Genomic DNA, 288,358 nt, shown 5'->3' with positions numbered 1-288,358 from the left:
GTAACAAATTCATATTCCCATTATTTTTTATTTAAATATATATATATATAATTGTAAAAATACTCTACAGAGGGGTTACAGTTGCATGAGCAAAGTAATGAGTCCATTTCCTATCGAGCATTGCTACCCCCTCCTTTGTTTTTCCCCTACAATCCCTTTCCTCCCCAACTCTTCCCTCTTCCCCACTTCTCCCTCCCCACAACGTTGTAAAGTTAGTTTTCAACATAGTTTCTTGTACATCTCATTGTTTAAATCGGTCATCCTGTATCCTTATTTCAGCATGTTGTTCTGGGGTTTCCTTTTGATTTTAGAGCATGGGTTATAACTTGTTAAAGTCCATTGTATCTAGGGTGAAGTGGAATCTCAACATACTTTTAGTTTGCATTCTTTTATGACCAGAAATATTGAACTTTTGTTCATGTGTATATTGGCATTTTTACTTTTTCTGAGAAGGCTTTCTCTTAATCTCATTGGGCCATTTATTAATAGTGTCATTGGATTTTGAGGATTTAATATTGTAAGTTTTCTTATATCCTGGATATTAGACTATTGTGTGATATGAGATTTGAAAAAACAAAAACAAAAACAAAAAACAAAACAAAGTAAACAACAACAAAAACTTGTGTCCACTCTGTAGGCTGTCTTTTTAGCTTGTTGAATATATCCTTTTCAAGCCAGGATATGGAATAGCCACCAGCAAAATCATGTTGATTGAACAACTATTCACCATAGCTAAGATATGGAATCAACCCAGATGTCCCTCAAGGAACAAAAGGATCAAAAAATGCGGTGTGTATACAATATTTTACTCATCCATAAGAAAAATGATATTGCATCATTTGCAAAGAAATGGAAGACCTGAAAAAATATTTTAAATGAAGTAAGTCAAAGGGTCCATGTTTTCCTTTATATGTAGAAGCTAGATTTAGCTTACGAACTCATAAGTAAATATTTTGGATGGTATTCAAGTATATACAAATGTATGGAATTAATTTCAGTAGATTCAAGGGATAGCTCATATAATATAACATATTTTTTTAGTTTTTAAAAAGGATCCATTTTATTTTTAATCAGCATATGTTAATTATACAAGGTAGTTTTGTTGTGATATTTCCCTATGTTCCCACAATGTACCACCCTGATCAAATTCACGTATCAATTTTTCTGATATCCCCCCATTTTAATACACTTTTAAACAGATTTTGCTATTCTATTTTCATACATGTGTATGAAGTACTTCAACCATGATCATTCCACCCTTCCTTTTAATCCATAAGTACTATAATTTCTTAGAAAGACAAAGCTAAAGTTCTGCAACACCAGGAAGTGGGCAGAAGGAGAGACAAATGAAGAGAAGAAGAGGGAGGAGAATGCAGTCAAGATGCCAGTGTATATATCAAAACATTAAGAAGACGGAAGGAAGGGGTGGGTGGGGGAAGCTACGTGATAATATTGAATGGAGTGACAATAATTAAGATATATTGTATCCATAATGGCAACACTTTTGTAACTATTTAAAGATTAATAAAATAAATAAAATATGCATTATTTCAAAATGATGATTTTTTATACTTTAGCAAAGTTATTGATAGATTCTATTACCAAAATCTCTAAAGTATAAAGTATTGCAAATCTCTACATTGATTACAGGACCCAGTTCCTCTCCTCTCCTCTCCACTCAAATGAAATGTCTAAAGAAGTGAGCCTGAAACTTTTAAACTGAAGGAAAAATGTTCTTTCTGATATGGGGAAAATAGATATAAAATACAGAGGGATATAATAAAGTATACAGGATTCTAGATATATACAGTGAGTCCAAAAGTTGATACATTTAGGTCAGAAACACAAAAATAGAATGACGGAGCGCTTCTTCATATTTATATAAAATAATATCCATGCAGAAACAAACTACTAGAGTTGAAACAGGAGACCTTTATAATTTTTCTTTCTTGTGTTTATTATTTTATTTTTGATGATTCTGTCTTCTTTACCTTATGTATAGTATATTATGTATTGTGTATTATGCATTATGCATTGTTTATATATTCCCAAGTGTTAGAGGGAGGGTACAGAACTCAAGGGAAAAAGAGTAAAAAAGTGGAGCAGAAGAGCTTACTGGACACTGATGAAAGTGAACAATACAACTTGTAGATAGAGATGGGAGGGAGAGACTGGGCGAGACTGAAGAAAGAGAGATACTATATGAAAGAAAATGTGACTCAAGTAACTGCAAGCCCTCTGTACATCACCTCTATAGCAATAAATTATTAATAAAGTAAATACATAAAAATAAAGGAAATGTGTATATTTATTTAATTTTATGTTATTACTCCTATAAATTTAAAAACTATTTTCTTCCAGAAACAGAGATGTTAACTAAAATTCCATGTATTCACTTTCACTGTGGGAATTTGTAATTGAGTGGCTGTTATAATAGCAACATTGAACATTTTCTTGAATATTACAGTTACATTAGTTTTTCCTGAAATAGCAGTATGATTAAATCTCATGAGTTCTGTGTTTTTGTTCATTCTATTCCCACAGGCTGTGTCCAGCCATTATTAATAATGGAGTTATAAGTCTCCATGTTAAACAAAAAAAACTATTTTATATCATTCTGGATAATACTTAAGCTTGAGTTTTATTTCATCATGTTCATTTGTATTTTATTCCAATGTCTATAAACACATTTATTATTTAAATTAAATATATTTGACATTGTAAAGAAATGAGTGTTTGATGAAAACCCTCCTGTTTACATTTATATATCCTTTTCTGACTAAGAATGTATTGTCAGGGTCATAACTATGTAATCATTCGTAACCTGGAATATAACTACATAACTCATTCATATTACAAGTCCACTGAGTTTCAATAACTGTTCTTGAAAATGCTGAGAGATTAATAGAGAGTGACAGGATTTATACTATGTAAGTTTATCAGTCCCTATATTATCCTCTCATAGTTAAGTTTTAGAAATGCAATTAAAAACTCAAAATTACTTATGTATTCCAATATTCTATCCCAATACTTTTACCCTTTGAAGACACCAAAAATATCTATTTTTTTAGTAGTGGTCCTCACATATTTTCTCAGGAAATTAAAAAAAAAACTAACTGGCATACACAAGGCTGCCTTTGATGAGTTAACCTTAAAAGACTTATCATGAATCAGTTCTGGCTGTGCACTGTGATGATTAATTCTCACATGTGGGAAAGCAGCTTACCCTATCAGATGGACACAGTAAGTGAGCCTGCTTGGCCTTTCCTGAAAATCAAGGCAGACAATGCAAAACAGTGCTTCTGTTTCCCTTCACTGTATGCAGGTTTGCTGAACCTTCTCACTTTACTAATGTATGGTAATTGAAAATTTAAATTAAATTTACCAAACTGTAAGGTGAATTTTCTCTTCTGTGAAAAAAAATTATCTTCTGTTTTGCCAAGCAGTGAATTCAAATCACATTTCATTTTGTTAATTTTAATTTTATTGTCCAAGTGATGAACAGAGGGGTTATAGTTACATAAGTAAGGTAATGAGTACATTTCTTGTTGAACTTGTTACCCCCTCTTTCTTCCTCTTTCTCTCCCTCCCCACCCCCAATCATTTCCAACATGATGTCTTTTGAGTATTACTGTTGCATTGGTTCACCCTTTGTCCTTTCTCTGATCATGTTTTTGTTCCCCTTCTTTCCCTACTTCAGATAAGCATATATAAAATACCTACGGTATTGTATTCAGTGACAATGGGAGATAAACCATTGAGGAAATAAAACATAAAAGGAAAAAAGAAATCATGTAGTACATTAAAAAAAGCAACAAAGAAAAACCTCTAGTGTCCATGTCTTGGAGTTCATTTCACTTAGCATCATCCTACATGGTCATATGTACATAGCTATTGAGCTATTCTGATCATTTGCTAAGATTGTCCTAAACATAAGTATACTAGTTATTACAAATCAGGGAAACCATCCAACCTATGTTTATGTTTATGAGAAAAAATGGCACTGCCCCATTTGTAAACAAATGGAAGGACTTGGAAAAATTACATTTCATTTGAAAAATAGCAATAATTTTCTTAAAAATGAAGAAAAGTGCTTTATTTTTTTTAATTTTTATTGTAAAAATGATGTACAAAGAGGTTACAATTACATAGTTCAGGTAATGAGTATTCTTTTTGAACGGTGTTACCCCTTCTCTTGCTTTCTCCCAGTTTCCCCACTCCTCCTGACCTCGTCACCCTCAGAAGTAATATAATTCATTTTCAACATAGTGTCTAATGAGTATCACTGCTGAATTGGTTCACCCTTTGTCCCACCACTTCTGTGTTTTCCCTTACCCTCCCAAATCAGATAAACTTACACATGAAACCAAAGGTAGAGAAATTAAAAACAGCGACAAAGGGGGGAAAATAGAGACAAAAGAATGCAAAAAAATAAAAATTAAAAACCTCTTGTATCCATTTCTTGGAGTTCATTTCTGTCACATCGCTGGAAGAAGTAGACATCCGGGAAAACGTCAGACTGTGAGGGGAAAACAAGCTGCTGCTGAGAAAGACCATGTCCTATCAAAACACCATCTGAGTGAACCATTTTTGGAGTGCACTGGCCTAAGACCACTTAAACTGGCAAAACAAGCTACATGCCACAAGTCCCCTGCTAACCACAACTGCTGTTTTTACCCCGTCTATAAAAGCTCTGCCACAACTACACTCAGGGTGAACTCTCTGATCCTGACCAGGGAGTTCGCCCAATAAACTTTTCTTTCTTCACCTTTACCTCCTCCTGCGTGTTCTCCCCTCACCTAAAACCTTACAATTTTGATAAGCATCATTTTATATGATCACATAGCTATTGAGCCCTTGTGATCCTCTCCTAAGAATATCCTTCTTTGGTCACAGTGTCAGGTCTCTTTAGTGTCAGGTTTAATTTATCATGTCCCAGTGTAATTCTATTGTTTGTATTTTACTATCAGTGTGTTTACATGTAGATTTATAGGAACATTCTAATTATTACAAATGAGGGACACCATGAATACATGGCTGATTTACTTCACTTAATACAGTTTTGTTTTTCTTTTCCAAGTCTTTCCATTTCCTTATGAATAGGGCAATAGCATTCTTTCTGATGGAAGCATAGAATTCCATTGCATATATACACTATATTTTCCTGATCCATTCAACATTCTTATCCACTCCTCCCAATTCACCATTCACCCCTTCCCTCACTTTTCTGAAAGTTCAAAAAATGTGCACATCTTTCTTTTCCTTTTTTCCCTAACTCCTCTGAATGGTTCACTTTATGGCAGTATATTGTTATGCATATTACCACAACCAGAAAATGTAAACACAATGGCCAGATGGGCTTCTGGCATCTTCCCTTCCTCTTCTCAGGCCCTGGTGTGGGAAATGAACTTTTCTTTAACCTCTGTTTTCACTATATTTGATGTCAGTATAATTTGGGGAGAGGAAAGGAAAAAACAAAATGTTTAAATAGGGATACAGGTTGACCCACTGTAACAATGAGATGTACCAACAAACTTTACAATTTAGGTGGTGGGGGGGAGTGTAGTTGTGGAGGTGGGAGGGAAGGGATGGTAAGGGAAAAACAAATGAGGAGGCAAGAATGCTTGATAAGAAATGTACTCATTACCTTGCTCATGTAACTGTAACCCCTCTGTACAGTATTTTCACAATTAGAAAAACATTAAAAATATGTAAAATTATTTTTATACTCTCATGCTTGTGAAAATTCAAGGAAGTCCTTTGTTGTTGTTTGTAAAAATAAATAATGTTTATAAATGCAACATATTTTAAAAGGCAGTTGAATAAAATATATGATTATATTAAGTGGTGCAAATTATATCCACTACTTATCTCTGTGAATGTGCTAGTGTTTCTAATGACCTGATTTTTTTTCCTTGTCTTCATTATACTACATCTGTGTTAAGTTCCTTGTGTGCTATGTAGGATGGTTTTATTATAATAAGCCCATTTATGAAATAGGCCTTTCTAATTTATTTCCATAAAGAACACATTCAGAAAAATTCATAAGGTGTTGAATATTATTAATTATCATAAGCTTTTAGTTTTATACATGGATTTCATTTTAATTCAATATTTTTCTACAGTACTAGTGTTGTATTCATATGTACTTATTGACTACTAAAAGCTTTGAATGTAACCATTTTAAATAAAATGTCATAAAATGTGCCATTCTATATTAATAGATTTGCATGAAAAACTGTAAAAAATCTCAATAATGCCTACATATAAATTGCGAAGGTTTATGTTTTAGATATGCACAGAAAATAAAATATTATTAAAGTTATTATCAACCATCTCTTTTTAGCTTTTTAAAAAATGTGGAGGGCATAAGCTGGGAAGATGAGGAAGATGATGATATCAATCAAAATGCAATCTTGTTATAAACTGATTTACTGAATGGTAATCTCTTTGTACAATTATTTAGATATAATTAAAATATAACTACTGTAAGCATTATGCCCACCAATGGTCCTCAGCTCCACCCAGACCTGCTGGCCCCTTCCTCTCTCCCCCAGACCCACCTCAACTCACATCTACCTCACTTCCTATCCCCCAGACTCTGCTGTTACCCTCCCCCCCTCTGACCCGATGAGGGGCGCCATTATATCATGTTACGTGTCTGTTCTTGTCTCCTGTTTACTAAAAGTTTGTTGTTGGCAAAGTTTTGTGTTTTAAACTGACCACCTGGTCCATCATAATTAGGCAATGTAAAATTCAAAAAACTTTAAACAGCAGATTTTAAGATCTAAGAGAGCTCTATAATCTGTGCACAAACATGTCTGTCTGTCTACTTGTCTATATGTAAATGGCTATGGTTTCAAGGTTACCACGAACTCTGCTTACTAAAAATCTTTGTCAATGGAAGTGGTGATTTAATCTAAATTGCTTTAAAAATTTGTGACCTATGTATAAGCCAAAGAAATGAAGGACAAGGTTTTAATTCTTCATTTTCTCCCTTGTGCACCGATTAACTCCCTTTAAGATCAAGGGACCAGAGTGAATATGCCCAGGCACAGCTGGCTAAAGCAGTGGCACCAGTGTGCAAAAGTCAGTGTGAACCAGGTTTTAACCAATATACGTAGAAATTTTGCAGGTTACCAGCGACAGCTGCTCTTGTGCCCAGATAAGGATCCCCAAAGACCACCAAAGAGCCGATTCGGATGTAAGCACATGAGAGTTATTTATTACAAGCTCCAGCCTGGACTCACAACCATCACCAACACAGTGAGTCAGAGTTGAGAGCCCCAACCCTTCCTCTAGCAGGGTTTTTATAGAGTTTTTAGGGACTTCTATGTGTTATTGCAACACTTAAGAAATCATTTCCTAACAAATGTGGCAATGTCATTCTTTCTGATGGAGGCATAGAATTCCATTGTGTATATATACCACATTTTCTTGATCCATTCATCTAAAAAGGGGCATCTGGGATGGTTCCATATCTTAGCTATGGTAAATAATGCTGCAGTAAACATAGTCGTGCTGGTAGCTTTAGTGTGGTCTTGTTTGTGATCATTTGGGTAAATGACCAAAAGTGGGATTGCTGGGTCATAGGGGAGCTCTATGTGGAGTCTTTTGAGGAGCCTCCATACTGCTTTCCAAAGTGATTGAACAAGTTTACACTCCCACCAACAATGCAGAAAGGTGCTCTTCTGTCCACATCCCCTCCAGCATCTGTTGTTATTAGAGTTCTTGATTATAGCCATTCTAACTGGGGTGTAGAAGTTGTTATTTCGAAAAATGTACTTAACAACTTTGGTGGGGGATGGGAGGAGGATGGGGTGGGGGGAAGGGAGGAGTATGGGAAGGGATGGGAAGGGGAAACAACGAGGAGGCAACAATGCTTGATAAGAAATGTACTCGGTATCTTGCGCATGTAATTGTAACTCCTCTGTATGGTATTCTCACAATAAAAAAATATCACACCATGGAAAAATCATAAAATAATTCTAAAAGATGATTAGCTTAACTAGTGCCGGGATCCGACCAGGTACTAGGGATTGGCTGGTTCATGGGGTTGATGCTCTTCAAAATGATTGGCTAAAGCAGATGGTCTGAACCACCGCCAAGTGATTTTTAACTTGCAGGAACATCTGGAATTTGGGTTTTTCCTGTTATCTGCTGATTAGCTGTAGTTAGTGGAATTTACCATAAAGAGGGTTGCTCCTAGAATTTGGGCTCAAAGGGATCAAAGGGAATTGCTTACAAATTTCCTGGACAAAATGGAATCCAAACCTAAAATTGCTATTTTTGTTCAGGCTTCACAATGCCACAAACAGATGCTACAGACTCGCCCAGACTCCAGACTTGCTCCATCACAGATGACCAAAAGCCTGCTAATTTGAGGTAAAACACAAACCATCTTAGATATTTCTTTTTCTACTGTTAGTCCCCACAAGTTAGACCATAACGGGTTTATGACCAAATGATGAATCTCCAGCCTAGAGGTAAAGGCCCAGTGTTTCAATGAAGCATTTTAAAAATAGATTAAAATAACTTTAGAAAAAGGGATTAAAAATGGTGTCCACTTTGTGAAAATTTGGGAAGTTGTGGGGAGTGGCTGGCCTCCAAGATGAAGTTTAAAATTGTTTTAAGATAAATTAGGATTACCAAAGACCTGAGATTATGTCCCTTTTGAGATATGCCTAAATCAGGTTCCTCAGCCAGCCAGAAAAATGCTTTTATAAACCAGAGTGCTAAACAGACTACCTTGATGATGCCCAAGTTATAAACCACTTTAAACAGGCTGCCCAGAGGCAATGGTTGGTGCTTAGAGTGCCAATCAGTCCCAGTTTACAACCATCTCCTGGGTTTTATTAAAAAACTCAGACAAGTAATTGTTAGTCAAGTGTTAACAAGTTATAGGTAACCTCTATCTCATTGATCTCCTTGTTGCTTTAATTGGAAATTAAAAGGGCTTTTGTAACAAAGATGCCTTTTGCCACAGTTCAAAGCCATCCTGGGCATAAAGAATCACTCTAAAACTCCATCTCCCAGCTAATCAGCACAGAGCCAGGCTGGAGGCATGGCTCCAGACTCACCTCGAAGTATCCAGCCGAAGGCTGAAAGTGGCATTGTGAATCTTAAGTGGTAGAGCACTAGCCTTGAGTAGAAGTGCTCAGGGACAGTGTCCAGGTCTTGAGTCCAAACCTGGTAAATGCCAACTGGGACAAGATATCCCAGCAATGGACACTGAGAACACCCACCAGGACAAAGTCAGTCCTGACAATGAAAAACCATGGAGAAGAGTAAGAGGAGATGACATCCTAAATAAAGTCACACTTTCAAAATTAATCGGAGCCAGGAGATCAAGAGAAATAGTTGCTTGCCCACCTAATGTCCATACCTGTCTACCTTCTAACTGGACAGAAAGTTAACAGTCTTGCCTTTGTCACCTGCTATTTGTATCTTAGTAGCTTCTGACTGGTACTCCCAACCAGTCCATTATTCTCTCCCCTGCCCACCCTTCCTGCCTTCCTTGCCCCTAGTCCAGTTATTCCTCCTTCCCTGTAATGGGCGGCAATTGGGCTTATACTCTAAATGGAAATTTTCTGTCCCATGGCCAATGTGTATTCTCTTATGTCATTCATGTTAACTGACCTTGTCACCTGGTTAGCTTTTTCCTGATCTTTCCAAAAGTCTCTTTCAACAGGATAACATCTCCTGCCCAGGATACCACTTGGAAACAAGTCAAGGCCATCCTGTTCCTTCAGGCAACCAGAGACATCACTTACACTGCCCAGCCTTGCCCAGCACAGACCTGGACCCTAAAGACCCCAGTTCCAGGGATTCCTTGATGCCCCAAGCCAGCGGGAAGTACCCAAAAGGGCCCATGACACCAGTTGGCTCTGGTATCTCTGCTATCTCCTCCTCAGGTTACTGTGAACCTAAAGCAGGAAAAGTCTCACTCCCCCTCCTCCAGGATGCCAGGAGTCAGGTACCATGGTATATCTCCAATCCAAGACAAAAAAGGTGATTTCAGTTTTTGATAGCCCCTTCTGGGAATCAATCCTCCCATGACATTTCCTCTCTTGGGTTGCTAACAGCAATTGTTGTCTTCACAACAATTTTGCCTTTTATTAATTCTGTCTTACACTTTAGATAACTATTGTCATGGAAAAAGGAGGACCCTTAAGCCAATGCTTCTTGGTGTCTGGCCAAGCAATGAAACAGGGACCCCTGACTACTTTGCCCCTTTACAGCAGGAGCTAGCTCCAGAAGAAACGACCTCTACCCATACGCCCCAGACTGGTACCCCCAGATTGGTACCCCCCTATTTTTATTAAACAACAGAGCAGGGAATGCCCACTTTTGGTCCCCAGCTCCACCCAGACCTGAGCTCCTCCCTGCCCTGGAGTTCCTGTCATACAGCTGGCCCCTCCCTCTCTCCACCCAGATCCACCTGAACTCCCATCTACCTCACTTCCTATCCCCCAGACCCTGCTGCTACCTAGATAGTGGAGGTCGCCATGTGATCCCTCTCCAGAAGAAATATGGCTCCTCTAATAAACCTTCTAATAATCTTTCTCCTGTGCCTGCCTGACTTTGCGTGGTCCCCCGGGATGGATGTGACAGATCCTTTCCTTAATCCTTTCAACTACAGAGTTGGGTCCTAGTAAACTTAAATTCCGTATATTGGTATCTTAAATTATATTTCAACATACAATTGAAACCAAAAAGGATTTTGCCTGAAAAGATTTTGTTTTATCAGAGATAGAATGCTATTATTGTATTTGACTTAAATATCCAAAGTTCTTAGATACATGTTTGACTGAGAGATTAATCAGAGTGGTTTTATTGTGAAAGATTAGACTAAAATCTTCATTTGCTTTGTTGTTTTTAACTTCTTTAAACAAAAGCTTTTTTTTTTTTAATCAATGAGCTTAGTACAATTATTTCCTAACCTAAAAGTAACCAGAGAAAACTATACAGCCATCGATAATGTGGTGTAATATTCTTGTAGGAGACTTTCTGATTCCTTTGTTTTGTGAAAGGCTATCAATCAGAGAATCAATGTCTCAATGTCTCAAAGATCACTTTTGAATAAATAGTCGTTCAAAATGGGGAAATTGTAAATACGATACTTGTATTTCACATCTCAAAAAATTTTTAAGTATTTGCTATGATAAAGATCCCTCTGAAAATAAAATACCAATGACCATATCACATGAAAAATTAAACAAATAAAATGAAATTTGATATATAAAATCTCTCATAAATGAAAGAATCAAAAAACAAAAATACACAAGCTTACTGTTTTAAAATTTTATTCTTCTTTATATTCCTCCATTATGAAAATTTATCTTAGCCATTTAAACTTTCTTAATCTGTCAAAATGATTTTGATTTTCCATATAAAGACTTGTTGCTATCATCATGTAACAAGTTACTTGGAACTTAGTGTCTTGAAGTGGCAAGTTTGTTATTTTAAGAAATCTGAAATAAATTTCTCTGCTAAAATATAAGTGCTGACAAGGCTGTGCTTTTTCAGAAAATCAATTTTTAATTGTTATTTTTCAATTGACAATTTTAATTGCTATTTTATAGTTGATATACAGAGATTACAGTTACATGAATCAGGTATAATCGGTACAATTCAATTTGAACCAAGTTTCCCCTCCCTTACTCTGTCACTCTCTCCCTCCATCCCCACCCATAAGATATTGAGTTCAGTTTCCACTTAGTGTCTAGTGAGTATCACTTCTTGTATTGTAAATCTTTGTTCCAACTTTTATGTTCTCTCCCTTACCCTCTCAAATACAAACAAACAAACAAAAAAAAAAAAGAACACAAAGACAGAAAGTGTATTTTATGTGATCTTGAAAAGTTTTAACATTGAACTGATCTCAAAATATATATGAAATTATATACAACTACAAGAGAGGAAATTATATCCTATATTATTGTTTTTACAAATTTCATAGGAAGAACAGCAGAATACTTAGAAGCAAGAGTAACAAAGAATGTAGAGTTATAATTGCTTTTATTTTGAAGTTTTGTTTCTTCTTGAACATGATACCAATGTGTTGGAAACTTCTCAAGAGACTCTTTTATAATAAGCAACTTTTGTATTTACCTTAAAAAATCCAGTGTCAGGTGTGTAATCTCTTGTATGGAATATCAGAGGAACTAGCTATGCTGTCAGACAGTGTTTCTGATGGTGAGGATGAATGGATAAAAGTCTCCTGGGCCTTTATATTTTGTCAGTTATTTTGAAGTTTCTCTTAGCAATATCTGACATTGCTGCAAGTCCATTCATCTTGTTAAAGCTGTTTGGAAACCAACTGTAAAAAATACTGCTCACGGATGATAAGCAAGAGTACTTTTAATAATAATGCTTTGTAATAGACTTTTATATCAAATTATAATGAACTGTGTCAATTTTTAAATTGTAATGACTAGTGGGCTTAGATTTATGACTAATTCATCATATTTATAGCAGGCTATTGTTTTGGAGGTACAGAGATGCTCATAATTTGTCAAGCTATCCTAATCAATCAAGCCCTCATAAAGGAAAAGGAAACACCCTTTGGATCAAATACAGCTTTAAAGCACTTCCCTTTCTATAGAAACCCTCTCTCTCTCTCTCTCTCTCTCTCTCTCTCTCTCTCTCTCTCTCTCTCTCTCTCTCCTTTTTTGGTTTTAAGATATTTATTTTTATTTCCCAAAGTCACATATGCAAATTACTTTTGTATGTCTTTCAAAATCTATTTTAATTATTTTAAGTAGTTGTTCAAAGGAGCCACAGTGCCACTTCCGGTTTTCTAGTGGTTTATTGGAGATAAAAGTCTGACGGACTTTCCTGCCCCGGCTGGCTTTGAACTGCACTCCTCAGATCTCAGCCAACTGAATAGCTAGGTTTACAGTGTGAGCCACCGGTGCCCTGCTGAAGTGGTTATTTTTTAGATAAATTCTTATTTTATGCCCAGGCCTGCCTGGAGAGAGGTGTTGCTATGGGTGCTTCTAACACATAGCTTAAAAAACAGCCATATGGCAGTGTAATTCTCCATTAGCTGAGATGAAGTTTCATGGATTTTAATGGCATGGCTGGCCCTCAGTCTCTTCCTCTTAAATTGGTAGGATAACTGGCTTAAGAACCACATTTGGGTACATTGAACATTGGATTATTTCATTAGACTATAACTTCTTATGCAATTTCTTCTCTAAATTTAAAGAGCTTATTTATTAAATGAGGTAGCGTTTGATAATTATTTAACTAATGACTTGAATAAATGTGCTTATTCCCAGAATCTTTGTAAGTCTATACACTTACTGAAATTCAAATCAAAGTGAAATAATGCTGTCATACTATTGTTTTGTTTAAGTTTTCATTTTATAGCAGGTAAGCAAAGCAAATCGCTAAGGAGCTCTCAGCATTAAATATTGACTTCTATTCATAGGACTGCACAGTCATCACCAGAATGTGCTGATCTTACTTCAGTACACCTCTGAAAAACATGCACTTACAGTTTAATTACAGTACCTGATCTCAGAAAAATGCAAAGAATATATGACATTTATTTATTTTTATTTTTATATTATTATTTTGTTATTAGGAAGGTGATGTACAGAGGGGTTTCAGTTAGTAAGGTAATGACTATATTTCTTGTCAACCTTGTTACCCCTTCCCTCAATTTGACATTTATTTTTGAGAACTATTTCAGTTGCTAAAATCTTAGTTCATATCCACTGGCTTCTAAAAGGTCTGTCATTTCTACATGGATTTCACTTTCATATATATATTGGAATCCCATTTGTGCTAAGTATGAGTATATGTATATGTATATGTATGCTAAATATATGCTAAATATGAGTATATCTGTCTATATATACATATATTTATATGTATATAGATATACTCATATTTAGCACAAATGGGATTCCAAAAGAGCTTTTCTTATATTTATCTACTTATGTCTTACAAAGATAAAATTTTTCAGAAGCATTGGTATACTTACATATGCTTGTGTGAAAACACACAATGTAATATAGACATAAATTTCAATAAAACTATGTTTTTGAGTGGATGATCATATTCTTGATCTTTTGTATGAACCATAAAATATTCTGATTAGTTCTTCATTTACAAACTAAGCAAAACAATACATGATAAATGAGTCAAAGAGGAAGAAATAAAAATCATAGGCTGAAATTTGACACATTCAGTTATTTTGCTATTCTATGTGTTGACCAAATATGTTTTTGTGAATTTATAAGAAATAAAGCAATGCTATGATATGTGGTATGTGGAAAGATTAATTCAGTTCTGTTAACATGAGTCATTCTATTTATTCATTCTTTCTGTTTAAGTGAATAATTAAGATAAATTATTTTCTACATTCCCTAAACTCAGATAAACAACTTTCTCCTCTCTACTTCCATTTGTTCAAGTGCCTTAGATTCTTCATATAAGGGAGAACATGACATAGTTTTCTTCTCCATTTGCTTATTTCACTTACAAAATTTCCTCCATATTTATTTATGTTGTAACATGTAATATAATTTTTCCTTTTAAGTGCCTGAATAATATTTCATATTTCTTTCATGTTTTTCTCTGTTTCTCTGAGTCCTCAAATTGATTCCCTAATATGAATATTGTGATCAAGTTTATACAAAAGTCCGTTATTATTTATAATGGTTTTCATTTGGATTTCTATAGCAAATTTGATACTATTTGATTAGACAGAAAGATTAATGTAAATTTATACAGTCAAATAAGTTACCAATCCAAGTTCTAAAGGCCATTTCATAGCATTTGAAGACAATATGTAGTTTAACTTTTCTATATTTATATTAATGTTTAGAGAATCAAGCTTTTTCAGACATTATTGAAATAAGTATAGAGATTCTTCAGGAAACTAAAAAACTACAATTACATGTGATCTTGCTATACCATAGTTGAAAATTTATTGAAAGGAATAAGAGGAATACAGATTCTTGTATACAAATCAAAATAGGCAAATAAAAGAATCAGCCTGGGTGTCCATCAACTGATTGATAGAAAGATATAATTTTCTATATCTATATCTGTATCTATCTATATAAAATGCAGTATTAGTCATTCAATTTTAAGTTGTCTCCTAGTATGTATCAAACTTAAATTACTGGGGGGATATTGTATCAATCACATTTTCCTACATTAAATGTTTCTTAATGTGTTTGTTCCCAAAAGTTATAATTATTCTTTTTTATTAATTTAATTAATACATCAAAGTGATGTACAGAGGGGTTACAGTTACATATGTAAGGTACTGAGTACATTTCTTTTTTAAAATAATTTTATTTGTAAAGATACTGTTACAGTTACATGAGTAAGGCAATGAGTACATTTCCTATGGAGCATTGTTACCCCCACCTTTTGTTTTTTCCCTACTATCTCTTCCCTTCCCACCTTCCCAACTCCTCCTTCCCCCACCTCCTGAAGTTGTAAAGTTCATTTTCAACATAGTGTCTTGTACATTTCATTGTTACAATGGGTCAACCTGTATCCATGTTTTAGAATTTTGTTATTGCCCTTCAGCTCCAAAAATTAGAAAAAAGTATATATATATATACCAGAACCAAATACAGTGACAACAGTGGTTATATCATAGGGGGCAGAAGACACAAAAGAAACAAAAAAAGTTACATACTACAGTAAAAACAACGGCAAGGTGTTAATGTTATAATAATTCTTACAATAACATTCTTTATGATCATTATATATTCATATAGTTATTCTTTTTGGTGGTCTTGGTGCTTGAACTCTGGGCTTGGGCATTGTCCCTCAGCTCTTCAACTCAAGGCTAGTGCTCTACCACTTGAGCCACAGCACCACTTCCAGTTTTCTGAGTGGTTTATTGGAGATAATAGTCTCATGGTCTTTCCTGCCCAGGCTGGCTTTGAACAGTGATCCTCAGATCTCAGCCTCCTGAGTAGCTAGGATTACAGGCATGAGCCACCGGTACCTGGCCATATTCTTAAAGGTGAAATTTATCTTTTTTTCAGTTAGAAGATCAATCTTATACCTATGCTACATATAACATACATATAATGTATGTTTATCATCAAAAGTTCCAGAAAGTAATGTAATATAGATATGAATTGTCTCATACTAAGTGAAAGCTAAACTCACATATTGTTTTTATGTGTCATTTATTGTATTTGTTTATAGGATAGAAAAAATAAGCTCAACTACCTTTTACCTCAAGCAAGTGGAAGACAATGAAGCACTCTCAATTCCAGTTTAAATAGCAGTCAAAAATTAATCCATATCCTACAAAATGAAGAAAAATTAGGGGGACTTGGAAAGGCTTAGTGAAAATGTTGAAAGGAAAGACATTTATCAACACGCATATATTCACACACTGCCTTGTTGAATTACAACTCTTGTACAACTAGGCAAAAATAACAAAAAATTTTTTAAATTTTATTTTATTATAAAGATGCTGGACAAAGGGATTATCTAACTCATGTAAGCTAATAGCAGACACCATACAAACATTACAAGAAGGAATAGGAGAAACTCTAGGGCTCCTTGGAACAGGCCAATATTTTCTTTTTCTTTTTAAATTTTATTTAATTTTAAAGATGCTGTGCAGAGGGGTTACAATTACATGAGTAAGGTAATGAGTTGAACATTGTTACCTCTTCTTTGTTTTTCTCCTACTGCCCCTCACCTCCCTTATTCCTCCTCCCCTCCAATCTGCCCCAAAGTTGTAAATTTCATTTCCAGCATAGTATTTTGAGTATCATTGTTGCAATGGGTTATCCTGTGTCTTTGTTGTTGCATTTTGTTATTCTCCTTCCCCTACCCTAATTAGGTAAACTTATGTACAAGATGTAGGGTACCAAAATCAAATACGGTGATAACAGGAGATATACCATAAGGGGAAGTACATACAAAAGAAACAAAAATAAATACAGTAATTTAAATACAACAACAAAGAAAAACCTCTTGTGTCCATACCTTGAGGCTAATTTTCTTAGCAACGTCTTATGTCTTCAAATATAAATAGCTTTTGACCTTTTCTGTTCATCTGATAAGAAAATCCTAGATATATACTAATAATTTCAAATAAGGAAGATCATGCAACCTATGTTTCTTGTAGTCTAGCATACTTCACTTACTATGATTTTTTCCCAAGACTTTCCATTTCCTAACAAATGTGCAGTGTCATTTTTTCTGATAGAAGCATAGAATTTGCACACACACACACACACACACACACACACACACACACACACACATACATACCACATTTTCTTTTTTATGTGAAAACAAAAATGGTTTCTTTATTAATCATTTATTAATTGTATCATGTTCTATTGTTCACTTTGAAGAATTATTAAAATATAGAAAGAATTTAGTGTACTTTAACTATGAAGCTAGATGAATATGCCTATACATTTGTGTGTGTTTAAGTAGTTTGTATAACTCATAATATACAAGGGATTAAGGCAAAAAGCAGGTAGTGAAAATGGGACTCACAGTGTTTTTATTTTTTTATCATCCCCCTTACCCCCACCAAAGTTGTGAAGTTCGTTTTTCAACATAATGATTTATACATCTCATTGTTGCAATGGGTCCACCTGTATCTCTATTTAAACAATTTGGTTTTTCACTTCCCCTCCACAAATTATACCAACATCAAATACAGTGAAAGCAGGGGTTATACCGTGGGGAAGGGACATACAAAGTAACAAAGAAATCATTTTATAAATATGTTAGAAACAATTGCATGAAAGCAAAAACATTTGAATACTTATCTTGGGGTTCATTTCACCTAGCATCAACTTATCTGACCTTTTCTGCTTGTCTCAGACATATACTAGTTATTGCAAATAAAGGAAACCATGAGACCTATGTTTCTTTGGGCTTGGCTTACCTCACTTAATATAATTTTTTCCAAGTCTCTCCATTTCCTAACAAATGGAGCAATGTCATTCTTTCTGATGGAGGCATAGAATTCCATTGTGTATATACCACATTTTCTTGACCCATTCATCTATTGAGGAGCGTCTGGGTTGGTTCCATTTCTTAGTTATGGTGAAAACTGTTGTTATAAACATAGTTGTGCTGGTAGATGTATCATGACCTTGTTTGTGGTCATTTGAGTAAAAAAACAGACACTCTGAAAACATTACAGGAAGGAATAGGAGAAACTCTAGGGAATCTTGGTACATGCCAAAATTTTCTTAATAAAGACCCAGAAATGCAACAAGTCAAAGAAAGATTTGACAAATGGGATTTCATGAAACTGCAGAGCTTCTGCACTGCAAAGGACCTAGCTAGCAAGACCAATTGAAAGCCCAGTGACTGGGAGAAGATCTTCACTAGCCATACAATAGACAAGGGCCTAATATTACAATATACCTGGATCTCAAAAAATTAAATCCTCCCAAACACAAGTTCTCAAAGAAACAACAACTCAATTAATAAGTGGGCTAAGACTTAAAGAGAGTCTTCTCTGAAGAGGAAGTAAGAATGTCCAATAGACACATGAAGAAATGCTCAAATTCTCTGGTCATAAAAGCAGTGTAAATCAAAACAACATTGAGATTCCATCTCACCCCAGTTAGAATGGCTATAATCAAGAACTCTAATAACAACAGATGCTGGAGGGGATGTGGCTAAAAGGGAACCCTACTGCATTGTTGGTGGGAGTGTAAATTTGTTTGACCACTTTGGAAAGCAGCATGGAGGTTCTTCAAAGACTCCATGTAGAGCTCCCCTATAACCAAGCCATCCCACTTTTGGGCATTTACCCAAATGATCACAAACAAGACCATACTAAAGCTACCAGAACAGCTATGTTTATTGCAACATTTTTTTTACCATAGTTAAAATATGAAACAAACCCATATGCCCCTCAGTAGATTAATGGATCAAGACAATGTGAAATGTCACCACCCCATTTGTTAGGAAATGGAAAATCTTGGAAAAAAATCATAAGTAATCCAGACACAAAGAAATATAGGTCTCATGGTTTCCCTCATTTTCAATAAACAAATGAGCAGAAAAGCTCAAAAGCTATGTACATATGACCATATAAGAAGATGACACTAAGGGAAATGATGCCCAAGATATGGACACAAGATGTTTTGCTTTGTTCTGTTTCTTTTTATGTAGTATGTGCTTATTTTTGTTTCTTTTGTATTTTTCCCCTTTTGGTATATCCCCTGTTGTCACTGTATTTGATTTGATACCCTGCAACTTTTATATACATTTATCTAATTTGGGGAGAAGAAGGATAATAACAAAATTCTGAAATGAGGACACAGGATGATCCATTGTAACAATGATACCCACAAGACATTATGCTGGAAATGAACTTCACAACTTCAGGCAGGGGGAGTAAGGGAGGTGGGGTAGGGAAGAGATAGTAGGAGACAAATATTTTTTTTAAAATAAGGAATCCAGTTAATTAAAGGCAAAATTGTTCAGATATTATTGAAAAATTTGTAGTGTGATTGTCCCATAGACTTTTCTTTGGCCAGAAACATTTATAATTAAATTCTTATGGAGGAACAAAAGCAAAAGTAGGCATATGAGACTGATCAAGATGATTCATGAGAATCTCTATGTATATTTGGGGAGGGGAAGGTAAGAAAACAAATTTTTTAAATAGGGATACAGGTGGAACCATTGCAACAATGAGAAGTACAAGACATTATGTCGAAAAACAAACTTTATAACTTTGGTGCTGGGGGGGGGTGGCTTGGGCTGAAGGGGGGAGATGAGAGGGAAGGTATGGTAAGGGGAAAATAAAGGAGGAGGCAACAATACTAAGAAATGTACTCTTTACCTTGCTCATGTAATTGTAACCCTTCTGTATGGTATTTTTACAATAAAAAATGACAAAATAAAAAACAAGTATGAGGCTGTAAGACTAAGAGCATGATGACATCTGGGGATAAACAGGCAGACTCTGTCAAAATATCTGCAACAATGACATCAATCTTTTCTTGTTCTAAATGCAAAGTCTCTAATTTAATTAGAAAAAAAATCAATTATTGCTCTAAGAAAGTTTCTTTACATATGGTTATAGAATTATTGCTGCAATTTTGGTTTAGTATCTCTTGGTGCTGACATACAACCAGGATTTGATTTCAGATACCTTTTTTGAAATTCATCATATTTCTATTATACAAAAACAAACAAAAAATACCTTACTGAGGGAACAGAAATTTCTTGTTCCAACTTTTTTTTAATATACATTTTCTCATTCTTTCCCTCCTGTAAATATTCATAAGCATTCAAAGAAAAAGTAATTGTTAAAGCACTCAGTTTCTAACAATTTATGTGTGATTTACTATTTTGCATGTCTTTCATCAGATTGTGGTATTCTGTTCATCCTTGGCTAGTTGTTAGAAATAATTTCCAGTCATTGTACTGTGCTCCTATTACAGAAATCCTTATAACCTAGAAGTATGCCTCATTCTGTCTTACATTTCATTCTCATATCTTACATAATCTGTACATTGCCACTAGAACCTTCTTTTTTTTAAAAAAATCATGTTTTATATTCTTAAGTCTTCAAAATGGGTAAAAAATACATTCCACTTGAATTTTTGATTATTTGACATCTTCAAATCATCTCTGCATATGTGTGTGTGTGAGAATGTGTATGTGTGTGTGTGAGAATGTGTATGTGTGTGTGTGTGTGTGTGTGTGTGTGTGTGTGTGTGTGTGTGTGTGTGTGCGCACATGTGTATGCCAGTTCCACTTTGAATTCAGGGCTTGGGCACTTCCCCTGAGATTTTTGTGTTCAGAGCTATCACTTTACCATTTGAACTATGGCTCCACTTCCAGCTTTTGGGTAGTTAATTGGACATAGGAGATTCATGGACTTTTGTGCCTGGGTGGGCTTTGAACTGTGATCTTCAGATCTCATCCTCTTTAAGTAGCTAGGATTACAGTCATAAGACACAGGCACCCAGCTTTTTCAATCACCTTTTATATGCCTCCCTTTAGGTTCCATTCTGTTAAAACAGAACATTGCACTTCTATTTTCCTAGCAAGTACTGGGATAATCTCTCTTTATCATCCTAAATTCTGTCTCAGCCAACTGCTATTCCTATTCTAATTTCCGTTGTCTAGCTCAAGCTGTTATTATGCCTCACTTGAATTATTGCTGAATTTCAAATACAATTCTCCTTGCCTCTAGCCTTTTTTGTTCCTGATATAACATTTCTTAGAAGCTTCTCTTGTAAATGTGAGTGTACTTTAGCTTAGAGCCATTGTGGTGTTAAAATCACCAATTCTCCTCTTTTATAAATGAATCTTTACAATAAACTCTTCATAGGTGAGACTGTGTCCTTTATATCATATCACTACCTCATTGCAGAATGTGTTAAACATACTACGTCCAAAGTCATGATTTCAATGAGAAGCTTATGTGACCAGCTGGTCACCTGTCATTAATTCCTCTGTTTTCATCATCATATTCTCCCAAACACTATAATTAACAATCAATTCCTTGGTTTTACAAACCATTCACTTTTTACACTTTGCAGCATGAATTTCTCAGGGGTCATTTACTTAATCCTTTCTCCCAGAAATTATACTATATTATTACTAATGTGCAGAGGGCAGAGTACATAACTATAACCTGCAATAAACTCAACAAAAACAGAAGTATTTATTGGGTTATGTTGTCTCCTAGATTCTTCAGTATAAAGACAGTAAAAGTCTGTATAATTACATATGTAATTATTGAATTCCTACTGTGGCATAAAGACTTCCACGTAAGCTATGGATATAGAAATGGCTAGAATGGACATTGCATCCCCATTAACATGAGGCTGATATTAGAATAAAGAGTTCTAAATCAAAGAAATGAAGAACAATTCAACTTATGAGTAGATGTGAAAAAACAAAACCAACAAAAAACAGAGGATGCTGTGGAGATATAACACAAGATACCTAAACTACTCTATGAGTGGAGAAGAGAGTAGTAAACTATGAAACTGAAATATACCACATTCCATTTTACCAATTTGAGTTGTATGAGTTCTTTCTATATCTTGGACATTTGTTTACTTTTGAACATCTGGATAGTGGTGACTTTTTTATTTTTTTATCAGTTAGTTGATTTCAGCAACTTTACATGGCTGTCACCTTCAGGTAACTTACATGAGTACACTGTGCATGTTTGACAAGCATCTAAGGATAGTTCTCATCCCCCAGATCTGATGAAATCATTCAAATAGGCCAGGCCAAATCCTGCCTTGACTGCTTACCCGATCTGTCTCCATGAAGACAACAATGTGGACTCTAGCCCCAAATTCCTCTGTCTCCACTGCCTTGTGAGTAGTATATCCTTCCTCTGGGTGTCTCTTCTTGGTGTGCTAGGTTCTCCCTCAGGAATTGTGGCAACATTTTTTTTCTACTTTCTTCCTCTTGATCTAGTTCATCTTTTTTCATCATACCTCTACCACAATAATGTAGCTAAAAAATGTAATATATAGATATAGATATATTCATATTTATAAAACATGAAGATACATACAATATATTAACATATATATATACAATATTGAATTTTTGATTATTTAAATACAATTTAATATAATAAATAACTCTAAATTTAGGAATATACTAATACTTAATTTTATTGAAAATATGTTACAGAGAATTGATAATAAGAAGTGACAAAGAATTATACTTTTTATTTTCTTTTATATGGATTAAGGGGAAAAATAAAATGTCACTATATTAAATTTATAATTTCTATTAAATTTTCAATTTATTTTTATTTATTTATTTATTTTTTTGTCGGCCATGGGGCTTGAACTCTGGGCCTGGGCTCTGTCCCTCAGCTCTTCAGCTCAAGGCGAGCGCTCTACCACTTGAGCTACAGCGCCACTTCCGGTTTTCTGGTGGTTTATTGGAGATAGGAGTCTCACGGTCTCTCCTGCCCGGGCTGGCTTTGAACCGCGATCCTCAGATCTCAGCCTCCTGAGTAGCTAGGATTACAGGCGTGAGCCACCAGCGCCCGGCTCAATTTATTTTTAAAAGCTGTGAATCATGCTTAACCTGTTCTGAAGACTTCAGCTTTGACTGTTTGACTTTCTTTAGTAGAGCATAAGGCCTTAGCATTATTTCTTTAAAATATGTTATTAAAAAAGTTACCTGTGAGTATTGCTTTTTCTTTATGCAATATCTAATGCTTATTTCCTTACCAGTTCAATTCTTCTTTCGGATTTTATTAGTGAACTGTGACTTGTTTTCAGATAATCCCCAAATAGTATGCTTTAAAATGATAACCTCAAATATATTGTTTATCTAAGTATGCATCTTAAAAATAATGTAATCAATATTATTGACATTGTATTTTTTTCTGTTTAAAAAATATTGATTGTTCTTAATACAAGTGTGGAATTTTGCTTGAATACAGTGTTGTGTGCTTCAATTCTAGGATTCTTTTTTCTACCACATCAACCATCCTTCCATACTTGTAGAAAATTCTATTTTATACTCAAGTTGGAGCTCTTCAGCTTTCATATAAAAACAAGCATGCAGTATCAGTCTTTCAGTGTCTGGCTAAATTCATTTAAATACAATGTTCTCCATATCAGTCCACTTAGATACAAATGGCAGGATTTTTAGTTTCTTTATGATTAAGTAATATCCCATTACGTATATAGATTATGTGAATTTTATTCATGTATCCTTTGATGAGCATTAGTTTGATTACATAGCTTAGTTATTATGAATTGGATAGTGTCACAATAAACTAAAGCATGCTTGTACCACTTTGATAGATTGTTTTCTCTTGGCTACAAATCTTATTGTAAGGGAGCTGGATCAATCATATGGTAGCTCTATTTTCACTTTTATAAGAAGCCTGTAATGGCTGTACAAGGTCCTACCAACCATGTATACAAGTTTGTTTCTCTGTATTTTAATCAGAGTTTGTTATTTTTTTGACAAATGAATATGATTCTAGCTCTAAGTTTTAATTCCCTCATCACTGGTGATACTTAGAATTTTCAAAATATATTTATTGAGCATTGGTATTCCAACTTTTGAGAAGTATCTATTCGGATAATTTTCAGATTAAATTATTTGGTTTCTCTTTTCATATATTCTAGTTCTTCATACAGTCTGTATATTATTCTTCAGGATGTGAACAGCTAGAAAATTGTTTCTCTCCATGTGTAGGCAGAATTTTCACCTGTTGAATTTTTCCTTTGTTGTTTAAAAGGTTTCAAATTATTTGAAGTAGTATAATTTTGCTTTAATATCATACTTGCTTTTAATGTCATATTTGCTTTGCTTTGGTGCTTTTCTTAAATCAATAATTAAAATGATTTTGACATATAAGCCGTAGCCTGAAAGCTAAATAATTGATAATATCAATTATCCTTTATTTTATTTTTATTTGTTTGCCATTCCAGGGGCTTGAACTCAGGGCCTGTGGACTGTCCCTGAGCTTCTTTTGCTCAAGACTAGAGTGCTACCACTTGAGCCACAGTGCCACTTCCAGCTTTTTCTGTTTATGTGATGCTAAGGAATCAAACCCAGGGCCTCATGAATGCAAGGCAAGCACTCTACCACTTAGGTACCTTCCCAGCCCCAATCTTCATTTTTGCAATCACCTAGCTACTAAATGAAGAAGAACATATAGCATAAGTAACAGCAGACAAGCTAATGGATATACCCAATGGTCACTAACTGCTCACTTCACACAGAACATTAGTGATAATAATAGTGTCAGCAAGACACCCAATCAGATGGTTGTAGAACATCTAACTACTTGCATTTTGGACAAATAAGGAAAAGAAAAAAAATCTGAACAACCACATATAGTACAATCAGTAAAATTAAGAACATAGGTTAGACTCAGAATTCCTTAGGTCATTAATATTCTTTGTGAAATACAACCATATTCAGGCATAAATCATGTCACTCTGGAAAGGGCATGTTTTGGGCAAATGGGCAGAACAGTCTTGCTTTCATAGTTACAAAATAATTACAAAATGAATAAGGCATTTTTCATAGAGGTTTTTCCAACTCTCTTCACAGCATTGTTTTGACTAGAATATATTTAAATGTATTTAATAAAAATAGAAGTCAAATTTACATATCTCCAAAATATGAGATGTAGTGTGGCTATTCAACCAAAAAATGTTGTATTGTAAACAATTCCAACATTTATTTAAATGAGTTATCATAGGGCTCACCATGGGAGCTGAGAGTTTTAAAGACAAAAATATTCAGAAGATGTTATGTACATAGGGTAAGAATTCTAACAGTTTTCAAAAAGAGAAAATATTTACTTGTGATATACATGAGCAAACATCTCCTTCTGGGTTTTGGATCCATTGAATATATTAATGACTAAAATTGCTGAGAAATTTACAAGATAGAATGAATGATCTTCATCTGATGTGACATAAAGCAAAATTGAGACTGTTTATGTTTTTAATAATAATATATAATTTGATGTTTGCTTTTTACTCAGTTTGACTCGTTATATATATAGTGGTTTAATAAAATAAAGAAATAATAGAGCATTGAGAAAAAAGTTTAAGAAATCACTAATTCTAAAATTGTTAATCTTATATAAACTACCTTATGAAGAAATAGTTCCAAAATAAAAATTTCAATATATACAACAATATAGACAAAGTATGAAGAAAACTATTGCTATTTTTGAGAAGCACCACCAGATTTCTCTCAGTAATTATTACTCCACAGTGACAGGTGGACTTGAACAGCAGTTTTAGGAAGATAATTCCTCTAAGCCATGGGTTACAGGAAGACACATTTTTCTATTTCTATATCCATCTGAAATTTTCTAATTCATTCACTGTGTAAATTTTATAAGTTCTTATCCACAAATTTACTTCATTTCCTGCTAAAAAATTAAAAAGGTATTCATAAAATGATTTTGTAATAATAAATGCAAAATCATTGTTATAAAATGTGTTCACTTTCACAGAGATAACTATAATCTTTAGAAATGAAGTTTTACCATCAATGTCTGTAGTATCTATTCATTACCTAATATTTTATTTAAAAATTTACTTTGTTGAAATTCCTGGAGACAAAGTTTGGAATCCCTTTCCTTATTTTGTTATGAAATCGAATGTTCAGTTAATTTGAGACAGATAAGGGAATCTCTTCATATTTGTCCAACACATTTTTAAATACAGGAAACACATCCACTTAATTTTCATTTTATTAGAAATCTTGCACATTTCTTTGTTAGCTTTTTATTATTTTAAAAATATTATTGTAAAGGGGTTATAGTTACATAAAATAGGAAATGAGTGCATTTGCTTTTGAATACTGTCCCCACCTTCATTCTCTCCCATTTTTTTTCCCTCCCATCTCCTCTCCTGGGCAAGTAGTACAGTTCACTTTCAACATAGTGTCTAGTGAGTATCACTGCTAAATTGGTTCACCCTTTGACCCACTATTCCTAGGCTTCCTCTTACCCTCCCCAAACCAGATAAACTCAAATAAAAGACAAAACATAAAGAAATCAAAATCAGTGAGAAAAGGTGAAAACAAACAACAAACAACAGAAAAAGGAGCTGCAAATTATACAATAAAAAAATCTTCAGTCCAGGAGCCTGTGGCTCATGCCTGTAATCCTAGCTACTCAGGAGGCTCAGATCTGAGGCTTTCGATTCAAAGCCAGCCCGGTCAGGAAAGTCCATGACACTTTTATTTCCAATAAACCACTCAGGAAATCAGAAGTGGTGCTGTGGCTCAAATTGTAGAGCGCTAGCTTTGAGCTGAAGAGCTGAGGGACAATGCTCAGGCACAGAGTTCAAGCTCCAGGACTGACAAACAACAACAACAAAATCTTGTTTCCCTTTTTTGGAGTTCCTTTTGATAAGCATCAGTTTATATGGTCATATGCACATAGAGTTTGAGCCTTTGTGATACTCTCCTAAGAATTCCTTCCTTTGTTCTCACTGTGCATGTTAAGAGTGCTGTTAAATTAATTATGTCTAAGTGTAATTATTTATCTTTTACTATACATTGCATTTACTTGTAGATTTATAGCAACATTTTAATTACTACAAGTTAGGGAAACCATGTAGCCTATGCCGCTTTGGGTCTAACATATTTGTTTTTAGTATAGTTTTTTTTTTTTTAATTGTAAAGATGCTGTACGGAGGGGTTATAGTTACATGTGTAAGGCAGTGAATACATTACTTGTCGATCATTGTTATCCTTCCCTGTTGTTGGACCACTATAGTTTTTTTTTTTTAAGCACTTTGGAAAGCAGTATAGGGGTCCTTCAAAAAACTGAAACATAGGGTTTTCCCAAGACCCAGCAATCCCACTCCTTAGAATTTATCCAAATATTCACAAACCAGGCCACACTAAAGACACCAGCACAACCATGTTTATTGGAGTATTGTTTATAATAGCCAATATATGGAATCAACCCAGATACTCCTCAGTGGATGAATGGATGAAGAAAATGTGATAAATAGATAGATAGATAGATAGATAGATAGATAGATAGATAGATAGATAGATAGATTTATATATATATATATATATATATGAATTTTATACTTCCATCAGAGGAATGACATTCTCATTTTAATGAAATGGAAAGACTTGTGCTTTTCTAGAAATAGTTTCTCAAGGACATCTTGGAGCTACTGAAAACCATTTACAAAAACGTTTAAATTTCTTTTGGAGCCATTGAAGAATCATGAATCAAGCATAAAGGAAATTATATCACATTTCTCACAAATATTAATATTTTAAAATAAATTAAAATAAAATGCATACATATATACATTCATCTCTGAGATACTTTATTAGAGATATTGTTTCAGAGACAGCAAAGTATAAAGTTGGCCTCAAATTCTAATAGTTATAACTCAGCAAAGTGCTGGGATTAAAGATATAATCCACCATGCCAAGTTTAAGATTTATATTAGAAATGTATAACACTTATTCTTGAAAATATCAATGTAAACTGGAGAGTTTTTATTAATATATTTCAATCAGTTTAACTCAGCATTATGTTATATATTCCCAGAACTAACTCCATTTTCATTTTAAATAAGTAGGTTTTTAAAACGTTAAAAATAAGTGTTGGACTTCCTATTTTAAAAAAATGATACCTGTCACAATAAATTTGGAAATAAAAATAAAGTTTCCATGTTGATTTTTGATGTAGTTTAATTAGTACTATTATTGTACAGATACAGAATCATAAAAGAAAATTATAGTCCTAGTTATTATTTTAAAATATGGAATAGCACTGTTAATCCACATTTGTTCCAGACAGCACTTCATTACTATATTATGAAAATAAGTATTATTTTATATTGATATTCTTTAACAGTATAACCTAAAATTCTGATTCTGGGTTTTTTGTTTGTTTGTTTTTTTTTTTGGTGGGTCATAGGGCTTGTACTCTGGGCCTGGGCCCTATCCCTGAGCTCTTCAGCTCAAGGTTAGAGCTCTACGACTTAAGCCACAGTACCATTTCCTGTTTCCTAAGTGGTTTATTGGAAGTAAGAGTCTCAGGGACTTTCCTACCAGGGCTGTCTTTGAACTGCGATCCTCATATCTCAGCCCTCTGAGTAGCTACAATTCCAGGTGTGAGCCACACCACCAGCTTCTGATTCCATTTTATTAGACAATGATGAGAAGAACTTTGTACATTTTTCCTATGTATGTATCTCATGCTCTTGAATCATTAATTATGTAAAGTAGTATCTTTTTGTTTAGATAAAATTCTGAACATATTTACATAAATTAGTATCTTGAACTGGAGGTTTTAAGGCAGAAAGTACTTGCTTATCATAGAAGAGGTCATAGGTTCTTCCTTAGCCTAATAATATTATGAGGAGGAGGAGAAGGAAGAAGTGAAAGAGAAGACATTAAATAAATTTAAATTCTTGCCTATTTTTAATTAGAAGACTCTCATGAAACGTATTTGGCTGTCTGGCTATGTCACTAAATCTAAAAGGACTTAACTTGCTATGACAGACTAACTGAGAATAAAGCTACTATTTCATTTAACTATATTTTTATTAAGACAGTAAATTGTTAAGGAAAAAATGTAGATAAAAATATTATTTCTACTTCAGGAAGTATTTATGTCATTGCTATTAGACTTGGAAAGGAATGTATTTTACAATGAAGGATAAAATTGGAAACATAAACTAGTCATATGGTAAAAGCTGATTACACATGTTGCCTTTCCAGATAAATCAGAGGTCTCTGGCAACAAACCCCAAGAGCAGTATCATGCTATTTCTTTCGTTAAAGCTCTACTCTTGGCTTGTTAATAACAGAGAAAATGGTACCTTGCAAGCTGACCGGCCAAGCATTGAAGAAAAATGACTCAATATATTTTAAAAATCTGTGCAGTTTCTCTCCAATTATTTTTTAATGTGCCTTTTGACAAATTGGCAGGAGTGAAAGTTAGAAGACTTTTCTTTTATGACCATTACATTTTGCATCCTGTCAACTGATGAGCTGCATGGCTCTGAATAGGATGAATGCGAGGGGGGGAAGGTTGCAGGACAAAATATATGATGACAGGACATGCATTTTTTTTTTTCTAACAGGAAGAAAACGTGAAAGGTGGTATGAATCTGAATTAAAATGTCTCTACAGTGTTTGGACAATCTGAGCTGCTACTGGAAATAGGATTTAAATACATGGAAAATACAGTATTTGTTATAGTACAAAGAAGGTGATATTGAACAAGAAATATTATACGTATAACCTGATTTATGGAATTTTCCTTTGTACAATTATATAATATTATTATTATTAGTAATAATAATACTTAAAAGAGAAGCCTTAGTTGAAAAAGCCTGTTGAATATGAAAAAAATAGTTTACTCTGTGAGTTTATGGTATACTTGAGATAATGAACTTTATGTTGGCAAAGTGTTACTTTGACTCATTTTATGGGGTTCCAGTTCAAGACTAAAGGGATCCTTTGGTCTTTAGGCTCCTGGTGGTTCAGGATAGCACTGTGGGATAGCACTGTGTGACAGAGAAACCACACAGCCAGGAAACAGAAGACGATGAGAGAGCAGCTGGATCCCCATGGTCTCAATTAATGCCTTATTGAGACAATCTGGAGCTCTCCGAGTAGAACCATTGAGTAAAGACTTCACCCCATTCAAATGCCACCCAAGGGGACAAGTCTTTATTTAAACAATGGGCATTTATTCGTAGACTATTTCTGTAAGTAATTGTGTATATCATGTCCTTGTATACATAAACACATCCAGTTTGAAAGTATAATGCATTATATTAACAGTTCCAGTGTTAATGAAATGTGAGATATTTTCCAAAATATAATTCTAAAAGATAATATGATTTTTGTTCATATATATTGAGAAGATTAATAAATAACTATTTTAACATGGTAGGAGTGTAGTTATAAACATAAGGGAAGGAAAAGGTATTCCTGTTTCTCACATCTAATCTGGTATTAATGAGAGAACACTTTATGTTAGTTTTTTTATTGCCTTAAAATTTGTTTGTTTTTCTCTTTATTCATCACTGACTGAGCTTAAATAAAGCAACGATTTCCTATTTATTTTTACACCACCAATCTAGGTATGTAAAAATAAGTCTTTTCTTATCAGTATTTGTTTATTGAATATATCATACTGGCTATTTCTTGTCTATAACCTTATCTGAAGCCTTGCAGAATTTCTGATTGTATGCAAAATAGTTTAGATTTGTATAGACATAACATACTTACATATAGATGTATGCATTTACTGCATAAATTATAAAGAATAAATTTATCATTTTATACTTTCTAAGCATCCAAAAAACTGAAAAGGATAAAATTTAAATATTTTAATATGAAACTACAAATCAAATATTTTAAATACTACTTCTTATGCATTATGTAGGAATATGAGTAATGATAAAAAAAACTACTGAAAAAAAAAGCAACAATATATCTACTAAGAATTTTGAAACCCAGCTACTTGAGTAATGTAGATAGAATTATCAGAATCAAGCACAATATATGGCAAAAACATATGATCCAGTAGAACAAAATAACTAAATCAAAATCTTTGGATGATATGACTCAAGTACTTGATTTTAAAGTGTGATGCTGAGTTCAATCGTCAATATTATATAATAGAAAAGTATTTTGATTTTTTTATGGAATAATAAACATGTATATCTCTGTGTGAGGATATTTGTACTTACATGTTCAGGTGTGTGTGTTTGTTTATAAATCAAAAGTACCATGAAATACAAGATAAGAAGTTTTCAGTGGCTAATGAAATTGCTTTTGCATTCCTTTCAGAAGAAAGTCAACTTCTAATAAAACAGTTTCTTTTTACCTATAGTGGAAAATTGACTATTTTGTTTTTCACAAACTCAATAATGCAAGAGAAAGATAGGAAATAGGTTACCACTTAGGTCACATTTCTTTAAAGATTATAATAATTACAATGAATTAATGTAAACAAATTAATATTCTTGAGAAATCAAAAAGTTTTGAATAGGAAGATATTAGAAAATAAAGTTTATATAACAACATTAACCTCAGTTATAAGTTAAGCATAGTAACTGGAGTAGCCTACTAAGTAGAATGGCTAAGACACTGTGCTTTTAAAACAAAGATTTCTAGTGAGCCAATGAAAGGACCCAGATATCCAACCAGAACAATAACTCTATTTCTAATAAGTCTCAGTATGAAAAAAATAATTATTATTGCTTTCTATTTGGAGAAATTCTTTCAAATGGAAAAGTTAAATTTGATGGACTACCATAAGATGGCTATTCAGGGATACATGATTTAATAATAAATACATATTAAGCATCATAACAAACTAAAATGTTTTAAAATTGAAGCCATTAGCCAGGTGCTGATGAATCACTCCTGTAATCATAGCTACTAAAGATGCTGAGATCTGAGGATCACGGTTCAAAGCCAACCCTGGACAGGAAAGCCCATGAGACTCATCCCCAATAAACCTCTCAGAAAACTGTAAGTGGAGCTGGGGCTCCAGTGGTAAAGTACTTACCTTCAGCTGAAGAGCTGAAGGACAGCGCCCAGATCCAGTGTCCAAGCTCCATAACTGACAAAAAAAAAAGCCATCAATTTTCTTAGTTGGTATATGCAGGATTCAATGTCATTCATGTTCAACTGAAGTTCAGGCTGAATCCAAAGAACTAAGCTAGTTTCAAGTCTGTACAAAGGAGAAAAACTTCTTTTCAAGGCCTTTCAATGAACTTTATTATAGAAATGCAAGCTCTTGACATCCTGTCCAGAAAAGCAATTTAAAATTTCTTTGACCAATCTTTATTAAGATACTGTACAGTGTCCTCTATTATCCATTGAGAGAAAAATCAATTAAAAATCAACTATAACTTCTTAGCGATATCTAGTATAATTTAAGTAAAAGTGTGTTATATTGGAAACACTATATGGAAAAGGAAATATACAACTTGGGGTGGGAACAAGATGGAAAAACTGGAAGATAGAGAGGGAGGGGATGCATAGTTCAAAAAGAAGTTCTCGTTTCCTGTCTTATGTAACCATTGCCTAGCTGTAAATCTACTCAGCAACCACAATTATATATATATATATATATATATATATATAATATATATGTAATATATAATGTATAGTATAATATATATAATTAAAGCAGTATGGGTTAACAATCTGACTAGTTTAGTATGTTAAACCATAGTCCTACAAATTGCCATTGTTTCAATGCCTTATTCATATAACTAAATTCATTTACTAGATTCTAAATATTTGGACCTTTCTTAACAACTCAACCTACTGCCTAAAGACAAAGACATTGACACAAACCAATGTTTTAGTTTTAAATAATTAATTTAAAATAAATATTTATTATATCTCATCACGCAAAGCAAGCATTTTTTTTCTTGTTAAGAGAAATAGCTTTTAATCAAACCCACTTGAGGGAAAGAGCTACACAGGATCACAGAAGTGGCCCATAGACAGTTGAGATCTCCTATGAAAAACAACGAAAACAAAAACAGTTGGGAGCATGCCTCAATTGTTAGAATAGTTGCCTCATCAGAGTATAGTGTCCCAGCACCTTCAAAAACAAACAAAAAATAGTAATAACAAAAAGAATTTTTTGCAATCTAGGACACATCAGAGAAGTCATGTCTACTGCATTAGGCACAAGATTTGAACTTGCATAGACACAAGTCTGTGTCCTAACAATATCTAAATAAATGCTGTAGCTTGGAAAAGTTGATAAAGATTTTATTTTCATTTATAATATTAAAATAATAAATGAGCATACCTTCATGCTTTAGTAAAGAGAGAATGCCATTGCAATTACAAAACACCCAAAAATGAAGAAAACATTATTTATTAATTTCATCACCATCATTACTTTTATATAAATTTAACAGATAAATGTTATTCGAGTGAATTTGGGATATTTTTACAAATTTATCCAAATGTAATTTTTTAATTAAAACAAAGATTACAAGTCCATATCCTTTAATATTCATTAAAGCCTTTTTCAAAATAGCCAGATTTTTTAAAAAACCTGAAAACCAATGGAAGGATATATGTCTATAACCAGTGGTGTGTGTGTGTGTGTGTGTGTGTGTGTGTGTGTGTGTGTGTGTGTATACTCATGTATATGCATAGCTATATATGCATATTATCCATCCAGAAGGATGATATTATTTCATTTTCAGAGAAGTTATGGACATGATAAAACTTACATTGAACATAGTAAGCCAAACTCAAAGACGAAAAGAACATATGCTTTCTCAAATATGTGAAAGTTACAGTAAAATATAAACACATTTAGAAATTCATACAGGAACACAAAAATATAAACATGAAAAGCAGAATAAACTATGGTATATGCAGAGTAAGATTTTATGATGGAACCCTTTTGAACAACCAATAGTTTCTTCAACAAAATGAATAACCTAAAGCTGAAATATCTTCACTGGCAAAAGGGGGGGTAAACTAGAGTGAAGCAAATGAATATAAAGAGAAATATTGAGCAAATAAACGCATAACACTCAATGACTGCACATCAAAGTGGAACTAGAATAATTTAGGAGATGGGTCCAGGTGGGAAATATGGGAAAGGAAAGAATGAAGGAAAGAGGGGAGATGATCAAAGGACATTTTACATATGAATGGATTGGTAAATTGAAATTTCCTTGTATAAGTATTTTAAAAGAATGAAAAATATGAATCTATATTCATGAGTAACTATGCATGAAATCTGAGATTACTTTCAAATTTTTGATTAAAGCTATTGGTATTATTTATTTATAATTTCTTAAAAGTAATCTTTTTACCAAAATGAGAAAGCTATACATTGAAAAGTCTGAGCATTTTCATTGTATGTCACAAAGAAGAAAAAAGGGCAATTTTTGAGGGTATTTTTGCTTTCTAGATCATATGTTTTATATATTTGTCTTATGCTGAGATTTGAAACAATGTATCTAAGTTCTCAGAGCCTCAAAAATATATTTCAGTATTTCCTATATGCTACATATGCATAATACATATACATATATATAAGCTTCATGAAGCTTAAAAGTGAAAGTGGAATTTACTATTCATTTATTCATGACACTAATTTAGTCATATTTAATTTAAAAGAACATAGTTACAGAAAGCTGGATACTTTCAAGTGATTAAATGTCCATTAACTGCATTAATAGCATACACATATTTAAGAATTCATGCATACTAGATACAGGGGAACACCAAAGAAATAACTGACAATCCAAAGGGGAACATAATCACAAAAAAGCCTTGTATTTATTTAATAATTGAAATTAATTCAGGAGACCAAGATAGAAAGACAGAATAATTGCAAATATAATTTCTCTTTGTTGAAGAAAATTCAAACTTTTGGCCATGTCATCACAATTGTATACTTTAATCAGCAATTAGCAGTGTAGGCTTATCTGTGATACCAACTGCCATTGTGGATGGAGTGTGACCTTCCCATTAAGAGAAGGGTTTCCTGTTTTTGTTTTTCCCAAACTGGCTTTGTCTTCTGGCTGAGGCCAGGCTCACAGTTGTACAGGATCCTATTCTCCAAAGCGCTACAAGTTCATTTCATTGCTAGATTGTCACAAACTTGACGTTCTCACTTTTTGAACAAATGTTCTCCAAATGTATTTAGCAGGTCCTGCTTCAAATTCTTGAAAGTGCTGATGTTAAATTGTTTCAAAATACCATATTTCATTTCATTTTTTAACAGAGCCCAGAAAACCAAATCAAATCCAAAACAAATTATTAAATATTTCCTTTGGAAAGCAGGCATTTTTAAATTCATATATGCATTTTATATGCATATTTTCTAATGTTTGCATATCTTATTAACTACATAGCCAAAAATCCATATAATTTGAAAGTTCATAGAACCTCCTTGAAAAAGAGAAGCAAGCTAAACCCCAATCCAGTAGATGGAAAGAAATAATTAAAATTAAATCAGAATCAAACAAATTAGAATCCAAAGAAAATCATAGAAAGAATCAACAAAACAAAGAGCTGGTTCTTTAAAAACAATTAACAAAATTGACAGACCCTTAGCAAATCTTATCAGAAAAAGAAGTGAATACACCCAAATAAACAAACTCAGAGATGCGAATGGAAACATTACCACAGAAAAAAATCAAGATGCAGAACATTATAAGGGATTACTTCTCAAAACTTTATGCTAATAAGTTTGAAAACCTGAAAGAAATGGACTTTTTCCTAGCAAATATCAACATGCCAAAACTAAACCAAGATGAATTAAACCAACTTAAAAGGCCCATATCAAGCATTGAAATAGGAACAGCAATGAGACGTCCCATCTAAGAAAAGCCCAGGACTGGATGGATTTACAGCAGAATTCTACAAGTTCTTCAAAGCAGAGCTCACACAAATTCTCCTCCAACTCTTCAATGAAATTGAAAGAGACAGTTCACTACCAAACTCTTTCTATGAAGCTATCATAACCCTCATCCCAAAACCAGTCAGGGACTCATAAAAAAAAAAAGAGCACTATAGACCAGTTTCTTGGATGAACTTATTCCCACTATTCTCTCCCACTTTGCTCACTCCTAACACACATTCTAACTCCTGAGCCACCTATCTAGAATTTTGCTATTGAGTTGGAGCTTTGTGGACTTTTCTATCCAGGCCGGTAACAAACCACCCTCCTCTAGGTCTCATAGATCTGAGCCACCAGTACCTGGTAAAAAGCATATTTTAAACTGAGTTAACTATTATTAATATATATGTCATAAATATTATGTGAATATATTTTTCTAATACAGATAAATAATAAAGCCGGACATGGTAGCTCACAACTAAAAATTCATGAACTCAGGATGTGGGAGTGAAGAATCCCAAGTTCCAAGCCAACCCATACTCCATGGTGGCACCCTATCGCAAAAGACCTAGAAAGAAGACAGAAACAGACATAGAGAGAGAAATAAGCAGGAGAAAACAAAGGAAGGTGTAACTATGTATGACAAGAATTGTACTCATTTCCTTACTTATGTAAATGTAACTCCTCTGCACATCACCTATACAATAAAAATAAAATAAATGACAGGATTGTTAAAAAAGATAAAAAAGTATATGTTCCATTTATGATCATTGATAATATATTTAAATATATTCAACAAGTTTATGCATATGTAATTGATATATTTTAGTTTTAATTATGGATTAGTTAAGATTTCACTGGAAATTACTCATTTCAAAGAATATACTTGTGATATTTGTGATGAAATATTGACCAATATTGACCAATACCACAGTTACTTTTCTAATAACTGGAATTTAAAAATTATTTATAGATTTAGTACTGAAGGTGTTTCTTTTGTTTTGTGGCTTACTCATGTCTAGGAGAAAGGCAGAGTCTATATATTATTCCTACTCTCAAAGTTACTGTAGACCTCATGAAAGTGGAAGCTAACATATTTTGGTGACTCAGAATAAAGACAGAGGTGGGATATAGTATCCTCAGCATGATTTAAATCCTGCCTTTGGTGAGGATGATCTTTGAAAAAATTACTTGGTTTTAGAAAGGCTCACATTTATCTGGGACTAATTATAGTATCTTCAGTATCAGTTAATTGAACATTCTGAGTTTGCATTAAGACACAAAATATCATTATTTACTACGTGTATATCATAGGAGGACCTTTGTGTTGGGTGTCTTCACATTCAATAGAAGAATAGGAGTCAAATTAAAGTTTGTGATTCAGATATACTTTAATAAATATTAAATTTGCAAGATATTCTTGAAAAGTTTTTTAAGTACAGTATATTTTCTATTTAGCTAAATTGTAAAGGTAAGTTATATTTTCATTTATACATAAATACATATATTAAAAGAAAGTGAGAACAGATTTTCATTAAGAGTTATTTTCTTAGCAGGCTGGATACAGGCAAGCATGTTTCTGGTTCACAACTGTTACAATCAAATAAAAAATGGAGCTGGAGCCTGTTATGCTATCATAACTATAACAGAGCTAGTGAATAATTTCCTGGGCCATTATGCAGCCTCAGTTTCACAGGGCACAGCAGTCATCAATTCAAAACAGGAAATAACAGAAGATTGCAAAGACGGTTGGAAACTGTAAGAAGTCAGATATGCAGGCTGAATTTAATTATCCAAATTAGAAATTAACCAGGATACCATGACAAGACTCCACAGGTTGAGGAAAGCATTACTGAGGGAATGACCACCTGTGAAGTTTTCAAGAACTCCTTTAAGTCTCATTTATTTCAAAATGTGGTTATGACTAAAACTCACATAAAAGAAAGAAACCAAAATTGTTTTCCAACCCATGTTGAGAATCTTGCATCAGAGTTTTTCTTGGACAATGAGCCTCATGTTCTTTTATGAATGAATACTTTTGGTCAAGCATGATGAAATAACAATCAATACTGATTGTGAATGTTTGAAATTAAAAAATACTTTAGATTCTTAATTTACCTTTAATAATATTCAAAAGGTTTGCATATATTACTTCAAAGACAAGGGGGGAAAAGTTGGCATTATCATCACATTGTTTTCATGGAGATGGAATGTGAAATCCACATTGTGTGAGTAGAAAGAAAGAGATGCAAAAGTAAGCCAAGCCCAAAGAAACATAGTCCCATGGTTTCCCTTATTTGCAATATCTAGTATATGTAAGAGTCAAGAGTCAAGATAATGTGATGTTAGGAAAATGAACCCTTTGATATGTATTTAAATGTTTTTTTCTTTCATGCATTTGTTTCTAACGCATTTATAAGATTATTTCTTTGTTGTTTGTATGTCCCCCCCCCCACAGTATAACTCCTGCTTTCAATATATTTGATGTCGGTATAATTTGTGGAGGAGATGGGGAAAAACAAGTCGTTTAAGGATACAGGTGGACCCATTGCAACAATGAGAAGTACAAGTTGTCATGTCGAAAATGAACTTTACAACTTTGGTGGGGGGGGAGGGGGGAGGGGGAGGGGGAGGGGGGAGAATTGGTTAGGTGGGTGGGGGGATGCTGGGAAGGGATGTGAAAGGTAAACAAAGGAGAAAGCTGCAATGCTTGATAAGAAATGTACTCATTATCTTGCCCATGTAATTGTAACCCTTCTGTACAGTATTTTCACAAAAGATTAAAAAAAAGAAAAAAGAAAAAAAGAAAGAGATGCAAAAGCCCAAAGGCACTATACAGATTTCTGTCCCCATTAGCAACAAGAATATAAATTATGTCATTTTAACATGAGCTTCATTAAATGGAAATCCATGTTACTACTGATATAACAAAAATAATATATGAATGGGTTGCAGAAATTATAAAACTGAGCTTAAGTAAAGATATAAAAGTCAAATAAATGTATACAAGACATATGTGCAGAAGAAATTATAACAGGTTCTACCTACCTGATAATCTAATTACTCAATGAAATATGTGACATTCATCATTACTGGCCATTGCCCATATTTGCTTTCATGCCATTACCTGTGAATAGCATTACATATGGGGTAAAAACAAAATTACACAAATATACACAAAAAGATTACCCCAACTATCCATAATTCTTAGAGGAATAAAGGTGAACAAGTAACATTTTCTCCGTGGGTATTGGATTTCAGGGTCACTTCATTTCATAGTGATCTGTTTGAACACCACACATTTGCACTCCTGTCCCCAAAACACTCACAAATCAGTGACAGATCCATGAAGAAGCATTACACAAAAATGAATCATTTTTGTAGAGTTATGTGATATATTTGAGTTGCCTCATATGACTTAACAGCTAATCATTCTAAAATTACAAGGACAAAATAAATCTGTTGATGAATATAACCATCAATATACCTTGGGTGATATGAAAAATTAAAATAAAAGAAATTATTTTTACATCATCAACTGAGAGCAGAACTAGTGGCTACAAACAGAAGACAAGATACCCTCCCTGGAAAATTGAAGTCACATATACCATGGTATACATTAAGCATAAGAGTGTTAAAATAGTCTAAATAGTAACGGTAATTTTTTTTCAGTAGCTAAACTTGAATTCTGGTAGAGTCTAGTTAGAGGATTATGCAATAATCTTAGAAAATTAATAAAAATGATTTAGAAACCATTTGTTGTTTTTGTTGTTGTTAGTTGTGGGGCTTGTACTCAGGGCCTGAGTGCTGTCCCTGAGCCTCTTTATGCTCAAGACTAGCACTCTACCACTTGAGCGACAGTGTACCTTCCAGTTTTTGAGTGGTTAATTGGAGGTAAGAGTCCAATGGAGACTTTTGTGTTCATGTTGGTCTTGAACCTCAATCCTCAAATCTCAGCCTCTTTAGTAGCTAGGATTACAGCCCTGAGACACCAGAAATCTTTATTAAACTACTAGAACTTAAAGAGAATAGAATTTCTTTAGTTCTATGTAATTGTAAATTTGGGAAGTACGATACATCTACAATGTGGTTCTCAATGAAATTAAATATAAATATAATTGTAAAATCATATAACAAAACAACATAGTTATGTCCTATGAAATTTCTCCTTAACATTTGAACATGTGATACACTTGAGAGTGCATATGTACATTTGAGAAGAACATACGTGTTTGAAAATGAAAGTAACTACAGAAAAACAGATATCCAAAAAAATGAATGGATAATTTAGACTCACATGTGAAGATGTTTGAAACAGATCAGAAGTTAGAAACAGTTAGTCACAGCTAAAATATGTTATGTATTGATTTTTACAAGTGAAAAATTATGTGTATATAAAAAACCAAAAATCTAAAACCAAACCCAAAACAACAACAACAACAACAACAAAAAACATAACATCAAAGAAATGCTATGCATTTTGCAGTAAAGGGAAGATTATATATTTTGACTGGTAGAATTGTCTACTATCAAGGTAAAATCCTTCTTCCTAATAAAAAAATAATTTTAGGAAATGGTGCTGTAGCTCACGTGGTAGAGTGCTAGCCTTGAGCTGAAGAGCTGAGGGATAGTGCTCAGGCCCAGAGTTCAAGCCCCACGACCAACAAAAAATAAAATAAAATAAATAAATAAAAAATAAAATAAATTTTAAAGAGAGATCACCTAAATAATAAAGACATACTACAACATGAGAAGAGCAGACAAGGTGATTAGCAAGGCAAATCAAGGGTGACAATCTTCTGACTTCATGACTTCAAGGAGGAAGAAATAATTGGAGCTACCCTCTTGACCAGTCCCAGGATAGCCATGCCTAGCATCAGAACTAATTAGACAGCAGCTTCCTTCATTTATTTTTATCAGAAAATTTGGTTCGTATGATTATTATGCACCATCATTGTGAGTAAAACATTGAGAAAATAAAGATCAAGTAGGATGGGGAAAATGCATTAGTGCATTCCGTTTAGCAGGGTTTATTCCAGTGTGTTGGGGAAAGGAAAGCATCTTGTCAGGATCTGTGCAATCCTGTCACATAGTAATGACTAGAAGCCTAGTGGACATGATGCCTAACACAAGTGGAACTGGAACCAGCTGACCAATAGAGCAGCACCAGAGAGATGTGAGATAGTATACAAAATATGAATGGCTGCTGGGCCCTGGTGGGTCATGCTGTAATCCCAGCTACTAAGGAGGTTGAGATCTGAGGATCACAGCTCAAAGCCAGCCCAGGAAGAGAAGACCATGAGACTCTTATCTTCAATCAACCACTCAATAAAAGCCAGAAGTAGATTTGAGCAAAACAGCTCAGGCACTGAGCTCAGACACAACATGCATGCACTGAGTTTAAGCCCTAGGACCAACACACACACACACACACACACACACACACACACACACACACACACACACACACACACACACACACACACACACACACACACACACACACACACACACACACAGAGAGAGAGCAATTTGTTAAGTTTTTGAGAAAACAGATTATTATTGAATAGAAGACAAAGCTAACTAAGCCTCCCTTACGGTAACAGAGTTTTTATCTACTACAGGTATACCCCATACAGCAAGGTAGCTATGAACAGGAACCTCAGAATCTCCCTTTTTCTAAGCACTGTAGTATTTCGATCGGCCTTGTTTAAAATATATTTAGAGACACAAAATAGGTTTTGACAGGCTTAACTTGAATTATCCCCAAGAGGTGAACAAAGGTAGAGCTTTGTGAAAATTCCTTTATGGTCTCTATTATTAGTAATAGATGTTTTTATCATTCCAATGGAAAGAAATGTCATTCCCTAACTGCATTCAGGTAAGTAAGGTATCATCAATCCTAGATGCTGTGTGGGGTCTCTGGTTAATGTGTGTGCTAAAAAGAGAACAAAAATCAACTCAGATGTGTTTGAGAGATACTATAAAAGAGGAGAGAAGTATAAATATTCCAACTTGTTCAAGCTAAACAAACATACTTTCTTCAGTAAATAATATTATATCTACTTAATTGATCATATCATAAACTAGAAAACTCAAGGATGCTAAGAGTATGAATAGGGTTATCATTCTTGGTGGTTAATGTTTATTTATCTTAACCTGTTCACAACACTAAGACTACTTTGAAAATAATGTCATAGTGATAAGAAATATGACTTAATAATAAACAAAGCAGGAGAGTTCTTTGATGCCTCTTTAGTGAAAATCACTACTGAAATAGCTACAACTAATTTCAGGCATGTGTTAGCTAAGAAGTTAACAGTATCATTACTTCAAGGATTGTGTAAACTGTACAATTATGAGATCTTTAGTATAAAAGAAATCAAAATTATTAGAAAATGGTGAGCACATCTATTTAGTTTTGGTACCTGATTACTTTAATAGCCCCTCCCTTTTGCAATATTCCTCCATAGTTTCCACATTAAGAAATCCAGGGATATCTTTAAAATAATCTTGGGATTATAAACTTGAGTCAGAATGATAATTATTCAAAACACAGCACCTGAATGAGTTTTTATTCTGACAAAACTGTCATACTTTAGGTATCAACAACAATGTCAAATAAGGTTTAAAAGTGAATTTTATATTTTATATTTCAAGTTCATTTGGAGAATTTTCTGAAATGAGGATAAAAACAAGGAAGGCATAAACATATATATATTAAATATATATTAATGATTTATAAGAAGATTTTAAGTTACTGCTTTCTTTTAACAATCCTGTTCTGGAAGCTGATAGGATCTCAGATATATATTCAAATTGGGAAATGCACTCATTCCCTTTGAAAGTTTCTCCTATCTCAGATTGTTAATGTGTTCAACTCTATTTTGTCTTGTTATCCCACATATTCAAATCACTGTTTATTTTATTTAATATAATTTTTCTCCATGTTGGAAGCTTTATCAACTGAGATATAGTACATAGATAGATTCTCTAATGGAATTTCATTTGAAATTATCTTTTATGTCTTATATCCAATTAGCATTTAAATGCACTCTTCTGTAGTACAGATTGAAGTCAGGTATTGTGACAGTTACAACATTATTATTTTAGCTCATGATTGCTTTGGATATTTGGACTCTGTGTTTCCTTATGAATCTTAGGATATTTTCTATTTTTGTCAACAATGGCATTCATTATAATTTTATGGAGTTTAAATTAAACTTGTATATTGCTTTGGCAATACATTAACAATAATTTTTCTGCCAATCTATGAGTTTATGGAGTCTACAAATTCAAAACACATCTGTACTATTTTTACACTATTATACTTTTTTTAGTACAAAGGTATTCATTATCCTTGGCTAAGCTTATGTCTAAGTTTTGGGTGGAATTATTTGTGGCTATTTTGAATAGTATTACCTTTTAAGCTACTTTTTCTGTAGATTCAATATAAAGTACATTTTTCTCAATAATTTTCTTTCAGTATTTTCTTTATATCTCTAACAACCTTTGTAAAAGTATTGGAAGTGTGTTTTCTGTTTGCTTTTGAAAATAAATTTATTTTATTGCTATTTTAGAGGTGATGTACAGAGGGATTACAATTACATGAGTCAGGTAATGAGTAGAGTATCTTCTGTTCCATCATTCTCTCCTAGTCCCTCCTTCCTGTCCCCATCCACAAGTTGTGTAGTTGAACTTTCATCAGTGTTTAGTGAACTTGTTCAACCTTTCTCACTCCAGTCTTGTTTCCTTTCTGTCTTCGTATTAACTTTTCATTTGAGACAAGTCTTTTACTATGGCCCTACTACCTCAGTAAAGTTGGGTTTTAGTACTGGTGTTTATGTTTTACACTTTCAATTTTCTTTCTCCTTTACAAAGTCTAGATTTAAGGTGACACTTAGCCAAGTGCTCCCTCTTCAATTTAATAAGGTAAACTTCACTGTTAGTTCCTAAAATTGTTGTGATTTACTGTATTTAATTTTATGGCAGTGGAAGCATTCTATAGTAATATAAAATATTATGAGGAAATCTTGTAATCACATTTCCATCATTATGCACACTGAGAGAGACACTATTGTAAATTGTACATGATGAACTTTCAGTGGTGATTAAGGACAGGTTCACTGATTGTAATAATACCATGTGGTGCAGCATATTGATAATAAAGATACTCCTTTGGGCACCTGGGTATGTGGAAGTTCTGTGAACATTCTTCTCAATCTGCCAATAAACCTAATACAAACGGAAAAACTTGCTTATTTTAAAAATACAATCACAGATAGCATGCAAAACAAAGGTTGTAAAAATTAAGGTTTAAAAAGAGCTCTAATGTTCACCATACAAGTAAATTTATTACATTCTACAGTAAAATGCATATTGCAACAATAATAGATTATGCCAAGATCTTCAGAGAAAACTTATTTCACACATGGATAGTAGAATTAAAATGTGGACAGGAAAATCTACAAAATTGAATAATGATTCCAACTACATAATCCATGTTTACATTATGAATTCTAATTTTAAGTATATATCTAAGAGTTTTAGGGCTAACCAAACTTTTAATTTAAAGTATTTTTCATGTAAGCAAAATAATACTATGTAAAAAACAATCCTTCCAAGTCATAGCTGAAACAAGTAATCCTAGATAATCAAGAATCTGAGTATCTAGATAAATATTACATTAAATAAATATTAAATAAATATCTGGATAAATATTACAAAGTTGTCCTGACAAAGAAAAAAAGAATCTAAGAAATTTTATCTTTAACAAGGAAAAGAGCTGATATGGACATGTGACTGAAGCAGTAGAATACCAGCTTAATGAAAAAAAAAAAAAAAAGACGATAAAACAAGCTTGAGACATTGAGTTTGAATCCTGGTACCAGAAAGTAAGTAAATAAATTTTAAAAATCTAGAATATATCAGGTTTTGAAAATGATCTCATTAATCACTTTATTCAAAATTTGAAGTGAAAATACACAGACACCTAATAAATTGTGTTAATCTGTCCTTAAATAAAAATGCAGACATTTTAAAATAATCTCTTGGTTATTTTTTTTTACAGCTAAGGTCATGAAGGATCATTATATGGATAACAGAGTAGAGAATAAATACTGTGACGATTTAGCTGTACATTGCTCTTGACTATATCTTTCAAAAGAAAGAATGTGAAACTGTTTTCCAAGCAATTTGAGCTTTATTTTCTCAAATGACTTTTTAGAGAAGAATGTAATTAGACTCAAATTAGATGTTCGTTATTTTTCTGTAACAGGATCAAATTGCTATTTATATGTAATAAACAGCAAAAATAACCAATTATATTGACAGAAGTTGAAGCAGCCTGTTGAGGCAAACGTTAAATAAATAAAGGAAGGAAGGAAGAAAGAAAGAAAGAAAAAGAAAGGAAGAAAGAGAGAGAGAGAGAGAGAGAGAGAGAGAGAGAGAGAGAGAGAGAGAGAGAGAGAGAGAGAGAGCACATGTTAATAATGTAAAAGAAAAGTACCAGAAGTTATATTTCTCTACTAATGGAGAGCTGTCACTCTTGCATGATTAGTCCACCCAGACAATTCAAAAATAGGAAAATAAGTGTCTGTTGTTCATGCCATTAATTTCACTAATGATATAATCATTTTGTAATCTTAGAGACTTTTTTTTTTTTTTTTTTTTTTTTTTTTTTTGGTGGTTGTGGGGCTTGAACTCTGGGCCTGGGCGCTTGTCCCTCAGCTCTTCAGCTCAAGGCGAGTGCTCTACCACTTGAGCTACAGCGCCACTTCCGGTTTTCTGGTGGTTTATTGGAGATAGGAGTCTCACGGTCTCTCCTGCCCGGGCTGGCTTTGAACCGTGATCCTCAGATCTCAGCCTCCTGAGTAGCTAGGATTACAGGCGTGAGCCACTGGCGCCCGGCTATCTTAGAGACTTTTTAAGGAGCAATGACTTACTATAGTTAAATTTGTAATCATGTTGTCCACATATTTTAGCAAAGCCCAACCATGTAGTTTTTTTTACTAACTTTAAAGAGTGTTCTGAAAAATATGGAAGATTTACATAGTTCACGACAATGTAAATATAGGTCACGACAATGTAAATATAGTTTACTATAATATGCTATAACAAAAATAGTATATGTTATAACTCACTTATTATATGATGTACTTTTATTTTGTTTTGTTAAATAAACTGTGATGAAAGCTTTTATTTTGTATTATAGTTAAGCTATGATCAAAGCTTAGAAGCTAACTTTCCAGTAGGAAAGAAATATTGGAAAAACCATACTTAACAATTTTTATGCATTTAGTTGTTTTTTTTTTATTAATTTCTACTTTGAATATGCTACATAGAGATTCTTCAGGGCATGGACGTGTGAAATAATAAACATAATAATAATGCATCATGTTACAATTTGTGACACACACACACACAATGTATGTCTGAGGTTTAAATAGAAAAGAATGTTGAAATGAGAATGTAGGGACAAGTTTCCATGGTATAGAAAACTTACAGGGGGACTTCAGGAAGAACACAATTCTAAGGACAACTTGGAGAACAACAATAGAGTCTTTTAAGCATAAAGAAGAACATGTTTAAAATGTAAAATTAAAAAAATAAGATAAAAAATAAGATGTAAAATCATTTTTTAAAAAAAGCCAAAGTCAACCAAAATAACAAGCATATTTCAAACTAATCATATAACTAAAGAGACAATCAGAGGAGGATTATTTGAATTAGAATTTAAATGACTACTTCTTCAAACTTATTTAAACAAGCCATTTTAAGTGGGGTGTAGAGACACAGTTCAGATGGGGAAAAAGTGAATCATAAAAATTATAATGATTTAAAAATTATGTTAATTAAGTTAATTAAGTAGTCCTATGTTGCTAGAGATTTGTAACTCTTTTCTTCAAGTTAAGTGTGTTTTTAACCCCACAAAATATTGCAAGATGCAACTGAAAGAGAAAGCTATGAAGTGATTGGAAGAAGCAGTTCAGGAATGCCAGGAAAGGAGGATAAATACAGAGGAAGGCAACTGTATCCTCTCCCTGAAGAGATAATAATATTATACACAAACCATCACCCCAAAAATGGACAATGCAGAACTAAGTTACATTCTAACTCTCATTCCAATAGGTATGACTCCAAAATTTTGGTCCTGACTACCAAAAAGTTATCCACTGTGCTAGTCACATTCTGCCAGAAGTATTTTCTTTTCCCCTAGGCTTCATGAATCTTTTTCTGCACCCAAACTTCAGAGACAGGAAGGGCTTACCAAACATGTTTCCCAAGGAAAGGTTCATCTGGTGAATCCCAAAGAAAACCATTACTAGGCAGCTCTGTCTCTTGCTCTGACTTAGCAAAAAATGCTTGGGAATTACAGGTAGAAAAACAGTTTTAGAAGATACTGGTTTTATCCCTTATTTTGACAATAGTAGTAAGAAGAGCAGGTATCCCAGTGGCCTCAAATAATCTCAATATTTAACTGATTTTGAAATCAAAATCCGCAAAAGGTTTGCCAGTTCTTAGCCAAATTTCACCAATAAAACACCATGCTGAAATAAATTATTTGGAAAAAAATTAATTGCTCAATGTCATAGGTAAAATGTGAAAAGTAAATACTGAAATTACTTGAAATAAAATGAAACAAAACTTGAATGAGAAATTACACTCAATATGTGTGGATTCAGATGCAAGTCAGCTATTGTAATTATCTCACAAGAACTTCTGTACCCATTTTTAAATGTTCAAAATTAATTATAAATTCTATCGGAATGATAGTAAAATAGAAAGTATCATCAAGAATTAGTAAAAGTGAATCAATAATATACTGACAATTTTTTTCTTCTAATTCTATGACAGATTGATGTAGTATAAAATTATCCTAGCACAGTATCAGCAAATTTAAACAGGTTGTATTGAAATAATCGTGTGTCATAGATTTTTTGAAGGATAAAACATGAAATAAATACTAGGAAATGGATTGATGTAACCTACAATATTAATAAACTAAGGAAAATGATATAAATAGATACATAGAATTTTCAACTATTCAGTAAAAAAATAAAAGAAAGAGATACTTTATGATTTTTGGATCAGCAGATCAGTGGCAATTCAGCAGACATCCCATAATGTTTATCAGTGTATGTCAAAAGATATTTGTAATATTTGTTAGTAGTTATATAACATTTAGATGGTCCTAATTATGGCATCGATTATTTTTTATTTATTATAAAGATCAACATACACATTTTATGATCAAATATAACTTTATGACCCCAAACACGCTCAACTTAAAAAGACTGCAAAAACATTGTATTGATATTTACAACATATTTTACATATTTTTATAGTGAAGCTCTATTCCCTCTCACATTGGATATATAAGTATATGGTTAGCAATAGATTTTTAATTAGTTTTCATTACCCTACATCTTTTGCATTGTTTTATCCCTTTGCTTTCAAATTAGACCTAGTATGGAATTGTCTCTTTACAGCACATTGCCATATCATTTTGCATTTGTAGGTCATGAATTTGATTATTTTATCATTATCTCAAGGCAAAATAGTATCTTATTGTTCAAATTATGTTAATTCTTGTGCTAAAAACTCACTTGAGGCTATTGTTGAATTTACAAAGTAAATTACTGATAAATTGAAAGAGTCCAAGGCAAACTCTAATTATGATAGTAATCATTTTAGGATCTGACACTCTGCTGTCAGTCCAACAAAAAAAGAAAGTGATCTTGGATTATAGTTCTTACAAGTTAAAGTAAAGATAAAGAAGAAGACGTGCTATACAGTAAACAAATCTAATGGAGTCGGGAGCCAGTGGCTCATGCCTGTAATCCTAGCTACTCAGGAGGCTGTGATATGAGGATCACGGTTCAAAGCCAGCCCTGGCAAAAAGTCCATGAGACTCTTATCTCCAACAAACCACTAGAAAACTGGAAGTGGTGCTGTGGTTTAAGTGGTAGAGTGCTCTCCTTGAGCTGAAGAGCTGAGGGACAGTGCCCAAGCCCAGAGTTCAAGCTCCGCAACTGACAAAAATAAACAAATAAATAAAATAAAATGAAAAATAAATAAATTAATTAAATAAATAAAAATAAAAAATACAAAAATCTAATTGTGTTGTTTTATTAAAAAATTATGGGAAAAAAACACTCTAAATTAGTTAAATGACCAAAGACAGAAGGTTGGTTTAATAATTAAGAGCTCTCTGTTTCCAGTAATCAAGGGCCATAAAAAAAGTAAAAAAATCTTATGGCAATAAGCGATTGAACCCCAATATAAATGAGCAAATTCAATTTTCTCTCTTGGAGACTTCAATAAATAGCTTTCCCTTTTAAGTAATTTATAGGAGTGGACAACAACAAATCAGTAATACTATAGCTAAACCTTAGAGCACTACTCACAAATTGGCTGTAATTAAAATTTGTCTGATACTCTGTTTGCAACCAGGCAGTACACAGACTCAAAAATAGCAAAACATTTAAAATGATAGGTAATTGTAAACCCTCTGTACAGTTTCACAATAAAAAATAAAAATAAATAAAAATAAAAAGCAAAATGATCTCAAAAAATAAAATAAAATAAAATGATAGGCGACATTCTGAACAATAAATACACCCTAACATTTTTTAAATACAAATGTTATAGAGTATATTTCAGAATGCAATTCCATTAAATTATAACATAAACCTATGTAGAATATTCTTATACATATCAGTTGAGTTTTTATAAAAAAAAGCAAGAAATAGGAAGAACAAATATTCTATTGCCTTCTTACTATGAGTCACGGCATATTGGTTTCCTGGTATTGATACATGACAGAACACATCAGATCAGGGAAATTCAACCAAGACTGCATGTCCAATTCTTTATTATGGATATTTTTTGGGCTACTGAATACTATGTGGGTTAATGAGGTCCCCAGTATTTACAAAAGATGGGCTCCAGATAAGCCAAAGCCTCAGCACAATCTTTGCATTGCTAAATATATTCTCAAAATCACATTGCTACCATCTCCTTCTAGAGCCCTACCTTAAATCATATGGCTCAAAGACCCAGGAAAATAAAGACATGCCATTCTAATTGGTTACAGTTCCTTTTGTCCCCCAAACAAGACAAAGCAGGACCTCTATATTACAAGATTACATTTGCTACACAGTGTATCTTAACCTTTTATTCCTAACAACTAGGTTGAACGATTATGCATTTTCCCTTTAATGCTTGGCATAATTCTCCAGTCCAGCTATTTAGCACAGATTTTGTTTGGGGGAGTTTTCACATTGCTCAAGTAAATATACCTATACTGACTGACTTTCTAAATTTCTACTTTCAAAATTTACTTAGATCGTAATTGCTGCATTTTAATTAGTTGTTCCAACTCACCTTCACTGAACAATTTATTCATTTTTCCTTTCAAATTTTAATTCTTGCATTTAAAAAAATTTGTAGTTGTAATACATGCTACGCTTTGTACTTTATGGTTTAATTTTTAACATTGTGACACTAACATTTTATAATTCTTTGTTTTATAATTACTTTAAGGATATAAGGATAGTATTAATACCTGGATATAAATTATGCACATCTAAAAGTTTTTAGAGAATTTCCATTATTTTAGGAATTAAATAGTTGAACTTTTTTTCCTTTTCTTTTTTTCCCCCTGGTGTCGGTCATGGGGTTCCAACTCTGGGACTGGATACTATCTCTGAGCCCTTCGGCTCAAGGTGAGTGCTCTACCATTTGAACTTGAACAGCAGCACCACTTCCAGTTTTCTGGTGGTTTACTGGAGATAAGAGTCTCATGGACTTTCCTGCCTGGGTTGAATTTGAACAGTGATCCTCAGATCTCAGCCCCCTGAGTAGCTAGGGTAGTGGTAAGATCTGTAAACTCACTATATTTCAAAGCAATACAGGCTATTTTAGTTAAATCACACAAGAAGATCTCATGCTATTACTTTCCCATAATTAAAGTTTGTAAATGAATATATATACATATATGTATATACAATTTGCTTACCAAGAACAAATATAACAATCAGATCAAAATATTAAAGAAATATTAGACTAAGGGATTTTTAATATACATAGAATTTTGCTGTTAATGTTTCTTCCTCTGGTAATCACAGGTGAATTACTCATCGGAGAAAGCATGCTCTAAATCATAATTATCAAATGGTTATTTCTAACTGTCCCAGAACCCATATGGAATTACAAGACTGGAAGTGCACATGCAGAATGGCCCATGCCCATACTTGAGGCCTTCTCCAAAACCCAGTTCCATGTGTGGGGAAAACAGAGTGAGCAACTTGATGGAACACCAGCTGCACTTGGAATTAAACAGATTGCCTGTATAGTGGATCATTTTCGAAAATGATTGTGTTTCTTCATTTTTAGCCTGGAACCAACACAATCAATGAACTGAGCTCCCTGGAATGACACAAGCTCTGGAGCAGTTCCTGGAATATTATATCTCTAGACATCATAAATAGTTTGAATTAATAAATATCTGATTTTAGAGTATGAATTAATACATTCTGATTAATAGATCAGATGAGTGTTTCCCATCTGTGGTAGAAATGTTAGGCCACTCTGTATGCTTAAATGTGCTCTGCCAAACTTAAAACTCCATGGGTCCCCTAGAACCAATTATACTAGAGCCAACAGGGCCAGGCTTCTGCTGGCAACCCCAATGCATTTCAACTCTCATCCTTGCTCTGAGATGACTCAGGTATCTAGGATGGGAAGCAGGGCTGAAGTGACTGATTCCAACTTAAAATGTCCTTCCCTGAGAGCTTAAACTTGTCCCCCATACTCTTTCTGTTCTTCAGGAATAAGAGGGTAAAGGAAAAATACTGAAAATCAGACTAGCATTCAGGCACGAGTGGCTCACTCCTGTAATTCTAACTATTCAGGAGGATGAGACTTGGGATCTCTATTCAAAGCCATCCCATGAGACACTGATTTCAAATTAACCAATAAAAAGCCAGAACTAATAGTATTATAGGCATGAATTGCTGGTACCCAGCTAGTATTATGGGATTTCTAGCCTTGAGTCTATCTACTGTAGGTGGTTGAATGTTGTTTGGGAAAGAGTCAGACCTACTTGATCAATGATAAAATACTCTGTGATCTAATAATAAAATAGTTCCTCCCCACCCTGTTTTTTCTGATGGTTTATTGGATATTAGAGTCTCACAACTTTCCTGCCCTGGCTGGCTTTGAACCGTGATCCTCAGATCTCATCCTCCTGAGTAACTAGAATTACAGGCTGTGCCACTGGCCCCAGGCTAGTTTTTATAAAATAAGTTTCAATTTTTACTTGGAAGATAATGAAACAAGGGCTAATTCTCTGTTAGAATGCTTCTCAACGTAATGATTAAATGTACAAATCATATGTAATATGTAGTAGAGTGATATGTATATAATTTTTGTTTTTGTTGGTTGTGGGGCTTGAGTTCTGAGCCTGGGTGCTGTCCCTCAACTCTTCAGCTCAAGGCTAGCAGTCTACGATGTAAGCCTCACCTCCACATCTGGTTTTCTGAGTGGTTTATTGGAGATGAATCTCACAGACTTTCCTGCCAGGGCTGGCTTTGAACCATGATCCTCAGATCTCAGCCTCCTGAGTAGCTAGTATTATAGGTATGAGCCACCAGCTCTCAGCAGTAAAATGATATTTTAAACAGGATATGTAGTTTGTACAGTAACACTAGATATTCTTTTTTTGCCAAAGTTCTGCTTATAGTTTTGCCATTTGAAATCACATTTCATTGTTCTTTTTGTGAGTACCTAACAGTAAAAAAAACGATAAAGATATTAAGAATCTGCCATAAAATTTTGTAGCAAAAATTAGATCCTGTAACCTAAGCACCCCTACTAATCATAAGTGGCAGAGAATTTTAGGTACTCTAGTAGGAGTTAAAGCCACTGGTATTTACATACTAAAACTTTTTAATAAACTTGCTTCGGAGACATGATTTATTACCTGATTGTCTAGGTAATGGTAGACTGTTCATGATTTCCAAGTAGAAAATTATATTTAAGGATGAAATACTTTTTCTCTTCTTTTATGTGAATAACTAGTTATAGTAGTTACTAAACAACTTAAAGTCACAAAATAATTGTAACTTACGTTGCTTATAATGGCTCTCCTAAGGCCGCAGTGCTTAAGCAAAAATATTCTGCCACGGTCAGAAGACTTTTCTTCCCTCATGTGTATCATAAAAGGGACTTCTAATCCATATAATAGTTCTTAATATGCTAGGTATAAAAGGCACCCATGGGGTAAAGTATAAGAAGGGCCTCTGTTCTAATCCACAGAATATTACTTGAGAGAGAATAAAGCTCAAAAAATGAAAAAAGAAGAATAGAATATTAGTACAGTAATTAGAGGATTAGTGAAATTTTCATTCATCATTTTAATAATCTTTAAAGACTGTTTTACTCATACTAAAATTATTTTCAATAGAATTTTAAATGAGCTAAATCTTCATAAATGGCTATTTTGAATTTAGTCCTTAAGATTTTGGCTTATGTGGGCCCATTAATATGCACTCAACTATTATAAGCACTAGTTTTAAAACATAAGTGCATGTAAAGGCACCTAAGAAATCTAATATTTTCTAACTAGAAATTTGCAAACATTTCACATAGTACTTTTATAAATAGCAGGCAGGCAACATAGAGGAAAAATGGACATGAGATTAAATATGCAATAAACAACAGATATCCAGCTGATTAATAAATATAGGAAAATATTCATCATCATTTAACATTATGGAAATGTAAGGTGAAATGAAGATGAAATTATTGTGTCTTCCTTGCAAAACATTCAGAAGAAAAAGCAAGACAAAAATAAATTTTGATGATGATTGAATACAAATGGAATTTTCATGCACTTCAGATAGAAATGTAACTGCTCCAGCCACTTTAGGCAGACATTTTTCTGTCAAAACCTAGACATGCTGACTCAGCAATGTCTCTCTTTGAAAAGAACCAAAGAGACACTTGTAGCTCCCTGTTGCTCATGAGAAGTGTGCCCTAGAGTGCTCAGAGCAATATTCCCCATACACATCAAATCCAGACAGCAACTGAAATGCCAGAAACCATTAAATTAAATAGATGAATACGTCGGAGGCTGTCAGTATAATGAAATTGCATCCAACAATGAGAAAACACACTGTAGAGATACAAGTATCACCAATGGACATCAGAAATATGATGATAGCACAGGAAAGTAGCTGCTGAAAAGTACATATTGTTTAGTGCCAATTTCATAAAATGGATAAATCTCTCAGTGGCTGTAGTTGAAATGGATGTGTTCCCATCAGGTGGTAGAAATTGCAAGGCACACAAACAGACTTGACATGATAACATTTCATTTCTTAATCTGAGTATTCATAATATAAACACATTTACATTAGAAAGTTCTATGATCACTATATCAATTTGGGTATTTTATTTTACTATTTGAGTCTTTTATATATTTTTCTAATGCAATATCTTTTCTTATATATTTAAGTAAATTATTTACACAATTACTTGGTATGAGACCATATATAGTCTAATGTAAATGTTGCACATATCTTTCTCAATTTCTTGCTTGTTTTCTCATCTTCTGACAAACTTTTAAGGTAAATAACAGTAATTGTTTGCATTTTCATAAATGTTTACACATAAAAAATACAGACATTTTCATAAGCTAAAGCTATAGATACTTCAAAGTATTCTAAAACTTATAAATATTTATGTAGGCCTGCTACTTTTAAATAATATAAATAAAAAACAAGTTGAAAACAAGATGATCACAAATTACTATCAGAACAAACAACATTGCTGGAACAGTATTATTGGAAGAGATTAGTAGTGTTACAAAATGATCTAGTTTTAGAAAAAAATAATTTGATATTAATTAGTAAACTACTTAACTGATATGTGAAAAATCACTATTGATAGAATAGATTATGATAATATTGCTGATAGTATACAACTTAGATGCAACGAAAGTATTAATTAGTGGAAGTTATAAATTATGGTAAGTAAATTTCAAGTGGTAAAAAGCCTAGTTACAGAACATTCAGTTTTATGTGTTGATTGTGATGGACTTCAGCATTACTCAAATCTGCTGCTGTCTCTTTTATGCCCTCTTTTCCTTTCCTTTCTATTTTCATTGTTATTTCTTTGCAATATAGGAATGAGGACATGGATATCAACTGACTCTAAAATCCATATGTAATTATTTTTCTAGTAGCAAGCATATGTATATATAAAACAGTTGACTAGTATGACATATCCAAGGAGGGATTCCAAGGTTTAACTCCTTTGAACAACTAACTTACTATTTAAACAAATGACCACCAGAAAAACAAAACCTGTCTTGCTGGATATTGTTGAGTGGAGAGGATCAAGTAAACTGGTGGCAGACAAACAGAGTCAGGAACATATGCAATATTAAATGGCGTATTATAATATGCAACATTCATATGTGAAAATGGAAGCAGGTAATTTGCGAGGATGAATGGGACTACTGATTTGTGTTCTAGTATTTCATACAAACAGATTAACTGGTAGAAAAATAATAAAATTACTGGCTTAACATCATAGTGGCTTGTGATGTTTGAACTCCCACTAAATGGACAATTTAGAAAGGAGAGAGAGAAAAAAGTTTCCAAAAGAGTGTGTACACTTTCACAGAAATAAATGATCATGTTTTTGAAGAATATTAGTTGCATTCAACATTTTTATTTAAATGCATATCTATACATACACAAACAAATATATTTTTATTTATTTTTGTCTTTTGTATTTGTTTTTTTGGGCCCCTACTGAGCACTGTCCTTGGGCTTTTTTTGCTCAAGGCTGGCACTCTACCAATTGAGACATGGCACTTTTTTGTGATTATTGAGGATAAGAGTCCCACCAATTTTTTTTCCAGACTGGCTTCAAACTGTGATTCTTAGATATTATTAGTCTCTTGAGTAATTAAAATTATAAGCTGATACCTGTGCATTTTTGCACTTTACTAAAAACATTTTATTTTTCTTTCCCATAATACTGATTTTGTGTCATATAATTACTTTCCTTTTGAGAATCTCTAATTAAATACATAAGTCTAGTGTGAAACATATAATTACATTTAAACCTTATCAAATTCATATTACAGGTTGATTATCACAATAGTATATACTCCAGGCTGTGTGTAATGTCAAACCTTTTGTCATACTGGCTAGAGCAATTATACATAGAATGTTTGTGTCATTCTGCTTTGAAAACACATGAGTAAGATCAATATACTCTACTAAAACAAAGTCAGGTGTTATGAAATACTATAAAAATATAACTACTAATCTGAATGATTTATCATGTCCATATATATACATATAAATGTGTGTATATAAAAAATAAATATAATCCAGTAGTTTACTTGTAGATTTCTAGACACATTTTAGTTACCATAAATGAGAAAAATTTATGTTTCTTTCCATCTGGCTACTTCACTTAATATAATTTTCTAAGTTTCTCCATTTCCTTACAAATGGGATAATGTAATTGTATTTGATGGAAGCATAGAATTCATTTGTGTATATACACCAAATTTTTCTTGATCCATTCCTCTATTGAAGGATATCTCCGTTTATCCTTGGCTAAGGTAAACAACACTCTAATGTTCATGGTTGTGCTGGGAGATTTAGTGTGACTCTGTTTGTGTTCTATTGGATAAATGCTAAGGGGTGGAGACGCTGGGACATCTATTCTTAGTTTTAAAGAAATCTCCATACTGTTTTCCTGAGTAGTTCAGCAAGTACAAAAGTGGTACTCACTAGACATTATGTGGAAAATGAATATTCAATGTGGGAACAGGAGGTAAAAGGTGGTGACAGGGAGGGAATGATTGATATGCCTAAACAAAAATGTACTAATTACCTGACTTAGGTAACTATAGTCCTTCTGTACATTATCTCTACAATAACAATAAAATATATTTATTTATATTATGTTCATACATATAACTATTGGAATAAATAGCAGGATGAGATCTTGTTCACTTACAACTCACTATAATGTATTATACATATTATATGTGGGTATTTTGTAGCACCAATTAATTTTTGGATTCAAGTAAATTCACGATAGTCATTGTTGAGAATCCTGTACAACATGAAATAATATTTTTAATGGTAATATTATAAGTAATGAACTAATTAACTAATTAACTTTGTCAAATAGAATCGGGGTATATGGGCTATCTTGCTACAATTTAATGTATTTAATGTCATTTAAATCTTGTTTTTCAGATAGATTTTTTCAGAATTTGCCTATTAAAATATGCAAATATGTAGGGATCCAAAATGTTGACAAATTGACAGTATTCTTAATACTGTAAACATAGTAAAGAACAGTTTTACTAGATCCAAAATTAAATGGAATATAAACTATATTGCTCTTGCAAAGGAGAGACATACTTAGAAATATAGAAATATGTATTTGTTTATGTATATATTTATATGTATGTAATCAAATGCATAAATATGCATATATACATTGTTGCTTTTAATTTTATGTAAATTTAATGCAGGTTTTAAAAATTCACTATTTATTATTCAATTGTAGGAGCCTTGGCAGAGGTGGACCCTTCAGAGCCCAAATCAACAGATTTCCTATTAGAGTTAATGACTCTGGACTGCACAGCTTTCTATAACCAGAGAATTCTGCTCTATTTTTATAATATTTTTTGCCTAGAATGTGATATAAATAGAATTTCATTATGCAACATTTGAATCAGCATATATGTATTATTTCTTGTTTGGGATACTATATATACATATACATATATTATATATAAGATTTTATTGTATAGAATGCTATGTAAACAGAATTTGAGTATGCCAAATTTTGTATCAGAAGTATAATAATAATGTATATATGTGTATATATGTATATATATATATATCCCAGTATTGGACATTGGGTCTTGACCTTTGTATATTTTTTTCTTGGCTATTTTGCTCACAACTGATGCTCTGCCACTTGAGGCAAACTTCCAGCCTGATATTTTGCTGGTTAATTGGTGTTAAAGTTCTAGATTTCCTGGGTTGAATGTCAACTGTCATCCTTAGATCTCAGCTTCCTAATAGGTAGTGTTCTTGGAAGAAGCCACTAGCAACTGGCTAGTTTTACCCTACCACAGGTATTTTTTATGTTATTCCATAACTCAGCAGTTGTTCCTTTTCATTATATTATAACCCTTGGTTTTGTTTATCTTTTCATCACCTGAATTGCATTTAATTTTTGGCCATTGTAAAAATATTTAAGATATCGGCATTAATTCATTATGTGAACATAAATATTTCCTGATCCTATTTAATTTGTGTCAGTGAATTTCTTGAAGTATTTTTAGCAATGGGTTTTAAGTCAATAAACATTCTGTACATTTTGAGAATTTCATTTCTATGTAATATTTCTGCTTATTTCAATTTTGAATTAGTAATCATAAAATTATTTTACATTTAAAAAATTTATTGGAATGTTTTTGGGCTTGAAACTCAGGGCATGAAATAGTTGATTAGCTTTTTTTCTCATAACTGGTCCTTTACAGCTTAAGTCACATATTCAGTGCAGCTCTTTGCTGGTACATTGGTATGTGGAATTTTCTGTACTTAGTAGCCTCTAATGATAATTCTGTGATCTCAGTGTTTTGAGCACTGAGATTATAAGCATGAGCCTATGAATCCTTTTCCTTTTTACACTTTTCTTTGTGTAGGTTAAAAACAAATTAATTAAAATATTGGCCAATATTTAGTTTATGAGTTTTTTTCACATTATACACTATTTTACTACAAATACTGAATCCAACTTTGTTGAAAACATCACAATCTAAAGTAGATTTCACTCAAATGGACACCAGTATAATATGTACAATAAAACTCAAATATAGATTTGTACCAAACTAAATATTCACAATATTTCCTCCTTGCTTCCTAAACATTCAGTTTCAGTTTGCTTCATTGGTTTAAATCCTGATAAACCTATTCAATCATGGGCAGATCACTAAATTATTACACAAAGTCAAAAAGTTTGCTAGAACCTGGCCGCTGGTAATTTACACCTATAATCCTAGCGACTCAGGAGGCTGAGATCTGAGAATCTCAGTTTTAAGCCAGCTGGAGCAGAAAAGTCTTTGAGACTCTTATTTCCAATAAATTACCCTAGAGAATCCATAATTGGTATTGTGGCTCAAGTTGTAAAGTGCTAGCAATTCGAGTCCCAGGACTGGCAAAAAATAACAACAAACAAACAGCAAACAAACAAATGAACAAAAACACTTTGGTAGAGATAATAGTATCATAGTCATAGTGTCATAGTCTCAACCACTGGCTTCTGAATTCAAAACCATTCATCATAGTACATCATAGATGCACTAGGTGGTGTCAGATTTTATTTAAAATATTATTGCAACTCAACACTTAGATAACAATGTACAGTAGTAATTTAGACAAAAGGTAGTTATCCGTATATAAATTAATCATTTAGGGTATTTCATTAGATATCTGTGCTTACAATTTTTTAATCAGTCATTTCATAATGACTTGCCTTCCTAGTAATAGTTACCAGATTGCATATCACTATGTTTTTTCACTGTCTTCCCAAAAGAAAGACTAGAAAAAGTTTATAACTGCTTTGCTTCTTTAACCTTTGTTACTAATCATAATATTACACATTAAATCAATTTGGGTAAAGACAGTCACTACTAGAAAGAAAAAGATAAGATGTGTTTAATTTCAAAAGCAACACATTAAATCACTACCTCTGAGAGCTATAAAAATCAACTATTACTTGAGGGATTATAAAATGTCATTAAAAGTAGTCACATAAAGAACAACCTTGCAAAGACAAGAAATCAAAGCCAAAATTGATCCCTTGCAATCTAGAAACAGAAATCAATTTTTATATATGTCTTCGAGAAAATATTACATTATTTATATGCATTTTTAAAATTCAGAAACAGTTTTATTTTTTTCATTTAACCTTCAGGTTATCTCATTTTTCTTTTAACTATCTAGATACTATTTTTTTCCAGGGATTCAAAATGGCTTAAGACTGAAAATAATAAAGAAAATAGCTTTTACGTATTTATAAATTAATGTTTTGGACGAATGCTGTAAATTTCATAATGGACTTACTCTGAAGATTTAAAATATTATAAATGAGGGCTGGGAAATTGGTTCAGTGTTATAGTGCTTGCCTTGCATGCATGAGGCCCTGGGTTCCATTCCTCAGCATCACATAAGCAGATAAAGCCGGAAGTGGCGCTGTGGCTTAAGTGGTAGAGTGCTAGCCTTGAGCTGTAGGGCTCAAGGACAGTACATAGGCCTAGAATTCAGGCCCCCCGACTGGGGCGGGGGAGGGAGTTTATAAATGACCAAAAGAAGCTTAACACACAATCAGATGACAATTGTTTATGACACATGACTATAGTTTCTTGTATATGAAAAGAGCAAATTTGCTGATATAAAATGTTATTAGAATAAATTGGTGAAGTGCAGTTGTCATAAAACCCAAGGGAGGAATTCACTGCATTCAATTCCTATTCTAATAGGTTAAATCTGTTTTGAAAAGATTTGACACCTGGTTCATTGTCATCATTTATAATCTTGCACAGTATTCAGAAGCTGAAATCTATTGTGACATGAAATGTATGTCTTTGGATATGTGCATATACTTCACTTTTATTATTATATTACCAAACTGTTTAATTCACAAAGATATTGTAAAATTATTTTTTATTGTTGGAAATTAGTATTTGTCATTGTACAAACTATTTCAAATAGAAATTTCAATCGATTCCCTATATTCAGACTCTCATACTTTACCTCACATAACTTAGTACATGATTCTTCCCATTGTCTGCAAAACTTCAGATCTGCTAGCAGATGGAATTTTTTCCAACTATTTTGTTGCATCCCAAATTTTTCAGCTTTTCGTACACATTAAACAATTTTTTGAATAAATACATTTTCCAGTGATTTTTGTTACATATTTTACTAGTTACACAGAAATTTAATTACATTCCATTGTTTTTTGCCCCAAACTATGTTTTGGTAGTCAGTTGAGATTCACATGCTTGGCCTCAGTGGCCCATACCCACTATGCCTCTCCAAGCTTTTCTTTGAATAGATAAAATAAACACTATAACTCTCCGACATTATAGCAGTTTTCTTTTCTTTTTTTTTTTTTTTTTTGGGTCCAGTCGTGGGGCCTGAACTCTGGGCCTGGGCGCTGTCCCTCAGCTCTTCAGCTCAAGGCTAGCGCTCTACCACTTGAGCCACAGCACCACTTCTGGCTTTTTTCTTTTTGCTTACATGGTGCTGAGGAATCGAACCCAGGGCCTCAGGCTTGCAAGGCAAGCGCTCTACCACTGAGCCACCTTCCCAGCCCGGCAGTTTTCTAATTGTAATCAATGCCATCATTTTAGCTTAAAGTTCTTTGCTAACTTCTTATTGTGCTTTAACACACCTTTCAAATGTATGTTTTTCTAAATGCTGCTTCCATTCTCTCTCCATCCTCCCTTTCTTAAAGAGTTATGCTAAACTTTGCTAATACAATTGAATGCTCTTTCCACCCTTCTTCTCTTTGCATTGTACTACTCAATGTCTAGGTATTCTTCAGTTATTGGTATAAATGTAATTTCCTAGGCAAAGTTTTCCAACCTCTCCTACACCAACTATTCTCACATTATCATTTATGCTGATGATATCATTTGTTCAAACAATTTTGTTATTTTCCTATTCAGACTATATTTAGTTTCAGGAGATTTAAAACTTCCTGTAGTGAAGAGCCTTGTTGGCTCATGCTTATAAGCTCAGCTACAGGGAGGCTAAGATTTGAGGTTTATAGCCAGCCCACGCAGACAAATCTCCAATTAACTAGTAAAAAGCTGGAAGTGGTTGTGTTCTTACAGTAGTACAGCATTATTATATGAATGTAATAGCCATGTATATTATATGAGCATGGAAGTATATATGTAATATTCTGGACTAAAGGAAGTTTATGTTTTCAGAAGTAACACAATGCCTTCAGAGACTGCAATTTTATATCTTTTTATCCTCAATGCAGGTTGTTCCAATGAGAATGATCCTCTCCTTATGGAGGTTCAGTTCTTTGAAAAGAGAATGTCATTGCCAGCTAGATTCTTTAACAATTGGGACTTTTATTGATTTCATAACTTGAAAGAGGTTACACTATTCTAAGCGGAAAGACAGGAGAAAACTACACAGTCATATTAGTAATATGTTCATAGAATTTAAACTTATGACAGACCACGGTTGTACCCAAGATTCACAAAGAAAATATCCTCAATTATTCTATTCATTGAATTAGCTGACAGGGGACATGGATAAAGATGACAGTAATAATGAGAATACAACTTAAATGCAAAAAGAAGAAAGTCTAAAACCAAAATAACAAAAGTACAAAAAGATAGCTGATATGAATGACAAAAAGTGAGTATATATGTATATATGTAATGTACATAGATGTGTACATATATCATATATCACATGTGTATATCATTTATATATACATACATATGTATATATATGATAACAATTGTCAGAAGTGTAAGTAATTAAAACTGGGGAGAAAATTAGAATAGATCTTTGTCAAGAATATTTGAGTGAGGTATGAAAGAGTGCAAGCTAGCTGAAGATATTTGATTTAGAGTCATAAATATGCTGTTTAAAGTTATGACTTTGTAGAAAACACATAGTTACTCAAAAATTCCAACTGAGATAGTAGCTTACTCTGGTTTATAAATTCCTTTTTCATGCAGGAAAAGAAATTTAATATTGCATGAAATCTCTGTGAACTTTTCACTTGTTCAATTTGAATCAGTATTACAAATTAAAAACAATACTTTGAAAAGAACTAAAACTACTAAGAAAGTGAAATTGTACATTCCTTGTGAGCCCCTAACAATTTTACAAAATACTGGTTAATACTTAATAATGAAAATGTCTCTGTAATATAATAAAAGAGCCCATGGATAAGATCATACCGTAATTCTACCCACTCAGGAAGCTGCATTCCTGAGGACTGTTGTTCAAAATGAACCCTGGTAGAAAAGTCCAAGTCTTTCTCTCGAATTAGCCAGCAAAATTACAGATTGGAAACCTAATACCAAGGGGAGAGCAAAAGTTGAGCAAACAAACTGGGCAAGTGCAAAGTCTTCTGTTCAAACTCCAGGATAAATAGAAAAAAAAAATAACAAACAAACGAACAAGGCATAATGATCTTGAAAAGTGTAATAATGGAGAGGAATAAAGGACACTTTTATTTGTTCATGAAAACTAGAAACGTGGTTACTAATGTACTGTCATTAGTACAGGAAATATATCAATCCTAAAGCCTAATTGGTTTGATATAATTTTAAAATATTGTAAACTACACATGTTAAAGTGTTAATGATATTACTTGTTGAAGTAATTTGAATATTTAATTATCAGGTAATAAAATTAAATAAGTTAGAGTGTATTTATTATAAAATGAAATGCAAAAACCTTAAAATGGCTGTACCTTTCACTGCTGTGTCTCCTCCTAATGTCCTTGTTGAAGATAAAAAAATAATTTAACATAACATTAGGTTTTATGGTATTATAAAAATTATATGAGAGGCTTGTTCCAGTTTTCAAAAAATTAGCTCATGTTGCGAATTTGTACAAAGGGCACAGATCATGAACACCTCAGCCTCCAGAAGACAAAATGTGGGTCCCTTCAGACTGCTTGCTGATTTCAGCATTTAAACTTGGCTGGGTTTTTAATTAGAAAAATAAATAAAACATGAAGCATAAATAAGAAGGGTTAATGAAACCACATACTGAGACTAATCTAACAGACTATTTCCAAGAATAGTTTGCACAGGTTAGGAAGCAATATATGAAAGACAAGGTGGGTTATTACTTCGAGAATATGCCACATGTCAATTGTCTAAAAGAATAACAAAATTATAATGCAGAAAAAACATAGAAAAATAAATTTTATTTGTATTTGTATAAATGAATAAGATCTTAGAAAAGAAAAAAAAGAAACAAATGCTTAGTTTTCCCTGTAATAATTAAATTCTGTTCAAGGATATTTAATGCTTCAAAATAAATTTTGAACTCTCCCATGAATGATAATATACTAAATAAATATACTACAATTAGGTTAAGATCTATGCTTGAGTACTAACTTTCAAAAATATGTGACTAGGTGGGAAGGGATGGTAAGGGGAAACAAAGGAGAAGGCAACAATGCCTGATAAGAAATGTACTCATTACCTTGCTCATGTAATTGTAACCCCTCTGTATGGTATATTCAGAATAAAAAAAATATATGTGACTAGGAAAAACAATGATATTCCAACTGTGAGCCTTATAAATTACAATCTTCCTTAGTAATGTTGCCTATTGATTAGCAGATATAGACTTTTCATGTCCATATTTCTATGCTTTCAACCTCAACATATATCTTCACAGACAAATGTATGTCTCATTGACTTTCTTTACTCAAACTTTCCTTCCAGTTAAATCATTTTCCACTTAACATTAAAACAAATATGTATTGATAGCACAGATTATGTCTTCAAAAAATGTTACTTTGATTTTTCTGGCTCCTACTTCTTCACACACTCACCTGAATTAAGAGGTAACAATTCATTCTAGATGATTGCTAAATTTTTGTTAAAGGCTTCATAGGCAGCTCTGCTCTAGATTATATCTTCCTTTTGCATCTTTCTCAGGAGTCCTTCAATCAATCCAGAGTTAAATTTATTGGCTTTCTCCTTGGGACTTTTTTTTAATATTTCTTTTTTATATAACTTGTATAATAATCATATATAACCTCTAGTAGATCTCTTACAGAATTTTTCTAGATAAAATTATCTCTAGAATCCATTTTTCTTATACATTGTAATTGAGGTTCAATTATTCTTCTTTTGAAGAAATATTTGCCTCAGTGCTATTTTCTAGAATCTGTGGTTTCTTCACTGATCTTCATTACCTAATCTGTTGGGCCTTTTCCCAGACATGTGGGTCTTTATGTCTTGTTTTTCATGTTGTATATATCGTAAATACCTACTATATACCCCAGATCAAATTTGAACTATTCCAATAGCAAAGCAAGAAATGTTCACTAGCATTTCTCATGTTTGCTTATTTTGCTACTTATTTAGCAAGTACTTTGCAAATCCACAATTTAAGTTTCAAAAGATTAAATGTTAGTTATGTATTAATTAAGATCTACTCTATACACAAACTACTTTGGTGAATGGCAAGTCCTTTTTACAACTATTTGAAGATAATACCATTATTTTTTAAAAAGGAAATTTTGACTTAATATAACTGTGATAACAAAAAACAATCGAGTGTCATTTTTAAAAAAGTAAATCATACACACATACCTATATATGTAATTTTAATATCAAGTAATTTTATGTGGAAAAATGTAATATTAAATCTTAATATAATATATACATATACAAGATATAAATAAACATAGTAGGCATTTTACATATAATGTTATATTAAATCTCTTTCCTTAGGAGAATGAGGAATACTATTAAACTTATAATTGATCTGCAAAAGGAAAAAAATGAAGAGAATATTTTAAACTACCTAATTAAACTTTTGAATAGATAATTATATAGCTGAGTTATACCACACTCTTTTCCCTGGTTCCATAGTGAGGTTACATAATTATTTTTATGTTGGATTTTATTCTAATAATGAGAAGAATTCAAGGAAGGAACACTTAGACATTCTAATTCTATTCTTCAAACTTCCTGTGGATATTTTCCAGAGCTTTTTATAGACATGGTACTTTTCAAGGTAGGTTAATAATCACCTTTGAACATCTAAATTAATTTCCATATGCAATTAAAATGAAGACTGTGCACTGGGCATAGCAAACCAATATCTTCTGTACACCAGCTCTGCTGCGCTCAAGGTAAAAGAAGTATTTGAACAGAAAATCTAAAAGAAAAGAAAAAACAATTTACATAGAAATACATATTTAAATTATCTTTTATTGTAATACATATTTAGTTATGCATGTTTTCATAGTAAATTTTCTCCAAAAATAATAATAATTATAATTGTGACCATTACTGTAGTTTTACCATTATACTAAGTATTTATCATACCAGTAATATGCAGTGTTATTTAACGGAAAACATTGTTAGATTTGACTATATATAAATACAGTACATTATTAATTGTAGCAATTTACATGTATATAATTATAACAGATAATTGTCACATGCAATTTTTTAAAATATAACACTATTTGGAAAAATTGACACTGATATGCATGGGAACATATAAGAAAATATCATTGAAGAAGAAATAGCATTGAAATTCCTCCAAAAACCATGTGTCCTTTCAATAATAATATCAACTATATACATGACAGCTAGAGATTGAGAAGATCATAAATGGATGCCAGATTGGAAAAAACTTGAACAAGACTCCATCTCATCCATCACACCTGGTGGTATACATCAGTAATGCCAGCTACACTAAGGGTGTAGTCAGTTGGATTATATTCCGTGCACCTCTACAGTAGCAGTTACTTGGGAAATAAAACAGGCCAATCACAAGATGGAGGCAGGCTCTGGACAAGGTAGGGAGATGCTATCTCTAATAAGGTTGGGGCATAGCTCAAGAGGTAGAGCAAGTATGTGAAAACCTGTTTGTAATTCTCAGTACTGAGGAGCGGGAAACAATATCTGACGATATCTCATAAATGAGTATGAGCAGGTGGCAATTAGGATAAGAAAATTTGTTTCCACATAAAATGACATCAGGGAAATAAAGCTGCAAACAATCCTGAACTTTCATCACACACCTTGTGCAATGGCCAAAGCCAAGCATGCTGACATCTGTGTGACCCTGGCAGGGAAAGAGAGGGGAAGGATCTCCCATCCACAACTGCATGATGCTGCCAATGAGAAGACAGGCTGCCTCTCTCTAACAAAGCTTGTCATATAATTACCAAGCTGCTCAACAATTACATGCTGTGTTTTTTACCCAGAAAACATTGAAAATTAATGTCTGCAAAATTATCAGTGCATGGACATTTATAGCCATATTTCTCATCATTTGCAAAACACAGGTGAAATGAATTGTGTCATTCAGTAAGTGAATATATAAGCCAATGATGGTGCAGGCACATACTACCATTCATCACTAGAAAGCATTCCACTATCATAGTAGCAAAATATGTGGAAGAAACTTAAATACCTATACTAGAGATAGGAGACATTTTGAAAAGGCTGTATCATTCTTGATAGGTGACACTCAGCAAAACTATAGACACCATGCAATGTTCCATGGTTTCCAAAGGCTAAAGAGAGGAACAGATTAATAGACAGAGTATACAGTGTTTTTAGAGAGTAAAACTACTCAAATTTGCTACTATAATTGTAAATACATATCACTATACACTTGTACTTGTCCATAGTACACACAATGCAAAATGAAAATACAGTCAACTCTTTAAACTAAACAATGTTGATGTGTTAATATAGGCTCATCAATTTAAACAATAACAGTATACAGTAGGGGATGCTGCTAGCAGGGAAATATGGATAACAAATAGTACCACCTATTTTTTATGAACAAAAAAACACAAGTCTATAAAGAGGTGAGAGAATGGGCAAGAGTGCCTTTAGATGTCAAGATTTAAACAGCTATACGTGGTTTTGATTATTTTTTAATGTGGTTGCTATCCTGTCTTTCCTATGTTGGGAAATTCAGTTTCTCCAAGACAGGAATAGAGAGATTATACTCAAAAAATTAATTGAGATGTCTATGCTGCTCCATTAGTAGTTTCTGGCAAAGTTGCTAAAAAAAATCACTGGAGAATTGGAGAATATTCACCTTTTTCAATAAATCCTACAAGGGAAGTTGGATACCCACAAATATGAACCTTAATGGATTAAAGGCTTAAATGTAATCCCTTAATAGATGAAACCTGTAAAGAAAATCATAGGAATGAGTTTTACGATGATGAATTTGGCAAGGATCTGGGGACAGGAGCACAAAAGTATAGATAATAAAACCAAACTGACACATTTTACATCCAACTAAAATGTTCCTACATAGTAGAGAAAGCAATCATCAATGAAGAATCATGGGAGAAAATACTTTAGACAATATATGTGACAAAGTTAAGATCTAGAATATAAAACAAACTGAAAACTCAACTAAGAAAATCCAAGTAAATAATCTGATTGGTTCCTGTCTTTATTTCTGAGTGTTGCAACTCAGAAAACTTTGAACAGAGAGAGGATCATGAGCAAAGCCAGCATAGAAGAGAAATGCTATGGGCTGGGAAGGTTGTTCAGTGGTAGAGCACTTGCCTTGTATGCATGAGGCCCTGTGTTTGATTCCTCAGCACCACATAAGCAAAAAGAAAAAAAGCTGGAAGTGGCACTGTGGCTCAAGTGGTAGAGCGCTAGCCTTGAGTTGAAGAGCTGAGGGACAGTGCCCAGACCCAGAGTTCAGGCCCCATGACCTTACCCTCCCCCCCAAAAAAAGAACAGAAATGCTGGAAACACTCTTAGCAGGTGATTTTGCTCTAATGGCAAAGATCAATTGTGAGCAATCAAGCCTAGTAAGAATATGAGTACTTCATTTTAACCCTGGTACCAGGAAGAAAAAGTAGTAGGTTATTTTGTTTTGTTTTGCTTTGTTTTTCCAAAGATATACAGGTGACAGCAGACATGTAAAAATGTTCCAATTTACTAATCATTAAGGAAATAAAATCAGACCCATAGTAAGGATTTATTATACCCCAGAAACTAACTCTCTCACAACTGTGTGCATGTGTAAAATAAATGGCATCATAATATTAGACTTTTTTTCATGATCCTGTTCATTATAGCACAATTCCCCTAGGCCAAGAAATGGGAAGAACTAAGATATGTATCATCTAATAAATGGATAAATGTGGTGCATAGGCACCATGGAATATTATTCTGCCTTAAAAAGCAATGAAATCTTGTCATTTTCTCTAATGTGATCAAAACTGGGAATATCTGCAATGCCATAGCCCACCACAGAAATACAGAAATACCTCATTATCTCACTCACCTATGGAACCAAAAAGTTGGCCCATAGAAAGTGAGTGAGAAAATGGTGGTTTCTGGGGCGTATACCGAGTGGAGATGGAGAAAATGGGGGAAGCAGTTCAATAGGGCATACTTTATAGTTAGAAATAAGAAGTCTTGAGGGGCTATAAATCTAGGTGACTAGAGATGAAAGAAAGTAATTTCTAGCATATTTCACCCAGCTGGAAGAAAACTTTTTTTTAACATTTTTCACTATAAAAATGATAAATATTTCCTATACATATGTTTACCTTGATTTAACTATTTCAGGATGCAGATAGATAATGAAACACTTCATCTTACTACATTAGTATGCACAACTATAAATGCTTTGTGTATCAAGTAAAGTAAATGTAATCTAAATTTAAGAAATAACCTATTTGGGCAAGTTGTTTTCATTTTTGTTAAAGGATGTAAATTGTTTAGCATATTTGTAACATTTTAAAGCACTAAAACCTCCACAGGATCCAAATGTGTTGGACCATACCTGTAATCCAAGAATTCAAAAGTATAAGCCAAGAGGGCTCATGAGTTCATGATGTAGAGTGAGAATCTACCAAAAAAAAAAATCATTGTAATCAAAAATTTAAACAAATAAGAATAAAAGCCTAAAAATTTCTAGCAAACTGAATTACTTATATGAGTTTGTTATCATCTCTACTTCGAATTGAAAATACAAGCTGACACAGGAGCTATCACTTTGGTGTAGGGTGGGGGAAGGTTAATGTGGTTGTATGCTCCCACACTGCTATCTCCATTTCCTCTCCCGGAATATGGTGATATAATTACAAGAAGATTTATAAGGAATTGGCGATTAAAATAAGGACCTACATTTACCACAAATGATGTGTTCTAGATTTGGTTTTAGTTTAGTTTTCTTTTTTTTTTTCTTCCTCTCTAACCTTGGCATTGGATCCTCATGCCTGTAAATCCTAGTTATACAGCAGTCTGAGATCAGAGGATTATGGTTTGAAGTCAGCTGAATCAGACAAATTATAAGACTATTATTTCCAATTAAAAAGAAAAAAACCCAAATTGCAAAGCCAGCTAAACTACTAGAATACCAGCTTTAAGGAAAGTAAAATATGAGCAAAAGCTTAAATCACTAAATTCAAACTCCAGTAGTCATCCTCTCCCACAAATCTATGTCTTTATCTTACCTATATTAATATCATCCTTCTTATTATAAAAGTGATTTACTAGGGGTTATAATTACCTAAGTCAGGTAATGAGTACTTTTTTGTGTGAAAATACCGTACAGAGGAGTTACAATTACATGGGCAGGATAATGAGTACATTTCTTATCAAGCATTGTTGCCTCCTCCTTTGTTTCCCCTTCCTATCCTTTCCCCTCTCCCCCACCGCGTACCCCTTGTCCCCTCCCCCCTAGTCCCCTCCCCCCCGTACCCCCTTCCCCCCCACTACCCCACCCCCACCAAAGTTGTAAAGTTTGTTTTGCGACATAACGACTTGTACATCTCATTGTTGCAATGGGTCCACCTGTATCCTTATTTAAAAGATTAGTTTTTTCCCTTCCCCAACACAAATTATACCATGGTTTCCCTTATTTGCAATAACTAGTGTATGTCTGAGACAAAAAGAAAAGGTCAGATAAGTTGATGTTAGGTGAAATGAACCCCAAGATAAGGATTCAAATGTTTTTTTTTTTCCTTCATGCAATTGTTTCTAACATATTTATGAGTTCTTTGTTGCTTTGTATGTCCCTCCCCCACAGTATAACTTCTGCTTTCATTGTATTTGATGTTGGTATAGTACTTTTCTTTTTGAACAATGTCACCTCCTCCCTCATTTTCTCCCAGCTTTCCCTCCCCGCTCCTCCAGGGCTGAGAACGGAAGTTTTTTGTTTTTTTTTTTTTATCATCTTTATCTGTGGTATCTCTTTCTAGATATTTATTTATTTATTTATTTATTTATTATAGTCTCTCTCTTCAGTCCTTCCTGTCACCCATTCAGGAACTTTACTATGTACATGAATTACTTGTTTGCAATTTGTATTAATCATCATACCATAATGACCAATACGTGTCTGTGTATGGCTTGAGTGTATAGCTACTTTCCAAAACATAGTTTCCCCATTCATTAAATGTGCTTGTAGAAAAATTTCTTCCTAGTTTTGTTGGGATTAGAAAATACTAGTGTTTCAATTCAGCACTTTGTGCTTTCTAAGAAAGTACTCTACAACATGATAAATATCCACAACTTTTTTGCTGGACTTATTTTTCAGATAGGATCACATATTTTGCCTTGGATCAGTCTCTAATATTGATCCTCCTGTCTACAACTCCTGCATAGACAGGAAGACAGGTGTGTAGCACTACCCCAGTATATTGTTGTAAAGAGAGTTTATGTTACTCTTTTGAGCAAGTTTACCTCAAACTCAGTTCTCTAAACCTACACATCCCTTGTAGCAGTGATGACATTAATGAGCTCTTCTCTAACACTTATTTGTACACTATGTATACATATACATCTATACAATATCTACAAAAGTGTATCACCTCTGGATCAGATTTCTGAATTGATAGTTCAGTGTGTAATTAATGTGCCTTGTCAGCCACTGAATTTTAAAATAACCATTTTTCTTGCTAGAAAAACTTTGAGAGAATAAAAAATATCCTACATGAATCTAAGAACAGAAACTTTGATTAATTGGTTTTGGATACACAATTCTTTTCTGTATTGCTGAATCTTAAAATGGTGTTATATTTGTAAATACTGAATTGGCTTATGAATGAATAAAATCATGTTCACTGTGCTGTAAGACAATGAAGAATTCAAACTAATATGGCTCTTCAGTGTAAATTTCCACTTTAGTCAGTTGAATTAATCCAAAATTCTGATAATCTTTGTAATGCACAAAAACAAAACAAGTAATTATAGTAACATCTGAGACTATTATTTTTTCTTCTGATTTCAAGCAGCTTCTAAAGATATAGAAATTTTTAATTTTAGGGCCAATGTGCTATTTTTCCTGTTTCCCATATTGTTTTATGTTATTGCTCTATATCAAAATACAATAATTTTAATATCTCAAAATACCAATCTAGTGTGTCAGTAAAAATTGTTTAATCCTAGCTACTTGGCAAAGAGATCAGTAGGATCATTGTTCAAGTCTGATTTAAAAAAAAATAGTAAGACCTCTTCTCAAGATATAAATTGGGCATGGTGGTGCAAGCATTCTGAGCTTTGAGGAGGGAGAGGTCAGAGGATCGTAGTTTGCAAAAGGGAAAACCTTATCTGAAAAAATAAAATAAAAGCATTGAATTTGTATATCAATTTTGGCATATGGCTATTTTCACTATATTAAATCTGCCTATCCAAGAACATGGGAGGTATTTCCATTTCCTGGTGTCTTCTATAATTTCTTTCTTTAATTTTTTAGTTTTCATTAAATAGTTCTTTTACATATTTGGTTAGGTTAATTCCCATTTTTTGAGCTTATTTAGAATGGGGTTGTTTCCTTGATTTCCATGTCTGCTTTTACTTTGTTGGTGTACAGAAAGGCAACTGATTTTTGTGGGTTAATTTTGTATCCTGCTACTTTGTCAAAGTGATTTGTAAGTTCTAAGTTTCAACGGTGGATTTTTTAGGATCATGAAGGTGTAGTATCATATCATCTGCAAAAAGGGATAGTTTAACTTCTTCCTTCCCCATGCAGATCCCTTTAATATCTTTTTCTTGCTTTATTGCTCTGACTAAGAACTATATTGAAGAGGAGTGGTGAGAGTGGGCATCCTTGCCTTGTTTCAGATTTTATGAGAAATGGTTGCAGTTTTTCCTCATTAAGTTTAATATTGGCTATTGATTTTTCGTATATGACTTTTATTGTTTTATTCCTTCTATTCCTATTTTCTTCAGCACTTTTAACAGGAATGAATGTTGTATCTTATCAAAAGCCTTTTCTGCATCAATGGAAACAATCATGTGGTTCTTGACCTTGGATCTGTTGATGCGATGGATATATGAATTCAACGCAATTCCTTTTAAAATCCCAATGATGTTCATTACTAAAATACAGAAAATAGTCCAAAAGTTCATATGGAACAACAAAAGATGTAGAATAGCCAAAACAATTCTAGGCAAAAAAAAAAAAAAAAAAAAACACAGAAGGGATCTCAATGCCAGACTTCAAACTGTACTATAGAGCCATACTAACAAAGGCAGCTTGTTACTGGCACAAAAACAGAAATGAAGACCAATGGAATAGAACAGAAGATCCAGAAATAAAACCACACACTTACAGTCAGGTGATATTGACAAAGGAGCCAAAGACATACAGTGGAAGAAGCACAGCCTCTTCAACTACTGGTGCTGAGAAAACTGGGCAGCCACATGCAGAAAATTAAAAGTGGACCCCAGCCTATCACCATGCACCAACATCAACTCAAAATGGATTAAAGACCTTAACATTAAACCTGAATCCCTGAAACTACTGCAGGACAGAGTAGGAGAGACACTTGAACTTATAGGCACAGGCAAGAACTTCCTGAACAGAGTTCCAGGGTCATAACAAATTGGAGAGAGACTCGACCAATGGGACTGCCTTAAATTAAAAAGTTTCTGCACAGCTAAAGACATAGCAACCAAACTAGAAAGACAGCCAACTAACTGAGAAAAAATACCAGCAATATATCAGGCAAGGGCCAATACCCAGCATATACAGGAAACTCAAGAAACTATCCCTTCCAAACCTAACGAACCAATTACTAAATGGGCAAGGGAACTAAAGAAAAACTTCTCAGAAGAAGAGATAAAAATGGCATAGAAACACTTGAGGAAATGTTCTCCATCCCTGGCTGTAAATGAAATACAAATAAAGACAACCCTGAGATACCACCTCACCCAAGACAGAATGGATCACATCCTAAATTCAGCCAAGGACAAATGCTGGAGGAGATGCAGAGAAAGAAGAACCTATTACACTGCTGGTGGGAATGTACACTTAAACAACAGGTTTGGAAAGCAGTCTGGGGGGTCCTCAGAAAGCTAAATATAGACCTTCCCAATGACCCAGCCATACCACTCCTAGGCATCTACCCCGAACAACAAGAACCAGCATACAAGGACATATGCAACTCCATGTTTACTGAAGCATTGTTTACAATAGCCAGGATATGGAAACAACCCAAATGCTCCTCTACATATGAATGGCTCCAAATATCATAGTACCTATATACAATGGAATATTATGCAGCCTTTAGAAAGGACAAAATAATGACATTCACAGGGAAATGGATGGACCTAGAAGAAATCGTGTTGAGTGAAGTAAGCCAAGAACAAAGTTTAAATAGGGACACAGGTTGACCCATTGTAACAATGAAATGTACAAAACACTATGTTGAAAATGAACTTTACAACTTCGGGGGGTTGTGTATTTGTGGAGGTGGGAGGAAAGGGATGGTAGGGGGAAAACAAAGGAGGAGGCAACAATGCTCAATAGGAAATGTACTCCTTACCTTGCTCATGTAACTGTAGCCCCTCTACACAGCAATTTTACAATAAAAATGTACAGCGAGAGAGAGAGAGAGAGAGAGAGAGAGAGAGAGAGAGAGAGAGAGAGAGAGAGAGAGAGAGAGAGAGAGAGAGAGAGAGAGAGAGAGAGAGAGCATGAAATGGCACATGGTCTCCCTAATAAGTGGATGTTAAATCCAAAATGCAAAGAGAAAAACAAAGTAAATAAGACTCGAGAAACAAAGCACCTCCACTCATCTGGTGAAATCATTACTAAATGACATGATGCTGTTGACCAGATATATGGTATACATGTGCACATTGGAGGGAAACTAGGAGGAAGACACAGAAACAGTGGGAAACAGGGGAAAACATAGAATAACGGGACCTATCAGCTGCACTGGTCACTGATGAAAATGAACTAAGCAAATCAATGGCAGCGATGGGAGGGAGGAAATGAGAGGGAAAGAGGGAACAGCTGACACTAAGCAAAAGCAAAGAAATATACATATCACCCGATGTGGAACAAATAGCTGTATTGCCAATCTCATAGAACTCATAAACTTTATAGACCAGGATAAAGACAATTCCCCCCATGAAGGGTAGAACGTATTTGTGACTTTAATTAAGTATAACTATCTCACAATACCGTGAAATTTGTGGAATTTATGTAATCACTTAATCACAATATAAAATTGCCAAAAAAGTAAATAAACAAAAGCCAGAAGACCTGGTGGTGCCTGAGTTGCAGTTCAAGTGGTAGAACACCCGACTTACAAGCACATTACCCTGAATTTAAACACTAGTGTCTTAGAAACCTTCGTATCTCATGAAACCTTAAATACAGTCAGGTGCTTGTGGCTTGTCCTTCTAATAATCCTAACTATGTACTAGGCTGAGGATGCAGTTCAAAGCCAGGAAAATATATGAGACTTATTTCAATTAAACATAAAAAGTCAAAAAAGTTACACTTGGAGATAATAAATTAAACAGGACTCTATACACATTCACACAGTGAGAGCAAAGGAGGATATTCTTAGGAGAGGATCACAAGGGCTCAATAGCTATGTGATCATATAAATTGATGCTTATCAAAATGAACTCCAAGAAATGAAAACAAGAGGTGTTTATTTTATCTTTTGTGGTATCCCCCCTTTTATCCACTGTTTTTTTACTTCTTTTTTTTTAAATTTTTATTTTTTATTGTGAACATACTGTACAGAGGGGTTACAATTACATGGGCAAGATAATGAGTACATTTCTTATCAAGCATTGCAGCCTCCTCCTTTGTTTACCCTTCACATCCCTTCCTAGCCTCCCCGCCCCCCCCGTCTCCCCATCCAATCCCCCCCCCCCCACCAAAGTTGTAAAGTTCGTTTTCGACATGACAACTTGTACTTCTCATTGTTGTAACTGCTTTTTTTTTACTTATGTACCATTTTTGTTGCATGTACGTTTATCTGGTTTGAGCTGGAGAAGGGGAAGCACAGAAATGGTGGGACAAAGGGTAAAATAATTCAGCAGTGATAACTCACTATAACCTATCCTGAAAATGAGAGGTTGGCAGTCAGGAGGGAAAACTGGAAGAAAATGAGAGAAGAGGTGACACTGTTGAAAAAGGAATGTGATCGATACCTGACTTATGTGACTGTAACCACTTTGTATATTACCTTTACAATGAAAATAAATTTTTAAAAAAGTAATATGTAAAAAAAGCCAGAAGTGGAGCTGTGAAGCAAGAGCTAGAGTTCTAGACAGGACTAACACACAGTCCATACATACATACATACATACATACATACATACATACATACATGTCACAGGTAAATTTACTAACATTTTTAGTTGTAATATTGAAAATTCTAAAAATGTTCATTAAAAAATGAAACAAAGCGAAACCAAAAACATGCCATAGAAATAGCATGCTCTATGGAGTCTTTATGAAAATATTTTTGTTCCAGTCATAAACTAAATTTGAGGTCAAACTGAAGCATGATTTCATAATTTAAGAGGATGAATAATTAAGTGAAATACATAAAATTAGTTTAAAACTAGACAAATGTGTACTTTGAAAATGGATTTAATTTTGAGACCTAACATGAGGCATGATTAATCTTAAGTATTTTGAAGACTATCTGCTATGGAGATGTGCTATTTTAGATATATGGCAATATGGAAAGTTCATTTTTCTATAGGTGTAAAAATTTACACTGCTCCATCAATTCACTTGTCAACTGGCAATAAATCATTTCCTAGTTTTGTAATTTTCAGCATGTTTATTTTATGGAGCTGTTCTTTGCTATGAGACATTTGGATTTATTGACTACAAACACAGAAAATCCGTATGTGTGGAATATCATTTAAATTTGTTAACATAAATTACAAACTTAATTACATTCATTGCCTCATTCCCAATTACAGAATCCTCAAAAGAAAATTCTTTAATATCTCATGGTCAAGGATTTTTTTGTCTTTCTTTCTAGTGGTATCTGATGTTCCCTTTCCCTAGTACTAAATGCTTAAAATGAACTCCTGAATTTTTTTTAATTCTGAAGTTCTTAAATTTACTATTTGAAATTTTTGGAGAATAATTCCACATAGCCTCACTGTTCCTTTACTGTCTTTGCAAAAATATTTATGGAAATCAGACATTGATAACTCAATGGAACCATAAGTACTTGGAAAGGAATAGCAGGAGAATATTGGTTCCAAGCCAGATAGGCAAAAAACAAAAACAAAAATGTTCCAAGACTCCATCTCCAATAAAATTGGGCATGGTGACATGCACCTGTCATCACAGCTAACATCAGAAATATAATACAGTCAAATACTGATGTACAAAGAGCTCAGTAAAACATGAGGAACTATCTCAGATTTAACTTGGCAAAAAGGATGGAGCCATGATTCAATTGGTAAAGTGTTTCCCTAGCAAGCACAAGGAAAAAAGCTCAAACCCTGGTACCACCAACAAGGAAAATTGGTACAAGATATGGAATATCTCCCTCAAGAGAAGAGGACATTTTTAAGTCTTGATAAGGATAATATTTTTTCTTTGAAATAAAAGTTAAATGGCCTGCATAATCTATGTGAAAGTGGACATTTCTAAACTCAAGGTTCCTTTCCTATTACACGGACCCAACACTAGGAAGATTTTTCCCTTGGCCTCTAGTCTTGCTCTCCATAAAACCTTGACTACAACAAGAAATGATAAATACACAATGTTCTCACTGTAGAAGAAACAAGAAAACATCTAGTGGCTCCTGTAGAAACAAGTGTGGCAGGTTCACTAGGTAGCTTGTAGGCAAACACTTCTCACATTTTTTACACAGTACATTCTACACTGGCTCTTGCACACATAAGTAAGTAAATAAATAAATAAAACAAAACAAAACATAACAAAAAAATACCTACGTTGCTTTTGGAAGTCACTTGTAATTAAATGCAATCTCAGTTCCAGCTGTATGGAAATCCTTCTCAGTGTTTTCTAAGTCCTAGGATTTGTGGTCTCATATACTTCAAATTCCTGCTCCCCAGGGTAAGCAGGGGTGGCAGGTGGCAAGACCTGCTCCCCTACTCTAAGGATAGGATCTTTTATTTTAATCTAAATATGTGGTATCATAGAATTTTTGAAATGGAAACTTTAAAACCTGGAAAATCCAGGTTCCATTTCAAGCTTTGAAATCTGTTATATTAGAATATTAACTCACATACACCACACATCAATTTTTTATCTCTGATTAAGTACAATAAATCCTTTTATGCTTTTTAACAATGTCAATTTCATAGTTTCTTCTAAAATACAGCCTTGATACATGGAAGTGTAAAGCATATAGGGCAACTAATGTCAATTAAGTGAAGATGACTTAAGATATCAATTATCAATACCCATAATTTATCATAACTAGAGTATGTGGAAAATGTAAATATAGGAAAATATACATGTAAAACTATTTTTTACAAGTAATTTTAATGGAACTTTCTGTACTGATTGGAATTTTATATTTTTGTGGGATCCTATGACCTCAGAAACTGAATAGACACTTATATGAATGTCATTTTAATGTACAAATTAAAAATATATTCAATTGAAACAGTAATTTTTGCCTAATGATCACTGAAATGCAAAACATAGTGAATAGCATAGTTTTAGAATTTATACAATTTTAATATTTGGATTTGTTTTCATGTGGAAAGAAATCATAATAAATAATATATATTTATATATTATATATATTATAAATAAATTATTATAAATAAGGCACTTTTTCAGTAAAATATGGTAGGATATTAACAACTAATACACTAGGTAACAAGTTAGAAATTTACCCAATTGTTTTCCATATAATCTTCTATCACTATGCAGTTTTAATTATTATTTGATTTTATTTAATTTATTTATTATTAAGCCAGTTGTGGGCCTTGAACTCAGGGCCTGGATGCTGTCCCTGAACTCTTTTAGTCAAGGCTAGTTATCTACCACTTTGAGACATAGTTTCACTTATGATATTTTTTATGTTTTTCTTATTGTAAAAATACTGTACAGAAGGGTTACAGTTACATGAGTAAGGTAATGAGTACATTTCCTATCGAGCATTTTTACCTCCTCCTTTATTTTTCCCTTACCATCCTTTCGCTCCCCACCTCCCCAACTCCTCCTGTGTCCCCCCACCACCACTGCGCAATTGTAAAGTTTGTCTTCAACATAGTGTCTTGTACATTTCATTGTTAAAATGGGTCAATCTGTATTCTTATTTAAGCATTTTATTATTTCTCTTCCCCTCGCCAAATTAGAAAAATGGATATACAAGATTCAGGGCACAGGAATCAAATGCAGTGAAAACAGGGGTTATACCGTGGGGGAAGAACATACTAAAGGAAAACAAAAAGCACATAGTACATTGCATGCATGAGGCCATGGGTTCTATTCCTTCCTCAACACCACATAAGCAGAAAAAACCAGATGTGGCACTATGGCTCAAGTGGTAGAACACTAGCCCTAAGATGAAGACCTGAAGGACAGATCCTGGGCCCAGAGTTAAGGCCCCACGACCAGCAAAAAAATAAAAAACATAAATATAAATAAAAAAATATATGTGTGTGTATGTGTCTGTGGGCACGTGCACGTGTTAAAAAATAGCAAGCAAGAAAAACTCCACTTGTATCCCTACCTTGGGGTTCATTTCACTCAACATCATCTTAGATGGTCATATGTACATAGCATTTGACCTTTTCTGCTTTTCCTAGACATACACTTGCAAATAAGGGAAAGCATAGGATCTATGTTTGTGCCTGGCTTATTTTCATTTAATATAATTTTTTCCAGGTCTTTCTGATGGAGGCATAGTGTTTCTCTCTCTCTCTCTCTCTCTCTCTCTCTCTCTCTCTCTCTCTCTCTCTCTCTCTCTCTCTCTCTCTCTCTCTCTCTCTCTCTCTCTCTCTCTCTCTCTCTGTTGTGTTGGTAGCTTTAGTATAGCCTTGTTTGTGATCACTTGGGTAAATTCCCAAAAGTGGGATTGATGGGTCATAGGGGAGCTCTATATGTAGTCTTTTGAGGAACCTCCATACCCTTTTGTGAAGTGGTTAAACACGTTTACACTCTCACCAACAATGCAGTAGGGTTCCCTTTTGGCCACATCCTCTCCAGCATCTGTTGTTATTAGATTTATTGATTATACCCATTTTATCTGGGGTGAGGTGATATCTCAATGCTTAACTCATCTTAGTTTAGTTTGGGCATATCAGTATTTGCTAGAAATTCATCCATTTCTTCCAGATTCTCAAACTTATTAGCATAAAAGTTTGAGAAGTATTCACTTATAATATTCTGAATATTGGTTGTCTCTGTGGTGATGTTTCTATTTTCATCTCTCAGTTTGTTTATTTGGGTGTGTTCTCTTCTTTTCCTGATAAGATTTGCTAAGGGTCTGTCAATTTTGTTAATTTTTTCAAAGAACCAGCTCTTTATTTTGTTGATGCTTTCTAAGTTGTTTTTATTCTATTCATTTATTTCTGATTTAATTTTAATTATCTGTTTCCATCTACTGGATTGAGGTTCTTCTTGCTGCTCTTTTTCAAGGAGCTTCAGATGTCTCATTAAATTGCTAGTTTCAGATCTCTCCAATTTGTTGATGTAGGAACTCAGAGCTATAAAATTGCCTCTGAGTACTGCCTTTGCTGTGTCCCAGAGGAGCTGGTTATTTGTGTGTTCATTTTTGTTGAATATCACAAACATTTGAATTTCCTTCATAATTTCTTCGATAACCACTGGTGGTTCAACAGTTTGTTGCCCAGCCTTGATGTTACAGGACCTTCTTTGGTGACTTTTGGTGTTGAGTTCTAATTTTATTCCCTGTAGTCTGAGAGAATACAGGGCACAGTTTCAATACTCCTGAATTTGGAAAAATTTGCTCTTTGACCTAAAATGTGGTTTATTCTAGAGAATGTTCCATGTGCTGTTGAGAAGAACATGTATTCTGATGCTGCTGGGTGAAATATTTGGTAGATGTCTGTTAAGTCTAACTGATTTATGCAGTTGTTGATCTATGTTAGATTTGAAGGAAAGTAGAGTTTCTTGGACAAATTTCAGTGCTCCGTTGTTTGGTGAATAGATATTTAGAATTTTAATATCCTCCTGAAGGAGAGATCCCTTAATTAATATGTAGTGATCTTCTTCATCTAGTCTCACTAATTTTATTTTGAAGACTATTTTATCTGATATTAGGATTGCAACTCCCGCCAGTTTACGAGGGCTGTTTGTTTGGTAAATTTTATTCCAGCTTCTTCACAATCTTCCTTAGGACCACACTTACTTTTTTTTTTTTTACAGGTTAATTGGAGATAAGAGTCTCATGAGGTGACTCAGTGCCCAGGCTGGCAATGAACCACTTTCTTCAGATCTCAACTTCCTGAGTAGCTAACATTACATGCATGAGCCACAAGTCATGGCATTGTTTAGCTTTTAAAAAGTTATACTTGCATATAATATTTTTTTCAGGTCTCTTCACATTAACACAATGACACTAAAGGAAGAAATTCTTAGGGGTAGATCACAAAGGCTCATTAGTTATGTACACATGATATTCATCAAAATGATCTGTAAGAAATGTATCCGTATCTTAGCTATAGTAAATAATGCTGCAATAAACATAGTTGTGTTGGTAGCTTTAGTCTGGTCTTGTTTGTGATCACTTGGGTAAATGTGCAAAAGTGGGATTGCTGGGTCATAGGGGAGCTCTATGTGGAATCTTTTGAGGAACTTCCACACTGTTTTCCAAAGTGGTTGAACAAGTTTACATTCCCACCAAAAATGCAGTAAGGTTCTCTTCTGGCCACATCCTTTCCAGCATCTGCTGTTATTAGAGTTCTTGATTATAGCCATTCTAACTGGGGTGAGGTGGTATCTCAATGTTGTTTTGATTTGCATTTCTTTTATGGCTAGGGAGGTTGAGCATTTTTTCATGTGTCTATTGGCCATGCTTCTTTCCTCTTCAGAGAAGTTTCTCTTTAAGTCTTTAGCCCACTTATTTATTGGGAAGTTGTTTCTTTGAGGATTTGTTGTTGGGGGATTTAATTTTTGAGTTCCAAGTATATTTTAGATATGAGACCCTTGTCCATTGTATGGCTAGTGAAGATCTTATCCCAATCTGTAGGCTTTCTATTGATCTTGCTAGCTATGTCTTTTGCCATGCAGAAGCTCTGCAATTTCATGCAATCCCATTTGTCCAACCTTTCTTTGATTTGTTGTGTTTCTGAGTCTCTATTAAAAAAAAATTAAGGCCTGTGCCAAGGAGACCTAGGGTTTCTTCTATTTCATCCTGTAATGTTTTCACAGTGTCTGCCTTGACTCCAAGGTCTTTGACCAATTTGGAGTTGATTTGAATGGATCAAGAAAATGTGGTATATATAAACAATGGAATTCTATGCCTCCATCAGAAAGAATGACATTACCCTATTTGTTAGGAAATGGAAAGACTTGGAAAAAATTATATTAAGTGAAGTAAGCCAGGCACAAAGAAACATAGGTCCAATGGTTTCCCTTATTTGCAATAGCTAGTATATGTCTGAGACAAGCTGAAACGGTCAGATAAGTTGTTGTGCAGGGAAATGAACCCCAACGTAAGGATTCAAATGTTTTTTTTCTTTCTTGTGATTGTTTCTAACATATTTATAAGATGATTTATTGTTGCTTTGTATGTCCCTCCCCAAAGGTATAACCCCTGTTTTCACTGTATTTGAAGTTGGTATAATTTGTGGAGGGGAAGGGAAAAAACAAATTGTTTAAATAGGGGTAAAGTTGGACCCATTGCAACAATGAGATGTACATGAAGTTATGTCAGAAAACGAACTTTACAACTTTGGGGGGATGCTGCAGGGTGGGGGGTGATGGGAAGGGATGGGAAGGGGAAACAAAGGAGGGGGCAAAAAATCTTGATAAGAAATGTACTCATTACCTTGCCCACCTAATTGTAAAACCTCTGTATGGTATTTTCACAAAAAATAGAGAAAAAAATAAATGGAAACAAGCAAGGTGCAGATGGCTCACTCTTGTAATTCTAGCTACTCAGGAGGCTGAGATCTGAGAATCGCAGTTCAAAGACAGCATAGGAAGGAAAGTCCGTGAAATTCTTATCTCCAATAAAACCACCAGAAAGCCAGAAGTGGTGCTGTGGCTCAAGTAGTAGAGGGCTCACCTTGAGATGAAGAGCTGAGGGACAGTGCCCAGGGCTGGAATTCAAGCCCCAGGATCAAAAAACAAAAACAAAAAATGGAAACAAGTGGGGTTTTGTGTGTGTGTGTGTGTTTTTTTTGTTTTTGTTTTTTTTTTGCGGTGGTGGGGCTTGAACTCTAGGCCTGGATGCTGACCCTGTGCTCTTCAGCTCCTCTACCGCTTAAGCCACAGCGGCACTTCTGGGTTTCTAGTGGTTTATTGGAGATAACAGTCTCATAGACTTTCCTCTTTGTTTCGTTTTGTTTTTTCCCATTAGTCGCTGCTTTTGATTTCTGTACATTTTGTCTTGTGACTAAATTTATCTGATTTGAGGTGAGTTAGGGGCTACACAGAAATGATGAGACCATTGGTGAACTGATTTGCTCAAGGTGAGCACTCAACCATTTGAGCCACAGCACAACCTCCGGTTTTCTGGTTTATTGGAAATAAAAGTCTCATGGAGTTTTCTTATTTTATTTTATTTTATTTTTAATTTTTTATATTGAAAATACCGTACAGAGGGGTTACAATCACATGGGCAAGATAATGAGTACATTTCTTATCAAGCATTGTAGCCTCCTCTCTTGTTTTCCCTTCCCATCCCATCATCCCCCCAATCCTCCACCGCATCTCCCCAACCAAAGTTGTAAAGTTCATTTTCAACATAACGACTTGTACATCTCATTGTTGCAATGGGTCTACCTGTGTCCCTATTTAAACGATTTGTTTTTTCTCTTCCCCTCCACAAATTATACGGACATCAAATACAATGAAAGCAGGGTTTATACTGTGGGGGAGGGACAATCAAAGCAACAAAGAAATCATCTTATGAATGTGCTAGAAACAAGTACATTTCTTATCAAGTATTGTTGCCTTGTCCTTTGTTTCCCTTTCCCATCCTCCCCCCCCCCCCCCCCCCCCCCCCCCCCCCCGCCAAAGTTGTTAAGTTCGTTTTCCTTCCCCTCCATAAATTATACCAACATCAAATACAATGAAAGCAGGGCTATACCGTGGGGAGGGACATACAAAGCAACAAAAACTCATTAAGTGAAGTAAGCCAAGCCCAAAGAAACATAGGTCCCATGGTTTCCCTTATTTGTAATATCTAGTATATGTATGAGTCAAGCGGAAAAGGTCAGATAATGTGATGTCAGGAAAATGAACCCTTAGATATGTATTTTAATGTTTTTTTTTCTTTCATGCATGTGTTTCTAACGCATTTATAAGATTATCTCTTTGTTGCTTTGTATGTCCCTCCCCCACAGTATAACTCCTGCTTTCACTATATTTGATGTCAGTATAACTTGTGGAGGAGATGGGGAAAAAACAGTTGTTTAAGGATACAGGTGGACCTGTTGCAACAATGAGAAGTACAAGTTGTCATGTCCAAAACGAGCTTTACAACCTTGGTGGGGGGGGGGGGGAAGGAGAAGGATTGGGATTGGTGGGGAGTGGGGGAGGCTGGGAAGGGATGTGAAGGGTAAACAAAAGAGGAGGCTGCAATGCTTGGTAAGAAATGTACGTATTATCCTGCCCATGTAATTGTAACTCCTCTGTACAGTATGTTCATAAATAAAATAAAATAAAATATGTTAGAAAAAATCGCAAGAAAGAAAAATTTTGAATACTTATCTTGGGGTTCATTTTACCTAATATCATCTTATCTGACCTTTTCTGCTTGTCTCAGCAGAAAGCCCACGGATTTGAAGATCTTCACTAGCCAAACAATGGACAAGGGTCTCATATCTAAAATATACTTGGAACTCAAAAAATTAAATCCCCCAACAACAAATCCTCAAAGAAACTACTGCCCAATAAATAAGTGGGCTAAAGACTTACAGAGAAACTTCTCTGAAGAGGAAAGAAGGATGGCCAATAGACACATGAAGAAATGCTCAACCTCTCTAGCCATAAAAGGAATGCAAATCAAAACAACATTGAGATTCCACCTCTCCCCAGTTAGAATGGCTATAATCAAGAACTCTAATCACAACAGATGCTGGAGAGGATGTGGCTAGAAGGGAACCTTACTGCATTTTTGGTGGGAGTGTAAACTTGTTCAACCACTTTGGAAAGTAGTATGGAGGTTCCTCAAAAGACTTCACATAGAGCTCCCCTATGACCCAGCAATCTCACTTTTGGGCATTTACCCAAATGATCACAAACAAGGCCCTACTATCTCATGGAGTTTAATGCATGGGCTAGCTTTGAACCGTGATCCTCAGATCTCATCCTCCTGAGTAGCTAGGATTACAGGTGCGAGCTACTGTCGCCCAGCTCACACACATATATCGTTGATATTAATATTTTTATTATACTCATAATTGTGACATTTTGGTTATACAAATTTACATTCTCATATATTCTCACCACCAGGATATATGCATATATATATATATATATATATATATATATATATATATATGTTTTGCCAAACTTGTAATCCATTTGGTAATGGTCATTGTCAAAGGTGTACAATACAGACATTTCATTTCAGTGTCATTTCCCATTTAGTTATAGATTAAATGTTTTGATTATGTTTTCATACCTATGCTGACCATTTTCATGTCCTCTTTGGAAAAAAATGTCATTTGTGTCTTTTGATTATTTTTGATTAAGTGATTCACAATAGAAAATATGTAAGAATCTTCTTACATATTACATATTTAGATATTAGACATTACCAGATTTTCAGGCAGATGACTTACAAAAGTTTTTTCCCACATTTCACAAATTGTCACTTCACTGTACTGTTTGTTTTTGTTTGTTTGTTTAATATTGTAGAAGCATGCCTGTTTTTCTTGCTGTGGCCTGTAATTTAGAACTCTAAAATATTTTTGTTGTATTTTTAAAATTGTTTTACATTTCAGGTCTTACACTTAAATCATTAGTTCATATAGGGCCAGTTTTTGTACATGGTGATAGCTAAGGTTCTAGTTTTATTTAACTGTATATAAATTTACTCTTCAGCATTATTTATTAAGAAGAACATCTCTTCCACATTTTGTGTTCTTAAGATATTGTTGAAGATTCATGATATATTTTTTTTCAAATTTTTTATTGTGATTAAGTGGTAACACAATTTCCCAAATTTCACAGTATTGTGGGATAGTGATACTCAGTTAAAGTCACAAACACATTCTAACTTTCCTGGAGCAAATTGTCTATCATGGGCTATAACATTTATGACTTCTATGAGCTTTGCGATACAGTTATTTCTTCCACAATCCGTGATATGTACATTTCTTTTGTTTTGCATAGCATCAGCTGTTCCCTCTTTCAAACTTGTTCCCTCCCTCCCATCGCTGCCATTGAATTGCTTAGCTCATTTTGGTCAATGTCCAGTGCAGCTGATGGGTCCCGCTGTTATATGTTTTTCCCTAATTCCCTCTAGATCTGTGTCGTATTCCTGGTTCCCCTCTGGTGTACACATATATACCATACATGTGATCAGCAGCATGGGGTTATTTAGTAGTGATTCGACCAGATGGGTGGAAGTCCTTTGTTTCTTCACTCCTGTTAATTTTGTTGTATCACCTAACATTTTGTATTTAACATCCATATATCAGGAAGTTCATGTACCATTTGTCTCTTTATTCTTGGCTTACCTCACTCAACATGATTTCTTCTACCTCTACCCATTTCCCTGAAAATGCCATTATTTTGTCATTTCTAATGGCTGCATAATATTCCATTGTGCATAGATACCACAATTTTGGATCTATTCATCTGTGGTGGGACATATGGGTTGTTTCCATATAATATTGACTATTGGTCTGTCGTAAATGGCTTTTACTGTTTTAAGAAATGTTCCTTCTATTCCTATTTTCTCCGGAGCTTTTAGCATGAATGAATGTTGAATTTTATCAAAGGCCTTTTCTGCATCTATGGAGATAATCATGTGATTCTTGACCTTGGCTCTGTTGATGTGTTGGATTACATTTATTGACTTACGTATGTTAAACCATCCCTGCATCTCTGGGATGAAGCTTACCTGGTCAGAGTGTATAATTTTTGTATGTGTTTCTGGATTCTGTTAGCTAGAATTTTGTTAAGGATCTTTGCATCTATGTTCATCAAGGAAATTGGCCTGTAATTCTCTTTTGTTCATCAAGGAAATTGGCCTGTAATTCTCTTTTTTGGTTGGGCCTTTGCCTGGATTGGGGATGACTGTGATATTGGCATCATAGAATGAGTTTGGGATAGCTCCCTCCTCTGTTTCTCTGAAGAGCTTGAGAAGAATGGGTATTAGTTCTTTTTTAAAGGTCTTATAGAATTCTGTTGTGAATCCATCTGGTCCTGGGATTTGCTTTGTTGGAAGACTTCTGATTGCTTCCTATATTGTTGTAGAATATTGGGTTATTTAATTAATTTATTTCTTCTTTGCTCAGTTTGGGCAACTTGTATTTCTCTAAAAATGCATCCATTTCTGCCAGGTTTTCCTTCTTTAGATAGTATAACTTTTGAAAGTAGTCCATTAAAATTGTTTGGATATCTTGGGTACGTGTTGTGATTTTTCCCGTAGTATCCCTAATCTTGTTAATATGGGTTTCCCCTCTTCTTTTTTAATTAATCTTGACAATAGTCCATCAATTTTATTTATTTTTTCAATGAAGTAGCTTTTAGTTTTGTTAATTTTGGCTATGATTGTCCTATTCCCTATTTCATTAATCTCCTCTCTTAGTTTTGTTATCTGGCTCTGTCTAATAACTTTTGGTTGCATTTTTTCATGGTTTTCTAGCTGTTTTAATTGCAACATGAGATTATGTACTTGTCTGTCTCTATTTTCTTGATGTGGGCACTGAGGGCAATAAATTTGCCCCTCAGGACTGCTTTTGCTGTGTCCCACAAGTTACTTTGTGATGTGTTTGCATTATCATTGAGTTGTAGGAATTTTTCAATTTCTTCTTTAATCTCTTCCATTACCCAGGTCTTGCTTAGAAGAGTGCTGTTCAATTTCCATGTAATTGAGTAATTTCTGTGGTTTGCTTTGTTATTGAGAACTAGCTTGATTCCACTGTGGTCAGATAGGATACAGGGGATTATGTCGTTCCCTTGTACTTGCTTAAGTTCCTTGCATGAACTATGATATGGTCTATTTTGGAAAAAGTTCCATGAGCTGCTGAGAAGAATGTGTACTGTGTTGTTTTAGGTGAAATACTCGGTAGATATCAGTTAGTTCTGCTTGAAGTATGGCCTCACTTAATTTGGTAGCTTCTTTGCCAATCCTCTGGTTGGTAGACTTGTCTTTTGGTGAGGGTGTTAAAGTCTCCTAGTATTATTGTATTGTGATCTATTTTATTCTGTAAGTTTGAGAGTATTTGCTTAACATATCTGGGTGCACCAATGTTTGGGGAATATAAGTTGATGAGGGTAATATCCTCCTCTTGGATTGTTCCCTGTATTAATACGTAGTGTCGGTCCTTGTCTTTTTGTATTTATTTTAATGAAAAGTTTATTTTGTCAGATATCAGGATTGCTACACCTGCTTTCTTTCTGGGGGATTTGATTTGTAGATCCTTTTCCAGCTCTTCACTCTGAGTTTGTTTGTATGTTTGGCTGAGAGGTGGGTCTCCTGAAAGCAACAGTATATGGGTCATGTTTTCTGATCCAATCTGCAGTTCTTCTTCTTTTGATTGGCGAATTAAGCCCTTTAATATTAAGAGATAGTATAGAGAGATGCATTGTGGTCCCTGTCATTTCCTGTTTTCCTCAGTTTATCTTTTTCCTTTCCTCCTGTGCTTGCTCAGTTAGATTTCTATTAATGCCTGTGTGGGTGCAGGTCCCTGTTCCTGGTTTCTTTTTTCAGGTTGTGTTCCCCCTTTTAGTATTCTTTGTAATGCTGGCTTAATGTTTATGTATTCATTTAGTTTTTCTTTGCTATTAAATATTTTCAGTTCTCCATCAAATGTGAATGCTACCTTTGCCAGGTATATCAGTCTGGGTTGGCAGTTATTGGCTCTCAGGGCTCATATGGTACTTTCCCAGGCCTTTCTTGCATTCAGTGTTTGTGGTGATTCTAATTTTTTTACCCGTTGTAGTATAGCTCCTTCTTCATTTTTGCTGCATGCAAGATAGTTTCCTTATTATTCAGATCTATCATTTTTACTATAATGTGTCTAGAAATGTTTCTGCTGGGATCTTGCTTGTTATATGCTTCTGTTATGTAGGTAAGATGTTCTTTTTTGAGATGGGGAAATTTTTCACTGATTATCTTGTTGAATAGGTGTTGCATTCCCTTACTCTGATATTGCTCACCTTTGTCCACTCCAATTATATGAAGCTTAAATTTCCTGGCACTATCTGCTTACTCTTGAATTTCCCTTTGGCATAATTTAAATGATTTGTCCATATCTGTTATTTTTTGGTCCAGTTGGTGTATTCTGTCTTCTGTATCTGACAGTCTACATTCCATTCATTCACTCTGTTAACTATGGCTTCCATTGTGATTTGCATGGAGGAAATGGACTCATTTATGGATTCAATGTTGGTTCTCAAAGTACTAATCTCACCTCTTAATGAGGTTTATACTGCATCTATTTTTGCACTAATCTCACCTCTTAATGAGGTGTGTGCTGCCTCTATTTTTCCATGCATCTCCTGTTTGATATCCTGCATCTCTTTCGATATTTTGACCCTGTGTTCTTTCAATTTTTGGTTTATTTCTCACTTTATTTCTTGAGTCATTGCCTCCAGCATCCCTTGGATGTAGCTTTTATCTTCCATTCCTACTTTGCTCCCACTGGGGTTCTCCCCTAGGTGGCTGCTGGCTTTTGTGGATAGCTTGCTATCCTGTGTGTTGATAAACCTTGTAATTTTTCTCTATGATTTTTGCATGGGGATTCAGGGATTATTGGAGAATAATCTGAAATTTTGTTTTGGTTAATAGATGTCTGTCTTTGCTTGGTTGCTGTTTCTGTACCTGATCTCGGTTTTTTGTGGGCTGACCTCCAGCTGCTCTGACCCACATAGGGTTCTCGGCTCTCAGCTGCAGATCACTGGTATTTCCTGCCTTTAGAAGGGTTGAAGAGTCTAGACTGCTCCTGTTTGCTCCTACAGGTGCTCTTGGCAAGACTGGATGTGTTGGATGCACTCTCCCAGATGCTGGAGTCTGTTATGGGCTCCTGATGTTTTTTTTTTTTTTGGGGGGGGAAGGCAGTTGTGGGCTTGAACTCTGGGTTTGGTTGCTGTCCCTTAGCTCTTCAGCTCAAGGCCAGCACCCTACCACTTGAGCCACAGCACCACTTCTTGTCCTTTCTGTTTATATGGTGCTGAGAAATCAGTTCCAGGGCCTCATGCATCCAAGACAAGCACTCTACTGCTGAGCCACCTTACCAGCCTGAGCTCTTAACTATTTTCAGATGTTGGTGGTCTGTGTTGTCCAATTCCCAGCCTAGAATATATGGGTTGGGTTCTGTTGGGATTTGGGCTTCTCTTGCGCTGAACCCCCGGGTCTTTGCTGTCAAAGGCGTGATTCCCAGGGGGTGCAGTTCCCTGTTTTTCCCCCCTTTGTTGAGGCATATGCTCAGCTTCTGACTTCAGTTGGGAAGAGTTGGCTGTGTTGCTCAGGCACTAGGTCCCCAGGTCTGGTCCCAGCCCCCAGCCAGGGGCACGCCAGTTGGACCTGTGCTGCTGTGTATCCTGCCTAGGTTATGAAGACTGGAGTACACATTTCAAATTTCTTCCACTGTTGGGTGTTCCGACCCAGGGGTTCTGTTCCTGGCTTGGTCATTTAAGCACCCTTCCAGGGGCGCTCTTGCTCTAGCTTGGCTTGTTGGGTGTGTCCACAGGCTGGTGGAGCTCTTGAACAGTTCCCAGTTTTAATGGGTCCTGTGGTCCAGGTGTTGGGGTAGGGGGTCTGGATCAGGGTCTGGGTCTCCTTTGAAGGATACACTGTCCCCTGCGGGGTACTCACCCTGGAGCTAGTTGTTGTTTCTGTGTGATGTAGGTTGTTGGTTGTCATTATTATCAGAGTTCAGTTGAGGTGGTTGTGGGCTGGGCTGGGCGGTGGTGGCTCTGCGTGTTTCTCCTCTGTGTCTGCCTCAGTTGATGCTGTTAGTGTGGGGCTGAGGGGTGGGCCTCGGGCCTCTGCCCTAGGAGTGGGGGAGGGGCCTCCATGCAGGTTTTGAGCACTGGGGTTTGTCTCGGTTTGCACTCTCTGGATCAGCACCAGTTCCTTGCAGGTCTTCTGCTTTGGTGTTCTGTGGCATCCTGTGTATCACTGGGGTTCCCGCTGTGGGGTCCAGTGGCTTTGGCGGAATAGAGCCTTTCTGCTCAGATGGAGAGTGATGGGTGGGGGTGGGATCTTTGTGCAAGCTCCCTGCTCAGAGGTTTCTCTGTTTCTCACAATCAGTGGGTCTGCGCTGGTGATCTGCAGGCAGCCCCCAGTGTCTTTGGGACTCCAGCAGCCCCGCCGGGCTGGGCTGGCCTTGGCTTGATGTGCTGCTGTGTGGCCAGTAAAGGATGGAGGAGGGGTCTTCCCTCTTCTCTGTTCTGGAATTCTTCTTTTTCTCTCTTTCTTTTTTGTTTTTTTTCCCCACCTCTTGTTTTTCTCTGGGTGTTCATCTTTTTGTTGTTGTCAGTCTCTTTGGGAGATTAAGCGTTGGAACTCAAACTCACTTTTTGGTTGGGGAGAGCTGTGTGGCATTTCCCTACTGCCCCATTGCCATCTTGGTCCCCCCTCTGATGATATATTTAAAAAAATGGAAACTCTGGGAAATTTTATCATACATATTATGAAAAATATTATTTACTAGATGAAAAATGTTATTCAATTACTCTGTGCTACAGGATCAACTCCAAATTCATTAATCAAGATGATTATGAGATTTAAATGTGTTATAAATAGAGGAAAATTGGATGACAGTAAATATATTCCTTCCCTTATATGACAGATGCAAAGGAGATCCTAGACAGCATAATTCTTTAGAATGGCAAAATCAAAGTTCAGCAAAATGAAACAGCAAGCACATACTTAAAATGTATGTGATAGGGTTATAGGGAAAGGGACAACCCAATGAAGAAGGGAAGAAAAGGAGAATAAAGTTCTACAAAATTAAGAAGAGACACAGTAGTGGGGGTAGGGGTGTTAGGGGTGAGAATGTTGAATGTGGTGACATTGATCAAGATACATACTATTCATGAACTGTTTTGTTAAGTGAAAACTTCTTTGTACAACTATTTAAATCAATAATAAGAATAAAATAAAATAAAGGAGTTAAAAAGGCAAACTGTCCTAACTGCCTTATTAGATCAAAGAAGAGAACGATAAATACAAAACATAAAAATAAATGCATCATAATTTACATAAATACATAGTAATATAATACATGAATTAAACAATTTTAGCTTGTAATTAGCTTTATATATGACTATATAATTTAAAATGAAAAATGTTCAGAAAATTTAGACCTATACAAATTTTAAAATTACAAAACACAATTTAAATCATGACTAAAAGTAATGATAAAATTAATATAAAGTGCATGTATAAAATATAAGTTGTTGATGATTATAATTGATTATCATCATAGCAATCCAATAACTGATAATTAATCTAATAGTAATAGAAATAGAACATCTGGAAATATCTTTCAGATAAAATAGATTTTATTCTTAGGAAACAAATTCAATCCATAGATAAACAACACTCCTACGTAAAAAAGGTGAAAGTCAATGTAAAATTAGATGCACCTATAAGTGAATTATATATTATATTGTAGGATGTTTATATATATGAATATATATATACATATATACGTATTTACGTATATATATACATGTATATATACGTATATGTGTATATACGTATATATACATGTATATATATACGTATATACGTATATATGTATATATACACATGACTTAGCCCCTGGGCCTGTCACTGACTGAGCTTTTGTTCTCAAGGATAGAATTTTGCAACTCTGAGCCAAAATTTCTATTCCTAGCTTGTTTGTTAGTTAAATGGACATAGACTTTACTTCCTGCACTAGCTTTGAACAGTAATCTTCAATTTGCTGCCTTATAAATAGCTAGGATTACAGGCTTGAGCCACTGGCACATGGATTGTTACAACTCTTTGATGATAAGAAAATTATTTTGCTCAGTGTCTTTGACTATATACAACATACCAAGAATATATGAAGTATAAATATTATTTAATTGCATTGAAGTAAGATTATTTGTAAAGGTTAATATTTGACAACACTTAGGTTTGAAAACAAATTTTCTTAATTTAATTATCCTAAGCCATATATATAGAACTATTTACCAAACAACTTAAAATACTGCTTTGAGTGTATATCATTGACTTTTTAATTTTTTTTTATTTTTTTAATTAATTAATTAATTTTGTCAGTAGTGGGGCTTGAACTCTGGGCTTGGGCACTGTCCCTGCACTCTTCAGATTAAGGCCAGGCTCTACTGCTTGAGCCATAGCATCACTTTCAGTTTTCTAGTGGTTTATTGGAGATGAGGCTCATGGACTTTCCTGACCAGGATGGCTTTGAACCGTGGTCCTCAGATCTCAGCCTCCTGAGTAGCTAGGATTACAGGTGTGAGCCACTGGCACCCAGCTCATTGACCATTCTTCCATTCTTTTCTTTTTTTTTTTTTTCATGTTTTTTTGTTTGTGACAATACTGTACAGAGGAGGGGTTAGAGTTACATGAGCAAGGTAATGAGTTCCTTCCCCCCATCCCCATTGTAAAGTTCGTTTTTCAACATAGCATCTTGTACATCTCATTGTTGCAATGAGTCCACCTGTATCCCTGTTTAAACAATTTGTTTTTTTCCCTTCCCCTCCACAAATTATACCAGCACCAAACACAGTGAAAACAGGGGTCATGCCATGAGGGACGGACATACAAAGCCAGAAAAAAATTACATGGTACCTTATAAATATGTTAGAAGCAATAGCAAGCAAGAAAAAAAAACACTGTGTCCTTATCTTGGGGTTCATTTCGCTTAACATCATCTTATCTGACCTTCTCTGCTTGTCTCAAACATATACTAGTTATTGCAAATAAGGGAAACCATGGGACCTATTCTTTTCTTGGTGCTACCAAAAACCTGTTTCTTTCTCTTTCTTTCTGCATTAAAAAATACTCTACTCATAAAGAGTAATTACTGAAACTAAATTAACGTTATCCAAATATGATTTCTAATGGGCTTTTTAATTTCTTGATAAAGACTTTTAAGCTCTATTTATGAAGGTACCTAGATAAGTACAGGACATAGGGAAAGTCTAGGAAATTTGATGTAAAATAAATTCCATTAGCCTAGAACAAAACTAACTGAGATGTCACATACCACTGAGAGGGAGTTTGACAAGATCATGTGGAAATCTTGCCCCAAGAATTGAAACTTAGGGAAGGCATCAGGACTCTTCCCCTATAAGCAACATGATCCTTAAACAAACAAACAAACAAACAAACAACAAATAAATCTGTCTGGGGATTTGAACTCATGCCCTTGGCACAGTTTGGGATCATCTCTTGCCCCAAACTGGCACTCTACCACTTGAACCATAGTACCACTTTTGGCTTTCTCTGAGAATTCTATTGCAGATTAGTGTCTTGGGGACAATTTTGCCTGAGGTGGGCTTCCGGTCGAGATCCTCAGATCTCAGCCTCCTGAGTAGCTAGGTTGCAGGCATGAACAACTATCACTTGATGGCAAATGGATCTAATTTAGGCTTGTGGGCATAGTATTACCTCAGACCCCCACCCCAAGTGTCATACAGCCTCTCCCTTCCACCCAGCTCCATAATGTCACTCAACTTCCTGTTCCCACCCATCCTTCAGCTTCCCCCATGCAATTCCATAGTCTAGTGCAGTCCAGCTCACTCTCTCCCTGCCCATCTCTGTCGTGGTTTACCCTAGTCATACATGCATGTTAGGGTTCCAGAACTTTGAATGCTTTGTGTCGTTTTTTGAGGCTCAGCCTGGCTATGGCAACAGCTGGGGCAGTCTTGGCACCACAGCAGAGCTTAAGGCTGTTTCTCTGCCGTGCCTTGGGCTGATCTTGAAAGAAATCTTCACGAATGAGAAAGCAAGACCTTCAGAGCTGAGATTAGGCCCAAATCCTTATCATTATCTATGGGAACTCTTGATATGTGCTGTTATCATTGGACTTTTGTCCATTCTGTTAACTATGTGGGGAAGCTTTCAACCAGTCAAAGGTTAGATTTATCTGAAAAGAGACAAACCCTGACCTGAAGTCTTCAGACTGCCTGAAGAAAAATGTAAACTACCAGAAAAAGAGATCCTTGTTCAAGAAGGACGGGAAGGCTTAAGTGTCTTGCTTAAAGGATGCCAGTTTTGAGAAAGACTCAACAGAGGCACAGAGTTTGGCAGCAACCCGTGAATTTCTGGCCACATCCAAATCTAGCTTTCAAGAAGAAATTCTGTTTCTAGAAAAGACTCCAGAAGAAGAGAAATCTATACTTTCTGAACAAGATATGTTACTGACAGAGTTTTCAGAAAGAGAACAGTGCATGGAAGATATATTAAAAATTTTTTTTCAACCCACAAGTAGATAAGGCACACAGTACCTTCAACAATCCAACACCCAAAACTTATAGTCACTGATACTTTGAAAACTCCCAATTTACAGAAAGCCTGAAAGAGCTTTCTCAAGAAACTGGAGTATGGAAACAAATGAGTGAGCTTAATAGAGAAAATAGCAGCTGAAAACTCCTACTTCCATGCAGAGCAAGTTCTAAATGATAAAGGAAATACTATCAGGTATCTTACTGAAAGCTTGTAAAGATGAAAGATCAGGGAGTTCTGCTAGAAGATATATCAGGTAATGGGAACTTTAAATTGAAGAGTGAAGCAGAAAGTGCTGGTTACTTAGATATGCTGTGCAAAGGAGCCTTGAAGAAACTGGTGTATGCTGTTAATTTAAGTGTTTCCTTACATACCTTAGAAAGGGAAAGAAAGGAAATGTACACTCAGTTGTCTAAGGTAGATAAAACAAAAGCAAATCTTACTGAGCATATTAAATATCTCTAGATTGAAAAAGTATCTTTCTGCAATTGAACAGTTTAAGCAGGAAAACCCAAAGGTTCAGTAGAGATTTAAAACACTGGCTGAAGTGTATCAAGAGGAAGGAACAAACCTCTACAAGAGATTAATTGATGAGGAAAATTATTGGGTAGAGATAGAAGAGAAAGTTTCCAAAGCAGAAAGAAAGATCAGTTATACATCTAAAGACCTGAACACGTAGCATAACATAAGCTAGCCTGACCTGAAAATGAAGAAACCCATTCAGTATTATAAAAGGCAAATTATTTCCTATGAAAAAATTGTCTGTCCTTTGTCCTTGGCAGCTGAGACTGTTGAAAAAAATTCTCATATTTTAGAAAAGCAAATGCCTACAAGAGGCAAAAAATTAGCTAAAACGAAGCTTCAATATGAACTTTTGGATAAAGATCCTTATATATTTGATGTTCCACACACAACATATGATACATTATTTCCTTAATGGTTGCAGAGGCATCGGACAATCTAGTGAAAATAGACTTTATTCAAATTCTGCAAAACAGTCTGGACCAGAAGAATTTATTTATTTATTTATTTTATTGTGAAAATAGTGTACAGAGGAGTTACAATTACATGGGCAAGGTAATGAGTACATTTCTTATCAAGCATTGTAGCCTCCTCCTTTGTTTCCCCTTCCCACCCTTCCCATCCTCCCCCTGTCCCCTCCCTGCCCCCCAAATTCTCCTCCTGCCCCCCATCAAAGTTGTAAAGTTCATTTTGAACCTAACAACTTGTACATCTCATTGTTGCAATGGGTCCACCTGTATCCCTATTTAAACGATTTGTTTTTTCCCTTCCTCTCCACAAATCATACCGACATCAAATACAGTGAAAGCAGGGGTTATACCATGGGGGAGGGACATACAAAGCAACAAAGAAATAATTTTATAAATGTGTTAGAAACAATCGCATGATAGAAAAAACATTTGAATACATATCTTAGGGTTCATTTCCCTAACATCAACTTATCTGAACTTTTCTGCTTGACTCAGACACTCCCTAGCCATAAAAGAAATGCAAATCAAAACAACATTGAGATAGACCTCACCCCAGTTAGAATGGCTATAATCAATAACTCTAATAACAACAGATGCTGGAGGGGATGTGGACAGAACGGAAACTTACTTCATTGTTGGTGGGAGTGTAAACTTGTTCAACCACTTTGGAAAGTAGTATGGAGGTTCCTCAAAAGACTCCACATAGAGCTCCCCTATGACCCAGAAATCTCACATTTGGGCATTTACCCAAATGTTCACAAACAAGACGATACTAAAGCTACCAGCATGACTATGTTTATTGCAGCATTATTTACCATAGCTAAGATATGGAACCAACCCATATGCCCCTCAGTAGATGAACAGATCAAGAAAATGTGGTATATATACACAATGGAATTCTATGCCTCCATCAGAAAGAATGACATTGCCCCATTTGTAACAAAATGAGAAGACTTGGAAAAAAAATATATTAAGTGAAGTAAGCCAGGTCCAAAGAAACATAGTCCCATGATTTCCCTTATTTGCAATAACCAGAAGAATTTAAAAGTTTTTATATTCTTTCTCTGGAACAAGTGAATGTGTCAGTGTTATTAGAACCAGATTCAAAGAAAAAAAAAAAGATACTAAAGGTAACCTTGTTAATTCAAATGGCCTAGATTTCTAGTTACCCCTTGAAATCAAAGCAACAGGTTCTGACTTTGATCCTCCTATCAAAAGCCAAGGGTGGTTCCCAAAGTCCTAAAGGAGCAAATGCATGGGGTGAGAGGCTCCTTGTCCTCTACCTCCTCAAAGGAAGATATGTGAGCATTCTATTGAACATTTTCCCAGGGACTTCTATGAGGGTCACATTCTCCATTTCCAATTAAATGTAGCTTTTTACCAATGGATTTTTTTTCATACTGTTCTGCCAAGAGCTGGATTCCCAGATCCAGGCTTCTCAATAGATCCAAGTAGAAATTTGATAATAAAGAGGCCTACTTGCCCCCTCATCTCATCAAAGACCGTCTCCAGAATATTGCCCTGGAGTACTGATACCCCCACCCCACTTCCTTTCAGTGTGAAATAGCTTTCACTGATTTCACTGATGGATTTATGTATGTATATATGTATGTATGTATGTATGTATGTATGTATGTATGTATGTATGTATGTATGTATGTATGTATTTGTTTGTTTATTTATTTTGGTCATGAGGCTTGAACTCTGGGCCTAGGCGCTGCCCCTGAGCTCTTCAGCTCAAGGTGAGCGCTCTACCACTTGAGCTCCAGCTCCCCTTCCAGTTTTCTGGTGGTTTATTGGAGATAAGAGTCTCCAGGACCTTTCTGCCTGGGCTGGTTTTGAACTGTGACTCTCAGATCTCAGACTCCTGAGTAGCTAGGATTATATGTGTGAACCACTGGCACCAGGCTCACTGATGGATTTTCATCAGTCATTTCCCCCAAGGAAGAATTGTCCTGCCACAACTTCTCATTTTCAATTTTTGATACTCAAACTAGAATTTTCTTTGGGGTTTTCCTCCTTCATATCAGATGCTGCTGAACTTGCTTGTGAATGAGAAACTTGACAATTCCTTTATAATCTCTTTTCCATGTAATTTTGACTTGATCTCATTGTCAGTTTAAACATCTATTGTTAGTCAAATGATCATACTTTTCCTCAAATTGAAGTTTTAATGGGAATATAATTCTAAGGATAGTAGTTTGCAAATTGATGATTTAAATATGAAATTTAGCTGAGAGCTGGTGGCTCATGCCTATAATCCTAGCTACTCAGGAGACTGAGATCTGAGGATCACCACTCATAAGTTTCATAAATAATATGCAACTTATTATTCCCATTAAATTTAGACAGCATATATTTTCTTCCATTTTTTCGCCTAGGTCATATATCTTTTGATATAATTTATTACAATATAAACAATTGGAGTCATAAATATATATATATATATAAAATATTTACTGAAGATTTTCTAAACTTCAAAAACTGTATCTTTATGCCAAGAAATGTATTCACTATTGTCATAAACAACTCTAAAATTAATTTTCCATTAATATTTTAAAAAAATACAATAGCATAAAATTTAATAACAGAAGGGGGGATATGCTCCAAGTATATTACATTTATGTATATTAATACAGTATGAAATTATTTATTAAAATAATCAAAAATACTGGGAAATGTAAAAATGTTTTAGCTGGGAGGGTAAAAGGGTGGGCACAGGAATGAAGAGAGGAAGGATGAACAAACATACTCATTGCATTCAAAGTATGCTATGTGAAAAATGGACTGCAAAACTTGTTGGTAGGGACAAGAGGAATAAAGGTGGCAGAATGGAGGAATGAGTGACATTGTGCAATAACACTGTACTTGTAACCTGATCTATGAAACTGCAACCCCTTTATATACCTACTTAATAATAACAAAAAAGTACAAGCAGTAAAGAGAAACTATTTTTAAAGAGAAACTAATCAGGAAACTACTTTGGTCAGTTTTTTTTTTGTTGTTGTTTGTTTGTTTGTTTTTTGGTTGGTCGTGGGGCTAGAACTCAGGGCCTGAGCTCTGTCCCTCAACTCTTCAGCTCAAGGCGAGCACTCTATCACTTGAGCCACAGGGCCACTTCCAGTTTTCTGGTGCCACTTCCAGTTTTCTGGTGGTTTATGGAGATGAGAGCTTCATAGCCTTTCCTGCACAGGCTGGCTTTGAACCATGATCTTCGAATCTCAGCTTCCTGAGTAGCTAGGATTACAGGCTTGACCCACCAGCACCAGGCTGGTCAGTTGTTCTTAAACTAATAATGCTTGCAGAATTTATCCTCAAAAAATTGTGTCAGAACTTCCAATCAATAGTCAGCTTAATAGTAAAAAATTACTCATATCAAGAGTTTGATTTAATAAAGTTTCATATTAATACAAGATTTCTACCTACATTGCACTCAACATAGTTATTCCTACTGTATTTTTCTTTCATTTGCAATGTAAGATTTTGCACTATAGTCAGCAAGTGGGAGAGGAGAGTTATTCCTGCAGTTGTGTTTATGGTGAGTTCATTAACAAAATAGAAGAGTGCTCTTACCCAAAAAGTCTAAGAAAAGGGCATCGAAAATTGCAGAAAATATGTTATTGTAATACAACAAAACAATTAACAGATGTTATTTTATGTGTAATTAAACGTCTCATTCATACATACAGATGTCCTGCAACTTTGTCATCCTGTTGTTTGTTCTTAAGTATATATTTTCGTAATTAATGGAGCTAATTAATGGATCCTTAGCAATAACTGCAAATAGTGTCACATAAATAGAAGCAGATATAATTTTGTACAGTCATTCAGGAAAAATGTTGCCAAAGATATAGATTTCAAAATTCAAGCTTTATAGTGTTTTGACACCACACAGAGGAAGTATCAGAGACAAATTGAGAAAACAAAAACAAATTGAGAACTAAGAATACAAGTCATAGATTATTATGTAGCCTATTTATGTGCAGTAAACTTATACCTCTTGATTCATTTCCTTTTTCAGAAGGGATATAATAAAATGTATAAACAGAAACTGAAACAAAAAGATTCCTAGGTTCACAGAAGAAAAACACTGTGTCCAAGAATATGAAAATTTGGTATGGTAAAATCCTCTTCTACAGGGCTGTTCAGCACAAATGATGTGCTAATTACAGTACATTGAAAAATGGTGGAATTGTAGGTAAGCCATATGCACAAATCTCATGCAATACTTGAAGGAAGCTTTCATTAGTAATTTTGTGGATATATATATATATATATAAGCTATAATCATATAGGTTACTCTGTGATTGTGAAACATGATGCAATAGTATGTTTTATATACATGCTTCTCAAATGACCTGGGTGTTCAGAAAATTTCACACCTATTTTCCCTTAAGAACATAAAATTAGTGGAAATATAGGAAATTCTAACTATAGATATGTAGTGAATTCACTTAAAATACTTCAAGGCCATGTATTTAGTTTATGAATAATATTCAAAAGAATTATTCTAAACAAAAATTTGTTTGTTAACCTTTCAGATCTTAAACAGATCTTAAAAACATATTGTGTGAAAAGTACAATTTTAATTGTAATATGCAAATACTAATATATATTTGTTACATAACTTCATATAAGTAAATTACATATATAAAGCAGGAATCAATGCTAACAAAAGGGAATGAACATCCTAATAAATGATTAACATGTCATTTCATGATTGACCTTATGTTATCTGTATATATTTTAGCACAATAATAGAGCATTTCTGTTTAACATTTAAAACCTAACAGTAAATGGACTTGCTCTTGTTTCAGATAGAAAAATGGTCACAAAAACAAAACCCTCACAGGCCTCAAAAACATTTCAAGAAAACAGAATAAATTGCAAAAATAAAGTTTGAATATGTGTATGTGTGTGTGTGCGTATAAAATAAGAGGTTGGATATATATATATATCTCCCAAATGTAGACTGTTATTTTTAGATAGAAACACAAATGCAAAAGAAACCAAGTATTTCTGAAAGTGATGTTTATTACATACTGCATTCAAAATTGTCCGAAAGTATAGTGAATTTCTGCTGAGGTGCTCAACTGTTATGACTTTCACTATGAGGGAGGTTGGTAGATGAAATACCTGTAATAAAATACAGGATACATGTATGTACCTATCTGGTAACACTGGCCAGTCTTTACATAGAGATATTTTAATAAGAAATTTAATAAGGTTGAGAGAAAATAAGTATACAGTATTACTTGGTGTTTAATAAAAAAAACTTCATCCAGGGGTCCTGTAGTACATACATAAAAGCAGTTTGTCATCAACTCTAAACCATTATGTGGAAAATACAAGCCTGCAAAAGGGAACCCTACTGCATTGCTGGTGGGAATGTAAACTTGTTCAGCCACTTTGGAAAGCAGAATAGAGGTTCCTCAAAACACTCCACATAGAGCTCCCCTATTATGATCCAGCAATTCCACTTTTAGGCATTTACCCAAACAATCACAAACAAGGCTACACTAAAGCTACCAGCTTTAGTGTTTATCACAGCATTATTCACCATAGGTTAGATATGGAACCAACCCAGATACTCCTCAGTAGATGAACGGATCAAGAAAATGTGATATGTATCTATATATAGATATATATAGATATATGTAGATATATAGATATATGAATTCTATGCCTCCATCAGAAAGAATGGCATCACCCCCATTTGTTAGGAAATGGAAAGACTTGGAAAAATTAAGTGAAGTAAGCCAGGCCCAAAGAAACATAGATTCCATTATTTCTCTTATCTGCAATAACTAGTATATGTCTAGGACAAGCAGAAAAGATGCAACTCTATGTATATATGACCATATACAATAATGCTAAGGGAAATGAACCCCAAGATAGGGACACAAGAGGTTTTACCTTTGTTGCTGTTGCTTTTAACATACTTCTAATATACTATGTGATTGTTTTTGATTGTTTCGTATGCTCTTCCCCCATGCTATAACCCCTGTTTTCACTGTATTTGATCCCAGTGCCCTGCATCTCATATATACATTTTTCTAATTTGGGGAGGGGAGGGAAATAACAAAATGCTGAAATAAGGATACAGGATGAACCATTGTAACAATGAGATGGACAAGACACTATGTGGATCACAACCTTTACAACTTTGGTAGGGAGAAGGAGGAGTTGGGGAGGTGGGGAGAAAAGGGATGGTAAGGGAAAAACAAAAGAAGGGGTGACAATGCTCATAGGAAATGGATTTATTACCTTGTTCATTTAACTAAACCCCTCTCCACAGTATCTTTACAATAAAAATGTTAAAAAAAAAAAAAAAAAGAAACCACAAGCCTGAATCACCAAATATTTCTGAAGTCCTGACCAGATAACTGTGATGCGTGAAGAGAAATTGGAAAAAAACAATATTCTACATAAACATGGAATATTAATATGCTTTGAAAGAAAGGAAAGTACATTGCATTTAAAAAATGACCTTCAACATTTCTCACCATAAACAAAATGCAAATCAAGACAACACTGAAAATACCCCTCACCCAAATTAGAATGGGATATTGGTAACAGATACTGGTAGGGCTGTGGCCAAAAGGAACTCTACTACATTGCTGATATGAATTTAAACTTATTCAATAACTCTGGAAAACAGCATGGAGGTTCCTCAAAAGACTGAACATAGAACTTACCTGTAATCCAGGAATCCTGCTTTGGGAATTTTATCCAATTGACAACAAACCAGGCCAGGCCACATGAAAGCCACTAGCACAACCATGAATAATGTGCATTGCAGCATTATTTACCATAGCTAAGATAGGGAAACAACCCAGATGCCCGGCAGGGGAGGAATGTATCAAGAAAATATTATAGACACACACCACACACACACACACACACACACACACACACACACACACACACACACACACACACACACACACAATGCAATTCTATGCTTCCATCAGAAAGAAATGCATTGCCATTTATAAGGAAAAAAATTATATCAAGTGAAGTAAACCAGAACCAAAGAAACATAGGTCTCATGGTTTCCCTCATTTGTAGACTGTGCCTATACATTTTCAAGCAAACCCAATGCATAGTAATAGACAAAAAATTACACTAGGACATTATAAATTAAATAGAACTCTATATGTTTACACAGTGGGACTAAAGGAAAATATTCTTAGGAAAGGTCACACGGGCTTAAAAGCTATGTGCATATGATCATACAAAATGATGCATCTCAAAATGAATCCCAAGAAGTGAAAATGAGATTTTTGATTGTACTGTTTGCCATTCTTTTTTGTTCTTCTGTTTTTTGTCCCAAATTCGTCACCTTTTTTCCATTTCTGTACGCTTTGTCTTATATGTAAGTTTATCTGATTTTGGGAGGGGGAGGAGAAGGGAAAGCACAGAAACTGTGAGACAAACCATCAACTAATTTGGCAGTAATATTCATTAGACACTATGCTGGACATGAACTACACAACTTGGAGGGGATGGGGGCAGGGGGGAAGAATTAGGGGAAAACCAGGGAGGAGTGACACTGTTCAAGAAAAAAAAAAAATGCTTTTGTTACCTGACTTATGTAACTTTAACACCTCTGTATATCACCTTTACAAGAAAGAAAAAAAACAATATAACTGGATGATACATAAAGTGGAAGAAATCCAAAGTGAGAAATATTAGCACTGTCCCATATTCTATGGCTATTCCCTGTATGCCTTTACTCTTCTTATCTATCACACAGTTCTTACTGTGTGAACTTTCACATACATTTCTACTCCAATACATAGTTATTTCTCAAGTCTGCCAAAATGCAGGTTTTATTTTTTTCCCTCAACCTTTACTATACACACAGGCTACTTAGAACTGGAAGTAAAAATATACAATATTGCGTTAATATTGACATGATGAGAAGACCCACTATCAACTTATTATTTTTTGGTGTTGCAGTGCTTGAGCTCTGGGCCTGGGTACTGTCTCTGGGCTATTCAGCCAAAGGCTAGCTCTACCACTTGAGCCACAGTGCCACTTCTTGTTTTCTGGTGGATAATTAAAAAATCACATGGACGTTCATGCCTGGGCTGGCTTTGAACCACAATCCTCAGGTCTCAGCCTCCTGAGTAGCAGGGATTACAGGTGTGAACACTCAACTATCATTAACCTTTTATAAAAATCTCAGGATATGGACACATTTTAAATGTCACTTTCTATAAACAAATATATAGAAATACATAAAATTATAGCTGTTTCCATACTGGAAATTTGAGATCTGGCTTCCATTACCTCCTCACTTTCATTGACTTCATTTCATTGGTGCCAAATAATCTATTCTTTATTAACTTCTACTGAAATGTAGAAAGCATTTATAAAGTTATTTTGTGAAATTGAAAAATCACAAATTTTTCCTTCAACATACAATTCTGCTATTAAAATGAGAGCAATAATAAATGATTCATTCATTTAAACTTTCCCAGCTTCTGTCTTTGTATTTGCTCCAACATATTAAAGTGACAAACTTTACTTCATTTGTCCAATGAAAAAACTGAAGTCAGACCCCCAGCAGTATTAGCTATTTGCCTTCTTTATGATTCTCTTCTATCATTGTTTTCTCTCATGCCAATCTAGTGGATTTTTTTTCATTTCCTGTAGCTTCTTTTTTTTCCTCTTTCTATTCTATATAAAATGGCATTCTGCAAATTTTTCTTTGTTTTGCCTTGTGCCAACTTCCACCCCACCTCAATCCAATGTGAAATAACTACTCACTTATGGATTTTTCTTTTTTTTGGTTAGTCTTGGGGCTTGAACTCTGGGCCTGGGCCGCTGTCCCTCAGCTCTCCAGGTCAAGGTTAACACTCTACCACTTCAGCCACAACACCACTTCTGGTTTGGGTGTGGTTTATTGGAGATAAGAGTCAAGGACTTTGCTGCAAGGGCTGGCTTTGAACTACGATCCTCAGATCTCAGCCTCCTGGTATCTAAGATTAGAGGCATGAGATTACAGGCATGAGCCACTGGTGCCCAGCTTGCTTGGCTTCTTCCTTAGCATATAGTGTTGGTAAATTTTTGTCCCACTAGGGTTGGTACTGAACTAAGATTCTTCCATCTCCAACTACCAAGTAGACGGGATAACAGGTATTATCTACCACTTTCAGAGTACTGTCATTCCTAAAATTAATTGTATTATACAATAACAGCATGATAGCATAGTCTTGTTCTTTATCCACTATATATATATATATATATATTCATATATGCATACATGTATGGATAGGATAGGATTTATTACTTGGAAAGTTTATAAAATATTTTAATATGTAAGCTAAACTTAGACAAACTTTAGAAGCAAAACTATTCCTAGACAAATTATAAATAAAATCCTGTAGAGACATTTGTGGAATTTATATTTCTTATTGAATTAGTTCAACACTACATTAAAAAAAACTCATTGTACTACATTAAACAAAAGTCATTGGTTCTCAAGAAGCTGGAGTGTTGCTAAAAAAAAAAAGGCAAATTATAAATAAAATCCTACTGAGACATTTGTGAAATTTATGTTTCATATTGAATTTCTTCAACCCTATAAAAAGTTCTTTGGTTCTCAAGAAGCTGGAGTATTGCAAAAAATTTACATTGTATACCAGTTATCTCTTAAGGAAATTATTGGTAACTCATCATTCAGGGGGTCAAAGAGTGGGGTATGATTTAGCATTCTTTACTTTTGTGTAGTAAATGCTAGAATTATTTTTAAGGTAACATGAGGAAGGAGAGGTCAGTAAGGAGATATTGGGTGAAATCTGTGACAGCTGGCTGAAGAGTCCTGCTTAAATATGCATCCACTATAATGCATTGTAGCACCAATACTACTGCAAATAGCTTTTACTCACCCCCAAACAGTGTAAGTGGACTTATTGAAGGTTGCTTAAAATAAATTCCAAGTTTCTAAATTTAATATAACTTAAATATAAATCTTAAATACAGCAATACAGGTCTGGGCACATTAGCCAATAAAGTTGAAATTTGGGATTTTTTTTTAGTTTTTACAATTTTCCTAGAAAAATGTATAGTTTATCCATGAAATTGTTAATATTTAAATATTATCAGCTGGCAAGCAAATATTTTATCAAGAAAGAGACTTAAATACATGCCAGTATGAAGACTACAGTCTTACAGATTACAAAACTGTGATACTGATTTTGAATATTCAAAATATAATTCTGCTATAAAATACATTTTCTATAAGTCAAAAAATGAATGTTTCATTAAAAGATAGTGCATGAATTAATAAATGGGTCATTCCTTGTGAAATAACAAATTTGGTTAAATGTTATTGTAGCTATCATAGAAGAGACTATAACTCAGTGTCCAGGAGCACACCTGTAAACCCTACCATCACTTGGGAGTTGCAGACACAACTGAGCTACAGGTCTCTCTGTAAAGCAACTTCATTGTCTCAAAAAAGTCAGATTTTATTTAATGAATTAATTAAATACATCATTAATTGTCAAGAAGCTAATAAGAGTTACTCATTGAGAAACAGAACTTCAAGGTGATGACAAGATTAAAAATCACTTTTGACAGCTGTGTCTCTAAAGTGAACTATTAGCTTTGACTTTTGTGATATTATCAAATACATTTCATTCAATTCTCTCAATAAAGTAGAGGGTCTGATGAATTTCTTAAAAGAACAAAAGGAGAATCTTAAGAAATGTCACTATTCAGTATTTCACTTAATTTATTTTTTAAAGTTTTTTTTTTTGGGGTCCGGTCGTGGGGCCTGAACTCTGGGCGTGGGTGCTGTCCCTCAGCTCTTGAGCTCAAGGCTAGCACTCTACCACTTGAGCCACAGCGCCACTTCCAGCTTTTTTCTTAGGTGGTGCTGAGGAATCGAACCCAAGGCCTTGAGCATGCAAGGCAAGTGCTCTACCACTGAGCCACCTTCCCAGCCCCTTTTTTAATGTTTTTGCTACAAACATTGTTCTTCAATTTCATTACTCTAAGGATAATTTCATTCTCATTTATGAATTAGAACAAGAGTAAATGTGAGATCACTCTAAAATAGTACCTGTAGCAAAATATCACAACAATCTTAAATGTATTTGTTATAATCACTGATTGAATGAGCAAGATAAGCAATGTCTGCTTCTAAAGTCAGGAGAAAAGCAATATTGGAATAGGAAACAAAAAGAACTCTTCCTTCAGTATCACTGCACTAGTCATCTGAAAATAAACCACATGGGAAAGTTGTCAATCACATCCAGTGAACACAGTTAAGTATCTTGAATTCTTGCTAGTGTGTATGGTAATTAATTTCATCTTGTTTATGTGTCAGCAACATTATTGCATTTGAAACATTATTGTGTAAATCTGTGTGTGTATGTGAGAGTGAGAGGGGGAGGAGGGAAGGAGAAAGAAAGAGGGAGGGAAGGAGAGAGAGGGAGGGAGGAAAAGAGAGGAGAGATCAGTTCGGTAGAACTCAGAGCCTGAATGATGTCCTTGAGCTTTTTTGCTCTAGGCTCATACTCTAACACTTGAGCCATAGCTCCAATCCAGCTTTCTAGTGGTTAATTGGAGGTAAGAATCTTATAGACTTTCCTGCCCTGGCTGGCTTTGAACCAGATCCTCAGGGCTCAGCTTCCTGAGTAGGTAAGATTACAAGTGTGAGCTACTGGCACTTGGCAGTAGCTCTATATTTCTAAATTCAAGTTTCCTTTCAGTGATGAGATATCTCTGAATAATCTTCCTAACTGGATGTAGAAATCATTTAGAGCATGACAGAACAGAAATATATGTTTTGCTTTCAATGGGAATGCACTGTCTCTGCCTACATGGCTAATTTCTGTGGTTCAGAACTGATGCTTAAATAGCCCTTGGTAAACAAAAATGTTTTTCACTCCTGGAGAACTGTATCAAATATGGTGTTCTTTGTGGAACAGTACACATCTACTTACCTTACTTGTAGTTTTCTTTTATCTTTCAAATATTACACCCCATTAGTTCAACCTCAAATACATTACTGTTCCTTTCATCAGTTACATACATCTCCATAACTATATGAGTACATTACAGTATTTGTGAACAGGTGCCTTAAATATAAAATGAGACTAAACTATGTTTAGATAATTATTAGCTCTATGTAGTTCACAAGTGAAGAAGAACCTTTCTTCTTTTTCTTTAAAATGTTTACTTTTTACAATTAATTTGCTTTACACTTAGAAATTTACTAATACTAAATTTGATTTGTTTCTAAAGCTTTGGGAGGAAATAGCTTTCATTAGCTACAGAACTCATGTAAATAAATAAAGTCACAAAAATACAATATTAAATGTTTTATGAATGTCTTCCTTTATCTAAAAGAAATCTGCATTAAAATGTGTCAGCCAATGTTGAATGGGTGATCTCATATTAGCAAAAACCCTTTGAATCACACAGACAAGCCAATTATAAAAATGACAAAAGTTGCTATGCTTTGTTTAGAAGCTTGGTGACATGGTTTCCTGACTGAGGTCATAGCAAAAGAGTGATTTTGGCCATCGTCCAGTGTCATATGGATACTTAGTTTCATTTTTATTTAGGTCTTTGTGACCTACCATCCACAGCGACATCAATGATAAACAGACCTCATTTTAGTAGAAAATACTATACTAACAGGTATCTGCAGTTTGACACATTACTAATTAATTATTGATTTGTTAAATGAACTCTAGGCCTTCAGGATTTTTCCAATTAGAATAATGACTTTTCCATATGAGGGCAGTCATGCTTCTCTTACAAAAATGAAAAGACACATAAAAGTATTTCAAATATATAAATTTTTAAGCACGTTGTACCACTAAGTATTGGTTAGTAAATTAGACATATTGTTCAGCCACACTGGTTTTATTGCTTAAAATAAAGCTTCCTGCTTGTAAAGCAGTTTCTAATGAGAAAAATATGCTGGTTTTGATTGTTGTGGTCTGCTGTGGATAATACATTTATTCACAAGACTGCATTCCACTCTTGCTGAGTAGCTATCCAATTGGATTGTTGTATGTTCCATTAAAATTTAAAAGCATCAAATACCTACAAACAGAATTTTTCATGTTAAATGATCATAAGTGCATCTTTATCAGTAGAATTATCCATAATAAAATCAATAATAACCATAAATACTATTCTCTATATAATTGAATCACTTTATGCAATATGATGTATCCTCTACCATAAATAAATCCCCACAAACTGAGTTATTTCTAATAAAAGAAAATTGCCGATTAATAGTGTTCTCCATATAATAGAATCCAGTCATACAATCCTGAGTGTGGAAATTATGTGAACATGAAGAGAGTGAATCAAATTGCAGAAAATAACCATTCTACTGTCTCTGTCCCTCTTTGATTTTCTCTCTCTCTACCTTTCTCTCAAATAATGTTTTATTAGGTACTTAGTGCTTATTTTTATGCATATTAGAGTCCTTATGGCTACTTTAGAAAATTTAGTATTCATAATGAATACTTTATATGGAACTGGAATTGTTTTATTAGTTAAATAATATTTTCTACCATTCTAAAAATTTCAAGAGATTCCAAAGTAGACAAACCTAGATAATTAAAACTATTGTTGGAGAAAAGTAAATTATATTTAGAGTGCTTTTACATACTTCCAAATCTCATAGACCTTCTCTTTGCAACCAAAATGCCAAGTCATGAAATGTAAGAAAGTCTCTCATCCTACTGTTGAGAATGAGGACAGGTAAGTTAATGTTCGAAATCTAAAAAATTGAAATGACAGATAGGCTATCATTCTAGCACTTGAATCAAAGCTCTAGTTTCATGGCTTCTTGGTGGTTAATTGTAGATAAGAATCTCATGGACCAATGTGTATGTGGAGTATATATGTATACACACATATATATATAATTATAATTAAATAATAATTAAATATATAAAATTATAATTAAATATATAAAATTATGTCTATATAATTATATAATTTAGGCACATTCTTGTGACCACAAATGAGGGAGCATGCTGCCTATGTTTCTTTGAGTCTGATTTACTTTTCTTAATATAATTTTTTCAAAGGCTTAACATTTCCTTATGAATGGTACAGTTTGCATGAGTGGTTTAAAGAAGCTCCATAGCAATGTGAATATGATCGTATGAAAGAATGTTTTATGAAATGAACTCCAAGAAAAGGAAACGAGAGACATTTTAGTTGTCATTGTTCATGTTTTTGTTTTCTTTTACTTTTGAATTACTTGTTAATTTGCTTGTATTTGGGAGGGTAAGGGGGGCACAGAAAAGGTAGAAAAAGAATGAACAAATACAACAGTGGTACTCACTAGACACTTTGTGGATGGGAAGAAAAAAGTTGGAGAGTGTGAAGGAAGGCGAGACATGGTTCAAAAAGACTTGTACTCATTACCTGATTCACATAACTGTAACGCCTATTTATATCAACTTTACAATAACAATATTTTTTTAAAAGGGTCTCATGGACTTTTCTGCCTGGACTCTCTTCAAATCACATTTTGCAGGTCTAGGCTCCTGTGTAGCTAGGATTACAGGCACCATCCATAAGCACTTGTTTTCCCTTTTTTTGAAACATGTAATAACAATAATTTAATTGTAGACCATATAATGACCAAAATTTTATACCATATCCATAGAGATATTTTTTTATAAGTTGTTATATAAATATATCTATGTTCTCCAAAATGACTTCTGGAACACTGAAAGTACACAGACATATATCTCTATTCATTTAAACTTTGAATTATAGGTTTGTTTATCAATATAACTTACCAATGCAATTCTTAATTATTGATCCGGCAAGAATTGCTTCTGATACAGGTTGACCCATTGCAACAATGAGATGCACAAGACGCTATGTCAAAAAACGAACTTTACAATTTAGGCGGTTGGTGGCAGGGGCAACGCGTAGTTGTGGAGATGGGAGGGAAGGGATGGAAGGGGAAAAACAAAGGAGGAGGCAATGATGCTTGATAAAAAATGTACTCATTACCTTGCTCATGTAACTGTAACCCGTCTGTACAGTATTTTCACATAAGAAATGTACTCATTACCTTGTTTATGTAACTGTAACCCCTCTATACAGTATTTTCACAATAAAAACTTATTAAAAAACAAAATGAAAAAGAATAATAGCCCACATTCAGCAGTTATTACAAGTACCTTTCATACCATTAAATTACTCTACAATATAAAAAGATAGAAAATAAATTATCAAAATATAAATATAGAGCTGGGCATGGTGGCTCACACCTGTAATCCTATCTATTCAGTAGGCTAAGATCTGAGGATAGTGGTTCGAATCTAGCCTGGACAGGAATGTCCATGATACTCTTATCTCCAATTAATCACAGGAAAAGTCAGAAATGGTGCTGTGGCTTAAGTAGTAAGTAGAGTTCTAGCCTTGAGCAAAAGGAGCCCAGTGACAGTGTCCAGGCTGAGTTCATTCCTCAGGACTGGCAAAACAAATATACATATACATATATATAATAAATATATGTTTATGTATATATGAATATATTGTATAGACAAATATATATATGTATATGTAGTGCTGAGATTCAAATTCAAAAACAGGAAAATAAAAATTAACAAGTTTTTTTTTTACTGTGAATTCTTGATACAAGTTAAATTACCTTGTATTGATTTTAATAGTAGTTGAATTTACTTCTTCTGCCTTTAATGTACTTAAGTTTTGGGTTTCAAGCAGTCAGTGTGTCTGTTGGGAAGGAACTTTATGCGTTGGAGCACTGACATTTGCTCTACAAACTTGGCAAATCAGTCAAAAGTCATCTGAATCTCACAAACTACAGTCATAAAGGAAAAATAAAAACCAGTCTGTCAATGTCTTCCCTTGAAAGAGTCTGAGATAATTTTTTCTACTGCATTTTCTGGCAAAAACACCATGATAAAATATAGGAGACATTGACTATTACTATCTATGACAATTTAACTTTATATACTGCTTCCAGTCTCTAAAGTAGAACAAAGGCTAGATTTTAGACACATGATATTTTACAAAAATCTGGAAGGATAGTTTGACTGCAAGAATTTTTTTTTTAATTTCCTGATGTCCACTGTGGCTCACACCTACAATCCTAAATATGTGGGGGATGATACCTAGAGGTTAGTGGTTCAAAGACACCTCAGGAAGAAAAATTCTTTATAACTCTATCCCCAAAGAACCAGTAGAATGCTAGGCTGAAGTTGTTACTAACTGGTTAGAACTGCAAGTGGAGCAAAACTGCAAGCCCTTGATTTTAATCCTGGGTATTGCCAAAAAAGAAAGAGATTTGCAGCTTGCTAATACCACAAGTCTCAGTCATTAAAATCAATTATGACTGTCACCCATTGCAGGTAAGATGTTGATTTTTGTTAATTTGCTATAATGGGGTTTGAAACAAGGTTCTTGAGTACAGTATTTAGAGGCTTTTAAATTTTGATTCTGAAATGAGATTTCCCTAAATTTTTGCTCATAGCCTAGAGCTCATCATTACCTAATCTCCTTACCCAGTTTCCTGAGTAGCTGGGAATATAGACATGGCATCTTGTGTGGCTATAAATTGCATATTTTCTACCAGAAGATTTATGTTCTGATTTTCTAATTACTGAGACATTTAGATATGTAGAAGATGAGAGAAAGCTGATAATATTTTTATGAAAGAAAGTACTCTAAAACATGATAGATAATGCAAAGAATATTCTTTTTCTTTCAATTTGCTTACTGCTAAAAATAACGTTTAAGAAACAGAATTGCAAGATACACCTGGAAATATTACAGAATGTATCCTACCATACAATAAAGTATACGACTTCCATTTATTTTTCAGTTTTAATACTTAGGCATATTGTGAAATAAACAACATAAGAACTTTGGAAAGACTTAGAAACAAGAAATGTTAGGTTCAAATTCTAAATTTGAAATCTATATTACTCTAGAATATTGACTCACATTCACTATAGATAAATTTCCTCATAATAATTAGGCACTTTAAGGATAACTTTTTCTATGCTTCTTGTATTGATGGCTAATTCACCACTTTTTTTTCTAAAGTAGGGATTAAATATGTTGGCATCTAGAAAATAAGATCTGACAAGTTAAAATTATTTAAGATATTATTAATCAATTCCTATACTTGATTATTATCAGAGCAATTGGGTAGGTAATTATAAAATAAATTTAAAACTATTATTACTTGAAATTTATTTCCAATAGGCCTTTTACAGTCAAGAACTAAAGTGTAGAAGTGACAAGTTTAGTTGATCATGAATTAAAAAGATTTGATGGACTTTGGTAAGGAACAGGGTTGAATAGATAAGCCAGTTAAATCATGAGGATTTCTTAGAAACTTGAGGTTTTCAAGGTTCTTTTCTCCACTGAAATCTCATACTGATGTATTTATTTATAATATTTATAATGTGGCATAGACCAATGTATAGTTTGTTTTATTTTCTGGTTTTTTAGCTCCTTTGAGAAAATAAATAATAATGGAAAGATTATTTAATAAGATTCTAGTTTCTCTTGCAACACAGTAGCTTTGTCTGCTGTGACATGCACCTTTGTATAAGTCAGCTCAGTAGATAAAATCCTGTCCCTATTGTGGACAGTAATTGTGTCTGCAGATAAAAGATACCTGGGTCTCATTTGCAAGCCTTGTTCAATCTTGTTCAACTGTGCCACGTGTGTGTGTGTGTGTGTGTGTGTGTGTGTGTGTGAGAGAGAGAGAGAGAGAGAGAGAGAGAGAGAGAGAGAGAGAGAGAGGAGGCGGTGCTTAGAAAATAAATTATCGAGTAAAAAAAGGTGAACTACTTTGTAAACCTGAGAGGACTAACTAGTAGCTAGGAAGTGAACTGTTCGAAGAACCATAATTGATTTTGATTTTTTAAAAATAATTTTTAAAGAAACATTGATTGTAGACAATGAAAAGGTAGTTTGTCTTCTCTATGTCTGTTGTCCAAATAATTGCAACCAAAAAAAAAAGCTATTTTGTCCCACACTCCTGCTTTGTTTCCTGTTGAAATGAAGAGGATGTTGAGTTTTGTCTTGCTCCTGAAAACCGGTAACATTTTTACAAAAATACCTTCTGTGAAAATGACTTGTAATCTGTACACACACTACTGGGAGATAACTTGAAATGTAAAATACCATCTTCTAGGTTGTGACTTCTTTGGTTTTTGCCAAATAATTCTCATCTTTCACATTAAAAAAATTAAGGATTATGGGCATATAAAATACTCTATTTTAAATTTTATTTAGTTTTTTTAATCAATAGAATATATGGATGCATCAAACATCTGCTTATTTTTGTAAGAAATTTTCTCCCAGCTTCCTACATTTACAAAGGAATTGCTTTATTATTTTATTTTGAAAAATACTTTGGAGTAACACATTTTAATTTGATCTTTCAGTTTATTAATTAAAGAGGAGCTTTAAAGTATCAAGTTCACTGAAAATGAGTCATTGCAAGCTAGCGCTGGTGGCTCAGGCCTGTAGTTTTAGCTATTCATGATGCTGAGATCTGAAGATCATGGTTCAAACCTAGCTGGGGCAGGAAAATCCGTGAGACTCTTATTTCCAATAAAGTACTCAGAAAAAAGCCAGAAGAGTGGTGGTGTGGCTCAAGTGAGAGAGCTCTAGCCTTGAGCACAGAGAGGCTCAGAGACAGCTCCCAGGCTCAGAGTTCAAGTCCCAAAACTGGCAAATAAAAAAGGAAAAGAGTCATTGCTTCACAGGAGAGCTTCAACTATTGCTTTGTGATCATTTACTGTAGGCAATATTAAAGCATTTTATCTTTGAAATTCCATGATCAGAAACATCTGATTCAGGACAATATATGGTGACAGCTGGCTTGCTGTCCCCAAGAAACCACCCTATTCAGTTTACATTGAGGGACTGTAATGGCGAATCAAAGAAATAGTCTTAAAACTTTGGATTGGCAGACAATCCAACATTGATATCACCTAGGCATTGATACTAATATAACTGATATTACTAACAATATCATCGATACTAATATTAGTATCAAATAGGTCAAATTGAATGAAAGAAAAGAGGAAAAAAAACAGATACAATCTCCAACTCCTGGAATGAGTTATTCATATTCTCAGGGCCTATCTTACACACTTTTAAGTACTATTATCATAGTTCTACCACTGTTACATCATTAAATGCACAACACAGAGCCTCTGATGAGAAATCTTCTCTAAACCACTGGCTTGGAATTGTTTGCTGAGACAGAAATTTTAAATTACAGCTACTGACAAGAAAAGACTAAGAAGAGGGGGTGTTGGCAAAATGCACTGTGGAGAGGGCGGTTGTTGGTACATCCCATGGGTAAACTGCTCTAAGTAAGGGCAAAGAAAACATAACCCGGTAGCAATGCTGGCTGACAAGCACAATCCTCAGTGTATAACACTGGCCAGGAGTATTGGCTCAGTACCAAAAACCCTGGAAACAATATCCAGAAAAACACTTAATCAAAGTAGAACAGGCCGGAAGATGAAGAATTGCCAACAATGGGGAATTGGACTGGGAACTGTGCACATCTACCTATCCTTCTGTTGAGGATTTGAAAATAGAAACTGGGAAACTGTGCCAGTTGACTGAAAGTGGAATTCAAGGTCAATTCCCTCATCTTGCCTATTAAGACTTCAACTCAGTGAAATTTCCTCCACCCACTATGTGGATGCATAGAAAACAATAGCTTAGGTAATGTGAAAAAAAAAATCAGGGAAATAAGGAAAATGAATAGTGTTAGGAAAAACAAAAAAAGTGCATACTAAGTTATTGCTGAGGTTATACAAAATATGCAAATGAATGAATATAATGAAGAGAATAAATATATGCTTGCTAAACTGTCACTTTATGTCTATGAAAAGTATATTCAATATTAAATAGCAAATTTAAGAATGAATACCTCATTAATACATAATTCAAGACATAAGAATTTATTATGTCATTCACAATCAAATGGGTTATATAATTTTGCCAAGTAAACTCCTTTGTGTGATTTTAGCAAAAAAATTAAAAACCCAATTAGATAAAATATGAAAAAATATGGATTATCATTGTAATTTAAATTTCACAGTCACTTTTATTTGGGTAATTGTGACATGATTCTCTAAATTTGTCCAACACCTTTTATAAAAGGTGTAATCAGTATTTCCCAATAGGTCTTTCAATCTGGACAGAAACTAGACAGACAGATACATTGATACATAGATAGATATAGATATATAATATAGTGTAATATACTTGCAATATGGTATTATCTAATAACATGTACATTGTTGACAATTTGAAATTTTGATAGTGTGACCAAGAAATTGAATTCTTAATATTTTATTCTTGTATTGCAGGAGATTGAGTCCTGATACCTGTTTATATTAGACCAGTGCATTATCATTTACATTGTGTTCTCAGCTCTTTCTCTGTTTCCTATGCTAGAATTGGCTTCAATTTACAATCCATGTGCCTCAGCCATCTAATTAATTGAATTTCCAGTTACATTACTATGGAAAATTTTAATTTATATTTTAATAAACCATATTTGAATTCTAAAAGAATGCGAACATATCTGGATACTACATTTGATAGATAATAAGCAATAGGAAAAAAGCAATAATCAAGATAATATTTGGAGAATCAATTGCATATGAAAAGTAATTGAAACACTGTAGACATTCACAAATACAAGTAAATTAATGTGATTGGTCTACACATATTCATATTAAATGTGAGTTCAAAGTCATGTGCTTGTGGCTCATGCCTATAATTCTAGGTATTCAGGAAACTGAGATCTGAAGATGACAGTTCAAAGACAGCCTGGGCAGGAAAGGCCATGAAACTCTGATCTCCAGTGAATAACCAGAAAACTCCCAGTGCTACTATGGCTCAAAGAGGGAAAGTGGCCAGGGGCCTGTAATCCTAGCTTCTCAGGAGACTGAGATCTGAGGATCATGATTCAAAGCCAGCCCCGGTAGGAAATTCTATGAGATTCTTATCTCCAATAAACCACTAGAAAACTGGAAGTGGCCCTGTGGCTCAAGTGGTAGAGCGTTCATCTTGAGCTGAAGAGTGCAGTTCAAGCTCCAAGACCGACAAAAAAAAAAAAAAAGAGGGAAAGTGCTATCTAGCCTTTAACAGAAGAGCTTAGGGGCAGCACCCAGGCCCTGAGTTCAAGCCCCACAACCACCACCATCACTACCACCACCACCAACAACAACAACAAAAAAAAGGAACAAAAGATAAAGAAAAGTGAGTTCAAAATACAGTATAATAATTAATCACTGTAACTTGAAAACAAAAATGTATTACAAAATACTGTCAATTCATTTTATTTTTATCTAGTGTGTCCATATAAGCATCTAAGAATATGTATTCATATATATGCAAATAGACACCTGTATATATGTATACATACACACATATATACATATGTGACTTATATATGGCATATATATGCCTGTGCAAAATACACACAACTCCCAATATCTTCAATTTCTAAAAGTTTGATTAAGGGAGGCAAAATCAAATTGTGCTATTTTATTTTGAAAGTTAAATAGTAGTTCAACTATCTTTTGTTTTTAAAAATGGTATTAGCCTTAATTAATAGTACAAAGGGTTTATATTGTGATTGTTACAAACATTAATATAGTGCATTTTGATCAATTTTCACCCCTCTATATTTTGCTCAAAATCCCCTTCCAAGAGTTTTTGTGAGCTTCCTTGGTCTATTTCATGATTATATCACATATTTCTTTTTTTTCTTTTTTTTTTTAAATGTGAAAATACCATAGAGAGGGGTTACAATTACATGGACAAGGTAATGAGTACATTTCTTATCAAGCATTGTTACCTCCTCCTTTGTTTCACCTTCCCCCACTCTTCTCTTACTCCCCCCCCCCCCACAGCCAAAGTTGTAAAGTTCGTTTTTTCCACATAACGTCTTGTACATCTCATTGCTGCAATGGGTCCACCCATATCATTATTTAAACAATTGTTATTTCCCTTTCCCTCCACAAATTATATCAACATCAAATACAGTGAAAACAGGGGTTATACCGTGGGGGATGGGCATACAAAGCAACAAAAAGTATCCCATAAATACATTGGACACAATAGAAAGAAAGAAAAAAAAATTTGAGTCCTTAACTTGGGGTTCATTTTGCTTAACATCAACTTATCAGACCTTTTCTACTTATCTCAGACATATACTAGCTATTGTAAATAAGGGAAACCATGGGACCTATGTTTCTTTGGGCCTGGCTTACTTCACTTAATATAATTTTTTCCAAGTCTTTCCATTTCCTAACAAATGGGGCAATGACATTCTTTCTATGGAGGCATAGAATTCCATTGTGTATATATACCACATTTTCTTGATCCATTCATCTACTGAGGGGCATCTGTGTTGGTTCCATATCTTAGCTATGGTAAATAATGCTGCAACAAACATAGTTGTGCTGGTAGCTTTAGTATGGTCTTGTTTGTGATCATTTGGGTAAATGCCAGAAAGTGGGATTGCTGGGTGGGTCATAAGGGAGCTCAATGTGGAGTCCTTTGAGGAACCTCCATACTACTTTCCAAAGTGGTTGAACAAGTTTACACTCCCATCAACAATGCAGTAGGGTTCCCTTCTGTCCACCTCCCCTACAGCAGCTGATTTTATTAGAGTTCTTGATTATAGCCATTCTAACTGGGGTGAGATGGTATCTCAATGTTGTTTTGATTCGCATTTCGTTTATGGCTAGAGAGGTTGAGAATTTCTTCATGTGTCTATTGGCCATCCTTATTTCCTCTTCAAAGAAGTTTCTCTTTAAGTCTTTAGCCCACTTATTTATTGGGCAGTTGTTGCTTTGAGAATTTGTTGTTGGGGGATTTAATTTTTTGAGTTCCAGGTATATTTTAGATATCAGACCCTTGTCTGTTGTATGACTAGTTATCTTCTCCCAATCTGTGAGCTTTCTATTGATCTTGAAAGCTATGTCCTTTGCCATGCAGAAGCTCTGCAATTTCATGCAATCCCATTTGTTCAAACTTTCTTTGATTTGTGGTGTTTCTGAGTCTCTTTTAAGAAAATTTCGTCCTGTACCAAGGAGACCTAGGGTTTCTTCTATTCCATCCTGTAATGTTTTCAGAGTCTTCTTTGACTCCAAGGTCTTTGATCCATTTGGAGTTGATTCTGGGGCAGGGTATATATCACATATTTCTATAGTATTTTCTTATTACCTCTCATTTCCCCTCTTTTTACCCACTTTTTCTACTCTTTTTAGATATAAGCAGAAATCTGTATTTATCTTTCTGATCTGAGCTTAAATTATAAAGCCTAGCTTAGTCTTACAATTATTTTTAATTTGACTCTTTAAATTTAATTATAAGCATTGAAAATGAAATAAAATGTAGTTGCTAATACATAGACAGATTGAATGAGGTGTTTTCTGTACTAACGAAGGACTACACCACTGAGCTAGATTCTCATTATGAGGACAACCTTGTGCTTAATGTTTTAAAAGAAATGTAATCATTACCTTAGGTCTGCCACTGCACATCACCTTCACAATTAAATTACATTTTAAAAACTCTCAGACATCTTATGTTTCACAATAAGTAATAAAGTTTAAGTCAAAAAGTTGAAATATATAATAAAATGAATGAAAATCTTTGGTACTCTCACAGATGAAAGTTAGGATTAATGGTGTAAAAAAATTTCCAAAAGAAAAACAAAACAGATAGTCAATGTATGGCTACTTTTAAAGAAATTAGAAAATAAATACTATTGAAAAAGAAAACAATAGTTTTGGAAACATCTGAATGTTGTCTAATAGAGAAAACTTTAAAGATGACAAGTTTGAAAAGCTTATAACAGTCATCAACTGTCATAAGTATCATGTTATGAATAAACAAATGTAGGATAAGGAATTTGAGCTCTATTACAAACTTTAAAAACAGATTGTTTTTGCTGGTGAGTTACTTAAACATGGTTTGTAGGATTTCCGAACCATCTTTCCTGATTTGAATAGCTGTAAAACACTTATTGGTGTAAAAATACCCTGACTATTTCTAAGTGGATAGAATACAGAGAAATATAGTGATTGCTCTTCAGAGATCTGTGAAGTCGAAGTTCTTATACTTAAAAAATACTCTAATTTTTGTGCAATTAATGAAACAACCAGCCAGCAAAACGCTCTCTTTTACAGTTAATCAGAAAAATTTGTATAGGTTGCAGGAATTAATATACCTCTAATTTAGATTGTAGTTGGAGTTATTCATTGTAAGGATTGTTTTGTTCTACTAGACAAACTATACACTCTAATGATAAATCATGTTTAACACAGGGAGTCTCTTGTAGTATTAAAGAGCATTGCTTTTTGATCGCAGACAAATTTCCAGTTCAACATAATTGCTTACATTTCTCTACAAATATGTGTGCTATCCTTCAGCTAGTATTGAGGTCCACAAATCCAATAGAGGCTATGCTTCTATCCATAGTCTGATTACTTAATCCTTACTAAATATTGAGAATCTTTCTTAGAAGCCATCAAAAATAGCCTCTAAAAGAGGTCTCCAACCTTTTATTCTGATTTAAAGTTGGCAAACTTGGGAATTGTGCACTTTTTGTTTTCTTTTGTTCAGGTTATAGAGCCTGGAAATTTGAGACCAAAAAGGATTGTACCTTGAGTTTCAGGAACTTATTTCAGCAATTGACAGGGGATGAAATTCTGATGTTACCATCATTGTTCTGTACACTACCAGGTACTCATGATGTCGACTAGGAAGAAACTCAAATTGTCAAGACTGACAGCAGAGAAAGCAAAATTCTGTAGCCAGGCCACACTTAGTGGTATTAGTCATGTCCAGACCAGTGCCATTTGGTAAGAGCAGCCAGGGGCTGCCACGCAAATCTGTTTCAGCCCTTAGAAGTCCCAAAGGATGAGAGTTCTCAGGTTATTTGAAAAAGGTTCTCTTAACATCGCTGGTGAAGGCCAGTGAAAGACTTCAAACTGTGTGATACATTTTAACAAGTCTAATGTTAACGTCTATTAATGCCAATTCTCATGTATACTGGTCCTAAAAAAAATCAAAGAAAATTTTATATATACAGCATATAAATACAAATCCCTATGCAAGACAATTCGAATCTACAGAGCTGAATTATCTTGTAGAAAAATAAAGTACATCCAAGTTGATTTTAAAATGATTTCAACACTAAAAACTATAAAAATAAAATATAAACTTTAGAAAATTAGTTAAAAATAAATGTTGAAAAATATCAAGGTATATGCATCTTTTAAATTGACATATAATTGCAAATAAAAAAGAAATTCGCAATAGCAAGGTTATCTATTTAATATCCAATGTATAGCAATGAAGCTAATAACAAGTGATACACATTATAATTTCTCTGTTTGATGTAAATAAGACCAGAATAAATGAGGATACCTATGTATAATGGATTCATAAAATGAAAGCTTTCTCAAACAGTAAATCTAAACACTCATCAAACTCTTCAGAATTCCAGAAACATTAATTTCAGAAATTTTTGTATTACTAAGCTTAACTCATTTCAAAACCAAAGATAAAAATATTGGAAAACAGCAGTATTAAAGTCTCATAAATTACTTACCAAACAACTTCTAAATTAAGACATAGCTCAGTTACTTTTTTAATGTTTAATTTTATTGTAAAGATGCTGTACAAAGGGGTTACAGTTACATGAGTAAGACAATGAGTATATTTCTTGTCGAACATTGTTACCCCCTCATTCTCTCTATCCCTTCCTTCCTCCACAGCTCATTTACTTAATTGTAAATTCCTACACAATTATTCATGAAGAAATAAAGAAGTTGAAACTGCATTCTTTGTATTCTTGTTTTGGAATTTATAACAAACATTTTGGGGAAAAGTTCTATTATCCAAGCACATGAGATCTACATAATATATACCACAAATTTAAAACCTATTCAGAAGATTCATACTACATTTGCTTTCCTTGTTGTTTAGATCATTTTGCTAGTATAATAACCAACATTTTGAATGGAAATTAACAAATAGCCTTGATGAAGTAACAGTTTTGATAGATATCTCAGTCTGTGCTATCAAGGATTAGGCAGAGGCACAAATTTGTAATTTAATCAATGCACAAAAAATACATTTAAAATATCATTCCAAAGACACAGATTATTATTGAATTATTTTTTCTCTGACTAATTTTGATTTGTTTCATTTCGTGCAAGTACTGGGGCTTGAATCAGGGTTTGGGCACAGTCCCTAATCTTTTTGCTCAAGTCTATTGCTATACTACTTGAGCCACTTCTCCACTTGTAGTTGGGTTGGGTTTGATCCACCATCCTCAGATCTGTCTCCTGAGTGGCTAGATTTACAAGCATGAGCTACTGGCACTTGTATTCCCTGAATAATTAAACATTTCCTTTCTTTATTCATTTTTATATGATGGATTAACTATAATAATCAGTATTTTTAATTAATGACAGGTTTTCTCAAGTCATGAATAATTTTATGAATATATGCTTGATTAGGATAGGCCTTATTAAATAATCATGTTACTGATTCACATTAAAAATAATAAGTTTTCATAGGTATTTTACATTTTTTCCTCTGTTTTCCATAAAAAAGCAAGAATGCTATCTACTTAGATAGTTGGAAATAGTTGTAAGGAAACTGATAGTACAAACCTGAACAAAAACATCTTAGAATTTCATAATTTCATGTTCAAAGGTTAAAAGGTCTTCTTTTTACCCATTTGAAACTTTGCACGATATAGTAAATTAAAGACTTACAAAGTATTTGTGAAATGGCTTTGGATGCAATTAACATAATTTATAAGAAAATGATGATGAAAGATGATGAGAAGATAGAACACAAACAAGTCCAGGCATGTTTTTTTCCTTTTTGCATACATTCTTTCAAACTCTTCCACATACCCTACTTTACTTATAGGTAGCAATTCTTCTCCCTGTTTTTATTTTCTCACACTTCTTCCCAGAGCTTCCACATTTAGTAGTTATTGTTTTCTCTCCATTTTCCAAAGCAACCATGCCCAAATTACCTGGGTGAACATGAATACTCACCTAAATACATTCTATGCATAAATTGCAACAAGCTTGCACAGTCAGACTGAGATATATATATATATATATATGAATTTATATATATATATATATTGAATATCTTAAGATTCATCTTTGGTGTGGTGCTTTTTTAATCTATATTCTTAAAACAATATTTCTATGGTATTTGATGTATAATTATTGCTTCTAATTGCTGCACAATATTGTAACAAGCACCCATAATATTTTCCTCTTTATTATCTTCGTGATGCTTACACTCTGAATCAATGAATTGTTCCAAGTATTTTGGTGTGTAAGTCACTGATGGGGCATCAGAGTTGGGCTTAATAAATCCTGACAAGTGATATGACAGTTTTGTTTATTATGCTGTTTGCTGTGTATGTGAGCCCTTGGTTCTTCACATTCGTATTTCAGCTTTCATAATTCAACTAATCTGAAGACTTTCCTACATTGCTTCAGTTTATATTTGTTTCATACTTCTTTTTTCTCAATTTTGTTATTTATATTTGTCTCTTATTACACAATAACATTTTGAACCTACTTTGTTATAGTTTCTCCTACAAAATGTTTGTTAAGCATAAACTATACAATTTCATTATTATGAATACTCTAAGTACATGTGTTTGTCATTTTAAAACATTACAGGTTATGAGCTTAACTCTGTTATCCATCAATTTTGAAAGCAATAGTCTTTTATTATAGTAATAATCATGATTAGTGTAATGAAATCTACTACTTTTCACCATCTGGCTTGAAATTGTAAAATAGTACAAAAAACATTGTGATATATGAGTTATAATAATACTTCAATATGATTGTTAAATTTGACATTTATTCATATTTTGTGTTTTCTCCAATTACTTGAACACTTATATTGTTTGGAATCACATGATCAGTTTAACTTTAGTCTTTATTTCATGTAAAAATAAAAAAGAAATTGTTATTTTTCCATCAGAAAAATGACCCCGCCCATATGTTAGGAAATGCAAAGACTTGAAAAAAACATTAAACAAAGTAAGCCAAAGCCAAAGAAATATAGGTTCCATGGTTTCAGTTATTTGCAATAATTAGTATATGTCTAGGATAATCTCATCAAGCAGAAAGGCTCAAATGTCATGTAGATAAGACTATATAAGATGATGCTGAGGAAAATGAACCCCAAGATATGGACACAAAATGTTTTTCTTTATTGTTATTTTTAATGTACCATGTGATTTTTTGTTTGTTTCTTTTGTATGTTTTTTCTCTGTTGTCACTATATTTGATTTTGATTATCTGCATCTTGTATATACATTTATCTAATTAGGGGAGGGGAAGGGAATAACAAAATGCTGAAACAAGGACACAGAATGACCCATTGTAGCAATGATACTCACAAGACACTATGTTAGAAATGAACTTTACAAGTTAAGTGAGGGAGGTGGGAGGAATGGAGAATGGGGAGGGGTGGGGAATGGGAGAGGGAAGGGATAATAGAAGAAAAACAAAGGAGGGAGTAACAATGTTTGATAAGAAATGTATTCATTACTTTACTCATGTAACTGTAAGCCTTCTGTGCAGTATCATTACAATAAAATAAAATTTAAAAATATGCTATAAAAAAATAAAAAGAAAATTATCTCATATACATTTGAGAATATTTGGTCAACTATTAAAATTCAATTAATTTTGATGGTGCTTTTATATATCAAAGATTAGGATAAAGATATGTAATCTTTATTAATAAAGCAAATTAATTTACAACAGTTTTCATTTTGTATTTTGCTAGTTCCCAAATGTGTCTAATCACTAAAAATTTACATCTGAAGCTGGGCACTAGTGGCTCCAGCCGGTAATCTTAGCTTCTCAGGAGGCTAAGATCTGAGAATTTCAATTCAAAACCCATTGGAAGGAGTGTCAGATTCTTATCTCCAATTAAGTACCAAAAATGTTGAAAATGGATCAAGTGGTAGAGTTCTAGGCATTATCAAAAATGCTCAGGGACAGTGACCAGGCTCTGTATTCAACCCCTGGGACCTTGTAATAATCCTGCCCCAACCTAAAAAAAAAAAAGCAAAGCAAAACAAAATAAACAAAAAATCTATATGTGTCCTGAAGAGATACATGTAAATGATTATATTGTTATGCTTTCTGATGTAATACACAATAAAATCAAACATTTAATTCAGATAATCATTGAATTAGAACTCATTTCAACATTTGTGTTGACATATAATTTATATAAAAAATTCATTCTTCTAAAATATAAAATTAAATGACTTTAAAATATGTGACTACCACTGATTTCAGCATCATGTTATTATTTTCCCAAAGTTCCACCTCTCTTTCTGTTTTCCTTTTCCACAAACCCCAGACAATGACATAATATGAGGAATCTACATTAGCTCTCATTGAGTCTGACTAGATTGGACATGAAATATATACTGAATCATGACCAAACATCATGCATTTTGTTCATAATTTGTTTTTAGTAAGAATATCATTTAGTAAGTTTATTTATTTATTTTTATTGTGAAAATACCATACAGAGGAGTTACAATTACATGAGCAAGGTAATGAGTACATTTCTTACAAGCATTGTTGCCGCCTCCTTTGTTTCCCCTTCCCATCCCTTCTCACCCCCCCATCCAACCATTCCCCCCCTCCGCAAAATTGTAAAGTTCATTTTTCTACATAATGTCTTGTACATTTCATTGTTGCAATGGGTCCACCTGTATCCCTATTTAAACAATTAGGTTTTTCCATTTCCCTCCACAAATTATACCAACATCAAATACAGTGAAAACAGGGGTATACCTTGGGGAGGGACATCGAAAGCAAAGAAATCATCTTATAAATATGTTAAAAACAAGAGCAAGAGAGAAAAACCATTTGAGTTCTTATTTTGGGGTTCATTTCACCTAAAATCAACTTATCTGACCATTTCTGCTTGTCTCAGACATATACTAGTTATTGCAAAAAAGGGAAACCACGGGACCTATCTTTCTTTGGGCCTGGCTTACTTCACTTAATATAATTTTTCCAATAGATACATGAAGAAATGATCAACCTCCCGAGCCATAAAAGAAATGCGAATCAAAACAACAATGGGATACCACCTCACCCCAGTTAGAATGGCAAAAATCAAGAACTCTAATAACAACAGATGCTGGAGGGGATGTGGACAGAAGGGAACCCTACTGCATTGTTGGTGGGAGTGTAAACTTGTTCAACCACTTTGGACAGTAGTATGAAGTTCTTCAAAAGACTCCACATAGAGCTCCCCTATGACCCAGCAATTCCTCTTTGGGGCATTTACCCCAAATAATCACAAACAAGACCATACTAAAACTACCAGTACAACTATGTTTATTGCAGCATTATTTACCATAGCTAAGATATGGAACCAACCCAGATGGCCTTCAGTAGATGAATCGATCAAGAAAATGTGGTATATATGCACAATGGAATTCTATGCCTCCATCAGAAAGAATGATATTGCCCCATTTGTTAGAAAATGGAAAGACTTGGAAAAAATTATATTAAGTAAATTCTCTCTTTACATACTATTTTAATAGTATCTCTACAGTTTTATATACAATTTTACAAATGCTATTTTAATTTTCTTGACATTTAATTTTCTTTCTAGTTTTGTAGACATGGTTTGATAATATTTAAATCTTTTTCTAAATAACTGCCATTAACGGACTTTGGCCCTGGAGTTTGTGCTGTCTCTTCAAAGATTCTTTTTTTGTACTTTATTATACTTTATAATTTCTTATTGAATGTTTTACTTGAATGAACAAAATGGAGGTGAGTGGACTTTTAGGGGGAGTTTATATAATGATGTCACCATGAAATTGGCTGTTTTCACACTTTTCTCTAGTTGTAGGTAGATATTGGGAGTTAAGATCTCTTTGTGTTCTTGTGTTTGTTTCCCAATTTAGCCTTATTCTCTTATCATAACATGGTCTTATTTATAAATATCTAAGATTTAGGCAGAAAGCTGCTACATTTCTGTGGTTAGGTAGTAGACTTTTAGTGATCTTGAGTGAGTGAGCACTATTTTTTACAGCTTAATCTCTTCTTTTCCTTTTCAGATATTTGTTTTCTTATATTATGAGATAAAGGCTACAGCAAAGTGACATTAAATACAGTCATTCCATTGATGATAGATCTAGGATTCTTGTATGATACCATGATGAAATGGCAGTGTCATATTATCAATATAACCTACTCTTATTATGTTACCTTCAGATTATCTTGATGACTAGTAAAAATGGCATGGTAGAAATATGATATAAATGGTTGTTACACTAGATTGTTTAAAGAATAAAGACCAGAAGAAAAGTCTATACAGATTTAATACTGATGTCACTGAACCCCATTATTCCATCAGTTGTTGGTTCAATATTTGAGAGCAAAACCCAGGAATGAGATGTGCCAACCATCTTTCTCTTCACGAGATCAACTAGTTTCTCTAAATCCTTAATTTGTGTTTTTAGCAAAATGTCTCCCAAGAGGATCTAATATGGTTTGGAGGCAATTTAACGTTGTCCGTCAGTGCTTCCTGTGGTGTTAGGAGAGGTGATATAACCTTGTGTGGGCTACTGGAAGAAGTTCTTCATCTGAGGTATTGTTCTGAAGGGATTGATGTTGATTTCATGGGATAGTTTTTCCCTGAGAGCTGGTATTATGAAAGGTCATAGTCCTGTCTAGTTAATCATGGGATCTAGGAGAAGTCCTCTGTGAATATCTCACCCTTAAGTTTTTTCAGTTTTGCTCTTTGGTTAACCCCTTGTTTTACCAGTTCTTACCTATCACTTCAAGCACCAAAGTACTTGAGTTGTCCAACATTTCTAATTGGTTGTTTTGACAAATGCCCCTAGACGAAAGCTACTTACAGTTGGTATGCTCTGAAAGACAGCTTTGCATATGGGATCTTCCAGGGAATTAACTGATAAAATAATAATTTTCCTTGGGGCTAGGGTGCTAAAAGAGCTTTCATCTCAGTATGTACCCCACACACTCTTGGTTAATAAACCGCTATTTTCCCCAAGATTTCAGATGTTTTCAATTTTGAAACAAAACAAAAAGTTGGAAGATGTCATTAAAAATGAGATAAATTAAAATTATGTACAACTAACACATGAATTTAACATTGTTTTCTTCAATACATGTTCTTATGATTGCTAAAAACTTTGGTTTAATTTCCAGAACTATGAAAAGTTGACTCTTTTATGATATTTTCTTGCATCATGCCATAAGATTTTAAAATGTTGCATTAAGTGTCAACTTCTTTTTATATGTAATTGTTTCTGCCTTTACCATTTTTATTATTATACATCCTATGGGATATATGTATCATCTCCAAACAAATATCTGTTATAATTCTTACTCTTTTGTTTATGCTTTTAATTTGCTTATTTATAAAACCTTAATAATTTTTCATATATGCTTTCTTTTTAAAAAGGTATTACTTCTATTTTACCACTCTTTCAAAGCAGAATTTTAGTCACAACCAACACAAGCACCTACACAAATTCATTCCATTTTTCTCTGTAAAACATAAAATGAAATTTTTACTTTCAGACATATAATTTTCTGTCTTGCAAGCTATTTATTGCACATTTTCAGTTTTATTTTCTGTTTGGATAAGAATATTTTAAGATATCTGCCTAACCTAGCAAGGACAGGAATTTATTGTAGTAATGAGATTCTCACCTGATCAGATCAAAGATGAAGGTCAAGGATCAGAAATATGTACAAATCAGCAGGAATGCAACAGGGCAAAGAAAAAGAAAAGGTGCATGAGTGCAAAGTTGGAAGCTCTCTGGTCACTGGCACCTTCCCTTACTAACAGGCTCTCAACTTTCATGATTATTTGTTTTCTGGTTTTATCACAATATTGAAAATGAATTCATTACAATACAACTGATCTAATCTTGATATGATATTTAACATTTTGGTGAAGGATAGATGACTTATTGAAATTAATGATTTTTATTGAAGGCATTAAAAGTTTAACACATATCACATTCAATATTTCAGTGGTTTAGACAGAGCAACAGAATATGGAGTAAGAAAATGAAGGAATGGTAAACAAAGGACATGCCTCCTCCTTGGATAGACTGAAGAATTTTTAAAATTCTGTTTAATTTTCTTACCTTTTATCACAGTGAGGGTATTCCTCTTATCTGTTATTTGCCCTCTCTTCTATCTCTCTGCTTTCTTCTGAGCAATTGCCATTTTATTCAGTTTTCTGTCAGTCTGGATATCCTACATGACTTAATCATTCCTCTGGTTTTCAAGATGACAGGTTTTTAGCCATCATTTCTGCTTTTTCCATTGTGTCTGCTCTATTCATCACATGGTACTCTTACTCTTGAGTTCTAGCAAATTTTTGTTTCATTGCCTGCACCATTAAATTTCAACAGAGAAGCACCCAGGAGCCTCAGCAAATTTGTCAGCAGCTTTAGGCCCATCATTATCAAGAATGGGAGATTTTCTTTACATCTATACTCACTGCCAGAACCTGCATTTACTTCCAGAGTCATTGCTGTGTAAACAGGATAATCTGCTTTCCAGAGTTTCCTGACTCAGTTAGATTTTCAATGAAACCACGTTGTTCATTTATTTATTTTACCATTTCTTGTCTTTTTCTCCTAGTCTCTGCTTCAATCCACTTAAGTGATAACCCATATTGAGGGTTTTACATTCTGTTCAGTTACTGAGTGGCTATTGATATGTTAATAAATTTAGCCCTTAAACTCAGTTGTATTTTCAAATATAAATTTGTATTTCATTTTTCCTAGTATTTCCCATTCTCACTTGGTACGTTCACTACTGTTTGCATTTCACTGTTTCCATTAATGTGTTAAATTCCTATTTTGAAGGTATACATCCATGTTGGTCAATCCATATATCTCTATTGTATGTAACTCAATGTTTATTTTTAATGATGTTCTTTGCTTTGCATTCATTACCTAAGTGTGCTGTGCAAATGCCACATTTTGCACAGGAAAATGGGCATAACAATATATCACTTTTCCTGAGATATTTTCTTCCATGTTTTTTGACTCAGCATTCTTAATTTGTAGAGATTTTTCTGATATGGTTGATTTTTGTGATTAGTCATGGCATTTGAACTCAGAGCCTGGGTGTTGTCCCTGAACTCTTGCTCAAGGTTAGTTCTCTAGTGATTTGAGTCACAACTCCACTTTCAGTTTTCTGGTAGTTAATAGGAGATAAAGTCTCAAGGACTTGCCTACCAGTGCTGGCTTTGAACCTCCTTGTGAGTCATTAGGATTACAGGGGTGAGCCACCAGAGCCCAGCTTTTAACTCTTCTTTTTTGATTTGTTTGTTTTGTTTTGATTTGGATTTTTTTGTGGGGGGAGGAGCTTACTGGGGATCAAACTCTGGAGGTTGCACTTGCTAGGCAAGTTGCCATTCACCTGCATCCCAGGCCTGATTTAGTTAGCTTTTGTTTGTTTGTTTTTCTTTTTTAATTATCACTAAGTCGTTATACAAAAGATTTGCCATTTAACAAAGCAGTTTATGAATACAATGCATCTTTATCAATATCACCCTTCCAAAATACCGCTTCTTTCACTTTTTATAATTGTAGTATGATATTCATTGTATTATTGACTGCATTTTCATTCTCTCATTTCTCTTCCTCACTCATCTACCCCTTTCACCTTGAACCCATTCAATGATTTGAAATGCTCACTAGTGTTTATTTTGTTGAGCTAGGGCTTTGCTTTTCTAATGAATTATACTGTTTGAATTATCATATGTCAGTTAATACATTTATGTGCACTTGCATGTCAACCAACATAGTTAGTTATGTTTATATGCTATTTTTAACTTTCACATCTAAGGGACAGCATGCAACCTTTGTTTCTCTGAGTCTGATTTTCTTTACTTGCATAATTTTTCTATTACTTTCCATCTCTATATAAATTGAATAATGTAATTTTTCTATAGGATGAGTAAAATTCCATTGTTTATATATGCTACCTTTTTTTTTTTTTTTGCCAGTCATGGGGCTTGAACTCTGGGCCTGGGCACTGTCCCTCAGCTCTTCAGCTCAAGGCTAGCATGCTACCACTTGAGCCACAGAGCCACTTCTGGCTTTTTTTTCTGTTTATGTGATGTTGAGGAACCGAACCCAGGGCCTCCTGCATGCGGGGCAAGCACTCTACCACTGAGCTACCTTCCCAGCCCTATCTTTTTTTTTTAATCTGTTTGTCCATTGAGGGGTATCTGGGATGAGTCCATGCTTTGGCTATGGTGAATAGGGCTACACTTTTATGTCTTGGGATGTTTTTTCTCCCTTCAGCCTTTCTGTTTGTTCACAATGTAGTTATTTGTATCATTATCTAATTCACAACTAATATAATTAAATAATTTATTCTTTATGTAGTTATCACTTTACTTTCTCATTTTCTACAGTGAATTACAAGACAGTAGTCTTTTCTTATACTTAAAGTTTACCTTCTAGCATCTTTAACAATATGTACACCTTATATCTTCTCCATCCCCATTTCATAAACTATCAGAGGAAATCAGTGGACTAAAATGATTGAAGATCATACCCAAGAGAATTGGGGTTATTTCATGAATATTCCAGAAAACTATCATCATTTAGGAATCATTAAAGTAACATCATTAGCATTGTGCTAATGGCTCTTACTTGTAACCAATAGTATTCAATAGTTTGGGATGTTAGGACAGATATTTGAAGCTATTCCAGAAGTAAAAAAGGCCTAGAAATTATCTTAAAAATAACCACCAAAATATCTGAATGAAGATATGGCTCAAGATGTAGAGTGTGAACTGTGAGTAAAAAAGTCCAGTGAGAGATTGAGGACTGGAGTTAAATGTCTGATACTGTCATTAATTAATTAATAAAGACAAGAGAAGATTTTTTAAAATCCTACCAGCAAAATTACAAGTTCTGAATTTGTGCAAGTCTAGAATTCTTCAAACTCTGTGATATCTTTATCGATATCTATATCTACATCTATCTATTGATCTATCTATCAATCTATCTATGTACTATAGTGTGTGTAGGGGTGTGTGTGTGTGTGTGTGTGTGTGTGTGTGTGTGTGTGTGTGTGTGCTCATGCATGTACCAGTACTGTGGCTTGAAATGGTGCTCTCCCTTGGCATTTTCTATCAAGGCTGTGTGCTCTATTACTTGAATCACTCCTGGCTTTTTAATGGTTAATTTAAGACATAAACTCCCATGCTCAGACTGGCTTCCAACCCTGATCCTCAGATCTCAGCCACCTGGATAAGGTAGGATTGTAGGTAGAAGAAACAAGTGCTTGTCTTAAATTCAAGTTTTATGTAGATGAACTAAAGTTCTTCCAAAGAGGTAAAATGAATAATTAGAAAAAACAATACACAAATTAGTGATACTTGAGTGCTTAAAAATTCTATTTAATACTGTAATTATTATCGCTTAATATATGTTGTATTCTAAAACTTATTCAGGCGTTATCAAGAGGCACATATGTAGGAATTTGAGTGGAAACTTATGTTCAACATGGCTAATGAAGGTAATATTTCCCTTATTTGAAATATCAAGCCATTATTATAATACCTTACAGGTTAAAAATTCTCTATTGTTTCCCACAAGTCATAATCTCTTAATGACTGAGGCTATTTTCTGTCTTACTGAATAGTTTTAAAATGTTCCTTTTACATTTTCCTAAAATATAAGCAAGAATGATAAATTATTAGCACCTTAGTTTTAAATATTAGCTGGCACAGCATAAGAACATGTAAGCCAAAATACTCCAAAGAAATGCAAACGTTCATAGCAGGCAAATGCTATAGTCATCCAATTTCAACCCTTATCTGCCATTACCTGTGCCTCACTGAGATGTCTCTTGAGGAATCTCTCCACTGTTGTTTGGATAAAACTATTTCAGTGACACTCATTGCAATCTCAGATTCACTGTCAAGTTTCAATTAAATACCTGGCCTGGGAGACGGTCATAGGACTCGTTTCAACTGTGGGTAATTTTAAAAACATTCCATAGGAGACTGGAAAAGAAAATTCTTCATTTTCCTACCATTTCAAGAGTGACATGTTCTTTTCCCTCTAGACCTTAAAGTTTTAACAGGCAGACATTCTTGCAATGGATTGTTATTTTTTTTTTATTACAGAAACTTGCTAAAGGAATCACCCAGAAAGAAAACAATTATGTAATATAGAAAATTGTCAGTCAGATTGTCTTTCTTCTAGCTTTATGTTTATATGAGCCAGGTAATTTTTACATTTTATATTTGTAAAATTAAATTGTTTGTAAAGTGTAACTAAAATGACTCCAAATGGCACACATACACTGCTCTCTCTCTCTCTCTCTCTCTCTCTCTCTCTCTCTCTCTCTCTCTTTCTCTCTCTCTCTCTCCCTACCTATCTATTTATCTATCTTCTACAATTTTCTTTCTTTCTTTCTTTTTTTGGGGGTCTGGTCATGGGGCCTGAACTCTGGGCCTGGGCGCTGTCCCTCAGCTCTTCAGCTCAAGGTTAACGCTCTACCACTTGAGCCACAGCGCCACTTCTGGCTTTTTTCTTTTTGCTTATGTGGTGCTGAGGAATCGAACACAGGGCCTCAGGCATGCAAGGCAAGCACTCTACCACTGAGCCACCTTCCCAGCCCTACAATTTTCTTTTAAATACCAGGTAAAATCTGTTTGATTTCATTAATAAGTGAGAGCAGAAAAAAAAACATAAATTTGGTTAAAGTAGATTTTTAAATAAAAAGAAAGGCTCTATATAAAATGTGCATATTTCTTACTACTTTAATGTATTTTTTAATGTTAACTACATGTATTAATGATGGTTGTTATTCCTTATATAACTACATATATTAATGATGGTTGCTATTCCTTACATAGCTATTGAATCTTATTTGTATCATGATTTGTTCTTATTCTTAGGAATACAGTAGTGAACTACAATTAAGTCTCATCCTCTTAACTTGTCAGTGTGAATATGAAGATGAGGGATAGAGAGCTAAACAAATATACAATCAGAGCAAGCATCGTATCAGATGATAGGGACCCTGGTCTCTGATCATCTCATATGTTACTGTGCATATTAGGCTTTGATTCTCTTTTCAAGACTCCATGAAATTCATAAGCTTCATTTTCAGGTATTTTAGTCTGAAGTTAAACTATTCTTAACATTAGCCTGTTCATGAAACATGTATATAATTACAATAAGAAATAACATTTAAATTAGAATGGTGGCTTTTTACTTAGTGATAGTATTTTCTTAGTCTGTCATTAATTAATCAGCAGTTTTGTTAAGACTGCTAAAAAGAAAACTCATAGATGGTAAAATACTACATATTATTATCTGGCAGAGACAATTTCCCAATCAATCAGGCCTTCTATTGGTGGATACAATTGTGTGTAGTTACTTCATTATTTGTAGCTCAGTATATCTCAGCATGTCTCCTTTGAATTTCTCAGTTATTCAGGCACTGTTCAGTGGACTAGACCCTAATAGTCTCTGGCAAGGACAAGGCTCAAAGCAACTTTTGAGAAGGAAACTAACATCCAAGTACCTGAAGCTAATTATCACAGTCAAGAGTCTGTGGTTAGTAAGAACAGAGGAGGATTTTCTCAGGAGAGGATCACAAGGGCTCAATAGCTATGTGCATATGGGTCATATAAAATGATCCTTTTTAAAATGAACTCCAAAAAAATGGAAACAAGAGGCTTTTATTGTACTGATTGCAGTTTTTATTCTCTACTTTGGTTTATTCCTTGTTGTCATTATTTTTTATTTCTGAACCATTTGTCTCATTTATATGACTTGGGGAGAGAAAGGGAAGCTCAGAAACTGTGGGACAAAGGGTGAACCAATTCAACAGTGATAATCAGAGAAACTGTGTTAGGTTTGAACTATAAAATTCCACCAGAGGAGAATGGAGAGGGGAAAAACTGGAAGAAAAGGAGAAAGGGGGTGATACTGTTCAAGAAGAAATGTACTCATTACCTGGCTTATGTAACTTAACCCTCTGTACATCATCCTTACAATAAGATTTTTTTAAAGGTTCTGTGGTTAATAAAAGGTGAAAGTGATAGCCAAAGTCATATCAACACTGAGTTTTGTAGGTGTCAACAGAAATGTTTAATATCACAGATTTTGATGAATAGAGATATCAATTATTAAATCCATCCAAAGAGTTAGAAAATAAAAAGACATAAACTTCCCACTAAACTGCTAATGATATGCAACATGAAAAATATTTATAAAATATTGTGTGTATAGAAAGAAAACTATCTGTGTAAATAGTGTAATAATTTTGCCAAAGACAGATGAAAGTTGAGTGTTTTCATCACCAGTAATTGTGTTTAAAGTTTAATAACTGTATCAACACTGGTAATTGCTTCATTTTTATGAGGCAATATGTGTGGATGTTCAGCAATTTGACAACTGACCTCAGCAGCTATACTAAATATAATAGTTATCAACATCAAGTACCTAGTTACTCTCACTTTCAGGAAGTTTACATTTATTTTTGTAGCAGAGCCTTGAGACATATTATGAAACAGTAGAATGAAGTAAGTACAATGCAGCAGAAAAACTAATATATACAGATAAATTAATGAAAATCAATGTCAGGTAAGAATACACAGTGATATACAAATAAATATAGAATGTGGCATAATAAATGTGTTGCCAAAATGTGAATTATTTGAATCCTTATCTTGGGGTTCATTTCACCTAACATCAACTTGTGACATTATGTCGAAAAACGAACTTTACAACTTTGGCGGGGTGGGGGTGGGGGGTAGGAAGGGGACTGGTGGGGTGTGTGGGGTGGAGAATGGAAGGTCTGGTGTGGGGAAACAAAGGAGGAGGCAGTAATGCTTGATAAGAAATGTACTATCTTGCCCATGTAATTGTAACACCTCTGTATGGTATTTTCACAATAAAAAAATGTGAATTATTTTTCAAAGGTTAAGAAGAACATAAGCAAGATTGCAAATATTTTAAGGTAATGGCCCAAGAATAAAAGTTATTTTCATACCATAGAACAGCTTTGATACAGCAAACACACACATAACTTAAAATTAATATACAAATTTTAATTAAAATGTAAAAATAATTAAACTAGAAATTTTAAAATGTCACTTAAATTTAAAAAACTGTCAGATGGTTGTTTTTCTTTGAGGTTATTATTTGAAATATAAATAATACAAAGTATTAATTTCTCATTTAAAATTATTAATTGAGATAGCGACTAAGTGTTCAATTGTGAATAATTCCTCATGGTTCCAGAGCTTCTGCTTTCCATTTTTAAGTATATTTTTTGAGCATGATATTGTTGCTGTGTGTATGTGGTGTGTGTGTGTGTGTGTGTGTGTGTGTGTGTGTGTGTGTGTGTGTGTGCATGTGTGTGTTTGTGTGTGGGGGGGGTATGCATGTGTGCTGTTCTGAGGCTTGAACTCAGGGCTCAGAGTCTGTCCCAGAGCAGTTGTGCTCAAATATAGCATTCTACCACTTGAGCCTCAACTCTACTTCTGGCATTTTTTGGTAGTTAATTGAAGATAGAGGCTGGGAAGGGATGTGAAGGGTAAACAAAGGAAGAGGCTGCAATGCTTCATAAGAAATGTACTCATTATCTTGCCTATGTAATTGTAACCCCTCTGTACAGTATGTTAAAAAAAAAAGACTCTCATGGATTATGCCAACATCAAATACAGTGAAAACAAGGGGTTTGTGGAGGGAAAGGGAAAAAACAAATTGTTTAAATAAGGATACAGTTGTACCCCATTGCAACAATGAGATGTACAAGACGTTATGTCCAAAAACAAACTTTACAACTTTGGGGGGGGGGGGAGAAAGAAGAAAGGGGAGGATGGGAAGGGATGGGAAGGGGAAACATAGGAGGAGGCAACAAATCTTGATAAGAAATGTACTCGTTTCTCAGAGGAGGAGAATATAGTTACATTTCATTATTAAACTGTGCAATTTTAAACATCACATTCAATTATAATCAGGGCAACTATTATAATAACACAATCACATTAATACAGTCATACATAAGTATTGATGGAAGTGAAGAATAGGGAGCTCAAACTCCAAATCCCATGAAACTTCAACGTTTGTTATTCTCATTTTGAAAAATAATGAGGGTAGGGGCTGGGAAGGTGGCTCAGTGGTAGAGCGCTTGCCTTGCATGCCTGAGGCCCTGGGTTCGATTCTTCAGCACCACATAAGCAAAAAGAAAAAAGCCGGAAGTGGCGCTGTGGCTCAAGTGGTAAAGCTCTAGCCTTGAGCTGAAGAGCTGAGGGACAGTGCCCAGGCCCAGAGTTCAGGCCCCACGACTGGACACCCCCCAAAAGAAAGAAAGAAAGAAAAATAATGAGGGTAATATATTTTAGTCTTCAAAATACTCTGGGTATCTGCATTATGAAGATAATTACTTCACGTTTTTAAAGCTTCACAAACTCTAGTTACAGTATCTATATAAATTTTATTATAATTGAACCAATTAGCTTATTTAAGATTCATGTTCATTCCTTTTACTGTAAAGCAGAGTGGAATCTCCACAGAAATGGAAGAATTTATGAATTATGTAAAATTTATTTCAATTATTTTTAATTAATGAAAATATTTGAATTGGAAATAGAAAAGATAATCTCTCTTTAGTACCTTAGATTTGCAGCCAAGTAGTGGCTATATTTCCAGATCATATGTGATGATTTGTGTATATTTCTATATTAAATGGCTTCCTCTAAATTCCAGTAAATATCATTTGTTACCTATCATTGAAAGCAGTTTATTCTTTGAAGTTTGTATGCAAACAAATCCATTAACTATAGCAGGCTATAAATGTTCCAACTCTAGAGATTTGATTAAAGACACAAATTTTGATTCCTGACTTCAAATCCCTGTGGAGACATCGAATATTAGTATTTGTACATCCAGTATATATTCTCTATGAGTACTTCTACACTGCAGATAATTTATGATAAAATTCATTTCTTGTCTTATGTTTATTCTATGGAAAATAATTTTAGTAATAATGCTGTCATACCCTTAATCTCTTTTCAATTGTTACACATTTATTTATTTTCTGAATTAAAAGATATCTCCTTTAGTTTTCATTGATTAAATTTTCCTTTGCTGACAGGCTGGCAAGGTGGTTCAGTGGTAAAGTGCTTGTTTTTCATGCATGAGGCCCTGGGTTCGATTCCTCAGCACCACATAAGCAGAAAAACTGGAAGTGGTGCTGTGGCTCACATGGTAGAATGCTAGCCTTGAGCTGAAGAGCTGAGGGACAGGGCCCAGGCCCAGAGTTCGGGCCCATGACCGACAAAAAAAAAATAATAATAATTTTCCTTTGCTATTTCATATATGTTAAAAGTTTTCTGAAGCTTAGTAACAAATGTTGCACTTATAAATTAAAAAAAAAAAGAGGAAAATTACTTCATTTCTTTTAGCGATGGAATGACATCTAAAATTCAATGGTCAGAATCCAGCTGACAGTTTTGTAGGTTTTGAATTCCTATCTTTATCTCATTTATTACACATTTATCTATTAACCTAATCCGGCGTAAGCTTATATTTTGTCGTACTTCCTATTGCAAACATTTTATTTTATTTTATTTTATTTATTTTATTGTGAAAATACCGTACAGAGGTTACAGTTACATGGGCAAGGTAATGAGTGCATTTCTTATCAAGCATTGTTGCCTCCTCCTTTGTTTCCCCTTCCCATCCCTTCCCATCTCCACCCCCCATTCCGCGTCACCCCCCTAACTCCCACCCCCCACCCCACGCCGAAGTTGTAAAGTTTGTTTTTCGACATAACATCTTGTACATCTCATTGTTGCAATGGGTCCACCTGTATCCCTATTTAAACGATTTGTTTTTTCCCTTCACCTCCCCAAATTATGCCAACATCAAATACAGTGAAAACAGGGGTTATACCATGGGAGAGGAACATACAAAGCAACAAAGAAATATCTTATAAATATGTTAGAAACAATCGCAAGAAAGGAAAACCATTTGAGTCCTTATCTTAGTGTTCATTTCACCTAACATCAACTTATCTGACCGTTTGATGAATGGACCAAGAAAATGTGGTATATACACACAATGAAATTCTACGACTCCATCAGAAAGAATGGCACTACCCCATTTGTTAGGAAATGGAAAGACTTGGAAAAAATTATATTAAGTGAAGTAAGCCAGGCCCAAAGAAACATAGGTCCCATGGCTTCATTTATATGCAATAACTAGTATTGCAAATATTTTAAAATATTTTGAAACTGTCACTTTCCTTAATATGTTTTGTGTTTCCATTGATAGCCTCCTCTGTCTCCTGTATCACACCTATATCACATCTACCTTTCCATGTTTATACTGGATGTTTTCACATTGATCCAAACATGCTGACATTAAAATTCCATCTTTGGGAAAATTTTTTTTTTCTTTTTTTGTTGGTCATGGGACTTGAACTCTGGGCTTGGGCGCTGTCCCTTAGCTCTTCAGCTCAAGGCAAGTGCTCTACCTCTTAAACCCCAGCACCACTTCCGGTTTTCTAGTGGTTTATTGGAGATCAGAGTCTCATGGACTTTCCTGCCTGGGCTTGCTTTGAACTGTGATCCTCAGATCTCAGCCTCCTGATTAGCTAGGATTACAGGCATGAGCCACCACCGCCCAGCTGGGCAAATGTTTTTAGTTAATAAAGCTATCTAGCTATTACTGTAAAAATTATAGATGACATCTTGGGAAAAATTCAAGGATACTTTGTACTCTATTCCTCATTTGGGGGCATTTACATATTTGTTTTTGTAGAACACATCCTGAAATCATCCATATTTAAAGATTTATTGGAAGACAAATCTTTTTCAATATTGGTATATGATATTTGGGATTCATGTGAATAATACATTGGTAGGCAGTCCATTATTCTTTCCCCCCCAACTTTAATAAGGCAAAATGTAAGAATTTGAAGAGATTGGCAAACTTGTTCCATAATGTCTAGTGTTTACATTGACGTTCTGAACACCATGTCTTTCTTGGCTTTTGAATTATTTACAACATTACTATGGTCATTGGGTATATCAGCAGATTTTTGTTCACATATGGTAAGAGAATTTGCTTTATTACTTAATGTGTTTCTCTATCTGTTATGTTTAAATCTCTTTTCTAAGGATCTTTTAATTGCTAGCTACGTCTCTAAGATTGTTTCTTTATTCATCTCTTTGTTTTTCATGTCAAAATTCATGTTTGGCTTAAGTGATAGAGTATCCACTATCAAGAATAAAGCCCTGAGTTCAAATTCTTCATCCCAAATGTATTTCCTTATTTGAACTTAATTCAATTTCTTTAGCAATAATAGAAGTCCTGTAGAACTCCATCTAGAGTTTGCAGATGACTACTAAGAGATGCTTATAAGGATTTTTTTTGACTTTTACATATGGTTCATATTTATTTGGAATTTTCCTGCTTGCATAGCGAGAATTCAAGTTGGAGAGTAGCGAACCAGATTTTCAGTTGATCCTCCCTCTCAGAGCTACAGTCTCCATCCTAGAGCTGTTGCCTTTTTTTTTATTGTGAAAATACTGTACAGAGGGGTTACAATTACATGGACAATGAGTACATTTGTTTCCTCTTCCCATCCCCTCCTCCCCCTACCCCTCACCCAACCCTCCTCCCCCGTACCAAAGTTGTAAATTTCATTTTCCACATAACAACTTGTATGTCTCATTGTTGCAATAAAACAAAACAAAACAAAACAATTATTAGCTTCTTTATTTACTTTAGTGTTACAGAAAGCACTTGGTATTGACAAAATAAATTATGTATGCATTACTGTAAATAACATAGATAATTTATGAATTTCTATTAAAACTCTTTCATTCCTTTGTGTTAAACTTGAGAGCTGTGTACTATCTGGGGATCCCAATTAAATTAATCTAATCAAAGCACGGAAGTGGCAAGGGTGAAGATGACATATAAGTAAATTGCTTAATGCAAACCCACATTAATGATTAAATCAAATTCAGAAGTTCCCCATTTTTATCCAATTCATAGAGTTGTCTCCACTCATATACTTGAGTCATAATTTTATGTTTATAAAAGCCAAGGGTTATAAAAATTAATTTTATATTTTGCACTTACAATGTTTATAAAATTTTATTTATTTTTTATTTTCAGGCTCTTGAAGTTTAATATAGGGCTTTACAGCAGAATATTTATATGTCTGGCCTTTCTTATTTTTGTGTTTCTTGTTCATAGATTGAAGAAACTAAACCTGATTGAATAATAATAATAATAATAATGCTTTATTTTTGTGAGCATGTTCATTATTGTTAAACCAAGCATGCCTCCATTGTTCTCTAACCATGAATATTTTTAATCTTCATTTTGTCTTATAAAAAATAAAGTGTAAGCCGGGCGCTGGTGGCTCACGCCTGTAATCCTAGCTACTCAGGAGGCTGAGATCTGAGGATTGCGGTTCAAAGCCAGCTGGAGCAAGAAAGACTGTGAGACTCCTATCTCCAATAAACCACCAGAAAACCGGAAGTGGCGCTGTAGCTCAAGTGGTAGAGCGCTCACTTTGAGCTGAAGAGCTGAGGAACAGCCCCACGACCGACCAAAAATAAATAAATAAATAAACTGTAAGCCGTGCGCCAGTGGCTCATGTTTGTAATCCTAGCTACTCAGGAGGCTGAGATTTGACCTTTACGGTTCAAAGCCAGCCCGGGCAAGAAAGTCCATGAGACTCTTGTCTTCAATAAATCAATAGAAAATCGCAAGTGGTGCTGTGGTTCAAGTGGTAGAGTGCTAGTCTTGAGCTGAGGAGCTCAGGGATACCATCCAGTCCGAGAGTTCAAGTCCCATTGCCACCACCAACAACAACAAAATATATAAATAGACAATTTTCTAAACAAAGGTTTACATAACATTCATTCATTGATATTAATAGAAATTTCAGGTGATTCTGGTATTGGAGAATATGTAAATACCCTATCATTTACGTAAGAAAACTAAGCATTCTTGAAATTTGATGTCACTGAAAGAGTTAGGAAAAGACCTGTGAGTATACAAAATTCACCGCAGAAACAAATTCTCTATTATATACATTATATGCACAAATTCTCTATTATATACATTTTCCTGTATTTGGGTGAAATTTCCATCTATTGTTATTTCTCTCTGTTTTTTTTTGTCGGTCGTGGGGCTTGAACTCTGGGAATGGGCACTGTCCCTCAGCTCTTCAGCTTAAGGCAAGAACTCCACCACGTGAGCCACAGCACCACTTTCGGTTTTCTGTGATTAATTGGGGATATGAGTCTCATAAACTTTCCTGCCTGGACTGGCTTTGAACGGCTACCCTAAGAAGTCATCCTGCTGAGTAGCTATGATTACAGGATGGAGCGACCAAAGCCCTACTATTTCTTTATTTTTAAAACATGTTCCTTATTCAGTGTGTACCAATTTTTCATGTAGACTTGATTGCAATAACAAACACATGTAATTTGTTTAAAAATCTATGGGTAGAAGTTAATAAATATCTCAGTTAAATTCAAGTTTTATTTTGCCACCATTTTTTATTAAGTGATTTTAATCAATAAAACATAATCCCTCTTTGTCTAAAAAACTAATTTACACTTTTTAACTATAAATTCAGACATATTTATATTTTCTAATGTTGACATACATTACATTAACCTATTATTTTTACATTTTCCTCAAGGAATGATATATTCAATTTTAATATCAAGCATGTTCATATTGGTCAGAATTATTTTTCTCCCATCATGACTAATCTATTCTGAAGAAAATATAAAAATATTAGTACAAATTGATGACAAATCATTAATAAAATAATTGTTTTATGTTTTATTTATTTTTCACTTATTCTAAATAGTTAATAACTTAAAGGAATTGTTTGGAGCACTTGCCTAAAGTAAACAAAGTCATTGAGTTTGATTGCTAACATGTCAAGATATGCAAAATCTAGTTAGATATGCTACTTTGGGGCTATTTAGTATGTTATGTTAAATATAAAGTTGAATACAATTTCATGTTAAATACAGGGTTGAATATAAATTTTCTTTTTCTAATCAAAGGGACAATGGAGATACATAAACTCTAAATAGATTCAGTGATTCTGAATTATTATAAATTATTATTTTCTTAATAATTAGAAAACATATTTATGCATAATAAAATGAATAATCAATATATAAACAGTAATTCTAAAGGAATGCTTGTCAGTGGAGAGGTAGGCTTCTAATTCTTTGTTCACCTGGTTGGAATTTCACATGGCAAGTTTAAAAACACCTGGTAAAAGAAGCTAAAAATGGAAGCCAGCTATACTTCACAATTTCTGTCTGAAGGTGGTAAAGTGCATTTGAGTGAAATGCAGGAATGAAGTGGAAATTGTGCATCAAGCTTACTATGCAGATGATGAGGAAAAATATACAGACAGAACCTCAGGAGATTCAATGCATTTCAAATTAAATGCAAGTTTTTCATATGTGGAAAATGAACAGGACTGGCCTGCTGTTCCCTACAGCTCAACTTACATTTGATTAAAAATGCTTATTGAGAAACATAACTATTTTTCAATAGTTTACTCATCCCTAAGCCTATTATCCATATACTTTATTTGAAAACATTGAAAAAACATATCCACCAGATCAAAATATTGTTCATAATAAAATGATTTTAGTTTAAGAAAATATCTCCCTAATCTTTTACTCCTCATGAAGATGTATGTTTTCCTTGTCTGTGGAGGTTGACTCTATTTGATAGTACTTAGAACATTATAGGTGATATGTGACTGTTTTAATTTAACCTAATATGCACCAAAATGGTATCCTTGTATATCTAAAATAGTTTTAAAGTATCTTTATGCATTATAATACATTTAGTTCACATGATAGATATGGGGTAAATTTTTAAGTAAATTAAACTTAACTTGTTTGGTACACTGAAAAAAATTAGCACACTGAAAATAAATGTAACAACAGTAGCATATTTTATGTGACTATGCCAAAGTTATCCAACTTGTAACTTATAAAACTAGAGCATAATAGAAGTGTTCTAGTTGTTATTTTGTTTTTCAAATGACAGAAGTAGCATAAAAAGAGATAATAAATTGTCCATAGACTATGCAAGAATAAAGTCAAAGAAGATATAAGTGATTTTTATCATTGCTGTAATCTTCAATATATGTTAGAAGGTTTCCTTACAGTAAAAGTGTTACTTTGTTACATATTTCAGAAATATATGTATATTCTAAAGGAGATAAAATTAGAGAAGTTGAAATGACTACCTATAAATACATTCCTTATGAAGGTGACACTTAATTTTTGTCTATAAGAAATAATGCACATATTTTTTAAATATATAATTCAGGACTTTCTAGAGATGGAATGTTAATTGAAAAGTTCATAACTGGTTAATAAGATGACATGTAATATTTATCAGTTAAAGTAGGAAAACTGGCAAAGCCAGAGAAAGGTAAGATATCGATTCACTGGGGAGAGAAGATAATTCTTTATAAAACAAATCCTCCCTGAGAGGTGAATGGTGAGCATAAGCAGGCAAATCAGCTTGCTCAAGGGATTGCAATCCAGGGCTTGATGCTTCAGCATTTCTCCTGTCTGTGGAGAGACCTATTCTTGAATTAAAGCTGGCTAAACAGATAAAGCTTGAACTTTTCAACTGTAAAGTAGGTACAGATATTGCTTTTTTTATTTTTTATTTTCCTGAGGCAGCAGTAAAACTTTACTACACATTACCAATAGAGGTTTTCAGCACTAAATACCAGAAAGGCTATGGCATGATTGTTTGTAATAGCAATGAAGACTGAAGAGATAAATAGTGATCTAAAATGGTTCACAAGAAGATCTGTAATCAAAAAGGGGCAAAGTACCTGTTTTACTTTGATGAGGTTTCTGACACTGGTATTTCAACTTCTATGGGACAGAAATGGTCTAAGTTAAGAAAGTGGAAAAGAAGGTTTGAATAAAAATTAGGAAAGTAAAAATTGAAGTCAATGTGACTGGGCCAGATGTATAAAATCATTAGTTTTCTCACAGTGACAGAATTTTATGGAAAACAATAAAAGCTACATAAAAGAATGCTGATGGCATCACTTTGATATTAGCTCTAGTTCAGATGTGTATGGGAACCAATATACACCGGGAGAAGGAAGTGGAATTTTTTTTGACCATTAAGTTAATGGAGCTGATAAATGGAAATGTAACATTGACACTAAGTACGTCTTGTTCCTCTCAAATCTGCTACTTCATTCTAGTTTCTTCAACCTTGAATTTCTAATGTGTTCAGCTATTACATCTAATAGTTGTGTTTGGTGATTTTTTAATGTGTTTCTCAAGAACAATAAAAGAAATGTCACTTCTGCTTGAATAAAGAGAATGAAGATACATTAAAGAAATTCCAGATCCATGTCAACATATGATTTTTAGCAACTTGTTCATGGAAATATCCTTTGGATTGTAATTTTTTTTAGAATGAGAGCCAGGATGGTGTCATATTTCCAGGTAAAGGGGGTTGTTTGTGATTTTAAAGAATAGGATATTAAAATAAAGGCATCTTTTTCTTTTCAAGTAATTTGTTCTTTTTCTGAGAAAATAAAATGCATTTTAGTAGAAATGATCCCACTTTCTGTACAAATATAACATCTGAATTAATGACTCAGAACTATAATCTATATATTTTAAAGTGAAAACAAAAGACCTTTTGATATAGCACAGATTAAATTTTGTTGCCAAGAGTAATGAAAAGTATATTTCTAAAATAAAAGAAACATTTTAAAATTTGCTAAAAATCTTTACCTGAATATCAATCAATATATTGAGTTGGGCATGGTTATTTTTGAGGAATATAAATATTTTATCATGTTTGCATATGTTCATATTATTTGGAAAATAACAATGTCAGTTTAACAAAATTAATATTTTCATGCCAGTTTATTTTTCCAAGAGAATGTAACCATTACTGGGAAAAATAATTTGTTGATTTTAATATAAGAAAGATAACTGGATTTGAAGATCAAAGTAAATTATAGCATGTTACAAATGTGATGAGCAAACCCCAATCTATGTACAATTTAATTAAAACCAATAAATTTCCAGAATAAAGTAAAAAGAATGTATGGTATGGTATTGGTATGCTTTCATCTAATAATCTGGCTACACTCAAAGTAGAAATTGTGAAGATTTCTGTTCAAGGAGACCCATGGTGTCCTTGTTGGGAAAGCATCTCAATATGAAAGCTGAAATAGAATACACTGTGCCATTCCATCTACTAAAGAGGCATTAGGTATGATGATTGAGATAAGAAAGGAAGAAAGACAAAAACAAAGAAAGACAGAAAGCAAGCAAGCAAGCAAGAATGAAAGAAGGAAAGAAGGAAGAAAGGAAGGAAAGAAAGAAGGAAGGAAGGAAGGAAGAAGGAAGGAAAGAAAGAACTGAAAGGGATAAGGAAAGAAAGAGGAAAGAGGTCAAAGAAAGGGACAACTAAAATGGCCTGAGATATAGCTCATGTTATTTAAATCCATGTACCATTAAGTAAAAAAGGAAAAAAAAAAGAGCATTACCAGATTCAACTGAAGAAACCAATCACCAAACCTAGAAACAGATCCAAAACAAGTCTTTCAAAGGGTCTATCAGGGTAAATTATTTTTCTGGAAAAAAATTGCAAGATTTAATTTCTTACAAATACAATGCTAACTGAATAAATCTGTAGATAAGTTCACAGATATGCCTAAAGACTGTTTTCCACAAGAAAATTGCACCACCAACATGAAAAGATAAAAGGATTTGTTTTGTAAAGTTCACATGTATATAACTGCTTAAATGTAAAAGAGAAAATTAAAACCGTTGATGCCAATTCTTCAACTGCAAGTGAACAAATTACATCATCATAAACATTTTATACAAAAACATTAAATAAATACTAGCAACTACTGGTAAAGTTGATCAATATATAAAACTGTTAAGTAAAATTGACTAACAATATAGTTTTATTTGTTTAATAGACATTTTAAATCAAATGTAACTCTTGACTTCAAAATTAGCTAGAATAAACTAATGGCTTTACATCTTGAGTATATTGAAAAAGAATGAGACTTGTATACAAGTATCCAGACTCACTATGGCTTCAAAGCTCTCTGTTTAGAAGAAGGATTTTACAAAGTGTTTCCTTTAGAATGTCTATGTTGGATAGTCAACATGTTACAGACATTGAGAATTTATTCAGGAATTGGATCATTCATTAATTTATACATTCCTATATTTTTACAGTTTCTACCTACTTTCACAGGAATTTAGGGGCACAACTGGAAGGTCTAAAATATTATTTCTGGAAAGTGTATTCAGTGAAACAAATTCAGGACGTGCTCAGATTTATCAGGGGCATATATGGAAGGAACATACCACATCCTCTTCCGCCCTCAGGATCACCCACATAATAGTCCGCTTACCACAGAGGTCTGTTAGGTAAGACAAACTAGACTCTATTACACAGCTTCAAGTGTTTGCATTAAAATAACCAAGAAACAGCCTGGCTATGAAAAAAATGTGATTTTTTCCCCTTACTATTTCTTATTTTCTCAATATCCATTATAATCAAATGGTTCTACTTGTCATGTACATGTAAAATCTCAAACTGAATTGCATTATTCACATACAAATTCAGACCCTCTTAATGATAAGAGAAACTACCTCAATGGAAGAAATACCTCAATTGAAGAAAAAGTTACTGCTTATTAATTAAAGAATGAGAAACTTTATAGAGTGAGAAAATATAATATTAAAAAAATAATTCGGGGCTGGGAAGATAGCTCAGTGATAGAGTGCTGGCCTTGCATGCACGAGGCACTGGGTTTGATTCCTCAACACCACATAAGCAGAAAAAGCCGGAAGTGGCACTGAAGCTGAAGTGGTAGAGCGCTGGCTTTGAGCTGAAGAGCTGAGGGACAGTGCTCAGGCCCAGAGTTCTGGCCCCATGACCTGCAAAAAATAAAAAATAAAAAATAATAATTTCCTAGTGCTTCACACTTGTATTCATAGCTACTTTGGAGGCCAAGATCTGATGATTAAAGTTCTAAGCCACCGTGAACTGGAAGTTCGTAAGACTTACCTCTACCTAACTACCCAAAAGCCTAAAGTGGTTCTGAGGTTAAAGTGGTAGAATGCTAGCCTTGAAAGAAAAAGATAAGGGATAATGCCCAGAGAAAATTAACAAAAAAAGTCTTTATTTTCACAGTCATAAAGATTTTAATTAAGTGAATGATGGAACACAGAAAAGGAAAAACCTGATAATGTTCCATCTCTTTATGATCTCAGCTATACATAGGTATAGGTAAAAGGATCATGGTCTGATGCTGTTCCTCGGGAAAACACTCTATCAGAAAATCAAAACACAAAGGACTTGGAAGGTGACTCATGTGTTTTAGCACCTAGATACACAAGGCTCTGAGACAAAACACGAGTGCCACTTAGTGCTAGGGAGAGGGAAATAGATTGGGAGATACAAGACAGATGGGTAAAGGAAGATGATAGACAGTTAATCGATAGACAGACAGATAAATAGATGATAGATAGATGTATAGATAAAGGAAGGAAAAAGGGTGTAGAAAACAAACTATCAAACAATTTTAATTTGAATTCACAATTTTCCCCCTGATTGTTATTTGAGCAGATATGAATTATCCAAGAAAATAGACCCACAGGTAGATATGAGAAAAGTTGTACTTGAGAAACAAGAGCAAGTGCTCTGAATCATATAGAGAAGATGAAGCCAGAAGCAATTTCAAGCATATCGACAGCAAGATTTGAGTACTTCCAAATTGATACAAAGGTAATTATTACTTTCCCGCCTTCTTCTTTTCCTGATGTTCCAATCATGACAGAGTCACACCTAATGCTGCTACATAGACCCTTGATGAGCTTGCCATTTAGCATTGCCTTTCTGAGGCCCAAGCTTGTAGTGATGACTTTTGCATCTTTCTTGCCAAAAAAGATTTACTTCTTTAAGGATTTCTTAGCTAAAATTGATGCATTACTTCCCTGAAGCTAGCCTTACAATTCAGAATAAAGTAAAATAAATCATATGGATGCCTCAAAAAGCCTATCATTTATCTCAATAACATGTGTAACTTCCCTAAAAAAAATGTTCCCAGAACTTATTGGAAACTCACATATTACTGAAGTATAAAACCTATCATAAAAGTTAGAATAAGAATCCTGTTTTAAAATCTCCACAGCACTCAGGTGCACTGTATCTTGCTAGTGCCTTAAACAACTATACTTCAAAGGGAGATACAGGTGATAAACATGTGTGTGCTAACAAGAGGGATTATTGAACTTATTGTGCTTATATTAAAAACGGCTATGAAGAAAACAAGCTGTAATTACAACATTTTTTGCCCTGCCAAGTTTGTCCATGTGAACCTAAAAATAAACTCATCCTCTAAGCAATAATTTCCCTTGCTTTAATGGGATTCTTACCACACTGATGGCTTCTGTATTTACTCATGTGATGATGTTTTTCCCTCCCTTCCTTCCTCCCTCCTTCAGAGAGTTCTTTTCTGCTGTCTTAGTGTGTTTCACTCCTCAATTTACATTGACAATGACTCCCATGTTTGAGAACTGTTAACAGCAGAGTCGCCAAGGACTCATTTCTCTCTACTCATTTCTTTGAAATTTCATTGTTTCTCTAATTATTTGTAATTATTAGTAATTATTATTTGTCTCCAAGTATTTGTAATGTTCATTACTATCCCTGTTTCGAACTAGGATGTTGAAGTATTGTTTCATATAATTTTGATAGGCATGAGTTCAGACTAGAATTTTGATATGTATTTTGAGGGGGGGGGTCGGTCATGGGACTTGAACTCTGGGCTTGGGTGCTGTCCTCAACTCTTCAGCTCAAGATGAGTGCTCTATCATTTGAGCCACAGCACCACTTCTGGTTTTCTAGTGGTTTATTGGAGATGAGTCTCAAGGACTTTCCTCACCTGGGCTGGCTTTGATCCCTGATCAGATCTCAGGCCGCCTCAGTAGCTAGGATGATAGGCGTGAGCCACCAGCACCCGGCTTGATATGTATTTTATATCATTTTTTCACTTTGTTTTTTTACTACGGAACTCTGTCTATCTTTTATGATGTTTATTTAATGCCTTGCTCTTTTGGTTTTTGCCTATGATTCTTCATGGTTTTACTATAGTTATTAAATAAAGAATATATCACTGCACTTGAATTTACATTTATCATTCTTTAAATGATCAAATACAGTATCATATAATTTATAACATGTTTAAAAGAATTTTGTTTCAAATATATTAGTCATAAAGGGGGATTTCATTGAGACATTTCGAATCTGCATATAAAGTTCCTTAATCATTTGCACTTTTCCATTACTCAACCATATCTTTTCTCAGCTCAATTCTTGAAATAATTTCAATGGATTATAATACTCTATAGTCATATGTATATATATATATATATATATTATACATGAAATCGATCACTAATCTCAATGTAGTGTCCATTAAAGTCCCAAGCCATTCTCTGCAGACAGAAATTCCATCATAAACTTTACACAGAATCATAGGTGACAGCAAAAGAGCAACAGTGACACTATCATAATACTTGACTTTAGAGCAATAGTAACTCAACATGCTACAATGAAACAAAAAAAAGATCTAGAAGTAAAGCCACACTAGTCTAATATTTGACAATTGAGACAAAATTGTGTTTACCAATTTTGTACCCACAGAAGACTAAAACTAAACCTTTACTTTTCACATTGTACAAGAAGAAGATCTTATTATAAATCTGAAAATGTGATCCTGCCATCAGAATGCATAAAATAACTATGGATGACATAGTCATAGGTAGTATTTTCTAAGAAGGGCCCCCATAACTTATAAAATAAGAACACAATTTGATAAAGGAAAAAAAAAACATCAAATCAAAGTTTCTGCCCAGCAAAAGAAACAAGTACTAGAGCCAAGAGGCTACCAGAGAATTGTAGACAATTATTATTACCAACTATATGCTGATCCACATCCAGAATATAAGAGAACTCTAAAAAGTTAAAGAAAAAATAACCCAGTTAATAAAGGCCAAATGAATTAAACCAACAGCTCTCTCTCTCAGAAACAATACAAATGGCTAATAGATAGTTGATGAAATTTTTAGTACCCTAAGATATAAAGGAATTATATCCAATGAGATTTTATCTCATTCCAGTCAGAGTAATCATCATCAGGAAAATAAACAATAAATGATGTTGAGAATGAAGAGAAAGGAATCCACATCCCCAGCTGGTAAGAATTGAAACTAGTGCAACTAGAAATCAGCATAGATGTTGCTCAAAAAATGAACAATTCATCCACATATCTGCATGTATTTTGGCACTGTTAACAATAGCCAAATGGTAGGTTCATTAGAGATACCTCAAGCTCAATACATATATAAACAAAACACAAAGCGGAATGCCGATGGCTCACGTCTGTAATCCTAGAAATTCAGGAGGCTGAGATCTGAGGATCACAGTTTAAAGCCAGCCCAGGCAGGAAAGTCCAAGAGACTCTGATCTCCAATAAACCACTAGAAAACCAGAAGTGGTGCTGTGGCTCAAGCGGTAGAGCACACACCTTGAGCTGAAGAGCACAAGGATAGAGTTCAAGCACAAACCCAGAGTTCAAACCTGTGACTGACCAAAAAAAAAAACCCACAAAAAAACACAATACACACACACACACACACACACACACACACACACACACACACACACACACACACGCTCACCCACATATATAAACACACTGTGGAATAGTACTCCACCACAATGACATTAGGTTATTTGCAGATAATCACTAGGATCGGTCAGCAGCAATCAATATCAATCCATGAACTTACAGCAGTAAAAATATTTACAGCAATGAAAATATTAAGATTTACAGAAGACGTGATATGCATGAAAATTGTTTAGCAATAAGATAATTTAGATTTGTAAATTCTTATTTGTTGTTTGTTATTTACTTTTTTTTGAGGTATTGTGGTTTGAATGCATGACCTCAAGATTTCTAGGCAGGTTCTCAACTTGAGCTATGCATCTAGCCCATGATTGGTACATTTTTAAATATCAGCTAATATCTATTCAATACAATACATTATAGTGTAAACTTCACTTTCATTTGTAGTTAGAAAAGAAGATTCATGTAACTACTTCATTGAAGTTGAGCATAAGTTTGAAATGTCTGAGTTTTGATCATAATTTTCTTTGCTGCTTCTATCATCCCAGCCATTGTTACATGATACAATTTACCTATGCAATATCTATTCAAGGTCCAGCGGTCACAGGCTTGGTTCCCAGGATTGAATTAATGAAAGTCTGTGGAACTTTGTAGACATGTGTTCTGTGGTAAGGTCTCTAAAACACTGGCAGTGTGTCTATAAAGGGGGCTGTAGAACTCTCATTTTACTCCCTGGCAATAAGGTAAGCAATTTGGCTTTGTTGTTCATGCAGGATGAGAGGTTTCATTGCAGGACTTCAGCAACAGGTCTGCAGAATCATGTCCTGCATCCTCTATATTCATGAGCAAGGATGTCTTCTCTATTAATAAGTTGATTACGTTTTTGTTATATAGTACTGGAAATCAAACTAAAACCATAGTGTGTCATAGTTTTTAGAGTAGATGAGTTATTACTATTTTTTTCCAGGAAAAACCTGCAGAACTCTTAGAACCTTAGAATATAAAAGCATAAAAAGTTACGATTTTGCCAAATATGATTTATGTATAATTAGGATGAAGGGTTAGGACAATGAGAAAAACAGAACTAGGTGATAGATGTAGACGAGTTAGGAGGAACCCCGCCCCCCAATAGAGATGTTGTGAGGATATAAATTAGCAATATTATTTCTTAGAGATACAGCATTTGTACCTGATTAGTAATGGATCATCTATTAGTTAATAGTGTATCTAAAACAAACCACTCAAATTAGCCTTCAATAAAATTGATTGTGAAGCCTGGTGACAGCAGGTCATACCTGTATTCCTAGTGACTCACAGTGTTGAGATCTAGAGGATACAATTTTGAAGCCAGTCTGGGCAGAAAAGTCCTTAAAACTCTGTCTCCAGAATAACCAGCAAAAAGCTGTTCTGGAAATGTGGTTCAAGAAGAAGACAGCCAGGCAAAATCTATTGAAGAAAGCACAAAGACCTAGGTTTTAGCCCCATAAGTAGAAAAAAGGAAAGAGACAGAACTATGGCATAGCAGAAAATCCATGTGTGTTTTTTTTTTTTATTGTTTGTTTGTTTTTGTATTTTACCAGTCCCAAGGCTTAAACTCTGGGCTTGGAAGCTATCCCTGAGCTTCTATTTGCTCGAGGCTAGCACTCTACTACTTGTGTCACAGTGACACTTCCAACCATTTCTGTGATTAATTATAGATAAGAGTCCCATGAACTTTCCTGCTTGGGCTGGCTTCTAACCTCCAAACTCAGATCTCAACCTCTTGAATAGCTAGGATTAAAGGCATAAGCCAATGGTGCCAGAAATCATTTTCCAAAATTTATTGGTTAGAGTTATATAGTGCGTTACTGAAAAAATACATTAATTTAGGAACCAAACACATTTTGTGAATAAAAAGAGGACATTGAGAAGGAATGCTAAGGGGAAACAAAGGAGAAGGCAACAATGCTTGATAAGAAATGTACGCATTACTTTGCTCATGTAATTGTAGCCACTCTGTACAGTATTTTCACAATAAAAAAATAAACACACACGCACACAGAAGGTAGTTTTGAGGTGATGGATATGCTAATTACCTTGATTGTGATTGTCATTTCCCAATGTATATGTATACATACAATCCTTGTGTTTAAATTATGCTTCCATACAGCTGAAAAAATAAAATAATAATTTTTTCAAAAAGACAGGACATCTCAGAATAGGATATTTAAATGACTGAACAAAGCATATTTTCCCTCAAATGTTGTTATGCTTATAATTTTATATTTTACGTGCATCTGATCTTACTAAAATCTTTTCCATTTTGAAAAGTAGTCTAATATTTCATATGCTCAGTATATATCACTACTTGATGCAATAACTTTTTTCTATATAAATTACAATTACTGTTTCAAAGTTATTTGAAGCTTTGAAGAGTTTAATTATGACCATAAGTACAACCAAATTAACATTAATCTTATCATATTGGTAAGAAGATCCAGCAAGTTAAATTCAATTATTGCGTGATGAACATAGTTTTGCCCATAACACAAGAAATAAAAAGAAATAAAAAGAAAAATCAGCAGTGTCATATTCTCTTGGCATAATTATACTAATTATTTTTGCCAATATAATTACACAGTATATATTTTTGCAATTCTCCGAAAACTTGATTAAACTATTCACACAAGAATGCTAATAAATGATATAATCCAATGGTTGAATAAACATACATATCTTTAGAGTAGTCTTAATTCAGTAGTAGCAACATATATTTAACATTTTCCTTACTCATCTCATGAATTTTCACTAACATGATCCAAGTAAGATGTTTTATTCATATAACCCCTGTTGATTGCTGCACTATTCATAATAGCTAAATTATAGAAACTTTCTTAATTTCCTAAAATCTATGAAGGGATCAATATTATGTTATCTCTCTCCCTATATATATCCTATATCATATATATATATATCATATCATCTATAATATAACATATATAACATAACATATGCATATATTATACATATATATATACAAAAATTATTTATGAGGAAAAATCTATATATGAATATGATATAAATATAGTTCACATATACAATATATGTATATACATCTGTATATGTGTGTGTATATACATATCTGTATGTATTCATCCACAAGAATGCACTGTATTATTTCAGAGAAATAGACAGAGCTGGCAAAAACTCACACTGTCTGACATCAGCCAGTCTCAAAAAGGAAAAGGGTACTGTTTTCTCTCATATGTGGAAGATAAACCTATATGAAAACACATTAAGGGCCATATACCTATGAAGGAAATCAAACCACTGAAAGTACAGTATATATAGAGGTGGATTTTGATTCTGTAATCTTTTGAATGGTTAACAATTTACCCAAATAAATAACCAAGATGCTCAAACATGTTCCTTCTGAATGTTTGGGAGCTAAGTAGAGGGAGAGTAGATGAAGACAGTCATGATGTGCAAACACAATAATAATATTCAAATCTATATGTGGAAATGGACCTAAGCAACATTAAGAGATGGGTGGGGATAGAACGGAGGGGGAAAATGATGAAATGGATGACACTGGTCAAGACATGTTGTGCACAGTAATGAACATATTGAATTAGAATCACTTCACTATTTGAAGATAGTAATAATACTAATAAATTCAAGAAAAATAAATTAGCATCAGAATACTCTTGTCTTCATTTAGGCAAACTGTTCTTAAGTTATTATCCATGTATAGTTCAAATTCTAAACTGGGTATGATAGCTTTAGCGGGTTAAACTCATACAAAATATTTTTACCATGACTAGACTGTAGCAATTGATCTAACTTTAATACTTCTGATTTAACTCCTAATCTTTGAAACCTGACATGAATATAAAGCAAATATCTTAGACTGACAATCAATAATTAGCAGTTTTAAAAATCATATCCTATTGATGAGCTTATGCATTCAGAATGAGACTTAGCTGCCAATTTGAAACTTTACAGTAATATGAAAACATTTTACAATTACTATAATTTAGAATTTAACTTACATTCAGATTGGAATAGGTAGAAAAATAAATCAGTACGAAATTGTTCTTTCTCTCTGTGTTTTGAGGTGTGTTTTAAAATATCAAATCAATGTTGCCATTCTCATCACAACAAAGCACTTTTGGAAATGTCATATTAAACTCATTACAGGAGGAGTGGCTAGGCGCTCAAGTGGGATTGTTCTTCCCTGAAAACAAAGGCAAAAATTGCCAGTACTTTTGAGCCTAAAATAAGATATGATTGCAGTTAGATGAATCAGTTCTGATGAATATTCATTTCAAAAGATTATGCTTAAAATACATATAAATTAGTATGTGTAGCTCTATTTTAACCTGTATATAGCAGAATACATTTTGACCTTGAATATGTTCCCATTAACTCTCCTGATGTCACAGTTGCCACAGAGTTTTATTTTTATGAAGAGGGTTATCTAGGTACTAATGGCTCACACCTTTAAATTTAGCTATGCAGCAGGATCAGTGTTCTAGGCCAGCCTAGGCAGGAAATTATGTGAAACTCTCACATTTAATGAGAAACAAAAAGCTAAAAATGGAGTTGTGGATCAAATGGTAGAGAAAAACAAGCTGAAGACAGCACCCAGGAACTGAGTTTAAGCATTAGTACCTCATTACTGGGAAGCAGACACAAAAAGGTTTATAAGTTAAAATACAGAAATGTGGCTTTTTTTTCTAGTCTTTATTATATATTTTTTTATGTTTGTATTTTACTATATTTTATAGCAATTTTAGAATTTTTGTTATGATTTCTTCATAGAATATACAAAACTCTGGTTCATATTCTCTTGGCTTTATTTTGGGGAAGATACAATGGTACTTTGTTTTTGCTTATAATGTAATTGTTGGTAGAAAATAAAATAAGCGGATGCTGATGAAAAATGTCTCAACACAAAAAATAGAATTCCTTGTTTGTGAGTAAATTATAATGGACATTTTTCAGTAATATTTGCTATCATCTGTCAGCTATATCAGAAAACTTCACTGCTCTGTTACCCTTAGGATATAACAATATTTTTATCATAACAGATTGTGTTATTGTTCTGCATGAGAAGATTTAAGCAAATGATATCAAACATTTTTTACTTAGATAACTATCTGAGGAAAACTGAACTATTTATACCAAAAGTTAGGTTTACAAAATAATGTGTTTACATATAATTTTGATTTCTCTTCAATAACTGCTGACTGTATGGTTACTTTATTACTGACTTCTATTGAATTCAATCTTGCTTTGATCATTCAATCAAGTTGATAGTTTTCATTTTGTTGTTTGCATTGCTTGCTATATCAAATATTTGGTCTACCTTTAACTCATTTTTTCCCTTTTCCATTTTATTGTAAACATCATCCATTGTTGAGATAAAACCTCATACTATAAATAAAAATAAGAAAGAATGAAATGCTAACTATTCACTCAGTAATTATTAAAGCAAAAAATCAAAAGTATACATTATGAGTCAGATGCCAGTTGCTAGCACCAGTGATTCTAACTACTCTAGAGCCTTAAATTTGGAGGGTGACACTTCAATACCAGACAGCTGGACCAAAAAATCCTGTATCTCTGTGTCCTATTAACCAGAAAGAATGGGTTTATGTCTTTAATTAAGTGGTAGAGTAAACACAGAGCAAGCAGTGCCAGCCAGTGAGAAGGTCTGAGATCAAACATCAGTACCACCATCAACAGCAACCAAATTATATGCCCTGTGAAATCATTGATGAATGACATTCTAGAATCAATACATTGTGTGAGTGTTGGTCACCCATGGATAGCAGGCTCTAATTGCAGGAGCCTGAATTATTATGAGAAAAACTGATACCTGAATCTGGGGTTAAGTTATTCATCTTAATTTGCATAAAAAATCTCAGGTTCCCCAAGTTGAGCTTAAATCCAGTTACAAGTACATTTACAGGAGAATGGATGAAGGAGATTTCATAGACATGGAGCTGCTGCTCACTCAGTATCAGCTCTTAATTCTGAAGCTTCTTTTCAATGCTTGGCTCTCTAAGCTTGGTTACCTTAGCAACCGTCTAAGCATGTATATATGTATATATATTCATTCATATATATTTGTATATATGCATGTATAAAAATTAAAAACATATACATGTATATGTATAGCCATAAATCTAAGTAAGTAAATACAGGTGACATACATTTTTCTTGTTAATATTTATGTTTGACCAGTAATCTTTATCAACAAAATGCTCAGTCATAGAAGCATTCAAATGAAAGTAAATCATTATGTTTTCTATTATTATTATCTACCTATATAAATATTCAAGCAATCACAATTAATTCATAATAAGTGTCATGCTACCATGGAGTCAGCTAGAAGTTTATTGAGGAAACACAAGATAAGTAGTTTCCTAAGTTCATTTTTTCCTAAAATATAAAAATCCAGAAATGACTCTTAATATTTATATGGAAGACAAGTAAATAATATGCAAAGGAGTAACTAAGTTTTAATAAATTAAGCCAGGCATCAGTGGCCATGCCTAGCTACTCAGGAGGCTGAGATCTGAGGATCGCGATTCAAAGTCAGCCTGGGCAGGAAAGTCAGTGAGACTCTTATCTCCAACACAAACAAGCATATGTAGTAATAATATTTCAGTTGCAAGGGCTAAAGTATTCGTTAGCATGAAACTCACTCTTCATTTACTTTCCTTTATTAAATAATTTCAGTTGAATGTTTATTTCAAACATTTAAAATTTGAGCAAAAATTCAAGTATGTGGTGTTTGTTGTTTCTCACTTCTATTCTGGACCCAATGAGTAAGAAGGGAGGGAGTGAAGGAGAGAGAGAGGTGGGGGGATGATATGTACCACTTTGTTCTTAAGTTCTACAGCACAATCTATCAAAAAAAGCATGAAACTTTTATAGTGAAGCATTTTATCTTATATTTTTATTATTTTTTAAATTTTTTGTCCTTTGTGTGGCTTAAACTCTGGGCGTGGGTGCTGTCCCTGAGCAATTCAGCTCAAGGCTAGAGCTCTACCACTTCAGCCACAGTGCCACTTCTGACTTTGACTTTATCTGTTTATGTGGTGCTGAGGAACCAAACCCAGGGCCTCATATGTGTAAGGCAAGCACTCTACCATTGAGCCACCTTCCCAGCCCAGCATCTGGTTTTATATTCTTTTATGGGTGGTGTGTTATATTCTTGGTTTCAAACACTATGGTAAATCATGCTTAAAAATATATTTTTAAATCCCTGAGACATAATATCTACTTTAATTATACTTAAATAGCAATGAGTATATGACATGTGACATTATTGTGATGAAGAAATTGCTTGATATGTTGGCCCATTTCTATTCAGACAGTAGAGATCAAATGATCATGGGTTTTGGTCATCCTGGGCAAAATTTAGTGGTTTTTGTCTTGTTTTGTTATTTAGATTTTGTACTGTCATACCAATGAGTCATATTGATGGCATCCAGCTGTGATTCTAGGTACACAGGAAATATTGAAGCAAAAAGAATGAGTAGTATGTTTCATGTGGTAGAATACCCACTTTGCCACACAAATAAATTAAATGTTAATTTGAATTTTAAAGTACCAAGTTAAATTAGACTAATCAGTAGTTAATTGAAAAAAACTCAGCTTTTAGGTTACACTCAAACAGGATAACTCAAATTTAATCTCAACAACCACAAAGTCCTTTTCTTCTTTATTTATGCAATTAAACTGGGATTGAGGGGTTTTAGTTAATAATAGGGTCTACAAGCTGAAAATTTGAACTTTATCATCAAATAAATGAAATAATGTTTATAAAAATTATTCACCAAGGGGCTGGGAAGTTCGCTCAGTGGCAGAGTGCTTGCCTTGCATGCATGAGGCCCTGGGTTTGATTCCCCAGCACCACATAAGCAGAAAAAGGCTGGAAGTGGTGCTGTGGCTCAAGTGGTAGGGCAATAGCCTTGAGCTGAATTGCTGAGAGACAGTGCCTAGGCCCAGAGTTCAGCCCCCATGACTAACAAAAATTAAAAATAAAATTATATATATATATATTCACCAGGAAGAATCATATAATGAACAACTATTTATCATGTATAGTTATATATATATATCACTCACTCACAACGAAAGTTCAACAGCAAATTCATTATTATTATATTTCTTCTTTTTTTCTTTTTTCTTTTGTAGTTCATGGGGCTTGAACTCAGGGCCTGGGCACTGTCACTGAACTCTTTAACAAAAAACTAGTAGTCTACCAATTTGAGCCAAAGTGACACATCTAATTGCATTCTTTCATAGAATATAAAACTACTATGTAGCCACATCCAAAATATGTCTTCTATTAGTGAAATCAATAAAAATTATTTTTAAAACCCCCTCATATAAAGTAATAAAAAATATTGGGTCAAGTCACTTTCTTGACTCTGAAAAAAGTATTCTGGTGTTTTAGGTAATTTGTTTGTGAGAGATTTTTACAAAAATAATTATTACTATTGACTTGTATTTATATGCCATACTTAAGTACTGTTTTTAACTCTGCAAGAGCATAAGAGAAAGAGTTATAAAGTAAAGGACTAGTGTTAAAAACCCAAAGAAGAATTCATAAGGTAAAGGTAGCCCACATTCTATTGACTGGAAATACATTAAGATGAGGATTTCTTTTAGCACTATGTGACATGAACTATCTCTCTCTAAATGAAAGAATGACTTCTTCATTTATATAAATCTGGGTTTATGGGTTTCCTCATTCCATATTTCAAGATTATGCATTTTAAAATCTGTTATAAACCTGTGGAAATAATCATTTTCTGTGACTATGCTTTGGTGAATAATTAACTGAGACATAGTTATATTTTTTATAAACTTAAATCAATTACCAAGCTACTTTCTTCCTTTATACTTTATAATTCTCTAAGTGAAGTTAATGTCATGATAATTGAGAGGTACTTTATTAATGTCAATCTGTTTAGGTATCAGTGCCTTCACCTCTTTGAAATAACATGTGAAATGTCATTTAAGAAGAAGTGTCATATATTATTTAAAATGGCATGCAAAACTTTCAGTCAGTACTTTCTTAAGAATGTTAAATGTTCAATGAATAGATAAAGCAATCAATGGGGAAAGCAAAGTTAAAGGAAAGCGAATTCAAAATTTAATTTTATAGTACTTTCAAAACTATTTTGTAGATTATATTTCTTCTTTTCAAAAAGAATATTTCAAAATAATCATCAGCTGTATTTATGCTAAGATTTGCTTTCCTAGAGAATAAGTATACCAGAGGTTATTATTTGAATTTTTGACTAATGCAATATTTAAGTCCGGAAAAATTTGGTGATTTTTGCCGTACTGCCCATAATTTAGTTATATTATTGATATGGATGTTAATAATAAATTCCTGAGAAAGCCATATTACCATTTATCCTTTTCCTATTAAAGATTTTTGTATTTGTCTAACATAATAATTGTCTCTGATGGGGCTGGGAAGGTGGCTCAGTGGTAGAGTGCTAGCCTTGCATGCTTAAGGCCCTGGTTTCGATCCCTCAGCACCACATAAGCAAAAAGAAAAAAGCCAGAAGTGGCACTGTGGCTCAAGTGGTAGAGTACTTGCCTTGAACTGAAGACCTGAGGGACAGCTCCCACGCCCAGAGTTCAGGCCCCATGACCAGACCCCCCCACAAAAAAAATTGTCTCTGTTTGTTCATCTAATGTGACAATATTGAGTATGAATTAACATTTTGTGAAAGATAAATGGTTAAATGTTTAATATGAATTATGATGAATTATTGATATACAAAATCCTACATTGTAGAAATTTAGAGCTATTCAATTTCCATTATTTAGTAAAAGCAAAGAAGAACTCATGAGTCAATCAAGGTCATAAAACTCAATGAGATCATATAGTTACGTGATCATCTTCAAAATTCAAAAGAAGGTCATCCTAAATCACCCTTAAGCTTGAAATATTCAGTTTGTTAATTTTCTTTTTTTTATTAATTTCTTTTTATTTTAAAAGTTATAAACAGGGAGTTACAGTTAGATAAGTCAGATAAAGAGTGCATTTCTTTCTGGACAGTGTCACTCTTCTCCTTGTACTCTCAGAGTTTTTCACTCCCATCCCTACCCACAAGTTTTATATTGTCTAGTGCATATCACTGCAGCATTTGTTCACCCTTTGTCCCATCCAAAGACTGATAAACAAATAAGACAAGATGAAAAGATAACAAGAACGGCAACAAAGAAAAACAAACTTGTTTCCGTTTTCTGGAGTTATTTCAATAAATATAATTTATATGATCAGATGAATATTGCTATTGTACCTGTGTGTTCCACTCCTAACAATATCCTCCGTTTTTCTCAATTGTATGGATTCCTAGAGACCTGTATTATTTATTATATCTTAGAGTACATGTTTTGTATTACCATCTAGTAAGTTTACTTGTAGATTTATAGGCATACTCTAGTTACCACAAAGTAGGGAAACTATGCAAGCTATGTTTCTTTGGGTCTGGCTTACTCCACTTAATATCATTTTTTCCAATTATTTCATTTCCTTAGAAATGAAACAATATCTTTCTTTCTGATGGATAAATAGAATTCCATTGTGTACATATACAATATTTTCTTGATCAGTTTATTCACTGAGGAGCATCTGGGTTAATTCCATGTCTTGGCTATGGTAAACAATATTGCAATGAACATGGTTGTACTGGTAGCTTTAGTGTGGCCTTGTTTATAATCTATTGGATAAATGGCCAGGACTTGAATTGCTGGGTCATAGGGAAGCTCTATGTTTAGTGTTTTGAGAACCATCCATACTGCTTTCTAGAGTGGCTGAAAAATGTTGCATTCCCACAAACTGCATAGTGGAGTTCCTTTTTTGGTTGCATCACCATCAGCATTTGTTATTGTTAGTTTCCTTCTAAATGGCCATTCTGGTGGGGTGGGGGGGAGTGGGGGGGGTAAGGTGGAATCAGCCATTCACTTCTTGAGTACTTTTGTAGGCACTTGCAGTTTTTGACTAAAGGAAGTTACAAAAGCATACTTGTCTGTATGTGACTCTGTGTGTGTGTGTGTGTGTGTGTATGTGTGTGTGTGTTTGTGTGTGTACATTCTCATGTGTGTTAGTATGCTAGTCTGATACTTCTGCCATAACATATACCCAGAATGAATGTCTTATTCATGATAAAATTACTTTCTCATATTCTGGAGACAAATGAAGGTGCCACCAGGATTTCTTTCAGAGGATTCCATGATCTTATAGAATACACTCTCCATGTAGGTATACATGTATACATAGGTATACATGGTCTCTCTTCTATAGTAATCTGTGTTCCAATCTCTTTGTAAAGACATGGGTCACAGGATAAGTTCTGATAGCTCATTTAGCAGCTTTTTAAAAATTAATTTACATTATTGTTATTAAACATCAATGTACAGAGGGATTATAATTACATGAGTCAGGTATTGGTACATTTCCTTTCATACAGTGTCTTCTGTTCCCTTATTTTCCATCAGTCCCTCCATTATAGCTCTACCCATGAGTTCTATAGTTCACTTTCATAAATGTCCAGTGAGCTCCACTGTTGCACTTTTTCACTTGTTTTCCCTTGAGTTTTTTGCCTTTCCCTCTTTCCTCCAGAAGATAAACATATGAATATACAATACATATAAAAGAAGACAGAAGTATCAAAATTTAAAATTTAAGGAAAAGAAAGATCTTTTGTTTTGATGTATTGGAATTTGTGTGTAGATACATATGCATCTATACATATGTATATGTATATATGAATGAGTACATAAGCAAATATATGTATTCATATAAATATAAATATAAAGAGGCGCATGGCATTAAGCCTATGTGTTTCTCTCCTAAGATCATCCTCTTTTTGTTTCACTGTGTGTAAGTATCTAGAATCCTGTTTAATTTATTAGAAATAAAACCATACAATGTCAGTTATCTGATTTGATGAGAGAACCAAAGGCATACATTGGAAAAAAAAATAGCCTCTTCATTGGTAGGTTTTGGAGAAATTTGGCATCCATATGCAGAAAAATAAAAGTGGATCCGTATTTATCACCATTCACTAATATCAGTTCAAAGTGGATCAAATGTCCATCCTGAAACATTGAAATAACCACTAAAGAGATACATTATAACTCACAGGTACCAGTAGGAATTACTGGAAGAGTCCTAAGGGCACAACAGTTAGGGGAGTGACTTGACAAGTGGGACCACATCAAAAGAAAAAGTTTCTGTGAAGTTCATTTTCAGCATAAAGTCTTGTACATCTCTTTGTTACAATGGGTCAACCTGTATCCTTATTTCAGCATTTTGTTATTTCCTTCCCCTCCCCAAATTAGAAAAATATATATACAAGATGCAGGACACTGGAATCACAGTGAAAACAGGGGTTATACCATGGGAGAAGAACATACACAAGAAACAAAAAATCACATAGTACATTATAAATACATTGAAAACAACAGCAAGAAATATAGAACCATTTATGTCTCTAACTTTATAACTTTGTGGGGAGATGGAGGAGTTGGGGAAGTGGGAGGTAAGGGATAGTAGAGGGAAAAAAAGAAGGAGGTAACAATGCTCAATAGAAAATGTACTTATTACCTTACTCATGTAACTGCAACCCCTCTGTACATCACTTTTACAAATCTATATCTATATCTATATCCATATATATATATCTATATATATATATAAGTTTCTGCACAGCTAAGGATGTAGTTGCTAAGTATATAGACAGCCAACAGACTGAGAGAAGATCTTTCCCACCAATACATCAAAGGCCTACTATCCAACATATTGTTAGTTTAAAAAATAATAATAAACTTAATATTTGGTAAATGTGAAATAATTTTAAAATAACCAATACTAGATAACTAGAAATTAAACTAGTTAAGAAATGCATGCTTTATTCATATATAATTCCATATATTACTTGATATTTTCTGACATTTTCTACAGTTGTGATACAAATGATCATTTATCAATTTGAACAAATGTCTGCTATTTTCCTTAAAAGATAATGTGATACTTGTTGATTTATATAGGCACAATTAAGAAAAGCATAAAGTTGGCTGCAAATACTCTAGCGTAAGATCGACAAATTGAGAGAGATGGAGAGTGAGGTACTGTTTCCCAAGGAAGCATTATTTCTTAGTTGAATCTTATGAAGATGCTAGAAAGTGAACAATAAAGTGTGTAAATATTCTATCTGAAAAATTAATGCCCATTGGTCCACCCTGTAAGACTAGACAGGGTATTGTGATATGATCACAGATTCATAAATAAAAGTAATGTTAGAGCCAGTCTGACAGAGGGCTCATGGAAAGCAACTTCAGAAATGTAGTTGAAAAAACATTGAAGATCTTGTAGTACAGTACTAAAGAGAGTAGTAATGCCCTTTCTCCAATTGTCTATGAATAAATTAAGCAAGTAGTTGATGAAGTAACACAGTGAGGAATGATGTGATTATCTTATTTACATTTTGGCCTGTATATACCATCTATTTAGTAAAATATAGTCTGTCTTCTTTTAAGAAGCAAATAAATAGTCTAAGAAAGAGATGAGCCTGGTTTTAAGATAGGGTGATAAAATATATTCAAATCCTGCGTGTGTGTATATGTGAATATACATATAAGAACATATATTATACATGATAGGGTCAATCATTTCAATAAGATAGAAGAAAGAGTTGGGCAGCAGTGACTCTAAGATCTGTGTCTGGACAAATGACATATTGGATTATCTACAATTTCTAATACTTTAAAATTTTTTATTTTATTGTAAAGATGCTGTTCAGAAGGGTTACAGTTACATGAGTAAGGTAATGAGGACATTTCTTTTTGAGCATTGCCACCCTCCTCCTTTCTTTTTCCCCTACTATCCTTGCCTTCACCACCTCCCTCCCTCTCCCCGTTCACAAGTTGTAAAGTTCATTTTCAACATAGTGTCTTGTGAGTATCATTCTTGTAATGGGTCATCCTGTGTTTTTGTTTCAGCATTTTGTTATTCCCCTTCCCCTCTCCAAATTAGATAAATATATGTACAAGATGATGGGTACCAAAATCAAATACAGTGACAACAGGGGATATACCATAGGGGAAAAAACATACAGAAGAAACTATATATATATATTTATATATATATATATATACATAAACATTAAAAACAGTAACACATGGTTTCCCTTATTTGCAATAACTAGTATATGTCTGAGACAAGCAGAAAAGTTCAGATAAGATGATGTTAAGTGAAATGAACCCCAAGATAAGAACACAAGTGGCTTTTTTTCTTTCTTGCTATTGTTCCTAATGTATTTTTAAGGTACAACTTGGTTGTTTTTTGTTGTTGTTGTTGCTTTCTATGTCCCTCCCCCACGGTATAACCCCTGTTTTCACTGTATTTGATGTTAGTATAATTTGGGGAGCTGAAGGAAAAAAACAAATTCTTTAAATAGGGATACAGGTTGACCCATTGCAACAATGAGATGTATGAGATGCTATGTCAAAAAACAAAATTTACAATTTAGGCGGGTTGTGTGTGTGGGGGGGAGGGGGGGTAGGGAGTGTAGTTATGGAGATGAGAGGGAAGGGATGGTAAGGGGAAAAACAAAGGAGGAGACAACAGTGCTTGATAAGAAATGTACTCATTTCCTTACTTATGTAATTGTAACCCCTCTGTACAGTATTTTCACAATAAAAAACTTATTAAGAAAAACAACATAATGTCTTGTACATCTCATTGTTACAATGGGTCAGCCTGTATCCTTGTTTCAGCATTTTGTTATTTCCCTTCCTTTCCCCAAATTATAAAAATGTATATACAAGATGCATGGTACTGGAACTAAATACAGTAAAACAGGAGTTATACCTTGGGAGAAGAACATGTGAAAGAAACAAAAGAAATAGCATAATACATTATAAGTACTTTAAAAACAACAGCAACAAAGAAAAATCCCCTTGTGTCCCTAACTTGGGGTTCATTTCGCTTGACACCATCTTATATGATCATATGTACATAGCTTTTGATCTTTTCTACTTGTCTGGTAACTTTATCCTAGCAACTTTACAACTTGTGGGGGAAGGGAGGGAGGAGTTTGGGAGCTGGGGAGGAAGGCATGGTAGGGAAAAACAAAGGAGGGGGTAACAATGCTCTACAGGAAACGTACTCACTACCTTATTCATGTAACTGTAAATCCTCTGTACAGTATATTTACAATAAAAATATATATTAAAAACAGCAACTACAAAGTAAGACATCTTGTTTCCATATTTGGGGGTTCATTTTGTTTAAAATTATCTTATATGGTCATATATACGAAACTTTTCAGCTTTCCTGCACATCTGATACAATTATCCTAGACATATACTAATTATTGCAAATAAGGACAACCATGGGACCTATATTCCTTTGGGTCTGGTTTGTTCACTTAATATGATTTTGTCCAAATCTTTCCATTTCCTAACAAATGGGGCAATGTCATTCTTTCTGATGGAAGCATAGAATTCCATTGTATGTATGTAAAACATTTTCTTGGTCCATTCATCTACTGAGGGCATCTGGGTTTGTTCCATCTTAGAATTCTCTCAGACCACATGGGAATAAAATTAGAACTCGATACTAAAAGCTACCAAAGAAAATTCTGTAACACATGGAGACTGAACAACATACTGTTGAACCACCAGTGGGTCATGGAAGAGATTAGGAAGGAAACTCAAATGTTCATGATATTTAACAAAAATGAACATATAAGTTCCCAGCTCCTCTTGAACACAGAAAAGGCAGTACTCAGAGGAACATTTATAGCTCTAAGTTCCTACATCAACAAATTAGAAAGATTTCAATCCAATAATTTATTGATGTATCTGCAACTTCTTGAAACCCTAATCCAGGACAGGGAAAGAGATAATTAAAATTAAACCAGAATTAAATGAATTAGAATCCAAAAAAAAAGAAAACACATAGAATCAACAAAACAGTCTTGGTTCTTCAGAAATATTAACATAATTAACAGAACCTTAACAAATCTTACCAGAAAATGAAGAGAACACACCCAAATAAACAAAATCAAAGATGAAAATGGCAACATTACCACAGAAACAACAAAAATTCAGATCATTAAAATGGAATACATCTCAACACTGAAATTTTAAAAAGTCATTTTTAGTCATACCAAAGGGTTATTTTGGGGAGTTGATCTCAGGGCCTTTTACTTGATAGGTCAGTGCACTTTCAGAATTACTTTGGCAACTAGTTCTGTCAAATTTCCAAATTTCCTTAGAGTATTGGAAATAGTTAAATACTAAGAAGAGTTTTAAGAATTCCATTTAATCAGGAATAAAATTCAACTTACAACTTATTAGTGAAAACATCATAGTAAAAGTAGAGAACAGATAATGGCTTAAAGAAGCTAAGTCTATCTGTGAAGCAAGTTTAAAGTGCAATATACATCTTTTCAGAACTAGCTGTAAAAAATTTATATTTACTTAAGCCATCTAACAATTTTTGTTGTTTTAGATATGTTAGTTGTGATATAACTAAAATTTTGAGTCCATTCATCAGACATATATGTTCATGTGGAATACACTATTTGGAACAACAAAGATATGGATATAATTATTTTATTAGTTTCAATAGAGCATAATTGTTATTATTGATATAGTATTAATAGCAAAATGATTAAATGACTTAAAACTTTTCAATACAATTTTTAAAATGTTTGAGCCCCAGACTAAAAACCTAACCATAAATTGCAGTCTAGAGAAGACATTTGGAAGGAATTTTATATTTTAATCATCCTGAAATGTGAAAGTTGATTTCTCCATCATAGAGACGGGGAGAAGCCTAAATGTTACTTTTTTTCAAATGTACTGTATATTTCAGCATATATTAAAATAATTTTGAGAGTTTTTGGATTTTAGGTATTACAATTACTTTCTTTAACATTATGGCTTTCTTTTTATATTATATTATCTTAATTTTAAACTGGTTTTCCTTTTGTTGGCTATATGAAAAAAATAAATAAAAGTTTTATTTAATTTTCTAATTTTTTTCTCAAATAATTTGATATTCTCTTATAATGTTTGATTTTTCCCTCATACTCTTATCCTGTATTCCTATGTGATTCCTTCAAATAATGAACCTAATACTAATTGTTTACTCTACTCTACTTAGCTCTCTGTAATCGCTGCCTTAATTTCTTTTTTTTTTCTAAAGCTGAGAACAAAACGTAGAGCCTTTTTCTTGCCAGGCAAGTGCTCACCCATGAGCTAAATCTATAACCCTCGCTCAGTTTCTTGAGTATAAATCCATAAGAATTATTAATTTGCAGTGTTTTTCCTTGATGGAAACAGAGCAGAAAAAAGGGAAGGCAATAAGAAATAAAGTCTTGAGTTTTTATTAGTTTTTCAAAATAAGCTCAATGAATGTAGAGTATAGCTGGAACTCATCAATGAGATGTCTCAACTAATAAATTTGAACATAATATAAAGTTATTTAATATTCAAATGTCAGAAATCTGTTAAACATACCACTAAATACATTCCTCTCCAATTCAAAGAATATTTTGATGTATATTCTTTATAACACACATAGTTTGAAGTTGTATGATTTTTAAAAATTATATATTTATTAGTATAGGTATATATGCATGTTAAAACCATATATGTTAAAATATATATGTATATATAATTAGCATCTATCAGTTTTATAAGAAGGTTTCAATTTAGCATATCTACTTACCATAAGCCCAGATCAAATTCATCTTGTTCACTACTTTCCCTACACCACGCTCCTTAAAACAACTTCAAGAGTAATAATTTTGCTTTTTATACCTGTATATTAAATATTTTGACTATGTGCATGCTCTTTCAGCTATTAATATTGCCCTTTGTGCTCACTGGTAATCACATTGTTGTATTTCTTCAACAGTTTTCTCTCATAATTCTGTTACATTTGAAAATAAATGAAAGATGGATAACTTAAACAAGCTTGAGAGACAATATATCTAATCAAATAATACATTTATCTACTATGAGAAATAACTTTATAATAGATCTTTCTTTCCTTGTAATATCTACAATATTGCCTTATTTCTAAAGAAAATATATACTTGAATGGCAAGTGTAAAAATTGAACATGAGATTTATATTCATGAAGAAATTCCTTTTCTGAGTATTTAGAATGTAACTAAATGCCTTAAATACTGCATCAATTATAGGCACACTCATTGATGTCTTCCCAAAGTTTACTACCTCACAGATGTCCTCACTTTCATTCAGTTACTTGTGCATATTATCTTATAGAAATTGAGGTTTGTTACTTCTTTTGGCATGACCATCAGTTTCTATGTTTGTGTAATGCCCTATAATTAATACATATTCTAAATATGATTATCACGAATTAAAATCTCATGCTTAACAGAATAAAATTGAAGTATTTTAATTCATTTCATTTCTTATACAAATTAACAAGACACAAGTGAGCTAGAATGCCTGGTTTGCATGTTCAACTATGGCATCTAATTTCAAATAGTTGTTCATGAGTTGATGGATAAAAAAATTGAACCTAGTGTCCAAAGGACCATTTAATGGGTCAATGTACAATGTGCTCAGTCAAATACTGTTCATCGTAGTGTACAAATTGAGGTCATGATTCCCCACCCATCACAAACTTGCTCTTTATAAAGTTATTGATGATGCTATTATCCCACTGCTCAATCTAAAATGCAGGGAGTCAATGGTATTCTCATATATCTACTGCCCAATCCATCAGGAAATCATGGCTTTTATAATCTTTCGCAATCTCCTTGGCAACAAGGCTCAGGCAACCATTCAATCACTTGGATTTTTTTTTAACAAGCCCTTCTAATTGTCTGGTGCATATAATCTTTTTCGTTTATTCTAAGTAGTAAAGTAGTTGGCATGCCTCTTTTTTTTTTTTTTGGAGGGGGGTCCGGTCATGGGGCCTGAACTCTGGGCCTGGGCACTTGTCCCTCAGCTCTTCAGCTCAAGGCTAGCGCTCTACCACTTGAGCCACAGCACCACTTCTGGCTTTTTTCTTTTTGCTTATGTGGTGCTGAGGAATCAAACGCAGGGCCTCATGCATGCAAGGCAAGCGCTCTACCACTGAACCACCTTCCCAGCCCTGGCATGCCTTTTTAAAACGAAAATTAATACCACGTTTCACCTGACTCAGGTTCACAGCAACCATTTGTCACATTCAGAGATAAACAAGGCACTTCGTGGTTTAGAACTCACTCTCTCTCTTTTTAAACTGCCATCTTTGTCACAGAGCTAGTTTCCTGAAATATCTTGTTCCTAAAAAGTATTCCAATTTCTATACCTGAGCATTTATATCCATCTTTCTTTTTTTATTAGAAATAGTCTCTCTCCACCTTCTGTCTGACACATGGTAAACACCAAATATGCCTTTATTAGTGAGTCAATAAGTGAATGTGTCTTTAGAAGTATCCTGATTCAAGAACTTCCAGTCATTCAAGCAATTATAAGTAATTCTGTGTCTTTTTTCATATATGTTTTGTTGTAAAAATACTGTACAGATCGGTGACAGTTACATGAGTATGGGTAATGAGTACATATCCTATCCTCCTTTGTTTTCCCCTAACATCCCTTCCCTCTCCACTTCCCCAACTGCTCTCTCCCCTCCCACCAAGTTGTAAAATTCATTTTTCAACATAGTGTTTTGTACATCTCATTGTTACAATAGGTCAACCTGTATCCTTATTTAAGCATTTTGTTATATTCCTTCCTCTCCCCAAATTATAAAAATGTATATACAAGTTGCAGGACACTGGAATCAGATACAGTGAAAGCGGGGTTATGCTGTGTCCTTTTTCCCCAGATAAATGAGTTCTCCCAAACACAAAGGTACTGCTCCTACAGTGAGATCACACTCACCAAAATTATAAAGCCCATGATGAAGATTTAGTTGCCAACTTGTGTTTCTATTGTGAGCTGGTGAGGTCTTGGAGAAGAACAGGTAAGTAAGGTGACTTCCTTAATGGAGAATTTGAATAAAGGGCCATTTATCACCATTTTACATTCAGATTCAATGAGATAAGTCTACATCCACTCCATGCAACTGACAACATATTCTGTCTATCAAAATCAACTCGGCCAAATAACTATACACTGAAATATCTAACGATGTAAGCCCCAATAAAATTTTCTTCCTTCAAAGTTGATTATGTCAGGTGATTTGCCACAAATTTATAAAGATGATTAACATAATTAATTTATGTATTTGTCTCATAAAATGCCTCTCTGGCAAATAGTTTCCAAATGTTTATAATTTTCAGGAATAATATAAATTAGGATGGTAACATAAATGAACTTGATTTGTGAATTGTCAATAAGAGTTAACTTTTCACCTAACATCAACTTATCTGACCATTTCTGTTTTTTTCAGACATATATTAGTTATTGCAAATAAGGGAAAGCATGGGACCTATGTTTCTTTGGGCCTGGCTTACTTCACTTAATATAAATTTTTCCTAGTCTTTCCCTTTCCTAACAAATAGGGCAATGTCATTCTTTCTGATGGAGGCATAGAATCCCATTGTGTATATATACCATATTTTTTCTTTTTTTATTACAAACATACTGTACAGAGTGATAACAATTACGTGGGCAAGATAATGAGTACATGTCTTATCAAGCATTGTAGCCTCCTCCTTTGTTTCCCCTTCCCATCACTTCCCATCCTCTCCCCCCCCAATCCTCCCTGACCCCCCCCCAAAGTTGTAAAGTTCATTTTCAACATAACGATTTGTACATCTCATTGTTGCAATGGGTCCACCTGTATCCCTATTTAAACGATTTATTTTTCCCCTTCCCCTCCACAAATTATACCAATATCAAATACAGTGAAAGCAGGGGTTACACCATGGAGGAGGGACATACAAAGCAACAAAGAAATCATCTTATAAATGTGTTAGAAATAATTGTATGAAAGAAAAAAAACATTTGAATACATATCTTTGTGTTCATTTCCCTAACATCACCTTATCTGACCTTTTCTGCTTGAGACATATACTAGATATTGCAAATAAGGGAAACTATGGGACCTATGTTTCTTTGGGCCTGGCCTACTTCACTTAATATAATTTTTTCCAAGCCTTTCCATTTCCTAACAAATGGGGCAATGTCATTCGTTCTGATGAAGGCATAGAATTCCATTTTGTATATATACATTTTCTTGATCTATTCACCTACTGAGGGGCATCTGGGTTGGTTCCATATCTTATCTATAGTAAATAATGCTGCAATAAACATAGTTGTGCTGGTAGCTTTAGTGTGGTCTTGTTGGTGAATATTTGGGTAAATGCCCAAAAGTGGGATTGCTGGGTCATAGGGGAGCTCTATGTGGAGTCTTTTGAGGAACCTCCATACTACTTTCCAAAGTCGTTGAACAAGTTTACACTCTCACAAGCAATGCATTAAGGTTCCCTTCTGTCCACATCCCCTCCAGCATCTGTTGTTACTAGAATTCTTGATTTTAGCCATTCTAACTGGACTGAGGTGGTATCTCAAGGTTGTTTCTATTTGCATTTCTTTCATGACTAGGGAGGTTGAACATTTCTTCATGTGTCTATTGGCCATCCTTCTTTCTTCTTCAGAGAAGTTTCTCTTTAAGTCTTTAGCCCACTTATTTATTGGGCAGTTGTTTCTATGAAGATTTGTTGTTGGTGGATTTAATTTTTTGAGTTCCAGGTATATTTTAGATATGAGACCCTTGTCCGTTGTATGGCTAGTGAAGATCTTCTCCCAATCCGTGGGCTTTCTATTGGACAAATGGGATTGCGTAAAATTGTAGAGCTTCTGCATGGCAAAAGACATAGCTAATAACACCATTTTTTAAGCTACTGTTTGTCTTTGCTGTGCTTTGGTTAAACATGCCATGCAAAGGTCCATGTGTTAGCAGGCTCTTCACTAATCTGCAGTAGTTTTGAGAATTGTGAAATCTTTAGAAGAGGAGGCCTGTGGAATGAAGTGAGGACAAAGTAGGGATTTCCTTATAGGGGTCATTGGAAACTCCAGCAAACTCCTCACTCTTCCCCCCTCTCTAGCTCGCTCGCTGGCTCTATGTCTGATCTTCCTCTATTATACAAAACTCTATTACTAAAAACCACATAACAAAGTCACCTTACCGTAAACCGAGACCATTAGCTACAATAAAGCCTTCCATGGTTTAATTTGAAGGCATCAGGTATTTTGTAACAACAATCAGAATCTAACAGACACACTGCTTTTATGTTACTTGGATTTTGTTTTATTCCCCCCAAATATCCTATTTAATAATTATTACTTTACTTTATCAAATTACTGTCATAATTCTGATTATTTTCTACATTTACATACATTAAATTGCATAACTTAAAAATATGGTCAGGTTTACATTAAAAAATAATATGTCAGGCATTGTTTTTCTCCTACTATCCCTTTCTTCCCCCACCATTCTCCCCCAAAGTTGTAACCATTTTCCACATTGTGCCTGTGAATATCATTGTTGCAATGGGTCATTATGTGTCCTTGTTTCAGCATTTGTTGGACTAGAAATGTACTCATTCCCTTACTGATGTAACTGTAATCTCTCTATGCAACATCTTTACAAGAAAATAAAATTTAAATAATAATAATAACAAAGACCATGTTTTCTCACACACAAAAAAATGTGGTCAGGCATATATGAGTTCTCATGATGAAGAACATTTTCCTTTTCTTTTGTCGGGTATGGGGCTTGAGCTTTGGGCTTGGGTGCTGTCCTTGCACTCTTCAGCTTAAGGTGAGAGCTCTACCACTTGAACCACAGCACCACTTCCGGTGGTTATTTATTATTTATTATTCAGGTGGTTATTTATTATTTATTATTTATTATTCCGGTGGTTATTTATTATTATTATTATTTATTTATTTATTTATTTTTCTCAGTTTTGGTATTTTTTTATTGTGAAAATACTGTACAGAGGGGTTACAATTACATGGGCAAGATAATGAGTACATTTCTTTATCAAGCATTGTAGCCTCCTCCTTTGTTTCCCCTTCCCATCTCTTCCCATCCTCTCCCCGCGCCCCCCCAATCCTCCCGCCCCCCCAAAGTTATAAAGTTCGTTTTTGACATAAGGACTTGTACATCTCATTGTTGCAATGGGTCCAACTGTATCCCTATTTAAATGATTTGTTTTTCCCCTTCTCCTCCACAAATTATACCGACATCAAATACAGTGAAAGCAGGGGTTATACTGTGGTGGAGGGACATACAAAGCAACAAAGAAATCATCTTATAAATGTGTTAGAAACAATCGCATGAAAGAAAAAAAAAACATTTGAATACTTGTCTTATGGTTCATTTCCCTAACATCACCTTATCTGACCTTTTCTGCTTGACTCAGACATATACTAAATATTGCAAGTAAGGGAAACCATGGGACCTATGTTTCTTTGGACTTGGCTTACTTCACTTTATATAATTTTTTCCAAGCCTTTCCATTTCCTAACAAATGGGGCAATGTCATTCTTTCTGATGAAGGTATAGAATTCCATTGTTTATATATACCACATTTTCTTGATCCATTCATCTACTGAGGGGCATCTGGGTTGGTTCCATATCATTGCTATAGTAAATACTTCTCTGAAGAGGAAAGAAGGATGGCCAATAGATACATGAAGAAATGCTCAACCTCCCTAGCCATAAAAGAAATGCAAATCAAAACAACATTGAGATACCACCTCACTCCAGTTAGAATGGCTAAAATCAAGAACTCTAATAACAACAGATTCTGGAGAGGATGTGGACAGAAGGGAACCTTACTGCATGGTTGGTGGGAGTGTAAACTTGTTCACTTTGGAAAACAGTATGGAGGTTCCTCTAAAGACTCCACATAGAGGTCCCCTATGACCCAGCAATCCCACTTTTGGGCATTTACCCAAATGTTTACAAACAAGACCACACTATTCTGGTGGTTTATTGGAGATAAGAGTCTCACAGACTTTCCTGCCTGGGCTGGATTTGAACCTCAATTCTCAGATCTCAGCTTCCTGAGTAGCTAGGATTATAGGCACGAGCCACCAGCACCCAGCTGAGGAACATTTTTATAATGAAGACAAAACAAGAATCGTGTTTATCAACCCAAGAAGAAAATACCATTTAAAGGACAAATCTAGATAGGTAACCATATTTACAATATTTTAAGTATCGAATATTTTCAAATCGTCTGACTTAAGAAGGACAATGATGAACAGTAAGAACTCCAGTGCAAATTGATGAGTAGGATTAGTGTGTCAAAGACCAGGGTACAATGTAGATAATTACAAGGAAGGTTTATAGTTATATCTTCTGAAGTCTGGGTACTTCATTTTACTGGAAGGCAATATATAAATATGCATATTCATATGTATCTCAACTTGACAAGTCTTCAGATAAAGCTGTGTTGCCAAGATGATAATTGTTTAGAAATAGGAGCTGAAAGAAACAATGAAAGAACTGGTTAAGGATTAGAACATGTTTTAATTTAATGGCATTGAGTGTTTAAATGCAGAGAAACTGTAGAATTGGACAAGGGAATGTGCAGAAGGATTCGTAAGTAGTGTTATGCACAATTTGAGGCTTGGAAGTTGTGTTTGTTGTAATGATTGACAGAAAACTGTGCGGGAATGGAAACCATCTTCCTAGCTGCTCAGTCCAGTAGAGGTGTCTGTGACTTAATGTGACTACCAGTAAAGAGATTCCCTGTCTTCTCCACTATTGTCTTGGTATGTACTCAGGAACAAGAAGTTTCTCAGAGCCTTATCCTCACATGATCAAGATGCCCCCGAGGCAGCAGTTTCTGAGGAATCATGAATTTAGGATATTCCTCTTCAATCCTGAACATGTCTGGGAAGACAGCAGGCTTGTTTCATGAACATAAACCTTTTTCTTTCTTTCTTTTTTTTTTTTTTTTTTTTTTTTGTCGGTCCTGAGGCTTGAACTGGGGCCTGGGCGCTGTCCAGCTCTTCAGTTCAAAGCTAGTGCTCTACTACTTGAGCCACAGCTCCACCTCCAGCTTTTTCTGTTTATGTTGTGCTGAGGAACTGAAACCAGGGCCTCATGAATGAAAGACAAGCATTCTACCACCGAGCCACCTTTCCAGTCCCCAACATAAACTTTCTTATACGTGTATATTTCTATTCATCTTCAATGTGAATCTTAACAGCAACAGATTAGCAGCTAAATAGTTTTTAGATTTTGTTTATATATTCTTGAATATCTGTTCTTTATAACAGAAGATATCAAAATTATGCCTAGCAGAGTAAACACTCCCCAAAATATTTAAATATAGACTGTACGTTTACACAAAAAAATACCAGGACTAAATAGTGTTCATGTTTCCTGCTGTTGTTTTTGTTTTTCTCACCTCTTCTTTTTGCTCTTGTTTGTCCTTAATCTGGAACAAAACAATCTTGTTTGGACTATTATATAATTATGTTTGTTCAGGATTTTAATCATAATATGCTTTAGAGATGCTAATAGAGATGCTAGATGTTAGACATATGTCTGCTATGTATATATGCATGTATATATGTAAATACATATGTAGATGCACACACATATATGTATTTATATACATATATCGTATACATGTGTCCATATATCATATATGTATATATCATATGTGTATCATTTTATACATTTATATCATATATATTTGTATACATACATGTATATATTTCATATATCATATATTTGTATACATATATTTGTATACATATATCATATGTCATATATCATATATATGTGTATGCATATATACGATATATGATATTTACATATATGTATCTAAATATATATGATATATACATATGTATATAAATATATATATATATGAAAAAGTAGCATTATAAAACTAAGAAATATTTTTGTAGAGTAAGGAGAGTAATCAAAGCTGATATTTGGGTATTTTGCCCAAATAATACATACACTCTTCTATTCAATATGCTAGGATTTCTTTTCTGAAACCTGGCAGTACAAGAACAACTGTTTGTGGATTCCAGCAATTCCAAGGCCTTAACCTGAGTCCCTATTTTTTTAAGTTAAATCTACTTCTTTGGAAATACACACTTTAAATGAACTTTAATATATTTTGATAACTTTAGTGTTTTCTACTGTTCCAACACATAGAGAAATTAAGTAGTAGAAAAAATTCATAATATTCCTCTTTAATGTTGAAGAAAAGTAATTTACATCTGGTATGTGAGCATTAGGAATGAAGAATATGACAGCAGAAATGGTCAGATAAGTTGATGCTAGGCAAAATGAACCCCAAGATAAGGACTCAAATGGTTTTTCTTTTTTGCTATTGTTTCTAACATATTTATAAGATGATTTCTTTGTTGCTTTGTATGTCCCTTCCCCATGGTATAACCCCTGTTTTCACTGTATTTGAGTTCGTATATTTTGGGGAGAGGAAGGGAATAAACAAATTGTTTAAATAGGGATACAGGTGGACCCATTGCAACAATGTGAGATATACAAGACGCGATGTCGAAAAATGAACTTTACAACTTGGGCGGGGGTGAGATGGGAGGGCAGGGATGGTAAGGGGAAACAAAGGAGGAAGAAACAATGCTTAATAGAAATGTACTCATACTCATTACCTTGTTTATGTCATTGTAACCCCTCTGTACAGTATTTTCATAATTTAAAAAATATTAATAATAAAAAAGAATATGACAAAACCCCAAAATATCCTCTTCTTGCATACTGAAGAGTGAATTAGAAGAAATCATTTTACTTTAAACTACTTGTTCATGACATATATGCATGCATACATAAATACACACATATGTGTGAATATGCATGTATATGTATATATGTATATATACATGTATGTGTATAAGTACATATACATGCATATGTGCTTTTGTGTTATATATATATGTATATATGTATAACAATTTACAGAAGCAGTTCCCAAACTGGAGCTTTTTCCTTAGGATCTCCTGCAAAGTTAGTACTAATAACAGAAATAGACTTTTGGTTTATTGCATTCCAATTTGGTGTAGTTGTCTTCCTCTTGTGTAATGCCATCTTTATCTGATGAAATGCTGCAATTAATAAAACTAATAACAAACTTTAAGTAAGAGTTTGCTAGGCACAGACACTTTATGTAGACATCTAATTCAACTTAATTACATCAATCCAATTTCAATGAAATTCCATAGCTAGCAAAATAAGGGGCTGATTCTCCATCCCATGGACTCTTCCTTCATTAGTTGTTTGGCTCACTATTTTTAGAACATTATGATCAACAGTGAGGTTTTTAAACATGACAATATGGATCACAATATATGAAAATTTTTCTTTTCATTTTATAAAACTGTTATATTTTGTAAATGTAATATATTTGAAATAGTTTATCTTTCTTGCTTATTGCTTTTTGCATGATATTTCAGTTACATAACCATGCCATAGTACATTAAATAGAACAGATAATAATGTGTTTGCCAAAAATTGTTAAAAAAATTATGCTATATGTTTTTTAGATAAAAAATAGTTGAGTGGCAATGGCAAAAATATGGATTTGGGATTTCTATAATAGTAACTCTTATAACTTGTAAACCATTGAAAACCATCTATACTATGACAATCTCAGTAAAAGAGACCCACCAGTGAAGTGATTTGGGTAATATGATGAGAAGCACAAGATGAAACAATGATGAGTAATCTGAGAAAAATGCTTGAATAGGAGGACAGACCTTGTCAAAGGACAACCAAGTGGAAGTGAATTGCGTGTAAACACTGGGCTACAGGTATACATAATTGGCTACTAATATTCCAATAACATATTGGAAAAACACTTTTAAAAATATGTCTCAAAAATCAAATAGTACATTTAAAATATGTTAAAAAAAACAGTAGCAAGAAAGAAAGAAAGGAAAAAAAAAACCTTGTGTCCCTATCTTGGGTTTCATTTCACTTAACTGTTTTAACTGTATTTTATATCCTTGCCCTTCATCTTGTATATACATTTTTCTAATTTGGGGAGGGAAAGGGAAATAACATGCTGAAATAAGGATACAAGTTGATCCATTGTAACAATGAGATGTATAAGATACTATGTTGAAAACAAACTTTACAACTTGGAGGGAAGGGAGGAGATAAGGAGGTGGACATAAAACACTCATTGTTCTAGGCAGTTTTCTTGTCATTTAATGCAACCAATACACAAATGTTATTCAGACAAGAAAATATTTTTAAAAAGCTCAGTACGTAATAGAAAATGAGATCAAGATTTTGTGAGTAGAAAATATGTAGGGAACCTTGATGTTAAGGCAATTGGAACTCTGGCATTTAAAAAGATTAGTATTGATTCAAATTTTGTAACTATGTACCCACATAAAAATGTCAGCTATCTTTAAACTTGAAATCAGTAACCACGTATCATTTCTTGCTATTAAATAAGCCATGTTTATCTCCAAGTAAAATCAATGCCATTTTCTGTTACCATTTTGCATAACTGCAAGTATAAAGTTAATCCATCTTACTATGCACTTCTTTGGTTAACTCTGAATAAAACTATAATGTAATCACAGAATTCCTTTTCTGAACTTTCTATCACAACACAGGGAATAATAGAATGCTACTTAGAGCAGTGCCTTTTAATGACCAAACATTACCCCTTATACGTGCTTTAATTCACTTTCACTTTTTTACAGTGCTAAGAACTCCACACTGAGGAATTCTAATGCTGCTTATTACTAAACAGATATATATTTCTTTTCCTTCAGGGTAAAAGGAGATTTCCTTCCTGGTATTATATAATTTAATCAAATGAACTGATAGTTAATGGAGATATTGCCAAATACAAAAGAATTTGCAGTACCAAAGTATGAGATATATACAGATTTTGTGAAAATATTTAGCAACAATTTGTAGAATAAGATTTGTAACTGTAAGTAACTGATAAATATGATCTTAGTATTGGGAAGACACATGGTTTGGTTAGTCACATTTGAGCTTTATTTTTTAACATTCTTACATTTTCTGTCAGATCCATTAATAAATATGTCCCAAGAATAATAGAAAATTTCTCTAAATTATCATTGAATATTATGCTCCCAAATACTTTATTGTATCAGATATGTTTTCTTTGTACTGAGTATCATGTTGGATTACAACAATTAAATGATTTGTCAACTACTGACAAGCATTAGGAATTATACATACTTTTTATATCTCTTTCAAGGGTAAAACATTAAAGTCACATTTCAGTGGAAACTTAGCCTTACCAGATCTACTAAACTTCACTCAAATATTTGTTTTGGTTCATTGCTATTTCTATAAAAAGTAAAAACCACACATCATAGCAATGTTGCTACAATAAAATACAACTTATTCAGCAAATGGCCCAGAAATTATTTGATAAGTATATTGTACATCTAATTACTTTGCTGTCATAAATGTAGACAATAATTGGCAAATAAGTGTGAATGCCCTAGTAAACTTCCACAATTTAAATTTAATAATTTGTATTTCTTTTAATTAGAAAGGATACTAATGAAAACATGTTCCAAAACTGATAGCCTAACTTGGTAGTATAATCTACAGTTCCTTCACTACTGCAGTGAATGAAGTTCTAGATCTTGTGAAATTTGATAATTTCCTAAATTTCTAATGATTTCTCCAAATGAGTGATAACATTATGCAGTTTAGAGACAAGCCTACGCATAGATACTACTAATTTTCACTACTAATTTTGTTTATGTATGCATGCAACATACTTAGAAGTTTCTGATTGCTATGCTTAGTTTTATTGAAATGTTCAAAACTAAAGCCAATATACATATTTATTCACTGATTTTTGTTTTGATTTATTTATTGTATACTACTGGTACAAAATATTAGTGACATTATCTTCAGACATGTATAGAAGAGATATTAATGTTATTTAGCCTTATCCCTCTCTTACTGTTCTTTCTCCTAATCTCTTACACTTTACTACCTATTTTTGTTTGTTTTTTTAATTTTTGATGCACATAAGATTATTTTAGATCCTCATATTAAATAAAACATATGATATTTATCTATCTGAGTCTGATTCATTTTGCTTAACATTAGGCTCACAATTTCCATACATTTTCCTGATTAAAAAATATAATTATGTTATTTCATAAGCACATCATAGTGTTTACATGGTAAATCTTATTTTACCCATTCATAAATAAGGATGGGCACCAAAATTGCTTCCGTAACCTAGCTAGGGTTAAAGATGCTGCAATAAAAACAGGGGTATGAGTGTATCATTATAACAAGATGGCATTATTTATATACACCAATATGTAGTATATTTGGATCATACAGTAATACTGTTTCTCTCTTGATGCTTTGGTCAATCTGCCTGTCCATGTCTCTGTCCCTGTTTTGTCTTTCTTTCTGTCTGTCTGTCTGTCAGTCTGTCTGCCTCTCTCTCTATTTAAATATTTGTTTGTACTGGTGATTGAACTCAAGGCCTCACTTGGTATGCCCCTTTTTGCACTGGTAATTTTCAACCCAGCTATTACGATTCTCTCGTGGAACATGTATATCAGAAGCAAATATCATCATGCCCAATGATTTGTCCAAATGGAATCTACTGAATTCGCTTGGCCGGGCTCTCCTCGAAGTATGATCTCCCGATTTCAGCCTCCAGCTATTTTCAATTTTCTAAGGATAAACTGATGACCGTACTGGCTATACCAATCACATTGCTTACCCCCCGCCCCACCCCAGTCACTAATATTTTTGTTTTCTTAATGTTAGGCACTCTGGAGTGGGGAGCTGACATCTCAGTATAGTTTTAGCTTTCATTTTGCTGATGTCAAAAAGATTAAACAGCCAGACGCTGAGGGCTCACGGCTGTAATCCTAGCTACTCTATAGGCTGAGAACTGAGGATCACAGTTCAAAGCCAGCTCTGGGTAGTCTGTGAGACTGTTATCTCCAATAATCCACCAGAAACTCAGAAGTAGTGCTGTGGCTCAAGTGGTAGAGTCCTATCCTTGAGCTGAACACCTAAAAGACAGCACCCGGCCCAGAGTTCAAGCCCCATGACCAAACCTCTCCACTCCCCGAAAAACACTAAACATTTTTGCCTATATACGTTTACATTTCTTTATTTATTTATTCTGTTTTAGTATAATGATGCATAATAACTAAAAAACATTTCTTCCATTCTTTTGGCTATTTATCACTCTAGCAATTTATTTTTTCCTCTGCTGTTTAGAGGCTTTCTTCTCATGCTGAGTTAAACCAAGGATATATGTGCACTAGTTAAGTGACCTACAATAGCCCAAACTCTTTTTAATTGGATGCAATACAAATGGTCAATATTGGTCTTATTTCTATATCTATCCAGGAAATACTTGTTTGTATTTTGAAGTATTTTCCTTATGTCTTGTTCTTGCTATTCACAAGGATTCCTGTTTTATACTATGAAATCAAATTCCCCCTGGAATAATATTTTCTCTAAATTTCCACATACATTTAGTTAACTTTAATTTCCAATATTATTGCCCCTTTTCATTTGCTAAGTTTTTATTGTGCTTCCCAATTCTTCAGTTTTGTAACTATCATGTGGATTTGTAATTGAATTATAATATGATAATACAAATGCTGCTATCTTTGCTTGTTCATAAATAGTGACCAATTACTGAATGACTATGATGGAAATCATATGTTATTTTTGTTGTGATTTGTGGACCAAGAACAGTAACCAAATTTACATTATATATTATTATTCACAGTTACTATTCCATTGCAACTGAAATATTTACCATTTGTGTGATGCTAGGAACACTGGTGTTATTTACTTAAGCCATAGTAATAAAAATGTATGCCTATAGGATCTGCGCATGATCCAGCTGCCTTCAATATTATCTTAATGTACAAAATGAGAAAGCCATAGGACAGAAACAGCATGGATAATTGAATTATTTCACTTAAGACATGAACTATAGTTTAACACTGAGAAGAAAAACACAGATTTAAAGATAAGTGTTGTATCAGCGTAGATCATAATTGAAAAAGAACTTATACATTCTTGTTCTTAAGATTTTACATATTTTTGACAATCTAAAAGGAAAAAATGATTTATCAACAAACATAAATGAAGAGAGTTTTAAACTTATGGAACTGACATCTTTAAATGGAAATAGTTTCAATTCTCAACAAATCATCTGGGATTTTCAGTGACTATCAATTTGTCCTTAGTTTGTTCCAATTAACACAATCTAGTTTAAGTAATTCAGTGTGTGGCAAATCCTGATGTAGGTGATGTTCAGAGTGATGAAGAGATGCTATGGAGGCTGTGTGTACCATTGTTGGATTTTGTTATTTAAAATAATTTCATTGCTTTCTTCAGAGAGCTCTACAAACTTTATTGTGTCAGTTCATGTGAATAATGCATTTTGATCAGAGTCACCCCTTCTGTAATTCCATTCCCTATCTATTCTATTCAATTATCCTATCCTTTCCCCTTTCCTAAGTACCCTAATTTTACATGTGTGGACATTGAATCTCTGGCTGTATTTGCCAACTATTCCTCTGTCTACATATCTACTCCCCTCTTTTTTCTTCCTACCCTGCTATTTGAATAAATCAACCAAGCTTTGAGCAAAGGATAAAGTTAAATAGGATATGGATAGGATTTTTTTTGTCAGTTGGTTGTGGGGCCTGGGCACTCTCTCTCAGCTCTTCAGCTCAAGGCTAGAGCTCTACCTCTTGAGCACAGTGCCATGTCCATTTTTCTGAGTGGTTAATTGGAGATAAGAGTATCATGGACTTTCCTGCCTGGGCTGGCTTTGAACCAGAACCACAATCTTTAGATTTCAGCCTCCTAAGTAGCTAGAATTACAGGGGTGAGTTACTGGTGCCCAGCTTTGGATAGGTTTTTATTTAAGACATGGAGTATTAGAAAGTTTCAAAATCTTCCCTACTGGAGATAAACAACATTTGATCATAACATCCTCCTGATTCAAGTGAAACTGCATACAAGTGAAGGTTGAACAGTTCTATGATAAGTATGCCCTAGAAAATGTGACAGAGATCCTCATATTAATGCTTACTATACATAATATTTAATTGAACACTACATTTGGTGAGAAAATATTCATACTGTGTTTGGAAAAGTGATGTTGTCTCTCATCTATCCAAATTCTCAAAAGGACACATGAGACATCCTCTATAGTTACTGAAACTTTCATAAATATTTTCTATGATTCTTCACTCAATGAAGTGTTAATTTCTTTTAGGCAACAATCCAATGTCCATAATTCATCATTTCTGTTTCCAGTGCAAGACAATTTAACTGTTCTCCTGTATTTAGAGCTATGGGACTATAACATGGTTTCTGTACTAGTCAGTATACTCTATCTACAGTAATAGTCTCAAAAGACTGAACACAAAAAAGCTGTTTTCATTTGTATTTAGTTTCTTTTAGACATACATCTGAGTGGAGTGATGAGCCCTCAGTTCTGTGTGGCTTTTTATTCAGATTTTTTGTTTATTCACACTGCTTTTTCACTAGGGACTTTTCTGTTCCCAAGGGAACACAAAAATAACCAACTGTTTCAACAACTATGAAGGTAGTTTTGTTAGTGATATCACCGATGTGTCAGTCATCATTACCAACCATCACTATCCTTGCCTTTGGCCTGAATTTAGTCACACACAGAGCCCCTAATTTAGAGGATTGGAAAATGTTGAGATTATTATGTGTTTATGCTAGATCTATTGTTTAGATATCTTGGAATTCTGTTAAAAGGGTATTAAAGAGATACCAAGCTTTTTCTTCAAATAGATACATAATTAAGAAAATAGTGATGTACACACATGATATTGAGTAAAATTTAAGAAGAGAGTTGACTTGTCAATTTTCCATAAATACACATCTGACATGACAAAAAACTAGGAATATATACTAAATGAAAATTTAAAACAAAGTAAAAGCATAATTCAAAAATATATTCAAGCGTTTCCATTTCCTAACAAATGGGGCAATGTCATTCTTTCTGATGGAGGCATAGTAAGCCAGGCCCAAAGAAACAAGGTCCCATGGTTTCCCTTATTTGCAATAATTAGTATATGTCTGAGTCAAGCAGAAAAGGTCAGATAAGTTGATGTTAGGGAAATGAACCCTATGATATGTATTCAAATGTTTTTTTTTCTTTCATGTGATTGTCTCTAACACATTTATAAGATGATTTCTTTGTTGCTTTGTATGTCCCTCACCCACAGTATAACCCCTGCTTTCACTGTATTTGATGTCGGTATAATTTGTGGAGGGGAAGGGGAAAAACAAATCGTTTAAATAGGGATACAGGTGGACCCTTGGCAACAATGAGGTGTACAAGTCGTTACGTCAAAAACAAACTTTACCACTTTGGTGTGGGGGGGGGAAGAGGGGGTTGGGAGGATTAGGTGGGGGGGCGGTGGAAGGAAAAAATATATTCAAATATTAAAATTATTTAGGGAAGTATATCTGTTTAAAATCATGAGTCATTGACATCTGTTCTACTTTTATTATTGTGAAAATATCATACAGAGTGGTTACAATTACATGGGCAAGGTAATGAGTACATTTCTTATCAAGCATTGTTGAATCTTCCTTTCTTTATAAGACTGTGAAAATTAGTTAGATTAATGTTAATTTTCTCAAGCACTAGGTACTTTCATGATTTTGGGATATGCACAGGTTCATTTATACAACACCAAAATCTCAATGTTTATTGTGCTGATTTTATTGATATGGATACTCAATTTTGAAGAAAGTAATTTTTGTAGTGTCACAAAGCTCTGTAAGGAAAAAAGATGTATGTCAGAAAGAACAATTCAAAAGGTAATTTTGTGGAGAGTGAACAAAGCAAAATGCACACATATTGAAATGAGACTGTTTTGACAATGTAGGAAACAACAGAGGAAAGAAGCAGAAAGATATACTTACTTACTTTACCCTTTGGTTTCTGTGAATAAAGTAACACTCAAGGCACAGTGTACAAATGAATAAGGTAAATACAGGTACACAAACATAGACTTTGGTATATGGGCAGATGGTTGGCAGTGAATGTTAATGTCCTAAAACTGTGAACCTGACAGGTTAAATCTCACAGCAAAGAAGAATTTCAGCCATCAATGGAATTACAATTGTTATTTCTGATCATTAATTTTATATGGTGACTTATTGAAGTCAGGTATCCAAACATGGTATACATGACTTTTGATGGAAACTTTAGTTAAACCTTTAACTTTGTCCATATGAGTTGTACTCATCTCATCTATTGAAAGAATTGAGAACAAAAGACTGAAATACACCAAAGAAGAAAGAACTTTGCTGGCCTTCAGATTCTTTTGAGATATATACTGTCACATTTTAGTCTTTTCTGGGTTCTCAGACCACTGGGCTATTCTGCAGATTGAAAACTTCAACTCACCTAGTTCATAAACTAATTCCTTAAACAAAATCTCTCAGCTACTTTTAAATAAGTTTATTCAAAGTTATTTAGGTGTGTTAACTATAAAGATAAGGGTACACAAAATTAGAAAGACAGACATAAAGAGAAATATGACTAAAGAAAAGATGTTAAACAATTTGTTTTTTCCCTTCCCCTCCACAAATTATACCAATATCAAATACAGTGACTACAGGGGCACACCGTGAGAGAGAGACACACACAAAGCAACAAAGAAATGTCTTATAAATATGTTAGAAACAATAGCAAGAAAGAAAAGAAAACAATTGAGTCCTTATCTTGGGGTTCATTTTGCCTAACATCAACTTATCTGACCGTTTCTGCGTGTCTCAGACATATACTAGCTATTGCAAATAAGGGAAACCATGGGACCCATTGCAACAATGAGATGTACAAGTATGATGAAAAACGAACTTTACAACTTCGGCGCGGGGAGGGGGGGCGGGGTGGGGCAGGAATGGGGTGGGGAGATGGGAAGGGATGGGAAGGGGAAACAAAGGAGGAGGCAACAATGCTTGATAAGAAATGTACTCATTACCTTGCTCATTAATTGAAACCCCTCTGTACGGTATTTTCACAATAAAAAAGAAAGAAAGAACGAAAGAAAAAGAAAGAAAGAAAGAAAGGAAGAAAGAAAGAAAGGAAGAAAGAAAGAAAGAAAGAAAGAAAGAAAGAAAGAAAGAAAGAAAGAAAGAAAGAAAGAAAGAAAGAGAGCGACAGAAAGAAAGAAAGAAAGAAAGAAAGAAAGAAAGAAAGAAAGAAAGAAAGAAAGAAAGAAAGAAAGAAAGGAAGAAAGGAAGAAAGGAAGAAAGAAAGAAAGAAAGAAAGAAAGAAAGAAAGAAAGAAAGAAAGAAAAAGAAAGACAGAAAAGATGTTAAGATGCAATACTAAAAGGATCCAATGCTCCGTTGCTATCTTTAGAGACAACAGGACAAGAAATACAAGAAATCTCTAGAAGCCAGCTACACAGAGAAACAATTTTTCCTGAAGGCTTTCTAGAAAACGTTACACTCTGTTTACATCCTGATCGTAGTTTTACTGAGACGTGTTTTGGATTTCTATGGAATTGCAAAAGAGAAAATTTGTATAGCTTTGAGCCATTAAGTTTATGGTAATTTATTATAGCTGTGATAGAAATGGAATACATTATATTATTACTTTTATATAAATGCTGAGTATGTAGATCCAGAATTAGTTCTTTTATTTGTGGGAAAGTGTATTATAAAATCTGTAAATTCCTGCTCTCTGTATTGAATGCAATTAAATGTCACCATTTGTTTTGTTATAAATAATGTATTGCTTTGTTCATTAGAATTAGCTAAAAAAATAAAGGATCATATGGGATGAAAGTTGCCAAATATTTTGTCGTGGAAACTAATGAAATTATCTATAAAATTGTAAGATAATAATAAATACAATTTATCAATTATTTCCTTATACTTAAAATATTTTTTTGTGTAGTATCAGACAATATTCTAATATTCTTCTTGCAGGGAAATACATAGACATTGAATGAGTTGCCACTTGGAAATGTTGACAAGTAGGACAATTCAACATAATGACACATATGCAAAATGTCAAGATAATATTTACATTATACCTGTGATGCATATTTTCTAATGCTTGGAGGGGATTTAGAGTGAAAAATGCATTGAAGATTCTGTTATTCTGTTCCTGCTTATTTATGACCCACAATCTGATTATATAGGGTGGGAGAGAACATAATTTTACATTCATTCTGTCATGGGGCATAATAATCTTCTCATATAGTATATTATAGTGAGTGTCCATAATTATATAAAGGCTATTTATCCCTGTATGAGAGCCATATTAAATTGCTGATCTGATATATTTACATTGTGGTCAGGTAATTAAAAAACCCTTAGTCAGGGACAATGGGTAGGGAGGAAAGAACATAAAGGAGCTATTATCTGTTTTTAAGCCTCCATAGAATGTACTCCTTGTACATTAATTACAAGGGTTGCTTAATTTTCAGAGGTGCTTATCATTCAAGAGCTATGTTAGCAGAAATAGATGATTTATAACTATCGAAACTTTAAAGCTATCTTGTAATTTCTACAATTCAAATAATATAGAATGTCTTACAAACAGGTCTGCAGGTTCAAGTAAAGTGAGTTTTTGTACATTTATTCAAAATAACTTTAGAACTTATGTATTCAAGACAAATATATTCTAAATATAAATATACTTGGAAAGGATCAGGGAAGAAAATAGAAGTGTCCTCTGGAATTATAATATGTAAAAAATGATTGTTCAAATAATAGCTCCAATTAAAATTTGATATCAAGTAATACTTATATACTATTCCATTGTATGCACTAATAATGGTAAGTTTGCTTGATTCCTGTTTCTTTTCCCCTATGCAAGGTACTGCACTTACAGCTTTTCATATATTATGACACTTGAATGACATTTGAGTCTTTCTAACCTATCAAAGAGGCACCACAATTGCTCTCATTTTTATGATGTAGATATTATTCAGTAGCTTTTCTGAATTGAATTATAATTTAAATGAAAAAACTAAGATTGGAACTCAGATTTGTTTAGCATGAACTTCTGTTATCTTTAGTCACATAATTTATTTAATAGAAATTAGGCTCATGGTAATTGTTGGAATATATATTTCAAGAAGGGAAAATGGCTTGATAAAAGGTTCCACATGAATGGGAGAAATATACACTTGAACATTACAGAATAAATCAAGGAAAGAAAGAGATGAAGCTGGAGAATAAGCAGGGGTCAGATAATGAACTGTTTTAATGAACCTGGACTCTCTCCAAGAAACTTAAATTGAGAGATGAACACAAAGAAATTTATCATGCAAGCTCAGCCTACTTTAGTGCAGTAAGAGAATTGACTAGGAAAGGTTTAGAAGAGGGCCATCATAAAGGAAGTCTATCAGAATAACTTGAGAAGTTGAGAGGCACTGAGGTCCTTATCAGTGACAATGACTCTGCAATGGCCTGAAATGACTAGATTAGAGAAAATATATTCTCAAAACCCAGAAAATAGAGTTGTCGTTACTTGAAGATAGTGAATACTTGAAAGATAAGATGAAGGAAAGGGAAAAAGTTTAGCTTATATACAAAATATGGGGTTTAAGTATACCAACTTTGAAGCAACTTTGTAAAACAGAGACCAATTGGTGGTAAATATGAGCCTTTCAGTATTAGCAGAGAGATGCAAAAATGCATCTCATCAAAATATGAATTACAACTGGGGCGACAGTAGAGGAAATCACTCAAAACATTTGAAAAGTTGAGCAAAAGGAAATCATGTAATCATGTAATCAGGTAAATAGACAGAAGGACTGTGGAGAAAACCTATGTGGTTTAGGGGAAATAGGGAGGAGTTACTGCAGTTGAAAATTAATTGGCTATTGTTATTGATTGTGACAACATAGAAGGAGCTAGGGGACATTGTATTTGCTAAGTGAAATGCCCAGATAAAGAAAGGGTGATCTACAAAATTTCACATGGTGTGAACAGGAAAAGCTGCCACACTGCAATGAGAATGTTCCTAGTTCAGTTGTAGATAGCATAGGCTTGAAAGAGTAGGGAGGGACAAAAGGAAGAAAAGAGGTTGGCCAACTGGCTCTTCATTCGAAATGCAGAGGAATAAGAAATTCTACTGTGCTGATGTACAGCCAGGTAAATATTGATAATGGTATTGTGCTGCAAATTCCCAAAATGTAGAGGAAACGGCTTTCAAAATTACCATCACACAAAATATAAATGTTTGAGGAGATAGATATGCTTTCCTTGATTTGAACTTTATACAATGTATATAGTGAAATATTATGTATTTGTTGATAAACATTTATAATAATCATGTTTGCATATATTAACTGAAAATAAACTTACTTTCAACTAAGAGAAAGAGAAAAAAGCAGAGATTGCTGTGTGTGTGTGTGTGTGTGTGTGTGTGTATGTGTGTGTCTGTGTCTGTGTCTGTGTCTGTGTGTGTGACCCAATCCTGGGGCTTGAACTCAAGTCTTGGGCTGTATCTCTGAGCTATTTTTTGCTCAAACATTTGAGCCAGAGTTCTACTGAGTTTTTGGTAGTTTATTACAGATAACAGTCTCATAGCTATTTTATTCAGGCCGGCTTCAAACCACAATCCTCAAATCTCAGTCTTCTGTGTAGATAGGATTATAGATGTGAGCCACTGGCATAAGCACAGAGAAAAAGAAACAAGAAAAAAAGAAATTAATAATTCAATTTATCAAGATAATTTTAAAATTCAAGTTTTAGATTTAATAATGCAAAGTAATCAATAACATAATCTAACAGTGGGGAGATATGAAAAAGTATTAGACTATAGAAAGCTAAAACAGGTCGGATCAGGGTGTATTTTCATTACTTTATATAAGAGTTGTCACAGTTTCACTTCAATTGGAATCTTCTCCATACCTCTGCCTCCGTGATTCTTCTTTTCTTTCTTCTTTTTATATATAGAGTTTAGATGAAAATATTTTAACTTAAATTATGATCATATACACTTGTATAGTATTTCACACTGCATTCAGTGTTCTCCTTTTTCCTTGAGTAAGTGAGGTATGAAAACAAGGTGATAGAACCATATAACTCTTCCACCCCAAAGTCAATAAGAGCTGATGATAAAAATAAGATTCAGACTTACATTTACTGACTCTTCTTTTTGTATACTAGCTGATTTATCAGATTAAAGTTGCATTTTTAAATATTTGATTGACTGTAAGTAGTTCTACAAAAGACATGCCATTCACCAAAGCTTATGTATACAGTGTATCTTGTCACCCCTTGAAACATTCTCATCCACCATTATCACCTTAAATCTTCCCTTACTTATCTTAATTTTAGGTTGTGCATATTTTTTTTTGCAATTTAACAAAGCAGTACTAAACATCAGCACATATGAGAGTAAGGGATTAAGTCTACGGGCTTCAAAAGGAAATTAGTTAATGGATTATTGTTTCTTAAAATTTTGTATCTAAAAATCAATAAAATTAAATGTGATAACCAAGTATTTACTATGAATTCACAGCAAAAATCACATGAAATGATTATATTTTAACAATGCAGATATCTGAGGAATGCTACAGATATTTAATTTATATTTTCCATATGGGGTACAAGAATTTGAATATTGCACCAGCTTTATTTCATACTGAGGAACTTGCTTTTTATCATCGAGGTGGTTGTGCTTTTCAATTGTCAAAAGACATGTAGAAAAAATAATACTTTTAGACAGTAGCTTCTAGAATTAGCTGAATTCTTACAGAAAATTGTCAAAATGGAAAAGCACCTTAGGATGCAGTCATAAGACAGCTTGAGCATTTGTGCAATACTGCCACATCTCTAAAACCTTTATGAATACTATTTTTATGCTTGATAAGACAACCATTCAAGATTTTAGTTGAATTACATGGAAAGTGGGAGGTTTGGTTATAAAAGTTTCAATATATTTTCTAGTCAGTATCTGAAAAATTTTACAGGTGGATTTGTGATTTCTTTATTTTATTTTATTTTATTTTATTTTATTTTTATTTTTTGGCTGGTCCTGTGGCTTGAACTCAGGGCCAGGATGATATCCTTGAGTTTTGGTGCTCAAGGCTATCACTCTTCCATTTGAGCTACAGCATCACTTCTGGCTTCTTCTGAATAGTTTATTGGAAATAAGAGTCTCACAGACTTTGCTGTCTGGGTTGGCTTCCAGCTCTGATCCTCAGATCTCAACTAGAATCACAAATATGCATCACCACAGCCCACCCTGTGCTTTCTGAAGAAAAACTAGTTTCCCTAAAATGTTACTATTATTCATCTGACAAGCTTATTATATATTTATGAGGAAATTGTTATTATCTTTAAAAAAAGCTTTGGCATCATGAGGATCTAAGGGAAACCAAATTCAACTTCTGCAGTATTTTCAAAGACAGGTCTGCTCAGTGCAATATGTACTTGAAAAGGAGATGACACTGCATATGTGTAAGTCCCAGTGTAACTGTGGTATCCATGGCTGGAATCACTTCCTCATGAGAATGTTAGAAAATCCACATTATTTAAAATAGTATGCCCTTCCCTTCTCCAATTCAGCTAAACAGATAGACAATACATAGGGTACAAAAATCAAATGCAGTAACAGAAAGGGATAAACCATAGGGGGAAAAATAAAAAAAAAATGACTTCACATAGAACATGGGAAACAACAACAGCAAAGAAAAACCTCTTGTTCCATATCTTGGAGTTCATTTCACTTAATATCATCTTATATATTCATGTGAACATGGCTATTGACTTATTTTGATCCTCTTCTAGGACTATTCTAGACATATACTAATTATTACACATGAAGGGAACCATGGAGTTTATGTTTATTTGGGTGTGGCTTACTTCACTTAATATGATTTTTTCCAAGTCTTTCCATTTTCTTACACATGGGGTGATGTCATTCTTTCCTTTTTTAATAAGTTTTTTATTGTGAAAATACTGTACAGAGGGGTTATAATCACATGAGCAAGTACATTTTTTATCAAGCATTGTTGCCTCCTCCTTTGTTTTCCCCTAAAATCCCTTCCCTCCCATCTCCACAACTACATCATCTCCACCCCCACTCCCCCCCACCCTCCCACCCCGACTAAATTGTAAAGTTCGTTTTTTGAGAGTGATGTCATTCTTTCTGATGGAAGCATAGGGAGAGGGAATGACAAAATGGTGAGACAAAGGACAAAGGATGAAAGGAAAGAAGAAAAACTGAGGAAAACAGGAAATGACAGGGACCACAATGCATCTCGCTATACTATCTCTTAATATTAACAGGCTTAATTCACCAATCAAAAGAAAAAGAACTGCAGATTGGATCAGAAAACATGACCTATCCATCTGTTGCCTTCAGGAGACCCACCTCTCAGCCAAACATACAAACAAACTCAGAGTGAAGGGGTGGAAAAGGATCTACCAATCAATCACGCCCAGTAAGAAAGCAGGTGTAGCAATCCTGATATCTGACAAAATAAACTTTTCATTAAAATCAATACAAAAAGACAAGGACAGACACTACATATTAATGCAGGGAATAATCCAAGAGAGGATATTACCATCATCAACTTATATTACCCAACACTGGTGTACCCAAATATGTTAAGCAAATACTCTCAAACTTACAGAATAAAATAGATCTCAATATGATAATACTAGGAGACTTTAACATCCCACTCTCACCGAAGGACAGTCTACCAACCAGAGGATTGGCAAAGAAGCTACCGAATTAAGTGAGGCCATACTTCAAGCGGAACTAATTGACATCTACCGAGTATTTCACCATAAAACAACACAGTACACATTCTTCTCAGCAGCTCATGGAACTTTCTCCAAAATAGACCATATCATAGTTCATGCTGCTGATCACATCTATGCTATATATGTGTACACCAGAGGGGAACCAGGAAGATGACGCAGAACTAGAGGGAATCAGGGAAAAACATATAACAGTGGGACCCATCAGCTGCACTGGACATTGACCAAAATGAACTAAGCAACTCAATGGCAGTGATGGGAGGGAGGGAACAAGTGGGAAAGAGGGAACAGCTGATGCTATGCAAAACAAAAGAAATGTAGATATCACCAATTGTGGAAGAAATAACTGTATTGAAAAGCTCATAGAACTCATAAATGTTATAGGCCATGATAGATAATTTGCTCCAGGAAAGTTAGAATGTGTTTGTGACTTTAACTGAGTATCACTATCCCACAATACTGTAAAATTTGGGAAATTATGTAACCACTTAATCACAATAAAAATTTGAAAAAAAGACTATACACATGAATTGAGGTAATTTATCATGTACAAAATATAAATCAAAATTAAAATTTTTATCACATTAAACTTCTCAGGAAATATTATCCAGGAAATCGATAAGAATGTTTAAAACACTGTAGACCAATAAATCACTATTTATATATAAAGTAAGTGAAGGTAAAGAAATCATTCAATGCCTCATATTAATAAAATTAGTAAATATTACTAATAAAAGAAATAGAAAAATAATAATCACATTAGAAAATGAGCCACTGGCTACAATTCAAATTCACTAGAAATTCAAAGCAGAAATTATTATGAAAAGCATAAGCCAGTGAATTGGAAAAATGCAAGAAATATGTTGCATTATATATTGTTATGTTACTTATAACTAGTAATTATAATAGATATATTAAACATATATCTTACTATCACTGAGCAAAACTATATTTTGCAGACAGAATATCCATGAATCCATACCTCTGTTAAATGGAAAATAATAATTTATATAACAGTATTTTCAGATATTTACTCATTTTTCTAGAATATTGTTAATACTCAAATTCTATGGAACTACATTTCAAACGTGTAAGGAACAAGTACTCTTATTAATCAAAGTTTAAGATTACAACAACTGCTCTATATTAGAAAATAATTGACTTCATTATCAAGACAAAATAACTGTAACTAGGACACAGATGTTTGTTTTTGGAATTTACCCCAAATTTTAAAAAGAAAATGGACTAGATTCAATCACTCTCAATCATAACCTTTGCTAGACAAACTTTAACCTTCCTCATTGCTCTGAGATATTTCTTGTGTAATTACTGTATAGTTTGTAAACTTATATTATTCAGTGAGCACTGGAATATGTGACTCCTGAATGATGTTAATTGACTAGTGGAAAATACCATTTCATTTTGTCATTCCTGATATATAATGGGACAACTGGTGGTAATCCAGAAGAGTCAAGGCAGGTAGTAAAAAGTCTTCTGGATTGATTTATTGACATTCCCCTTAAATGATTTAAAATTTTAGTGAATAATCTCTCCTCAAATAGCCACAAATCTCCATGAATGCTTTTCTGCTGTGTTGGTAGAAAATACTTTATCATGCAAGTAAATTGTCTTTTGATTTTGGCTCATTTCACTTAAGTGATACCCCAAAATTACCTAATTTTCTGCAAACATTACATTTTATTCTACCTTATGTCTAAATGTTACCTTATTGGATATATGTAGCATATTTTCTTTATTCATCCATCAATTGTTGGGCATCTATGCTGATTTCCTATCTTGGCTAAAGTAATGATGTTGTTATAAATATAGATATAAAAGTTTATCTTTTATATGTTAATTTACATTACTTTTTCTTTTTTTCATCGGTCAGGGGTTTTGAACTATGCGCCTGGGGGCTGTCCCTCAGCACTTCAGCTCAAGGTCAGCACTCTACCATGTGAGCCATAGTGCTACTTGCAGTTTTCTAGTGGCTTATTGTAGATAAGAGTCTCACCGACTTTCCTGCCCGAACTGGCTTTGAACTGTGATCCTCAGATCTCAGCCTCCTGAGTAGCTAGGATTACAGGTGTGAGCCACCAGCACCTGGCTCTTGATTTACATTTCTTTGCATATGCCCAATAGTGGCACCACAAGATCTTATGGTGATTCTAATTACCATAATGATTCTCTCAGTGGCTGGAGAAGTTTACATTCTCACCATTTTTTATCCTCCTTTTCCACACACCAAACGAATTTTTTGAATGTAGATATGTTTTGATATATTTATTAGCCATGTGCATATTTTGCTATTGAGAATTGTCTATCCAATTACATCACTAAGTTATACAGTGTATTGTTTATTCTTTTCACATTTTGTATTTTATTCAATTTATGTATTTTGAGTATAAATTCTTTGTCAAATGAATAGTTTGCAAATACTTCCTTTCTTTGGTCTTGAGGGGGTAACCAACAAGTAGGTCTGGAAGAAAAGAAAAAGTAGCAGAAAATTCATTGCAAAAATATTATTTTTAAACGTTTTTTGCCACTCTTGGCATTTAAGCCAGAACTTCACCATTGTTAAGGAGAACATCTATCACAGAGCCACACCTCCGGCAGAAATATGTTTCATTTATTGAAAAACATAACATGAATAAATTCATGAAATTTTTTTAATTAACATGGAGAAAGAAGAAGGGTTACAGAAGATTGATATAGATGGGGCAAATTTGATTAAAGGATATGATGTCTGTGTTGTAAATACCACAGTGAAGTAAGTGAAGTATCTTTGGTCGAGTTCCTTTCTTAATTCAAATGATTTTTTTTTTACTGAAGATTAATTGGTCTCAAAATACTGTTGGGTAATCATAAGATTTTTCTATTAAGATTAATGTTCCTTTGACATGTTATGTCTAATCATTAATAGATGATTTTATCCAAATAACTTTACATTTTAATACAAATCAAATACTTACATTAATAAACTATAATATTGACTCAATATAAGCTGATGCTTGTCTTCATATCTGTACAGACATTCACAAATCTACTCTTTTGCTTAAAATTATGTATTTTATCATTTTATATGTGAATGAAATTTCTAGAGGGGAATGGAGAAGTGTCTCTTCACAATTTTGTAAAAGGTCTTGATCATACTTTCTGATTATGAAGGTCATCAAGGTTATCTAGTCAATAGTTCATTGAAAGAATTTATAGCTCACCTACTGACCTCTTAAATGTGCATTCCTACATATGCCTGACCTCATAATGTTCACTTTCATTAGCCTTGAATCAGAAACATACTGCTATTAAGACCTGACATTTTTACTTTTTATAAGTAATTTAAGTTCATCTAGTACCTTATTTCTCCTTTATATCATAATTCTCCTTAAAGGGTTCAACTTTTTAATCAATACATATAACTGATTAAATTGGATTAATGAAGATTTCATTTGCACAAAATCTGTTTCCTAGTCCTCATGGGCTACCAACTGTTGGATGCAGGATTTAGTATGATATGGTGATACATTTTTATGCTAGTACTTGGAAGACTGAGTCATGAAGACCTCCATCTTATGTAACTTAGGGAATTCTTGTCTCAAAACCCTGCAGTACCCAAATCCTGATCTGATATATATATATATATATATATATATATAGATAGATAGATAGATAGATAGATAGATAGATAGATAGATAGATAGATAGATAGATAGATAGAGACTTCTTTAAAACACACTGGCAAATTAAAGTGGGGAGCTATTGTGTGGTATAATTTTAGATGTGTACTTTGGTCACTGAGATTAAGGTATTACCTCATTTTGGAAAGCTTTCATTATGCTTATAAATAGAAAGAAATCATATACAGGTGGATTGAAGCTCCAATTGCAAGGGAATACCAAACTTGTATGCTTGTTTAATGTTTCAGTAAATATCACTGGAGTTTCCTTACACTCCTCATATATGGCGATCCAACCACAGTGTTGATTTGTCCTGGAAAGAGAAAAGCTATTGGAAGTTAGGAATAAGAAGTAATACTACTGGTCATTCTTATTTCCTCTTCAGTGAAGTTTTTCTTTCATTCTTTAGGCCACTTATTTATAGGGCAATTGTTTCTTCAAGGATTTGTTGTTGGGGGATTTAATTTTTTGAGTTCCAGGTGTATTTTAGATATGAGACCCTTGTCCGTTGTATGGCTAGTGAAGATCTTCTCCCAAACCGTGGCCTTTCTATTGATCATGCTATGTCCTTTGCCATGCAGAAGCTCTGCAATTTCATGCAATCCCATTTGTCCAACTTTTCTTCGATTTGTTGTGTTTCTGGGTCTCTATTAAGAAAATTTTGCTGTGTCAAGGAGCCGTAGGGTTTCTCCTTTTCATCCTGTAATGTTTTCAGGGTGTCTGCTTTGACTCAGGGGTCTTTGATCCATTTGGAGTTGATTCTGGTGCAGGGTGATATATAAGGATCTAGCTTTAGTTTTCTACAGGTAATTAACCAATTTTGCCAGCACCATTTACTGAAGAGGCTGTCTCTCTTCCATTATATTTTTTAGCTCCCTTATTGAAGATGAGGTGGGTATAAGTTTGTGGGTTCATTTCTGGGTTTTCAGTTCTATTCCATTGCTCCTGAGGTTTCTTCTTGTGCCAGTACCTAGCTGTTTTGAGTACTATGGCTTTGTAGTCGAGTTTGAAATTTGGTATTGATATTCCTCCAGCACTGTTGTTTCTGTTAAGTATCGTTTTTGCTATTCAGGGTTTTTTATTGGTCCACATGAAATTTTGGATTGCCTCTTCTATTTCCTTGAAGAATGAGGTTGGAATATTGGTAGGTATCATATTGAATTTATATAATGGCCTATAGACACATGCAGAAATGCTCAACCTCTCTAGCCATAAAAGAAATGTAAATCAAAACAACATTGAGATTCCACCATCACCTCAGTTAGAATGGCTATAATCAAGAACGCTAATAACAACAGATGCTGAAGGTGATGTGGAGAGAAGGGAACCCTGCTGCACTGTTGGTGGAAGTGTAAACTTGTTCAACCACTTTGGAAAGCAGTATGGAGGTTCCTCAGAAGACTCCACATAGAGCTCCCCTATTATCCAGCAATACCACTTTTGGGTATTTACCTGAATGATCACAAACAAGACCATACTAAAGCTACCAGCACAACTATGTTTATTGCAGCATTATTTACCACAGCTAAGATATGGAACCAACCCAGATGCCCCTCAGTAGATGAATGGATCAAGAAAGTGTGCCAGTAAGCCAGGCCCAAAGAAACGTAAGTCCTATGGTTTCCCTTATGTTCAATAACTAGTATATGTGTGAAACAAGCAGAAAAGGTCAAAAGCTATAAACGTATGACCAGATAAAATATTAAGTGAAATGAACCCCAAAATAGGGACACAAGTGTGTTTTTTCTTTCTTGTTATTGTTTCTAATGTATTTATAAAGTACCATGTGATTCATTTTTGTTGCTTTGTATGTTCTTCCCCTACGGTATAACCCCTGTTTTCACTGTATTTGATGTTGTTATAATTTAAGGTAGGGGAAGAGAAAAACAAAATGCAACAATGAGATGTATGAGACACTGTTGAACAACAAACTTTATAATTTAGAAGGGGGGTAGTTGTGAAAGTGGGAGGAAAAGAATGGTAGGGGAAAAACCAAAGAGGAGGCAAAAATACTTGGTAAGAAATGTACTCATTACTTTGCTCATGTAACTGTAATCCCTCTGTACAGTATTTTCACAATAGATTAAACATAAAAAAGGGAATACTGAACAATTTGGAAAGGAAAATGAACAAGAAGAAAAGTGGGAATGAGGACAATATAATGGTTTGGGACATAAAGGAATCACAAAACTTAAATGAAAAGATGAACCAATTATCCATTTGTTCCCTTACCTTCATCATCAACACAACATAAAATTGATGATTTTAGAATCAAGAGATGAAGTTAAGAACCCTCTAGTCAAGGAGTCTTTGAATAATAGGCTAATATCAATGATCTAATAATAATTACTTCATAATTTATTTATTTATTTTATTTTTTATTTTTTGGTCCAGTCATGGGGCCTGAACTATGGGCCTGGACGCTGTCCCTCAGCTCAAGGCTAGTGCTCTACCACTTGAGCCACAGCACCACTTCCGGCTTTTTTTCTTTTTGCTTATGTGTTGCTGAGGAATCGAACCCAGGGCCTCATGCATGCAAGGCAAGCGCTCTACCACTGAGCCACCTTCCCAGCCCCATACTTCATAATTTAAAGGATGCTGATATAGGTTAAAGGGAGATGTACTAGATCTGTATCCACCTTGTCTAAGTTTCTGTCCCAAATACACCACACATCTGTAGCTAACAAAGCTCAAAGCAAGCAGGAAATATGAATGATGTATTAGTATGTTCTGAAAGTGGAGATATTCATGGCTTGGGTTGTGCGATTGGCAAGACATGATCTCTCAAATTATTCTGAGAACAAACAAAGAAGAAAGACAAATTTATTGCCAACATTTACTGTTGTTTTCACTGCAATTAAAGTCTAATCACACTAACAATGCTAGTCTTTATCTCTGCTATTTTGTGTCCAAAAATTTTTAGTGAATGATTTTTTGATATTGTACCTAAATATAAGATTATAATATGAACAAAATAAATATCTAGAAAACATTAATGAAGGCAATGAAAAGGTAATACAATAAAGAAATATATTTTAGATATGAGACCCTTGTCTGTTGTATGGCTGGGATGGCTATAATCAAGAACTCTAACAACAACAGATGCTGGAGGGGATGTGGACAGAAGGGAACCTTACTTCATTGTTGGTGGGAGTGTAAACTTGTTCAACCACTTTGGAAAGCAGTGTGGAGGTTCCTCAAAAGACTTCACATAGAACTCCCCTATGACCCAGCAATCCCACTTTTGGGCATTTTCCCAAATGTTTACAAACAAGACCACACTAAAGCTACTAGAACAACTATGTTTATTGCAGCATAATTTACCATAGCTAAGATATGGAACCAACCCAGATGCACCTCAGTAGATGAATGGATCAAGAAAATGGAATTCTATGCCTCCATCAGAAAGAATGACATTTCCCCATTTGTTAGGAAATGGAAAGGTTTGGAAAAAATTATATTAAGTGAAGTAAGCCAAACCCAAAGAAACAAAGGTCCCATGGTTTCCCTTATTTGCAATATCTAGTATATGTATGAGTCAAGCAGGAAAGATCAGATAATGTGATGTTAGGAAAATGAACCCTTAGATAAGTATTTAAATGTTTTTTTTTTCTTTCATGCATTTATTTCTAACTCATTTATAAGATTATTTCTTTGTAGCTTTGTATGTCCCTTCCCCACAGTACAACCCCTGCTTTCACTATATTTGATGTCGGTATAATTTGTGGAGGAGATGAGGAAAAACAAGTCGTTTAGGGATACAGGTGGACCTGATGCAACTATGAGAAGTACAAGTCGTCATGTCAAAAACGAACTTTACAACTTTGGGGGGGGGCGGGCAGGACTGGGTTGGGGGCAGGGGGAGGCTGGGAAGGGATGTGAAGGGTAAACAAAGGAGGAGGCTGCAATGCTTGATAAGAAATGTACGCATTATCCTGCCCATGTAATGGTAACCCTTTGTACAGTATGTTCTCAAATAAAATAAAATAAAATTTTAAATTAAAAAAAAAGAAATGTACTCATTATCTTGCCCATGTAATTGTAACCCCTCTGTACAGTATGTTCACAAAAAATAAAAATTTAAATTAAAAAAATAACAATAAAGAAATATAGTTGCTAACCACAGAGAATGGTTGATGTAATCTGTGCAGCACATTTACTATTGCTACAGCTCTAGAAATGTTTACAATTGTAATTTAATGACTCATTGCTTCATGCATTTTAGATTTATTAAATATGGGAATCTTGTTCTAGTTGCTATGTCTTTTTACTCTGGAATTTTTTAAAAATGTCTCTATATTGCTTTGCTAACTGTAAGATCTTATTGGTAGCTTGTAGACTTATTTTGATATAACAAAGGTTATAGGACATTATTGGAAATTCATGTTATTTCAATGATACAAAATGTACAGATGTTTCTTTCAGGGTTATGCAAGAATGTATTTAAATGTATTTAAATCTGGGAGAACTGAACTACTGTAATTCCTTAGAAAGGCAAAGTTAAAATTCAACAAAATAAAATCGAGGGTGGGATAAAGAGGAAGGGGTAGATAAATAAAGAGAAGAAGAGGAGAATATAGTCAATAATTCTCTCTCTCTCTCTCTCTCTCTCTCTCTCTCTCTCTCTATATATATATATATATATATATATATATATATATACACACACACTAAGAAAAAAGTGGGGAAATGGTGGATAATGGAGGGATCAGTGAGAATACTGAAAGGAGTGACATTGATGAAGATGCATTGTATTCATAAACTGCTTTTTTGATGTTGAATCCTTTGTACAACTATTTAAAGATATTACTAATATTAATAATAATACATATCTCTTAAAAACCTCAACCTTTTGTTGGCATAAAAAAATCAATTACGGACCTGGAAGGTGGCTCAGTGGTAGAGTGTTTGCTTTACAAGCCTGAGGCCCTGGGTTTGATTTTTCAGCAACACATAACCAGAAAAAAGCAGAATTGTTGCTGTGGCTCAAATGGTAGCCTGCTAGCCTTGAGCTGAAGAGCTGAGAGGCAGCTCCCAGGCCCAGAGGTCAGGCCAACGACTGACAAAAAATAAATGAATAAATAAATTATGCTAGTTTCTGAACTCTCAACCCAAACTGATTCAAATACAAAGCACTTGCAAACAAGTCACATTAGAGACAGTCACTATTTGTGTGTGCAAGATTAAGCGAATAATCAGTGGATACCTCTACTTCAGCCATCAGGGTTTACTTCCGCTTTTCCATTGATGAATTCTGACATCAAGGCAATTCCTTTGTTATATATTTATTTTATTTTTAGAATCATAACCTAGTTGCTATAAATACCTAGTAATCAAAACATCTCTTTATACATAGTTAAAATGAGTAAAATTACCATCACTTCTACATGTTTTTAATTCAATTTCACACCATTAAAAGTATTTTTATTTTACTTGCCCTACAATTTTCTTTGAATATTTATCAATTTTTTATGGAGAGAGATTTTATAATAAATAAAAGATTAAGAAATAAATATACATAAGAATTGTTTAGTGGTGGCAATATCGATTCTTCCAAAGCACAAGAAAGGGAACAAAAACCTCACCAAATTCAAGTATGAATTTGCTGTAGATTTGCTTAGTTATTTTTTTCCTGTTGCTGATAGAGTTTGGACATAGAGTACTTGCTTAGCATGTATTAAATCCTGAGTTAGATCACCAGCATAGGAAAAATAGGTATATTCTCTATGAATTATATTGTCTACAGAAAAGTACATTAGCAAATGTATTTTTAAATAGGCTACTTGTTTGAATATCAGAATTAATGATTTGGTGTTTTTGATTTTTTTCCATCCATGGAAATACTATGCTAAGAACAAAATCATTCATTTTCATATTTAGGCCTATGCTACTAGCGTAATACTGCTCGCTACAGTAGTACTGTCATTCAAATATTACCATGTAGGTATTTTCAGAAGTGACTGCTACTTAGAGCTGTGGGGTCATCGTAGTTCTGTAAGCCACACGTTGTTTCCTAGTTCATTAGGCAGTATTCACTGTCATCCCAAACCTCCTGTTTCTCAGTGCTGCTCCATCCAGACTATCTTGTGCTCTCCTGAAATCCTCTGCAAGTTATTAGTGTCATGTCTAAATCAGGATGTTGAAATACCAACTGTTTTTCACTTAAGTATGTATCTTTCCTTTATTCCTATGGAGGAAACCACAATTTCTCACTCACAAAACACCCAATTCATTATAATTACTAGTAAATTTTACTGTGAACTGACACTTGAATCACTGTCTTTTTTTTTTTTTTGCCTTTTCTCTTCTATTGTGATGTTGTGGACAGAAAATCAGTCATTGTATTGTTGACCCACATCCCAACCACATATTTGTTTTGAGTGAGCATAGATGCGAATGTGTATGTTGTGTGGTGTGAAAACATATGCACACACAAACACACACAGTCACACAGAGATTACTTGGTACTGCCCATTCCTATACCTTGTTGAGTATTATTTTAATCAATCTCTATCACTCATGTTTTTAGAAACTCAATTACTTCTTGGGTTTATTTGACTTCTACTCTGGCTCAGGCTTAAACTACTTTGATTACAATGATTTTGTCATCTTTTAATTTAGTGCTTTGAGACTTCTCACATCATAAAAACTCTCCAAATCAACAGATGTTACTAAACATTTTTCTTTAGTAAAGGCAAATAAAAATTTACTTCCATTCTCAAATATATTCATAAAGAGTTCTTTTTTCAAAAGTTCTTTAATATATTATTTTGTAAATTATTTGTATAATATTGTATGTAATTCTAAAGTATATCTAATTTTTTTTTATATTTAGATATCCCCACATAGTTTTGTGCTTGAACACTATACTTTAGGTAAGCTACATTTCTTATAATTCCTCAAAACCAACAAGGACCTTTTAAATTTGCTTTTGATCAACTTCTTTGATTGTACTAAAATCAGTTTACACTTACGTACAGAATAAAATCCCCTTCCATATAACTTGATCAGACAAAACTATTTTGTCTAGTTGTAAAACTGTGGTACTTACTTCTACATAGAGTTTTAGATCTATTATATAAAATAATATCGCAGAAAAATTTCCAAGAACATACCAATTTTGATTAAGAAAAAATGTGTTTGAATTATATGAGGGCTAAATAAAAAGATGTCAGGATTTAACACCTATTTTTGCAATTCAGGATGGATATAGACTTATGTATTGTTCATTCAAGTTATAAATTTTTCTAATAACAGATTGCACTTGTTTGGGCTAGTAACCTTCACATTTGCAACAAGTACTAAAAAGTACAAAATTTTTTTCTATTATGTGACAAAAAGCACTTTATACACATAAACACTAGATATATGAATTTCAGAAGCATATATATTTCATATATATATATATTTCAGACAAGTAAAATACATAGATATTAATAGAATTCATGTCCAGGTGATTTTTCAGAAGACATTGAAAATATTGCTGTTTGAAATTAAAACTAACAGTGAATATTCACTGTATTTTTATGAATATCATGGTACAATATTTGCAAAAAATCCTTTTACTACCAACTAACAAATCTTCATTTTTTTTTCTTTTCTTTTTTTTTATTGTGAAATACTGTACAGAGGGGTTACAATTACATGGGCAAGATAGTGAGTACATTTCTTATCAAGCATTGTAGCCTCCTCCTTTGTTTCCCCTTCCCATCCCTTCCCAGCCTTCCCCTGCCCCTCCCACCCAATCTTCCCCACTCCCCACCAAAGTTGTAAAGTTCATTTTCAACATGACAACTTGTACTTCTCGTTGTTGCAACGGGTCCACCTGTATCCTTATTTAAATGGCTTGTTTTTCCCCTTCCCCTACACAAATTATACCAACATCAAATACAGTGAAAGCAGGGGTTATATCGTGGGGGAGGCACATACAAAGCAACAGAGAAATCATCTTATAAATGCTTTAGAAACAAATGCATCAAAGAAAAAAAACATTTAAATACATAACTTAGGGTTCATTTTCCTAACATCACCTTATCTGACCTTTTCTGCTTGACTCATATATATATATACTAGATATTGCAAATAAAGGAAATCATGGGACCTATGTTTGTTTGGGCTTGGCTTACTTCACTTAATATAATTTTTTTCCAAGTCTTTCCATTTCCTCACAAATGGGGCAATGTCATTCTTTCTGATGGAGGCATAGAATTCCATTGTGTATATATCCCACATTTTCTTGATCCATTCATCTACTGAGGGGCATCTGGGTTGTTTCCATATCTTAGCTATGGTAAATAAGGCTGCAATAAACATAGTTGTGCTGGTAGCTTTAATGTGGTCTTGTTTGTAAACATTTGGGTAAATGCCCAAAAGTGGGATTGCTGGGTCATAGGGGAGCTCTATGTGGAGTCTTTTGAGGAACTTCCATAGTACTTTCCAAAGTGATTGAACAAATTTACACTCCCACCAACAATGAAGTAAGGTTCCCTTCTGTCCACATCCCCTCCAGCATCTGTTGTTATTAGAGTTCTTGATTTTTGCCATTCTAACTGGGGTAAGGTGGTATCTCAATGTTGTTTTGATTTGCATTTCTTTTATGGCTAGGGAGGTTGAGCATTTCTTCATGTGTCTATTGGCCATCCTTCTTTCTTCTTCAGAGAAGTTCTTCTTTAAGTCATTTGCCCACTTATTTATTGGGCAGTTGTTTCTTTGAGGATTTGTTGTTGGGGGAGTTAATTTTTTGAGTTCCAAGTATATTTTAGATATGAGACCCTTGTCCGTTGTATGGCTAGTGAAGATCGTCTCCCAATTTGTGGGCTTTCTGTTGATCTTGCTAGCTATGTCCTTTGCTATGCAGAAGCTCTGCAACTTCATGCACTTCCATTTGTCCAACCTTTCTTTGATTTGTTGTGTTTCCATGTCTCTATTAAGAAAATTTCGGCCTGCACCAAGGAGACCTAGGGTTTCTCCTATTCCATCCTGTAATGTTTTCAGAGTATCTGCTTTGACTCCGGGGTCTTTGATCCATTTGGAGTTGATTCTGGTGCAGGGTGATATATAAGGATCTAGCTTTAGTTTTCTACAAGTAGTTAACCAATTTTGCCAGCACCATTTACTGAAGAGGCTGTCTTTCTTCCATATAACGCTGCATTTATACTCCTTTCCACATCCCAGTCTCTCTACATCCCTGTCATTTGAAAGATAAAAACTATTAATGGGTTTACACATGTAAGTTTATGTTGTAGCTATACCCTGGATAACATACTCAACTTACAAATCTATAAAATGAAGACTAGACTAGAATGCAATCAATAAGTTTATTATATATAAAGCACCTTGAATATGATAAAGAATACATATTAATAGAAATGCTGTTTTAAATATTACTATAATAGTACAGAAGAAAAAAGTTTATCAAGAGATAGTAGTTTCTTTTAGAAAAAATATGCAGGTAAAATAAAGGACAGAAGGGAGTAGAATGTAGGAAAGAATAGATTGCATATACCAAAGAATTGTGGAAAATAAAGAAAGGGCTGGGCAGAAGGCGAATGAAGATTTTGAAAGGATGATACAGATAAATATGCATTGTATACCCAAACTGCTTTTGTTAAATTTCCAAAAAATCAAAACATAGCCTAAAACTTAAGAAAAGTAAGGAAAGGTGAGATATGAGAGTGGTGAGTGAGAATATTGCAAATAGTGACACTAATCAAGGTGTATTATATTCATACACTTCTTTGTTGAATAGCAACTGCTTTGTATAACTACTTAAAGATACTGAAGTATGCAAAAGACAAAAAGCAAATAATAGTAAATGATGGATGATCCATGACTAGGTGACATTAATCAAGATGCCTTTTACTTGTAAAGTGACATTTTCAGTTGAAACCTTGAAACCTCTTTGTACAACTAATAAAAGGTAATAAACAATTAGAAACAAAAAAATAAAATGAAATAAAAATATCCATTAGTAAATAACATTATAATATAATTAAATTCACAAAGATTAATTTATCAAGGACAACAGCAAATAACTTTTGCCATAGCAATTGCTCATTAATTTTAAGGTCCTTACTTCAGTCTGTTTTTTTCCCCTAATACTATTATTAATAGTAACTGCAGAGCAAATGCCCAGTCTCAAGCATTTCCCCAATTTGGCAAATCCATCTTAAAAAATTTGACTCAAGCCAAATACTTCTGGATCATGCTTCTGTTCTTAGCTTCCTATGAGGCTGAGATCTAAGAAATATGGATCAAAGCCAGAATGGGCAGACAAATTTGAGAGATTCTTATCTTCAATAAAGCAGCAAAAAGCCAGACTATCAAAAAGTTCAGCAGGTGTACGGGTTCTGAGTTCAGGCTCCAATTCCAGCAGAAACAAAAGAACCACAATTTGGCAGATAACAAAGTCCTGTGCTCATCCCTTATTTCATGTCTCTTCTGAAACTGTGGCAAGAATGATACAAATTGTTTTCCAGATGATAACAGTAAATTTAGTTATGTTCTATGGAGTTATTTTGGAGAGTTTGAGTCTACAATAAGAAGAAAATATGGTGGTTCACAACTGTAATCCTTGCTAAAGAGGAAGTAAACATCAGGACAATCATCATTTAAAGCCTGACAAGGCAAACTAAGACTCCACCTCAACCAATAGAGTAAAAGCTGTGTACAACTGCCATTCCAGCATTGCAAGAAGTGTACATAAGAAGATTTCAGACTATACCATCTGGGGATAAATATGAGAATCTATAGAAATTAAACAAAGTAAAAGGAGTATGGGATAAAATTCAGGTGGTTTATAGCCTACCAAAAGCATGCAACCCCGAATTAAAACCCAAATACTGCCCTCCCCAAAAAAACCCCTGTCATATAAAGGAATCATGAGAAATCAATCTATTGATTCAAACTTTGAAAAGGCGAATTATTTTTCTCACTAAAAGCTCTTCACTACAAACTAGTTCTATATTTAATAACTTCTGAAACTTTCTAATCTCCAATAAATAATTCAATTGTCACTTTTTATTAATTTTAATAAATAATAAATGTTCGCATTGCCTTAATATTTCTGAATTTAAGAAGTTCCTCCACAGTGCCCTGGCCATGAGTTTAAAAAAAGTTCCTCCTTGCATGTATTTTATGGAGTCAAACCTATCTTTTATTACTTGATGAAATAATGAGAACATTTTCTAACCACACTCTGTTATACATTGTCAAAACATATAGAATGATGATGTATTTTGTCTGACATCAATAGCCTTATAGATTATTTCCTTTCTTTGGTTTTAAAAAATAATAGATAATAATTTAGAGACAAATTCACTTGATTATTTTTGTCAAATAAAGTATGATTTTTGAATTATCTCTACCTGAATTTATTATGACTTCTTCAGCTTTATGCATAAGAAATACACTTCCAACTGATACAATCAGTATATATACATGGTTTAAGGTAGTTGGAAATACTCCTTCTATTTTCCAGATGCTTAATTAGAAATAAACATCAAGTTTAGTGACTTTAATTATCCATTTATTCAGCTTGTTTTTTTCATAATTAGTAGCTCTGTATCTACCACTCTCTTCACAAGTATAATGAGGAAATAAATTACCATTTAAAATTGACCAAATTTAATAAGCAATTTTGTGGAAACTAGATTTATCTTGACTCTAATAGGCGATGAGTATGACCACCTCATCACTCAAGCTTTAGGGTATAGAGAGGTTGCTTAAATTGAATAAAAGAATTTAAGATATAATATAATAATGAATCTGTAACCAGCCACTTTACATCTCAATTGAAGCTTAGTAAAATTTATTCGTTAGAATAATCCAAATATTTTTTTCAAATAATATCACATTTGCAAAAAAAATTTTCTTGTCTCTTTGTATCACTAAATACAAATTGAAAATATCATTATGTACTCATGGTGGGAGGCAATTAAATTTAGGGATTGACTTCAAATAGAATGAGAAAGTATCTATCGTGAAATTTATAACCAAATGTAGTTACAAAATAAATTATATTTCAAATCACAGAGCACAGAGTCCACAGACCAATGAAAGGAGTGTGTTTGGGAGAAGGTAGTTTAGCTTAGGTCTCTGAACCAGCCTGGCATGTGTTCTGTGGGAATCTTCCAACTAATGGAAACTCACCAGCCACATCACAGAATGTCAGGAGAGGAAAAATCCTGAGGATCAACACTGTTCTGCCAGTAGCCACAGGTACATCTTAGGGAACTCAAAATGAGCCCATTAAGAAGGATCACTAAATCCGCAAAACCAGGCACATCACTGCAGTCTAACCTACAGCCAAACTGTGACTGATTTGGTCAGCCTGTGAGCTGGTAGGGGTCAGCTAGGCATGGAGGTGAGTGGTGCCAGGGACATTTAGAAAATACCACAAGTCAAATGGGAAAGGTCAGTGTCTGGAAGTTAGGAGCCAGGCATAAAAAACCAGCATGGGAACTCGCAACTGTAACTTTAAGTCTACCTTTCTATGCTCATTCCTTAACAACAGGCAATGATCAACACTACTTCTGTTTAGCTAAATCCCCACATTATACTTAGAAAAAGAAATTCTGCTCAAGACAGCAAAACAAGAAAATACATACTTATTGTGCTTCTATATTTTCTATTTTTTGTTTATTTGAAGTTTTTTTGTTCTTTCTTTCTCACTTTTGTTTTCTTTGTTATTTACTCCCTTCAGATTTTTTGCAGTCAAGTTAAGAAAGCCACAACACCATCATAACATAGTCAATTGTTATCTCTGTCCCTTTGCCTTTTCCCATTTTTTAACCTATTTTATCAGGTCTGCCTCATATTTTAAATCTCTATTTCTTTGTGCACATTCATTCTTTGTTATCTTTATTAAAGTAAGCTGTTAGATGCTGAGATTATTGTTTCCCTTTTTCCTTTCCGCTTACTATAATTTTAGGTAAACCTTTTCTTCTATCTTCCCCTTTCTCTTGATTCACATTCATTCACTTTATATGCCTTGCCTTCCATTCTTCCTGCACATTACATCTTGTACCCTTCACAGTATTTTTCCCTCTTAACCTCTTTCCATTATCAATGGCTGTCTAGTTCACAATGTATTATCTTTTGCTTCTTTACATCTCTAAATGCACTGAAGGAGGTTCCAGTGATTGTTTTTACTTAGACCATATTGTATATTATATTGTTTGTTGGTTTCAGTGACTGATTCTGTCACTAATCTTTTAACTAAGTGGAAAAAGCTGCTAGGCTAAGTACATAGATCCTGGCAGATGAATGTCTGACTACTGAGTATGGTGGTAAAAAATTACACCATGATAGTATTCACAAGTCTTATTTACACAGTATCATAACTTAAACAGAAATGGAACAGAGTTGAAATCTCTAAGGAAAAACTGAGCCTCAGATGCATAAATTCCAAAATAAAACATCAATGATACAATAAATACATACATACATAAATAAAGCAACCTGTCTCCAAAAATGTAAACAATTTCATGTTATAAGACTTGAAAAATAGTGTGAATTAGAATTCATTTTTGAAAAATGAGCTCAAAAGAATGGTGATAAAATAATATCAATAAATCTATAAACTAGTAAATGAGCAAGTCTGGAAGTACCTTAAAAAACAAACATAGATCTTACCTGCAACCCAACCATGCCAATACTGGACATCTACCCATGTTCCTTGCTGCACTATTCACAATAGATAAGTTGTTAAACAAACCTGAGGTCTTGGTACCTATATAAAAATGGGACTTTTCATAGTCATTAGAAAAAATATTTTTCTGTCATTTGTGGGAAAATAAATGGACCTTAGACAAATCAACTTAAGTGAGATAAATCAAGCCCAGAGAGACCAATTGGTATTGTTTTCTCTCTTCTGAGGAAGATAAATCTAAAATACATGAAGACATGATAAAGTATACTGGATTATAGGCATTCATACATAGTGAAACCAAAGGAGGATATTCTTAGGAATGGAATACCAAGCCACTATGCCTATGTGCACCTCATCATGAAAATAATATTTATCAAATTGAACTCAAGGAAATGGAAACAAGAGGATTTTTTCTTCTTTGTACTGTTTTTCTTCCCTTTCATTTGGTCTCATTTGTTCCTTCATCTATCTTTAGAAGGGTAAGGAGGGGCATAAAGGAAAGGGAAAGGGTTAATAAATACAGCAGTAGTTGTACTCACTAGACACCATATTGAAAATGAATTATACAACTTGTGGATGAGGATGGGAGGGAAAAATTGGGAGAGACTGAGGGAAGGGGGGGCAAATAGCCTTTAAAATAACAATAAAAATGTTATCAGGACCAGTGACTCATGTCTGTGATCCTAATAAACCAGGATATGGGGATTAGAAAAATGATGGTTGGAGGATGACCAGGAAAATGCTTTATAAGGTGACATCTAAACAATAACTGAGCATGGTGGTAAATCCTAGATATCTCAACTACCCAAAGGCTAAGATCAGGAGGATTTTATTTCAAGGTCATTCATGACAAACAAATTTGAAGACCCAATTTGAATAGAAAAGTTTGGTCACAATGGCATGTACCTGCCATATTTTTCAGCTACAGTGAAAAATATAAAACAGTATTATGGTACAGGTCATCATGGACATAAAGCAGAAAATAACCAGAACAAAAATGAATAAAAGCAGGGAGAAAACAAAAGAGTACTTGACTATCAAGCATGATTACCTGAGTTCATATGACAGTTCCAAAAACATAAAATAATGACAACAAGCTGTTGAACAAATTAAAGATCAATTCAATTCAAAAGTATATTTTAAATAAAATGACAGACTACAGAATGATGAAAAGGAATTCAACAAAGATTAAAACTCTCAGAAAAAATAGAAATTAAGGGCAGAAACTTATAATAAGAAAAACTAATAATATGTTAGGACATAAACCAAATAAATAGTAAATAAGTAAGTAGGAAAAAACCACATCATTTTATTCTATCGAAATGCAATGGATGCCAAGCACCAGTGCTCATGTCTGTAATCCTAGCTAGGTTCAAAGCCAGCCCAGACAGGAAAGTCCGTGAGATTCTTATATCCAATTAACCACCAGAAAACTGAAAATGGCCCTGTGGTTTCCATGGTAGAGAACTAAGCTTGAGCCAAAGAGTTCAGGGACAGCACCTAAGTTGAGGATTCAAGCCCCTGGACTGACAAAAAAGAGAGAGAGAGAAAGAAAAGAAAATGCAATGTATTAAAAGTAGATATCAACAGCAAAAGACTCCAGAAAATATTACAACACATGGTTTCAAAATGATACCACGTCAGACTGGCCATTGAGTCATTAAAAAACTAACAGGGAAAAATTAATTCCTATAATCAAGTGAAAATGGAAACACAACTTGTTAGAATATTTAGGATACAACAAAGGCAGTGCAATGGGGAAGTTCTGAAGGAAACAAGATTAAAACAAGCCCCAAATGAGTAGATGAAAGGATATAATGAAGATTCCAATAGAATTGGAATAAGGGGAATATGCAAGAAAGAAAGTGGATTAATGAAAGACAGACAAGGTTTTTAATAATAATTTTATTATCTTCATGTAGTTGTACAAGGGGATTTTTATTCAACATGTCAATTTGTGAGTGAAATGCATTTTGATCAATGTCACTCATTTTATTGTTTTCTCTATCTCATCTAACCCCATGTTCTCTTTAAATTACCTGTACATATTACCAGTTACATACACACTGAATATTATGGCTGTGTTTGCCTACCTTTTCTCTCCTCATTCTTGTACCCCTTTCTTGACCTCATGTCCCTCACATCCCAAGCACCTGCTTCTTGGTATTTATTTTATTAAATTATAAGTTAATTGTTCAAATTCTCCCCCGCATAGGTGATTTGCATATGAACCTTTATATGAAGATAAACAAGATGAAATAAACACTAGCCAAATTTACAAAAAGGAGTGAGAAGACTCTAGTTAATATAATTAACAATGAAAAGTTGATCTAAGAAATAACCATGGAATTCATATGGCCACTAGAATATACTTCAAAACATATTCTAATAATCTAGAAATTCTAAAACTTTAGAAATATCTAAATGAATATTACATACCAAAATTGAACCAAGTGCCAGGAGCTGGTGGCTCATGCCTGTAATCCTAGCTACCCAGGAGGCTGAGATCTGAGGATCAGAGTCCAAAGCCAGCCCAGGCAAGAAAGTCCGTGAGACTTTTACCTCCAGTAAGCAACTAGAAAACTGGAAGTGGAGCTGTGGTTCAAGTGGTAAAGCACTCGCCTTGAGCTGAAAAGCACAGGGACAGCGCCCAAGGCCAGAGTTCAAGCTCCATGACCAACAACAACAACAAAAGATTCATATAAGTATTGAAACTGAAGCAGTGATATTAATAAGAGCCCATAATTACTTGCGGTTATTGTCAGATTCTACAATTGAAAGAACAACACACGCTCCTCCAAAAATTCAATAAATTAATGGAAGGAAAAATCATCCATATGATAGACCATTCTCTTTTTGAACACAAATCTACCTAAAGAATATTCTTAAGAACCACACATATGAATGAATATATCTGAAGGAGTGTAAGTCAGTAGCCAAAATTAAACTTCAGATAAAATATATAGAACTTTAGGAGTTACCAAAAAATAATTCTTATTAAGAGAGATTTTATTATGATTAAAGTTTATTGAACACATGATAAATAACATAAATGAGATATATAATAATTATTTAGAGCTTTTTGAAAGGAAAATGATTTGGGGCTAACTAGATAGATATAGATGGATAGATGTACATAGTAGTCTTTAGTATTTTATTGTACTGTGTTTCAAGTATCTATGGTAAAGAATGAATTTTAAGTTTTATTATAGTCTGTTGATTTAGTGTACAGTAAAATCTCCACCATTCCATTAAACTTTATTCTCTAACTGGCTTAATGTAGCAATTAGAAGTCAATTAGAAATGTCCAGGAACAATAATACTTAAAGATCAATTAGGAACCCATGCTGCTAGGAAGATTAAATATTTACTAAAATAACAACAGCCTTGAAACTAATGGTTCCAACTTCATTACTTGGATACATTTTTTGAACTGCTATTTTCTGCCTCACTTCACTGTAATTGCAAAATGTAATAGTAGCAGTAAACGTTTCAGACTAGAGTACATAAAAAGCACAAAGCTTTTAGGTCATAATGACACTTGTTTAGATATTGTACACAGACTCACAAGCAGTTTAGTAGTACAAGTATATGCAGATCTAATTTAAAAGAAAGCTTTGTAATTATATTGCTTAAGACTAATTATATTTAGTGCAATTGATGGAGAATATGCCACTATGATAATTTCTTATGTGGAAATTCACAAAATTAAAATGTGTTGGACTACACATTATGCTTTGGTAATTTACATGTCAACAATAAAGCCAAAAGGTTTCAAAGAAGTCATTGCTGATATTAACCACTGTAAATATTGTAGTAATAAAAAGTTTATCTCTACAGGTGGGGATTTTTTGCATCGTTTATGAGACATTGTATAGTTAACAATGGCTTTTGACTTTGGCAGTTGTACTTCTAGGAATGGTTTTGGCTCACATATGAAAATCTATCCCATCAATACTGTTGGTCTAAAGAAGTAAAGAAAATTTGTGATATCTCCTAGACAAACTCTTCATTTAAGGTGGTTTCTCAGACACTAAGGTAGCCTCCTTAAAAGGCAGAAAAATTATAAAGTAAGTGAGGAAACATATTAACACACACGAATGCACACATACCCTCTACATGTATGTGTATATACATATATATATATATATTATGTATAGTGAACAAGAAATAATATTCTGAATCACTCCTTTCTATAACTCATGAAAAACAAGAGGCAAAAGAAAGCCACCGATTTATTCTTCCATCTTTACACTATATATTTAGGATGAATAGATCTTGATATGTATTCACTCTAATATTTATTGTACATATAACTAATCTGAAGTAGTGTGCTAACATTTGTCGAAAGTGGACCCATGCCATGACTAAATATGGATATTTTTCTGCCCATTTCTAGCATTTTCAAAATTTTCTTCTTGAAGTCAATTGTATGATATCTCAAATGAGTTACAAATATTTCAAGAAATAAATGGAGATAAAGCATTCATATTTACATTAATAATTAATGAAGTTGTTATGCGTAGCAAAAACATTTTGAAGACATTAGAAGACCACACCAACCTGCTACACATGGTAATACAGGAGTATGTTGATAGGAAAATCTTATTATGGGAAATGGCTCAGATGGATAAGGAGGCCATAAATTAGGCAAAAATATATATATTTGAAAAACAAAAACAAATTAATCAAGTAATGAAATCCATTCCAGATATATGCCTAAATCACATTGAATTAAAAGAACATTAATCAGAGAAGTCAAGTATACTCTGGCAAAATTTGAGCTTTCTGGGAGCAACCAACATTAGTGACGATAGTCTTCTTTACAGAAATTACTAAAGCATTCAATTTAAATGCATTAAAAGTTAAAATCAGAGATAGAAGTAGCAACATATAAATTAAGTACAAAATATACATTATATTTCTTTCTTTTTTTTGGTAGGTCTTGGGGTTTGAACTCTGGGCCTGGGCGCTGTCCCTCAGCTCTTCCACTCAAGGGTAGCGCTCTACCACTTCAGCTACAGCGCCACTTCCAGTTTTCCGATAGTTTATTGGAAATGAGTTTCAAAAACAAATTGTTTAAATAGGGATACAGGTGGACCCATTGCAACAATGAAATGTACAAGATGCTATGGGGGGAAGGGGGAGGGAAAGGGGGATGGGTGAGCAGGGATGGTAAGGGGAAACAAAGGAGGAAGCAACAATGCTTGATAAGAAATGTATTCATCACCTCGCTTATGTAATTGTAACCCCTCTGTACAGTATTTTCACAATATAAAACTTATTAATAAAAAAATAAAGATGCAAGAAAAAAAGTTTCACTAACCTTCCTGCCCAGGCTGGCTTTGAACCGTGATCCTCAGATCTCAGCCTCCTGAGGAGCTAGGATTACAGGCATGAACCACAGGAGCCCGGCAGATTGTATTTCTAACTCTCTCAATAGAGAAAATTTCCTGGAGATCCCAAACTCTTAAGTTATGGACAAACATTTACATGAACACTCATAATATGTATTTCTATATACATAAGATTGTACAGAAACATGAAAACAAAAGATCAATCATCTCTTAAAAGCTATATTTTAGAACCAGAAGAGGGGGAGAAAGAAATAGAGGAAGTTGACCATTGGAAACTAAGTTATATTTAGAAGTAAAAGCATTCTTTCTTATAGTAGGATGAAAGTGATACAGTGCTTATTTCAAACCCTAGAGGAAAGACTTGAAATATTGACATCATTAAAGGTAAAACAAAGGAAAAGGTAACAATGCTTGATAGGAAATGTACTCATTACCTTTCTCATGTAACTGTAAGCTCTCTGTACAATATTTTTACTATAAAACATATAAAATAAAAATAAAAAGGAGATATAATCCTAGAGCTAGTAGTTCACATTTGTAATCTTAGCTACCCAGGAAGCTAAGCTCTGAGGATCATGGTTCAAAGCCAGCTGGGCAGGAAAGTCCTTGGGGCTCTTATCTCTGAACAACTACTTAGAAAAGGCCATTTGTGGCATTGTGGCTTAAGTGGAGAGTGCTAGCCTTGAGCAAAAGGAAGCTCAACAATACAAGGGCCCAAGCCCTGAGTTCAAGTCCCATTACCGGGAAAAAAAATCAAATCAAAACAAACAAACAAAAAGACATAGGAAATCTTGATTGTACCACTGTCAGGTCCTCTATCTGTTTAGATTTTAGCTAATCTTCCATGGTCCCAATAAATCAATTTTCTTATCTCACTAAATAACATTTATCATTAAGATTATAATATGTAATATGCATTCTTAGATTTATGCTAGAGTAAAATATACAATATCACATATATTTAATGATCTCTTTTTCTTCTCTCTTGATTCCTTCTCAAGAAAGTATTGACTTTTGTTTGTTTCTTTGTGGAGTTTTAGAACAGTGCTTAGTATGAAAGTAGCCTTTGACAATAATATGAATAACATGTTAAAAAGACAATATGATAATTTTACTTATAGTTTAGAATAGCACGTGGAAAATACTGACAAGAGTGAATGTAGTCAAGGAACGGGACCAGTAAAAATTCATATTCATTGCTGGTAGGAAAGAAAGATGACATTGCCATTTTGAAGGTAATCTGGAATTACATTTAAAACTACATATATTCTTTGGATACTGTTCAGAAATCATATACCTTGTTATATAACCTAAATGATTTGAAAACCCTGGTCCATACAAAATATTTTCCAAAACTTGGAATCAACCAGGGTATTCGTCTGTAGGTGAATTGATCATCAAACTGGGTATATCCATGCACTAAAATATTATTTACTGATTAAAAATAAATGAGTTATCTAACAAATCATGAAAAATGGGACAATTTCAAATGTCTATTGCAAGGAGAAAAAGTCCATCTAAAAATTGTTTAAGAATTATGATTCTAACCATAACATTCTGTAAAGAATTATGATAACAAAGAAATTATCAGATGCTTCAGAAGATTAATGGAAAGAGGACAAAAAGAAAACAGAGATAAAAAGATAGAGCACAAGAAAATGAGAACTATCAGAGAAATATTTCAGCATAACTGTGTTACTATAGAGTACCTTGTGGGTTCATCCCAAATTCTTCATAAATATTTAAAATTGACAAGAACAGTTTTCTACTAATGTCCAAGTAGAATATGAAGTTATGTATTTCTCAAGGTTGTTAAGTAGTAAGTACAGTTATCATAAAATATTCATGTATAAAATAACTTCCAAGTTGTTGTTTGTGTTGGTAAATTATTTATTAGTATCTTTTGGTTGATTTTTATCTCAGTGTACATACTTGTCCAAACTCAATCTCAAAGTTCATGCAATATCAAGGCAGTTAACACCATTTTATTTTCATGTACTAATAGAATTGATACATTTTGGCTTATTGAATATTTCTAAATACTAATGCCAAATAAAATACTTTTTCTTATAGTATTTGCTGAAAAGTAGACTAAGGACTTTTTAATCCCACTCAGAAAAAGTTTATAATGCAGGGAAATAATCTAAATATAGAAAGTAGTACTAGTTCTTACAACACTAGCCTGACTTATTTCATTACATTTTGGAAAAAGTATTAATATCTCTTCAAGCTTTCTCATTGATTTTTAAAGTATGATTTTTAAAGAAATAGTAGAAATTGAATCCAATTCCAGAGCCTTTTACCACCATAATTTTACAAAATAAGAGGGAGGCCACTAGCCTGAAGCTATCTCTGCTGTATGTTGAATTCCTTCATAACAAACTCTAACCTAATTTACACAAATAAATCAAAATCTAATTTAGGAGTTAAATTATCAAAATTTACACAATCATATATTTAAACTCACATAGCAAGTGTAATTAAGGTAAACAGTACATCACATCCTGGTTAAAAAACTCATTATGCCTAATTGTACCAAAGAAGTGATATTTTTCTTTTTTTGTTATGCCTAAAAGCTCAAAATATTAAATATAGTTCTGTGAACCTTCCATGGATCTTAGTGATATTCACTTATGATTTATTATTTTCTTAAGGTAACTATGCTAGATTTAATTTCTTAAATTTTTATCCAGGTTAGATGATTATTCCATAAAATCATGAGCAAACAAAATATGCCTCTATTATCTTCTAAATACTATAATCACATAAATGCAGTTTGAATTGTGCATCTACAGCATTAAAATATTTTTACATGCATATTTAAAACATAAGATAGACATGAATATCTGCAGAAATATTGCTGTACATCTGATACATACCTCAATTGATATATATGCAAACTATATATGTGGTATTTACATACATAAGACATATATGTATAATAATATGATTTTGTAATGTGTACAACATATACAAAATTATTATATACTGTAAAATACAAGTAAAACAAAGCTTCAAATGAGAAACAGAACAAAATTGCTGCTAAAAATATATAATTAGATGATATATATATATATATATACATATACATGTGTGGATACACATATCTATAACTGAATTGAAATGCAATTCTCTAATAAATTTTGTTTATATAAGTCAATCCATATGAATTCATACCACATATTTGGGTTTGAAATAATCGCTGGAAGAAAATACTCAACCTCAGAATATTTAAATGTCTCTAAGTTGACAAATATTTTATTCTAATTTATATGGTATTTGATTGCTCTATCCATCTATGGTATTTCATAATTTTAAATGAGTCTTTTTCTACTTAATTAGAGCCAATCAACTATCATATTTTTCCAGATAGGACTATGCATTGTTTAGAGCTAACATTTACAAACAAGTCAACCGGGAGCCGGTGACTCATGCCTGTAATTCTAGCTACTCAGGAAGCTGAGATCTGAGGATCACGGTTCAAAGCCAGCCTGGGCAGGAAAGTCTGTGAGACTCTTATCTCCAATAAACCATTAGAAAGTTGAAGTGGCACTTTGACTCAAGTGGTAGAGCGCTCGCCTTGAGTTGAAGAGCACAGGGACAGTGCCCAGGCCCAGAGTTCAAGGCCCACATGACTGAAAAAAAAAGTGATTTTTCCACCTAAATAAATGTTTTCATCTGCATATCTGAAATATTGATGTGCTTGTGTTTTCCTGGGTTATCTATTCATTGTTTAAATGGTTATAGGAAGTTCCTTTAGTTGTAAAACACATTCATGTGTTTATGAAAGTAATTAACTATATTTATTAAGTGTATCAAAATCTTATGAGTATGGAAAGTTACTCAATACATATTACAATGATAATGATAAAATGACTTTTGGTCATTGTAGGTAAATAAATGAAAGAGTTACTAGAAAAGGGAGATTCATTAATTTATTCTGAAATCTTATAACATCAACCATCCTAATAGTTATCTTAACTAAAAGCCTAAATTTAATGATGTATTATTGATGATAAACTCAGCTTCCTAAAAAATCAAACATAGAATAATACAACAGGACAATAACTTTGCAAATAGCAATAGCAATTTGTGTGTATGAGTGTTTGTGTGTGTGTTTGTTGTGTGTATGTGTGTGTGTGTGTGTGTATGTTTGTTTGGATTCTAGCATTTAAGCTCAAGGCCAGGGTGCTGTCCTTGAGTTTTTTTGCTCAAGGATGTGTTCTACCATAGCTTCACTTCTGGCGTTTTGATGATTAATAAGAGACAAGAGTCTCACAGACTTTACTGTCCTGGCTAACTTTGAACTAAGATCCTTAAATTGCATCCCACAGAGTAGATAGCAGTACATGTGTGAACCACCAGAACCCAGCTTAGCAATACTTTTTTTTTAAAGAAAATAAATACCTTTTTAAAAAGTTGTGCTGAAAATTGCACTATTGAAAATCAACTAGCATTATCTTTCCTACCTAGAATGTTCCTGTCATAGCTTCATTAGTTCTGAATGTTTGTAAGAAAACACAGCCCTATAGTTTTCTTGTGTCAGAAAAAAAAAGAAAATTCATTCTTAAATTATCACAGTATTTGAACTCAGTTTATGGAGGAGGGACAAGTTGAGTCATATAATTTTATGTCCTAAGAAAGTAGACAATAATCTATGGTCCATTATCCGACAATTTGTTTTAGAAAAGTTTTATGAGAAAAGAAATTTAGCATTAAGATTTGAAGAATTGAGCTTCATGTCCTAGATAAACATTGAGTTATGTAATCACAAGGTAAATCTATGAGGCATAGCACAAAACAGCTTCTTGGTATATGGGAATGAAGGAGAATCTATACATTATAGTACACTAGGAAATCAGGGGACATGGAAGCAAGAGCAAGGAAAAAATAATAGCTCCCAGATGTATGATGAGGTCTCAGAAATGTTCTATGATAAATATCACTTTCTAACCCCAAAATAATGACTTTCCAACTCTGATGAATACAATCTAAATATAAGAAGGAGATCATTGAATAGTAAATTTCCTGGTTACCAAATTAAAATTCAAAGCTCTTTAATGAATGTGAAAACTCCAAATTCAAACACTATTATGTTAATAATGATTAATGGAAAATGTGTGAAGGGAAAGACCTAGGAAGACAAACCTGAGACATAGTAAATATCCCATAAAACAAAACCTGCTGTCCTCATATTTCAAAAAATTTAGTATATATTTACCTGCTTAAATGAAAATGATAAAAATTATATTATGCAATGAAATAGTAATGTAAAACCCAACAAGCGTAAAGCTAACATTCAAAGTTGATGCAATCCTATTATTATGTAGAGGTTTTATTCTACCAATAAAATGGTACAAAAGACATCTACCTGGAATTCTGTGATAAATGAAAAACGCATACTTTAAAGCTTAAAAACTCTTTTAAAATGTACCAAATTTAAAAGAAAATGGAATTTTCTAGCTGTATTTCTAAACCAAGACTAGGTATGATATATGTATTGTAAGTATATGATATTCTTATCATATTAAATGGTATTATACATCTATGTACATGGTCATATGTATCCTGTTAAATATTTTACTTGAATTAGATCATTAGTTTTGACATTTTCATCTTTATTGTCACTTAAGCTGTTGATGCTTTCCTGTTACCAAGGAAGAATCATAGCAACCAAACTATGGTCTATGCAGAAAGAATTCAAGTGCTTCAACTATTTAGAAAAACGAACTCAGAGACCAACAAAACGGATACTAGGAAGCTGGTACTTGTGATGCACTGAGAGGGTGGGGAGGATAAGGGAAAGGAGGCAGACAAATGAAGAGAGGAATTGGGGTGAATGCAATCATAATGTTCAATGCATAAAGCTCCTGTGATAGTAGGAAAATTGAGAAAAAGGGGTGGGTTAGGAGGGATGGGGTACAATGATGAATGGGGTGATATCAATCAAGATGAATTGTACTTATAAATTATTTTTTGAATGGTAATCCTTTTGTATAACTACTAAGATAATAGAATAGAAAAGAAAAAAATTGTTTTTCCTTATCTTTTTTTTTCCTCCTATACATCTAAATCTAAAGCTTCTGATCCCTCAAGCTGCCCATCCAGTGTTTACTCTAAACATTTTGTAACTCTTTCCAGTTAATAATTTTCATCCCATCTCTTCTTTCTGAAACCTAATACACATAATTTTAAGATATTATTTTAAAGAGTTCCTATTTATTTCCATTTTATAGTTAATGTTCAGTTCATTTGCCATGTTATTACTTATCTCATGGTTGTATTGGTCATTGCACTTTCAAGTTTCATGAGTGAAAACTTGTAAACTATTCCCGTTTACAGCTAATTATATTTTAACTTTGTGTGTTTGTATGTGTAAGACAACATCTTATTAAAAAACAAGGAAACGTTTTGAGCTTCGAGTTAACTACTTCCTTCTGTGGCTCTTTGGGTCAGACACACGTTCTTGTGGTCATAAACATTCTTACCTCCCGTTTCTCAGTGATTGACTAATGCGATGTTAGGCCATATCTAGCTTGAGTATTCTAAATGACTGACTTGCTTCATCTAGAAAAAGAACCAGGGAATGTGTACTCAAAAGCTGTGGTCAAGGAGAAAGGGGCAGACAATAAAAAGAAGAGTAGGGAAATGCAGACAAGAATCCAATGTATATCCTACAAAATTAAGGAGAGAAAGGGACTGGGTGAGTAAGAAAGGAATGGGTGAGAATGTTATATTGTATTCAAAAGCTGCACTGTTAAATAGCAACTTCACTGTATAACTCCTTAAAGATGATAATAAAAAATGGTTCAGAAAATAGTCCTGTCCATTGCAAATACACCCTCACACTTTCATGAAACCTTAGAAATCTCTGCTTGGTATCTCAGCTTTATACTATTGTTCTTTTCAAATCAGTACCATCTTTAGTGGCAAGATAGGTCAAACACTCTCACTCTAACAGCAGTTTCATTTGTTTGTTTGTTTTGTTTTGTTTAGAACCACATTCCAAATTTAATTTCACCCATAAATCCAGTATGTGTAACTTTTACAAAATGTGAAAAATCATTCTCAGAAGAAATACTAGTTTGAAATGAAAATAAATAAATACCAGAAACAATATTTCAAGATAAAATCAATGAAATCCTTAAATTTTTAGAAGTATTTCCTTTTAGTATTGTCCTCTCTGCTACTAGAGATGTGTGTGTATGTGTGTGTGTGTGTGTGTGTGTGTGTGTGTGTGTGTGTGTGTGTGAGAGAGAGAGAGAGAGAGAGAGAGAGAGAGAGAGAGAGAAGCAGAAGCAGAGAGAGAATGCCTTGTCTAAGCATTTTGCACCCATATTTTTCTATCACTTGAGATACTGCTATAACCCTATATTTTGCTGATAGAGACTCAAACTTTTGGCCCCAATAGACTTGTAAGTGCAATCCTTCAGGTCTCAGCTTCAGGAATAACGAGGCTTAGAGACATGAGCCATGGCCTCCTGGTTTAAGATTTTTATTTTGACTGATTAGACTCTATTAGTTTAGTGTACCAGGATCTTTGATTTTGAAACGGATACAAAATTCATAACTTAAATATAAAGTTACCATTAGATTTTCAGGATGTTTTCAAAGGGTGTAATATAATAAGCTACCGAATTACGAAAATAGTCATAGAAAAGTATATAATAAGTAAGGAAACTTACCCAGAATAAACTTTTTTTTTTCTCTAGAATTTGAAGAACATAGCAAAGAAATAAATCAATAATTATAACATTAGCATTCATTCAGTGCACAGTGATTCATAACTAATTCATTTTATGATCTCATCTATATTTCTCTGACATGAACAAATAGAAATATATGGTTTATAATAAAAAATTAATATGCTTTATGTTTAATATATGTAACCTTGATTTGATGTAATATCTTAGTGGTTCAATAGTGCTGAATTCTAAGATTCATAACTTTTTTCTAAGTTTTTGTGGTCAAAAGATAACTCTATCATGATTTCCCTCAAAAGTCCAGGTATTAAACTGGGCGCCTGTGGCTCATGCCTGTAATCCTACCTAATCAGAAGCCTGAGATCTGAGGATCCAGATTCAAAGCCAGCCTGGGCAGGAACGTCCTTGAGACTTAACTCCAACTAACCACCCAAAAATCAGAAGTAGCTCTGTATCTCTATTGGTAGAGCTCTAGTCTTGAGCTGAAGAGCTGAGGGACAGTACTCAGATCCACATTTCAAACCCCATGACAAGTTATGATTAATTATTACAGAACATGCTTCAAAATGTAAGGTATTTTTTGATGTTGCCTTCTCATATATTTCTTCATCAAATTTCTCTTAAAATGTCTAAAATAATAAGCATTATTTACAAAAAACAAAAATCGTAGAATAGAACAAAAGCAGATGTTGCAAGCCTGAATTTTTTTTATTATTTTGTAGGTGTGGGGATTTAACTCAGAGCCTGGGAACTGGCCCTGAATTGTTGTTTTGTTTGTTTGTTTGTTTTGTTGTTGTTGTTTTCTCTCAAGGCTAGTGCTCTACCTGTGCTGGCCTTGCTGGCCTTGTGATAGTTAATTAGAGATAATAATAACAGGGATTGTCCTGTGTAAGCTGGCTTTCAACCATGATCCTTAGATCTCAACATCCTGAATATGTAGTATTGCAGGCATAAACCACCAGCTTGTAATTTTACATTTATGTACAGTTGATTTATTTTGGTTCTGTTATCCTATATTTAGAGCTGCTTTGTTCTTCAAAGAAGGAGGAGCTTCTTATATTGCATGTTGTTTCCTAAAAAAATTGGCAGGTGAATGAGCAATAGAGCATCAATATTCTCTGGTGCATGACTTGCTTTGGATTAAATAAGAATTCCCTTAAGATAAACAAAAATAATGTCATACATAATCCATGATTAACCAAGACATTTTCAGAGAAATGTAAATCTCTTGAAACTTATGAACTAGTCTTAAAATCTTTTGTCTGTATAAATGATGTTGAACATTTTTTAGCAAGGAGTAATACAGAAGGTAGAATAGTGAATTAAAAAATTTCCTATTTGGTAGTGGGAAGGAGACTCAGTGGTAGAGTGTTTGCCTTGCATGCATGAGACCCTCAGTTGGATTCCTCGGCACCACATAAGCAGAAAAAGCAGGAAATAGTGCTATGGCTCAAGTGGTAGAGTGCTAGCCTTGAGCTGAAAAGCTGAGGGACAGTGCTCAGGCCTAGAGTTCAGGCCCCACAACCAAAAACAAAAAAAAAATTGCCTATTCATATTCACTGATTTGTCCTTACAGAAAGTGATAAGTACAAGTACATGTACCAGGCACATACATATCAGTGTACTCTATTCATCAGATGAGTTTCCAAACTAAATATTGTTAGCTTTAAGAAACGAGATGTAATGTTATATGTATTATAATTTTCTGTAGCCATAGGTATCAAAAGTAAACTCTGCTTTGCTTTTCTTAAATTTTATTTTGTTGTAAAGGTGATGTACAGAACAGTTACAGTTACATAGGTCAGGTAATAAGTACATCTCTTTTTGAATAGTGACACCTTCTTAATCTTGGATTTTCCAAAGAATCCTTTCTAAATAAGGTCTATTGTCTTATGGATGTGAAAGCAATACAAGAAAACTGTGGAAATATTCATTGATTAAACCTGTTTTGTAGTAATTCTTGTTCCTAAGCTGTGACCTTACTAAATCCTCAGATTTTCCTTTCCTTCATAGATGAAATGAAAGGCTGCAGAAGAAAATTTCCATTATTCATGGGATTAGGCTCTAGTAAACTCTACCATGGCACAACTTTAGTACAATGCTTTCCTGTGAAGACATGCCTTGATTAACAATAGCATTTCTAGTGTCATTTCAAATGGTTATCTTTTGCATCTGTTTGAAAGAGGAAGGAATATTTTTATTCATTCATTCAGTCATTTGTTATTTATTTCTCAAGGCTTCAAACTGAGAACAGAAAGCATAACCCTTCCCCTAGTTTTATCTTCCAGTTTTTTTTTTTTTCTCTCTAGCTGGTCAACCCTGGTCTACCGAAATTAGGCATAACTATTACTATGGATGTTGTTCTAAAAGTCATCTATGAAGTTTAGGAACAATCCTATACTTAGCACATTGAAACAACAACAGTTTTTTTTTTTGCCATTCCTGGAGCTTTAAGTCAGAGTCTGAGCATTGTCATTAAAATTCTTTTTGCTCAAGGCTAGTACTGTACCTCTGCAGCCACAGCACCATTCTGGCTTTTTCTGTTTATGTGGTTCTGAGGAATTGAATGCAGGGCTTTGTGCATGCTAAGCAAGCACTATACCACTAAGCCACATTCCCAGCAACAACAGATTATTTAAAAACTAAAATTTCTCCATACTACGCTAATACTTTCAACATAATTTTATTCTATCAATGATTTTTAAGTCATTGGTTCTAGAAAATACTGGTATATAAAATTGCATTATTTAAAGGGAAATAATTTTAACAAGTTTAACTCTAAAACTCTAAATCATATGCCTTACAAAAATACGTGATGTACAGAAATGTCTTTAGTCTGATAATTACAAGTTTTTATTCTGTTATGTTAGCTTATATAATATGTAATAAAATTCTTGGCTTCAATTTATATTTGAGAAGAACAGTTGATGAACTGATATAATCTGAAATTATGTATTAGAACTAGAGAAAACAGTATTGTAATGTACATAAATCTTTTGCACAGCTTTACAAATTCAAATCAGAGTTGCCTGATGTTCAATACCTGTGTGGACACATACTGAGGTTAGTTTACTATGGAGCACTACTGTGTAGCTGAAAGCATAATCATTGTATAACTAGATACCTGCTATATAACAATTGATAGATTGTAGTTTCCACACAGTTCATTTGCTCTGAATACTTGTCTTTTCAGTAGGTTTCTAGTTTCTCTTTATTTTTGTCTGTACTTTTGAAATTAATAAACAATGAACTTACAATTTACCAATATATTTTACATTAAAGAAATCAGTGACATTAACTACCTATAATAGGTACAAGTAACATTAATTTAAATCTATTGGAATGTTTTAGTACTTTGTTGTACCCAACATCATGAAATATATATTGATTTAATCTCAGAGACATTGGGATGAATTACTTATTTCTTGAATTATTCAAGCTTGGTAAATCATTCTATTTATTGATAGAATTATTAGATGTGGTTGAACTGTTGATTAACATATAATTATCAAATCTTGAAAGTCTCAATGTATCTCAATAGTAGTCAATTGGACATCATGTCAACTGAAGAAAGTCTTTTTATGAAATAAATCTGTACATTAGAATAGTTGAAGGAACATATCAAAATCAAATCTTTGTTAGAAGACACTGATGATTTTTAGTTTTTGTAATGTGTGGACAGCTGATAATTAATGATCAAGTGTCTTCTATATTCAGTAAATGAAATATACAAATGCATTCTTTAGCAGGCTAATAATGAAATTTACAATGGGTACAGGTATAGATTGAAATTTTAGTGCCTGCATTTTTACTTGGTTTCTTACTTTTTTCTGCATCTCAGTTTTGTAAAGTGGAAAATGGGAATGAGAATAACCCCTCCCTTCTATGAGTGTCACTGTAGTCTGACAGAACACTAGATTTTAGGCATATCATGTTTCCTTTAAAGCACATTAGTCACTTGTATAAATAAGAGATACCAAATAAGAACAGAGGACTAAAGCAATACAGAGAGAGCCTTCCAATGATTTGTAGGAAATACCTTATTATCACTTAAATTTCTTCAGTGAGTAGCTATGCAGATTGGAGTCCTCAGAGAGAGCTGTCATCTGTTATTTTTTTTTTTTTTATAAAACTCATATGTATTCAGATTTTAAACATTTGAATTGTGGGTAGTAAATATATAATAATTTTCAAGAAGAAAATATTTCTAGTATATATTTTGATTAAAAATCTGTTTAAGAAAATACTAAACAATATTTTAAAACTTTTACTGCAAAATGTTGCTAGAATTTTAATATCTTGTACCAGAGATGTGATCACACGCTAGTAAAATATGATACATTGTATATATAAATATATCATTGTAACAGGAAAAAGAATATTCCTGACAAAATTGGATAACAAATTTATCAGTCCTCTACATGGTAAAACATATTAAGATATAAAAGCTGTGTCGTTTTCATTTTTAAGTTTGAGCTAGAGTGGTCCTTAGTTTCTTTGTAAGCTAGTTTTTTATTTTTTTATTTTTTTTTAACAAAAGAAATTGTTCTCACTACTTTATCTACTAGGATATAAAGTTGGGGAAATGATTCCCAGTCTTCTAAATACTTCATTTGATCCTATTTCTTTATTTTTTTGTAAAAAGATTTCAAAGCAATATTTACAATTTATATCTGAAATACTTTGAAAATTTTCAACTTATTTATTGTTTTTCTTAAACTTCTTGCCCCTTTCCTCTACTTTTCCTTGTGGGGGGGTACAATGTTAGTTTTATTTTTATTTTTTAAATGTTTATTGTAAAGTTGATATATAGAGTGTTTACAATTACATGAGTTTACATGAGTTAGGTAATTATCACATTTCATTTTAAACAGTGTCACCCTCTCACACATTCTCTGAAATTTTAACCTTCCAACTTCCCTTACCCCAAAGTTGTAAAGTTCATTTCCAACATAGTAGCTAGTGTTTTTTAGTGCTGAATTGGCTTACACTTTGTCCCTCTCCAAATCAGATAAACTTATGTACAAGACAAAAAGTACAGAAATCATAAACAGTGAGAGAAAGTAATAAACCAAAGAAGAAAAGAAAAAGAAAAGGAACCACAAACAGTGAAAAACAAACAAGCAAACAAACAAACTTCATTTCTTTGAATTAGGGAAGGGAAGAGGAACAACAGAATGGTGAGACAAAGGACAAGGGAGAACAAATGCAGCATCGATATTCAGAAGACAATATGGCAGAAATAATCTGTACAACTTGTTGGGGAGATGGGTGAGGGAAAGTAGGAGAAAAAGGAGAGAAAGGGTAGCAAGCCTGACAAGAAATATACTTATTACCTTACTTTTGTAACTGTAACCCCTCTATACATCACCTTGACAATTAAAAAAAAAACTTCTTGTTTTCATATCTTGGAATTCATTTCCATAGCATCATTTGATAAGATCTTATGTCCATAATATTGAGCCCTTGAGATCCTCTCCTAAGTATATTCTCCTTTGGTCTCACTGTATGAATGTTAAGATTGCTCTTAAATTAATCATGTCCAGGTGTAATTATTTGTCATTTACTATCCATTGGATTTCCATGTAGATTTATAGGCATATTTTAATTATTACAAATGAAGGAAACCATGTAACCTATGTGTCTTTGACTTTGGCTTAGTTTTCTTAGTATAATTTTTTCCAAGTCTTTCCATTTCCTTACAAATGAAGCAATGCCATTCTTTCTGATGGAAGCATAGAATTCCATTGTGTAAATATACCACATTTCTATGATCCATTCATCCAGGATTTGTGGGTCAATTCTATATCCTAGCTATGGTAAAAAAAGAAAAATAATACTGAAATGAAAATGGTCATCCTGGTGGCTTTAGTGTAGCCTGGTTTGTGGTCAATTGCATTGATGCCCAAGAATGGGATTGTTGGGTTTGGGGAAGCTCTTTGTTCAGTCTTTTGAGGAACCTCCAGCTGCTTTCCAGAATGGTTGGTTGAAAAAGTTTCCATTCCCACCAATATTGTAGTAGTGTTCCCCTTGTGACGGCATTCTCAACAACATCTTTTTAGTTTTCTTGATAATTGGCATTCCTACTGGGGTGAGGTGGAATCTCAATGTTATTTTTGAATTACCTTTCTTTTTCATGGCCAGAGATGTTGAACATTTCTTCATGTGCCTGTTGGCCATTTTTACTTCTTCCAAAGTAACCACTAAATCGCACTGGAGAGAAAATGATCAACGGGATCATGGATACCAAATCATGTCCATGCCCTTCATATCTGGAATTCATAAATATTACCTCACATGGAAACAGAAATTTTACAGATGTGATTTAAAAAAAAAAAGAGGTTGGCAAAAGGAAGCAGTTATGATCAATGTAACCTCATAGGTGGGACACAAGAGAACATCAGGTCAGATCAGGAGTTAGATCAGACCCAGTCCTCTTGAACCTGGAGAGGCAGTATAAACATTATTTATGTAAAGCAAATATCTAGAATAGTGTAGCAGAAGGTTGTTTTCCCCTGCTGTAAATAATGCCTAGGAGATGAATGTAAGTACACAGATCATCTTAATAGAGTAGATATTTATTGCCAAGATAAAGCTGATTCTTTTAGAGCAACAGGTATATTCACATGTATAATGCAACAATCAACAATGGTAGCAAAATCTACACAAATGCAGAGTAATTTGAGAAAAGTAAGTCATGCCCATCGAAACAATGGCAACATTATGCTAAAACTAACACACAGATTCTATGTGATGTTCTACCTTTTCCTTAAGAATTTAAACCAGTACAAAAATTTAGCACACAGCTGGGTAGGTGGCTCAGTGGTAGAGTGCTTGCCTTACATGCATGAGGCCCTGGGTTCTATTCCTCAGCACCACATAAGCAAAAAGAAAAAAGCTAGAAATGGTGCTGTGGCTAAAGTGGTACAGCACTAGCTTTGAGCTGAAGAGCTGAGGGACAGTGCCCAGGCCCAGAGTTCAGGCCCCACAGCCAGACCAAAAAAACAAAAAAAAAAATTCAGGACTCATTGACAGTCTCAGGCACTCAGGATGGACCATGAGTTTACATTCAGCTCAGAAAAAAAAAAAGATATCTTACTCAACAACAAATAAAAACTAAACGATGTGTGACAGGTTCAAATAGTAGAATTTTTCCTTTCCACAAGACCCTAGGTTCATCATCAGTCCAGTGTGTGGTGGGGGAATAAATAGCAGTGGATTTGTAAAATGAGAAATAAAAGACAGGAGAAAAAGGTCATGTAGTAGCAGAAACACACTTCAGAGGATAGGACAAGACAGAAGAAAGGGTCACAAGATAAATTACAGGTAGCCAGTAAAACCACAATAGATTCTCCTCTCAGCTGGTTCTGGAAAGGACTATCCTGACAAAATTCATGAAGACCCAGACATCAAGAATCCTCCTACAATAAATGGGCATTATTTAATATAATGGATTTAGAGCAATTTGCTACAATGATAAAAGGACTCTAATACAACACAAATACATTTATAAGCTCTGTTTCCTTCATTACAGACTTTCTGGGATAGTCTAATAAATATCTATTTAAGATAAAGATTGTGTTTTTAATCTTAAAAATTCCCTGAATTGCAAGTATTTTCACATATTTAAGGCATCTCTCCTTCAGGAGGATATTACAATTCTAAATACCTATTCGCCAAACAACGGAGCACCCAAATTTATCCAAGAAACACTACTTTCCCTCAACTCCCACATAGATCCAAAGACATTAATTGTTGGGGACTTTAACACACCACTTTCCCCACTAGATAGATCAACTCGGCAAAAACTCAACAGAGAAACCACAGATCTAAACAACTGCATAGATCAACTAGATTTAGCAGACATCTAACGAATATTTCACCCAGCAACATCAGAACACACGTTTTTCTCAGCAGCACATGGAACATTTTCTAAAGTAGACCATATTGTAGGCCACAAAGCAAACTTGTCCAAATTCAGAAACATTGAAGTTATACCTTGCATTCTCTGTGACTACAAGGGAATAAAATTAGAGCTCAACAGCAAAAGCCACCAAAGAAAGTCCGTTAACACATGGAGGCTGAGGAACACACTGCTGAATCACAAGTGGGTCATGGAAGAGATTAGAAAGGAAATTCAAATGTTCATGATATTCAACAAAAACGAGTACACAAATTACCAGCTCCTCTGGGACACAGCAAAGGCAATACTCAGGGGCAAGTTTATAGCTCTGAGTTCCTACATCAACAAATTGGAGAGATCTGAAACCAACAATTTGATGAGACATCTGAACCTCCTTGAAAAAGAGCAGCAAGATAAACCCCAATCCAGTAGACGGAAAGAAATAATTAAAATTAAATCAGAATTAAATGAATTAGAATCCAAAAAAATATATAGAAAGAATCAATAAAACAAAGAGTTGGTTCTTCGAAAAACTTAACAAAATTGACAGACCCTTAGCAAATCTTATCAGAAAAAGAAGAGAACACACCCAAATAAATAAACTCAGAGATGAGAATGGAAACTTCACCACAGAAACAGTCAAGATTCAGAACATTATAAGGGAATACTTCCCAAACCTTTATGCTAATAAGTTTAAGAACTTGTCAGAAATGGACCTTTTCCTAGCAAATATTGACATGCTGAAACTAAACCAAGATGAGTTAAACCAGCTTAACAGGCCCATATCAAGCATTGAAATAGAAACAGCAATAAGAGACCTCCCAGCTAAGAAAAGTCCAGGACCAGATGGTTTTACAGCTGAATTCTACAAGGCCTTCAAAGCAGAGGTCAGACCAATACTCCTCCAATTCTTCAATGAAATTGAAAGAGAAAGTTCACTACCGAACATATTCTATGAAGCCATTATAACCCTCATCCCAAAACCAGGCAGGGACTCATCAAAGAAAGAGAACTGTAGACCCCTTTCTTTGATGAACATTGATGCAAAACTTCTCAACAAAATTTTGGCCAATAGACTTCAACAATTCATCCAAAAAATCATAAACCACGATGAAACAAGATTCATTTCAGGGATGTACAGCTGGCTCAATATATGCAAACCAATTAATATAATTCATAACATCAACAGGAGCAAGGATAAGAACCACAGGGTTATCTCAGTAGATGCAGAAAAAGCATTTGACAAGATCCAGCACCCCGTAATGATGAAGGTTCTGGAAAAATTAGGAATCCATGAAACATTCCTCAATACAATAGAGGCTGTATATGACAAACCTATAGCCAGCATTATACTTAATGGTGAAAAACAAACCATTTCCTCTTAACTCAGGAATAAGACAAGGATATCCACTCTCTCCACTTCTCTTCAATCTATATTAGAATGCCTAGCTACAGCAATAAGACAGGATGCAAACATAAAGGGGATCCAAATAGAGAAAAAAGAAGTAAAATTTTCCCTCTTTGTAGATGACATGATCTAGTATTTAAAAAATGCCAAAGATTCCAATCCCAAATTACTCAAGCAGATTCAAACTTTGGCAAAGTAGCAGGGTATAAAATTAACCCTAAAAAATCAATGGCTTTTCTGTATGCAAACAATGAAAAAATTGTGGCTGAAATTAGGAAAGCAACTCCATTTGTAATAGCCCCAGAAAAAATAAAATACCTAGGAAGTGATGAAAACTTTAAAAATTTGAAAAAGTTAATCAAAACAGAACTTAGAAAGTGGCAAAAATTCCCATGATCCTGGATTGGAAAGATCAACATAGTGAAAATGGCAGTACTTCCCAAGGCTATCTACAAATTCAATGTGGTATCTATCAAAATTCCAATCTCATTCTTCAAGGAAATAGAAGAGGCAATCCAAAAAATCATATGGACCAATAAAAGACCCTGAATAGCAAAAACGATCCTTAAGAGAAAGAACAGTGCTGGAGGAATATCAATAATAAATTTTATACTCAACTACAAAGCCATAGTAATCAAAACATCTTGGTGCTGGCACAAGAACAGACCTCAGGACCAATGGAATAGAATTGAAAACCCAGAATTGAACCTGCAGACCTATAGCCATCTAATCTTCGATAAGGGAACTAAAAAAATAGAATGGAAAAAAGGCAGTCTCTTCCATAAATGGTGCTGACAAAATTGGTTAAGTACTTGTAGAAAACTAAAAATTGATCCTTATGTATCACCATGCACCAGAATCAACTCCAAATGGATCAAAGACCTCGAAGTCAAAGAAGACACTCTGAAAACATTACAGGATGGAATAGGAGAAAACCTAGGTCTCCTTGGCACAGGCCAAAAATTTTTTAATAGAGTCCCAGAAACAGAACAAATCCAAGACAGGTTGGACAAATGGGATTGCATGAAGTTGCAGAGCTTCTGCATGGCAAAAGACATAGCTAGCAAGATCAATAGGAAGCCCATGGATTGGGAGAAGATCTTCAGTAGCCATATAACGGACAAGGGTCTCATATCTAAAATATACCTGGAACTCAAAAAATTAAATCCCTCAAAAACAAATCTTCAAAGAAACAACTGCCCAATAAATAAGTGGGCTAGAGACTTAAAGAGAAACTTCTCTGAAGATGAAAAAAGATGGCCAATGGACACATGAAGAAATGGTCAACCTCCCAGCCATAAAAGAAATGCAAATCAAAACAACATTAAGATAACACCTCACCCCAAATAGAATGGCTAAAATCAAGAACTCTAATAACAACAAATGCTGGAAGGGATGTGGACAGAAGGGAACCTTACTTCATTGTTGGTGGGAGTGTAAACTTTTTCAAACACTTTGGAAAGTAGTATGGAGTTTCCTCAAAAGACTCCACATAGAGCTCCCCTATGACCCAGCAATCCCACTTTTGGGCCTTTACCCAAATGTTTACAGACAAGACCACACTAAAGCTACCAGCACGACTATTTTTATTGCAGCATTATTTACTATAGCTACGATATGGAACCAACCCAGATGCCCTTCAGTAGATGAATGGATCAAGAAAATTTAGTATATATACACAATGGAATTCTATGCCTCCATCAGAAAGAATGACATTGCCCCATTTGTTAGGAAATGAAAAGACTTAGAAAAAATTATATTAAGTGAAGTAAGCCAGGCCAAAAGAAACATAGGTCCCATGGTTTCCCTTATTTGCAATAGTTAGTATATGCATGTGTCAAGCAGAAAAGTTCAGATAAGTTTATGTTAGGGGAATGAACCCTAAGACATGTATTCAAATGTTTTTTTTCTTTCATGCGATTGTTTCTAACACATTTATAAGATGATTTCTTTGTTGCTTTGTATGTCCCTCCCCCATGGTATAACCCCTGCTTTTACTGTGTTTGAAATAGGCATAATTTGTGGAGGGGAAGGGGAAAAACAAATCGTTTAAATAGGGATACAGTTGGACCCATTGCAACAATGAGATGTACAAGTCATTATGTCGAAAACGAACTTTACAACTTTGGTGTGTGTGGGGGGGGGGTTGGAGAAGATGGGGGAGAGGATGGGATGGGAAGGGGAAACAAAGAAGGAGGCTACAATGCTTGATAAGAAATGTACTCATTATCTTGCCTATGCCCTCTGTACAATATTTTCACAATAAAAAAATACATGACCACATCAACTTATTTACAATGGCCCAAAGTTAATAATAATCATAAACAGGAAGGGGATCAAAACCAGAAACCATACAATGATTTTTTACTTGCTTTCCAAAATCCGGAAGCACAACATAGTTCTTCAAATTTAATTATTGGCAAGCCACTCATATGGGCCCGTTTCAGCATAATCAAAGAGTATCTAAAAGTAATATGATAATATATCTTTGACAAAGCAATTTTATAGATGAAAGCAAATTTGGCAACTTTAGAAAGAAAAGATTCATAATTTTAATGGAAATATTTACAGAAAGTAATCTAATAATTTTGTAAATATATAAATACAAAATGAGTGGACTAAGGCTAAGGCGAAAAACAATTCAATAACTGAAATTGATTTTAGAGAGTTGCTTTTATTTTTTTTGACCCATCTGTCTTGAATTGTAGCCTGATTGAGTCTGTGGATGATTGTTGAAGTTTATTTACTAAATAAATAAGTCCATGCACAATCTGATAAAACTAAGAGCAACTGTCTCATTTTATCTCATTTAGTGCAAATTATGTTTATGTGTTTAACTAAACATTAAGCATCATCTCCTATATGTTCATAAACATTTCCTGGTGAATTAGAAACTAACATCCTTCAAAAATATCTTAATGCATGCATAAAACTTTATTGTATATTTATACCACAAGTCCTTAATATTGCATCATTTATAAAGAAATGGAAGTGCCTCGAGAAAAATGTTATGTGAATCAGGCCCAGAGAAACAAAAATTCATTCTCTCATTGTGGAATCTAGAATTAATTTATAAATATATAAGTAAATATTTGGTAGTTGTATCTGCATCTATTAGCCAAAATACGATGGATTTAGGGAAGATCTCAACCAGTGTAATTTATTAGAAAAGCTAACTTATAGTCTAACAAAATAAATACCAGGAAGTGGGCACTGAAAATGAAGGGGTGGGATCTAGGGGAAAATGGTGGATTAATGAAGAGAGAGAGATGATAATCAATAAATTTAATACATATCTTACAATATTAGGAAGATTGAGGGAAGAGGTGAGTTTGGGAGGGATGGGAGAAGAGGAGGATGAGAGAGATGGATCAGGACACATTGTATTCATAAACTGCTTTGTTGAATGGCAATACCTTTGTACAACTATGTAAAGATAGTATTTTAAAACTGTGACAACCTTGAAAAAAATCTCCTTTTTTCTTCATTCCTATCTTTGATGCATGACATTCTCTTTCTCTAACTTGCCCAAATTCTTAGTGAGAAATGATTGTAGATGCTTTCTGTGCTCAAGAATTATTCTGCTCAGAAAGAACAGTCCTGGAGGAATATCAACACCAAACTTCAAACTGTATTATAAAGCTGTAGTTATAAAAAAAAAAAACAGCTTGGTACTGGCCACACGAGTAGGCAAGAGGACCAGTGGAATAGAATCGAAGACCCAGACATAATCCTACAGACCTATAGCCACGTAATCTTCTATAAGAGAGCCAAAACTATCAGATGGAAGAAACACAGTCTCTTCAACAAATTGTGCTGGCAGAATTGGCTACACCAATGTAGAAAATTTAAGTTAGATCCTTATATATCACCCTTCACCAAAATCAACTCCAAATGGATAAAGACCTTGAGGTAAAAGCAGAGACCCAGAAAATATTACAGGAAGGGGTACTGGATATGCTAGGGCTCCTTGGGCACAAGTCAAAACCTTCTGAATAAAGATTCAGAAACACAACACAAATCAAAGAAAGGCTAGATGAATGGGATCACATTAAATTTCAGAGCTTCTGTATGGCAAAGGACATAGCTATCAAGATAAATAGAAAGCCCATGGATTGGGAGACGCTCTTTACTTGCTATACAACAGACAAGGGTCTGATATCAAAAATATACCTAAAGTTCAAAAAATTAACCCCCCATAACAAATCCTCAGAGAAACAACCACCCCATTAATAAGTGGGCTAAAGAATTAAAAAAGGGACTTCTCTGGAAATTAGAATGGCCAATAGTCACATGAAAAAATGCTCAACATATCTAGCCATATAAAAAAAGTGAAAATCAAAACCACATTGTGATTCCACCTCATCCCAGTTAGAATGGCCATTATCAAGAAAAGAAATAATAACAGATGTTTGAGGGGATGTGGCCAAAGGGATCACTACTACACTGCCTTCCACTCTGGAAGGCAGTATGGAGGTTCCTTAAAAGACTAAACATAGAACTCCCCTATGATCCAGCAATCCCACTCCTGGGCATGTACCCAAATGATCACAAACAAGGCCACACTAAAGCTTCCAGCACAACTATGTTCATTGAAGCAATATTTACCATAGCTAAGGTATGGATCCGACCCAGATGCCCCTCAATAGATGAATGAATCAAGAAAATGTGGTATATTTACACAATAGAATTTTATGCTTCTATCAGAAAGAATGACATTGCCCCTTTCATAAGGAAATGGAAAGACTTGGAAAAATTATATTAAATGAAGTAAGCCAGACCCCAAGAAACATAGGCTCTATGAGTTCACTAATTTGTAATAATATAAGCCTAACAGAATAATATAAGCCTGACAGAAAATCATAATAGCTCAAGAGGTATGACCATATAAACCATTGGTTTATCCCTGGCAGTCTGGGTCTTTGTTCTAGAACCCTCTTCTAGTACTCTCTTGTATATGCATTTATCTGATTAGGGGAATGGACAGGAAATAAAAAAACCGCTGAAAGAAGTACAAAAGATGACCCACTGCAGCAGATACTCACAGGACAGAATGTGGAAATGAACTTCACAACTTTGTGTTGCTGGGGAGAAGTGGGAGGAGGGACAATATAGTGGGAGAACAACAATGGAGTGGGTAACAATGTTGAATGAGAAATGGACCTTACTCATGGAAATGTAACCTCCCCCCCCACAACATTTTACAATGAAATAAACTTTTTTAAAAAGATTTGTTCTGTTCAATAAGTGATCCATTATTCTCCTATATTGACCATAATATGTGTACAGACAACACATCCTATGCTTATGGAATTATTTTAACTCACTTTTTATTGACCTTACTATCTTTGCTTTATCCTGATCGACACAAGCAATGTTATTTGTTACTAATTTATATAATTTCATTATATTACTGACAATGTATTAAAATAGAAATATTAAAGTGTGCAATTTGCATCTTGTGCAATTTTATTTCACTTGCATGTCTATTTATAGCTAAATAGCTTTCTATTTATATTTTTTAATTTTAATTTTAATTTTTTGTGAACATACTGTACAGAGGGGTTACAATTACATGGGCAAGATAATGAGTACATTTCTTATCAAGCATTGCAGCCTCCTCCTTTGTTTACCCTTCACATCCCTTCCCAGCCTCCCCCCGCCCCCCCTCCCCAATCCCGCCTCCCCTTCCCCCCCACCAAAGTTGTAAAATTCGTTTTTGCCATAACGACTTGTACTTCTCATAGTTGCATCGGGTCCACCTGTATCCTTAAACGACTTGTTTTTCCCCATCTCCTCCACAAATTATACCGACAGCAAATATAGTGAAAGCAAGGGTTGTACTGTGGGGGAGGGACTTACAAAGCAACAAAGAAATAATCTTATAAATGAGTTAGAAACAAATGCATGAAAGAAAAAAAACATTTAAATACTTATCTAAGGGTTCATTTTCCTAACATCACATTATCTGATCTTTCCTGCTTGACTCATACATATACTAGATATTGCAAATAAGGGAAACCATGGGACCTTTGTTTCTTTGGGCTTGGCTTACTTCACTTATATTTATATTAACCTTCTCATTTTTTGTCATCACTTATTCCTGATGAAGCCTTTATTAATTCCTAAAATAAACAAATGCTATTTCTTTGTATTCTGTTTGGTCTTTTTATTATCATATTCACAAACAGCTTTTTTTAAAAATGGCAACTCCTTTGTACATCTAAAAATAATTTAAAATAAAAAATAAAAGAATAAAATATGGTATAATTTGCATATCCATTGATCCATTGCAATAAGTCATTAGCTTTATCCTTCATAGCCACATCCGGCTATTAATTGAACATTCTTGAAGAGCATTTCTCTCCAAACGTCCAAAATCCTCACTGCATATTTACTGCAAGATCATGAAATCATGCTATTTAATTCTGTTTTTTGTTTTTTTGTCAGTCGTGGGGCTTGAACTCTGGGCCTGAGCGATGTCCCTCAGCTCTTCAGCTCAAGGCTAGTGCTCTGCCACTTGAGCTACATTGCCACTTACGCTATTCAATTCTGGAAGGCCGTTTAAACCTCCTGGAGATGTGAAGACTCTTTACCTTTCCACAGCATGAAAGTTCCAGTTTCAATATACCTTTGTCAACTTTGATAATATTAATTCACAACCAATGAAACATTTGAAATTATGGATCTATGGAATAGAATCTTATTGGTTGTATTTTTAGGGTTTTTCTGTTTTTAGGCTCTCCCTTTCATTTTTTTTTTTTCAGAAATGAGAATTAATGTATATTGCTGAGACTGGCCTGTAACACCTTGGGCTAAGAAATCCTCCTGTCTCAGACTTCCAAGTACTTATGAGTATAACCCTGATGGAACTTATTAACTTTTTATTTGATCTTGTTGGGATTAAAGGTATGTACCTCTGCTTTGTCTTTTTTAAACCTCTCCTATCAAGGTATTTGGTTACAGAGAAACTACCATCACCATCAGTATTTTAATCTTGTATTTTTATTTTAGTTTTTCATTTCATGTTGTACATAACTCGTTGGTTTATTAAGATTTGTCACAACTTGAATACTTTAAACTTAAAAAGTACTGGGACATATTTTATTCGATTCTCACTTTATCTTTTATAAAATTAATTTGTTTATATTAAATGTGTGCATGTGAAAATTGGATATCATTGAACTTGTGCACTGTGGAATAATCACCACATTAAAGTGATTAAAGTAAGTTACCAAGTTGATCCCATTTTATTTGTCTGGTCTTGGGGCTTGAACTCAGGATGTAGTCACTATCCCTGAGCTCTTGTGCTTTTATGCTTAAGTCTTGCATTCTACCATTTGAGCTACAGCCCTCTGTGGATTTGAGGTGATTATTTGGAGATAAGGGTCATGTGAATTCTCCTGCCTGAGCAGACTTTGAATAATCATCTTTTGATCTGGGCCTATCAAGTAGCTAAGATTACTGGTGTTAGTTGCCAGTGCCTGGGTAATCCAATAATTTTTGAAAGGTTGGAAATTGAAAATTAACTAAATATTGGACACTATATATATATATATATATATATATATATACATATACATATACATATACATATGTGTGTGTGTTGTGTGTATAAGTTAGGTTTGACAAACAAAAATGAAGTTCATAATTAAATATCAAAGCGAGACAATAAGTATTAAATACATGGTGGATAAATTGGGAGAACATGAAATGGCCCAATTGAATAACCTAAATGCAATAATAGATATTATGGGAAAAAAGCAAGATTTGGAAAGATTATACCTAAAAATTCTCTAGCGTTACTGGACATTAAGCAAAGATAAACTGTCAGACAAGAAAATGATGACGTATGACTTGCATAGTCTCTTTTCTACATGTGTTCTAAGAATTGAACCATTTCAAGCTTTTTAGATCAGGCTCTTATTTCTTTATGTGACAATGCAATTCTGTACAATTGAATTTTGAATACTGAACTTAACTTCTGGTCACTTCTTAGGTTAGTAAACACAGAACTTGTTTACACAGAGTTTTAAGCCCAGAGGCTTGATTTTATATTTAGCAGTCTGTCAATACTACTGTGCCTCTGTGAGTATACAGTATGGATATTTCGTTGATTGGGCTCCTTCCTATCCCTACCCTATCTGCCTCACTTTCCACCACAGGGCAGAAAATTTAGAACAGAAGATGAGCCTAAAAGAGATTCTGCTAACCATGTATCTTTTTGTAAGATTTTCACATTAGAGTTATACCTTCTAACTTCTATAGATTTCAATATAGAAACTAAATTTCCAGATTCTTCATTCAAATAGAGTGTAGGCCACATTTCCTTCAGCAGAATACTCTCTGTGTTAGTTCAACTTTGCAAACATGTCTCTAGACTATATTTCTTCTGAAGGAATTTACTTAAACAAAAAAGAAACAACCAAAAATACCAATTAAGCTTTACTTAACTAGTCTAATTAATATTGTACAGTTGTACCATGACACAACCAACAAGAGCTAGACAAATATTTTGCCAAGGAGAGCAAGAAATTATGAATGTTTTAATCCTCAGGTATTATGCTTAAATCCAGTGCAATTTTTTCAGAAAATAATTATAAAATTTAATAAGAAATAATAAGTGCAATAGAGTTGGAAAAATATGTTGAAAAAGCTAATTTTACCAAATGTTATATCTGTCCACATGTGTTATAGTATATAAAGTCAGATAGGAAATATGCTATACCTAGACTTATGTATGTTATATATTATATATGATATTATGTACTGAATGGTATTTGTCCATATATTGGTTGGATAAACACAACAACTGATGCAATTGTTTGAAATTGTTTGTAATTTTAACTTCTGTTGACCAACTATGAACCATCATTAAAAACCACAGGAAGAGAACAACAGACTAAACATTTGTATACCATAGTGATACTATTTCAAATGGTGCAAATAGTTTTTTCTGGAACAATTTGTTAAATATCCAGAGGGTAAACAAATAAAATTGTATTATTACATGCACTAAATACAGAAACCAATTCCAAGTGAACAAAAAGCTTGAAACTAAAGTCAGGCAGGAGAACAAGAGGAAACATAATTTTAACTTCTCCAAAAAAGGACTTCTGCTAAAAATAAAAGTAGGTAAACTTTAATAATTTTGATTGCTTGACTGCAGTTTATTTCTGTCAACAGTATACATAGGAGGTTATTTAGGAACTTATGGTAGAATGCATAATGAGTGCAAGGCTTTGGGTTCAATTCCCAAATTAAAAGAAAAAAAAGAAAAAAAAAAAGTAAAAGTAATATACAAAAAACATGCCAGGGCTGGGAAGGTGGCTCAGTGGTAGAGCGCTTGCCTTGCATGCTCGAGGCCCTGGGTTCGATTCCTCAGCACCACATAAGCAAAAAGAAAAAAGTCGGAAATGGCGCTGTGGCTCATTGTGGTAGAGCGCTAGCCTTGAGCTGAAGAGCTGAGGGACAGCGCCCAGGCCCAGAGTTCAGGCCCCACGACCGGACCCAAAAAAAAAAAAAAAAAAAAAAAAGAAACACACACAAAAAAACATGCCACCGGGAAAAAGTAACAATATGTGGAATGTATAAAACCTGCATAACAATGAGAGAAAATCAACTCCAGAATATCTGAAATAGAAATGATTATTTTCTTGAAGAAAAATAAGAATGTCAATATTTTAGATATTATTAGACATCGGATAAATGTAAATTTTGAAACATTTACTTTTTAAAATACATTTTCTCTATAAATGTATTAATTTGACAAATTTGTGCTTACCAAATTTTGGAACATATGTATAAATATTTAAATATATTGTTAATAGGAATATAAAATATATTAAAAATTACTGAAAATATTTTCTATTATTCAATAACATTAGAAACACATAAATTCTAAGATGGAGATATTAAAAACTAATAAGTAAAGTTATTAAAAAACATTTAGGTCAAGATCATGAGGTACAAAAATGTAAATAGCAATGATATTTGTAATAACAAATAGAAACTTTTTTTGGGGGGAGGGTCCGGTCGTGGGGCCTGAACTCTGGGCCTGGGTGCTGTCCCTCAGCTCTTTAGCTCAAGGCTAGTGCTCTACCACTTGAGCCACAGCGCCACTTCCGGCATTTTTCTTTTTGCTTATGTGGTGCTGAGGAATGGAACCCAGGGCCTCAGGCATGCAAGGCAAGAGCTCTACCACTGAGCCACCTTCCCAGCCGTAGAAACATTTTTAAACTGTAATTTTTCTGTTAGCAAATGACAATGTATATTTCTTCCATGTAAATTAATATTATATACGAATTACATTTTCCTAGTAAAGGGATGACATTGATCAAGAGATATTGTACTCAAATTGTTATGTTGAATTGCACCTGCTTTGTAAAGATACTTTAAGGCAATAAAAATAAGTTAAATAAAAACGGAGAAAAATATTTAATCTCACAGGCCCTCAAAATGTTTTCCTGCAAATCCTGAGTATCTCTGAGCTCCAGTAGGGATATGCTTAGGGCTTCTCAGAAAGGAGCCAAATCATGGTTTTCCACTTCACTGTCTCCATGAGGATTTTCAATGTGGCTTCTGCCCAAAGGAATTCTGTCCAGCCAGCACAGCTGTTGTCTGCTGGAGCCTTCCTGACATCCTCAGATGGAGAAAGAACTGCTTCCCAACTCTATCTTAGCCCTTGTCCTGAAGATCTTGAAAAGCTTCTGCTTAAAAAGAGAATCTCAAAAAATATTTGTCAGCTCCTCCATCTCATAATATTAAGTTTAAAAATCTTGAAAAATACTGTTCCTTACTTAAAACTTAACCTGTTAAGAGTACTTAAGCGTGCACATATGTAGAGCTAACAAAAATTATTTATCTATTCATACATAAATGTATATGTTAACTTGTAAACTTTTCTCTTAACAAGTGGATTATTTCATTTGCTGGAATGTCCTTAGTGTCATTTACATTCTAGCAAATGGAAGGATCTCTTGTTTCATTTTGACTTAAACTTATATTTAATGGATACCTAAAAAGTATACAAAGTTATAGTACAGCCATTTTAAGATATGGCTACAATATGCATTGCTTATATAAGATTGAATGTATTCATTTAAAATATTTATAATGACTGGATTTCATTGTTTTAAATGATTAATAATATTCTATTCTATATTGAATGTATCACACATTTTTAATAATTTGTTTTACTTAGGAATTTTATTTGATTGATATGTAGGCCATTTTCATATACTGGCAACTGTGAATTATTCTGCAGTGAAGATATATAGACATATATTTTTCAAAGAAATGGTGATTTCCTCTTTTTTGAGTTGCTGGGTCAAAGAATATTGCGATTTTTAATGTCTTTCCAAAGTGTTTTCCAGTGGCACTGTGGCTCACGTGGCAGAGTGCTCACCTTGAGCTGAAGAGCTGAGGGACAATGCTCAGGCCCAGAGTTCAAGCCCAATGACTGACAAAAAAAATAGCCAGGCCTTAAACAAAAGTGTTTTCCAAAATAACATTCACAATCTCTATTCTCATCAACAACAGACAAGAAGAGTGTGGTATGCACAACCCTGTCAATCTTCCTCTTTGATAATTTCCCTCTTTATGAGTGTTATGAATTCTTACTTTCATTTTGATTTGTATTTCTCTGTTAGTGATGAAATGTACATCTTGACTTCTTTTATATCTCCTTTAGGAAAATGTCAATTTGAAAAATATGAATTTTAAGAAATAATAATGAGTGGAAATTGAAGCCTACTAAGAATTGGGGAAGATGGGAAAATATCTGCAACAAGATGGACGAATCCTATAATATTGGTTGAAAGCAGGTAGACATAAAATGAATGTAAAAAATTGTTCCAGTTTAAAGATGCAAAGCAATTCACTGAGTTTACATGTACTGTGCTTTGCACACTCTGAATATGGATATTCTATGACATAATTTACTTGAAGTATAATGCATATGTGTATATATGAATGGGTGGGTGGATGGATGATTGGCTAGATGGCTAGATGGGTAGATAGATGGAGGGATATATAGATAGAAAATGTATTTTTCATTATATTCTGGCTAAAAAAAAAGAATGGTTATCTTTGATAATGACTGACCTAACATTAAATAACAAAGAAATGCACATTTGGAAAATAGTATGATTTTGTGATAAGTAATACATTTTTATAAAATGTTGGTATTCCATAAACACAAAAGTATAAAAAGTAGAATAAATAGAGTTATAGTTTACAGAAGTCAGTGTGAAATTGACATAGGTAACAAGGAGTAGGCAGGATGAGAAAGTGATGATGTGGCAAGACACTGGAATGTCTGGAAAAACGGAGCAGCCAATGGTTTTCACAACAATGCATCAACTTGAAAGAGTGGGAATCTCCTCTCTAGCCAGGCACTTTATGTGTACTAGCATATAGTTTAATTTAATAAGTTTAAGCAAAAGCAGAAAGTGTCATGTAAGAATCATTAAACCTTCTAGCTAATGATACCACTGATGTTATATAAGGAATTTGGTGCTTTAAAGAGATTAAATGAAAAACTATGGGGACATGTTTGAACTCTGCTTTCCTCTCTATTTTAGGAAACTGAGAAAAATTGAGACTCCTCTTTGTTTAGGAAAAGCTCAATTGAATCAATGTCCCAGTGCCTTTGGGGAAAGTCAGCCATTCACTACATGGTGTTTGGACTCTATTTTAAGTGGCCCAAAGGTATTATAAAAAGTAGTAATTAGGTTTATCAAACTGATTTGTATAGATGTTTGCCTGAAGCTAAGTCTGTATTTGTTTCAATAAACTCAGTGATAACAGGCTTATACCTTCCTTATTTTTCCAAGGGAAAGTCTCTTGGCTCTATTACTGCCTGGCATGAAAGGAGGGGAATTCGTTAGCTCTTATTCCATTTAAGTATAGAAAGGGGCACTTTGAACCAGCAATATCTGTAACAGTACATTATCTGTCTTTCAAACTTATGTATTTGCTAGATATTAAACCCTCAGTATGGCCTTTCCCATGTATCAGCAGGGAAGCAGGCAGGGAGACTCAAGTTCTTGCAATTTTGAAAGCCTGAGTGACTGCTACATGGCTACAGTAACACACTATATAATAACACTGTTACTTGAAGATACATCCACATTTATATAAATGTGCTGGACTCTAACTTATGTGCCATGGTAAGAAAGAACATCTCATTGTACTAACAAATTATAACTGTTTTGTCTTACAGAACAGACATGATAATTTTCAGTGAGTTAAGTTCAATGTGCTTTTTGAAATCTTGGTTTTTTTGGCAAATTCCAATAGCACTAACTTTTATAGATATCCTGTGAGATACAATAGTTATTAACCAAATGTGAATCTTTAAGTTAAAATTCATTAAAATTTATTATGCTAAATATTAAGTTCTTATGGTGAACTACACAAATTTCAAGTTCACAGTGGATGTCTGTGACATCATGCAATTACCACATATAAAAGTATAGAGAAACTTATTTTTACTCTTTCATATACATATATACATATATACATGTATACATACATACATACATGGACATACATATATATGTACATGTTTAAATTTTCATTTGTGTACATACATATACTTGACTAAATGCACATACATATAACAATATACAAAAATAAAATGGAATTAACAATGCAATGTAGGTTTGAAATGAACTAGTGGACTAGCTTGTACTCACCTTTAATTATAAGTTTACCAGATCTAGGACTCACATGAAAGTGAGAGACATAGACAATATATTGTTTATGCCAATGGGAAAAATATAAAGAATCATTGAGTTAATGGTCACATATGTAGTCACTGGACATGTAAGTTCCCTTACATAGCTGCTCCCTAAGAGAGATATCCCAAAGATCTACATAATAACTACATTTAATTTGCCAAACATTTATGACAAGCACAATTAACAAGAGTGAAAATTATCACATGTACCAAATTAGCTGAGATTTAGACAATATTTTCAACCTTATAAAACTTGCCTTGAAAGTGACTATAGAGAAAATTACACAGCACATTAACAAAAGTGAATGGATACTGTTCTTGATGTACAATATAAATAAAAATGCTCACATGTATTTTAAAAAAGTTTTATTTTAAATTATAGTATGTTACATGTTTATAATATAGTCCTAGTCTTCCTTGTATTAATGTTCAATTTGCAAAAAAGTGTGTGCGTGTATATATATATATTTTTTTTATTTAATTTTATTTTTTGTCAATTGTGGGGCTTGAACACTGGGTCTGGGTGCTGTTCATCAGCTCTTCCGCTCAAGGCTAGCACTCCACCACTTGGGCCATAGCACCACTTCCAATTTTCTAGTGGTTAATTGAAGATAAGAGTCTCATGAACTTTCCTGCCCAGGCTGGTTTTGCACCCTGGTCCTCAAATCTCTGCCTCCTGAATACCTGGGATTACAGGCGTGAGCCACTTCCTCCCAGCACAAATATATTTTTAAGAATGTAAATAAACATAAAAATGACTTCAGTTACCATGGAGCTTAGACTTTTGCATTGTTATGCAGTGATCATGGCATCAATCGTGTCAATACTGTCTACATTTATTCTGTTTCTAAAGTCAATAAAATCAGATTGCAAACTTGTTAGCATATATGTCTTTGCCTTATCATAATAAATGTTCTTTTTATGAATTTAAAGGATAAAATATGCCTGTGGGTTAAAATTTAAAAGGATGATTTTAGAATTAATACACAGAATGTATTAAAACATCATACTTGTAATTGGAATTCTTATATGTGGGAATAGCAAAGTAAAATCAGGCAATTACTAAGCAACAATGAAAAAGGCAAAGATTTTTTCTTGGTTAGAGCCCAGAACAGCTCTTGAACATCCTGGAATATAAAGAGTCTCTATTATAAACTTGGCACAAAGAAAAATGTTGTAAATGATAATTAATGTAACTTACATGACCTGATTTTTCCCAACTTTGTTTGTTTCTTGTTGGTCATGGGGCTTGAACTCTGGGCCTAAGCGCTATCCCTCAGCTCTTCAGCTCACAGCTAGCTCTCTACCACTTGAGCTACAGCATCACTTCCGGTTTTCTGATGGTTTATTGGACATAAGAGTTTCATGGACTTCTAGGTTGGTTCCATATCTTAGCTACGGTAAATAATGCTGCAATAAACATAGTCGTGCTGGTAGCTTTAGTATGGTCTTGTTTGTGAACATTTGGGTAAATGTCCAAAAGTGGAATTGCTAGGTCATAGGGGAGCTCTATGTGCAGTCTTTTGAGGAACCTCTATATTGCTTTCCAACGTGGTTGAGCAAGTTTACCCTCCCACCAACAATGCAGTAGGGCTTCCCTCTGTCAACATACCCTCCAGCATCTGTTGTTATATTAAGTGAAGTAAGCCAGGCCCAAAGAAACATAGGTCCCATGGTTTCCCTTGTTTGCAATAACTAGTATATAACTGAGACAAGCAGAAAAGGTCAGATAAGTTGATGTTAAGTGAAATGAACCCCAAGATAAGGACACAACATTTTTTTCTTTCTTGCTATTGTTTCTAACGTATTTATAAGTTCCACGTGGTTTCTTTGTTGCTTTGTATGTCTCTCCTCCACAGTATAACCCCTGCTTTCACTGTATTTGATGTCGGTATAATTTGTGGAGGGGAAGGGAACAAACAAATCTTTGAAACAGGGATACAACAATGAGATGTACAAGTCCTTATGTCGAAAACGATCTTTAGAACTTTGGTGGGGGATGGTAAGAGGGTTGGGTGGGGGGGGAGGATGGGAAGGGATGGGAAGGGGAAACAAAGGAGGAGGCTACAATGCTTGATAAAAAATGTACTCATTATCTTGCCCATGTAATTGTAACCCCTCTGTATAGTATTTTCACAATTAAAAAACAACAACAGAGTTTCATGGACTTTTCCTGCCAGGGATGGCTTTGAACCGCAATCCTCAAATCTAAGCCTCCTGAGTAGCTAGGATTATAGGCCTGAGTCACCAGCGCTCGGCTTGATTTTTCCCAATTTTATGATCAGTAAATCCACAAGTGAACTCGTTTTCTAGAATTAAAGATCGACTTCAATGTTTAGAGGACATTAACAGTTAATATACAGTGTTACTTAGTGTGTTTACTTGACATCTGAGAATATTTTTCAACAAAGACAGATTAGTAAAGATCAGTGTTCATTTAAGAAAATATTATAAGTAATAAGTGATAATGTTTCCCTTTGTATGCTAATTACATAACTGATATTCAAAATATAAAATGATGATTTGGAAAAAAATAATTTATGCAAATAAATCCCTAACTTTCTAGAATTGGTTATGTTTAATTATACCACATATTAATGATGAAATAAATAGTTCTCCCTTGGAATAAATTAGAGCATAAATCATAATTTATAACTTGAATTGCTGTTTAGAAAAAATGCTTGTAGATTATTTAGACTTAAACTGCAAAGCAATTATAAGTTATATATATGTTTCTATACTTTAAGTATATCTGAAAACATTTTAGTTGATTAAAATCAGCAGCCCACTTAGAATACAACTTCTCATTTGAAGAGGTTTATTTGCTTAAATCATAGAAAATGAGAAACACAAGATATATTTTTCTCATAATAGAATACTTCACCTGGCTTTGTATCTGTTAGCAAACATATTTGTCCCAGTGACGTGATTTAGCACATTTGGTCTTTTAGATATACAGTGATTAAATGAATAGTGTCCATAGTTCTTGAGACCATATATACCTCATAATACAAGCAGAAGTGTTTTCTTTGACACCTGAAAGGATTGTATTTTAAGTGATTACTTTCCAAAAATTATATTAAGCGAAGTACGTTAGGCCCAAAGAAAAGTAGGTTGCATGATTTCCCTAATTTGTAAAAACTAGAATATGTCTATAATATTCTTAACAGAGGACTTCAGTAGCTCAATTGCTAAGTGCATAGGACCATATACAATGAAATATGTGAACATGAATGCCAAGAAATGGAAAACAAAGGTTCTCATGTTCTGCCTGCAGTTATTTCTGTTTTAGTTTAATGTGCCCTTTGACTTGTATATAAGCTTACCCAATCCATGGAAGGGACAGGAAATCACAGAAACAGCAGGACGAAGAGTGATGTATGACACTATGTTGGAAATGAACTATACAACTTGGGAGGAGAAGGAGAAGGGAGTGGTAAGGAGAAAAAGATGAGGGAGGGAATAAAAATGTTTAAAAAGAAATGTACCCCTTACCTTACTTATGTAACTGTAACACAAAATAAAGATATAAAAAAGATATAAAATAAATAATTTCCTGTGGTGCAATCCTATAATCCTAGCTACTCAGGAAGCTGAGAGCTTAGGATCATGGTTTGAATTCAGTCCAGACAAGAAAGACTGAGACATTGGTCTTCAATCAACCACCAAAAAGCCAGTAGTGGAACTACGGCTCAAGTGGTAGAGAGCTAGCCTTGAGTGAAAAAGTTAACAGACTTAGGCACTGAATTCAATTCCCAGCACACACACACACACACACACACACACACACACACACACACACACACACACACACACACACACAAAGACACATACACAAACACACACACATCCCCACCCATACCCACAGACACACACACAAAAGTTATGCTTTCATATATAAAGGGCCCTTGGTTTGGTTCCATATCTTAGCTATGGAAAATAATGCTGCAATGAACATAGTTGTGCTGGTAACTTTAGTGTGGCCTAACGTGATCATTTGGATAAATGCATAGGAGTGGGATTGCTGGATCATAGGGGAGTTCTATGTTTAGTCTTTTGAGGAACCTCCATACAACCTTGAACCAGCTAACATTTCTACCAACGTAGTAGCATTCACTTTTGGCCATATCCCCTACAGTATGTTGTTGTTTCCTTGATAATGGCTATTCTAACTGGGATGAGGGGTGAGGTAGAATCTCATTATGGTTTTGATTTGCATTTCCTTCCTTTTTTTGGGGAGGGGTTCCGGTCGTGGGGCCTGAACTCTGGGCCCCACTCTTGAGCTCTTCAGCTCAAGGCTAACGCTCTACCACTTGAGCCACAGCACCACTTCCGGCTTTTTTCTTTTTGCTTATGTGGTGCTGAGGAATCAAACCCAGGGCCTCAGGCATGCAAGGCAAGTGCTCTACTGCTGAGCCACCTACTCAACCCCTTGATTTGCATTTCTACTATGGACAGAGATATTGCATTTCTATTATGGACAGAGAGAGATATTGAGCATTTCTCTATTGACCATTCTTTTTATTTTTATTTTTTGGTCCAGTCGTGGGGCCTGAACTCTGGTCCTCAATGCTGTTCTTCAGCTCTTCAGCTCAAGGCTAGCACTCTACCACTTGAGCCACAGCACCACTTCTTTTGTTTTTCTTTTTTTTTCTTTTTTGTTTATGTGGTGCTGAGGAATTGAACCCATGGCCTCATGCATGCAAGGTAAGCACTCTACCACTGAGCCACCTTCCCAGCCCTGACCATTCTTATTTCCTTTCCAGAGGAGTCTCTTTTTAATTCTTTAGCCCACTTATTAATGGAGTGGTTGTTTCTTTGGGGATTTGTTATTGGGATGGTTAATTTTTTGATCTCTAGCTATATTTTTGAAATCAAACTCTTGTCTGTTGTATAGCTAGTGAAGATATTCTCCCAAGCCATGTGCTTTCTATTTATCTTGCTAGTTATGACTTTGCTAGTTATGACTTTGCCATACAGAAGCTCTGAAATTTAATGTGGTCCCATTTATCCAGTCTTTTTTTGATTTGTTGTTGTGTTTCTGTATCTTTATTTAGGAAGTTTCAACCTGTGTCTGAGGAACCCTAGCATATCCCCTATCCCTTCCTGCAATGTTTTCAGGGTCTCTGCTTTTACCTTGAGGTCTTTGATTAGTAAAACGTTTTATATATATATATATATATATATATATATATATGTATATATATAATATATTATATAATATATATATAATATATATGGAAATAACAAGTCTTTTTATAGGTTGTTGACCTGGTTGTCAACAATGTATTATATATCTAGTTATTTTTATTGTTTCATTTCATTTTTCTTTTTCCATTGGTTTATCCCTGGCAATCACTGTCTTTGATTCTGGTACACTCCACCTGTATATACATTTGGGGAAGGGAAGGGGAATAACAAAATGCTGAAAGGAAGAAAAAGGATGGCCCATTGCAACAACGCTAATCACAAAACACTATGTTGGACATGGACTGTACAACTTCAGTGGAGGCAGAGGCGAGTAGTGGGGAAGGAAAGGGATGGTGGAAGAAGAACAAAGGAATGAATAACAATGTTTGACAGAAAAAGTACTCATTACCTTACTCATTTAACTGTAAACCCTCTGTACAACATCTTCACAATAAAATTTTTAAAAAGGTAAAAAGTTATGCTTTTTATATCATGAGGAATGCAAGATATATATTGATTTTAAATGCTCTATATTTATCTGATTTTTTGTTTTAGTAATTAGTAAGGTGCAGTTTATTTTGAAAGAATTGTTTAAGTTCCTCATCTCTGGGCTTTTTGGTTAATGTACTGATATAAGCAACTGATGTCATTGTCATTTCAGCCAGTATATAGTCATTTGTTACTAGGTATCCATCCTCTTATTTTCCAGATAAAGTAAGTAAATTATAAGCAATCTTTTTTGTCTTGTTTAAAGTTTTTGAGTTATTTGTATATTAAAATATTTGTGTTGAAACACAAAGTATTGGGCAGGAACTGATACCATTCCATATTCAGAGATCCATATGGATTTTCACATCTTAAAATGATGTTGCTTCCAGTGCAAGTAGTAAGATACAGTGAGAATAAAGTTATTCTTCCACATTTTATTACAATTAACTTTTGTTTTGCATCAAACAAGTAACAATATATTACTAATTACCAGGTGACAATGGGAAGTATGTCACACATACTCTGTGTGTGTGTGTGTGTGTGTGTGTGTGTGTGTGTGTGTGTGTGTGTGGTTGTAGGGTTTATTATTTTAGTTTGAATATTTGTGTATATATGTACTCTTGGAATTTGGACTAAGGGCTTCACACATGCTATTTTGATGTGAACCATGTGCTACACCACTCTTCTGTTGTGATGAGTCTTGAGATGGGATTTTCTTTATGCCCAGGTGGCTTGGGGCAGGAAACCTATTTATGCTTCCATCTGTTAGCTGAGATGTTAGACATCCATTGCTCTGCCCATCTTATTCAGTTGAAATGGGAGCTTGCACACATTTTTTGCTGAGACATGTCACACATGCCTCTATCCCATCAATAGAGTGCCAAGACAGGAAACCATTAATCAAGGACAGTGTTGACTACAAATCAATGACAAAAGAAAAAGAAAACACAAGGACAGTTTAAAAGAAAAGCACTTGATATGAAGTTGTTTGTTCTTATGGAAAAGTTTTGCATCAGTAAAATACACAATAAAATTCATTAGCATGGAATCAAGTAGTGAAGTAGCATGTTTATTTATCATCACATATATGTAATAGGAAGGTAATACAGGTCTGTTTTGAGTGGAAATCCTAGTGGGAGGGAGAAGGTTGAATAAAGAGAATGAAGTGGGAGGATTGAGGTGATTGAAATAATTTACATTCATCTACAATATAGAATATAGCATTTGGTGGTTTTGGAAGGGGAACCTGGCATGAAAGACAGTGAAAGATGGGGATTTGTTTCTCTGACCAAACAAGGCATGTTGTATGTGCATATGCACATGTCAAAATGAAATCCTTTTTATAATTAATTGATGGTAGTAAAATGCATGGAAAAATACATTATGGATGGAATTTTATTTAGTTCTCTTTCCAAGATAAGCTTTGATTATCTATCAAACTCATATAGTCTGAACATGCTAAACTTCTCTCATCATTATACAAAAAAATACTTAAAATATTTTAAAGTACTATAAGTAGTACCTTACCGAAGCACCAGTGGTTTATGCCTGTGGGGATCTGAAGATTGTGTCCCAAAGTCAGCCTATGCAGGAAAGTCTGTGGGACTTTCATCTCCATTAAACTATTGAGAAAAAGCCAGATCACTGTGGCCCAAGTACTAAAGTGCTAGACTTGAGCAAAAGAAGCCCAAGCCCCAGGACTGAAAAAAAAAGGAGGGGGCATGAAAACCTTGTATTTTGCTTTAACAGTACATAAGTTACTAAAATTCAATCTATGTTACCCCATAGGATGAACCCAACCACCAATCTTTGATTGAGTCCGCTTAATGCGCTGTTTTTTTCTTTAAAGTTTGTTTATATTGTTTAAAGAAGGAATTGTGATTGTCACTGACTCATGGAGTCTCTGAAATTCTGATTCTCTGCTAGAATAACAGAAATGTAACTTCAATTTTCTCTTTTGAATTGAAAAATAATTGAGGACAGTTTTGAAAAGGAGTCAAGTGCTTATTTTCTCTGAATAATCCTGCAATTTTGTATTTTGAGTGCAGCATCATGGAGGATATGCTCAATGCTGGTAAGCCAATTGCATTTAAGCCAGGAGTATAAGAAGGGTTTGCAGATAAAAGAAATACAATGGTTAGAAGGAGATAGAAGTAATTAATGTGGATCCATTCCAGTGGGGGGGGAGAATGTGCTTCTGACAGTTCAGAGGGAATATATGTGCCTGAGAACTCAAAAATCTCAAATGACAGACAGTATTTGAGAATGCCATGAATCACAGACAAGAGGTAGGAGTTTGTTTAGTGGTAAAGTCAGGTGAAATTACTCCTTACATTTAATAGAAATCAAAATTAAGTTCATGTCACAAGCAAGATGTAAGTTTAACTTATTTATTATTACTTAAAGGGGTAAGTTTCAAGTATAGTTACCTCATTGTTAGTAAATTGTATATTATTACTATTTTAACTGTTTATTAGTTTACATTAGTTATACATCAGGGATTTCCTTGTCACTGTCCAGATATGTTTATGAGGTTTTTTATTCAATCTCACCCATGTATCCCTTTCCTTTTCTCTTTTCCCTACTTCCAAAATCAATATCAATGTATTTTAATGTTCTATCATTTTATTTATAAATAATCTATCTCAACTATATTCAAACCACTTCTCTCCCTATCAAAATTACCCAAACCACCACTAAATATAACAAAGATTCTTCAATTCTTTATGCTATGTATAAAAATCTTCTTTTTTTTTAAATTTTATTTTATTTTATTTGAGAACATACTGTACAGAGGGGTTACAATTACATGGGCAGGATAATGCATATATTTCTTACCAAGCATTGCAGCCTCCTCCTTTGTTTACCCTTCACCTCCCTTCCCAGCCTCCCCCCTCCCCCCCACCCAATCATACCCCCCTCCCCCCCCCACACCGACATTGTAAAGCTGGTTTTGACATGACATTTTGTACTTCTCATTGTTGCAACAGGTCCACCTGAATCCTTAAACGACTTGTTTGTCCCCATCTTCTCCACATGTTATACTGACATCAAATATAGTGAAAGCGGGGGTTACACTGTGGGGAAGGGACATACAAAGCAACAAAGAAATAATCTTAAAAATCTTCAATATCAAAATTAAGATTAAAATTAAGTTGGACATTATTGGCCAATGCCTATAACCCAAGTTAGTTGTCTGCGATCTGGAAATCAAGATTGGAAGCCAGCCCAAGGAGAAAAGTCTCCAATTAACCATTCAAACACAAAAGTAGAACTATGGCTCCAAGAAGTATAGCCTTAGCCTTGAGATAATGAGCTCAAGGAAATCATCTAGACCCTGTTATCAAACCTTAGGACAAACAACAACAACAAAACAATAAATGAATGACTGGAAAGATCGAATTACACGCTCAGATTTTTGTCTTCCTTTTCTTCACCTTAAAAATGAATGTGAAATCTGGTTAACAAATGTGGGATAGAATTAGTCTTGAGGTCCAAAATATTAATTGGAAATATAAATTTGCTAAAAAAAATCTCTGAATTCTTACACATTGGTTTGAATTTCAATTATTATTACAATTATTATTTATAATATTAATCAATGCATTTCATTTTCACCTACTCTTACTATGAGATACAAAGAGCATAATCAAATCATCATGTTTCCTTTCCTAAATTTCATTCCAAAGGCTTCAGTAGGAGAAAAAAATCTTACAGTAAATAAACAAAGGGGATAAAATGGCTGAACTTTACATTCAGCTGATTGAGCATTTATTTGAATTAAACATTTAAATTTGGCTAATTAAGTCATTAACCTTTACATTAAAAATTCTGTTTCACACTGTGTACTACATGAGTTCATCTGTAGTTCAGGTTTTAGTTAATTAAATTGAAGGCCAAGATATTTGTTCAAAGATACTCCACTAATTCATTTGTTAAAAGATTGTGTAAATTTTCAGAACATTTTAAAAGTATACCTTACTATTTTGTTATAATTAAACAAATTTGACTCTCAGTAATATGATTTGAGCAAAGCACAAATCATTGTGAACTAATTAAAAAATATTATGAGATTTACATATATAAGCAGCATAACAGTGTAGATTCTTCATCTGAATTTTATATTTTTATTTATTTCTACCTTCATATGATGTTAATTTTTATTAAAACTCAAGAAGTGATATTTAAACAAATATTTATAAATTGGAATTTTCTCTCATATATTAAAATTTTGTGTAATATTGTACTTTTAGAACGATTGTACTCATGTCATTATATAGTAACAGTTTTAGTTTCCTAAATTTATATTAAAATTATATTTTGGATTAAACATAAAGAGAAATATCCATCAGTATCTATGTATAGCTATCTCTTTTTGTTTTCTAAAAGCCTAATTTCTTCCTAAAATACTTTGAACCAGAAGTCCTGTACCTAAATCTATATATCCTTGTCCTATATCTAAATGAATCTATTGACTCTGATGATTCTCCCCTTAATACCCTGTTTCCATTCTTGAAACAATGTCAACAAGTTGTTCTATTTCAAATGTAGTTACTTCAGTCATATTCACCTTCCTATACTCAAATTCTTAACAGTCACCACTATTGCTGGTACCTACTTGCAAACAGAACATATTTTACATTTCCCTCCATTTTTAAAGTTGAGATTCTTTATATTTGACAGGAAACGGACTTGATGACACGATAATCTCTAGTTGCATTCAGTTTCAATCAAATCATATGAGCTTATTCTTTTTTCTGATTGAATTAAGTATATGTCCAACTTTTGATTACTTACTTAATTTCTTTATTTCTTTATTGTAATACCTGGTTTAAATTCAGGGATTCACAAACTTGCTATTGGAGCACATGGAGATTTACATTTAAATATTTTCTAAATCTTCACATCCAGAGTCAAATGCTATGCATTTTTTAAACTTTTCTGATGTTGTTTCTGTAATCAAATAAATATTGCTACTTTCTTCCTAAGCTACAATGACTATACCATGCTTTATCTAGTTGGGAAAACACCATCTCTTTTTTTTTCCTCTCCCATAGAGAATTCTCTGGTTACCAACAATTTCAGAGCAATAGAATGGAATAATTTTACATTTTTCAAAGTATGTGGAATAAAATTATTCACTAACCAAGATCTCTGTAAGTCTTATATGAATTAGGAATTGAAAAATCTTACTCATTGTCTTACTTTTTACAATCGTGCATTCTTTATTCCTGTTCCTGAGGATCTCCCTGAGGACTTTTTTTTGACTCAAGTTTAATGCTCTATCACTTGAGCTAGTGTTCTTCTGGCTTTTTGGAGGTTAATTAGTAATAAAAATTTCAGAGATTGTCTGTGATTGTCTTTGAACTGTGATCCTCAAATCTCAGCCACGTATGTAGCATGAATAATAAGTGGATAATTGCAGGAAGGATAGTAGAAGGATGGTATATATATTTGTTTGTTAACACGTATTTTATTTGTAAACAACAAATAAACAAGTTGGCTTAATATTCAAACCAGTTAAAAATGGTATTTAAGTAATAGAAAGTAATCTAAGAAGATATATCACCTGCCTTTCTGTTTAGAACACTTAATCAAGGAAGAGAAGAAATTTGCTTAAGTTCAGATAAATAATAAGACAAAAATGAAATTAACATCAAAGTATCCAAATATTCTAGTTAAACATCCTCTTCATATTATTTCACTATATAAATATGGATTACTTAGAGTCAAACTGATTGAATTACTAGTGACTATATATCTATCTGTAATATGATTAGGAATTATGTTTAAGAGAATTTCAGTGATTGTTGATGATCATTTATTCAGTACAATAGATTATTTACAGGAAAAAATTCACTGAGGAAATACAAGTACAGATTTTTACCTTTGTGAGGTATGAGTTTAGTTAACACAGACCTTGAAAAATTGTCAAATTATTTTTTTTATTTTGAACTTAATCAGTCTATGTGCAATCTCAGCTAAAGAATCAATGTTTTGATTGTTGAAATCACTAAAAAATTTTGGTTTAGACTTAAATTTGGCTTAAATTTGGAAATAAAAATAACTGTTTAAAATAGTGTAGCCAAGAGCCAGTGGCGCACACCTGTAATCCTAGCTACTCAGGAAACTAGGATCTAAGGTTGACAGTACAAAGCCAGCCTTGTCAGGGATGACTGTGAGAATATTATGTCAAATTACCCAAAAAAGCCAGAAATGGAGTTGTGGCTCAAAAGTAGAGAGATAGAGTACTAGCATTGAGAGAAAAAGCTCAGAGATAGTGTGCCTAGTCCCTAGTTTAAAGTGCCAGATCACCACCAACAATATAAAAATAGAAAATACAAATAAAATAAATAATAAAAAAAAAACAAGAAAAGAAGGAAAAAAAGAACTAGTGGAAAAGTAAAAGAAGGAAGAAAGGAGGGAGGGAAGAAATAATTTTTAAAATGCAAAAGAAAAAAAAAAGACCAGAAATAAAGAGAGAAAGACACATACTGGAAGGAAGGAAGGAATCAAGGAAGCAAGGAAGGAAGACGAAAGTCAACCATGATAGCAGCCACTACTTTGAAACCTATTTCATTATGTAAGAAGATAAGAAAAAAATGTCATGTAAAGCAAGTCATATTGTATATATATTCATTTGAGTCAGTGAAAAGAATTTTAACAGAAAGAACAATATAAATGTAAGAGTAGGCCACCAATCAAGGCATTTAGATAATGGAATGAATAGGAAAAATTCATCTTAAGTGTTGTAAGCCAAACCCATAGAAACATAAGCTCCATGATTTCCCTCATTTTTAATAATTAATATATGCCTAGGATAATTCTAGAAATGGTTTGCAACAGCCCAATAGCTATGAACATATGACCACATAAAAGGATGTTAAATGAAATGAACTTCACGATGTGGAAAGAAGAGGCCGTGTGTGTGTGTGTGTGTGTGTGTGTGTGTGTGTGTGTGTGTGTGTGTGTGTGTGTGTGTGTGTGTGTGTGTGTGTGTGTGTGTGCGTTTGTTAGTATACTGTTTATAGGTATTTCTTTTGTCTTTCTTTTACTTTCTTTCTTTTTTTTTCTTTCTTTTCTTTTCTTTCTTTTTTTTTTTTTTTTTTTTTTTGCTTCTCTGGTTTATTCCCCTTGGTCAGTGTTACTGATTTCAGTACCGTTTGTTTTATATATAAGTTTACCTGATTTGGGGAAAGGAAGAGGATCACAGAAACAGTGGGACAATGTGTAATTCAATGCAACAGCAATACTCATTAGACAGTATATTGGAAATGAACTTTACAATTTGGAAGGAGAGGGGTGTCAGAGAGGAGGGAAAGTGTGAGAAAAGGAGGGAAGGGGAACACTGTTCAAAAATAAATTTACATATTACCTTACTTATGTAACTGTAACCCCTCTGTTACTTATTGTAAAGGTGTTTACAATAGAAAACTTGTTTTGACAAATCAAAGAAAGGTTGGAGAAATGGGAGTGCATGAAGTTGCAGAGCTTCTGCATGGCAAAGGACATAGCTAGCAAGATCAATAGAAAGCCTACGGATTGGGAGAAGATCTTCACTAGCCATACAATGGACAAGGGTCTCATATCTAAAATATACTTGGAACTCAAAAAATTAAATCCCCCAACAACAAATCCTCAAAAAACAACTGCCCAATAAATAAGTGGGCTAAAGACTTAAAGAGAAACTTCTCTAAAGAGGAAAGAAGGATGGCCAATAGACACATGAAGAAATGGTCAACCTCCCTAGCCATAAAAGAAATGCAAATCAAAACAACATTGAGATACCACCTCATCCCAGTTAGAATGGCAAAAATCAAGAATTGTAATAACAACAGATGCTGGAGGGGACGTGGACAGAAGGGAACCTTACTGCATTGTTGGTGAGAGTGTAAACTTATTCAACCACTTTGGAAAGTAGTATGGAGGTTCCTCAAAAGACTACACATAGGGCTTCCCTATGACCCAGCAATCCCACTTTTGGGCATTTACCAAAATGTTTACAAACAAGACCACAATAAAGCTACCAGCACAACTATGTTTATTGCAGCATTATTTACCATAGCTAAGATATGGAACCAACCCAGATGCCCCTCAGTAGATGAATGGATCAAGAAAATGTGGTATATATACACAATGGAATTCTATGCCTCCATCAGAAAGAATGACATTGCCCCATTTGTTAGGAAATGGAAAGATTTGGAAAAAATTATATTAAGTGAGGTAAGCCAGGCCCAAAGAAACATAGGTCCCATGGTTTCCCTTATTTGCAATATCTAGTATATGTCTGAGTCAAGCAGAAAAGGTCAGATAAGGTGATGTTAGGAAAATGAACCCTAAGATATGTATTTAAATGTTTTTTTTTCTTTCATGCATTTGTTTCTAACACATTTATAAGATGATTTCTCTGTTGCTTTGTATGTGCCTCCCCCACGGTATAACCCCTGCTTTCACTGTATTTGATGTCTGTATAATTTGTGGAGGGGAAGGGGAAAAACAAGTCGTTTAAATAAGGATACAGGTGGACCTGTTGCAACAATGAGAAGTACAAGTTGTCATGTCGAAAACGAACTTTACAACTTTGGTGGTGCGGGGGAGTATTCGGTGGGGGGGAAGGCTGGGAAGGTATGGGAAGGGGAAACAAAGGAGGAGGCTACAATGCTTGATAAGAAATGTACCCATTTTCTTGCCCATGTAATTGTAACCCCTCTGTACAGTATTTTCACAATAAAAAAATTGTTTTGAAAAGCTCTTCATATAGAAAAGGCTATGAATTAAGCTATAAATGTGTTTTATTTTCTCTTTTATAATACTCAAGATTATCAGCAAAGTACTTCCTGATTAAAAGAAGCTTAATTCTTAACAGTGAACAATATGCAAATACTATTTTTTCCTTGTTTTAAAAAAATATTGAAACGGTGATGTACAGAGGGGTTACAGTTATATAACTCAAATATTGAGTACATTTCTTTTTGAACAGTGTTACCTATTCTTTCATTTTCGCCCAATCTCTCCCTTCCCCTATAAGTATGAATTCTTATTTACATCAATTATACTTAGTTGCACTAATATGGCATTAGAAATCTATATCAATTGCAATTTGAAGTTTAAATTAGAATTTACATGTAAAATCAGAACTAGCATATTTTATATTATGTAGTAGTACTGCTCTAAGTACTTTAGGTATGTTAATTTTATTTATCTTCAAAAAAACAAATGATCCTTTCCTAAGAATAACCTAGGGCTCAGTAGCTATGTGCATACAATCATATAAAGTGATGCTTATCGAAATGCACTCCAAGGAATGGAAGCAAATTTTTTAAGTATTATTATTATTTTACTCACTGTAGTCCTTTTTTTCTCCTTTCTTTTTTCTTTCCTTCTTTGCTTTATTCCCTTCTGTCTTTTACCATTTTTCTAATATATGTGTATCTGATTTGAGGAGGGGAAGGGGAAGCACAGAAACAGTGTCACAAAGGATGAGCCAATTCAGCAATGAAATGCACTAAATACTATGTTGGAAATGAACTATACAACTTTGAAGGGAAACAATTCAGAAGTGGAAAAACTTGGTGAGACTAAGGGAGGGGTTGACACTGTTCAAAAAGAAATATAATTATTAACTGACTTACATAACTGTAATCTCTTGTACATCACCTTGACAAGAAAATTACAATCTAAAATAGTAAATAAACCCAAAAAAATGACATGAAATAGCATAAATGAGTTGGTCACTTATCAATAAATATAAATGGGACTATTGTACAATATTAAATTGATTTAATAAATTGTCAATGTGATTTTTAAGGAAGTATATGTAGATGAACAAATCTATGTAGTTCATGCCAAAGAATTACAAATAGAGATGCATGATGTCACTTTATGACAAAAGCAGTCAGAAGAACACAGCATTAGTATTCCTCTGTGTACTTTCATGTATGATAGCTTCTGGGGTAATCTTGAAATATCAAAGTCATAGAGACTCAATATGGAAGCACAGTTGTTCCCTAATCATTGCTAGAAAGAGAAATGTCAGACCAGGTTTCTCACATTGAACCAGCAATGTTGAGCTGTTTAAGATTGTTGGTTACTAGCCAAGCATGCAGAGAGAATTATTTTTCACATTGAGAGTATATCAACTGAAGACAAGGGAAAAGTAAATAATCTCCTGACAGTCAGAGAGATAATTGATGGAGGCACTAGGAAATCTAAATTCTCTGGTTTGAGAATCACAATCTCTGTTTACAAAAGCTTCAGAAAAACCTGTGTGATATAGAACTTTAACAACCTCACCCAAACACTGGACAAACTTATTTAGTAAAAACTCGCTGCCTATATGTCCTCAAAATATCTCAATTGTCTTATATATTCCCTGCATGTATTTCACCACTAGAAATCATATATTTTAATAGTAATGGATATATTTCAGACCTCCATATATTATTTTCTGATCATATTTTATTACAATTTATAGAGAACATATAAATTGTGCTACATTAACTACCCATACTTTTACCCCTTCCCCAAATTAGCCATTGGGGGAAGAATTTGGGGGTTGGAATGCTTTTTCTGTTGCAAGTTTGAGAAGATTGATAATGAAAGAAAGCAATGTGAGTCATTTATAGAGACTATTTCCATAGCTTGTTCACTGGCAATTCCTGGAATGCCACACATTTATTGTTAAGCAGGATATTCACTAATGAGACACATTTCCAATGATTTTGTTCTGCATTATTTCTTTTTGAGATGGAATCTCACATCCTGTCCAGGCAAAGACCTGTTTTTCTTTGTTCGTTTTTATTTTTTTTTTTCAATTTTGTTTCATTTTGTTCTGTTTGCTGGTGATAGGGCTTGAACTTCTGGTCCTTCCTGCAGTCCTTGAGTTCCTCTACCATTTGAGCCATAGCTCAACTTCCAGATTTTTCGGTGATTAATTGGAGATGAGGATCTTACAGACTTTTTCTTCCCTGACTGGCTTCAAATTGCAATCCTCAGATCTCAGCCTCCTGAGTAGCTAGGATAACGGGCATGAAGCACTAGTGCCTGGCTGATGAGACTGATGGCAATCCACTTCAAATCTGGGAAGACAAATCTGTGCATTTCTATGCTTGATTTCTTCCTTGAGATGGAGTCCAGAGGAATTTTTCTGCCAGACTGACCTTGAACCATGATCCTTCTCCTTCTTAGACTCCAAAGTAGATAACATTATAGTATAGCTCTAACCACTGAAACCTGGCTCATGGCATTCCATTTTAATCAACAACATGCAGTTTATTTCCTGTAACTTTAATCTGTTAAATAAAGAAAAAAAAGAATATCCCCTTTTGCCAGTGAACAAGTCCCTAGAAAGATTCCTTTGTGTTCCCCTTTGATTTTTTGGTGAATTACCACAAACTTGTCTTTGATTTCAAAGAAGCATGAATCCCTGTGCCCTCACCTCATATAGTATATTATACTTCCTCTTACCTTTTGGGCTATAAATTCTATCTTCAGTTCTGAAGAGTATCCCATTTCCCAACATAAAATGATTTATGTAATTGTCCTAGCAAATTTCAAGAATTGTATTCTTGTCAAGAATTGTATCTGTCTATGGATTTCATGGAAATCAGATTTCTTCCATTTATATCCACATGTTAACAGATTCTTCTTCAAACCACTTGGTTGTGTAATGATCTATATAACAGTTTAGTGATTTAAAAAATATTGTCTCTTTCAATACCTTCTGTCTCATAGCTTTGGCTATTCAATAAATATTTATTATGCAAATAATTTCGTCTAACAAATAGTCTAGTTTCTGTCCTTGTAATCATCAGATAGAAGAGGTTCACATAATGTTTCTTGCAATGCAGAGTATCCTTCTGACTAATAAAACTAGAGAAAATGCAATGTTTTGTATTATACCTTCAGTAAAAAAAATAAAATAAAATCACAGAAATATGCACTTGATTACCCTTTCCAATATAGGTGGCCAGGAAAAGAAGATCAATATATATGTTATATGAGGGCAGAACCATTGATCTTCCTTACCAACTTCTATGTTGCTGCTGAGTCAGCAATATTGTCAGGTACTATAATTACAATTAAAACACAGAAACCATGAGAAAGTGAGATACATATAAAATGTAGTCAAATGTTGGTGACTGGATATTAATTTAGCAAATTACTAACTTCATTCTCACTGTAACTCAATAAATTATCTTATACTTTGACTCTAGCCTAGGATGTCTCCATCAGGATAGTAAGGAGATTTCAGACAAGAAGATCCTTAAATAGGGTAGGAGCTTTGCTTCAGGTCCAGCATGGTCAGTGATTTCCCTTAGTTCAGATGCCGGTAGAAGTCTGCCTCCCCATTGATTCTCATTATTTCTCATTATTTCCCAGCCTCACAAATCAATCTATGTATGTATGTATGTATGTATGTATGTATGTATGTATGTATGTATGTATGTATGTATATATGTATCTATCTATCTATCTAGTTATCTATCTATATCTTGCATGTGTACGTGATTATAATTTTATTTGTGATATATAATGATATAGTGTATCATTTAAATGATAGTGTGACAAATAAAACAAATTAAATATTATAAAATAGAAGACATATTTACCCCATTGGTTAATAGATAAACTAAAATTGATTTGCTAAAGATGCCAGGAATCAAGAACCCTTGACTGTGACTTAATCCAGATGTAACTCATGACATTTGTCAGTCAGAAGATCCAGTCGTTGTTTACAACCTTACTTTCATTCACAAATGTGTTGATCTTTACTATTACTTTATTATTACTCTCACTATTTCTGAAATAAACTGAAGCTATATAATGCTGTCAGTGAGACATTCAACACTAAAACATTATAATTTTTTTCACTCTGACATTAAGATTTTCATGTGTTATTTATGGGTTATGGTGAATTGTTTTTGCTTTAGGTTTACCTATTGGTTTTTTTTTAAACCACTGGATTACTTTGTGAATTCAGTTTACTTGCAGTGTCACAATAAAACTTTGTATTTTCACAATGAGTCATAAATGCTTAATGGATACTTATCACTGAAGATCAAATGTCCAGAAACTCCCCACAAAGTCTCTTGTACTTTATATGTCCATACAAATACTGGGTTCTTTAATTGAAGAGAACATTAAGAGTAAGGGCAATATAATAAATTCAATGCTCTATCCATAGCTCATATAATTAACTAAATTAAATTAATTAGCTAATATATTATGTATGCATAGTTTGCAGACACTTCTAATTATTTCAAATAAATTAAAGTGCCTTGGATGAAAGAAGAATCTTTACCAAGAACCCTTCTTTGACCTTGATTTGACCCTTATTTCATGCTTGGTTTTCTTTAAAAAATGAAGACACTTCATGTTCCTACCCTTTCCCTTTTAAATTTTCCTATGATCAATTTGTTGGACTTTGAAAATAGTTCCTGGGTTATTTTTCACTGGGATGAACTAGTGTAAGCAAAAGGGACAATTTTAGGGTACTTGAGATAGAAATGACAAGAGAATCTCTGTCCTTAAGGAAAGGGGTGATTTACAAGAAATAAAAAGGAATTCACTTTTCCTTTTTTTTTTTTTGGGTCCGGTCATGGGGCCTGAACTCTGGGACTTGGCGCTGTCCCTCAGCTTTTCAGCTCAAGGCTAACACTCTACCACTTGAGCCACAGCACCACTTCTGGCTTTTTTCTTTTTGCTTATGTGGTGCTGACGAATCGAACCCAGGGCCTCATGCATGCAAGGCAAGCGCTCTACCACTGAGTCACCTTCCCAGCCCACCACTTTTTTTTTATAATGGGTGTAAAAGAATCAATTTATGCAGCTCTAAAAATTAATTATTTTTCACAAAATGATCAAGGCATTTTAAAGCACTTAATATTCACAAATTCATTTTACATCTAAAATACATATTTACCCAATATATTTTGTCAAAATTGGCTAAAGATGATAGTGAATAGTTTCAGACATATATGTAAATTAAAAATTCAACTATAATCACATCAAGTAAACATCTAATTAATCTCAAGAATTCCAAACTATTTTTTTCTCTTTAATTCTAAATCTGATGATATTAATTTTAAGTTTAGGCATGAATTATCACAGAGAATATAAAGGGATGACTATGGTATGTCTGACTGTCTGATTGCTAACTCTATATTTACAGTATCTAGTATCCAGTCTGTCAGTAGAAGAAATGGCTAGTCTCTCATCTTCCAAGTCCACAGAAATCTGTAAAGCAAAACCAAACCAAACAAAAAACACCACCAAAAGAAGTTGTTGTGTATCAGTGCTGGAGCTGGAACACAAGGTCTCCAGTACTTGTTCGACTTTTCACTAATGGCTAGGACTCTATTATTTGAGCTAGGCCTTCAACTCTAGAATTTTTTTTTGTTAGTTAGAGATAGAATCTGTCAGATTTTTCTGCCTGGTCTGGATTGTGAACCTCAATCCACAAATTTTTAACTTACCGAGTAGCAAAAATAACAAGTTATTAGCCACTGGAGCCAGTTACAATGGACATTTATAAAAGAAAAATAATTGCCCTAGAATTGTGATTATTGGAAGATGTTAAATCTTGGTCTTGAAAAAAGAGTCACAGAGATTTCTGAAAATTCAAAACTCTATACAATAGTTATTGTTCTTTTTCAGTTTTTAATTGTCTTCATGAAATAAGAATTACATTGTGTTCAGATCATGAGTCAGGACAATTTCCAAACTGATGGACCTTGCTTTCTCATTTTTCCAGTGGACTCTGAAGCTTCTTACAGCAATCACCTCCCCAGTTATTTCATTAAAGTTCTGTGATTAAATTATAATACTTAGAAACATTGTGTTGAGTTCCATTTTTCCATCATCCAGAATAGTAATACATTTATTGCAAATCAAGATTTCTAGATCATTTTATACAGATATGTAATTTGCTGTGTGTAAGGAAGAAAATAATAATTTTTCTCTGATTCTCCCTTGATCTCTTATCTTTGTAATATTACAAATCCTAGACAAATCAGTCACCCCTTAGTGTATGAGAGATACTCTTTTAGGAAACCCCAGAATGCCAACATCAATACGATGCTTATATCCCTGGGATAAAATAGTGTGCTCATTGCTTGTAATTTTGCATACCATTCCCTACAGTTAAGGTAATCTCTAGACTGCTTGAAATATCTACCACAATGTAAAAGTAACATAAAACATTTTAATACATTCTTTAGGAAATAGTGACAAGGAAGATGGCTCAATAGTTCTAATCTGCCTATATATTTTAGCTACGTCAGAGACTGAGATCTGAGGATTTCAATTGTAAGCTAGGTTGGGCAGGAAAGTCTGAGACTCTTATCTCCAATTAACCATCAAAAGTCTAGACAAAAAGCTATGTCTAAAGTGGTAGATTGCTAGCTTTGATCGAGCACAAAAGCTCAAAGATAGTGCCCTTGCCCCAAGTTCAAACCCCAGGGAAAGCACAAACATAATTTTTTTTTCAATGCATGTTTGGTTAAACACATTGATTCAGAACCCACAGCATAGAAGAGAGTTAGTGCTTAAGTAGAAGTAAACATGAAACATTATTTTTAGACTTGATTCCCAGATAAAAATTGTCTAATATGTGCTCCAAGGCCTAATATAGTATATAATTATAACTCATGAAAGCATACGATTTTAGTTAAACTTTTAGTCAAACAGCTCTTCCCTATGCAAAGTAGAAATGGTCATTAGGGAAGAAGTTATGAGATATATTCAGGAACTGCTTTGTTGAATGGCAACTCCCCTGTATAACTATTTGACATAAATTTTCAAGTTAAAAATAATATTGGGTGGGGGGACGGGGGAGAGGATGGGAAGGGATGGGAAGGGGAAACAAAGGAGGAGGCTACAATGCTTGATAAGAAATGTACTCATTACCTTGCCCATGTAATTGTAACCCCTCTGTACAGTATTTTCACAATAAAAAATGAAAATTAAAAAATATATATATATTAAAAAAGAAAACATTGACAAGACAAATAAGGAAGAGAAGCGTGAGAATGAAGTCAAGAATTCAAAAGACTTGGAAAAAATTATATTAAGTGAAGTAAGCCAGGCCCGAAGAAACATAGGTCCCATGGTTTCCTTTATTTGCAATAACTAATATATGTCTGAGACAAGCAAAAAGGTCACATAAGTTGATGTTAGGCGAAATGAAACTCAAGATAAGTATTCAAATGTTTTTTTTTTCTTTCTTGCAATTGTTTCTAACATATTTATAAGATGATTTCTTTGTTGCTTTGTATGTCCCTTCCTCACAACATAACACCTCCTTTCATTGTATTTGATGTTGGTATAACTTGTGGAGGGGAAGGGAAAAAAACAAATCGTTTAAATTGGGATACAGGTGTACCCATTGCAACAATGAGATGTACAAGACCTTATGTCCAAAAACGAACTTTACAACTTTGGCAGGGGGTCGGGGGTTGGGGGGGGTCGAGAGTAGGGGGTCGGAGGAGGTGGTAGATGGGAAGGAATGGGAAATGGAAACAAAGGAGGAGGCAACAATGCTTGATAAGAAATGTACTCATTATCTTGTCCAGGTAATTTTAACCCCTCTGTATGATATCTTCACAATAAAAAAAAAAAAATTCAAGTGACTCAGGCACCGGTGGCTCACGCTTATAATCCTAGCTACTCAGGAAGCTGAGATCTGAGAATCTCTGTTCAAAACCAGCCTGGGCAGGAAAAGACCATGAGACTCATCTCCAATAAACCACCAGAAAACCCAAAATGGCACTGTGGCTCAAGTGGTAGAGCAGTAGCCTTGAGCTGAAGAGCTGAGCAACAGAGTCCAGACCAAAAGTTCAACCTCCACGACCGGCCAAATCAATCAATCAATCAATCAATCAATCAAAAAATAAATCAATAAACAAAGCAAAAAGGATTCAATGTATATCCTACAAAAGTGAGGGAAGGGGCTGGTTGGAAGGGATGGGTGAAAATGTTGAAAGTGGAGCCATTGATCAAGATCTATTGAATTCATAAATTTTTGCTTTGCTAAATGACAACTTATTTGCACAATAAATTAGAGATAATAACAAATGTTAAAATGGTAAAGAAATATTTTTAAGAATTCCAGTTTCATGCTTGCATGTATTTTCTTCTAATGACTTTTCCAAAGAAATATTTATGGTATAGAAAGTGAAAATTAAAATTTTAGGAGCAATGATGCTCAATCTACTTATTTTGATCTTATTCCTATAATGTCAGTCATAATAAACTATTGTTCTAAGAGGCATTATTTTCAGGCCCCGAGTATTCCTTTTACCAATGTGAGACAATCTGTAATAATACAAAATGCCCTAAATAAAGTATCATGATGTAAATGTGCTCATGAACAATTCTAGTAAGAAACAGGTTTGAGGAAGATTATCTGAAATTCTAATGAATTCTGCATGAATATTTTTTAAAATGCCTTAACTACCCTGAATACAGGTTGACCCATTGCAGCAACGAGATGTACAAGACACTATGTTGGAAAACAAACTTTACAATTTAGGTGTGTGGCGGGAAGGGAGGGAATGTAATTGTGGAGGTAGGAGGGAAGGGATGGTAGGGGAAAAACAAAGGAGGAGGCAAAAATGCTTGATAAGAAGTGTACTCATTACCATGTTCATATAAGAGTAACCCCTCTGAACAGTATTTTCACAATAAAAACTTATTTAAAAAAGTAATGAGATACTAGTATAGCTTAAAATATTATTGAGGCAGGTGCTGGTGGCTCATGCTTTGTATTGTAGCTGCTCAATCTGAGGATTGAGGTTCAAAGCCAGCCCAGATAGGAAAGTCCTTGAGACTCTTATCTCCAATAAACAACTAGAAAACCAGCAGTGACACTGTGGCTCAAGCAGTACAGTGCTTGCCTTGAGCCCAAGAGCACAGGGACAGCTCCCAGGCCCAGAATTCAAACCCAATGACTGACCCCCTCCAAAAAAAAAGTTATAAAAAATGTTAAATTATTGAAGAGATAAGTAAATATTAGAATTAAGATAAAATTATATGGGTGAAAGTAGCTTGCTTGAGTGATCACACTGTGATATGAAAAGAACAAGATGCCAACGGAGCAGGGAAAGGCTGCAAATGGTACTTCCCGGGCAGAAAATATGGTCTAACCACAAGGAGAGGAAGTAAATGAAGCTGAATTTTGCTGAGTACTGACAAGAAGGAGAAATTTAGTGTTCTCTTACATGGAAGCACAAAATAAAAATATACTGTTAAAATATTTTGTGGTCTGCAGTGTTTTGGCTTTAGTGCCACTCCACAAAAGTTGTTGACTTTTGTTTGCATTTGTGGTGGTGGCCAGAGGTAGTATCTTTAACAGGCCTTTAGATCAGGAAAGAAATATAAATATCCCCTGATGTGAAAGAAATAATTGTATTGTCAAAGCTCATAGAATTCACAATTTTTATAGACCATGACAGTGACTATTTGACTTGTGAAGGTTAAAATGTGTGTGTGACTTTAACCAAGTATCACTATTCCACAATACTGTGAAATATGTGAAATTTATATAATCACCTAACATCAATAAAAAAATAAAAACAAAAAGAAAAGTGAGAGAAGGGGTGGTTTAGGATCGATGGGTAACAATGTTGTCGGACACTTTGTATTCATATACTGTGTTGTAGAATGGGAACTTCTTTGTACAACTACTTAAAGATAATAAAAAAAAATTTAAAGATTAAAAAAAAGCTAAGGGACAGCACCCAGGCTCTGAGTTCAAGCCCTGGTAATGGCACCCAAAAAATAAAGTTTCAAACAAAACAAACGAACAAACAAAAAAGAGGTCTTTAGATCAGTAAGAAGGATTAGTGCTTTGTTGTTGTTGTTGTTTGCTTTTTTTCCCCACAAATATGAATTCTTGCTCCTCTGGAACTGAATGGGTCACCATAAGGGGGATAGTGGCAGAGTAGACTTGCTTCTTTCTGTATTCACTCACATGCACAGATTTCCCTTTGCTTTCCCACAGCATGATACTTTAGTGATATTCTTGGACTCCCCAGCTGCCTAAACCCTGATTTATAATATACTTCTTTCTTTCATTCATTACCAGTTTCAAGTATTCATGTTTTTAGGCAACACCGAGCAGCAAACAGACTGAGACATAGTTGTCCAATGATAACTTCATTTGCATTTTAGTGTTCTTTTATGTTTATTAGGATTAGTCTATAATTTTATCTTCCTTTTGATTGTTTTGCCATTGTTTAATTTGAGTTGTAGGGTTATAGTGTTTCCATGAAATGACTTTTGGTAGAGTTCTTATCTTCTCCACTTTATAGATTTATCTGTTTGTTTGTTTATTGTAATGCCAGTATTAGAGCTTACACTCAGGACCTCACTCTCTTCCTTGTGTTTTTTGTTTATGTTTGTTTTTTAAATAAAGGCTAGAGCTCTACCACATAAACCATACTTTCACATACACATTTTTGCTGGTTAAAGATAAAATTTTCACCAACTGTTCTGCCTGCCTTTTACTATGATCCTCAGAGCTCACTCTGATGATTAGCTAAGATTTTGAGTATGAACACACAACTACTGAGCAATTCTATGGAAATTTTGAGGACAATTTATGTTCATTTTACTTAGAGATCTGTTAAGAATTGTCAGAGAAACCATGCAGTACTCAATTCTTCTAAGGAAGGCTTTTTTCAGCATAAATCTAATTGTTCATTAGAGATCAATTTAAGAGGTTAATAGCCTTATTGGGTCAAATTAAGAGGGAAGGAAAGTAGGAGAAAAATGAGGGAGGGGATAACAAGTTCGAAAATAAATGTACTCATTACTTACATCTGTAACTGCAACCCTTCTGTACATCACCTTGACAATAAAATTAAATTTAAAAAATTAGGAGGTTCTTGTTAATTTAGCAATTATTCAATCTTCCTATGATTGTTGGATTATTGCAATATGTTTCCAAAGCAGTCCTTGATGATACTCTGAATTTTATTAATATTTCTTATGATTTAGTTTGTTTTCAACACTGATGTTAGTAATTTTGTTTTCTTTCCACCTTTGTCTACTATGGTTAAGGGCTTTTCAATCTTGTTTAACGTTCTTTGTTTTCTTGATTTTTTTTTTTAGTTTTTATTTCAATAATTTGTACTCTGAATTCATTTATTTTTCTTTCTGTTGATTGATTGGGTATAGGATATTTTCCTGTTTTTAAGAGCTTAAGGTTTATCAATAGGTTATTAATTTGAGCTCTCTCTGGTTACTTTATTAACACACTCAGATCTCAATAGACGTTTCTCGTAGAACTTTGATTTTGATTTGTTTTGTTTTATTTTATTTATTTATTTATTTTTGTTTGTTTTAGGGCTTAAACTCTGGGCCTGGGCATTGTCCCTCAGCTCTTCAGATCAAGGTTAGTTCTCTACCAATTGAACCACAGTGCCACTTCCAATTTTCTGAGTGGTTTAATGAGATAAGAGTCTCAGGGACTTTCCTGCTCATGCTGGCTTTGAACTACAATTCTCAGATCTCAACTTCCTGAGTAGCTAGGATTGCAGGTGTGAGCCACCAGCACCTGGCTTCCTAGAACTTTGTTCTTTGTCAAATGTTCTAAATTTTTATTTTCACTGCATTCTTGGAAGATTCATAAATCCTTGATTTCAGCTGTGCTTTGTTCTTATGTTTGATTCTGAAAAACAATTTTAACATCTATGCTTACCATAATATATATATATATCCAACTTGACTTAAATTTATTTGTGAATACTTTTACCTTGATAGCGATATCTCCATATAAGGTAAAATAAATAAAGCTAATAAAATTATGAGGAAGAAGGAACGTAGACACACAATACTTTTTAATGATCTTTTTCTTCCCACTTCAATTTTCTGGGGTTAAATTTGTGAAAAGTTTTCTGTTTTCTCTAATGCTTTTCTTGCAATGTGTTTATCTCATTTATGTTTGAAAATGCCTGCTCTTTGACTCTCGTCTAAATTGTACTAATTAAGATCCTCATTAGTACTGATCCAATGTGGATTTCTACTATTCTTTTACGCTTTGTGCCTTTTTTTTTCCCTCCAGACATCCCATGGGCTTTAAGTAAGACTCAAACTTCCAAGCTCTTATTTGTGTGCAGTTTTACATGACTCTCATCTCTAATTAGAGGTACATTCAGCATTTTAAATAAGCCGTTTGTAAAGATAGAATGCTCCATGTTTAATAATGTGACTCATGGTCTTGAAAAGGCCATTTGAAATGCTCACTTTCTTTATTCTTTGACAGATCATTTCACATTCTCTGAAAAGTTTACCATTTCCCAGGAAGCAAAGAAGCAGTTTTGGCTACCTTTTAAAGAATGATCAGTTAAGATTACAGTGTTCCCACTCATCAATTCACTTTTCCACAGTGAACTTTGACTGGAAATTTCCAGACTGTCTTGAAGGTCAAGTAACAGAATTGCACTATTCATTCTAGGGAACATCACTGCTGCCCTTTCGTTGGGAGGACCCCGCTGTTCCACAGGTATGAAGACAAAAGGAGGGGCAGAAAGGCTCTATCCGATTCTGACCTTTGTAAGTTTCATTGCAATAGATGGAAGGATTAATGTAGAGAAATGTCTCTTCTTTTGAAAACATCTTGTTAAAATTTCACAACTCAAAAAGGGGCCCAAATGTTCCATCTTTTAAAATAACCTAAATTTTAAAATAAAAAAGGTGGATTATACCCTCTTTATAGGCATGTATTGTTAGTAACTTTTAACAGTTTTCCCATGGGAACATAGGGTTTAATATTTGATATGGCCTTTTATATCCTGTTTTCAAGATCATTCTAGCATGTGCTTGTGACAGGACTTCAATCACCAGGGAGTCCACTTCTTTTTATAGAAAAGATTAATTGTGTTTTATAACTTCTTAGTGACAATTATTCTGATGGATTTTTCTCACAATTCCTATCCACTCCTGGCTCAGGGTGACAACTGATGGTCTTCCTACACCATCAAAATCTGATCTATTGGAACTTAATATATACTGACTGTTGTATGAGTCAAAACCACAATTAAAAAATGAGCAAAAATTAAAATTTTATTTTAGATATTTTGACTCTGTATTATCAAAATGCATATCTTACCTAATTTGCTTCACATATTGAGTGAATACAGTTTTAAATCACACACACACACACATTTCTCATCCAAATGCAGAAGTTAGATAGTTTGATTATACATAGTATTGCAGTTATATTCTAATTCACATGTACAAGATCAATTCTGATAATTCTATAACACTCATAACCAACCATTAATATGCAAAAAAGATTAATTTACATGAACAATTTATTGAAATATGTATAATAAAATGAATGGAAATCTATCAACTTAGTTTTCAAGTTTCGGTTATTTATGCTTACTTTTTGCAAAAAGGGTGTCTTACTGTTTTACTATGTAATTGTGCTTTTTATTTTTTTATCAATTTGGATTCAGAAATGCATAGAGAATTCTTTCTAAATACAAAATTTCATCTGATTTCTACATTGTTTCTGTGTTATTATATGGTCATCATTCTTTTTTACTAATGATTTAGACATATGGAACAATATCTTGAACAGAAATGGTGCAGCGTTTTTAATACAATGGTAATTTGTAAACTTCTTAAAAATGAAGATATCTTTCCAGAACAGAAATCCTAAGGTTCTGTCAGTTCTGTTCCTTATCTCTTACGAAATTCCAAGGACTTAAAACATCCATAAATATCACTTCAGATTATATATTTTGAATTTTTTCAGGTAATATCATATGAGAAAAATCTAGAATTTCACTCTCATGATTTCCGAAGAATAATGCATATATCTTATTGGAATTGAAATTCACTGATATTTACTAATTCACTAATTTCTAAGGAAGGCTTATTATTCAACTAAGAAGTAAAACATCACAAAGGAAAGTATTGTAGATGTATAAATTCAAAGAAAGATTTATTTCTTATTATATATTTAAAATATCATTGGGACAAAAGTATTAAGTAAAATGCTGACTGGGAAGTTATATTTCAGACCAATAATCTCAGCATTCCAGGGGCTGAGACACATAGATTTTGAATCAGTCCAGCCTGTGCTACAGAATGAGACTATCTCAGAAAAGGGGGGGGGGCTATATTTAAGATTAATCCTTAGTCCAAATAGATTGAAAAGAAAGATGTGTGCACTCACAAACAATGTGGTCACTCAACATATAACAAATTCATTTTAAGAGTTTCACAGTCTTTATCGTTTGTTTTCTATTTGTTTGTTTGTTTTTCTTGTGCTGATGGATATTTGAAATCAGCATCTCTCTAACACATACAACATATATATAGCCATTTTGGCTGTAGTTCATAGTCCTAATATCCATGCATCCTACATATTTGGATTATAAGTATATATCACCTTGCTCAATTAGTCTTTACAATGTTGGGAAGTAATGTACATAATACTAACCATGTTTTGCATTTTACATGTGGATATTATACTGAGCTAGCATATATGGATTGTTACTTTGAGGAAGCTGGGCAACAGAAGCAGGTACCCGGTATACCCTACAGTGTGTTTTCTGGCGAAATATCTTTGTTCAGTTAAGTGTACCAAATACAACTTTCCTTAATATTTGTTTTAAATTCTAATACAATCATTTGACACAACTTCATCACAGAAGAGAAGGGAGAGGGAGAAAGAGAGAGATACACACAGAGAGGGAGAAGGAATAAAGGAGGAAGGGAGGAAAGGAAGAAGGGAAGAAAGATATAAATATTGCTGTTTAAATATCTGATAAGACTTAGAGACTATTATTCATAATTATTATTCACAATTGTGGGGAGTTATGTTAAAATTACATGAATGTATTTTTAAATCCTAGAAGAATAACTTTTTTATCGTAAAAATATTGTACAGAGGGGTTATAATTACATGGGCAAGATAATGAGTACATTTCTTATCAAGCATTGTTGCCTCCTCCTTTGTTTCCCATTCCATCCCCCACTCCCCTGCCAAAGTTGTAAAGTTCATTTTTCGACATAGACATAACGTCTTGTATATCTCATTGTTGCAATGGGTCCACCTGTATCCCTATTTAAACAATTTGTTTTTTTACTTCCCCTCCACAAAGTGTACATACCAACATCAAATACAGTGAAAACAAGGGTTATACCATGGGGGAGGGACATACAAAGCAACAAAGAAATCATCTTATAAATATGTTAGAAACAATAGCAAGAAGGAAACACCATTTGAGTCCTTATCTTGGGATTCATTTTGCCTAACATCAACTTATCTGAATGTTTTTGCTTGTCTCAGACATATACTAGTTATTGCAAATAAGGGAAACCATGGGATCTATGTTTCTTTGATTTAATCTTGTTCCCTCCTCTTCTCTCAAATGTAACAATGCATAATGATGTCTTTATGTACTTGTGTAAATAAAAGAAGAAAAAATTTGAAATTTGTAAAAATAAAAACGTGTTCTTAGCTGGGTGCCAGTGGCTCACAAATTATACCATTTATTTTCATTTTTTTCTTTGGATATCAGTGTAAAACAAACAGCAATAAAGATATCAACATCAAAATCATCAAGAAATACCTAAAATTCCCATGTGTAAAATTGGTTATGTCTAAAGGTTTAGAAAGCTGAAAAATTATTGCAAAAATTACACATTAGTCTGCTCTTGATTTTGAATTTTGTTAAAGGAAAATTATATGCTTCATTAAATAAGTAGTACACTGAAATAACATTAATTTTCTTCTACAGTGAAAATTAAGTGCAAAACTGGGATGTGGTGTTGTGTGTGTGTGTGTGTGTGTGTGTGTGTGTGTGTGTGTGTGTGTGTGTGTGTTTGTGTGAGCCCATTCTAGGGCTTGAATTCTAGTCCTGGGCACTGTCTCTGAACTTTTGTTCTCAAAGCTACTGCTCTCCAGTTTGAACCACAAAAACACTTCTGACTTTTTTTAAAGTTTTTTTTATTGTGAAAATATTGTACAGAGGGGTTACAGTTACATGAGCAAGGTAATGAGTACATTTCTTATCAAGCATTGGACTTTTTTGATGGCCTACTGGAGAGAAGAGTCTCACAGTCTTTCTTGCTAGATCTGATTTTGAATCATAATCTTCAGGGCTCAGCCTCCTGAATGACTAAGATTATAGTGATGAGACACCTGTACCTAACCTTGTTGATTTATTTATTTTTTGCTTTACCAGGATGAATGAAGAAATGGATGTTTGTATATATAGTAGAAACATGTAGTAAGAACCATTATAATTGTTAACAACTTTATGATGTTAATTTTGACTGGCTGGAAAGATTGTATTTACACAAAAATTCAAAATGAAAATTTTATTAACCAAAAATATGTTTGTAGACATTCCCTTGGGAAGAATGGCCTCATTCAAAGAAAAGAAATATTTACAAAGAATTAAAAGTAGAATTGTACAAATTAAATACAGTGAATCAAAAAAGGAGAATTTAAAAGAGTATTGTAAATGCATTGCGGATTTGCTAAAAGTTATCACAATCACATTACAATAATTATAAAATTGCTAAAGCAATTACTTTAACAAGAGTATTGAATTTTATTAACGGGAAAAATGGTCAGAGGGAGGTACAACATGAATTGTTAAGTTGTAGAAAAGAAATGAATATCACAGTAAAGTCTATATTGAAAACATAAATACATATTTCAGATATTGTTAAATGTTATTATAAGGATAAAATCAGAGAAATTCTTATAAATTAAGCAATTTATTATTAATAATAAAATATTCAATAATTTCCAAAATCTTTCTCAAGCAAGGTTTAATAAATGTTTGAATGTTATCTGTTAATTGGCCTAATTACAATAACAGAACAATTTAGTTTAAAAATGTCCACATAGAAAAGAATAATTGAATCATTGAATCTATCTATTTATAGGGAATGTTATGTGCCAAGAGACTTCAATGTAAAATTATGCTCTAATCAGTCAAATTATTTTCTAATAAGTCAAATAAATTTCAAACTCTCACAACACACACACACACACACACATTTCTTTGAAATCAGAATAGCTGGGAATAGTTTTGATTCTTGTATATAGTTTAAAACTATATCGATCATCCACAAATTTTCTAGAGCAAAAATTAATGTAAGAATGATAGTGAAAGGTACCTATACAGCCTTGTAGCAAAGAAAATAAATATATAGTGAGTAAGATAACTGTACAGACATGAATGAAACTGGGACAAGTGAGCAATACTCTGAACCTACATGGAACCTAAAATCCTCCTAAACCCTTAAACTATGAGTTTTCATTTGAAGAAAAATACCAAAAACGTATTATCAACACCTAGAAAAACGGCAAATGAACAGTCAATGGGCACTGAAATGCTCAGGTGTTTTAATGAGAAGGACTAAAAGTGAAACAGGGATTCTTATTATAGAATATGTGACAATTTTGATAAGAACAAAGGAGAAATGTAAACAAATATAAGAGTCTCTATAGGTGCTAGACTACATTTGTAGTAGCTAGCCTAAATATATATAGATATAGATATAGATATTTAGTGCAGAAATGAGATATCGATGAGGCAAAAGTTTAACAATAACAAACTGTGATACCACTGCAAAGGGCAAACTAAAGATAGCAATGTAAGATCTAATTGAAAAAGTATATAGAACAATTCCGTTCATAGTATACTTTATTGTAGCTTTTAATTTTTAAATTGTGTAAACATATTACCTGTTCAGAAATAGGCAAAAACAAACAAATAGCACACAAGCATTTCTCAAAGTGAATAAATATATAAAATGCCTGATTGAAAAGAGGGTTGGAAGTCAACACTCATGATAAAGCTAGGTTTTTCAGAAATAGCAAAGGTTAGTAATACAACAGCTCCCAAACAAGAATTAATAAACTGTGATTTCTGAATCCTGGTCTCCTAATTGACTCCCGTTTACATTGATAACCACTTTTACTGAGTCTTGTGACAGCTGAAACAAGTTTATTGATTGCAAGCAAGATTAAGCCCGGAATACACTGTGAGTCATTCTCCTAAGGCTAAAGAAAACTGCCTAGGGAAGATGGAGCCTTAATTATATATTCCCCATTTTAAAGACAGTAAAAAGGCTGACTTTGCTTTTACACCTCAGAAAGCATCTGACTTGGAGTGCATATTTGTGAATGACATCTTGTTCTTAGTAGGGAAAGAAAGACAGCTTACTCTGTCCTTGACAATTCCTTCCAAACTAAAGGACATCCTAGGCTGCCTTAGACAGTTCCATCTTATTTTAACACAATGCAATCGGTGAATGGCTAGTTACTGAGAACCAAAAGGGAGAATGATGGGCATACCGGACAGGTTCAAAGCCCCCAGGGAACTACCACAAAGTGATATATTGTAGCAGGAAATATAAAAGAGAAAATGTTACAAGGGCCTAAGTCCATCCCAATAAAAAGTATGATAACATTTATAAAGTATTTATATACTAGTAGTAATCAAAAAGATCAAGCTTCACCACACAGAAATTAGTGAAAAGATATATATATGACATATGATTATATATACATGCATATGTACATGCAAATATACATAAACATGCTTATACATATATACAAACATCTATCCATAAGTAAATGTATGTGTACACATGTAACCATGTATGTCTATATACATAGACATATATACACACACGCATGTGTATGTTTGTGTGTGTGTGTGTGTGTGTGTGTGTGTGTGTGTGTATCACTGCTGGGGCTTGAACTCTGGAGCTTACAATGTTACTTGGCTTTTTCCTCAAAGATGGTACTCTATGACTTGATTGTTACCTCCTCTTCCAGCTTTTTGTCAGTTAATTGGAGATAAGGGAATCTCGGATTTTTTGCTTGAGGTTGGCAAAATTTCAAATTTTCAAATGGCAATCCCCAGATCTCAGCCATCTGAGGATCTAGCATTACAGGTTTAAGCTACCCACACTAGGCTTACAAGTATGATAAATTGAAATGTGTTATTAACATAATACACAAGTCAAAATTGTTAGAGGGATCTCAATACAAATACTTTTATTTAGAGCCTTACTTATTTATATTAAATATATGAAGATATATGAGAGTACCTGAATATAAACATATTTATAGACATAATCTAAAATTGAAGATCAATATCTATTTTCTTAAAGTCATTAAAATAGAAATTATACATAAATGTGTGAATGTATTTGCTGTAGCTACATTTTTGTTTTCACTGAAATTGTTTTCTAGAAATAGCATGAAATCTACTTTCAGTAATAATTATGTTTGTCTTCTTGCCTATTAATTGCTAGTACTCATGAACAATTTACTTTTGTAAAATTTTATGCTCTATTAAAACTTGGTAAAATGTAGCAATATGATGCAATACAGTGATTTTTTTTACTGGATTGTATTTTTCAGAATATCACATTTGCATAAATAAAATAACTTTCCTCCAAAATATATGTTACTGACACTTTCATTAAATGTGCACTATACTATACTTGGAGTTTCTTTATGTTGTCAAATTTGGCTTGTAATTTAGCCTCTTAAATAAAGCTGTGCTTTACATGGTGACACTATGAGAACTGCTTTTTAAGAATAATTCACTTCTTTTCTGTTTGTTGATTAGTCAAATCAATTGAATTTTAATTCTCAAAAATTAATGTCATACAATAAATATACCCGAACTGAGGTTAAGTGATGAAACAAATGCCACAACTTAAAAAAAAATTTCAGGGGCCCAAATTGTACCTAATCTATATTAAAATATACCTCTATTACAGTTATTTTCTATGAATTTTGTTTTTGCTAAGATCACTAAAATTATCAGTGCAGATAGTAATCAAATAAAAATGAAATTTTGTTTGTTGGTGTTTCCTAACAAGTCTTAGCCACTGGCTACCAGTAGCTCATAACCATAATCGTAGCTACTCAGAAGACTGAGATCTGAGGATCGTGTTTTGAATCCATCCTGGACAGGAAAGTCTGTGAGTCTCTTTCTTCTATAAACTTCTCAGAAAAAGCCAGAAGAGTTGGATGTTTCTTCACTACAGCTGGCTTAAAATTGTGATCCTCAGATCTTAACCTTCTGAATAGTTAATTTACAAGCCTGAGCCAGCAGCACCTGACACTACTGAATGACTTTAAGAATTAATATTCATGATCTCTGTAGAAAAATAAAATTCAAGAAGTTTTAAATATTAGTAAATTAAATCCTTGTAATCCTGATCTGTATCTCAGCCTCCTTAGCACTAGGATGACAAACCTGAGTCATTTACATCCAGTTGTATTAACACTGAATGACACTGTATAACACTGAATTTATTGATGCTTATAAGACTTGTGCACATATAGTTAAGATATATATGGAACACATTAAAAACTCTCTTGATAATTGCTGATATAAATAAGCTAAAAACAAAACTGCTTCAATATAATTCTGTAATGGTAATTTTCAATCTGTCTAACCAAAAAAATCATGTGTTTCTCATTCTGCATTCTATTCCATTTTAAATTTTTCTGAAGTATTTCTATTTTGTGAAACCAAAAAATTCACTCTATCATTTATCTGAAAATGTGCTTAATTGGTCAATATCTCAAGAAACATAAACCAGAATAATTTAATATTAGAAATTGTTAACCAGTAATCTGTGAGCTACAAGTCCAAATGGAAATATTGAGAGATTTAAGACTTAGTAATTGCAGGAAGTAGCTGCCCTTCAGCTATCTTGGCACAGATATCTCTGAGGGATAGAGAAAGAACAATTTCAGATATGCCAACAGAAACACCAAATTGGTTTTTCTATTCCTTTCTACTATGTTCTCTCACACTGGACCATGATGGCCAGCTTTTTATACACACTCACCATTCAGTCCAGGAAAAGTTTTCTCTTGGTCAAAGATAGGCCAGCTCTCCAACTGAAAAATTTTGTAAGGGTACAAAAGTTTTCTACCTGTTGTCTTCCTATAACAGTCCCAGTACACACATTAAAGTGACTATCATTATCAAAATAACTATCAAATTTCCTAACCTAATATTTAAGAAACAAGAAATATAACATGAGAATTTGCATGTGGCTAAAATAAAAATAATGACACAATATTCTGGTAAGGGTACAGAAAATTTTAATTATTTATGCATTGCTTGAGAAATATAAAATGTTACAAGCACACTGAATAGCAGTGTAGTAGTTTTTTGTAAGACTAAATATTCAATTACATTAACCACTGGATATACTTTTGAACATTTATCTTAGAAATATTCAAATTTACATTCAGCACATAAATTCAAGGACAAAGCATGAACAAATAAAGCAATAGTCCTCACTATAGACTATGTTTAAAACACACCTTTCAACTTGTGTGTGAAGACTCTAGGGAAAAAACAAAAACAGAGCTAGCGAAGGAGTATCATTGTCCAAAAAAAATGTAGCTATCATATTAGGTGTTATAAAGGTTATCTTTAAAAAGGAATAATACACTTTATCATCTTGAAACATCTGAGATGTGACAATGAGGGCAAGGAGCCACCAGTTTTCAATGTGTCTCAACATCTAATACCACAAATAAAGTAGATATTTAGGGACTTACCACAATAATTTATTTTACCTACAGATCCAAAGCTCAAATAAACTGTTCAGCTAGCTATATCTCTGCCTGGATATTTTTCTGATTTCTGGAGAACTTGGCTGCATGAGCAGGATGGTCCTTACTGAGCTGGCTCAGCTTTTCTCCACACATCTCTCCTTTGATAAGGCTTCTGTAGCATACTTCTCTTGTTTGGAGGGAATGTAGTCTTATTTTGTTAGCTGCCTAAATATCAGATATGAACCACTATTTTAATGTTTATGAAAAAAATCCCACAAATGTTTGGGAAATATCTCATTGTTTGACAAGAGTCAAGATAAAAATCAATGTGTAGATGTGCATGTTGAGTCACAGCTGTAATCCCTCCTACTCCAGTAGTGGAAACCAAGAATAGGAGGATAATTGCTAGATGCCAGCCAGAATAGTTAGCATAACTCTATCTCATTCAACAAGCCAAGGCTGGAGGTGTGTACCTGTAATGCCAACTATAGAGGAAAAACAATAGGACAGAGCTATTTGGCTTAAGGCTTCCCTGGGGTGGGGGCGAACATGCAAGTTTCTCTGTAAGAAATAGCTATTACAAAAAGGAGCTGAGAAAATGGCTCATGTGATTGAGCCCATACCTAGCAAATGTGAGACCTTGAATTAAATCCTAGTTTCATTATCTTAAAAAATGCAGTCATTATTTGTTTTGTGAAGTGAATGCCACCCCTGGCCCCTTTTAAACTAATTTTAAGGGTCCTACTAGAGTACTCACACATGCAAGGAGATTATATCTCTCAAAATTAAGTTCTATATGTACATACATATTAATATAGACTCATTATATGTGCATATAAATAAAGATAATTCCATATATTTTTTTTTCCTGAAAGCATAGAATTTTAACAATTAGATGAGGTTTAAAGCTGAATGAGGATACCAGTGAAGAGAATTGGGATATGCTGCTATTTCTGTCTCTATAACATCAGTGCCTGATGGCGCTATTTAGAGTTTTGCAGCCATAATGACTCTGATCATCTCTCTATATGTATAATTCATAAGGATGAGTTGCAAACATTTCTGGTGCATGAAGCAAATCTATTTTTTATTTGTATTTTTCAATGAGTGTTCTGAAAGGATTTTTAATTTTCTCTGATGCTGGAAAAGAATCAAATTTTATGTTTACATATCATTAACCATATGTAATATTCGCTGAAGTAATTTAGTCCCATAAACATTCTGTAGACTAAGAAGACCAATGATCCTCTTACAATTATTAGTCATCTAAAAGTGTGTAAAATGCATCAAGTGTGAAATATTATGGAATTAAACTAGACCTTTTCTCTTGTGATCTACATATAGTAACTTTAAGTAGCTACAATGATTTTTGAGAATTTTGAATATGAAGGGTTTACCAAAGTTAGCACCAATTACCATTTTCCTCAGAATATTCATCTGTGATCAATTGTGTTTAAACTTGAAACTTTATGTGTTGAATGATTATAACACTATAGATTATTTTTAAACACAGTATAATTATAATTATCTTGATGTTTTAATCAAAATTTAATTTAAAAATTTATGACTGTTTTTGTATGACTTGTATCTTAAGGTCTTGCACTCTCACTAGGCTGTTTTGTTCAAGGTTGTCTAATAGCAATTGAGCCAGAATTTTATTTATGGTTAATCAGATGTAAGAGTCTCACAGACTTTTCTGCCTTAGCTGCCTTCAAACTGTAGTCCTCAGATCCCAGACTCCTATGTAGCTACATTTGTAAGCATGAGACACCAGTATCAAGCTTCACATACATTTTGACACTGCCGGAAGTGTAGTGGGGACAGGATTTTTCTGGGTATTGAACTTGGTACCTCACATATGTTTAACATGCATTCTGTTATTGAAATTAGCCTCAGATCTTGAAAACGTTTCTTCTGTGTAGCTAGAAAGAGAGCACACACGTAAGTACACAATATTTAAGATTATACTTCAAGTATTTAACTCTGTGTTACACTAAGAATGATTAGAGCTAGGAGAGTAGTAGCGATGATTCAATTAGCTGGGTGCCTGTGGCTCATGCCTTCAATCCTATCTACTAAGGAAGCTGAAATCCAGAGGGTTTCTTTATGAACCCATCCGTGGCAGAAAAGTCCTGTATATTCCCATCTCCAAGTTGACCAATAACAACAATTCCCCAAAATGAGAGATGTGTCTCAAAGTGTAGATTGTAAGATTGTAAATGAAAAGAAGGAAGCCAAGCAATGAAAAGCCCTGAGTTCAAACTCCAGTATTAGATGGCGAGATGGCGAGATGATAGATAGACATTGGTGTGTGAGTGTGTGTGTGTGTGTGTGTGTGTGTGTGTGTGTGTGTGTGTGTGTGTGTGAGAGAGAGAGAGAGAGATGGTTCTGGGACCTGGTCTCTGTCCCTGACCTTTTGTGCTCAAGGCTAGCACTCTAAAACTTGAGCCAGTCTGCAGTTCTCAGTTCCATTTCTGGCCTCCACCCTGCTTCCCCACTTCCACCCCCTCCCCAAGGTTAATTGGAGAAAAAAAATTTCATGGGCTTTCCTTCCCAAGTTAGCTTTGAAACGAAATACTTAGATATCAGGCTCCTGATTGGCTAAATTTATAGGCATGAGCCACAGGTTGCCCCACTTATTTTGAGAATTTATTTTTTGTACAGAATGTTATTTTTATTGGATCAGAAGTACAATATAAAATCACTAGCATATCTTTGCTAGTGATTTTATCGCCTTCATTAGTGTGGATTTCAAAGCACATTTTTTTATGGTGAAAATACTGTACAGAGAGGTTACAATTACATGAGCAAGGTAATGAGTACATTTCTTATCAAGCATTGTTGCCTCCTCCTTTGTTTCCCTCTACCATCACTTCCCATCTGATTTTGGATATGTAAAATAAGAAATTGAGATGAAGTGTTTGTTATGAGAAAAGATGACCAAATATTCATCAGCTTATTATTTAACTCATATTCATCTCTCCTACACTAACAAAAGTGTGCCATCCTTTACTAGACTACCCTATAAACACAATAATTATTCACATTTTCTATCTATGTTCTTCCTATGTTTTGAGATTCATCCATTGTATTCATTATCAACGTAGTTAAAACTTTTATACTCCTGAATAAATACTGTTGCATATCTTATTTTCACAACTTATCAATAAGTATTTGGTATTCACTTATTGAAATAAAGCTGCTGTTAACCA

The sequence above is a fragment of the Dipodomys merriami genome, unplaced genomic scaffold, assembly GCF_024711535.1.
Source record: "Dipodomys merriami isolate MVZ:Mamm:240054 unplaced genomic scaffold, mDipMer1.0.p SCAF_24, whole genome shotgun sequence".
Lineage (NCBI taxonomy): Eukaryota > Metazoa > Chordata > Mammalia > Rodentia > Heteromyidae > Dipodomys > Dipodomys merriami.
Note: the sequence above shows the minus strand (reverse complement) of the source record.